At 44.4% G+C, this 204,247-nt stretch overlaps 1 protein-coding gene, 2 long non-coding RNA genes and 1 pseudogene across 5 annotated transcripts; 3 read left to right on the top strand and 1 right to left on the bottom strand.

Annotated features, from left to right (window-relative positions):
- Positions 1-5,606: 5,606 nt before the first annotated feature.
- LOC119620483 (uncharacterized) lies at positions 5,607-27,709 on the top strand. Its single transcript, XR_005236972.2, has 4 exons — positions 5,607-5,856; positions 6,215-6,326; positions 11,687-11,794; positions 27,622-27,709. It is a non-coding gene; the product is annotated as an uncharacterized lncRNA (long non-coding RNA).
- ALPK2 (alpha kinase 2) lies at positions 22,906-151,193 on the bottom strand. 3 transcript variants are annotated; one of them, XR_501480.3, is made up of 13 exons: positions 151,070-151,193; positions 146,743-146,860; positions 117,733-119,443; positions 73,883-77,270; positions 68,142-68,289; positions 62,906-63,033; positions 62,770-62,805; positions 56,661-56,935; positions 54,490-54,578; positions 45,658-45,875; positions 43,456-43,510; positions 40,029-40,077; positions 22,906-23,697 (listed from the first exon to the last, which is right to left on the bottom strand). XR_501480.3 is itself a non-coding variant. In XM_008013953.3 (12 exons), exons 1-12 carry the CDS (start codon positions 151,191-151,193, stop codon positions 23,481-23,483), a joined length of 6,501 nt encoding a protein of 2,166 aa, XP_008012144.3. In that variant the 3' UTR covers positions 22,906-23,480. The 3 variants fall into 3 exon arrangements, 2 of the variants coding, with proteins under 2 accessions (XP_008012144.3, XP_008012145.3); XM_008013953.3 differs by lacking the exon at positions 43,456-43,510; XM_008013954.3 differs by lacking the exons at positions 22,906-23,697; positions 40,029-40,077; positions 43,456-43,510 and having other exon boundaries at positions 45,797-51,554.
- LOC140708988 (uncharacterized) lies at positions 31,059-45,709 on the top strand. Its single transcript, XR_012089293.1, has 5 exons — positions 31,059-31,153; positions 31,777-31,907; positions 32,338-32,449; positions 39,273-39,387; positions 45,604-45,709. It is a non-coding gene; the product is annotated as an uncharacterized lncRNA (long non-coding RNA).
- Positions 151,194-170,125: 18,932 nt separating the features above from the next.
- Positions 170,126-171,027, top strand: LOC103244254 (large ribosomal subunit protein uL6 pseudogene; annotated as a pseudogene).
- The last annotated feature ends 33,220 nt before the right edge of the window (positions 171,028-204,247 follow it).

Genomic DNA, 204,247 nt, shown 5'->3' with positions numbered 1-204,247 from the left:
CACAAAAATGTAGATGGTGACTGAGGATCCTAAAGGGCCTGATCACAATTCCTCCCTTAATTTAGGAAGCCAAGTGCTTCCTAACGTGCTCTGGAAAAAAGATGTATGTGACACTAATGTGCACTTAGGATATCTAAACACTGTGCATAGGATGCAAAAATGAGTCAGATCCTGGCATTCACTCCTGCACACATTCATTCACTCAATCAACATTCAATTGTGCACTCCTACTGTGTGCCAGGCATCATGTTAGTCACTGAGAATTCACAGAGGTGATGCTCTCCCCAGAACCTAGTTGCTTCTGGCTCAGTGAAGATACACACAGTCAAATGAGTCATGGCTGGGTTGAGCTGCAGGTTCTTTGAAGTAGATATGGGGTGTACCATGGGACCCGAAGGAAGAAGACACCATCTATGATTTGTGAGAAAGGCATGAATATTACTAAGAGGTGAGCACTATGGCACTTGTGGTGACCCTGGCAGCCCTCCAATGAAGGAGAACTGTGTGACCTTGGCAAGCAAAGTTAAAAGTTTTCACCTTGACAGAGGTTGAGTTACATTCAAGTTTCCAAAGCGTTCCCCAGCAATTCCCTCCAGACAGCAACTGAGCTATGAATCTGGAATTTATTTGGTAGAGACTTTTCTCTCTCAAAAATGCAGCCAAACACCAAAGAAAAAGATCACCTTTTAAACAAAAGAAGCACATTGTACTATTTGGCAAGTGACTGGGGACAGGTGTGTGTGTCTGTGTGTTAACGCACATGCATGTGAAGAATTTTAATTTCTCCAAGGAGCCGGGTAAGATGCCTTTATTGTTTAATTCAGCTGGAACTGTCTCTTTTCTTTTTTTGAACCAGGGAAAAGCCAGTGCTGACCTGCACCTGGGACTGAAGCGAGCATTCTCCTATTTACCTTTGAGCCTGAGGCTATACTTTCCTTGGGAGACTGCCCTCTGTACTAGGCTAGGCCCCTGCACACCACCACATCAATGGTTCAAAAGGGTTTTAGGCTTGCTCCCCAAGTATTCCAAATGGATTGAATAAAGGGTTTCCCTGATAGCAAAAATCCAGCTTTAATTCTGATAAAGCGCCTTTTTTTTTTTTTTTTTTTTGTAAGACAGGGTTTTGCTCTGTCACCCAGGCTGGAGTGCAGTGGTACGATCTTGGCACACTGTGGCCTTGACCTAATTTGGGCTCAAGAGATCCTCTTACCTCAGCCTCCTGAGTTGCTGGGACTAGGGGCATGCACCACCCGTCTGACTAATTTTTAATTTTTTTGTAGGGACAGGGTCTCACCATGTTGTCGAGGCTTGTCTTGAACTCCTGGGTTTAAGTGATCCGCGCATTTCAGCCTCCCAAAGTGCTGAGATTACAGTTGTGAGTCACCACGCCTGGCCAAAGCACATTTTCAAAGGCTTGAGGTGAGAGGGAAAGGAGTGGAAGTGATTGTTCTGTTGAGTGTCTATTGACCCATTAAATACACCAGACAAGAACTAATCTTGTTCTACCCAAAGAACAAGTCTCTTCCTTTTCACTTTTTGGCACATTTAGCGCAGTCAAGAGCTAATTAAAGTCCTTTCTGTTTCTCAGGGTTGCCCGTCTTTCCTGTGGCACATCCTGTTCTGTTTTTCTTCCTGGCTTCCAATTGCAGCTGGATACAAAGAAGTCAGAGGTGATTTCCCAGCCGTTTGCATGTGCCAGCTACTGTATTTCTAAATTTCTAGTCCCCCCCACTGACAATCTGTGCCTGAGATTTTTCTGGTCTCTGCGTCAGTTCAGGATATCTCAGATGGGGCCTTTGCTCAGCAAATAGTGGATAATATTGCTGGGTTGGGTGAAACAAGGACACAGGAGCTCTACGTGTCCCCAAGGAAGTAGCTCCAAATAGCCACCCCAAAATGCAGATGGTATATTCGGAAATTTTGTTTGCAAAGACAATTTTTTTCTCGGATTGTCTCAACTAATTCATTCTCATGACAGTATTTCTTAAATACCTGCTATGTACAAGGCACTGAGCTGGGGTAAGCTTTTTAGAAGAGGCCACGTGGCAGGGGGAGAGAAATCACATGGAAACTCACAAATAGTCATAAGGCAGGACTTCGTGGAACATGCACAGGCAGTCAGTACTCAGGAGCATGTTAGAGATGGGGGCATCTGGTCACCCCAAGTCTGTGGCAATCAAGCTGGCCTCCACCATGATGGTGATTCATTTGCTCCATTTCTCTGTTCTTTCTGCTACCCTGGCTGCCTCCATCCTTGCCGACTATTTCTGCTCACTCTACTGCTGCCTACTCGTGTCCTCTGCTAATCCTGGGGTCCATGGCCCCTGCTGCCTCATGGCCTCTGCCTGCCTCCTTTTGGTGTCCTTTCAGTTTCTTCTTATGCTGCAAGTGCCTTCCTCCCTCCCTGCATCTCTATTTGGATTCCTGAGCCTGATCATTGATGGTCTCAGTTAAGCTCTGTGTTCCCAATGGGAAGAGCTTCCACTGCGGGCCACACGACACACACTGCTGCTCAACCTTTAGGGCAGGACAACACAAAGGGGTGATGTACAAGAGAGATACATGCAAGAAGTAATATGTCAACTTTACAGGGACCCCGAGCTATCCATTCTCCAGGTAAAAAGGTAGGAAAGAGGCCTGGCGCAGTGGTTCATGCCTGTCATCCTAACACTTTGGGAGGCCAAGGCAGGTAGATTGCCTGAGCTCTGGAGTTTCGAAACCATCCTGGGCAACATGATGCCACTTCCGAGTAGCTGGGAATACAGGCATGCACCACTGGGCCCAGCTACGTTTTTTGTATTTAGTAGAGACAAGGTTTTCCTACCCTAAAGATTGAGCTGCAGCATGTGTCGTGTGGCGGAGGCAGGAGAATCGCTTGAGCCCAGGTGGTGGAGGTTACAGTGAGCCAAGTTCGTGCCACTGCACTCCAGCTTGAGTGACAGAGTGAGACTCTGTCTCAAAAAAAAAAAAAAAAAAAGTAGGGAAAAATTCTCAGGCAAAGGAAATGCATGTATGAAGTTTCCCAGTGGGAAGTTACCAACTGTCCTTCTTTGCCCGAACTATCCCAGCTGAGCCCTGGAAGTCTTAGGTCCTGGAAAACCTTAGTTCCAGGCAAACTGGGATGCTGATCACCTGGAACTCAGCAGTGCTTGTTCACTTGCTTGTCATCCATGGCTGCTTGCACGCTCCAATGCAGAGTTGAGCAGTTATGCCAGAGACCATGTAGTCCCCACAGCCTAAAATTTACTCTCTGTCTCTTTAAAAAAACGTTTGCTGAACACTGAGCAGGACCAAGGAAGAGTAGATAAGTTATCTGTTAAGGCGAGGGGGTATAACTAGTTATAATGGTCACAAGAGTGTTGACTATGACTTTGTCCATTTATTTTCCCATTGGAAGTGATTTTTTTTAGACAAGGTCTTGCTCTGTTGCCCAGGCTGGAGTGCAGTGGGACAATCTTGGCTCAGTGTAGCCTCGACCTCCTGGGCTCAAGCAATCCTCCTGCCTCAGCCTCCCAAGTAGCTAGGATTATAGGCGCAACACCATGCCTGGTCAGTGTTTTTATTTTTTGTATAGATGAGATCTCACTATGTTGCCCAGGCTGGTCTTGAACTCCTGGCCTCAAGCAATCCTCCTGCCTCAGCCTTCCAAAGCCCTGGGATTACAGGCATGAGCCACTGGGACCCATTTTTAAAACCTAAATTAGATTATGTCACTCTCCTGCTCAAAATCTTTTAATGGTTTCCAGCTTACTGGGAATAAAATTCAAGGATCCCCTTTATCCTCTGAGACAGACCTCGCCTCCTCCTGTTCCTCTTGCTCACTTCACGCCACCCTCATCCCCGTTGTTCCTCAAACATGCAGAGCGCATTCCTATCTCAGGACCTTTGTGCTTGTTGTTCCCTTTATCTGGACCGTTTCCCCAGATATACGCATGCCACTTCATTCACGTTTCTATTCAAAGTTTTCCTTTCAGAGAAGCCTTCCCCATCATTGCAGCACTTTTTGCCTCCTGACATCACTTATTTGTCGATTTTCTGTGTCTACACTAGTAGGTCAGACACAAGAGGACAAGGATGTTGCTGTATCCCCAGCTCACAGAACAGTGCCAATCATAATATTGGTTGGATAAATGAATGGTTGGAAACGGCAGGAATTTTTTGCATGTCTCCAGGCTGTGTCCCCACTCATTGGACCATATTATTGTTAATCAATATTTCATTTTAGCCAATATCCATCCTGTTACAATTACGTGACTGTCTGTCTCTGTCACCAGCTGGCCTTGTTTCCTGCCAAACACCTTGTCCTTAATTGTCTCAACAGCTGCCCTGTGCATTTCTCATGCCAGATGCCAGCCTGAAATGCTGCCACTTCTCTGCCTGAAAAATCCTCAGGATGATTCTTCAAACCCCTGAAATGGACAATGACATTTCATGCATAGATGCACTTTTCTAGGGGGAGGGTCCAGAGCCATCACCCAATTTGCAAGAGGGTCCTCCACCCTCCAAAGGCCAAGGTGCTCTGATTTTAAGCAACAGCAGTCCATTTGCCTAAACCATGTTAATCTTTCTATCTGTGTGGCAGGCCCTCCTGGGGTGCCTTCCACTGGCTGATACCTTGTGATTTCTTCTGTTCTTCATACCTGAGCTGGTTTCACCAGGATGCTCTCTGTGCACCTCTGGAAGGTTCCTCTCTTCTGCCACATTCTGAAATCTTAGGCTAAATACCACACTCCCCTACAGCGAGCAGGGTCCCTAGTGGTTGCCCCCACATGGCTGTTTTATTCCAGGCAGTGAAATGGGCTGGGTTGAACTCCTGCAACTGAAGCAGCATCGTTTGTCTGCGGTAATACCAGAAGTTCCTTGTCTCACGCAAGGAAATTGAAGATGCGGACACACAAAGAGTGACTTTAAGAGCAGAGTGTTTAACGGTCAAAAGAGAAAAGCTCCCCCATGCAGAGGGAGGGGTTTTCTGAATGGGTCTCCTGGGTTTGGGGCAAGATGTGGTTGGTTTCATAAATGAGCTTGAAGAGGCAGTGTCTGATTTACATAGGGTGTAGTGGATTGGTTGGACCAGGTGTGCCATTTACACAGGGCACCAAGAGGCTGGCCATCCCACCCTAATCTTTTATTATGTAAATGAGGTCTTTACCTGGCCAGCACTGTATTGACTGCACACATGGTGACAAAGGAAAGGGAAGAGGAAACCTCTGTGTTGAATATGCCTGGCTTCCAGGTATCCCTTTTCTATTGGCATAGCTGCTGGCATCACCTGTGCAAGCTTCCAGCTTGCTTATCTAGGCTTGCAGCTTGATTTTTCAGGCTGCTTTTCATGAAAAGGATACCCTTACCAAGGATTTCCTTACCCCTCATTAACTCCTAAATAATTTCTTTTTCGCTCCTGTATCACAGAGACACTTTTTTGGCTCCTGTATCGCAGAGACGCTTTTCTGGGAAGAGCTGCCTGCCAGCCCCCGACAGAATGGCGTCAATTGCGTCATTCTTAATGAACCCAAGGCCTGGTTTACTGTTCGGTGACGTGTCTGTGCTGCGAGATTCATTTCCTGCCAAGGTCCTCTGCTCATTTCTCAAAGCCATTCAGGCGAGGCTGCCCAACTGGGGAGACTCAGAGTTCTCCTTTTACTCTGAGGAAATGTCAGAAGTCTGTCCTTTCTAAAAGTCACTGGCAGGGAGGAAACTTGCACAGTGCCATTGCCTCAGCTGTGAGAGGATTTTCCTTTCCAGGAGGAGAATTATTCCAAGAAGCTCACCTGCAAACGCAGCTGCTGGCCTTCTTCAAGTGATGTGTGGGTTAGGAATAGAGAGGCCAGGGCAGAGCTGGGGTTCCAGCTGGGAAATGTAAGGATATAACTAAGCTTCTGGTAGGAGGGGTCAGCTGTGGGCTGTATTCAGGTTCCAAGGGACCTAGCCAGGAAGGGGTGCCCCTGGGCCTCTTTGGCTAGACCATCCCAGCTCATCCTCCCCTACAGCAGAGGCCCAACCTGCCCAAAGCCACCCTCTTTCTTTTCTTTTTTTTTGAGATGGAGTTTTGCTCGTGTTGCCTAGGCTGGAGTGCAATGGTGTGATCTCAGCTCACCGTAACCTCCACCTCCCAGGTTCAAGCGAATCTCCTGCCTCAGCCTCCCTAGTAGCTGGGATTACAGACATGTGCCACCACGCCCGGCTAATTTTGTATTTTTACAAATACAAAATTTAGAGACAGAGTTTCTCCATGTTGGTCAGCCTGGTCTCGAACTCCCAACCTCAGGTGATCCACCCGCTTCGGACTTCCAAAGTGCTGGGATTACAGGCGTGAGCCACCATGCCCGGTAAGCCACCCTCTTTCTTTCATGCAGGAGAATTCTTACTGCATACGCACTGTGTGCAGGGTCCTGGGCCTACGGAGATAAAATGTGTTCCTGTCTTTAGGAGACTAGAGATTCAACTAGGTAATTACACCCAAATGTGAGGAGATGGAAGTGCCAGGGGCCCTGAGGGCAGAGGCTTGGGGGCCCAAAGGAAGACTTCCTGGAGGAGGTGACATCCAAGTGGAGACTTGGAAGACAAGTGGCAATTCTTATATTCAGACCTAAAGGAGGGAAGAGTCCTGGCTTAGTTTCTCAAGTGCCACTGCCTAAAATTCTTTTAAAAGGGAACAAGTTTTTTGCTGTTTTTAATAGCAAGTAAACAGTAAAGCAAAGCAAACAGCCCTTGAGACCTAGAGGAGGGTGGGAGAGCGGGACGAGAACACAGAAGGAAGATGTGAGAGGCAAAAAAGAAAAAAAAAAACCCACAACCCCAGGAAAGTGACCAGCAGCACCAGCAGCACCTGGTCGGGGGCGGGGCGGGGAACGGCTGTGAAAAATGCAGATTACCTGGGCCACCCCAGACCCATTAAATCAGAAGCTGTGGAGATAGGGCCTGCAATCTGTGTGTTAACAAATCCTCCAGGTGATTCTGATGCCTGCTCAAGTTTAGAGCCACTGGGCTGTAAGCCTGGGACACAGCAGTTCTCATTAGTGTTTAATGAGAGTGATGAGGGAATCAATTAGCCAATTACTCTACCTTGGAAAAGAGAGGAGCAGTATGTTCTCAGCCTTGGCTGCACATTAGAAGCACCCTGAGAGCTTTTAAAAATCCCAAGGCCTGGGCCATGCCCCAGACCAATTACATAAGAATCTGTAAAGGGGACCCAGTCACTGACATTTTTAAAGCACATTAGGTGATTCTAATGTGCAGCCAACACCGAGCACCACTGCAGTAAAAGAAGACTTTGGGTTGGACATAGTGGCTCACACCTGTAATCCCAGCACTTTGGGAGGTCGAGGCAGGCAGATCACTTGAGGTTAGAAGTTCAAGACCAGCCTGGCCAACATGGTGAAACCCCATCTCTACTAAAAATACAAAAATTAGCCAGACATGGTGTATCCCTGTAATCCCAGCTACTCGGGAGACTGAGGCAGGAGAATTGCTTGAACTCAGGAGGGGGAGGTTGCAGTGAGCTGAGATTGCGCCATTGCACTCCAGCCTGGGCAACAGAGCAAGACTCTGTCTCAATAAACAAAGAATTAGCATGGTGTGGTGGCTACTATGCACTTGTAGTCCCAGCTACTTGAGAGGCTGAGATGGGAAGATTGCTTGAGCACAGGGAGGTTGAGGCTGCAGCCATGATCGCACTACTGCACTCTAATCTGGGCGACAGAGGAGATCTTGTCTCAGAAAAAGAAAAAAAAAAAAAAAAAAAAAAAGCATCAGCAATACACTCTGTTTTGAATGGCTTAGATAACTTTATTTTATTTTTTAAAATATATGTATTTCAGTAGCTTTTGGGGTACAATTGGTTTTTGGTTATATGAATGAATTGTACAGTGGTGAAGTCTGAGACTTTAGCACAACCATCACCTGAGTAATGTACAGTGTACCCAATATGGAGTTTTTTCTCCCTCACCCTCCCACCCTCCTTCTGAGTCTCCAAAGTCCATTATATCACTCTGTGTGCCTTTGCTTACCCATAGCTTAGCTCCCACTTATTAGTGAGAACATGTGGTATTTGATTTTCCACTCCTGACTTACTTCACTTAGAATAATGGCCTCCAGCTCCATCCAGTTGCTGCAAAAGTCATTATATTTCATTCTTTCTTATGGCTGAGTAGTATTCGTTGGTGTATATATACCATATTTTCTTTATCTTTGGTCGATGGGCACTTAGGTTCGTTCCATGTCTTTGCAATTGTGAATTGTACAGCAATCAACATATGTGTGCAGGTGTCTTTTTGATATAGTGACTTATTTTTCTTTGGGTAGATACCCAGTAGTGGGATTGCTGGATCGAATGGTAGATCTACTTTTAGAGAACTTTATTTTAAACAGGAATGGCATACATAGATGTGCATATCAAGTAACAAGTGATTTAGAGAAAATAGAGCTGCTTTTTAAAATATATATATCCTATAATAAAAAATCTGAAAGCTGAGAGCCTAGAACTGGAACAGCAGCCTCACAATGTCTTCAGCAATCTGGGCTCCTTCTAGATGACCACTCTAGAAGGGTGGCCCTCAGAGCCACAATGTAACTACTAGAGCTCTCCCACTCATGTCCCAGGAAGGAAAAACTTAAAGAATGAGGGACAAAAAAGAGTAGCTGCTCTCTTGTTTAATCTTCTCTAAGGAATGCTCCTGGAAGCCCCAACCAGAGACTTACGCTGAGAGCTCATTGGTCAGGACTGTGACACATGACTACCCTCAACTGCAAGGGAGTCTGGGAAATGCAATATTGTAACTGAGCACCTTGCCATTGAGAGCAATATTGGGTTCTGTTATTAAGGAAGAAGTGGGAAATGGATATTAGATAGAGAGAATGAAGATTGGGTAAGTAGCCACCAGTCCATTTCTGTATTAGAGTTCTCCAGAGAAACAGAACCAATAAGATATTTCTATAAACAGATGTATTGTAAGGCATTGCTTACATGATGATGGAGGCTGAGAAGTCCCACAATCTTCTGTCTGCAAGCTGGAGACCCAGGAAAGCAGGTTTCATAGTTGGAAGGCCTGAGAGGTGAAGAGACAATGGGATCAAATCTAATCTGATCTGAAGACCTCAGAATCAGGGGTTCTGAAGCTTGATGTCCCAGCTCACTCAGTCAGACAGAAAGGGAATCTAACCTTCCACCGTTTTGTTCTATTCAGGTCCTCAATGGATTGGACAAGGCCCACCCACACTGGGGAGGGTCAGCTGCTTTTCTCAGTTCACTGACTCAAATGCTAATATCTTCCATGAACAGCTTCACAGACATACCAGAAATAATGTTAAGCAGATACATGGGCATCTTGTGGCCCCGTCAAGTTGACATATAAAATCAACCATCACAGTGTCCCAAAAATCTTCCTTGGATGTTCATGGATGAATGATTTAGGGGGGTTTGTGCTACAGAACCATATTAGACTCAAAACTAGGAGAGAACTTTCCCAGAAAGCTGTAAGGCATTTAATTAATAAAAACTGCTGTGTCTACACTTTCCTTCTTTGACTAGGTAGTGGTGGTGGTAGGCAGGGTGGTCAAGATGAGTAGGGGTGACAGAGAGACAGAAAGAGACTAATCAGAGAAGTCACCAGGATTCTGGGGAGCGATTTGAGGTTATAAAGAGGTGGGCACTGTTTTCAAGGTTTCACAGTGAATCAGTGAACTAGGGGGCAGAACCTGGAGAGAACAGAGACCTGCTGTGACAAGGTGGAATTTTGTTTCTGCAAAGAGTGAGTGGAGGGTTAATCTGGACTCTGAGTCATGAGGAATAGAAACCCAGCTTCAAGTATATTTAGCAAAAAAGGAATTTATTGTCTAACCTAATTGAATAGTATGAGGAGTATGTAGAATTCAGGCATGGCTCGATCTAGGTGAAAGAACCTCCAAGCTATGGCTTCAGTTATCACCTTTCAGGGGATCCTTGGTTCAGAAGAGCCCTTAGGTAATCTGCTGTGTTCCCTGTTTGTGCTTTTGTGGCCTGTCATGGTGAGCGAGTCCGCTGGAATTCTCAGGTAACAGGGAATAGAGAGACACATAACATCCACGTTTTCATGCAAGCATAATGCCCTTATTTAAGGGAAGCAGTAGTGAGGGGTGTTCATTTCCTACATATGAGGCAAGTCCAGCTGGATTCTTATGGTGCAGGGCTATTGGCCCTTCCCTGACACTCTGTGGTCTCTTCTCTGAACCAGCTAATGGGATTTGTTAGCTGTTATTGATTGTTTGTGGTTTTTTTTTTTTTTTTTTTTTTTGAGTCGAAGTCTCGCTCTGTCACCCAGGCTGGAGTGCAGTGGTGCCATCTCGGCTCACTGTAACCTCTGCCTCCTGGGTTCAAGTGATTCTCCTGCCTCAACCTCCTGAGAAGCTGGGATTACAGGCGCACGCCACCACGCCTGGCTAATTTTTTTTTTTTTTAATATTTTTAGTAGAGATGGGGTTTCACCACATTGGCCAGGCTGGTCTTGAACTCCTGACCTCAAGTGATCCACCTACCTCAGCCTCCCAAAGTGCTGGAATTACAGGCATGAGTCACCGTGCCTGGCCTGTTGTTGATTTTTATACATTAAAAAAAAAAATAGAATTAAATGTTTTCAGCCATGAAACATCAGTCCACTGATGGGATACCCAGACGTGGAGAAACTCTAAAGACAGGCTTCTAGAGAGAGGAAAACAGTGCATCATCTAGCAGGCTTTCTGCACATCTCTCGTTCTGGCTAATGGTTCCAGGCAGCTATTTTTGTATTGTTTGCTTGTCCTGTCTTTGTTCTTTTCATCTTATAGGTACCCACAGCATATCAGGGCCTCAATGGGGCAACAGAAATGCACATATGAATAAACAAGCAATAATCCTGGCCCTGAAAGGCAGCTCATAATATGCTTGCTCGTATCTGCGTGGGCCTTCCGCCTGCAGAGCCGAGGCAGCCTGACTGCCCCACCAGGACTGGCATCTCTTTGCCTGTTGCTTGCATTGGCTTCCAGAAGCCTCTCTGCCTACGCACAGGGGGCAAAAGTGCCAGATGCTCCTCCAGTGATGGAGGGGAGTCAGTGCATAGAGCCTCACTCCCGGGGAGAAACCGTGAGATGCATGCTCTTCACTGGCATGCACGGGTCCCAGGGGCCCGCCGTGGTGACAGCCCCGCTAGAGGCTGCTGTCCTCCTCCTCTATCTCTCTTCCCCACCGACTGTGCTTCCTAGGATTACCTCCCAAATAAATAGCTGGCATGCAAACCCTTGTCAGCGGCTCTGCTCTGCGTCTGAGGGAACCCAACCCAGGACAACCCCCGATGTCTTCTGGAGACCCCGTGAACAGCATGGAGGCACCATATCAAAGCACGCCCAGGGCACGGGCAGGGGAGCACAGAGAAGGTGACCCGAGAAGGGGGCTGGAGAAAGTGAGAGATGTGACCTGGGGCAAAGCGAAGGCAGGGCATTCCTGGCAGATGCAATTGCAAGAGCAGGGCTGTGAAGGGCTGAAATGGCGCTTGAGGCAAGATGATGGCCTGGAATTGTGTTATTTGTGATTTTCTTTTTTCCCCTCTTCCTCATATGAACTGCTCTGGGACTCGGGAGCAGAGATGTGATATAGCCTTGAGGAGCAATGGATAGTAGGAGGGGAAAAGACAGCACAAAACAAAGTACAGAAGGTTTTAAATCATTTTTCCCAAAACAGGCTTCTTGGAATCAAGGATGAAGCAGAGCACAGAAGCTTCTCTTCCCGCCCAGGGAGGAGACACAGGAGGGTCACAGGGCCAGGCGCAGCACAGAGCACGGGGAAAAGGTAGGACGTTAGAACCTTTGGCGTGGGGATGCTGGCACACCCTGGAGGCCTGGGTGGTTGCTGTGGAGCATTTGTTAGAATTTTATTGTAATTACGACTCTTGCAATGAAAAGTAATGGCAAAAACCGCAACTACTTTTGCACCAACCTAAGGGACGCTACATTCACTATTTACCTGGGCACTGTGGGGTGATAATTCCGTGGCAGCTTGACTGCTCAGGCCCATGGAGTGTCTAGGAGAGGATGTCCAGACGCCCCACCCCCAGGCTGAGACTGGGCCCCTTCCAGTGCCACATGGCCAAGGCGATAACCCTCTTCCTCAGAGCTGCATCAGGGTATGAGAGGCCCTCGACGGTGGTGGAAACCCACCCACACCCAGACCCCACACAGGCTAAATCTGAAGAGTGCTGGTAAGGTTTGGTGTGTCCCCACCCAAATCTCATCTTGAATTGTAGCTCCCACAGTTGCCACATGTTGTGGGTGGGACCCAGTGGGAGATAATTGAATCATTGGCGTGGTTTCTCCTATACTGTTCTCATGGTAGTGAATAAGTCTCATGCGATCTGATGGTTTTATAAGGGGAAACCCCTTTCACTTGGTTTTTCACTCTCTCTTTGCCAGCCACCATGTAAGATGTGTCTTTGTTCTTCCCTCACCTTCCGCCATGAGTGTGAGGCCTCCCCAGCCACATGGAACTGTGAATCTATTAAACCTCATTTTCTTTATAACTCACCCAGTCTCTGGTATGCCTTTACCAGTAGCATGAAAACAGACTAAGACAAGTGCCAACCTGTCTGGGCAAGATGCCAGCTCTGTACAAGGTGAAGGAAATGACAACTCACAACATGGGGAGAAAATAACAACCTTTGAATCACCCCCTCATGCTGTGCACAAAGGCCTGCTCATTGTATGTGAATCTACAGATGATATAAATACATGTATATATGTTATATAAAAGCTCTGAGATTCACTTTTTAGTTGTCTGAGCATGAATGTGACAATTCAATTGAGCTGCTCTGCAATAAGGATGAAAGGATAAAATTAGAACCAATTAAAGTTACTTGATGAAACATCTCATAAGCACCACAGAAAATCCAATGTTAAGTAATGGGGTGACCTGACATGTGAAGTCTCGCTGTCTCATCCCCAGTGCAGAGAGAATAAATGGGCTGGAGCTCTGAGGCCTGAGAGGCCGGTGGCCAGCTTGAGGGTAGTGACAGTAGGACCCTAGGAGAAAGGAGAGGTCAGCTAAGATAGATGGGGGAGTCTCTTTTGGGTATCCCCTCCTGTGCTTTGATATTTTTCCCAGAGGTTGCTGGGGCTTATCTTTGGAGTGCATCACCAAAAATATCCTTTCTAGAAGATGGAGTGAGGGATAAGATACCCAACAGTCAGAAGATGTGACTTCAGATGTTGGCTTGCCACTGAGTCATGAACAACTCCTGGTAAACTCACTGAACAGCTCTATGTGGAGTTCCCTCGTTTGGAAAAGTGGGATTAAGATGCCTGAATTACTCTCCTGAATTATTGTCAAGTTTTAACTGCTTAATCCACTCCTTTTTTTTTTTTTTTTTTTTTTTTTTTTTGACAGAGTCTTGCTCTTTTGCCCAGGCTGGCATGATGTTGGGTCACTGCAACCTCCGCCTCCTGGGTTTAAGTGATTCTCATTCCTCAGCCTCTGGAGTAGCTGGGATTACAGGCACATGCCACCACACCTGGCTATTTTTGTATTTTTAGGAGAGACTGGCTTTCACCATTTTAGCCAGGCTGGTCTCAAATTTCTGACCTCAGGTGATCTGCCCGCCTCAGCCTCCCAAAGTTCTGGGATTACAGGCGTGAGCCACCTCACCCGGCCTTAATCCACATTTGGAAGGATTAACAGCTCCTTACAAATAGAGGAGGCCATTGTTAGGTTATCAGCATCAACATCACCAGCCGCCACCACTCTTAGGGCCATGCTGTCTGGTAATCTATGGGAAGAGATGCAGGAGTGATCCTCCCAGGCAAGTCTGCATCGCAAGAGTCATTTCCTGAGATACAACATTTCCACCCAGAAATTTGACTTTCTGGGTTTTGTGATCAAAGGATAAAGAGAGCATTTTGTGACAGGGGAGCATTTTGGTGCCCTGACCTCAAATCACATAGGCAACAGTTTATTGTACCCATGAGCAGGCCTGGATCTTCAAGGACAGTACTTCCTCACATTTAAAACGTGATGTTCTTTGTATCACTTGCATTTTGGCAGAACTGGACATTGCAGGAAAATAAGCTTGAATGTAGGCTTCTTCCTGGAATGTTTTGCATCTAAATAACCGTTTTAGGCCAGGCGCGGTGGTTCATGCCTGTAATCCCAGCACTTTGGAAGGCCGAGGCCCGGGTGGATCACCTGAGGACAGGAGTTTGAGACCAGCTTGGTCAACCTGAGGAAACCCTGTCTCTATTAGAAATACAAAAATTTTCCAGGTGTGGTGGTGTGTGCCTGTAATCCCAGCTACTCAGGAGGATGAGGCACAAGAATCGCTTGAACCCGAGAGGTAGAGGTTGCAGTGAGCCAAAATCGTGCCACTGCACTCCAGCCTGGACAACAGAGATACTCTGTCTCAAAAAAACAAAAATAAAAAATAAAAAGCTAAATAACTGCTTTAGTTATTCCTTTTCCAGAATTCTGGGCCTAGAGTTCTTCCTTGGTGACTTGGTCAAGGATAAGCACTTAAACGGAGGTATCCTTGTGTGTGTTGTACTGGTCACTTATGTCACCAAATCTCAGGGAACGATTGGTGAAGATGGAGATAATACTTCTGTAAGCTTTGGCCATAGCTACATGCAACTTGAATATAAGCAAGGGGTCCACATGGGCCAGTTCCCTGTATAAAGTTGCACCAAATCCCAGCACCCAATGTAATTAAAAATCAGTTCAAAATCTCTATGTCCAGGTTACATCCCAGACCGATTCAACCAGAAGCTCTGGGGTGGGGCCTAGCGTCATTCTTTTCTTTTCTGTTTTTGTTTAGTTTTTGAGACAGGGTCTCGCTCTGTCACCCAGACTGGAGTGCATAGCTCACTGAAGCCTCGAACTCCTGTGCTCAAGTGATTGTCCTGCCTCAGCTTCCTGAGTAACTGGGACTACAGGCACACACCACCATGCCTGGCTAATGTTTTGATGTTTTGTAGAGATGGAGTCTTGCTATGTTGCCCAGGCTACTCTCAAAGTCCTGGCCTCAAGTGATCTGCCTTCCTCAGCCTCCCAAAATGCTAGCCACCATGCCTGACCCTGGCATCATTATTTTCTGACACTCCCTGATAGTCCAATGCCCAGCTAAGATTTAGAAAGACTGATGTAGTGGGTTGAGGGGGCAAGGACTGTTTGAGAAAGTGACATTTAAATGAAGATATAAAAAATAAGGAGAGATCCAAGAAAAAAGTTTCGGAAAAGTGCCCAATAAAAGGTAAAAACTGAGACGCTTATTCCAGTAATTCAATGAAAAATGCCATATTTGCCTTTTACAATTACTTTTTTTTTTTTTTTTTTGACTGGGTCTTGCTCTGTTGCCCAGGCTGGAGCACAGTGGTGTGATCTCAGCTCACTGTAGCTTTGACCTCCCGAGCTCAAGCCATCCTCCCACCTCAGCGTCCTGAGTAACTGGGACTACAAGCACATGCCACTATGCCTGGCTATTTTTTTATGTTTTCTAGAAACAGGGTCTTATCATGTTGCCCAGGCTGATCCTGACTCCAGGGCTCAAGAGATCCTCCTGCCTTGGCCTCCCAAAGCGCTGGGATTACAGGTGTGAGCCACCATGTCTGGCCTAAAACTTCTTATTCTTTAGAAAATACTGGTGTAAGGACCAAGATAACGCCCAGTATCCCTAGACGTGATGGCTAGCCTAACCTCATGATTCAAACTGACCAGAAGGATCTTTCTGAGGAGGAGCCTCCTCTTCCTCCAAGATATTTAAAATAGGGCTTGATGGAAGAGAATTTTGCTTGATTGGGGTTTTCAGGATGCCACCTGTTACATAAAATGAATATACAGGGCACTGGAGCTCTAGGAGGTGGAATTGCTAGGGCGGAGAAAAAGGTAGGGGCAAGTAGATTCATCTCATTAAGTCCTGTGCGAGGCGGTTTTTCTTCCTTGTCTCAAGCCCACCACCGGGACGGAGAGAGGAGGAAGCTAATTCATGGACACAGAACCACACCTAATTTAAACTCTTGGTCTGCTGTGGCAAGGGATTTGTTTGATTTATTGATTTCCTGTAACACAGACTTAGAAACAATAGTAAATACTGCATTGATCTTCAAGAGCATATCATAAGGCACTATTAGCAAGATGTGCAAACACAGACATAAGTGATAACAAGCCAAACTCTCTCCTGGGAAGCCATAACGGTGCCAAGGGAACCAACTTTTTAAAGTGAACATTTCTTTTGGTTGTTAGAAATGTCTGAGGCTACCTGGAAACAGTGGCTCCCGCAGCTGAAACGCATCTGCCTGACAGAGATGCCTGGATTTTCCTAGCACCAGCTGCTCTCTGCCGTCCCCCTTTAGCCGGCTGCTACCCCGCAGACCCCTGAGGAGGCTGTGTCAAGAAGGAAGTTTCCAGATGCTGGAATGGATCAGTCTAGTTTGGTTTCTGCTTTGTCCTTTCTCCCTTCTGTCTCTGGGTATCTCAGTCTGTTTGGGCCGCTATAACAAAATACCATAGACTGGGTAATTTAAATTACCCAGAAGTTTGTTTCTTGCCATTCTGGAGGCTGAGAAGCCCAAGATCAAGGTACTCTGACAGATTTGGTGTCTGGATAGGGCTGGCTTCCTAGACCATAGATGGTGTCTTCTCAATGTTCTCTCATATAGTGGGAGAGATGAGGGGTTTCTCTGGGGCCTCTTTTAGAAGGGCACTAATCCCATTCATGAATGCTCCACTCTCCTGACCTGATCACCTCCCAGAGGCCCCGTCTCCTAATACCATCACATTGGGGGTGAGGATTTCAACATATGCACTTTATGGGGGACATAGACATTTAGTCCATTGCACTGGGTCATTCACGCCTTTCCAGGATTTGCTCCTGAGCCCCTCTAGACCTGTGCCTTGCTGGTGTCCCAGTGCCCTCTCCTGCTTGTTGCTCCGGAGATGCCTCTTGTGGTCAGGAACCCTGCTCTCCGCTCCTCCATCCTGCCTCCTGTCTGGGCAAGCACTATGCTCTCCAGCTTCCAGATGTTCAGCCCATGCCTGTGGCTGAACCCCAGTGCCCTGTGAAGCCCACAGAAATAAGCCTGGACCCCTGACCAATCAGAAAAGCCCCTGCCTTAAGTATGCCCCCAGCCTGCTCCTCCTTCTTCATGGCTCGATGTAATATCTCCCCTGTTTGAGGCCTGAAACATCTTCTTAGCCTTGCTTCTGAACAATGGTTCTTGAGAGTCTCCCCATAGCGGCTACCTTCCTTTCTTCTCTTTGCTGATCTTTTACCTTCCATTATTCCCTGCTCAAAATTCTCCTTTTTCTGAAAGATGGAAGAGCAGCAGGAAGCTGGAAGAGCTATTGATGAAAGCTGCATTTACCTAAAAACAGCATGGGGATGAAGCAGAGAGATTCAGTCATTCTCCAAACACACGTAGCTGGTAAGCGTCAGAATCAAGACTGGAGTCCAGCAGTTTTATTCAGAGACTAGGTACCTTAGTCTCACGATGCTGCCTTCCCGCTTTAGAAGGCTCTTCAAGTCTATTATCTCATGCTAAGGATCTAAAGAAGCCAGAGATTTTAACCAAATCAAATTGCCATAAGCAAGAACCTCTACCTCTCCACCAGAGAACACCAGCATGAATGGGTCAGAGGTATTCATCCAGTGAACAGATGTTCATTAGAGAGTGCAATGTGCCAAGCATCTCTAGGTATTGGGATGCAGCAGTAAATAAACCAGAAAAATACCATATCCTGCCCACAGAAAACTTACATTCTGGTGTGGGGAAGATGGACAATTAAAAAAAGAATAAAATGTATATGATGTCACATGATAAAGGCTAAAGAAATAAAGGTGGGGCCGGGCACAGTGGCTCACGCTTGTAATCCCGGTACTTTGGGAGGCCGAGTGGGTGGATCACGAGGTCAAGAGATCGAAACCATCCTGGCCAACATGGGGAAACCCTATCTCTACGAAAAATACAAAAATTAGCTGAGTGTGGTGGCGCATGAAAGAGGAAAGGCCAGGGCAAAACGGGCAGTGGAGGTGAGGTGTCTCAGTAGAATGATCTCTGAGGCTTCTGGGCCCTGCAATGGGAGCTGATAGATTGACTTTTCTTGATTGTATGTAATCAAAACCACGTGACTTTTGAAAAAGTCTCTGAGATGATTTCTATCTGGGACTGTGTGGGCCTCATGGAAAATAGAATTTTAAAAATGATTGCTGTATTGGCACAATTAGTGCTTGTAAATATTTGTTCATCACATCGTGAAATTGAAGGCTGTGCCCAGTGATCTCACAGATGAAACTGGCTCCATCTTGCCTCGCAGCTTTTACAAAATAGCAATAGCAGGCTCTCAGAGGGTTTCAGATCTGCCACAGCAAAGAGTTGGAAGATACATCCTATGCTGGGAGGCATGAGAGGTTTTTGTGTCTCTTAGCTTTTTTTTTTTTTAAGTAGTTAAGCTCAAGCACATCTGCAGATCTAAATGGGGGAGAAATGCCGTCCTGTTCACTTTGGCATCTGTGGTCAAAAGGAGCAGAACATCCACCAGGAAAACAAGCCAAGACTGGGTTGTTGGCAGGCCCCTCCCAGCTGCATCCAGTTGAGCACATGCCTGATACACGCACAAAACCGTATGTCTATTTATAATAGAAGAGAGAGCACTTTATAATTAGAAAATAATTGTTGCTTCTTTGGGCATTCTCTATCATAAAACTCTATTGAAGCTCCCTGCTATTATGAAGCTTGTCAGAGGCATGGCTGAGAGGCTTTGGTACAAGAAAAGAACATGAGATATGAATACCAGCTAGCCAGCCACGCAGCCAAACCCAGGACGTTCCAGACAGGATGCCCACTGGCAAGAAGTCATCATTTCCCTGCCATTCTCATTTGCAAGAAACGTGCTGTTGAAAACACAGGCCCGTTGTAGTGAAGCTTTAATTTGTCTTTCTGATCCGCCCATCAGGGAGCTCCATGGTTGAGCCCTGCTGGAGACTAAGTCATATATGTAAATGACCACCCTGCAGGCACCAGGAAGGGACACAATCCCCAGCTGGATCCACAGGGCCTCCTGGCCCAGTCCCTGGGTTGCGCATTCATTGTATTTGGTCTTCCTAACACAGCACATTTATGAAGACAAATGGGAAAATCAAGAGAACTGGATGTGTTCCAGACTGAACCAAAACAACGTCAAGAAGCATGGGCATTTCTGAGCCTCTAGGACATCACTGCTGGTGTAAGAGAACCCACTCCATGCTCACCCTGTTACTTGTCTGGGCAAGGAAAACAGCACTTTATCTCAGAACAGGTAGAGATGGACGGCTGGACAGATGGCCGTGACCATACACAAGGCCATCCCTACGCTCCCTGGCTGGGACAGATCCAACTGTGAGAGCTCCTTCTGTCCCTGTCCTCCAAACGTGTGGGGAATCTGTTTGTTTGTTTGTTTGTTTGTGTTTGTTTTTGTTTCTGAGACAGAGTTTTGTTCCGTTGCCCAGGCTGGATTGCAGTTGTGCAATCTTGGCTTAGTGCAACTTCCACCTCCCACATTCAAGCAATTTTCCTGCCTCAGCCTCCCAAGCAGCTGGGCTTATAGGCACCTGCCACCATGCCTGGCTAATTTTTGTTTTTTTAGTAGAGACAGAGTTTCACCAAGTTAGCCAGGCTGGTCTTGAACTCCTGACCTCAGGTGATTCGCCCGCCTTGCCCTCCCAAAGTGCTGGAATTACAGGAGTGAGCCCCTGTGCCCGGCCCAAATGTTTTTAAACAGATGAAATCATGTTACAATAAACAATGAAGGGACTTCTAAAACGTCTAAGCATCTGTGAAAGGAGACTGGGATGGCTCCATCTAAGAGAGGCACCCCCTGGGCTGACCGCAAAACACGGAATCTGGGAGTAGGAAATCCTTTTCCTCCACTGTCTCCAAATGAAGATTCAAGGCCAGCTGGAGGGGAAGTGGGGTGGCTTTTTCACCCTTTTCACAGGATGGCTTTGACTTTTCGTTTCATACCTTTCTGTAATTTGTTTTTAATTTTTCAGACTTGTGTTGACATTATTTTGATAATTACAAATCATTACCCAGGAAAGTACCCTAGTCTGTCAAGAAGGTCTTGGTCGCACCCACACTGATATATAGCTAGATGATTAGACACACAGATAATGATTCCCATCAAATGTGCCCTGCACCTTTTGCTATTTTGGAACTTTCTAGAACTTCAGTACTAAACACATCTGTAAGATCTCTGTGGGCAAAGCAGGCTATAGGCTGCCTTGTAGAAAAATGAGCATTTTATAATCTGTTAGCCATGGGAACCACTTCAGCAGAAAGCCTAGAAAGGGCAGATTTTCTGAAAAAGATGACACGTGACTAAATGAAGTATTTTCTCCTTCAAATCCCTTTACGAAAGAAAAATCCCAATTGTGGTTCCTTTCTTACCAAAATCTGGTGCCTGAGAGTAGTATATAGTGTGTATAGTACATAGCGTATAGTATAGTGTGTATAGTTTGTATAGTAGTATGTTCTGTGTGTGTGTGTATATATATACCTACCATTGTGTATATATATATACACTGTATAAGTATGTATACTATATAAGTATATATAGTATATATACTATTGTATATATATGATAGTATATATATACTATATATGCTATATATACTTATATATACATATACACCATATATACATAATATATATATAGTGTATATATACTATATACTATTCTCAGGCACCAGATTTTGATAAGAAAGGAAACACAAGTGGAATTTTTCATATATACACACACACACTATTCTCTAAGCATAAAAATACAAAAAAGTACAAATATATATATATATATATATATATATATATATTTTTTTTTTCTTTTTTGAGACTGGGTCTCACTCCTTTGCCCAGGCTGTAGTGCAATGGTGAGATCTCAGCTCACTGCAACCTCTGCCTCCTGGGTTCAAGTGATTCTCCTGCCTCAGCCTCAGTAGCCATGATTATGGGAGCCCCCAAGACACCCAGCTAATTTTTGTATTTTTAGTAGAGACAGGGTTTCACCATGTTGACCAGGCTGGTCTCGATCCCCTGACCTCAAGTGATCCACCCGCCTCAGCCTCCCAGAGTGCAGGGATTACAGACATGAGCCACTGCGGCTGGCTAAGAATAGTATATTTTAAAGTAGAAGAAACCAGGAGTCTTCTACTGAGAGTCAACCACCCCTCCGTGAAGATTTCTGCACACAGAAATCTCTGTGTTGGCAGCATTGCTTGTGGTGGGCGCCTCACATGGCACCTCCGTCCTGCTGTCAAGCTGCTGCCTCACATGTCAGAACCCAGAAGTAGCCGGGCCTTCCCATGGCCAGACTATCTGAACTCCAGGAGCCGAGGTACTCCTCTCAGCATTTCGGGGCCCTCCGGCCCATAGTCTAGACTGCCTCTTTGAGTGTGGTCCTGGGCAGCCACAGGAGATCCCCAGAAAGTTTCACAGAAACACAGAATTCAGGCCCCACCACACACCTACCCAATCAGAACCTGCATATTCCCAAGATCCAGGGATTCCCGTGCCCATTCAGGTTTGCGAAGCATCCGTCCTCCTGCTCAGAGGTGGCCCTACAATCCTCCCAGCTGTTAGCCAGCAGATGAAATCTGTCTTAAGAAACAGCAAACTATGGAAAAGGCCACATATTTATGATTCCAGCTATATGACATTCAGGAAAAAGCTAAACTATGAAGATAATGAAAAGATCAGTGACTGCCAGGGGTTGGGGGTTGGGGAAGGGAGGGATGAATCGGTGAAGCACTGGGGAATTTTAGAGCAGTGAAGTTATTCTGTATGTTGCTATAATGGTAGATGCCTGCCATGATACATTTGCCCAAACCCACAGCATGTACAATACCAGGAGTGAGCCCTAATGTAAACTATAAACTTTAATTAATAACAACATATCGCGGTTGCTCATGTCTGTAATCCTAGGACTTTGGGAGGCCGAGGCAGGTGGATCACCTGAGGTCAGGAGATCGAGACTATCCTGGCTAACATGGTGAAACCCCGTCTCTACTAAAAGTACAAAAATTAGCCAGGTGTGGTGGCATGTGCCTGTAGTCCCAGTTACTCGGGAGGCTGAGGCAGGAGAATGGCTTGAACCCGGGAGGCAGAGGTTGCAGTGAGCCGAGATCGCCCCACTGCACTCCAGCCTGGGCGACAGAGCGAGACTCCATCTCAAAAAAAAAAAAAAAAAGTATCAATATTATCTCATCAACTGTAACAAACATACCACACTAATGCAAGATGTTTGCAACAGGGGAAGATCATAGAGTGAGGTGAGGAGACACAACGGAAATCTCCACACTTTCTGCTCATTTTTTTTTGTAAATTTAAAGCCATTCTGAGAAAGTCTATTAATGAAGCAACATTACCATTAACATTCCCATTAATGAAACAACAATATTTTTGTTACAAATGGTTGGGGTAGCAGATATTCTTAAGCACTTTGGGGTACATAAAGCGATCCCTGAGTTGCTATTGTATGGTTTGCTCTTGCCCAATTTCACATTTCACTGATGCAACCATCCTGCTTTATGGCTGGGCATGATCCAAACTGGTAGAGAAGGAGGCTCCGAGCGTCAGGAGACTCAAGTGGAATGAGGGCTGGGAGTGGTTAGAGATGCCAGGATCCCTGTGAAGTGGTGCACCCCCGCCAGGATTAGTGTGCACCTTCTGGCGCGATCCACCATGGGTCAGCCCTGGGTTTAGGCAGCTCGAGTTTAAGGAAAAAGTAGACAGCGATGGAACCTAAGTTGTAAGAATGAGGGAAAAACACAGATGCAAATATTTTGTGCTCTAGGAAACCTATTAGGAAATTACTAAATCCTGGAACAATGTAAAATATGGCACACATTCTGAAGAGCAAGTGTCTATAATGATACATACATCGTACACTTTTTGTTTAAATATGAATTTAATTAAACAGAAAATTGTAAGTGGCTGTGTGAATGATAGGAAAAGGCTTCACGTTACAGAACTCACCTCCAGCAACAATAGCATATTAGACACCAGTGGAACAACTTGACCCAGTGAGCGAATTCGTGATTTCTGTTTACATCACAGCAGGATGTGTCTAGAAATCCCAGGTTAGGAATGGGGGTGGGAATAATTTTGGCTGTGAACTGACTCTTCTCAGCACCAAGTCCTTGACAACACAACCACGTGCAAATACACAGATAGACACATGACTTGAGGTTGGTAAAAACGCTAAACGTGTATACAAAGAATGGACTGTCTTTGAGACCGATCGTCGATTCAATCTCCCCATAAACCTGGTCACAAATCCTGTTCTGAAATAATTTGAGTGAAGACAGCAGGTGACGGGTTTAGAGGCATTTGGCGCACAGTCAGCTGGGAATAAGGATTGCCACACACTCTCTGCAGGCTGTGTATTCTCTGCTGTGTGGCCTCAGATTTTCCCTGGCAAGACTGCGTGCTGCTAGCCAGTGGCCATTAGTTTACCGGGGATGTTAGGTTTTCTTTTCGCCTGGGGTCTCAGGCCCTGTCTTCTTCACTGTCATAGAGTTTGCTTGAACTTTGCTTTTCCCAGTGCTTGGCTTCTTCTGTTTCTGGCTGTTGTTTTGAAGGGATTTCAGTCCCAGCATTTTGCAATACTTGTTACACTGGTGTAGTGCTTTAAACTGATCAATGAAGGTCATGGAACAGTTGCCTTTAAATCCTTTGTACCTGTGAGTTTGGGTGGAAGGAAACAGCTTTTAAAAACAGGACACTTTCATCAGTTTAAAAAGAAAAACTTGAAAGGGGAAACTAATGGTGCATGGAATGTATATGAATTTCAGTTTTAGGTAAGAATGGCCACAGAGTCGGGCGCGGTGGCTCACGCCTGTAATCCCAGCACTTTGGGAGGCCGAGGCAGGTGGATCACGAGGTCAGTAGATCAAGACTATCCTGGCTAACATGGTAAAACCCCGTCTCTACTAAAAAATCAAACAAAAAAATCAGCCGGGTGTGGTGGCATGCGCCTGTAGTCCCAGCTACTCGGGAGGGCGAGTCAGGAGAATCGTTTGAACCCCGGAGGCGGAGGTTGCAGTGAGCTGAGATCGTGCCACTGCACTCCAGCTTGGGTGACAGAGCGGTCTCAAAAAAAAAAAAAAAAAAAAAAAATGGCCACAGGATAGACACAACTATTAGTGAGGGTAAAAAACAAAGACTGTGGAATTAAGTAAGGGCAAAGATCCGCTGGCATGTACAGTGAAGATCAAAGGCCTTAGAGTATTCAAGGGTCCCAGTTGCTCACCGTTGGAATGTGCCAGCATTTTATTGCCCTGCTCCTCATAGCCACAATGACCAGTGCTGGGCTATTTGGATAGAACATAGATCTCTTAGTGATTGAAAGCCACCCCATCCCACCTAGAATTTCTAAACAAAGAATTTCAGAACTTTGGAACTAAAAGAAATTATTTTGCTTAGACCCTTCAATTTACAGTTGAAGAAATTCAGGTTAAGAGGTCATGAGACTACCCCAAGAAAACAAAGCAAGTTGATGTAAGAGACAAGATTAGAGTGAAGCCCTCGGAGTCTTTCTCCTACAGCAGAGCTCACTCCCCTGGCAGCCCACTTTATCCCCAGGAGAAGAAGAATTTTTGTCTCTGGCAGAGCCTTTGTCTCCAGTAGGCTCTAGAAGGGTCCATGCTGACCCCTTGGCCAGGAGTAGTTTCAGGGGTTGTTCCTCTTGGTTGGGACATTTAAATACTTAAATTATAAACGGCCATGTTTTCATGTCCCAATTGTGGTAGGTTAGTGTGCTCCTTGAATGGACAGTTGCCCAGCCCCTGCGTCTCCCCAGCTATCTGCAAATGAACAAGAGATCCATCAAAAAACTGGTTGAAGGTGCCCTGGGTTCTGGGCAGAATGTCAAAGCGTAGTAGGCTATTGCAGCTTGTTTAGTGGCTAGAACGGTGACTCTGCAGGTCTTCCTGCCAGTCACCAGAAAATCCCCAAATCCCATGCACACACTCAGTCCAGTCACAGCTCCTCATAGAGTGCGGAGGAGGCCAGGTGAACATAGTGCCAGCCACACACCCTCCCCAATAAGTGGCATCTCCTTGAGATGTCCAAGGGCCCTCCTTGTCACCGCAGATGAGCTTTGTCAAAGGAATTTTCCTTCAACATAAATCCCATGGGGATAAACACTTTGAAGCAGCACATATATAAATCTATAAGGTCCACGTTGGATCCACTCAGCCCCTCCCCATCAATGCATTCTCCACACTGCCACCAGAGTAACCTCTACAAAACATAAGTCATGTCATCTCCTGCTTACAATCCCATTGCTGTTAAAAAGAAGACAAAATTCCTGAACCTGCCTGTGATCCTGCACTGTCTGGCTGCATCTCCCAACCCACTGACCTCTTCAGCCATTAGAAGTGTCCAAGCTCCCTCCTCCCAAAAGTTTCTGCTTGCACTATTCCCCCTGCATGGGATGTTCCTTCCTCTTTTTTCTAGATAAGTCTTGCTCACTTTATTTACTTATTTTATTTATTTATTGAGACAGAGTCTCAATCTTGTTGCCCAGGATGGAGTGCAATGGCGCAATCTCAGCTCATTGCAACCTCTGCTTCCCGGGTTCAAGTGATTCTCCTGCCTCAGCCTCCCGAGTAGGTGGGATTACAGGCACCCACCACCACAACTGGCTAATTTTTTTTTTTTATAGTAAAGTTGGGGTTTCACCATGTTGGCCAGGCTGGTCTTGAACTCCTCACCTCAGGTGATCCGCCCACCTCGGCCTCCCAAAGTCCTGGGATTACAAGCATGAACCACCACGCCCAGCCCTTGCTCACTTTAAATTCTCAGCTCATTTGACCTTTCCAACCAAGTCACATCCCCCTGTCATAGACTCTCCTGGACTGTGCACCTCTTCTTTGTGGCACGGTCACACACATAGTCTGACATCTGTGAGTGGATGAGATGGTTAATTTCTGTCTCTCCACTCACTGTAAATTCCGTGATGACAGAGGTCAGCACTCTTTGCTCACCACTGTACCCCAACACCTAGTCCAGTGCTTAGGAAATGGCAGAAACCCAACAAATAGAGGATGATTGAAAAGAAGAGTGGGGTGCTTTTATTTTAGTGGTTGTTCAGAATGCATTTTCATTTGTCTATTCTTGTGTTGACCTGTATCAGTGCTGTGTGCTTTAAAAATAAAGTCACATGGGAGGAAGGGACAGCAACTTTCCTCCCTCCCTTCTCTAGAGCACACCTAGCCAAGCACTGTGCTTGAGGCTATGGATTCAACAGAGAACACGGAAGACATTGACCCATGTTGTCCAGTGAAGAAGACAGATATTGAAGCATTACAATGAAATACGATGAATACGATGCAGGGGAAACATTGCCGGCTGGTGAGCCTGGACAATAATTGGTGGGCTTAGTTTCTGTCAGTTTCCTGATGTCCAAAGTGTGAATAATAATAATGCCCACTGAGGCGGGTGGATCACAGGGTCAAGAAATCACAACCATCCTGGCCAATATGGTGAAACTCCAACCCTACTAAAAATACAAAAATTAGCTGGGTGCGGTGGCAGGCACCTGTAGTCCCAGCTACTCAGGAGGCTGAGGCAGGAGAATCATCTGAACCCAGGAGGCAGAGATTGCAGTGAGACCAGATGGCGCCACTGCACTCCAGCCTGGCGACAGAGTGAGACTTTGACTCAAAATAAATAAATAAATAAATAAGTAAAATAATAACAACAATGCCCATAGGGTTGTTGAGGGGATGAAATGAGAAAATCCATAGAAACCACGTAGCTCAGAGCATAACACAGTAAAGAGTCAAATGATGTTGATCATGTCGTCGTTACAATTATCAACATTACAACTCATGCAACTGATGCGGGTTTCCTGTGGAAGAGACTTTGAAGCTGAGAGTCAAAGCTGAGGGATTTTCCAGGTAAAGGATGGGGCAGAGGGTGCCTGGCATTCAGGGCCAGTGACATGTAGGCCCCAGTACTAAACGAAAACAGGGGCTCCTTGTTCAAAAAGTATTAAGAATTTCAAGACAACAAGCACAGAGCATTAAACCAAACACAGGGCCCTTCTGAGTGTGAGGTCCTGTGCACAAATTGCACATGCACGAAACTAGCCCTGCCGGGTGGGAGAGAGTTCTGGCCATGGTTGCTTAATAGGGCCAAAGGCAAACTGGCAAAAAGAAGTCTGTAATGCTGGCCGGATGCGGATTCTGTGGCTGACATGATTCAGGAAATCAGGCCTCCTTCACTGGCTGGTAGAAACTATAAAGGTCAACACACCTGGACTGAATGGGGAGAGTTTTTCCCCTATGCAATCCAAGCAGGGTTTTAAGCTCTTAAGGGCGTGAAAGGTTTCCTTCCTCTGTGAAGCTAAAGCAGCAGCCTGCAGCTCCACCCTGCCGTGTGTGTTACAAATCCAGCTGCCCCTCCTCCTCCTGGCAGGGGACCCGCTCTGCCCATGGGAGCCCACGGTCCATGGCCTTGTGAAAAATGACTTGGTTTCTAAAAGCCAAGCTTTCTCATTGAGGAAAAGGTCAACCAAAGAAAGGAGTTGAGTCTGGCAGAGTGGGAAATCTTCTACTGCTACTGGTATCATTTTTACATCTCTGTCTTCCTCTGCAGGAGCTCCCGAAAGGCTGAAATGTCAGCCTGTCAACGTTTCCTGTGTGCCTGAGCCCTCTCTCCTTGGTGGGACGCAGGGCCAGCGCGGCCTGCTCCGTCAGACAGGATGGATGGCTTAATCCCACCCGCCGCTGGGGGCACCCGGGTCGCTTCACACCAACTTCTGAGCTCCTCAAACTGGGAATGTCACGCGTGGGCAGGGGCAGCTTCCCTCTCTGAGCACATTGGAAACAAGTTCTGGTCATTTGCATATTTGCATCAGGACTGCCTCGAGGCTTTTCAAATTCAGACAACATCTGGTCTCTACAGAGAAAAATAACTAATTCACACTGTGACCTCCCAGAAAGATCACCGCTTCGTCCTGAAGCACGCCCTTGCCAGCAGGTGTTAATGCCAGGTAAAAAGAGAGCCTCCTGTCTAATGGTCCCCACCTCTGGAATGGAAAAATCTGAGCTGGGTCAAAGGAGCCTGACTTCCGGGCAGCCCCGGGTACACTTCTTTCAGGAATCGGCCTCCTTCTCCACCTCCACTTAACCTCTTTCTTTAGACCCTCGCAGAAAAGCTGGAGTCAGGCAGCAGAGGCTCAGATGGCTGTTCCTGGGCAGGGTGAGGCCAGAGAGCCAAGGCAGCCCTGCACCGTCTTGGAGACGCTTTCTCAGCCCTTAGCTACCTTCAAGTTCCAGCTGCAGTGGGCTCTCTCCACACCAAGAGAAGACATCTCTCCAACCTCCTCCCTACATCTTCTTGAGAACCAGACACCTCTCTCAGAGTTAGGGGTGCGTGTGCCCATCTTCTCTCCACAGATTATGATCTCTCTCAGGACACTGCCTTATGCCCGGAACTCCTGTCCAGGGGAGGTTTTTCAATAAATGTTGAGGGAACAAATAAATGGGGACCAGCCCCATCCTCAGCACTACCTAGTCCTGGTCCTACTCTTGTCTCCACATCACATTTCTGAACATCTCTTTCTCTAATTTTCGACCCTCACCTTGGCCTGTCAGACAATGTTGAACTTCCCTTTCCCTAGCTTTCTCAGGTGCAGATTTTTTTTTGCTACCTAGCATTTACAGAAATTACAAATCTTCCTCCTTTCTCAATTTGGTCTCTGTCTCAGCCAGGATGTTGGGCTGCTGCTTTGACCCATTGTTCTCACAAACTGACAGCCATCACCAAGGCCATTGCCCTTGCCCAAGAAGAAAAATAGGGCAACACCCTTTGTGTTCTTAGACTGATTATTCCAGATTCATTCAAAGGACATGAATTCAATGACGTTAAGCTCTCCTCTACCCAAGCAATGGGAAATGGAGGTTTCCCTGCTTGTGACCCACCTTGCATGTGACATGTGCCACCCGCTCCCTCGAGGATTGAATCTGGAGCTGCAGGACATCTCTCCAACAGGATCGTCATTGCAGAAACTCACTATCCTTTTCATGTTGGATAGATGTAGGGGGTTGAGTAGCATCCTTGCCCACCCCATCCCCAAAGTCATGTCCTTCCCAGAACCTCAGAATGTGACCTTATTTGGAAATCACGTCATTACAGATGGAATTTCTTAAATGAGGTCACACTGGAGCAGGGGAGGCCCTCAATCCACTGTTACTGGTATCTCATAAGAAGATGACAAAAGACAGAGACACACAGGGGGAATACCATGTGATGTTGGAGACAGAGGTTAGAGAGATGCGTCTATCAGCCAAGGAACTCCAAGGATTGCCAGCAAACCCGGAAGCCAGGGGAGAGGCATGGAACAGACCCTCCCTCAGATCCTGCAGAAGGAGCCAACCCTGCCAGCAACTTGATTTCAGTCTTCCAGCCCCCCGAACTGTGAGACAATCCATTTCTGTCATCGGAAGCTCTTGGTTCATGGTCATTTGTTATGGCAGCCCTAGGAATCTAACACAATGGAATAAAGAATCTTTATTTGAGATCTTTTTCAAATATTTTCATTTTTAAAAATCTTAACTTTATTGAATTTTACTAAATGGGTCTTTTTATCCTTAACCTCTAATTAGTATAATTTTTTCACCTGTCACTTGGATGTGAATCTATCCATCGGATGTGAATCTATCCATCCTCTCTCACAATCTCCAGAATTGGAACACTAAATTTATTCCACTCAACAGCATTGTAATCCCAGCACTTTGGGAGGCTGAAACAGGAGGATCGCTGGAGCCCAGGAGTGCAAGACCAGCCTGGGCAACATAGTGAGACCCTATCTCTACAAAACAAAAACCAAATATGAACAGCATTCAGTATAGTCTTTTCTCAACTATATTCCCCCCTGGATGAGAGTGGTCCCTACGAATGACCTCGAGACCCTGTTAAAATGCTGATTTGGATTCAGTAGGTCTAGAGTGGGGTGGAAGGTTCTGGCATTTCTACCAGGCTCTGGGGGGTATTGATGTCACTGGTCCAGGGACCCCCTCTCCTTTGAGCAACAAGGAGATAAACTACTCAAAGTGTTCAGTGATCTACACTCATCCCTATTTGACTTTGGAAATGTCTTTAAACTGGAACACAAGTATATCTTATGTTTATGAAGTTAGTGTCAAACAACCTGACAAAGTCACACTGAAACATCCCACCTGGGGAGGAGCTATGGAGGCTGTTTCTACAGTCCTGCCTTCACTCAACAAAGATTTATTCAAGATTTGCTATGTGTTAGAAACTGTGCCAGGCTGATGTCTTGCTTGAAAACAATTTCTCTCTCCTCTCATCCTAATAATGAATGGTATAGCCTTTCAGACTCACACAGAAATCACCAACTGATAGCAGCAGGGTGACTGCTCTCTCTCTGGGATCTGCTCACAACCCTGCTGGACAATGTATTGGCTCCAAAAACACCTGGAGAGCAGGGGTGGAAGAAAGTCACAGAAACTTCCAGCCCTGGCTGAGTTGGAGAAACCAAAGTTCTTGGCTGGCTTAATAAAGGAAATGAAGACAGGCAAGGCAAACCTACTGAGAAGTTTTCCTGCACTTTGGTAACCCATTAGATGCCAACCAGAAGCTGCGTTGAACACCTTGAGTTTGAGATCTTTTCTGAAGAAAATTTTCATGCAGAGGGAATGGCTACGAGGACAAGGAATTCGAGGTCAGGATGGGGGTGAAGAATTGAAACAAGTCTGACGTGTGATGTGTGTAAAATAAAGCCAGGCTGGACTTAGCCTCTGCTAGAACAGACTGTCACCTGTGCGGAAAGGGAGTGACACTGGGGAGCTGTTTCCACCTGGAAACAGCAAGAGATTCCTGAAGTGCCACTCATACCCCTCATTTTTCATGTGTACTCATTGATTTCTTCATTGATCAGTCAGCAGCTGTGTGCCAAACACCGTAGGGGAACTAAAAGGGATTAATTAATAAGCAGCGTGGCACTTTCCCAAAAGCGGCCATCTTGGAGCAAGCTGTCACATCTCAGCGGGAGGAAGTTCTGTGGAAACCCGGAGGGTGCCATTTTCACACTCCTGAGCAGATTCCTACAAGATTTCCTAGATCAAAGACAGCTTGGGGTTCATCTGGCAGAGGGAACAGCATGGTAAGGTTCAGAGGCACGTTCTGAGCAAGAGCAGGCATTCTGAGGGGAGATGCTGTCAGAGGGTATGTGAAAAGGTTTCAAAGCCATGCTGTGCCATTTCTCCTGTGACATACTGGTTTCCAAAATACGTTCTCATGAGCAACAGTCCCACAGGAGTCTTTGAAATTCTGTGGTGTAAATGCTGTGAGAAACGCTATATGATATCTCTCCTAGGTTTGGTATGGGAGGTAGCTCACGCCTGTCATCCCAGCACTTTGAGAGGCCAAGGAGAGAGGACTGCTTAAACTCAGCATTTCGAGACTAGCCTGGGCAACATAGTGAGACCCCACTCCTACAAAAAAAAAAATTTTTAATAGCTGGGTGTGGTGGGTGTGTTTAATAGCTGGGTGTGTTTTTTTTAACACCTGGCCCTACATGAATTAAACTCTTTCTGTGTTGCAATTCCCATCTTAAGTAGCTGCAGTTCCAGCTACTTGGGAGGATGAGGCAGGAGGATCACATGAGCCCAGGAGTTCCAGGCAGCAGTGAGCCGTGATCAGGACTCTACACTCCAGCGTGGACAACAGAGAAAGACCCTGTCTCAAAATAATCGTAATAATAATAATATCTTTCCTTGTCCCTAGGACATTCAAAATACACATCAGCTCTTTAAAGACTCTATGAAGTCTCACACTAAAGAAGCCTCCTGGCCGGGCGTGATGGCTCATGTCTGTAATCCCAGCACTTTGGGAGGTCGAGGCTGGTGGATCATGAGGTCAGGATATTGAGACCATCCTGGCCCCATCTCTACTAAAAATACAAAACTTAGCTGGGCGTGGTGCCGTGTGCCTGTAGTCTTAGCTACTCAGGAGGCTGAGGCAGGAGAATGGCTTGAACTCGGGAGGCAGAGGTTGCAGTGAGCCAAGATCGTGCCATTGCACTCCAGCCTGAGTGACAGAATGAGACTCCGTCTCAAAAAAAAAAAGAAAAGAAAAAGAAAAAAAGGAAACCCCTAAACTTATTCAACCCAGGGTTTCCCAAAGTTGCTTGACAACAGAAATCTTGTTTCACATAATTACTTTGAAAAGCACTTTAAAAATTCATGGAGTTTTTGAGGGTGGGGATGTGGTAGCATAACCAGATCTGTGTTTTCTAGAGAAGTTGTCCCCTGAGGATATCTACAAGGTGACCTTCTCTTGGGGCAGGTGACCTTCAGCAACTGATCTCAACAAAATGCCATCTCAGCCACCACTGCCCCTCCCTGGGCCAGTCAGAGGAGCCTCCAGGCAATTCTCCCCTGCTTTCCACCTTGTCCAGGTGAGTGCAGGTCAGATCATGTCATGGTGAAGCAACTGCTTGGATGACCCCATCTCCCTCTGAACAAAGTCTAGCCCCTCCCCTTGTTTCCCGGCACTCTCTGCCCTTCTTGCCCAGGGCTATGGCTGCTCCCTCAGTCCTCAGTTGAAGCCACAGTCCCAGCTACCCCAACAGAAACCAAGTCCTGGCCCTATCTTCCCTCATAGCCTCCCTGGCTGGAAAAAAATAAAAAGCAGAATACAAAAATTCCCTCCTTCTGCAGAAAAATGACAGGGAGAGGAGGACAGAAGTGCCCCACCTTCAATGAGTCTGATCTCTGTGTCAGATGGCAACCTATTCTAGAATCCCTGTACATTTGCATTTCGCTTTTGATGGCACCCTCAACCAGGAGGTTCTGTGAGACAGGAGTCCCGAAGAAGAGAGCTCAGAGAGGAGCCCAGGGGAGGGGTAGAAGCACTCATCTACTATGCGTCCGTTTTTGAGGTCACGTGAGTCCCATCTCCATGAATATGCAGGAGGCACACAGTCTATTCCTTAGTATGTGAAATGCAAACTGGAGTTGAAGACAAAGAACCCAGGAGGGATCGTTGTACATAGCCATTCACCAAATAAGCAACCTGAGATTCACCCACTGTCCTAAGCCCCAGAGCTCTAATTCCCAAAGGACTGTGCTGGTTTTTATCTGCAAATGGGAGTGAAACCACCTTTGCAGAAATTATAACTCAGAAAATTGGGACAGTGAAAGAGACCTGACCTAACCAACTCCTTCTTGCTTCTAACCTCCAAGCTGTCCTTGTTCTTTCCTGGGCAGAGGCCAAACTAACTTTGGGAGGAACTTAGTTCATAGTTTAACTTTGAAACAAAGACCGTAACAGCCCTTTCCCAAAACAAATCCCCTTCTTGCTTGGGAACTAGACTACCTTTGCAGGACTAACGAATTAGCCACAAGATTAGAAATTACGGTTTAAGAGTCATGCAGCTGGAGGCTACAAGGTTCTAAACCTCCCCAGTTGCTCCTAAGGATGACATCACCATTGTAAAATCTAAGCTTGGAGCTTGAGATGTTTTTCAGACCCTGCCCTTGATGCATCAACTGGCGCCTCCCAGATCAATAAACTGGCTCATGTAGTCATGTGGCCCCCACCTGGGAACTGACTCAGCGCAAGACGACAGCTTTGACTCCCTACGATTTCATCTCCGACCTGACCAATCAGCACTACCCCTACTTCCCGACCGCCAACCCCCAAATTTTCAGGGAGACTGATTTGAGTAATATTAAAACTCCAGTCTCCCATACACCTGGCTCTACATGAATTAAACTCTTTCTGTGTTGCAATTCCTATCTTGATAAATCGGCCATGTCCTGTCTAGGCATACAGGCAAGGAGAACCTGGAGGGCGGTTACAGGAGCCTCTGCAGGGCCACAGGGCAGGCGTTGAGATGAGGGAGAAGTGTGCCAGCATTCCCACTAGGTACAGGCTGTTCGAGAATTCACCATTCGGAGGAGCAGCTGGGCTGACGCCCTGGTGGAGGTGAGGGTGGGTAGAGGCAAAGCCACATTTCCAGCGTGCTCCAAGTTGCACAGTGAGGGCTGCAGCGTCTTCCATATTGACAAGCTCTGAATCCTCACGAGGGATGCCCACTACTCTGGAACATCACTCCGCAGTTCGTTCCTCACTCTTTTCCCACAGGCTCCTTTCCCTCTGCCTTCAATCAGGCAGGGTCTCTTTAGACACACACACACACACACACACACACACACACACACAGAGGCAGATACACAAAGACACACACAGACACATATACACAGAGACACACGTACACACTCACACACACAAAGGCAGACACACAAAGACACGCACACAGACACATATACGCACACACACACATTCCCCACACCTCCTTTTCTAGCTACCTTCTAGACTTTTCCTTGTCTTTTGTGGACAAACTTGTTTAGTTGCTGGCATCTTAGCAGCACTTTTCCTCTCTGATCTATCACCGGGCTCCCACCTGGTGACACCGCATTGGCTTAGACATTCCTGAAGGCAGTGATAACTTTTTTCTTGTCTATTCTGGTCTTCACCCTGTCCTGTCTGCTCAGGCTCTGTCACCCCTGACCTTCTCGGCCATCCCTGCACCTGCCTCGTGCCTCTGTCTCCCTCCTACTGGCCACCAGTCTGTCTTGCAGGGGTGATCTCGAATCTACCAGGATTCTCTAGACGTTCTCTCTGTTCAGACTCATCTCTGAAGCTGGATGACAAGCAATGCAGCATCTGTCCCTGAGTCCTCAGATCCTGGGAATGGACTGGGCAGGGGGACAACTAGGGAATAGGGTCAGGAGTGGGAGGAACCCGTGGCTCCCAATTCCAGACACTTCAACAGAACTGTCCTTTGTAAGACTTCTGGGCAGAGGCCAGGAGACTGCTGTGCTAGTCCCTCCATGGAGGGGGCGTGTCCTGGCTGGCTCTGTTGGGCCTGAGAGACTCCCCTACACACTGAGAGCACTGCTTATAGTAGGATCTGCCTTGCCAACAACTGCAAAAATCACCACTGTTCCCTTCAGACTTCCCTTCAGCCTCCAGACTTCCTTAATGGCAAAGACTGGCCACAAAAATCAGCCAGCAGGCCAGTCGGTCCCACTACAGAATAGCCTGACCCGATGAAGATGGGATGCAGGCGACCTTCTAGGACAGGTGACCATGGGGCAGGCGGGGAGAGGAGCTATCTGGGGCATAAAATTGCCTTTCTCAAGCCGACAGGCCTGTGAGACTGGTCTGCTGATGCCTGGCATTGGGGACTTGGCTGAAATGTTTGGTGTTCTACAGTGACAAGGCCCTGCTATGACATACTTAAAAGGCATCAGGAATTCTGTTCCAATGTCCCTTTGTTTCTTCTCCTGGCAGACTCATGCATTGCTTTAAATACTCTGCCTAGAGTCACCACTCATGCACATAAGCCTATTCTTGGGGCGTGTTTCTTTGGATTAGATTGTTTCTTCCCACCTCCAGGTTTGTTTTGGCTCTTCCTCTCCAGGTATGGTGATGTCTCAGCCTTGTGACTGGGCAAAGCATCCCAGGTGGCTGCCGTCCCCTCCACCTGCTTGTGGGCATTGAGGGCAGAGCCTTTCTTTTGGAACTCAGCTTGACCGAGTGTGGGAGTCTATTTTGATCTTTTCTCCTTTTCATGGCCAGGATCAGAGCTAGGCACACAGACGCCAGTGGAGCCTGCTTTCTCAAGGCAGCTCTCCTCCTGCTACGTGAATGAATCATCCAGGCTTCTGTTCAGGGTCTCGGGAATTTGGCTTCCATGTCAGGGACGCCTGACACATGACACTCATCCTTAAGTCTCATCGTTCCTTCTTCCAAGGGTGGAAAGATGCAAGGCTGGCTGGCAGCTGCTCTGAGGGGTGCCCTTTATGGCTGTCCATATTAATCTTATTTTGGTCCAATGCTTACTGCCAGGGAAGAAATCTGCTAATGGTACTTTGTTTTATTTCAATCTGGCAACCGGAAACTGGCTTTTTAGGGGAGACTACAAAGGGCAAAGTATTGGTTCTGGTGCCCTCTGGTGGTTGAACTGCAATCTCGTCGCCTGCCCCAGGAACTCCCCCACTGGCTGGAGAGAAGCATGAGTTTGCAGGTCGGCTCCTCTGCCTGGGTGGCTTTAGATCGGTCTGGAGTTGGTTAGGTTACGCTTCCACATCTCCAGTTATAAAATTAGGCATTTTTTCCTTGTGTAATTTCCAATCAGAAATTTGTTCAATGGTCCAGTTAGTATCTTGGTCTGTCTAGAAAATGGATTACTGGATGTCAAGACAGTCTTACTTGCCATACTTTGTAACCTGAAATTTTTGTACCCAACATTTGCCAAAAGATTGAGGTGGCTGAGGTACAGGGGATGTGCTTCCAGACATATTTATATCTCTGGCTCCCAAGAGAAATATGACATACTCCTGTTGTAAGGAACATACAACGAAGTAAAGTTGAATTAAAATGATTAAGTCATGACAATTCTCTATTTTATTTGACGAGATTAAGACTAATTACTCCTGAAATAGGACCATGCATGACTGGGGTGTCAGCAGCCAAATATGTGGTCCTGATTGAGACATATGGGAATATTTTTTTTAATGACACACAGAGCACTGCTTCTTATGATGGTGCTATTCCCCCAGCTGAGCCCTGCCAGGTACTAGCTCCGCCATAGAACTTGCGACTGCCCCTTTGCATCATGAATGAACTAAGCTCACGCACAGTTGCTTGCTAAGAATCGAGAGAACTTGCCCAATCAACCCTTATTCTTCCATCTTCTCTCTTGCTCTCTGCAGTCTGTGATGCTCGCCTTCCTTTCTTCCCCTGGCTCATTTGCCTCCCACCTGGACTTTCCTGTCTGCAAAGTGCCATTGAACTTGAGCCCTTTCCAAGTCTGTTCTCACGATCTAGCTCCCTTTTGCAACTTTGACATTCACTGGAGAACTTTTTCAATTGTGCCTCGGCCTCCCAGCATTGAGGATCTGCCCTTCACTTTGGGGTGCTAACTTCAAGCAGGAAAGATTTATTGACTCCTGCCTGTAAGCAGGCTGCCCCATACCCCATGCCTCCTCACCTGTGAAGTGAGGAGGTCGGACTTGATCACTGGTTTCCACTCCAGAGGGGTTCCCAGGAGGTCTCTCAACCACCCCTTATGCTCTGTTTGGAGAAGTTTTCCCTTTTCATCCGTTTTTCAAACTGTGATTCTAAGATATATTTCTTTTGGGAGGGAAAAAAAACTGTGGCTTAAAAGGTAAAGCTTAAAGAAAAGTTTTTAAAAAACAAAGGAAAAGAAGATCTAATATCCTTGCCAAAGCTCTCAAACACTTCAGAATCTCCTCCTCTCCCAGCTCCTGCTCCCTGGCCTCTCCTTGGGTGGGAAGGCAATAAGTAAGTAATACTTTATAGACAGCATTCTGCACTGGGCTCCAGCCATCAGCGCTTCTAATGGGTCTTGGGCAGCTGTCCCAGGCCAGATAAGTCATATTAAAGCTGAGAACAAAACCAAAGGATTGGATTTCTTTTTCAATCAGGAGAAAAAATATATATACCATTTGAAGCTCCCAGTTGGTCTGGGTTCCTGGAAGCTGTTGACTTGCTTTTAAAAGATGTCTTGAATAATCACGACCATCTTCATTTTTGAAACTTCTTGGGCAGGTTTCTTTGTTTTGGTAGAGAGCTGTTCTAAATAACAGCATGAAATTTGCCTACTCTAGTGTCAGGCTAAGACATGAGGAGGGAAGGGAAACTAGTATTTATCTAGCTCACTTCCAGTTTCAGGGGCTAGGTGTAGATTAACTGGTGGAATACTCAGGGCAAGCTGGAGTGTCCCGATGCTGTACATCACTGCCTTTAAGAACTTAGTCACATGCCCACAGTCACACAGCTGGTATGACGAGAAGCCAGGATTCAAACTAGGGCTGACTGATGCTTGCATCTGTAAGGTTCTGCAGAGCACATGGAGCCTGGAAAGGAAGTCTCCATTTGGAAAATCCTTCTGGGGTCCAGAAGCCTCCATAAATAGGGCACCATATAATTTATCTTCTAAATGGGTACACTTGTTCAGGATAAATGCTAAAGTGTATGGGATGTGAGGACCTCAGGCATAAAATGGTACCATCATGGGAAAACTGGGATAGACGTTCATCCCCCTCATCAGGTAGGCTAGGCACATTCCTACGATGCCGAGAAGCAAGGCTACTTACTATCAGGAGAAACAGAAGCAGCAGCATCACAGTATGAACTGGGTCTCGCTCTAAATACCTCGTTCCTTCCTCCCCACTTCATCATAACCCCTCCTAACATGCTCTCTTCACAAGCCCAAGGACACGCCCAATTCCCTGAAGTGTATGCCAGCCAGGTCTCCGGTGAGCATGGGGGAGAAGCCTGGAGACAATTCCAACATAAAACTTCATCATCACTGAGCCACCGCAGGGAAAAGGTCCAAACCGCATCCTGGTTCTAAAACCCAACTGGAAGCTTTGCGCAATCAGCAAGAACTTCATGAATCAGACTGACTGACCTGGAGGTTAAAAGAAAGAGCGATTCCTTTCCTACTTTTTCAGATCCCTCTACTTCTCTCTGTCCTTTAATGAAGCTGAAAGTTAGCATATTTGTTGGATTGTGGCTGACACTGATGGTCTGAAGTGACCAGAAAGCTCCCATGGATAAGTTGTTCTCAGCCTTGGGAAAGTAAGCTGGATTCATCCCACCACTTTATTTTCTGTGTTTCTGATGCTTTGACATCTTGGGCCTTACTGGCCCTGGAGAGACTCTACTCCTCTCAGGGCTGCATATTCCTAGAGATAGTAAATGATCACCTTCCAGAGAGCCTTTCATATATATGCAAACCAACCAATCCAGAGCCACACCCCTAATACCTCCTCTGTGGACTCTCATACTGGGGCCACTATCCACCTGCCCTAATCACCCCAGTGCGGGTACCAGACACTAGGGCCAGCCCTGTGTCCCAGAGACTGCTGGAAAATGTCAAATTAGCCAATCCCAGACCTGTTTATCCTCCCTCACCTATTCCTTCCTGAATAAACCATAATATTTTTGCCTGTGTTTTCCCCTCACTTCCTCTACCCCCCTACTGGCCCTGGTGCTTCCCAGCGTGGCCCCTGGTGGTGTGGTGCCCCCTCTTGGGAGCTGTGAGTAACAAACTAGCTTTTCAATGGCAACTGTCTCCTGATCTGTTGACCTTACCGTACCTCATACTAATAAAACCTACATTTTGAAATGGAAGCCATCCCTTCCAAAAGTCATGAGCACTCTTTTCCTCCCCCTTACAGACGGTCTCAGTACACAGGAAGAGCAGGAGCGGGCAAAGGCAACGGCGGTTCCAACACGGAATTGCATCTTCACCAAGAACCACAAATGACTGGCTTTCTCCTCAGTGGCAGTCAGGTAAAGAAGTGGGAAGGGGCAGCTTGTTAAAAAGACACCCCAGTAAAATGTGATCATAGCATCATCTTCTGTGTGTGCCTCACACTAAGCAAAGCACCACTTTATATTAGAAAAATAAAGCCATCATCAAAAACAGGTAACTAATCACAGCTCTGCCAGAGACGTTGCCTCCTATGATTATCATCATGGGGGTCTGTGAGCTGCCTAAAGTCCTTTTAGGGGAAAAATTAATTTGAAATATACAAATTGAATTCACTGCATTCAATTGCAAAAACATATTTTTCAAAGAAGCTTTTAATAGTGAAGATATTAAATGTAAAAGAATGGAATATTCCAGTTAAAAAGCATCCAAATAATGCCAGCATTTTCTCCCCATGGTACTCCTATTGGTTATTAATCTTGAAATGTGTCCGCAAGAGTTCTCATTTGTTTCAAAGTTAAGAAACAAACGTGCTCCCCTGTGACAACAAAGTCCATAAATATTTTATGTAAGTGAGAGAAATGAATTCATCCCAAGAACATTTGTCATCTGCAGTTAGGTCAAGAAATTCACTTCGCCCACCTCAGCCTGACAGTGTCTGCCTGGAAGGTGTCCGTAAGCCCAGTGTTAAATGATGCACACTCTATTTTTTCCTACTCACCCTTTAGCCAGCGTTGCTATGCCAACGTCAGTTAGCTTCATTCCTACACCTACAGGAAGAGAAAACAAAGATGGGAGTTTATGTTACTCAGGGTCCCTCAGAAAGATGGGTCTCTAGCCCAGGGAAGGGGTAATGATAGCTCCTCCTCCTTCCCCTTCCTGCACAAACACCTGAGGCCTCTTTCAAATACGCATCCAGCTTTAGGCAGGGACCATGGGGAAGGCAGCAGTTAGGGGGACTCGAGTCTCATGTGAGCAGACAGCCCAAGCCACCTCAGCTCCAGAAATGAAGTCCTCTGCCTGCCTGGCCCACCCACCCCATGACAAGGAGGGAGCTGGCCACTCTGAAAAAATCTGAGGCCTAATGCTTGCCCCGTAAGCTCTCTCCCCAGAAATACTCTGACTTCGGCTTAGGTCTGGCTCCCCATTCTTCAATGAAAGTAGAAACCCTTACATGGTGGAAAGAAGAGTAGGCATGGCCCGGGATGGTCAATGCCAATAGCAAGAGGGTTTGACATGGTTTGGCCATGTCCCCACCCAAATCTCATCTTGAATATAGCTCCCACAATTCCCAAGTGTGGTGAGAGGGACCCGGTGGGAGATAAATGGGTCATGGGGCGGTTTCCCCCATACTGTTCTCATGGTAGTGAATACGTCTCAGGAGATCTGATGATTTCATAAGGGGCTTCCCCTTTTCCCTTGGCTCTCATTGTGTCTCTGGCCTGCCGCAGTGTAAGACGTGCTTTCCGCCTTCCACCATGATCGTGAGGCCTCCCCAGCCACGTGGAACTATCAGTCCATTAACCTCTTTTTCTTTATAAATTACCCAGTCTTGGGTATGTCTTTATCAGCAGTGTGAAAATGAACTAACACAGGGCTCAAGGGGCACGTGTTTGGTTGAAAGTCAAACTTCAGATGTGTGATTTCTCATTTCCATAAAGATCGTTTTTCAATCCAGGACTGAAGGTTTTCTGGGTGGTCAGTGTTAGGCCCCAGGAAATATTCTTGAATTCTATGTAGACGCTGAACCAATGGCCTGGGGAAGCAGACATTTGGAACATGTGGTCCTTGGGCTCATCCTAAATGCTACCCGCTAAACCATGGTGGGGGTAGGTGGGGGATACCAAAACCAAAACAATAGAACAGCTACCTGAGCTTCCCACTCTGGTTCAGCAAAGAGCAACAGGCACCCATCGCAAGCATATGGAAGCCTTTTCTCATCTGCCTTTCCAGCAGGAGGGGTAGGGAGGGTAGCTCGGCAGCCAGGGAGGCAAAGGGAATAGACCATCCCACTGTTTTCCACCGTAAGGAACGACAAGAGCTGCCATCCCCTTCTGTAGTGGAGAGCACCACCCTCGCTCACTCTACCCGCAGTCTCAGCCTGCATCCTGAACCTCTCCCAGGTCTAGTGGAAAGTAAAGCACTTCCCTGATGCCCAGAGTGTGGATTCCCTCTTGGCCTTTCCAGAATCTCCACGCCCTGACCATGTACCAATTCCACTCCTGTCTCCCTAGAGTGAGGCTATGGGCACTTGCTCCAATGCAGTGGACCTCTGCCAGGACCTTACCCATGCAATCTAGTGATGACATTTTATCCCAGGGCCCATAGTGCCACCCCACCAGTGCATCTGCACCTGCTAGATACCTGGGTCCTGCCTCCCGTGCTCTTGTCCCTGTGTCTTGGGCCCCATGGGCCAGGCTGTGAGCACTGGCATTCCCCACCTCCAGCAAGTGACTTGCCCATGGAGGGCCCTGGCAGCCTAGAAACCAGTTTGGGCTGTGGAAAGGAAAGAAACTCAGCATCCCGCTAAAGCCAACCATGAGGATCAGATCTGCTGGCCACCTACTCCATGGTTCTGCACCCATGTGGAGTACTGCTTCTGAGGCCCAGGAAAAGACAGCTAAAGAGTTAATGCTCTGATTCAGCGGTATCCGCTGGGAGCATGGCAAAAACACAGGACACGTTGGGATTCAGGCTGGTTAGTCAGACAGAGTGCACCTTTGAGCTACATTAGACACGGCACTTTGGGAGAACCAGTGACCATTTTAAAAGTCTCTTTTGCAGTTGGTCACTAATTCATCTCATTCTTTCAAAGCTGCTAATAACTCAAACATATGTAGAAATGGTTCACATAGCTTCTATTACAGGGACTATGCTTTGAAAAAAAAACCCACCAAATTGCAAAAGCTCTCACTGGACATCTTATTTCATGGAAAATTGTATTTTAAAATTACAGTTGTAAGCCACATGGAAATCCAATTTGAAAAAGTCATTTGGCAAAAGGTCTTTGAACTTGGAGAATTGCTTTCCCTTGTTTCCCACAATTACCAGCTGTCACTTACAGTTTAGAAAGACAGAATATAATTTTTAAAAGAAAACTTCCCTCTCTCAGTTTAATAATTTGCCTGCAATTCTGTCAAGGTTATTAAGAACCTCTAGAGGCTAAAGTTAAATCCTAGTGTGCAGCTATCAAGCTGAGTTGGAGATAACAGTCATCTACAGGTTGTTTCTAATAGAAGATAGGAAATGAACAGCATTAGAAGTTCATTCTCCAGAATGCGAGGTCTTGAGTGTTTTGGGTGACAGCTTGTTAGAAAACCTGGTAGTCTCACCAGTATGCAGGTCTCAGGTCCAAATCACAGGCTCATCTTTTACCCCGCAAACCTGGCACAATCTTCTAAACAAGCAAATGCAGCCAGGAAGAGTTAACTTTTAAAAGTCCAAACAGGTGGTGATAGAATTTGAGTTTAATTCTAATTCCAGTGTCTCTGTAAAATTATAAAAAGTGGAGTTGCCTTAGAGAATAGATGTGCTGTCTCATGCCACAATGACAATGACAGTAAAAATATTTTTTGTCCGTCAATAGAGAGTAAATAAACACCATTACTTAACACCACACCACCATGTTAAACCACGCACATCATTTACAGAGAGATGTGATATTCCATTACTGTTGTTTACCAGTACCTGGAAGTGAAACTAACTGTGCACGAAGCCCTGGGTGCTGCTTTTCAACGGAAGAGCTATATTTAATACAAAATTAATTCCCAAGGAGAAAAGATGGGGGACAGCAGCAATTGCACAGCCAGAGTCTAAATAGAACAAACAGCTGTCTGTTAAGAACATATATTTTGTGTGTGTGTGTGTGTGTGGCAGCAGTCTCTTCAAAGAGCAAAGTCTGACTTAAATTTGCAGATTGGCTTCATCTGCAAGGCAGTAATATTGCATTTCCCAGCTGGCCTGCAAGGAGTCCTTCCAAGGGCTTAGGAGGAAGAACAGTACACATACCAGAGCCTTCTTACATCAGGAGAGACTTGGAAAGGTCTGGAAGTAAATATCTTGTAAATTTGCTAACTTGTTATTTGTGGAAAGAGCTTGGAATTCAGAGTCAGAAAATGCGGGTTGGAGTCTTGGACCCCTCTACTTACTAGCTGAGTGACAGCAGACAATTAAATCACGGTCTCCAGGCCTCAGTTTTCTCATCTGTAAAATGGGGATCATAATATTTTCTCTGCAGGGTTATTATGAAGATTAAGTAAAAATAGTAGAAAAAAATGAATGGATACAAAAACTGATGAAATCCAAGTAAAGTTTTTAGTGTAGTTGATTATATTCTGCCAGTGTCCATCTCTTGGTTTGATAATATACTATACTTATGTGAGATGTCACCATTAGGTGAAGCTGGGTGAAGCGTACATGTGAACCACTCCATATATTTTTGCAAATTCTTGCTAGTCTATAATTATTTCAAACTAAAGGCTGGGGCACAGTGGCTCATACCTGTAATCCTAGCACTTTGGGAGGCTGAGGCAGGAAGATCAACTGAGTCCAGGAGTTCAAGACCAGCCTGAGCAACAAAGTGAAACCCCATCTCCACACACACACACACACACACGCGTGAAAGAATTAGCCAGGTGTGATGGCACACTCCTGTGGTCCCAGCTACATGGCAGGATGAGGCAGGAGGATCACTTGAGTCCAGGAGATTGAGGCTGCAGTGAGCTGTGTTTGCACCACTGCACTCCAGCCTGGGTGACAGAGTGACACCCTGTCTCAAACAAATTTTAAAAAAATGAGTTAAAAAAATAGGAACCATTTATTATGTGGCAATGCTGCAATTAGTGGTTTACTATCTCATTTAATTCTCAAAACAACCCTGTGTGGAGGTTACTGAAGCAGGGAGAAAGGTAATTTGCTCACAGGCTACCAGGTTGGAAGTGGCAGTGCAGGGAACAGAACCCCAAGGTGGTCTTGCTCTTCAACACCATGTAATAGCTAGAGCTTGAGATCCTCATCTGGGACAATGTCTGACATTTGGTAGATAGACAATAATACAGTTCAGATTTTCTTAATAGCAAACGGAAATAGGGAAACTCTTGCGGCAGAAGCTGCTGGTGCCTTACCTATTGCCCTCACCCTAACCACTTCTGTGCACCTGGCTCCACTTCTCAGTGCCACACCAGCATTTCTCTGCCTAAGAACTTTCTCTGATCATGTTTTTTATCCAGCTTAGCTTGCCCGTGTAGGCAGGTGACAGGTGCAGGGGAAGTAATGCCCCCACCCGGAGCAGCCGCCAGCTGGTGATCCTGGTAGCTGGTGCATACACACCCCGGCTCCCTCACTGAGAAGTGTGCTCTGCAGGGCTCCCCGCAGATGTCAGCTCCAGCACCCATGGCAGTCACTGGCTAATAATAACATACTCCACCAGCCTCCTTTCCTTCCCCAGTTGCACTTCCCTACTCCTCTATTGGTGTTTCCTGGGATCCCCTCTCAAATAAGCCATTTGCACATGAGTACCTGTCTCAGGTCTGTCTTAGGGGAAGCCTAATGATGACATCTCCATTCCACAGAAGAAATGGTATTCCTAAACAGTTGTGTATATATTGAAAACATGCTATACATTCAGCAGAGGAGCTTAAAATCTAAAGCATTCTAAAGACTCTTTTGTCTATTGAGAATGGAATACTACATTTTAATTTATCTTATGGTAGATCTGGATTTGGGTATATATTGCTGAGTCTAGGCCTATTGAGGATATAACAGTAAAGCCACTCTCTGGTTACCTGTTGTAATGGGAAGGCATTATTGGCATGAATTATTAAAATGAAATGAACTCTAGGCACAGTGGCTCATGCCTGTAATCCCAACACTTTTGGAGGCCAGTGTGGGAGGATCACTAGAGCCCAGTAGTTTGAGACCAGCTGGGAAACTGTCCAGGACCCTGTCTCTGCAAAAAAAATTGTTTTAATTAGCCAAGTGTGGTGGAATGCATGTGCAGTCTCAGCTACTCTAGAGGCTGAGGCGGGAAGAATACTTGAGCCCAGGAGTTCAAAGCTGCAGTAAGCTATGATCGTGCCACTGTACTCTAGCCTCGGTGACAGAGTGAGACCCTGTCCCCCGCCCCAAATTTTTTTAAATAGAAATAAAATGAAATGGCCATCTGGCTGGTCATTTCAGGCTCTGTTATCGAATCTCATTTCTGATGAGGCATCAGTAACACCTTCTGCAGGCAAAGGTGTTTAGAGGTACTCAGCAGGCCTATCCTTCCTCTCCTTCCCCTCCCTCTCCACCCACAGGAACGTCTCTGGCCCACAGCATCCCTGGAGCCCAGGCTAAGCTGCTCTCCTCACCCTGCATGTCCGTCACCAGGAGGCAGCCACTTGTTTTCTGGTACACCCAGTGCTGGAAGGTGCAACACTTCTGACCAGCTTCTGATTCTCTTCTCAAGAAGTTTATTTCTTTCCCGTCCCTGATGGAATACTTCACAAATTCTCCAATCAGCTCCTCCTCCACTGTAGCATACGGGATATTGTTCTCAGGCCGATGGATAAGAAAAATAGGAATGATCCTGGCAGGGAAGAGAACACAGGTGCACATCGAGGTCTCCACTGGGAAGAGAGGCTCCTGCGGCATTCTTCCTTCGCCTGGAGCAGCAGGGAGTGTAGAATTTGTCCCCAACTCTGCTAGGTTTAGACTACAAATCCATCCAATGACTTTTTAATGGGTAAGATATGTTTCTGTGTTTTATTTGTTGTTATAAATTCCTCCTTGGGAGGGGGGTTAATTGCTCATGTAGAAATGAATGTCTTCATTGTAGTCATATCTTAATGACCCATCAATCAATGACTGTAATCTATCTATCGATTCATCCATTCATCTACTCATGCGCCCATCCATTTGTCCATCCATTCATCCTTCATTCTACTCACCCTCCTCTTCCCCTCCCTCCATCCGTTCCTTCATTCCATCTATCCTTCCTTCCTTTCATCCATGCAATCCATCCATCCATCCATCCATCCATCCATCCATCCACCCACCCACCCACCCACCCATTGATCCTTCTTTCCTCTCATTCAGTCAACCAATATTTGTTCAGTGGCCTGTATGTGTCAGATGCTCTTCCAGATGCTATTCCTCAAAACAGCAGTAAAGAAAACAGAGGCTGTGTTCTCAGGGCTCTCACCTTTAAATGAAGGAGACTGACAATAATCAAGTAAATGCATGGTGCTAAGTGCTAAGTGGGAAAACCCAGCAGTGAAGAGAAGACAGGGGCATGCAGTGGAGTGGGGCAGCTGTCTTATGTAGGGATGTCAGAGCAGCCCTTGTTCATGGATAAAGAACAGTTGAGCAGAGGCCTATAGGAAGTGAGGGGAGCCATGAGGACATCGACGGTAGAACATTCCAGGTCGAAGGCACCCCGAGGAGAAATGCTCAGGGCAGGAGCACTCTTGGTGTGCGGCAGGAGTGCAGGCAGCCAGGGAGATTGGCAGAAGTCGGGGGAGGCAGAGGGGACAGGAAATCAGGCCTTGGGGGACCTCGGAGGCCATTTGGAAAACTTTTCCCTTTGTACTGAGTTGGATGAGAAGCCACTGGAGGATTTGGGGCAAGGGAGGGACACGACAAGATTTCTGCATGACAAAGATCACTGCTTCTCTGTGGAGAATAGGCCAGGGGTGGGGCAGGGAGACTGGGGCCAGGTAATGATGTCCAGGGAGCTGGAGAGGTGATCAGATATGGGATGGAGTTTCCAGCATTATCCGTTTGCTGTCACATCATCCTACATGATGATTTCCTACCTGTCCCTCTCTCTTAAAAGCACCTACACCTCCTCCCCCAACCGCACTCTCATCTTCCTGTTTTAGTGTGAAAACTGAAGGTTTGGGAGAACCTCTAAGTGTTGCCATGAGCACATCCATATTCTCACCTCCCGGTCTGTGCCCACGCACTGCGCCCTCTTCCTACACGATGCGCCATCCCTGCTCCATCCTGAACCATCTCCTCTACAGGTGCCCTGGTCCCCACCCCTCTCAAATCCTCCAGGTATTGCTCCAGCAGTTTTCCCTCTTTCTCATCCATCAATAGTCCCTCTACAAAATCATTTCCAAAAGCCTAGCAGCACTCTGTGATAACTACACAGCATGGTGACCCCACAGCCCACCCCAACTACTGACTCACATTTGACATCGAAACTCACATCCGCTGTAGACTCGCTGTCTCCAGTCCCTACCCTCCCATTCTCTCTTGAACATCTGAAAGAGGCTTTCCCTCAAAAGAAGCCTGACCATCATGCTACTAAGTCCAGTGCTCTCTTCTCGACACCTACCCCTTTTGCTCTCAGCAGCTCTGGGCACAGTGGATCTCTCGCTTCTTTCTGATACGCCTTTCCCTGACTTCCTCATGGCTTTTCTCTGCTTCACTGGCTACCTCTTCTCTGTCTCCTTTGCGAGTTCCTCATCCTCTCGTCAATCTTTAGACTCTGGAAGGCCCTGGAACAACTCTTTTCTCACAATCCCTAGTGACTTCCTTGCTTTAAATACCATTCAGATGCCGATGATTTCCACATTTATGTCCCCAGTCCAGCCCTGTCCCTGAGTTCCCTGCCCACCATCTCCACGTGATGTCTCATGGGCATCTCAAATTTAACATGGCATTGGGCACACGTGGCCATAAAGATGGCAACAATAGACACCGGGGATTCCAAAAAAGGGGAGGGAGGGTGGAGGGTAAAGTTGAAAAACTACCTATTGGGTGCCATGTTCACTATTTGGGTGATGGGTTTAGTTAAAGCCCAAACCTCAGCATCACACAATACAGCCACGTTAACATAGACCCCATGAATCTAAAAAAAAAAAAAAAAAAAAAAAAAAGGAAAAATAAAGAAAAATAAAAGGCACTCACAATAAAAACATTTAAATGATATTTTAAAAATTACCATGGCAGACACTGAAGAGCTCATTTGCCCACACTCCCAACATCTGCCTCTTCTCAGTGACTGGCAGCTTGTGAAAACGGAAACAATCAATTCGTTCAATAAACATCTACTGAATAGCTGTGTCAGAATCCCAAAGACTCACCAGGAGGGCAGAGGTGACTAAGACACAGTCCCTACCTTCCAGGGGCAACCGTAGGGGAAGGTGCATGGAGAAGCAAAGCCCAGCACATAGTAAATGTTCCTGGTTCAAAATAAGTGTTTGGCAAAATATGAATGAATGAATGAATGAATGCTTATATATGTATGTATAACATTTCTATATGTTTCTCAATTTCAGCACTATTGACATCTGGGCAGATAGTTCTCCGTGGGGGTGGCAGGGGGCCGTCCTGTGCGAGTAGCCTGTTTAGCAGCTTCCCTGGCTTCTACTTGCCAGATGCCAGTAGTCCTTCCCGGATCCTGACCATCAAAAGTGTCTCCACAACCACCACTGTCTCCTGGGGGTTATGAACCACTGACAGAGAATCTGATCTTACAAATTTGTAAGTAGCCAAAGAAGCGATCGCCTAGTTTAACGTTGATAACGTAGATACCACTTTCAAGGGCCTAAAATAGAAACACTGATGGCAGGCCATAGAGGCAAGAGGAAAACGTGAGATGCTGACTTTTGATGCTCATTAATTTTTTTTTAAGTACAAAATGTTTGTCAAATGAGTAAATGAACAAATATACCGTGTCTAATGTAGGCCCCTAACTATATGTTCAACAAATCAGAAAATCAACTTTTGGGAGGGACCAAGTGACCAGAGAGAAATGGCGACGGGACAGCTATAACAGAGACCTATGCATGCAAAGATGTGACCAGTTGCCCTGGTTGGGGATGGAGCAAAACCCCACAAAGAGCCCTTAAATGAAAATGCCTCAAAAATGGCATGGGCTTTGAATCAGGATCTTTAAACGTAATCGTGTAGAATAATCCCATCTAACATAGTGACCACACACAACGTCAGGAAAAGTTGTGGGGGCAGCAGAGATGGGTGAGCTCCTCTGCTGCCCATGTGGTTCCTTTCTCCCTTGAACGGCGCTAGTGAAGACCTGGTCACTTCTCTCTCAGAGGGAACGTGGGCCTCTAGACCCCGTCTCCCAGTGGAATGAACATGTAAGGCTTGCCCCTCACAATAGGAAGGAAAGCTCGAGCTGGGACCTCCGGTTCTGTGATTGCCACTCAGGAAACCACCTTTGCAAAGACTATAACCATGAGAAAATTATGACAGTGAAAATGATCTAACTGATTCCATTTTCCCTTTAATCTTCAAGCTGCCCTTGTTCATTCCTGGGCAGAGGCCAAAGTAACTTTGGGAGGAATTTAGTTTATAGTTTAGCAAACAAAGATGGTAACAGCCCCTCTCCAAAACAAACCGCCTCCTTGCTTGGGGACCAGACCACCTTTGTAAAACCAACAACTTAGCCACAAGATTAGAAATTATGGCTCAGGTGTCATGCAGCCAGAGGCCACAATATTCCTAACCTCCCCAGTTGCTCCCATAAATAACACTACTAGTGTAAATCCTAAGACTGGTGTTTGAGGTATTTTTTAGACCCTGTATTCTGGTGGATCAGCTGGCACCACCCAGACTGGTCAACTGGCTCATCTGGTCTTGTGGCCTTCACCCAGGAATGGACTCAATGCAAGAGGACAACTTAGTATCCCTGATTCCATCCCTGACCCAACTCCAATCCCTATTTCCTAGCCCCCGGAATTCCAAACTCTCAAAAAAACAAACAAACCAACCCTAGCCTCCAAATTTCCAGGGAGTTTGATTTGAGTAATAATAAAACTCCAGTCTCCCATTTAGCCAGTTCTGTCAGAGGCATGTGAACCAGACCAATTCCATCTTGAATAGGGACTGGGTAAAATAAGGCTGAAACCTACTGGGCTGCATTCCCAGATAGTTAAGGCATTCTAAGTCACAGGATGAGATAGAAGATTGGCACAGGATACAGGTCATAAAGACCTTGCTGATAAAACAAGCTGCAGTAAAGAAGCCGGCTAAATCTCACCCAAACCAAGATGGATATGAGAATGACTTCTGGCCTTCCTCACTGCCACACTCCCACCAGCGCCATGACAGTTTACAAACGCCATGGCAATGCCAGGAAGTTGCCCTATATGGTCTAAAAAGGGGAGGCATGAATAATCCACCCCTTGTTTAGCATATCATCAAGAAATAACCATAAAAATGGGCAACCAGCAGCCCTTGGGGCTACTCTGTCTATGGAGTAGCCATTCTTTTATTCTTCTACTTTCTTAATGAACAGGCTTTCAATATACTCTGTGGACTTGCCATGTATTATTTCTTGCATGAGATCCAAGAATCCTCTCTTGGGGTCTGGATTGGGACCCCTTTCCGGTAACAGTTCTATGTATAATAAACTCTTTTTTGCGATTTCCCCGTCTTGATAAGTCAGCTCTGTCTGGGCAGTGGGCAAGGTGAACCCATCCAGCGGTTAAATGCATACACCAGCTGGGGCACAGGTCCCGCCCTGCCCACTTGCTCTTGCCTCCGTGCGAGCTGGGAGTGTTCTCCCAGAGCAATGCCCTGCGCTTCTCCACCCAGGCTGGGCCTTCTCCCAGGAAGTAAGCTGAAGGCTCTACGTGGTTATTAACGTGAGCCAAAGGTGGTTGAAAAACATTATTTTTTATTAAAACAAATATAGTCATAGAGGAAGGAGGACACCACACTCAATAGAATTTAAAAGCTATAAAATATTACATTTCAAAGAAATTACACCTGCGGGCCAGCTGCTTGGACGAAGCCTCCAGACCCTTTGACAGGCACACAGGTATCCTCCTCTGCCATTTAGGAGCATTTCCTGGAAACTGAGACTCCCCCTCACTTCACGAAGAGGACACAGAGGCTTGCTCACCAGCAGAATCTGAGCCAGAACCGTGTCCTTCTGGAACCCCAGGCCTGGACACAAGGCAGTAAGCCCCTCTAATAGCAGCGTACCCTGACTACTGTCGTGCCAGAGTCATTTGAGGCATTCTTTCTAATTTTAAGATAGAACCTCTTTGTGTCTTGTTAAAGAAATTTCCAATTTCAGCCAGATGGGAGTGGGCACATTAGGGCAGTGGACCTTCCCCACAGCCCTGAAATCAGTGCAGCTGCCAAGCCAGCCTCTGTCGTGCTTTGTCACTTCTGCAAGATCCAGGGCACCCTGGTTCCCTCCTGAGGACCGACCCCCTGTGGCTACTGACCTTTCTGCCAACAGAAGGGTTCATGGTTTGCTTGGGCTCTTATTAATTCTGCATCCCTGGTGGGGGAAAAAAAAAAAAAAAACCAGAAACAAGGGCTGGGCATTATTCAGGGTCTTAATTAGGCCTGGCCTCTGCCCAGCAGGATTCCATTTGCATAGACAATGTGACTCCATTGATATTCATGAATTCAAAAACAGAAGCTGCCCAAATGAGGAGTGTTTTCTCTCCAAGATCTCACATGCTCCATTAAAATAGGCTTCTCCAGGCCCGCTTCATTGCCTGGAAATAAACATGGGGGTGGCCCCCGGGGGGGTCGGTCTAGGGGGCTGTGGTAATGGGGGCGGGGGACGGGACTCCTGGCCCTCTCTCTAGATGTGCAGGCTTTCAGAGAAGGCTGGTAATACACAGGGTCAGCTCTGTGTGCGTGTGTTGTGTGTATGTGTTGTGCGTGTGGTTTGTGGTTGTGTGTGTGTGTGATATATGTATGTATGTGTGGTATGTGTGTGCTGTGTGTATGTGTGTGTGGTATGTGTGTGGTATGTTTGTGTGGTGTGTGTGTGTATTGTATGTGTGTGAGGTGTGTGTGTTATGTGGTGTGTGTGGTGTGTGTTGTGTGTATGTGTGTTGTGTGTGTGTGTATGTGTGTGGTGTGGTGAGTGGGGGTGTGTGTGGTGTGGTGTGTGTATGGGGTGTGTGTATGTGTGTATGTATGTGCATATGTGGTGTGCGTGTGAGTATGGTATGTTGTATGTGTGGTGTGGGGGGGGTGTGTAATACATATGTGTGTGTTGTATGTGTGCTGTGTGTGTGGTGTGTGTTTTGTATGTGTGGTGTGTGTGTGTTGTATGTGTGGTCTGTTTGTATGTGGTGTGTGTTGTGTTTAGGTGGGGGGTGTGTGTGGTGTGTTTGTGCGTATGGTGAGTGTTGTGTGTTTGTGTGTGGTGTGTGTGTTGTATGTGTGGTGTGTGTGTGTTGTATGTGTCGTCTGTTTGTATGTGGTGTGTGTTGTGTTTGTGTGGGGGGTGTGTGTGGTGTGTGGTTTGTGTGTGGTGTGTTTGTGCGTATGGTGAGTGTTGTGTGTTTGTGTGTGGTGTGTGTGGTATGTGTGTTGTATGTGTGGTGTGTGTGTATGTAATGTGTGTGGTGTGTATGTGTGGTGTGGGGGGTGTGGCGTGTGTGGGGGGTGTGTTTGCAGTGTGTTTGTGTTGTGGTGGGTGTGTTTGTGTATATGGTGAGTGTTGTTTGTGTGGTGTGTGTGTGTTTGTGTGTATGGTGTTGTTTGTGTGTGTGTGTGTGGGTGTGTTTTCTGGCTGTAGAGTCCTCTGATTTAGGTTCCATAAACCTGGAGTCTGGCCCAGAGGCCCTTCTGAGGCCCCTTACTCCTCCCGTGTACCATCAGCATTCATGTGGTCACAAACTCTCCCCTTGTAAGGAATGGAAAAATGGTTTAGATAGAAAAATGTCCTAACGTATCTTTAAGGCAGTGGCCTATTTACCATGATGCTAATGCAGCAAATGAATCAGCCTCCTGATCCTTCACTTGCATGAGCCCTTTCCCAGTCCCTAGATCAATCTTGATATTTATAATTTTGTGTTCTTTTCTTTAAAAAGGGCCCACATTGGTGGCTCATGCCTATAACACCAGCACTCTGGGAGGCCGAGGCAGGAAGATCACTTGAGGCCAGGAGTTGTAGGTGGCCAGCCTGGGCAATATACAGAGACCCTGTTTCTACAAGAAAAATGCTTTTAATTAGCCAGGTGTGGTGGTGGGCACCTGTAGTCCCAGCTACTTGGGAGGCTGAATCGCTTGAGCCCGGGAGGTCAAGGCTGCAGTGAGCTGTGATTGCACCACTGCCCTCCAGCCTGGACAACAGAGGGAGACCTTGTCTCTTACAAAAAATAAAACAGAAAGAAAGGAAAGAAAGAAGCCCAAATTGCATAAGAGTCAAGCCACACAAAACTTGGGTCTGTCCCTGTTGGAGGGCACTGTGGTTCTGTGTGTGGTACGGTTGACTTGTGGGTTAAATCTTTTCTTTTTTGAAGAAAACTTAAGAGGACGGAGACTGGGAAAAGCGGGGCTTGGGGGAAAAAGGAGCCAGTTTCCATATTGTGAAAGCTGAACTCAGTCCAGATGGCTGTCTGCGTAATTAACAGAAAAGCAATTGTAAGTGTGTACTGAAGTGTGTTAAGCATTTCTTAAGAGCAGAAAGTGTTATGCTTTACACATGGTCTTCCAAATGTACCACCTAAGGGAAACGATTTTTCCCATTTTGTGAGTTAACAGGCGCAATGCAGACAAGAATTTCTTCCTTCTTCCTTCTCCCAGTTTTTACTGATAGGTAAAAAGTTCCAACATGCACTAGCTAAGCCCTTTTTCTGTCCATTTAAGCGTGCAGATACGATCTCAGCCAGACAAACAGTGCCGCAAACGCAAGCTCCAGGCTCCCCAAAATTTGCTTGGGCCAGTAAATATTTAGGCAAAGAGTAGATAAAAGTGGGTGTGATTTGTCTCTGGAGGATTCCAGGAAGTGGGTACTATGTTACTATGTTTCAGATCACCCAATCCACTCTTCCGTAATACATTGCCTTATTTTATCTTCATCATGGGACTAATTGCCTTGTGATATCTCTTGTTCTCTTGTATTTGTTTACTGTTTAGACAATGTAATAGCTATAAGAGTAGATATCCTTTCTTTTCTATTTAACATGGTAGATTCATGTATTGGATGGATTAATCCATACACCCATCCATCCATTCATTTATTTAAAGAATATTTATCTTCTTAAATATTAAATATAATATTATTATATTATATAATATTAAATATCCTACCCAGCAAGGGGTAGGATAGCAGCCATGTGAGCCCTCATGGAGCTTACAGACTGAGAGACCAGCTGAAACACTTGCCCTACTGTTTCTTCTCACTCTCTCATCCCTCCCAGTCCCCAGTGAGTCAGGAGTGTGACACAAGGCAGGGTAAATACACTTACTCAGGCACTTCTCCAAAGCCTTCCAGAGGCTGTGCTTCAGCAGCGTAGATCTTGGCATAATACCTGGCAGTATTTTGAACATAGCATTCCTATATCACCAAAATACAGAGAGAGCCCCAGTGACTACAGGAAATTCAGACAGCATCGCCCAGTAAGACTATTCAGGAGATTTCCCAGTAAGGTAAAGCCAATGAATTGACTAGCCCATCCCCTGGTTGGGGTCGCAGAGGCAACAATTATTAGAACCTAGAGTTGGCCACCTACAGAGGAGCTTTGAGACAGAAAGAAACTATCCCGGTGGAGGTCAAGTGGTCTCCGGGACCAGGTGTCCCTGAACTATAAAATTTCTCGAGTCAGCATGGCTGAAATTCACCCCAGAACTAAGGGGACTGGCCCCTCATCACGTCATCGGGTGGCAGCTGGGGCACTACTGGGTTGTAGTCAATAATGAACAGCACAAGATTTCTGCCTTAGGAAAAGCTAAGTGGATTCTGCTTCCTACTCTGTGGGGCTTTTCTGAGCGAGAATCCAGATGCTGGGAGATTTTCCAAGACTGTGTCATATTTGAGATAGAGGGAATACTCAGAGAGAAAAGAAAAAAGCGGGGTGGATTGGGAGGAGAAAGGAATACAATGGACAGAATCCTGTATTCAGAGAGCAGTGCTGCCTTCAGAAGCACGGAGTCCCACGTGACGTTGCTGTAGGATCATGATGCTTAGTGCTTGGCTGTACCTGAGAGATTCATCTGAGTTTAACCTATGGATTTTAATATTTTAAATGGTTTTAATTTTTTTTTTTTTTTTTTTTTTTTGAGACGGAGTCTTGCTCTGTCGCCCAGGCTGGAGTGCAGTGGCCGGATCTCGGCTCACTGCAAGCTCTGCCTCCTGGGTTCATGCCATTCTCCTGCCTCAGCCTCCTGAGTAGCTGGGACTACAGGCGCCTGCCACCTTGCCCGGCTACTTTTTTGTATTTTTTAGTAGAGACGGGGTTTCACTGTGTTAGCCAGGATGGTCTCGATCTCCTAACCTTGTGATCCGCCAGTCTCGGCCTCCCAAAGTGCTGGGATTACAGGTTTGAGCCACCGCGCCCAGCCTAAATGGTTTTAGTTGTTTAAAATGTTTATGGTAAACATTTTAAAGGGGCACATAGCTTGTGAAAGACCCAACTTTCACAATTTCACAGTGAAATGTGTGGACCAGGTGCGGTGGGGGCTCATGCCTGTAACCCCAGCACTTCAGGAGGCAGAGGCAGGAGGGTCACCTGGAACCCTCCAGGAGGTCAAGACCAGCCTGGGCAACCTAGGGAGACCCTGCGTCTGAAAAAAATAAATAAATAAAAATTAGCTGGGCGTGATGGCATGTGCCCGTAGTCCTAGCTACTTAGGAGGCTGAGGCAGGAGGGTTGCTTAAGGCCAGGAGGTCAAGGCTGCTGTGGAGCCATGATCATGCCACTGCACTCCAGCCTGGGGGACAGAGTGAGACCCCGTCTCAAAAAGCAAAAAACAAAGAGGGAGTGAAATATATGGACCAAATATGTGGAAAGGAGGAGGAAGGATGGAGAGAAGCTAAGGCTCTCCTGCCCTCTCCTCTGGCCTCGAGTTCTATGATTCGATAACACAGAGAAATGAGAACTCAGCTAGGGCCTTGTGTCTGTCTCTCTTCCTGTTTTATACGCTAACATTAAACCAAACTCAGGAAGGCAGAAAACAAGACCAATGCTGACTCTCCTGGATATACCCCACCCCTCTCCCTCTCCACAAACAAACCCAAACAAAACACTCCAGCAACTAGTGCTGATGTTATCTGTTCCCGGGGACTCAGGCATCTAGTGTAGCTTAGAACCCCCACTTTCCATATCATCCTAGGTCCAAGTAGATTCAACCCCCCAGGGATCTCATAGGGCTTCTTAGAAACAAAATCAGTTACATCTCAGGTTAGAACTGGTGAGGTGTCTCTAGGCATTGGCTGAGTCCCCAGTAGCTGGCATAAGGCCAAGAAATTACTCCTGAGAACTGAGAAGTGATCTCCAGCACTTAGATTGAATTGAAACCCCCAAAGAGGAAAAACACCCTTTTGAAGACACTCCCATCAATCCTGAGTCTGATTTTCATCTCGTCTTATCACGGGTGGCTATCACACCAGAAGCGACAGCCTTTGGGCAGATGGACCCACCTGGGCAGCGAGCTTGTAGTTCCTTTGGATGAGCTCATCATTATTTCTGGTCCCATAGGCAACAGCATTGTGCACCTTAAGCACACAGGCATGGCCAGGTTTGAAGACGGGCGTGAGGCCGTGCATCACTGTGCTGCGGAAGGCTTTGCGGTGAACCCCTTCTCCGAAGTGCAGCTCCTCCGTGGCGATCTGACCACGCAGGCGGCCCCCAAAGTAGCTGTCATGGAGGAAGTCTTCTTTGAAGATGAGTTGGCTGAATTCAATCTCTTCGCATCCTGAAACACAGCACAGCTTTGGGTGGAAAGAATACCTCCCAGTCCTGCTCCTTAGCTAATTCCACATGGGGAGGGTCCCCACACAAGGACAATGACAAGGCTGACCTGCAGAACCAAGAGGGGGCAGCCACACTTACCCTTCAAAAGAGGCATAGCTAAAAGAAGAGATGAGTGGGTTGGTGAGGAGGAGACAGGTCACTGAATGAGAATGTGGGAACATCAGTGAGAGATGGGTTGGAGCAAAACTGGAAAGATCAGGAAAAGAATTCTAGACAGACCTGGAAAATATAAGTGGAACCAAGCAAAGTAACAAAAGGCAAGTTGAAAAGATGGGTAAAGTGTAGAGGAGGGAAGAAAGACCAATGATAAGATCTGATAGTATCGGATCCACCTTTTTTTCATTATTGCCCCCCCAACCCCGGAATCTTTGCTGGAATTTGTTTTAATTGCCTGCCATGAAAGCTTAATACCACAAATATGCTATCTGTTTATGTACCATGTGTATATCTGTGCTTTATACAGAAAAAGAGTGACTTTTCTTTGCCTGCCAAGAACCAGCGTTGGTCCTCTTGGGAGCAATACTGCCTCCATTGAGAAAGCATGCGATAAGTATAAGAAACAGGTAGCAATAACCAAAACAAAACAAATAGTAAGAAGAATGGCCTTTGAAGAGAAATTGAAAAAAATGTAGAATCATTTTGGATTTATTTGTAAAAAGAAAAGTAGAATTATTTTGAGTTTTCTAGCAGCTGTTTTCTTTTCAGAGTGGATTCTACATGTGTTTGAGATGACAGTGAATTTAATCAGGAAGGTCCATTTTAAACTAGAGATGACCCAATCAGACTTCTTATTCACTGAGAGAAGAAAATTACGTGGCTTTCAATGAAATAAGATTGTTTGGATTTTTAAAATGCTTTCCACTCCTCAAAACTGATGAAAACTGACATCTTTCTGAATGTTTACAAGAAGAAAGAAATCATGGGTTGTGTGAAGAATCTTACTTCATGTTTCTATATACAATGCTTAAGGAAATATTTTTCTTCTCCTCTCAAAATATTTCAAATCATATGATTTGAGATTGATGGTAGCTATTAAAACTATAAGGAGACTGAAACTATTCTGATAGGGTATATTGATTAAGGTCAGGGCCTAGTTACTGCCAGAAAGAAAGAAAGGGAGTGGGGTTCGGTGGATTTTCAAACAGAAAAACTAGGTAAAGAGCTAGAAGTTTCTGGAAGAAAGAGGATATTCCTAAAGGTGCTCCTAGCATTTTCACAAAGGCCAGCAGAAGACTATGGGGCATCTGAATATGTCGCCCTCAAATCTGCCTCTTTGGTAAAAGGATTGTTGAGCTGAAGGCAATTAAGAAGCAGCAGAGGCAAGAAAGCTCTCTGCCTTCCCTCTATTTGCCTAAAATCAGGACATAAATTTATAAACACAGAAAAAATTCTACTCCCCCTTCTACCAGGAAGAACAAAAGTTAATGACTGAAGACAACTTTAGATCCTGATGAGCCTGGAGATGAGCAGCAGACATGAACAAGCATTAATGAGAATCCAGATGCTGGGAGATTTTCCAGGGCTGTGGAAATGCCTTTCCACAAGCTACTGCCCTTACCTACCCAAAGTCCTTCCCTCTGCCCTGTCACTTCTCTAAAAATGCACCATTCTTTGTTTAGATGCTGTATAAGCTGGAATTCAAATCCCTTCTTAAATGAGCACTTTTTGAGTGTCTCCCATGTATATATGAATTATACATGCTCATCAACCTGTTTGTTTTCCTCTCACTAATCTTCTTTTGTTACAGGGATCTGTTCCAACTAAGAACTTATGAAGACTGAAGAATAAATTGTTTTTCTTCCCCTGTAACTCCTACTGAGTAACTTGCCCTGGGTTTCTGGAGAGAACTGGGTTGGAGCTGCAGGGAAACAGGCAAATGGGACATTTTCTCAGATAAAGCTTTAGGCAATACCTGGATCACAGATTTTACTCTAAGTCACAGAACCAAGGAAAAAAAAATAATCTATGGAGAAAAGCACAGTTTTATTTTAACAGTTAAATTTAAAAATTAGGTGAGAAAATAGAGAGAGAATGCTTTTCTGTATCCCACACCTTCTCAGTTCCATTCCAGTTATATGATTAATGTTAACAATTTGGCCTCTAATACCACTTACAGAGTATAGGAAATGTTATATGTACATACCTTAGAGCCCAATGAACATGAGTTATCTCTGTCACATCCTGTCTTCCTTCAAAACCCTCATATTTCTAAAATTTAATTATTAAAAGTAAAATGTTTGTGCACCTTATGCTTTAAAATTCAGCAAATCTAATTAACTGAAGATAAAAGTTGGCCCAGGCCATATGCTTAGAAAGTAGGAAGGAAAATTTGTTTGCATATTACTACATGTGGTAAAATTAATAACCCTGTCTATGATTTCCAACAGAAATGCTTATTTGACAAAGATAAAGCCATGAAAGAGAAAAAGAAATCTTAGACCTATTCTTTGTCTCTTGAAAATCCTGCAGGGCAAGAGCTGGAGTTCTAGGTGGAACTTTCCAAGCTGAAACTCATCTACTGGGCCTTCCTTTACAGAAGCAGAAGGTAGAGACTCTGCAGCTCTGCAGAAATCTGAAAGGACAGCCTGTCCAAAAATGTCGTCCGCAGTGATGGCTGAAATGAGCGCGTCCGCTTGGTTAGAGTTTGCACCTCTTTTAAAGTGAGAGATGGAGGTGAGAATTTTTCCTTTGGAACAATTTCTTCCCTGGTAAGAGTAATGAAGGTAACCAGAGAACTGAGCACCTGAGGGGAGGCTCAGGAAAAGCAGGCATGTAGCAGTGCAAGTCTCGGGTTGTGGAGAAGGTGCAACTTTCTTTGCAGCTTTGCAGAGCCATCTGTTGCCAGGACTCACACTCCACGCTGCCTAAAATCCCTGAGAGGGGGCAGTGCCATGAGAAAGAATCAGGAGAGACTGGGTGTGGTGGTTCACACCTGTAATCCTGGAACTTTGGGAGGCCAAGTCAGGTGAATCACCTGAGGTCAGGAGTTCGAGACCAGCCTGGCCAACATGATGAAACCCCCATCTCTACTAAAAATACTAAAAATTAGCTGGGTGTGGTGGCAGGTGTCTGTAATCCAACTACTCAGGAGACTGAGGCAGGAGAATTGCTTGAACTCGGGAGGTGGAGGTTGCAGTGAGCCGAGATCTTGCCATTGCACTTCAGCCTGGGTGACAAAGCAAGACTCCGTCTCAAAAAAAAAAAAAAAAGAATCAGGAGAGACTCATTGGAATCCACCAGACAGACTCGCCAGATGAGTGCTGGGAGATCCCAATGCCCCCCTGAGGTTCCTTGCTACACCCATACATTGTGAAATCCAAATCAACTCAGAGAAACCATGAGGATACCTGCAGCCACTGGTTACGAAGACTGCTCCGAGGTGCAAAAAAGCAATCCACAAATATATTCATAAAACATAATAACATCATTAAATTGGGCTTCATTTTGTCCATGATTCATTTCCAACTTTCTCATAAGCTTAGCTTTATTAGTGTTTAAATTAGAGACCATCTTGTAAAAGATTATTTATTCCTCCTATAGAGAATTAAATTAATAAACTGTTTAGTGAGAGAGTCCTCTAAATTAAAAAAAAAAAAGTGATTAAAAGTAATTTTCCAAATCAGCCGGGTGCAGTGGTGAGCACCTGTAGTCCAGGCTCCTCAGGAGGCTGAGGTAGGAGGATCATTAGAGTCCAGGAGGCCAAGGCTGCAGCGAGCTATAATTGTGCCACTGCACTCCAGCCTGGATGAAAGAGTGAGACCCTGTCTCAAAGAAATAACATAAAAGTAATTTTCGGCTTCTTTATCTGAAGGTACAAGGATAGGGAGGTGCCAAGAATTACTTCCCCAGCCGGGTGAGTCAGTGAAACTGACACCCCCAGTTACAATGGGGCCAGAAACCGGGAGAAGGTGATGTCATCAGGGTTCAGACCCAAGCTCTGTGGCTGGAATCACTGGGCTACAGCGGTGGTACCATTTCCACCAAATGGCCAGTAGCTCATCCCCACTGGGGTCTCTCAAGTAATCCTTGAGAAATGAGCTTATGCAAACCTAAACCAATAAAACCATAGCAAGTGTCTGAGATGTGAATGCCAATCAATGCTAAGAAGCTGATGAAACAGAGACTCCCTTCTGAGAGTCTTCTTATTTTCTAAAGCATCAGGAGGAAGGGGATTCTTTTGCATATTTTGCCTTCCGGGGAGATAAGAGCAGAAATGGAGGAAGGATTTTAAATTATAACACACGTATGCTACACACTAAAGATGGGTATTTAGCATCTGAGTGGGTTTGTGAAGAGCTTGTATTTAAGTTTACTATTTTGGATTAATATCACAATATTTGCTAGGCCATTTCTTTTTCCTTTTTTTTTTTTTTTTTTTTTTTTTTGCGATGGAATCTTGCTCTGTTGTCAGGCTGGAGGGCAGTGGTGTGATCTCGGCTCCCTGCAACCTCTGCTTTCCGGTTCAAGCCATACTCTTGCCTCAGCCTCTTAAGTAGCTGGGATTACAGGCATGCGCCACTACGCCAGACTAATTTTGTATTTTTAGTAGAGATGGGGTTTCACCATGTTGGCCAGGATAGTCTTGATCTCTTGACCTCATGATCCCACCTGCCTCGGCCTCCCAAAGTGCTGGGATTACAGGCGTAAGCCACTGCGCCTGGCCTATTGCTAGACCATTTCTAAGTTGAGATCTCAGTTTCTTGCTTTTGATACACTGGATGTGACTGCATTTTGATTACTTTTATTACTTGTTTCTGCAGAGATTTCAGGCGTTCTGTTTGTTTTAAAAATCAGTACATGCAATAAATCTTTAAGATGCTAGTTCAATGAACTGTCAGAATTTATCCATATTTCTCCTAAAACTGACAGTGGATCCTCCCCTGTGCTGAAAGTCATGGTCACATGGGGTGAGGTTGGACCACCGTGGTGTGTGGAACTGGCCTCCTGCAGCTCCTGAGAGCTGATGACGGGCAGCTCTCTTCCCAGTTCCATGATGTGTGATGTCACACTGGTGGTTTAAAAGTGGCCACACTGAATTTACATCATGGAAATTGTAGGACTCAGAACTTCCCCAACCCTTGGCATGTTGTTAAATATTTACCCCAGCACACCACCAGGCAAGGGTGGGCATGAGTGGGCGTAGGTGGGCGAGTAATTCTCCTTAAGAGGGAAGACATGGCAAACACAGATTCCACCAAACTGTGGAAAATTCACTGGGTGGCCCAGGGACAGCACGAGCATTCATGAACAGCAGTGTTAGGCTGTGGCTAACACCAGGTGCCAAAAGAAAGCAGAGAAACACATCTTTTCTTTTCATTAAGACACAAATGAATGGAATGATTCTCCAGACACCTGGCTGTCTTTGGGAATCTGCTCAGCTAGTCAAACTGAAAAGAAAATTGAAGAAACAAAACAAGCTGTATAAGTCCCAGCAGCTGAAAACTCCCATGCAGAAGGGCTGAATGTAAGACCGATGTTTAAAGGGAAAAGTCAAATCCAAACTCCCCCTCTACGTGTTCCCCAAAAACTCCCCTGCTATAGTGTACCATCCAATTCTGGATATCTATAGTCTAATGAACTTACAATAGGAAGTATGGCCCTACATTCACATTGAATTGGCTCATGAATTGTCATTCTTTTCTCAAGTCACGCCATAGCTCTCCTTCTCAGTTGGAAGAGCCCATAGGATTACTGCTTCTACCCTTTACTCCGGGAGCTATTTTATGCTTTATGGCAAGCCCATTTCCTCTGGCAGGCCAACCCCAACTGACTTACCTTTAGTATCCTGGCGACTTGACAGTTGTTTGAGAACTAGAAGAAGACAAAGCAGAGAATGGCTTCAGTACAAATGTCCACTGTGAACGGGCCCGGGCTAGTGGTTTTCACTGAAAACTGAAAAGCTGTGGTCTACCTTCAGCTGTGAGGTTAAATTCAGCAGTCACTTTTCCATAGCTGTTCTTGATGCAGCAGTAATAGAGGCCCTGGTCCTTCAGACTGGCTTGAACGATGGCAAAGGAAACAGTGGAGTTGTCCCCTGCACTACAATGAGGAATATTCACATTGACACACTTCATCATTCTACGGTTGCATTTTTTTTTTCTAATATATTTAAGAAGAAAGAAGCGAAGGCTTCCCTGCTCACATGTTTTCAGCCAATGAGCTGCCCAAGGGGCAAAATCACGATCCACTGTTTAAATAATTGATGTCTCCACAGAGGAGAGTCATTACATTTTGGCTAACACGCTCACTCCAATAAGCGGTATGAACACAAAGAAACGTTCAGTAGGTTTAACTGCCATGAGTAGAGCCAAGAATTGAAATTGTGAATTCTGGGAGCTGTTGTTAACATTTCTGCTCAGAATTCAGCTCAATTATGTGACTAATCCGGGCGTCCTGTGCTTGACGGAAAGTCTGATAACTCCAAACCCAAACTTACACAATAAGGAACAAGAGAAAAGGGCTTTATGCTACCTAAGAGAAAAGGGCTTAGCTTTATGCTACCTAAGGATTCATGACTGAGGACCCCTTTATAATAGTGTCCTGTACTCCCCTAGTGAGGTACCAACCGTGCAACTAGTCACCCACCCAATGTTATTGAGTTCCAGTCACTGTGCTATGAAAACTAAAACTGGCGGTGGTGGTCGTGTTGGTGGTGATGATGACAGTGATGATGATGCTGAGAGCCAATGTGCACCGAGCATTTGGTATGTACCAGGCATTGTGCCAAATCACATAAAGATCAATTTCATGATGTCCTCAGAACAACCTAATGAGAGAACTACGTTTACTATTCTCAGTTTGCAGATGAGGAAACTGAGACGTAGAAAAATGTAAGCAAATGATTTTGACCTCATTAAGCTGCCTCCCCAAGTAAATTATGGTTCCTGCCCTCAAGTCTGGGATAATCTGAAATACAGGTAGAGCCACATATTTATTCCAAAGTCTCAAACAAAAAACTTACTTTACAGAAAAAAAAAAAAAAGAGGATATTCAAATGTTGTTCTGGTTTGTTCTTTAAAATGAACTTTGTTTAAACATTCACCAAGATTCTGTATGTTTATGTGTATACATGTGTGTGGTGTACATTTTAGCTTGGGTTTGTTTCATCGTTTAACAACAAAAATTCACCGAGCTTGAGTTTGTCTCAGTTGCATGTTCAAAAAAAGTGTTCATTATTGGTTGTTTTTTCAATAGACTTTAAGCCTCCAGTATATACATTCCTTCCCTGGAATATACCAGTGGCTTAAAACGAAGTTCATGAAATCATTCAACTTCCTTCATTCCTGGGGGCTCTGAACGTCTCCCATTGTATGGTTAAAACTGGATGTGAACAAGTCCAGTTATAAGGGGGAGATTTCCGGAGAGGGCAGTAAAACACTGAGCGGGCCACAGAGGCGGCTTGTGGAAAGTCCTTCTCCAAAGCTCTAGGATCGGCACAGCCTTTCTGTTATTGAAAGGGGCAGGCAAGTGCTACCTGAAGGGCTGGGGGCTGAACTAGAACTGTCCCATGAACATCTTCCTTCCAGCCTAGAAATTCTCCGATACTTGGCCCAGAACCATGAAGACCATTTTTCCTGGCTTGACCCATGGTCCCCACCCAAGGCTTTCTTCTAGAAGGAATACATATAGGAGTCAGAAAGGTCTGGATCCCAACCCTGAGGCTGACCTCAGGTGTATTATGTAGCCTCTCACCCTCAGTTTCCTCCTCTGTGAAAGCAGAACGAGCAAGATCACAGCTCAGATGTGTCATAAGGAGTAAGTGACACCAGCGTGTGAAGCTTTGGCAAAAAGCCCAGTCCTGAGAGGGTCACGAGTCATTACTTCATGGTGAGCAGTAGTATTAGTGGGGAACAGTAGTATTAGTGTGCTTTCTCCATGAAACAAAACTACCTCGGAAGTCCCAAAGAGTTCTATCCAGCATTTGTGGAGTATCTGCTCTGAGCTTAGTACCGGGGGATTTGATGATGAAAAAAAAAAAAAAAAAAAAGGCATCGTCCTTGCCCTTGAGGGTCTTCTAATCTGGGAGGAAATGGACAAACAGAAAATACCAATACAGCTATAGAAAGCAAAAACAAGTGACCTTGTGCCTTTTTTTTTACCAAGAGGGTAAGCTCAGTTTCATATCCTCTCACCCTGTAAGGGACAAATCTTTTTACCTTAGGAAATGGCCGCAGACAGCAGAACATCAGTGGTGATTAGCTGTACAGACAAATGCAAAAGAAGCCCATGCCCAGAGTGTGATCAGAGGAACACAAAGAATGAAATTGGCTGCAGGGAGAGGGTAGTTAGCGTGGGGACTTCTCTGAGAGACCCCATCATCCATCACCAGCCCTAAGGAGCCAGGGCTTGGCAGCACTCACACCCGCCACTCAGTCTGGGCTGAGAAGCCCTCGGGTTGTTTCTCTCAGGGCCATCCAAGGAGATCCTGCCATCCCAGCAGCCAGCTCCTCATTCACTGGTTCCCAGCAGGAACAACATGACCTGTGCTCCATGACCTTGCTCAGCTACCAGCAGAGCCACTCCAAATGGACAGCTGCACTTTCAAAAGCCCAGGGAACTCAGAAGGACCTCTCTCCCCAGAGTGGAGAATGGGTTCCTGGTTACCAAGAAGGAACCCATTGATGGCCAAATAGCACCGGAGGGTGCCACCTTGAGGTCTCCATGGAGCCAAGACATGCCACTGCTACACAGAGACTCAAACCAAGCTACCACTTTCTTCTTATTGGTTTCTTTGAAGTATATTAGTCTTGCCCTAACCACAAGAATGTCTTCTGACACCTAATTTCCACACTTTAGCCTGTTAAGGAAAGTACCCAAAAGTTGCGGACAAAGACAGGAGGAGGATCACAGTCATTGTTCAACAGGATCACTTGAGGATGATCTACTGAAAGGAGAATGCTTTGCTATTTCCCATTTACACAGAACCCACTCATAGAACCATTTACATAGAACCTGTAACCTAAAAGTTACAGGTTAACTTTTAGGTTTCTGTGCAGTAGAAAAGATAACTCTCAAAGTTTATTACCTGTCAAACATTAACCAGTGTTATATCTATTTCAAAATGTATTTCCGCATTCCTTTACCTGATTGACTATCTAAATCTTCATTCCTTAAATGCTCCTTTGAACAATCTTGCCATTGTACAGGTTCCCTCATGATTTAGTAAGTTCAAGAAGACCTTTGCTCCAGGTTGATATTATATGTGAGAGATTTCAACTCTTTGAAAATGATACAAGGACAGTGACACATTGCATGGAGGCACAAGTGAAGGGAAACGCTGGCCTGGAAGTAGGCATGAGAGAAATTAGCAAACATTTGAAAACCCACTTGAAATAATGTAAATGATCTCTCAATAAACAAATGAGTTACGACTCCTAAATATTCTCAAGTGTTCGCATGGAGAAAGCAGATGGGTTCAACAAAGCCAGACACTGTCACCAAGGAGAAATGAAGCAAACATCACTAGGAATCAAAGGCCTTAGCCACGCGTCATCAGTAAGTAGAATGCTTGCTAATGACATATGCTCCCCCAGGGGAAAGTCAGATTTATGGTAAATATATATCAAATGGAAAAGGGATATGCAAATATTCAAGTGGTAATTCTGAGCTCAGAGCAAGGCTGATGAATGGAAAAACAGTGAAAATGCTGCTTAATTGTTCTTGGCTGACAGCTTCAGAAAATAATTTAAAATGAATAATTAGCATTAGTACCTTTTCAAGTGAAGCTCTAGGGAACCTCCTTGACTTAAAAAGCAAACCATTTCTTTTCCATTATAATAATTCTTAAGCCATACCGAAGACGGGCAGGGTAATGGTGACATTTTCGGCAAAGTGGTTATTCTATCAATCACAATCCAGTTAAATGCTCTGGAGTGATGTTAGTAGAAATGAAATCATAGCTCAAGTATCCCATCACTACATTTGAGAAATAGTTTCCAGACATACGTTCCAAGCAGACATATATGGTTTAATTAAACAGAAAACTCAGATTTTCTCACTTTTTCAGTCTACTGATGACAAAAATAAGGGGATTAGAACCCTTCCCATATCTTAGGGAGCTAAACTGGGAACCCCTTTGGCAGAGGGTTGACTTTCGAACCAGGTGATTTGTTTCTAGATTGTGTCAGATGAAGCTTGAATTCATCAGTTCACTTGAACAAGCATTTATTGCCAAGAAAAGCTGCTTAAGGAAGCCACTGATCTGGTTCATTCCACAGGGGATATTCTTGGCAATGATTCTCACTCTCATCTCTCTCCTCCTCATTTTTCTCTCCTTTATTATCTTAAGGACATGGCTAGACGCGGTGGCTCACTCCTGTAATCCCAGCACTTTGGGAGGCGGAAATAGGTGGATCACTAGAGGCCAGGAGTTTGAGACCAGCCTGGGCAACATGGCAAAACCCTGTCTCTACTAAAAATACAAAAGAAAATTAGCCAAGCATGGTGATGTGCTCCAGCAATCCTAGCTACTCCAGCAATCCCAGCACTTTGGGAAGCTGAGGTGGGAGGATCACCTGAGCCCAGGAGGTGGAGCTTGCAGTGAGCCATGACTGTACCACTATACTCCAGCCTGGGAGATGGGAGTAGGACCTTGTCTCAAAAATAAAAATAAAAATCACAGAGACCCAGAAATAAACAGGTGTTCCCATATTAATGATGGCTGCTGGTCACCCTCAATAGCTGTTACTTTTCTGTAACCTCATAGATTGCTGCTGCTGTTGTTTTTATTCATCTTCTAAGCTTTGTTTGACCTTTATCAGATTACTGGGAATTTATGAAACAGAAAACACACCCAGGTTAAATTCACAGACATAGAGACGAGAGCTCTTTAATCTTAGGACCACAGAACCTCAGCCTAGAATATCATTTGACATGTTCCTTTCTCTGATTTAAAAAATGTAGTGAAAGGTTGTGTGACTTCCCAAAACCCCAGAACTCAATGGTGGCAAAATCCAGGCAAGAATCCTCCATCATTTCCCCATACAGACACTTGTCTTCCAATATTTAATCTTTTTAAATATTGCGGGTGTGGAATCTCTGCTTCAATTTTCCTTTTCACGTCCTACAATTTATTCTTTTCTTTTACAACCATGTTGTGAAATAAACAAGCAGCAACTGTGAAAAGGAACCAGGGAAAAATATCGCACCTTCTCTGCACTTGGGCTATGGACTTTGAATCTTTTGTCCAGCAGATAGTAGAATCTTCATGAATTTCTGCAAATTGGCAGCTTAATTTTACATTTCCAGAGTGTTCAGGGAACATCTCAGCTTGGATCTTTTTCAGTAATACCGGAGCTAGAAACAAAAGATTTGAAGGTCAGTGTAGCAAAAGACTTTCCCATTTCATATCGTTTAATTCTCATAACAATCCTGAGAGACAGGAATACTAATTATTATCCCCAATTATGGAAGTGAGAATTGAGTTTCTGAGGGGAGAGGTAGCTTGCCTAAATAGTCGGAAAATTAACAAATCAATCTAATAGAAAATGCTCGCTTCCATTACTTAAAATTCAGCCTGTAATGCTGAAAGTGAAATAGAACTTGAGAGATTTTTTCTAAAGGGGATGAGAGGTGGGAGGATTGTAGAAATCTATTCTATAGGATGTCAGCCAAATAAAGATGTTTTTAAATGATTACCAGATCATCCAGTCAAAATCAGAGCTAGAGATTAGGGAGTAGAATAAAATCTGGATTATCCAAAAAACTATGGCTAAGCCCCCAAAATGTCACCTCAACAATAGGTTATTGGCTGAATAATATTCATCCATCTTTTCCCCTTTATCACACTTGTCTTTGCTGAAGATAACCCAGTAGATTGCAGTGATGTTTGATATCAACCTCATTAGCAAAAGGTAATAGAAGCAACAAGGAAGCAATTCCCACCGGTTGGGCTGAGACCTTTGAATATCACCTCAGTATCAATGATGAACAATTAGCATGCTAATATGTAATTAGCCAGGGCAGCCACTGGGCGGCAGCCTAGACATTAAAACAAGACAAGGATGAGGCCCCTGTCCCAAGCGGTCATAACAATTGGGTAGGAAGTGAGAGTACTGCAGATGTGGTGTGAGCCTATCACAAATTAAATAGCATAACTCCACCGCGCTGGTCACACAAAAGAGTACATCATTACAAAACATATGTAATCCGTAGCCAAACCAAGATCACCAATACTGAGACTTTGTTTGCTCCACTGCCTCAAATTATACTACGGTGAAAACATCCATGAATTCAAGGGACTTCTCATCTCTCCTTGACGCCAGCAGATGCTTTGATGACAGAATGCATATTTAAAAGCTAATTCTCTACCCAGGAAGTGATGATGGGCCCACTGGGTAGCAAATCTTTCAACCAGCGAGTAATCAAGACTACTAACAGTATCCTGGGACCCAAGTGGATAACTGAGAGAGAGAAAATGTAGCAAGTATGTATTGACGGCAAACCCGCATCAGTGCATTTGGGCCTGCTGGCTCCTGCCCAAGCTGAGACCGTGTTCAGGTTCACAGTCTGAAACTCTTGGTCCGGGTCTCGACCAAGCCCACCTCCTCATCTGGGCCATTTCCTAGAGGGTCCTTCCAACACCATGCAGTGGCCGGCTTCATGGGTGATTTGGGGACATCTAAATATTCCTAAGCCTGCCGGAACCTGTTGTACTGAACACAAAGAAAATTGGGGGATGGTGGGAAGGGCATGAAATGGGCAGCAGAACTGAATGATGGATGGTCTGTGGGAGATTTGAAGCTTGTTTAGCCAAGGGGTTTGGGCTTTGGATAGAACCCATGTCTATGTGAGACAGAGGTGGAAAATGCAGCCGAACGAGCTCAGAGGAGACCTGGAGTGCAGCTAGGTTTGTCTTCCGTGTGCGGGTGGGCCTAGTGTTGAGGGAAAATGGTAGTAAAGTCCCTGGTGAATATAGTTTCTGTACTAAGCTTTGGACATCAAAAATGATTACTCAGGCCTGGCATGGTGGTTCACACCTGTAATCTCAGCAGTTTTGGAGGCTGAGGCAGGAGGGTCACTTGAGGCCAGGAGTTGGAGACCAGCCTGGGCAACATAGCAAGACCCCATCTCTAGAAAAAAAAAAAAATAGCCAGGTGTGGTGTGCATGCCTGTGGACCTAGCTACTTAGGAGGCTGAGGTGGGAGGATCAGTTGAGCACAGGAGTTCAAGGCTGCAGTGAGCCATGATGTTGCCACTGCAATCCAGCCTAAGTGACAGAGGGAGACCCTGTCTCTAAAGTAATAATAATAGTTTTTTAAAAAAGATTAGGGTTTATTTCTTTTATAATGATCCAAGTCACTGCTTCCCTCATCCTAACTCCTGCCCCACCAGTTAACTGGTGGGAAGGCATTAAATCTGTGCTGCTTTGGGGATAGCAGGGTGGGTACCAGACTGCTAGGTAGGGCACAGTCAAGGTGTCAGCCAAGGGGTCTGAAGTGTACCAGCTGGAAAACACTGATGAGGACTCAGGGTCTTACAAAAGCCATCACCACAAGAAGGAAGGAGAACTTCCTAATCTAGTGTCTTCCTGGTGGCAACTTTTGTTATTTTTAAACAATGATATTGCTGTGGCTTACACTGAGAAAACAAAATAAAAAACCTTTGAGTGCTTAATGGTGGAGTAGATGGTTAAAGGAATTGGTCCACAGCTAGAAACCCGTAACGAACAACTAGAAGGTGATTAAGTTAAAAAAAAAAAAAAAAAAAAAAAAGGACCTGGCTCATTTTGGGAGGCCGAGGCGGGCGGATCACAAGGTCAAGAGATCTAGACCATCCTGGCCAACATGGTGAAACCCCATCTCTACTAAATATACAAAAATTAACTGGGCATGGTGGTGCATGCCTATAGTCCCAGCTACTTGGGAGGCTGAGGCAGGAGAATCGCTTGAACAGGGAGGCGGAGGTTGCAGTGAGCCAAGATCACGCCACTGCGCTCCAGCCTGGCAACAGAGCAAGGCCCCGTTTCAAAAAAAATAACAACAACAACGGGAAAAAAGCAGGGTGTTGTCAAGGGCTGGCCCTCTGAAAGCTGCCATTCCAAAAGGTAAATGCTGGAAGAGAATCATTTTTCCCGTCTCTTATCATCATCTGTGTTGATTTATATGGATTAGTGCCCATGGTGGATTCATATTAGATACATATTCAGAGCATTCATTATCAGAGTCACCATGGAAAATAACAAGGTCCTTAATAAACGGATGAATATGTTGGTCAAGCATTTATTTCCCGTCGGGCGACGGCCCTTGCAATGCAATAACCTAGTACTGGTTTGTAGTTAGGACGGGGAGCTGTGACCTTTAAAAAAAGGGGGGTGCCAGTGTTCCAGAAACCTGTTCTTCTAACTTTCTCTGCAAAGAAAATCCCCGCACAAGAAGGGAGAGGATGGCCGCCAGTGGCAACTCCTCCGAAGCTGGGAAAGGACTGCGGGATCAGAACCTACCCCAGCGTGGGCAAAACCTGCCTGGGACTCCCATTTAGCTGCTGACTCAAGGGTAGCTCTGATGAACCTCCCCTGCCTGCTCCATCACCAGATGACTCCTACCTTCTTGCGGAGGCCCTGAGTTCTTCAGAGAGGAGGGGCTATGGACACCAGCACCACTCTTTCTCCTAATACTAGGTTGGTATCAACTCAGACACAATGCTGTTTTGTCTGAACTAAGTTCTTTATTTATTTCATGAGCATACTGGGCATAAGCATTGCCTCATTTTTTATTTAAAAACACTAATTAAAAAAACAGTAACTAACAACCATGAGAGCTGTGTTAGGCCACAGGCCATTCAAATTGTTTTGCATTTTTATACCAGAGAGGAGTCTTATTAGCACCCCCATTTTACAGATGGGGAAAGTGAGGCACCCGGAGGCTAAGGTATTTGTCCAGGGCTACCCAGGTACCGCCAGAGGCCAGACTTGAACCCAAGCAATATCACTCCTAATCTACACCCTAAACCACCAATATACAACTTGCCCCAGCTGGGCCCAAACACCGCCTAGTATCTCTAACTCTGAATCTTTGCCTCTTAATGGCCTCTGTGTTGTGGGTGGCATGAGTAACAATCCTTCAGTGGCCTGGCCTGGAAAAGTCTTTGGTTGTCTCTACCCCGTGGTCTCCGGCAGGGCCCTCTCAGGACAAGGCTGGCTGCTCTCGCATCTACCTGCTTTGCTCAGGCCAGTGCCTCCCAGAAGGCTACATGCTCGGTCTTTGCAGCCTTTGGTGCCATGGCGAGGTTGTGCCACAGCTGAAATCAAAGTCTTTGACAGCGATTGATTTCAACACTGGCTATCTGGACGGTCCTCTTACCCATGGGTAACTCGAATAGTCACGGGCAAGAATTCCAAAAAGGTTGTTTTGCTTGTCTATCTTTACCTGCAAAGGAACCCCCATCCCCAAACACGGGGGTTGAGGCTGGTCCCCAGAGGCAATCTATTCAGCCTCTGGGCTGAAACCACTTTTGAGAGCTTTTAAAACATTGCCTCATTCTCTCTATTTAATTTTATTTATTTATTTATTTTCTGAGACAGGGTCTTGTTCTGTCGCCCAGGCTGGAGTGCAGCTGGAGTGTGGTGGGGTGATCACAGCTCACTGTAGCCTCGACTTTCTGGGGTCAGGTGATTCTCCCTCCTCAGCCCCAGAGTAGTTGGGACTACAGACCTGCGCCACCATACCCATCTACTTTTTGTACTTTTTGGTAGAAATGGGGTTTCGCCATGTTGCTCAGGCTGGTCTCAAACTCCTGGGCTTAAGCAATCCTCCTGCCTCGGCCTCCCAAATTGCTGGGATTACAGGTGTGAGCCACCATGCCCAGACATTCTCTTTAAGTATGTTTTAAAATAGAGATACTAATAACCTGATTGGATACTTTCAAACTCTTCAGAAGGCAGTTTTGTCTTTAAACCTTTCTGCAACAGGGGTGAGGACCCATTTGATGGGATGGGAATAACAAACACCAGCCTCAAAGTCTAAGGACTCGGGATAAGAAAGGAGAAAATTCTTCCCTTCTGATCAAACAGAGCCATCCATAGCTTTTTGCTCCAGAGCACACAGGCCACTGTAGCTTGCTGCAACATTTTCTCTTGACTTCTACCAGGGTGTGTGCAGAGGGAAAGAAGAGCTCTGAAATAAAACAGGCTAAAATTTGGTCCATAAATGGAATTTGGGACTGAAATGATTCCTTAGACAAAGTAGAATTAACTGCAATTTCAGGACTTTTTTTTTTTTTTTTTTTTTAACAGCATCATAGGTAGAGATTGATCAAGGACTTTTGAGGCTCAGGTGATCTGAAACCTTGAACACAGACCTCAGAGGACTTTAGATTTAGATAAATGGGAAGGGTGAGTTGAAAAGAAATGTTATACTCAAATTTGGAAGAAAAACCAAGGTTCAAGGAAGCTATTTTTAATGAAAAATCAGTGATTAAAGAGGAGAATCTCAATTTGTACCAAAATATTCATTTCCATGGTCTTTGTGCATGGTCTATTTGATTACACTAATTAGCTACACTGATTAATGCTTCTGTTTATATTTTTAACTAGATTTTGTAAAAGAGGATAATTAAATGGAAAAGCACCTTCATCATATTCCCCTCCAGCAGACATGCCTACAGGCAGCCTTTATCAGTGGTTCTCACTTGTGGTTCTCCCAATAGATCACCCGGGAACTTGTTAGGAGTGCAAATTTCACACGCTGGGGGAGGGGAGCAATCTGGGTTTTAACAAGCCCTCCAGGTGATTCTGATGCCACATGCTGAAGCCACTTGGCCACAATCATAGCATCAGTGCCCACCTCGGGGACACTGGCCTTAATTGCAAAGGACCCTAGAGGACACAGGAACTAGATACCTCGTCTACAAGCCCAAACTTTAACAATGATGGACAGAAACAGAGCCTCACCTCTTCCTTCTCCTTTGCAAGATGGCTTTTTTGGGTCTTGTTTCTCTTCTGTGCGTGATAACGATGTTTCAAGTTTGGGCATCTTTTTGAGAAAGGCTGAGTTCTTTCTGGCATTTTCCTTTTCTTCCAGTTTCAGCCTCAGGGCTGCCACTTTGGACAAAATTTTCTTCTTTACTCCCTCAGCTAAATGTCCACTGCCTGGGGCTTCTGGCTTCCTTTTGACCTCCTCTGACCCCGTCACTGCTGTGAGGGCCCCTGGCGATTTGCCAGCTTGGGCTTCCAGTGACTTCTCCCTCTCCCTGGACTTTTTCACACAGCGTAGGGTGCCCTTTGGATGTGGATCCTGCAGTAACTTAGGGGCTTTCTCTAACTCATCTTCTCCTGAAATGAATGCCAAGGTCTTTGCTGAGGAGCTAGATGAGCTTGGGGGTTTGGTTTCCCCAGTTTGAAGCACCTCTATTTTAGGTTCCTCCATTTTGTGGCTTATCAAAAAGTTTGTGACATTTCCTTCAGGAGATGAAGTACAAGGCAACCTGGTAAGATGAGGAGAAGAGGGCAAAGGTTTCCCACGCTCATTCTCAATAGTTCCCCTTTTCTGTGAAACAGGAAACACATACTGACGGTTTCTGGGCTCAACTAAGTCATTTTCAGGGACGTCATGAATTTGGCCTGTGGAGTCGTGAGCATCAACCCCAAGAGAAGCATGAGTCATTATTGGAAGACAGCTAGAAAGAGGTGAAGTGGGGGAAATCAATTCTGCTTTGTCCTTTTTACTTTGCTCAGTCTCCCCTAAGCTCCCATCACTGCTTTCTTGTATTTGGCCTATGCTACATCCATTTGGAATTCTTTCACCCCCTTCACAGGGTTGCAGGACTTGCCAAATGGTAGTTTTTGCCTCATCAGGTTGACTTTGTTCAGCCTCCCGTTTCATACTGCCTTCTTGGCTTCTGCTGATTCTATTTTCAGTCAGAATGGTTCCCTGGAGACATGGAACTTGCAAAATGGCAGGCTGGATTTTCGCTCCGTGGCCCACATTTCTGTCATTTGATTGACTCCCTTCTCTGGCGCCCTCTGGTGTGGATTCAGAGGGCTCTGGTTTTCCAGCCCTGGTGTACTCTATCACACTTGTCTCATCAATGGGATCTACAGAGGACTCTAGGATTTTAGAGCAGGTCAGAAACTTTTTAAAGAAGGCAGTGTGATCCATCTTGAGTTGCTTTTCCTCCTGGTCTTGACTCACATTGTTAACATTTTCCTTCCCTCCAGTTTCAGAAGCCACTGACAGTGAATCTGTGACACATAACTCCTTTCCATCTACAGGGTCCACGGATGACTCCAGGAGTCTGGGTTGGCTGAAACCCCAGGAAGAAAGACTTCTCCAGTGTGCACTGATGGCAGGCTTTTCGCCTTTATGGCCTTCTCTGCTATCAGCAAGGGCTGAGTCAGCATCCTCTGGACTGTGAGCCAATGCTGCTATTTCAGAGGGGGCCAATTCAGGCACAACAGTATCTGCCTTTAGACTATCAGGTACAGCCCAGACCTTGTCAGGAATTACGGGACCACCATCTGATGCCTTGCTCTCAGAATTTGTCCGTTGTCTTGGTGGCCGGATTTCAGAAGCGGAAGCCTCTAGAGTTATAATCTTCAGCTTGTTGCCTGCCTCCCAATTTCCAGGTCTATATTCTTTAGACTCTTCCAAAATGGTATCAGAGAGAGACGGAACGTTGCTCAGAGCCTGACTATCTTCTTCCCCAGCAGTTTCAGCCACCATGGAGACCCTCATCCCCCAAACTGAGCGCTGCCCTGCTCCTTCCCTAGAGCTTGCTGGTGAGTGGGCCGAGGGCACCAAGTTTATTTCCTCTTGTGCAGCAGATGTCGTAGGCAAACTTTCTTGGAAATCAGGTGCAGAAAGAGAACCCTGGTGGGACAGACTCTGCTGCTGGAGCCCCTGCTTCGTTTCACTTCCTCTTTCTTGGAAATTCTCTTCATGGCTCCTAAAGTCTGCTCTTTCCACAGTCTGGCTCTTATCTCCAGACAGGTTATCAACCTGAAGAGGGGAATTACTGAAGAAATCCTCTCCCTCCGGAAGCTGCAGGACATGGTGTGGGACTCCTGGCACACTGGGTGCTGTGCAGAGTAGCTCTTTTGTAGACTTGGTGGTAGCACCACTTAAAATATGACCCAACTGCACTTGGGAAGGAAATTGGGAAACCTTTTCATGGGATGCACGCGGGAACCTCTCCTCAGTGCCACCTGCATGCTTGTCCTCAGGAATTGACACAGCAAGGTACTTGGCTGAGTGGATTTTCGTGGCAGTGGTAACAGTCGATGTGTCCTCAGTCTCCCTAGTCACTTGAAACCCATTATTAGCAGTTAATGTTGATGTCTTCTCCCAAGGAAAACTCACGACTGAACTATAATGGGCTAGGGTGTCTGTGGTGTCTGCAGCACTAGGACTGGGGCTCTTGTCACCTCCTTCTTCAAATTGCACTAAAGGATTGTTCTCAGAAGAAAGGAGCTGTGTTTCCTCAAGCCTTCCTGAGTTGTTGGGGCTTGACCGCTCCTGGCCAACATGTACTGTGGAGGCCAGTGGGCAGGTGGAATTCTCTACCTTGGCTAGATTTTCTTCTGTGGCACCTTCACTAGCTGTGTGTGAAATGTTCAAGGTGAAAGTACTGATAAAAAGAGGGGACATGACTGAGTCGCCGTCCTTGCTGCTTTTGTACGTAGACACTGAAGTCTCAGACACTTGTGTCTGAAAAAGGACTTCTAGTGTCTTGCCATTAGGAGAACATAAATCAGATACTTTTCTTTGACCTTCTGCCAGTTCCAAGTCTACAGAGCAAATTTCTTGAGGCAAATATTTATCAGCTGGCACCCCAACAAGAGAATCTATGGTATCAAAACATGTTCCTTGGTCACCAGCCTCAAAACACTCCACTGCACACACTGCTTCTCTGTCCCTTGGCCCATCACACACATTTTCCAGGGTGAGGACAGTATCTGTGGTTTCAGGGGAAGCAACAGAGACAGCCACAGGCTCCCTGAAGTCAGCACGGGCATCCTTGGGGAGATGCCTTGAGAACACACCTGGGAACGTATTCTCATCATTGGCTTCTGAGGTGCTCAGTTCATGTTTTAGGTCTTCCCTGAAATTGTCAGGTGTGTTGCCATCTCTGTCTTGTTTTTCTTCCTGCTGTGGGTCACAGGTACAGGGTTTGACCTCCAAGTGTTGAGCTAATGATGCATTTTCCTTGTGGACCCCTCCTAAGTTTGAGAAGGAAATTGTTGTGGTCCCAGTGAATGGGGGCTCCTCCCCAGCAGGCTCTGAGAAAGCTGGCATCTGGCTGCAAGAGATTCTCTCTCTGACTGTTTCCTGAATTTGTACCTAGGAAGATGAAAAGTGGTGTTAATAGCATTGTTCATGGGAGAGCCCACAATAGGGCATAACTGCAATCCCAAGAGTGTTAATCCTCAATGACTGTAATAATGGACAAGAATGATTGAAATCTAAACATTAATCCCCCAACTCCCCCTAGCTATTAGAGATATCCTAGAAAACTGCAAATTTAACAACTCTATGTTCCAGGGGGCCCTTTGTCAAATTCATCATTATAAGCAAAAAGCCTCCTGACAACCGTCATTTATTTAATGATTTTTTTTCTCTCTTAGGAAAGAGATGGAAATAAATTGAATGTTAACTGTTTTGATCAAGTAAGTCACAACAAGAGCTGTGTGCATCTTTCCAGAAAGATGAATCTCACATGATCATAATAAATGAAATAAACAGTACTTACAAAACAGCAATAAGCAATCTTTGTCCCCAAAATATGACAGCTTGCTGGTTAATAATTGCTATGGTTTGGATATTTGCCCCCTCCAAACCTCCTGTTGAAATTTGATCCTTAGGGTTGAAGGTGGGGCCTAATGAGAGGTATTTGGGTTATGGGGGTGGATCTCTCATGAATAGATTTATGCCATCCCTCAGGGGTGCGGGAGGATGAGCGAGTTCTCAGTCTATTGCTTCATGGTTGTTAAAAAGAGTCTGGCACCATCCCCACCCCCACCCTGTTTCCTGTCTGTCCATGCAATCTCTGAAAATGCCAGCTCCCCTCTGCCTCCTTTCGTGAGTTGGAAGCAGACTGAGGCCCTCACCAGATGCAGATGCCTAATGTTGAACTTTCCAGCCACCAGAATCATGAGCCAAATAGGCCTCATTTCTTGATAAACTACCCAATCTCAAGAATTCTGTTATAGCAACACGAAATGCACTAAGATAATAAGGTTACTAAAAAACAGAAAGAAGGCTGCCTTTGAACCCACCTCTAATGAATAAATGGACTTATGATTGGCCACCAGCACTGCCAATCATTTCTTTCCTAGAGTTGCTTATAAACATCCCAGAATGTATCCCAGACTTTAAAATAGATGCCCAATGGCAGACAGACCACCTCTATAAGAAAAAGAAGATTCAGGACTGCTTAGGTTTTTGAAAAAAGGGGAGAGGGGGAGGGAGGGAGGAAGAGAGGAAGGCAGAGAAAAAGAAACCTCTCACATTCTGAGGATTGAGCTTTTCATGGTACTATATGAATGTTCTATGATATTGGATATTGTTCAAGGAAGCAGGGAATCTTTTAACTCATTGATTATTTCAAAACAAAGAAAACTTATGTCCAGCCAAGGAGAAGAAAATTGCTTCTAATTTCTGAAGCAACTCAGTCTTTGCTCCCAGGACTCCTGCCTTGGACAGCCCCATTCAGATGTGCAGGGAACAGATGACTGGCCTTGGCGGGATGGGGTTCAAGGGTGGGGATGAAGTCTGTCTCCCAGGGTATGACAAAACAGAGCTGAAATGTCCATGTGCATTTCATAGCTCCAATGTCATGCGACTGATTCTCACAAATCATACGTGAGAATCAGTCTTACTACCTTGTGGTCAATCCCTGTAGTACTGCCCGTGGGAAAGAGGACAACAGTATAACCACGCCTCTTTCCACACTCCCCCCAGGCTGCTTACAGCCTGTCAGTCATTCATCTCTCATTTTCTCTTTTAAAGCTACTCTGAGGTTTAAAAGAGAAAATTTAACTCATATTTGATGGGCATAAAAATGCTAACTAAAAAAGAAAGAAATTCAGTATAAACTCCACGAGTGCTAGGACTACTTAACCTTTCAACAAATATTTGGTGAATGCCTCCAGGGTACTAGGGAGTGTTTTAGATAATGGGGATACAAGACAGGCAAATGCTCCTCTACAGGAAGCTCCCATTCTATGTTCTAGTGAAGGCCTGTTATAGCGATTAGCGTGCAGTAGGTGCTTACAAAGTGTTTGTTGAGAGAACGAATAAATGAATGAACCATGTACCAGTTGAGACAGCTGTAGCCAACTTCACCCATTAAAGCCCTACACTTGAAAGGGTTTGAACATTCATCTGCTCCTGACTTTGCAACAACCCTGTTTTAAAGGAGACTTTGAACCATAAGCACTACTGGTTCTCCTGGTGTTCCTGGAAAGAAAAATATATTTACTCCCTTTCTATATCCCTTTTTCTTCTTTATTAAAAAGAAGAAATATAGTTTCTGGGAAATAAGGGACAAAATTTTTTTTTAAAAAAGAATTTGATGTGCATATGGTTTCCTCTCTATACCTCAATATCTACAACACATGTATAGAGTACTTTTCTCATTTGGTATTTTGGTTCAACCTTTTAAGAATATGCTATAGCACAAATAGACTCAGTCATTAAGCACAGAAAACATAGGGAACGTTCTGGTCATTATGTGAAATGTGTAGAGAGACCGCCCAATCAAAAACACCACCACCCCTCTGTCCGGCCTTTCTGTCCTGCCTGAATTTCTACTACCTATGTCAGTCCCTTATTTTAAGGTCCTGGTATTTTCACAGTATTATCAGTGTCAACAGACATTTACGGAGTAGCTGTCATGTACAGAATTCTCTGTCAGGCACTGGGCAATTTTTAACTAAGGGCTTCAGTTAAAAAGTTACTATGACATTTACTGGAATGGTACCTTTATTCTTCCATGATTGATTACTATTACATCAGCAAAGTAATAAGCGAGTACCTAGAAGAGATTGACATCTGAAGAGAATTAAACACAGGACAAGTAAGTTTTGATTAGGATGAGTTTGGTCACTGGAATAGATCATTATAGTATCATGCCTTGATTTACAAAATAATCATATTCCATTAAGATTTATTTCCACCTTTCCTCTTGTATTACTCAGTTCTTGCACTGCTATAAATACCTGAGACTGGGTAATTTATAAAGAAAAGAGGTTTATTTGGCTCCCAGTTTCACAGGCTGTACAGGAAGCATGGTGGCAACTGCTTCTGGAGAAGCCTCAGGGAACTTTTACTCATGGCAGACAGTAGAGCCAGAAGAGGCATCTTACCCTACAGAAGCAGGACCAAGGGAGAGCAAGTGGGGTTGGGAGGAGGGGGTGCTGCACACTTTAAACAACCAGACCAAGAACTCACTCATTGTCACAAGAACAGTATCAGGAGATGGTGCTAAACCATTCATGAGGAACCACCCGCATCATCCAATCACCTCCCACCAGGCCCCACCTCCAACATTGGGGATTACATCTCAGTGTGAGATTTGGTGGAGACACAGATCCAAACCGTATCTCCCCTCTTGCTTTTAAATTAAAATTTTACTTCAAAATACCCTAGTGAAGCTCCACATGTAAAAAAATTGATTGAATCCTTGACCATGTAAATTCATACATTTGATACACATTTAGTGACCATCTACTTTATACCAGGCACTGTTCTAGGCAGCTGGGAAACATCAATGAACATAATAAAGATTGCTGGCCTATGGAAGTTATGTTGAAGCAATGAACTGTACAACTGGCCCGCTGCTGATGTGCAATTCCATACATTTGATTTTAACCAATGGGTTTTTTTTTTTTTTTTTTTATGTGAAGCCTTTAACAGCCCAGTCCATATTTGTACTTGCTTACGGCATCGGTTTCAAGAGCAGGCTCCTCAGTTCTCATCCTGAGGCCAGCTCACAGAGAAAGGGAAACCACAGACTCACACCTTCCCAGTGAGTCAGATCTTTCTTTTAGGAGGAGATTTCTTAGTTAAGTCATTACAAAAGAACTCTAGCAAATGATTCTCCTGCTGTGCACCTACTCTCAGCATAGAGTGAGTGCTGAAACTTAGAGTGAGTGCTGAAACAATTTCCTTATGTAGGGAAATTGTACTCATTCAAGTGAAAAAAGGAGTGTTTGGGGCTCTAGGAGCAAGCCCACCGTTGTGTGTGGTGCGTGGACTTGGAGGACTAGCAACCAGGGGTTCTAGCCCAGCTTAATTGGATATACCATGCATGACCACAGGTAACCTCTTTAGCTTCTCTGACCCTCTGTTTCCTCCTCTAAGACTAACCACATGCATGTCAGCACCATCTTGTCAAGTGCCTGGCATATTGCCTGGTGCCCAGAAGGCACTCACTCACTGATATTAATTTTCCTTCTTCTCTATGAAAAAACAGCAGTAGCTCAGGAAAAGAGGAAGTTGGGGAGCTCTGACAGGCAGAGCCTTGAGCTATGAGCTTTATGAGGGTTTTCTCATCTGATCCGTAAAATAAATCTGAGAAAAAGATGTTATCATCTCTTCTTTACTGATGGGATGAATAGCCTGGGTCCAATCATAGAAACCACACAGAAGGTTATATAAGAGAAGTTCAATATAAAGAATTGTTGACTGTGATAGGAGAGTGCTATAAGGTATAAGGAAACTGTCTATAGTACTCTAGGCAAGGGAAAGTACCAAGGAAGAACAAAGTTGGAAGGGGTTTAGACCGACTTGGAGAAGGTGTGGTTAGGCCACCAGATAGCATAGAAGTTCACTGGTGCATCCAGACCAGAGCTGGCCCGGAATTGCTGGGAAAAGCAATAGACCTCCCTTCCAAGTGCAGGCAGGGCGTAGGTGGTCAGCATGCAGTGGCGTGGGTGAGGAGGGGAGTCTGGGCATGGGTGATCACAGGGGCTGAGGCCTTCGAGCTTGTGGGCTACATGTGGTGTGGGTCAGGGCTTTGCAGAGTGCTAGTTTGAATGTCCACTCAGAGCTCCTATTGAAACTTAATCCCCAATGTGGCAACACTGATAGATGGGGCCTTTAAGAGGCGATTGAATCATGGGAGCTCTGCCCTCATGGAGGGATTAATCCATTCATGAATTAATGAATGAATGGGCTAAAGGATTAATACATTATCAAGGGAGGGGACCTGGTGACTTCATAAGAAGAGGAAGAGAGGCCTGAGGTGGCATAGAGCATGCTTAGCCCCCTTGCCATGTGATGCCCTGCTCTGCCTTGGGACTCTGCAGAGAGTCCCCAACAGCAAGAAGGTCCCCACAAGATGCAGGCCCTCTACCTAGGACTTCTCAGCCTCCAGAACTGTAAGAAATATGTTCCTTTTCTTTATACGTTTCTCAGTTTCAGGTATTTTGTTACAAGCAAAGAAAATGGACTAAGACACAGAGGGAATAAGTGCTCTGTGCACCAGGCCTCGGGCGGCTGTGTGTAGGCCATACAGGAGATTGGTGGAGGCAATCTGTGTGTTGATACAGGCAGGAGGCTTTAAGAGCTGGGGGCCATGTGGGGCTCTGGTTTCCAAAGACAGAGGGCAGCAGAAAAGGTATCACTACGCTAAGGCTACAAGGTTGCAGATGACCACGTTCTGGGCCCCATGGCTGGGGCAGGGTAACCACAGGCTCTCCAACTCCACCAATGCTGAAGTGACAGGAATTCTGTTCCTCCTGCAGTGTCCTTCCAGTGCCTTCTGCTGAGAAAGTGTAACACTGTGCTTACTTTAAAGAAGAATAATGGAATTTCGTTAGTACAGGGCACATATTGAAGGGTGAATTCAGAGCTGAGAGGCATGAATTAAAAACCGACACATGAGATCAATGATGTTTGGCGATAAGAAGTCTCCCCAGGGTCTCACAGTCAAAGGCAGAGCCAGGATTTAAAGCCAAGTCTCTGAGGCTACAGAGCCCTTTCGAACCCAGCATTTCCAATCGGATAAGTTGGAACAAATCCCACCTCACCAAGGGCTGGGAACTCCCCCTAATTTAAATCCAGAACTTCTGAGTTCCCGAAACATTTTGGATATGAGACTGCAAACATCCTTCTTAGGTGCAACATGGCGGTCTGTCAATTTCTCTGCTTCCCTACAAGGTCTAAGGGCAGGAACAGGAACTCTGTTATTCATTTCTGAGTCTCCAGAACCTAGCACATAGGGACTCAGATAATTTTGCTGAATGAATAAGCAGATGAATGAATACAGGAGGGGAAAGGGTAAACCAAATTTAGTAATGTTTCCAAGCCTCTTTTTGAAAGCAGCATTAAGCTTGGAAACTTAATGCTTGAATAGCATTTTTCAATTGAAATCCCATTCAGCATGCCTCTGATCCCACAAACACGTTATTTTCATTTATTGGCCTTTCCAAAAGTTCTGCCTCCTAGGAATGTCTGCCATGGATTTAATGGAAAGGTGTGTTTCCTCTTTGTGCACCCCAGGATGTTCAAGGTTATGCTTTTTATCGTTAATGAGTGTCTTTCATGCCAGCCAAGTGCATGACACTAATTTGAGTCACTAACAATAGAAGTTTGTATGAGATAAGATCCCTCTCCTCGAATAGCTTATAATCCAGTTGAAGAGACAAGATGTACATGGAAAAGATAGATAACAATTCTTGACAAGTTGTGCTAATAGTCAAGTGGATGAAACTTAACTAACAGCACTGCTCCAGGACAGAGTGTGGAAGGTCATCACTGTATCATCCTCTTCTATTTCAATGATAAAATTCCTGCAGTGCAAAAATCAGAGGTTGTACTCTTATGTGATATGTATCAATTCTGAGATTCTTGAACATTTTCATGCAGTCTAAGGGACTTCTCTACTGATTGGACTGGGCAGATACGGTAGACACTGTTGGCTGACTAACTCAACAGTATCCCCAAGCCCCTTGTCTCTTGCTACATCCAACTAAGAATGCTGGAAAACTACACACTCTCCCAGCCTCTTACATAGCTAGATGGGGCAAAGGGGTCAGTCTGCCTAATGAGATGTTCAAGGAATCCCACCAAGGGACTTCTGGGGAAGCTTTGCTTTCCTTGTGTAAGGTATAGACATGGTGGTTACCTTGCCTATCCCCTCCTTCTTCCTTCAATCAGGATGTAATGTCTGGTGCTGCAGCTCTCATCTTTCAGTCCTGGGGCATGAAAATGAAAAGCCAGCACACTATGACTGGTGCAGCAGAAAGAGAGAAGGAAGTCGGAGATTTGCAGTCATCATCGAGCTACTGGAATGACACAGAGACTTTCACTAGCCCCGGACTTCTTGTGAACAACAACAAAGAGCCTTATGTTTTAAGCCACTATTAGCTAGCTAAATATTCTGTTAACTGCAGCTTCTCAGCAGCCTAATGGAGAGGAGAGAAAAATACATGGCTGAGGGAAGAAGGGAAAACCAGGTGAGGGCCACCCTGGAGCCCTCTGGAGGCTCTGGGCAGCTCCTGGTAGGGATTAGCTGGAAGAACAGTGTCCCGTAGAGCAAGGGGTGTGGTCCCTGGAAGGGAGCTCAAGGTGCTGGTCAGAATGCCAAGGGATCAAAGGGCCTGAGGCAAGGTGAACTTGAAGTAGAGTCGGGGAGGGAGAATGGGAAATACGAGAAGATTGATTGTCAAAGGAGAGCCGCCACAGTTCTAAAGCCAACCAGAAGCCCCCGGGGCCAGGAGGGCCAAGCCACTCGGTCCCTAGCTTCAGCTGGTCAGTCTTCCATGTGCCAACATGCCCTACCATGCATAATTTTCATTCTCCAGTTTCTTTTTCTTTTTTTTTTTTTTTTTAGTGTCCTTTTAATGTTCTTTCAATGTTCTTTCCTTTTATCTGGATGAGGTAGGTAGAAATAGCACTGTGTCCTTCACCAGTTGTCTACACATCATCAATTTTCCCCTGAGGTTCCAGGAAACTTTAAATGAGACCTTCCCCTCTCTCCGGCCATTCTGGGCTGCTGTAGCCTCCCCCACGGATAACCTTTCCTAAATATCTGCTGAGCTGTCACAACAGGCAGAGCGTCATTCGGCCGTTTGTCATTCGATAGATCAAATCCATACCACCTGGGGCTGCAAAACTGAAAATAGATAGCCCGGTCCCCAGCCAAAGAAAGCTTAAAGGCAAGCTAGAATATTTCAGGAACTTGAGTTTATTTTTAGGAGTTGCCTGATTGCCCAGAAAGAAGCTTCTCTTAAAGGCTTTGAATGTTAGAATAACACATAATAGATTGGAGGACTGTACCTTCCTTGATATTCATCTAAAACCTCCAGTCCTGAAATAGATGCTAAACACCCCTGTATCTGACCAGCTCTTCTTCATTCCATTCCCTCCTAAGGGACAAGAAATTCTCAACCAACTGGTATTACAATTCTGTCTTCATTTCTTGGGAGTCATAGAGTTTGTAAAATACTGATTTGATCTTCTGCTGGGAGAGGCCTGGATTTCCATGGCTCACACCCTTCCTAGGAGCTCTGTGCATTCAGTGGCAGTCTTTGCCTGGTGATATGGTACGAGTAGAAGGGCACTAGAGCATGAGCCATGAGCGTATGAATTTGTTGTATATCTCAGGTGATGTGAGCTAAGTAGTAACGCTACTATTAATAGTAATAATTGCTAAGCCCTACAGCCTTTTTAACACATAGCAGTTACTGTTCTAACTGCTTTACTTACATTAATGCAGTTAATGTTGGTAAAATGGCATAGAAATTTATGACTTGAGGATTTTGGGTTGTACATTGCAAAGGATGGGATATGCCAACTATTCCAACACAGGAGAGGACCATGTAATGGCAAACTCATGTGAAATGGGGCACAAAAACAGCTGTCTTCTTTTCTTGCATGCATCTGTGTTTTCCTGCATAGATGGTGGGAGATTTCTGGGAGATGAGAGAGAGAGAGAGTGAGCCATAATTTCCATAAAGTGCAACTATATGCAAACATAAGAAAAGATGGCACTATGAAGGCCCATGATTTCTTTTGAATTCCACTAGGCATTTCTGAATAGTCTCTGGGGGGTTTTTTGGGTTTGTTTTGTCTTTTTGTTTTTTTGTTTGCTGTGTCTTAAAAAGACCAGGACTTGGATGAGGAGGTGAGAGGAAAATGGAGTAGGGTGATGGAAAGATGATTGAGTCTCAGAAAACTGGGGTTTGGTCCCGTGTCTGCTGCTGTACAGGAAGTGGCTTTAGAGAAGTCACCAAGTCTCTTGGAGTCTTTCTTCCACAGTAAAGTAAGAGTTAGATAACACCTCTTGTTTCCCAAAAGCTTTGGTGTTCTGTGACCTGCTGCCAAGTAAATGGGGCTTAAGCTTCACCCCTCACTTGCAATCAGATTTTCCTTGGACTTCTAACGCTTCTAGATCTAATCTTCTCTATTAACCGGGAGAGTTGTTAGGGAAAAGGATAAAGCATGTCACCATGTCACCATAGGTAGACCGACTCAAGAATGAGCCAGTGGGGCCCCAGAGAGGGGCCCGGAAGAGACAGTGGGCTGGAGAACGGCTCACCATGAACATGCACTCTCTGGATTCCAAGTTCCTCTGCCTCCGTGGTCTCTTTGCTTCTCCCTCGTCTAGGCATTAAGTGCCTTGTGTCTTTGGTAGACTGCACTGTGTTGGCATATAGACCCTGTGGTTGATCCTGCAGAGTCCTAGAGGCTCACAGACCTAGTCCAAGCCAATGAAAATCATCACAGCCACAGAATGCAACACCAGTGGCCTAAGCTTCCAATCTTGTTAGCCCTTTGTAAGATACAGGCTGCTTTGAAGAGCCAAGAAAACTTATGGCGTCTTCCCAGAAAGTCTTGTTTTACCCACACAGTGTTGAACATAATTTCAGGGGAGTTTCTGACCCCCTTGGGCCTATGGATCTCCTGTTAAGGGCTCATTGAGCCTCAGAATGAATCTCTGCTGTAGACCATGAGCCTGGGGTGAGTGGGATGGTATTGTTTACGTCCCACAGCCTGAAACTTTCCTGCAGACTAAATGATAAGGGGAAAAAATTAATTCTTAGTCAGGTTCTAGGAGAATATTTTCAAATCTATATCTCTTTATAGTTTTTAGAATTTGTGAGTAAAAGCAAAACCAAGGTAGTAGCAATTACCACACTGCAATGACAATAATACATTATATAAAGCAAGTTCTTGTAAACTTTAGAAGCAGGAAATACTTGTCACGATTACTACACTAGTACTTTGCCTATTCAGCGTGGGCTTCAAAGTGTACAGCGGTGATGGTATTCGCTATTGGAAAATCTGAATATAAACATAAATATTAAGCCAGTCACCTGCCTCAGATGCTCATTACCAAAAAATGACAAGAAAGTGCAGGTTTGGGGCTTGACAATTCCTTATATCCTATATCTCTTCTCTAGTAAGTCAGCAGGATAGTGATAGGACCTCAGGTTTTGTTTCTTGTTTTGTTTTGTTTTGTTTTTTTTCTCTGTGTGTGTGTGTGTGTGTTTTTTTTTTTTTTTTTTTTTTTTTGAGATGGAGTCTCACTATGTTGCCCAGGTTGGAGTACAGTGGTGCAATCTCGGCTTACAGCAACATCTGCCACCCAGGTTCAAGTGATTCTCCTGCCTCAGCCTCCCAAGTAGCTGGGATTATAGGCGAGCGCCACCATGGCCGGCTAATTTTTGTATTTTTAGTAGAGATGGGGTTTTGCCTTGTTGGCCAGGCTGGTCTCAAACTCCTGACCTCAAGTGATCCACCCACCTCGGCCTCCCAAAGTGCTGGGATTGCAGGCATGAGCCACCACGCCCAGCCAGGGTTCGTTGCTTGATTGGCAGAAAATAACCCCTCTGGCAGTACAATCCCAGGTGATGCAGCAGGCAATAACATTTCCTGCTAAGATGGAGAGACAGCTTCGTTCCAAAAAAGAAACAAAATTTCCTGGGATATTGAGGTCACGGAGAGGGACAACAGCATTAGTGTTGTTCAACCTGGTGCAATGAGCATGGTAAATGCTCAGAAATTATGTCAAATGAGTGAACATCTATCCAATCTGATCTTCATCCAACATCCCTTTGCCAACATATGTAGGAAGGTTTTGCGTCTTCAGCCTGGTTCTCTTCTCTGTGTCAAAACTCACCATCTCTCTGTTGAGACATTGATCTCCTACCTGAAAATTGCCCCAGGCTCCTGTATTTTGGTCAATATGTAGCTTCTACTAAACTAAATCTCTTATTCATCACTAATAGTTTGTTGTCTGGTTTGCCGGGGTCTTTTTGAGATCTAAACAGAAGCTTTATGTTCTCTTTTGAGTAGAGAGAGAGAAGCATCTTTTGTTTTAACCACAAATAATTGAGGTTTCAAGTATGTACTACCTAGAAGACATCAGCATAACTGTACCGACTATAGCCAGGCACCACGCATGGAAAGTGGAGATGTCCAGTTTACCTTGGGCACAGAGCTATAAAGTTGCAATGTACAACAGCAGGGTTGCTTTTAAAGATGAGGGAAATCAAAGGTAGGATGTGAACTGAGAAGGACTCTGGTGCAGATTACACCAGAAATTCAGGGGCCCCTTTGGATGGATCCATCGAAACAAACTTTCCCCTTGTAGATGGAAGGAAAAATAATGATTCACAAAAAAAGTTCCTGGGAAGCTGAAGTTGGTGGGGAAATGCTTGGAGAACCAAGGAGAAAGAAAACATCTGGAATTCAATGTTGTGATTTGAGCTAGGAAGGCAAAATATGCACTGAGCTGATATTTGTGCATATGGTGGCTTGAAAATTGACACACCTTACTTCTCAGGTGCCTGAGTACATGCAGTCCCTTTATTTTGTCTCTGGAACTTATCCTGTCTTCCTCATGGGCCCCCATTCAGGGATGTGGAAGATGAGTGGAAAATAACAAAATTTTCTTTCTGATTAAGCCTGCTCTGGTCCAATCCCTTGGGCAGTCCTGTAGGGAATGCTCACCTTCTAGTCCTGCTGACCCCACCCTCTGGAAGACGGTGTCTGAGCTGCCCCACATGGGTAGGTGGGAGGGTGGCTAGTTCCTGTGTCCAGAAAGGGAAGCAGGCAAAGCTCTCCTGTCCTCTCAGTTTCCCTTAGCTTGCTCCACCACAATCCCGGCATCGCAAAACATGAAGTCAGGACCTACGTGCCCCTCTCGCCCTGACTCTGTCTCTGTCACCTCCCAGTAGCTCTGAGCAGGGAAAGCTGTGTCCACTTGTCCACACCCTCACACCTGTTTGCTTTCAGATTGTGCAAAGATAAGATTCTCTGATCTAAGAAGAAAGGAACATGGAAAACTCTCAACAAAGCCAGACTGTAAGGTTATTGTCCTGCTTAAACAAATACAAAACCTATTTATTTTCATCTGTTTGCTTTCCACAGCACAACCCTTATCTATGCCTCTCTCACAGGACAACCCACATTCTGGTCTCTATGATGTACAACCCCCATCCCCATCTCCATCACATATAACCCCATTCCCCATCCCCATCTCCATCACATACAACCCCATCCCTGCCTTCATCATGAACAACCCCATCCCTGTCTCTATCACATACAACTCCATCCCCATCTCCATCATATATGACTCTACCCCCATATATATCATATACAACCCCATCCCCATCTCCATCACATACCACCCCATCCCTGTCTCTATCATGTACAGCCCCATCTCCATCATGTACAGCCCCATCCCCATCTCTATCATATACAACGCCATCCCCACCTCCATCATGTACAACCCCATCCCCACTTCCATCGCATATAACCCCATCCCTATCTCTATCATGTACAACCCCATCCCCATCTCCATCACATACAACCTCATTCCTATCTCCATCACATACAACTCCATCCTCATCTCCAAAACATACAACCCCATCCCCACCTCCATCACATACAATCCCATCCCTTCTCCATCACCTACAACCCCATCCCTGCCTCTATCATGTACAACCCCTTCCCCATCTCTGTTGTGTATAATCCTCTTCACCTCATCACCATCTCACCCCCGAGACGGAGGTAACCCTAGTTTCCTTGGCTTCTTTAGAAGGTACTGGAAACAAAAATGGAAAAAAAAAACACATTTTTTTCTTAATAATTCACTGTATTTATGCTATTGGCAACTGTACATGTTTCCTAGGGCTGCAAATGACCACAAACTGGGCAGCTTAAAACATTACACCTTTACTCCCTCAGTTCTGGAGGTCAGAAGTGTGCATTCAAGGTATCGCCAGGGCTGCACTCCTCTGGAGGCACAAAAGGAGAGTCCTCCCTTGCCTCTTCCAGCTTCTGGTGGCTCCTGGCCATCCTCGCCATTCCTTGACCTGTAGATGCATCCCTCCAATCTCTCCCTCCATCTTCATGTGGCCATCTTCCCTCTATGTCTTTTCGTGTGTCCTCTCCTCTTCTTATAAGGACACCAGTCACTGGATTTAGGGCCCACTCTAGTCCAGTATGACCTTATCTTAGCTAATTATATCTGCAAAGACCTTATTACTAAATAAGGCCAAATATTGAGGTTCCAGGTGTACAAAATTGCAAGGAACACGATTCAACCCACTAAAGCAATCCATTCTTTTCCCAGGCTGTCCTTCTGGCCCCCCACTCCATGGTCTCCGGTTTGCTCTCCACAATCAGCAGTGAAGCATAGTCACTTGACTGGGTGGTACAGACTTGAGAAGAGAAAGGTTTCAAATGAAGTTTTAGTGTCGGGGCAATGATAGGAAGATTGTCCCTCTCCTGGAAGTTATGCCTACTTCTGTGCTAAGCAAAGTCTATCCAGAGAGTGGAATTCAGTGCAGCCAAGTCTATTTCTTGTCACTATCATTGTCACCAGCCCAGCCTTCCAGACCCTGCAGTCAGCACCAGCCACTTCAGAATGTTCTGATGAAGACCAACCCATGCCTGAGTGGAATGTTCTGCTGTCTCCTTATGGAGAGGCAGGGACTGAAGAGTTCCTCAAGTTTATGGTCAGATTTAGACCCTGAACTAGAAATTTAAAAGAGGAAGGAGTAAATGGTTCTCATGATGGTTATTTTCCCACCCAACCCCATCAGTTTGATGGTAAATGTGAAAGCACTTGTTTTTAAATCATCACTTAAAAAAAAAAAAAATGCCCCAAATCGCAAGGCAGTATCAAAATACCTGTGCTGACTCAGAAAGATAATTTTTCAAGCATCAGCAGAAAGGGGAACTTACAGAATTTGCAATTTTACCTCCTGCCCTGCCTCCCGCCCCCACCCCAGTTCTGCAAATGTGGTAGAGGCAGTCAATTGGAGGGGGCGGGGGAATATAATTTTTCATGTTTCTGTCTTGCCTCATTTACTAATCTAATTCCTTTCAACAAATATTGACAGACACTGTGATTCTTCTGCGCATTCCAAGATGAATCAGACCTAGTGCCTGTCCCCACCCAGCTCACAGAATAACACCCCAGCTGGGTAAACAAATGACTATAGGTAAAGGCTAGCACAGAGACAGAAATAACTTGCTACAGTAGAAATTAATCTACTTTGGGGAGAAGAGAAGGGACGAGTGTATCAAGGAAAGATGCAGAATCAATATATTTGCTGCTGATGCATGTACATTCATTAATTCCTTTATTCAACAAATACTTGTTGAAAGCCGTCAATGTTCCTGGCCTTGTCTGAGCTTCTAATGAAAACATCACCAGCCAAAGTCTCTGTCTTCTTGAAACTTACGTTCTGTGTAGGGAGGTGATCAAGATTTAGGGTAGGCAGGTGTTCTATAAGGAAAGAAGGTTGTTAATGATCTAGAAAGAAAGCGATGGCAGTGGCCCAGATGAAATTAGAAAGCCTGGGCTACCGTGGTGGCTGGGAGAATGGAGAGTGGGTTGATTGTGTCCCCCAAAAATAAGTTCAAGTTCTAACCCTTTGTACCTGAGAATGTGACCTTACTTGGGAATAGGTTTTCATAAATGTAATCACATTAAAATGAGGTCATACTGGATTACAGTGGGCCCTAATCCAGTGACTGTTGTCTTTATAGTTAGAGAAAAGTTTGAACACAGAGACACACAGGGAAGAAGGCCGTGTGATGATGGAGGCAGACATTGGATTAATGTTGGCTCCAAGCCAAGGAACCCCAAGGGCTGCTGGTCACCACCGAAGATAGGAGGGAAGCGTGGGATGGCTTCTCTCTCAGACCTCCAGGGAAAACCAATGTCACCAACTATCTGCTGATTTCAGACTGTGCTCCCCAAATTGTGAGAAAATAAAGGTCTGATGTTTGAAGGCACCCCAGTTTTGGGTGCTTTGTTATGGCAGACCTTGGAATCTAATACAGAGTGGAAGATTCCAATGCAGGAGACACTGTGGAATTAGAACAGACAGGATTTGGGAATGGGTTAGACATAGGGCCTGAAGGCTAAGAACGCATCAGTAACCACCGTCAGGACTCCAGCTCAGGGAGTTTCACTACAAGTAGGCTCAGTGAGGGATGGAGACTGCTTGCTCCAGTACTTGATACACCAAGTAAGTGCTTTATATGGTTAGGCTTTGTGTCCCCACCCAAATCTCATCTTGAATTGTAATCCCCAGAATCCCCACGTGTCAAGGGAGAGACCAGGTGGAGGTAGTTGAACAATGGGGGTGGTTTCTCCCATGCTGTTCTCGTGATAGTGAGTTCTCACGAGATCTGATGGTTTTCTAACGGCCTGTTCCCTGCTTCACTCGGCATTTCTCCTTCCTGCTGCCTTGTGAAAAAGGTGCTTGCTTATTCTTCGCCTTCTGCCGTGATTGTAAACTTCCTGAGACTTCCCCAGCCATGCTGAACTGTAAGTCATATTAAATCCCTTTCCTTTATAAATTACCCAGTCTCGGGCAGTTGGTTTTTTTGTTTTTTATTTTTTGAGACAGAGTCTCTGTCACCCAGGCTGGAGAGGGCAGTGGCATGATTTTGGCTTACTGCAACCTCTGCCTCCCAGGTTCAAGCGATTATCCGGCCTCAGCCTCCTGAGTAGCTGGGAATACAGGTGTGCGCCACAAAGTCCCGCTAATTTTGTATTTTCAGTAAAGGCAGGATTTCGCCATGTTGGCCAGGCTGGTCTCAAACTCCTGACCTCAAGTGATCCACCTACCTCAGCCTCCCAAAGTGCTGGGATTACAGGCGTGAGCCTCTGTGTCCACCCTCGGGCAGTTCTTTATGGCAGTATGAAAACGGACTAATACAAATGTGTTAGCTCAGCTATCATCTTTGGGGCTGGAATGATGGACATTCATGTGGATGCTCCTCAGGGTAGGTCTATGTGGAACACAAAGGCAGTCTGCCCAGCACAGAGTTGGTTCAAAATGGTAACAGTAGGAAATCTGCCGCTCCTGTGTCTGACTGCGGGGGTTTGGAGAAGAAAACTAGGCACCACGGATGATGTTAGTGTGATGGGCTTCAGAGTTCATTTCTCCCTGTCACTAAAGGCCACATCCTGATCCTCCAGCCCTGATCATAAGACAGACTGTAGCATCGCGGAATGGGCACTGACCTGCAGGTGCTCCTCCTTCCACCCCATGGGGGATGCCCCCTCCCCAGCAGCCTGCCAAGTGTCCCCAGCCTCTAATTCTCTTGAGGATCTTGCCTAGGGCCCCCAAGATCAGTGTGTCTTGTGCTTCAGTTGGTCCTTTAGACCAGCCACGAAGTAACAGGCTTCTCTGCCCTCCCTTTTCTCAGGTCTGGAGACTCAAAGGATCTGGCCTGGGGGTTAACAAGCCTATTTATGCCCATCACTGGAACCGGCTTGATATGGTTTGGTTGTGTCCCCACCCAAATCTCATCTTGAATGGTAGCTCCCATAATCCCCGCGTATTGTGGGAGGGACCCCACAGAAGGTAGTTGAATCATGGGGGTGGTTTTTCCCGTGCTGTTCTCATGATAATGAATACGTCTCCCAAGATCTGATGATTTTATAAAGGGGAGTTCCTTGCGCACCCTCTCTTACCTGCCGCCATGTAATATATGTCTTTGCTCCTCCTTCGCCTTCTGCCGTAATTGTGAGGCCTTCTCAGCCGTGTGTAACTGTGAGTCCATTAAACCCAGTCTCGGGTATTTCTTCATAGCAGTATGAAAATGGACTACTACACAGCTCAACAGGCACATGGCAGGGTCTGCTTGGTATAATCTTAACACACAACACTTCAAGAGGGAGGGAACACAGAAAACTGCAAGTTCGTGTTATTCGAGTAACAACTGGTTTGGCCAGAGCCTCTTCTTGTAAACCCTTCTTAACAATTAGATTCACTCCATATATGGATTTGGAAGTAATTAACCTGCACTTCTTTAAAATATGTTAAAATTCACATTTTCAGGAGTACAGTAACTAGCTTAGGTTAGTGAGATAACACTGAGATTCGAATCATGTCTAGGTACCCACAATGGCTAAGTCTAATCATTTCTTGGTTATTATCCTGATTTTCTCTTCTTTGTCAATGTATAATATCACAAAAGAGCAAAGGTCAGCACTGAGCAATTCAGACTTGTGCCAAGCTGTCTGAAGGGAAAGAATTCTCGTGTCTGACTTTGAATAGCACCATTATTAACCAATATTACTATTTATTGAATTGTTATTATAGAGTCTACCTACTCTGGAAATGTCCTTGCCAATCAGGTGCTAAGTGTAGCCTTTATCATCTGGTGGGAAGTTGCAGGCCAGCTTTGTCTTACACACTCCCGGAGAATGGGAGGGGCATGGATGAGGCCCAAAGAACCCCAACCATTTCAGTGGAGATGCTGGTGGCCTAACGTGGTGAACATCCCCCTGCCCTGGGAACAGGCTCTACTACTTGTACGTGGTTCTAACTGTGAAGGCCCTGGGCTTTTTAAAAACTTTTGTTTTTCAGACAGAGTCTCGCTCTGTCACCCAGGCTGGAGTACAGTAGCACAGTCTCCTCTTACAGCAGCTTCTGCCTCCCAGGTTCAAGGAATTCTCCTGCCTCAGCCTCCCAAACAGCTGGGATTACAGGCACCCACCATCACACCCAGCTAATTTTTGTATTTTTAGTAGAGATGGGGTTTCACCATGTTAGCCAGGCTGGTCTCAAACTCCTGACCTCAAGTGATCCACCCACCTCAGCCTTCCAAAGGGCTGGGATTACAGGCTTGAGCCACCACGCCCAGCCTTAAAAATTAATTTTTAAAGCTATTCATTTATTTATTGGACTAGATCTCACACACACACACACACACACACACACACACACACAATTCATAAGGTATGCAGTGAATGGGTATATAGTAAAAATCGTGTCCCTCCCACCCAGTTACTCAGTCACCTTCACCAGAGGCCACCACTGTTATCGACAGTTATTTTAGTTTTGAAGAGAGCTAAGGAACTCAGACCTAAAATGGAATTAGGGAAGCTATTTAACCTCATCTACAGAGACAGAGCCTGGAGTCAGGCAGACTGCACTCAAAACAAGGCTTTGCCGCTTCCTGATGTAGAGCCTGGCTGACAGGCTTTATCTCACAGGGCTGTTGAGATAATGAAATGAGCCAACCCCTGCAAAGTGCTTAGCCCAGGCCCCGCACATTTCTACCTTCAATACATGTCAGCTGTTATTAGCTACTGGGTAGTGGAGCTGGTGGAGGAAGGGTGGGGCATATTTAATCCTTTCTGTGGAAAGCCCTAAGCCCTCATTATCCCAAGGGTAGAAATCCCTACGAGTCTGTTAGAAATGCATGGTCTCAGGCCCCTCCCCAGACTCACTGAATCTTGTAAAGCTCCCCAGAAGAGAAGCACTGTCCTGTATGAACCTGGAGTCCCTGACGGCCAGGCTGTGGCAACCCTGCCCCAGGGGAGATGGTGCTGCTGTCTCTTCATTGCAGACATGAGCCCTTAGACTTTGCATGATGAAAGCTCACGACAAATGCTACCTACCCCCGACCCCCCAGCTTCCTATTCCACATAAGATCGCCTAAGCCCAATAACCTGTGACCTCACAGATGAATGGAATGTGTCCTCTTTCGTCCTGTATCTCCGCGGTAACCTGAGAGATGGCCTGGAGGCAGGGTGGCATGTTGTTTTTAAAGTGATACAAGAGACACAGTGGAGACTGTCCAATGAGTGGCATGGCTGCCAGGATGCCAACTGGGACACTAAAGCCCTGGCAGTGGAGGCTGCCCAGCAGGGCTGGCCACTGGAAATAAGGTCTGCAAGGGTTGAGGGCTGAGAGGCTGGAGGGGCTCGTGGGTGACCAGTGCTGCTGTTTGCCACTTGTTCTAAACCAGCAGACCATGGCTAAGAACACTGCCATACAGGAAGCAGCCCTTTCTCTAGGACAGGATCACACGTGGCGGTGGGGAAGGCATGTCATTAGACATCGTCCAAACCCACAGAATGGGCGCCACCGAGAGGGAACCCTCATGTCAATCATGGACTTTGGGTGATGGTGATGTGTCAATGTAGGTTTACCGACTGTAACAGATGCAGTCTCTGAGGCGGTGTAGATAGTGGGGGAGGCTGTGCATTTGTGGGGGCAGGATATATATGGGAAATCTCTGTGCTTCCTGCTCAATGTCTCTGTGAACCTAGAAGTGCTCTAAAAAATAGTCTATTAAAGAGAAAAAGATTTATATATAATATATGAATTACATATAAACTATATGTAGTGTGTATATATACATATAAACTATTATAAAATTATAAATTACATATAAACTATACGTGTGTGTGTGTGTGTGTGTATAATTTGTCATTGGATCAACTGTAAAACAGGAAAGAAAACCAACATTGAGGCCCAGGGCAATCGTTTTTTTAAAAATTACAATAGAGCTGGGTGCATGCGGTTCCTGCTACAGGGGAGGCTGAGGTGGGAGGATTCCTTGAGCTCAGGAGCTTCCAGGCTGCAGTGAGCTATGATCACACCACTGCACTGCAGCCTGGGTGACAAAACGAGATCCCATCTCTAAAATATATAAAAATCACAATGACAACAGAAATCACTTAGAGCTGGACTATCTAACCTGGGAACCTTGAGCCACATGTGGTTAGTGAAGCTTGAAATATGCCTAGTTTGAAGGAGGAACTGAATTTTTAATTTAATGTGCATTTAAATTTAAAAGCTGGTATATATGATATTGTTAGGAAAAAATTGTAATAGGTTTGGAACAATTTGGATATGTGAGTCTACCCTTCCAACTTAATTTCATGAACCCTAAATACAGATTAAGTATCTCCAAAGAATAATTAGCATCCAAATTGAGATATGCTATGAGTGGAAAATATACACCAGAGTTTGAAGACTTAATACAAAAAAAGTAAAATGTCTCATTAATTTTTACATTGTTTACATATTGAAATATTTGGTTACACTGAGTTAGCAAAATATTAAAGTTCACTTCACCTGTATCTTTGAAGTTTTAAAAAATCTGGCTTCCCAAAAAGTAAAAGACATGAGTATATTACCATCATACACTGCTGGTAGGAATGTAAAATGGCATAGCTGCTTTGAAAACCAGTATGATGATTCCCCAAAAGGTTACACATAGAGTTACCCAGCAATTCCACTCTTAGGTATTTACCCAAGATAATTGAAAACATATGCCCACAAAAAGATCTCATACATAAATATTCATAGCAGCATTATTCGTAATGGCCACACAGTGGAAACCACCCAAATGTCCATTAACTGATACATGACTAAAACCAAACCTGGTATACCCATACAATGGAATGTTACTCGGCCATAAAAAGGAGTGAAGTATTGATAGACGCTCCCATATGGGTGACCCTTGGAAACATTACACTAAGTGAAAGAAGCCAGACACACAAAAGCCACCTACGGTATGATTACATTTATACAAAATATCCAGAATGGGCAAATCTATTCAAGACAGAAAGTATATTAGGATTTTGCCAGGGGCTAGGGGAAGAGGGGGAGAGGAAGTGACTGTTAATAGGTATGGGTTTCTTTCAGGTATAATGAAAGTGTTCTGAAATGAAATAGTGGTAATGGTTGTACAATTTGTGATTGTACTTACAAAAAATTACATATTTGGCTTGCATTAAATTTCTATTGGACAGCACTAATTTTAATGAGATAACTATTTTCTTTCCCAACTGTCATTAGTGATGGTATAGAATCTAGCCAAAGCTAATCAACGTGGGGTGATTTTAGCCCCATCCCCACCCCATGGGACATGTGGCAGTGTCTGGAGATATCTTTGATAGCCACAACTGGGGTGGGAGTGAGGGGAAGAGATGGCTACTGGCCAGGGATGCTGCTAAACATCCTACAACCCGCAGGCAGCTGTCCAGAACAAAGAATTATCTGGCCCACAATATCAGTAGTGCAGAGATTGAGAAACCCTGCCCTAAAGGCTGCTCAGAGGATCCCTGCCCCAGCTACAACCTCCTTTGCTCCATCTCTGCTGCTTTGACTTTCCAGGGGTCTAATTCAGGGTGTGGCCTTCTCAGAAGACTTTCTCCTGGAGTCCACCCCATCACAGTCCTCAGGCCAGGAGCTCCTAGTGATTCTGTAGACTTGGAAACTTCCTGAGCAGAATCCTGAAAGGGCCTAGGGATTCTACAGTTGATTGGCTGTGGAGTCTCTGATTCAGGCCTTACCCTCCAAGACTTCCTGAGTCCCCAGGTGTGATGCTTACACTCAGTGAAGCTAGCTTCATGCCAGATAGATTGCCATTTTTCTTGTTTTCTCTTGCACATCAGATTTTCTCAGCCAAAGACAACTGAAATTTGCAAAGTCTGTGTGAGGAATGGGCTGCTTCTCCGACACCTGAAGTAAAAACCCAACCAAGGATATCCAGACTTGCCTTCAAGCATGTTATTTTCAAATTACCTACTCTGTCTGTTTCTGATGGCTGCTGTAACAAATTACCACAAATTTAGTGGCTCAGAACAACATAGATTTATTACTTTGCAGTTTGGGAGGTCAGAAGTCCAGCATGAATCTCACTGGGCTACAATTAAGGTGTCAGCAGAGCCATGTCCTTCTGGGGGCTCCAGGGGAGTGATATGGTTTGGCTGTGTCCCCACCCAAATATCATCTTGAATTGTAACTCCCACAATTCCCACATGCCATGGGAGGGACCCAGTGGGAGGTGACTGAATTATGAAGGCAGTTCTTTCCTGCACCGTTCTCATGATAGTGAATGAGTCTCACAAGATCTAATGGTTTTAAAAACAGCGGTTACCCTGCAGAAGCGCTCTCTTTGCCTGCCGCCATCCATGTAAGACACGACTTGCTCCTCCTTGCCTTCCGCCATGATGGTGAGGCCTGCTCAGCCATGTGGAACTATATGTCCATTAAACCTCTTTTCTTCCCAGTCTTGGGTATGTCTTTATCAGTGCATGAAAACTAACACAGGGAACGAATCCCCTCTGTCCAGCTTCTGGAGATGGCCTGCATCTCTTGGTACATGGTCCTTTCTTGACCTTCAAAGCCAGCACAGTAGCATCTTCAAATCCTTCTCTGACTGATGCTCCTGTCTCCCTCTTCCACTTATAAGGACCCTTGGGACCAAGTGGGACCACCTGGGTCAAAGCTAATCTCCCCATGTCAGTGCTGATAACCTTAATCACATCTGCAATGTCCCTTTTGCCATATTCACTTTGGTAACATATTCACAGGTTTGGAGAACAGGATGTGGATGTATTTGGAGGGGATTATTCTGCATACCATACTGTTACATGGGCATGGACAGTCTCCTGCAGGGGGCAGGGTCCCTTAGGCACATTCTGCCGCCTTCATTCCATAGGGAAAAGACATAGGGTATTTTTGTTTTTCCAGAGTTGGAGAATTTGCCCAATCTGAGTTCTCAGGTAGTTAGATGCTGACTTTCCAGATCCTAATTCTCAGCAGTCCTATGCCCCATAAGGGCCAGTGAGAGATTTACTTTTCCACTTTTATATCTTTGAATAGCTTCAAATGAATTACTGTGATTCAGATTTTTTTTACGATTTGGGATTACAATGCTTCTGAAGTTGTCACACTCGCTGAGTTTAAATCTCCTGTAACAGGTAAACCTATCAGATCACATGACAATGTTTAACTTAACATGTATTGAGATCTATCAGATACTGTGTGTGCCCAAGAAAGCTCAGCACTGACCCACAAGGAATATGAAATCTAGCAGGGGAGACAAATAAGGATACTGCCAATCTAACCCCAGTGTGGTGTGCAGCAAAGGCTCTAAAGTCAGTAAAATAAAGAGCTATAGAACTACTGGGGAAGGCGTGAGGCAGGACTGGATGGTTATGCGAGGATGCTGAAATATTGAAAGGGTGATGAAATAAGCTGCATTGGAACACTGGGTCTTCAGGAATGGGCCAGAATCCTTTAAGGTTAAACCTAAAAAGGGGATGTCCTCAGTGTTCTGGAGGACAGGAAGTTCAACCTTAATGGTCAGCGTTAGGAAATTGTCTTAAAGATCCCCCCCAGAAAGCAGACCCTGAGACAAGAATGCGGATGCAGTTAGTTTATTCAGGAGATGATCCCAGAAAACATGGGGAGAAAAGGGGAATATAAGATGGAGCAAAAACCACCAGGAAATGGGACATGAATGAACAATTGTGGGCTGCTATGGACAACAGGGGCCTGACAACATGGGGATCCTCTAAGGAATCGCGTGATGAATGCCTTAGACTAACTCCACAGGAAGCTATGGAGTCTACCAACTCCCACCCCCACTGGTGAAGGACTTTCCTGACTTCTAGATCCACTTTCTGGTGTGGCCAACCAACCTCCCAGCTCATGAAGTTCTCAGGCTGTGGGAGCTGTCAGGTGGTGGAAACTGCCTTCACCTACAGCTGCGGGGAACCTAGGTGGACTGAGTAGCTATAGGGCCAGGCGTTATCAGCACCTGCCTTAGAAGCAATTGAGTACTTTCAACAATCTGGATGTTGGGGCCAATCCATGGGGTTCTTTCACCTGAGTTATTCTGACTACACTCAGTCAGCATTCAGTCATCATCCTCACCTTCACCCGCTTCAATTTGTGTTGTGTTGATCTGATTTTCTTATGGAACTGGAGTTCCAGTTTTGTCACTTACAGATAGAAGTGGCCTGGGCATGTTAATTAACCTCTTTGAGCCTTGTGGGCCAGCTCACAGTTTTGTTACATGGACTACCAGAAATGCCAAATGTTGAGCATTAATACAGTTCTTGGAACACACAAATATTCAATGAACAGTTATGAATTTGTAGATGATGACAACACTTCTGTTTCTCCCTACCATCAGTGCAGACTTGTGACCTGATATAGAAGTTAAGGTGATCTCAAAATGTACCTCCAAGATGGTTTCATTTTCAGTCTTTTTAACTACAGAACTGACTGATGTGATTTGTGGCTTACTGCTTACTTTGGGTAAATAACAATTCCATTTCAGAAAAATGCCTTACTAAAGTGTCAGTTGGTGTCATACCATAAGCACAATATCAGCATCATCATTTGTAAGAACCTAGAGCCTCCCAGTGAACAGGCTAACCTCTGGCGTAGTATCATCATTCATAAGAACCTAGAGCCTCCCAGTGAACAGGCTAACCTCTGGCGTAGTATCATCATTCATAAGAACCTAGAGCCTCCCAGTGAACAGGCTAACCTCTGGCGTAGTACCATCATTCTTAAGAACCTAGAGCCTCCCAGTGAACAGGCTAACCTCTGGCGTAGCATCATCATTCATAAGAACCTGGAGCCTCCCAGTGAACAGGCTAACCTCTGGCGTAGTATCATCATTCATAAGAACCTGGAGCCTCCCAGTGAACAGGCTAACCTCTGGCGTAAATTAGGTACACATGGAAGCTATTTTAGACTACAGGGATGCCCTTTAGTAGTTCACTATATTTGTGTACCAAATGGCTCCCAAATTACCTGGAGCTATGGATGTAATTTCTGAGGGTGAATTTACATCTTAGCTCAGGCTGCTATCACAAAGGCCATATACTGAGTGGTTTAAATAAGAGACATCTCTTTCTTCTAGTTTTGGAAGTTGGGAAGTCCAAGATCTAGTTATGGAAGCTGGGAAGTCCAAGGTGTTGCTGATTGAGTTCTTGGTGAGGGCTCTCTTCCTGACTTGCAGGTGGCTGCCTTCTCATTGTGTCCTCAGATGGCAGAAAGAAGAGAGGAAGCAAGCTCTCTGGTGTCTCTCCTTACAAGGGTTCTAATCCTATCATGGGGCCTCAGCCTTATGACCTCATCTAAACCTGATTACTTCCCACAGACTCCACCTGTTAATAGTATCACATTGGAGGTTAGGACTTCGACATGAAAATGTTTAGGGGTTACAAACATTAGTCCATAGCACCTTAGGAATCCAGAGTGATGCTCCCCCTGGGGGAATTTGGCAGCTCGTATAATACAGTCTTACCATATATGGTTCTAGAAATATAAGAAAGGAAATTTTATCCATATCTATTGGCTCAATTTTTTTTACACCACTCATTTTTAGAGTCCTTGGACTCTTGAGGGGCTCCTATCCAGCATCTAACTTTCAATATCTGTTCATAATCACACTATTCCCTCAGTGATCAAAGAAAAACATGCTCTTGCTGGCTTTTGGTCTCTTAAGGGATTTTTTAAAGCTGTAGTATTGTAATACACATACTATTTTTCCAGTAAAACAGAGTGGAGCTTATGTTGTGAAACATCTAGAAAGGGGGAACAGAGACATTGTTTTTAACACCATTAAATGTATTGTCAGTTACCTTAGGTAAGAGTGAAAGAAGTGACTTTGAGACTGACTCATTTAGGCTAGAATTGGCGTGAGGTATAAGGGCATTAAACTGAGGGAAAATGACCAGGGCTGTAGCTTTGGTTCTGCCAATAAACAAATGGTGTGACCACAGGCAAAGAGATTAATCCTTCTCTCATGAACCTGTAAGTTTCTCAAGGGAAGAAACAACATATATATTGTTTTGTAAATTGTTTCCAAGCATTTAAAAAATATCCTTAAGTATTTTCAAAGCATGATTTTTAATGCCTGCATAGTCCAAAGAATATTGTACCATAATATATTTTACCATTCCTCCACTGTTAGATTGTTTCAGTGTTCATTATTGTGAACCATGCTACAATGACAAGACTCTTGTCCCGATGGCTCTATTTATACTTCTGATAATTTTATTAGGCTAATTACAGGGCCAAAATTTACATGTTAAAGGATTAGTAAATATCACCAATTTGACATCCGGAAGGGTTGTACTAATTTGCACTCTTGCCAGCAGTGTAAGAGAAAAGTCTGTTTCCACACAGTCTTATTAGCATGAAGTATTATCACTTTAAGAACAATCTTTGAAAATTGAGAAAGGAAGGAAAGGAGAAAGGGAGAAAGGAATGGAGTTGATAAGTTTATGATGAATTTCATGAATTGCATATTTGATGTCTTTGTTCTTTTTTTTTTTTTTTTTTTTTTTTTGAGACAGAGTTTCACTCCTGTCACCCAGGCTGGAGTATAATGGTGCGATCTCAGCTCACTGCAACCTCTGCCTCCCTGGTTCAACCGATTCTCCTGCCTCAGCCTCCCACATAGCTGGGATTACAGACATGCACCACCACACCCAGCTAATTTTGTATTTTTAGTAGAGACAGAGTTTCTCCATGTTGGTCAGGTTGGTCTCGAACTCCCCACCTCAGGTGATTCGCTCACCTTGGCCTCTCAAAGTGCTGGGATTACAGGCATGACCCACCACGCCCGGCCCTGTTCATTTTTTATTGAGCTATTCATCTTATATCACTTTCTTTGTACATCACAAGTGCTTTTCTAAGTTTTTATTTGTTTTTAATATCAGTTTATGGTGGGGGTTTTTGTGCAAAATTCTTACATCATCAGATTTCTTTCTTTTTTTCCTTTGATGCTTAGAAAGACATTCCTCACCTTGAAAGCCACAGTGTCTTCCACTTTTTTTGATATTTATTTTGGCAGCTGATGTAAAATTAGGGATTCACAGGACCTCAGGGCCTTGGAAATTTACAGATCTCCATGTTTGACCCCTTCAGTTTACACTGAGCAAAGAGGCCCAAAGAGAGGAAAGGAAATTACCCAAGGATCTACAGTTGGTTAATGGCAGAACTAGAACTAAAATCAAAGATTTCTAGCTCCTGGTTTATGTCTTCCTTTAAAAAAAAAAAAATTAAAAAATAGTTTTCAATAATATCAGTAAACATAATTTCCTTAAACATTTAAAAACATCATTAACCACCTCTCCAAATGTCAGGTTCCTTGCTTCCCTCTCCAGAGTCAATCCTATCATTTGAATGTGTTCTTCCAGCCCTAAAAAATAATTTTATGTGTTTATGTATGTACAAGCCACATATACTACCATGGAATGGTTGGACAGCATAAATTGTATCATTATCGTATGTATTATTCTTCAATGTACCTTTCTAATTCTATGTTGTTTTGAAGCGTCCATCATTTGAGCAGGCCACATTTTATTTAGCCAGTTACCCATGAACACTTCCTTAGAAACGTTTCCTTAGAAACAATTCTACAACACACACGTCACATGCTTCCTTGGGTCTTCATGCAAGCTTCTCTCAGTCGATATTGAGAAGTGAAACTGCTGCATCATGGCTAATGTCCTTTTCGGTTTTAAGAGATTTTAAGAGATGTTTTACGAGATTTTGCCAAATTACTCTTACTGGCAATGTAACCATTTCCTCGTAATATCAGTTTGATATTGTACTTTTAATTTTTTTATCTCATGAAAGATGTTATAGCTTTAAAATTTGTATTTTCCTAATTACTCATAAGGTTGAGCATCTTCTTGCATATTTGTTGACCATTTATCTCTTCCATAAACTTTGTATATATTTACCTTTTAAAAATAATTGTTACGGGTGTTTTATGTATTTGATTTTTATATACCCTGGAAATTAATCTTTGTCTATTACAATGTCCTATATACAAAGTGTATCACTTTAATTTTCTTTGTGGTATTTTTGTTCTATGGAAAAATTTTAATTTGATGTAATCAGAATTATTGATATTTCTCTTTTTTTCTGTTCTTTTTTTTCTTTCTTTCTTTTTTGAGATGGAGTCTCGCTCTGTCACCCAGGCTGGAATGCAGTGATGCAACCTCTGCCTCACGGATTCAAGCAATTCTTCTGCCTCAGCCTCCTGATTAGCTGGGACTACAGGCGTGCACCACCACGCCCAGCTAATTTTTGTATTTTTAGTAGAGATGGGGTTTCACCATATTGGCCAGGCTGGTCTCAAACTCCTGACCTCATGACCCACCCGCCTCGGCCTCCCAAAGTGCTGGGATACAGGCGTGAACCACTGTACCAGGCCTGTTCTTCTTGTCCCAAGAAGATCTTATATCTCTCAAGATCAAGAAAATCATTTTGAACATTTTTATCAGTACTTCATAGTTTTTGTAAATTTTAACTCGGAGATCAAATAACCTCAGAGTTTATTTGGGATCCATCGTAAGGTAGTGGCATCTTTTCCATATGGTGGCTAATTGTGTCAGCATTGAGGCACTTGTCTCTTCCCTACAAGTTGAAAGACTATTTCTATCCATAAACCAAATTCCAGTATTGGATTCTGTACTGTTTCCTCAATTTGATTTGTCTACTTATTTACGGCCACTCCCACACTATCTTATGACCACTGTCTTGATATATGATTGGTTAGTTCAATGCTTTTTCCATCTCCTTTCAGAGATGCAAGTTCATCTTCTATCATAGCCAAAGAAGACCAACAAAGACCAACAGAGGCCATGTGTCTGGTATTCAGCTCCAACAGCAGGCAGTAGATTTGTTACAGAGACTAAAACTTACCACCTTATTGCCAAGTGACCCTCCTCTCACCAGCCTCCCCTGTTGCCACCCAAATTCCTGCCACTGAACTACTCCTCAAAATAAAACACAGCTGTAAAATGCACACCTGTTTTGGATTAGTTACAATAAATCAGGATCTGTATTTATTTCAGTTCCCCAGACAGGTGAAGAACAAACTGCATTTATAGCAAGCCAACTAGAAAGCAGAAGAAAATTCCAATCATGAGTTTTTGTTTTTCCTCTTAGGGCAAAGGAGGTTACACTTCAGGAGTCTAAACTTGTTATTTCCAAACTCCTGTGAGTCTTTACAGAAATGCTTCTAAAAGTTGTAGCATTCACTCTAGATCCATCTGAGCCCATGGTTTTCAAACTAATGCCCAAGAGAATCCTCAGACAGCATATTAAAAATGCAGGTTCAGGCCAGCCACGGTGGCTCATACCTATAATCCCAGCACTTTGGGAGGCCGAAGCAGGCAGATCACCTGAGGTCAAGAGTTCGAGACCAGCCTGACCAACATGACGAAACCCTGTCTCTACTACAAAAAAAAAAAAAAAAAAATAGCTGGGTGTGGTGGCGGGCCCCTGCAGTCCCAGCTGCTTGGAAGGCTAAGGCAAGAGAATCACTTGAACCTGGGAGTGGAGGTTGCAGTGAGCCGAGATTGTGCTACTGCACTCCAGCCTGGGTGACAGGGCAAGACTCTGCCTCAACATTAATAAAAATGCAGGTTCAGCAAGTCTGGGGTAAAATTTAGGGACCTGTGTTGTTCTTTTTAAAAGACCCACCTCATCAGGTGATTCCAATGCGAATCATCTAGGCCCTCGCTTTAAGACACTGCCCTGGGGACTCCAGGCAGAGCAGAACCCCCTGAACACGAGGCATCCAAATCCTTAGTGCAGGCTGTTTGCCGTGACATGTTTCTGTAATGAGTTAGCTCTGTGAGATCAGTCTACAGGGGAATGATGTCAGTATAACCAACATGCTGCATTGGTTCATATGCAGTTTTTCTTTGGCAAAGGGAACCAGAATAGCTGGAATAAATTACAGAAAATTGAGCAGGAAAACAAGCCTTTAACTCAGCTTTTGCATTGGCAGCAGGGGCCCTATTGTATTTTAACAGACTTCAAATGCAGCCTGCCCTCAGCGGTCCTCTCTCCTGAGAAGCACACTCCAGGCCTGTGTGTCTAAGGTCAGATTGAGCGGCACCCCCAGGCCCACCTTAACAGCATCTTTGCTGTCTCAGAGATCCACTTCTGTCTTTGAGGTCTCAGAACCCTCAAGCTGGCTCCATCTGAAAGACCTCCAGCATCTCCGCTCTATTGTGTGTTTTTAATATCTGCCATGGTGGCCTCCAGCCAGCCTGGGCCACCTCCCTGGGTAGTCCAAGTAAGCTTCCGGGCACATTTTTAATTTTGTTAGTCTCTGGTTTCAAAATGATCTGTTTCCTAAGTGACCTCTTGGGGATGCTAATTTTCCCCAAAGCCCTTATACTTTAAGCATGTGATTTTTCAGAATGCGAGGTGTTTCTGGGATGCATATATGGCACTAGGGCAGGAACGCCTTATGTGAAGACTATCCATTGCCTCTGTTTGAAAAGCGATATTGGCCGGGCGCGGTGGCTCAAGCCTGTAATCCCAGCACTTTGGGAGGCCGAGACGGGCGGATCACGAGGTCAGGAGATCGAGACCATCCTGGCTAACACGGTGAAACCCCGTCTCTACTAAAAAATACAAAAAACTAGCCGGGCGTGGTGGCGGCGCCTGTAGTCCCAGCTACTCGGGAGGCTGAGGTAGGAGAATGGCGTAAACCCGGGAGGCGGAGCTTGCAGTGAGCTGAGATCCGGCCACTGCACTCCAGCCTGGGCGACAGAGCCAGACTCCGTCTCAAAAAAAAAAAAAAAAAAAAAAGAAAAGCGATATTGAATAACCTGATGCTGTGTTCCTTGGCTAAGATTGTGGGAAACCAGGGGCAAGGACTCCAGAATCCCCAGGAAAGTACATCACAAGCTGTGTAGCCTTTAGCTCTCTGCAGCCCTACTCTGTGGAGGCGGAACTTGGAACCCCCAGGAATTAGCTCCGTGTGGGCTCCAGGACTCTCAACCATGGCTGTGCCTCGGTCGCCCAGGGTCAGCTGGAGCTTCCATATAAGAGCACACGCACCTGAGCTCTAACCTAGATCTATTGAAATAAGGACCTCCGGGATGGGGCTTGCACATCTGTATACAGTCAGCCCTCTGTATCCGTGGGTTTTACATTTGTGGATTCAACCAATCATGGACCCAAGAGATTTGGGGAAAAATTGCATCTTTACTGAACATGTACGGACTTTTAAAATTGTTATTCTCAATGATAGAGTGTAACAACTACTCATGTAGCATTTACATTGTATTAGGTGTTATAAGTAATTAGAGATGATTTGAAGTGAACGGGAGGATGTAAGTTATTTGCAAATACTATGCCATTTTACATCAGGGACTTGAGCATCCTCAGATTTTGCTATCTGAGGGGGATCCTGGAACCAATCCCCCACAGATACCAAGGGACAACTCTATTTTGCAGTTACAGGCCAGGCACAGTGGCTCCCACCTGTAATCCCAGCACTTTGGTAGGCGAAGGCAAGAGAATCACTTGGGCCCAGGAGTTCGAGACCATCCTGGGCAACATGGCAAAACCCCATCTTTACTAAAAATAGAAAAATTAGCCAGGTGTAGTGGCACGTGCCTGTAGTCTCAGCTACTCGTGAACCTGAGGTGGGAGAATCACCTGAGGTCCAGGCTGTAGTAAGCAGTACGCGGGCCACTGCACTTCAACCTGGGTGACAGAGGCCCTGTCTCGGGGAAAAAAAACAGTTTCCATATGATTGGGTAGCTCAGCTAAGGCTCTCAACCTTGGAAGTATAGAGAATAACCTGGGAGCTTTTAGAGCTTCCAAGGCCCACACTGCAGACCAAATCGCGCCAGAATGTCTGAGAGAGGGCCAGACCCAGGCAGCTGATGTTCTAAAGCTCCCAGGTGATTCCACACATAGCTAGGGTTGAGGGCTCAGCTTTGGGGCCTTTTCTCAGTGAGAAGGATCCTATGCTCTGTAGACTGTGGCCACTGGAACTTCAGTGTGTGTATGAATCTCCTAGGAGTCTGGTTGAGAATGCAGACGGACTGGAACAGGGCTTCCAAGCCTGCATTTCTAACCAGCTGGTCCGTGGACCACACCAAGAGTCACAAAACTGCAGGTACTAATGACTCTTCATTTATTATTTAGCCCTGACAGAGGATAATAACTGTAGTGAGCCAGGACATTAAACGGCAGGTCCAGGACAGTTAATGGTATTTGGCAGAAGTGGCACAGCAGGCTTTGTGATTAAAAAGAAAACAGATGTTTGTTTTCCTCCCTGGGTCAGCTAAGGAATGGTACTGACAAGAGGTGTGCTGGCCACACTCTGAGATGAGTGATTAGAAACCGCCGCCCTTCCAGCTGGGTGCAGTGGCTCACACCTGTGATCCCAGCACTTTGGGAGGCCGAGGTGGGCAGATCACAAAGTCAGGAGATGAGATCAAGACCATCTTGGCTAATGTGGTGAAACCCTGTCTCTACTAAAATTACCAAAAATTAGCTGGGTGTGGTGGCGGGTGCCTGTAATCCCAGCTACTCGGGAGGCTGAGGGAGAAGAATCGATTGAACCTAGGGGGCGGAGGTTGCAGTGAGCCGAGATCGCGCCATTGCACTCCAGCCTGGGTGACAGAGCAACACTCCATCTGGGAAACAAAACAAAACAAAACAAAACAAAAAAACCTCTGCCCTTCCCATCATCAGGTGAGATCTGGAGTCATTGTTTTAATAGTTGTTATTTTAGGAGAACACAATTGAGTATGCAAATGAACTCAAGATCTCAGGTTGTTTGTAGAATGGAGCACTGTATTACAAGATGGTTTAGATCAGCTGCTTGTATTTTTCTATACCCTAAAAACATTTACTAGAGCCCTGCGATGTACCCTGCCTGTTACTGGATGGCCGTGCAGATTTTCAGGCTGCTGCTTACTCTGTACCGCCTGCCTAGCAACTAGCCTGAACTTAGATTAACATGAAGTTTCATACCAAATCAGCTCAAATCTGCTTAGCATAGAAGTACATTTTCTCCTGTTACTTAAAACACAACTGGGAATTAGTGAGCTATGGTGGCAGTTTGCCACCTTTGAAGGCATGAACTTTCAAGGTGTGAATACAAACATCATTTAGTAGGAACTACTGGACTTGCACATCAAGGCCTCTGTCTCTAGGTCTCTCTCTCACCCCCAGCTTTCTGTTTAAATCAATCCTCTTATTGTGAGCAAATCCAGGAAAGACGGCACATCTAGACTTGCTCATTCTTTCCAAATGGCACATAATAGTCCTATTGATTAACTAAATGCCTCTTAGAAACCAAAACACCCTTGGTTTCTTCAACCTTTAGTTCAGCTGGCTTTGATCATCTGTTCAGTCCCACAGGCTCATAGGGGCACCTCTTTCCTGGCTATACTCCCAGCTCTTGACTGTGAGGCTGATGTCGTCCTGGCCACTGGTAAAATCCCTGGCAAGAAAGTGACCAGAAGCTTTCCTCTGACCTCAAAGAGGAGATGAGACCCTGACATTTTTCTTTGTTTGAGACAGAGTCTTGCTCTGTGGCCTAAGCTGAAGTGCAGTGGTGCGATATCAGCTCACTGCAACCTCTACCTCCCAGGTTCAAGCAATTCTCCTGCCTCAGCCTCCCGAGTAGCTGGGATTACAGGCAAGTGCCAACATGCCCGGCTAATTTTTGTATTTTTAGTAGACATGGGGTTTCACCATGTTGGCCAGGCTGGTCTTGAACTCCTGGCTCAAGTGATTCACCCACCTCAGCCTCCCAAAATGCTGGGACTATAGGCATGAGCCACCGCACGTGGCCAACCTTGAGAACTTACTGGGTGCCTGGCACTATGCTAAGTTCTCTTTTTGAACATAGGTACAAAGTCTTATCAATAAATGGTGCTAGAAAAATGGAACATCCACAGGAAAAAAAAGAAAAAAGAAAAAACCTTAACCTAAACCTCATGCTTTCTACAAAAATCAACTCAAAATGGATGATTGGCTTCAAATCTAAAACATAAAGCGATAGAACCTAGAGAAAGACTGTGGCAGAAAGAACATCTTCAGGATCTAGGGAAAGGCACAGAGTTTTAGACTTGACACCAAAAGCAAAATCCATAAAAGGAAAAATTGACCATTAGACCTCATCAACATGAAAAGCTTTTGCTTTGTGACAGCCCGTGTAAAGAAGATAAAAAGACAAACTACAGACTAGGAGAAAATATTTGGAAATTTTTGGGAGGCCAAGGTGGGCAGATCACAAGGTCAGGAGTTTGAGACCAGCCTGGCCAACACAGTGAAACCCCATCTCTACTGAAAATACAAAAATTAGCCAGGCGTGGTGGCAGGCGTCTGTAATCCCAGTTACTCCAGAGGCTGAGGCAGGAGAATCGCTTGAACCCGGGAGGCGTAGGTTGCAATGAGCCAAGATCATGCCACTGCACTCCAGTCTGGGTGACAGAGGTAGACTCCATCTCAAAAAAAAAAAAAAAAAAAAAAGTGTGTAAACCAACGAAGGACTATTCTCTAGAATGCATAGAGAAGTCTCAAAATTCAACCATAAAATAACAATCCAGTTAGGAAATGGATTTAACAGACATTTCACCAAAGAAAATATACATTTTAAATAAATACATTTTAAAATGTTCAAAATTGTTAACCATTAGGGAAATGCAAATTAAAAGCAACAATGAGATATCACCACACACACATCAGAAAGTCCAGAATAAAAAATAATGACAACACCAAATGCTGGTGAGGATGTGGAGAAACTGGGCCCTCATACATTGCTGATGGGAATGTAAAAAAGGTACGGCATCTCTGGAAAACAGTTAGACAGTTTCATTACAAACTAAATATGCAAGCCTCATATGACCAAGCAATGACCGTCCTGGACATTGGTCCCATAGAAATGAAGACTTATGTTCACACAAAAGTCTGTACATAAATGTTTTAGCCATAAGAGCAAAAAACTGGAATCAACCCAAATGTTCTTCAACCGGTCAAAGACTAAGCGAACTGCACGGAATACTATTCAGCAATAAGAAGGAATGAACTTTTGATACACACAAGTTGAATGAATCTCAGGGAATTCTGCTGAATAAAAAAAAATCTCAAAAACTTATATACTGTATGATTCCATTTATGTAACAAGTTTGAAATGGCAAAATTTTAGAATTGGAGGGCAAAGTAGCGGTTGCCAGGGGCTACCGAACGGGGAGGGCAGGAAGCAGGTGTGTACGGTTATTAAGGGTAACACAAGGGATCTTTGTGGTAATGGAATTGTTCCATATGTCGACTCTGGTAGTGGATGCAGGAACCTACGTAAGTGATAAATGTCTGTAGATCTTAATACACACATACAAGTACAACTGGGGAACTCCAAATTACATCAGTAGATTGTATCAATGTCAATATCCTGGTTATGACATTATACCATTGTTTTGTAAAATGTCACCTTTGAGGGAACCTGGGCAAAGTGTACTGCCATCTCTCTGTATTATTTCTTACAACTGCATGTGAATGTACAATTATCTCAGTAAACATTTCAATTAAAAAACATGTAATAAAACCATTCATAAATAGTATAGATCTGCTAATGAATTCTTAGAAATACTTAGTGTATTCTGTTGCTTTATGTTTAATTTTAAATTGAGCATTAGGGGAAATGCAGTATATATATATATATCAGATTTTTTTTTCAGAGACAGGGTCTTGCTATGTTGCCCCAGCTGGTCTTGAACTCCTGGGCTCAAGCAGTCCGATTGCCTTGGCCTCCCAAAGTTCTGGGATTACAGGCATGAGCCCCTACACCTAGCCAGGAATGCAGTATTTTAATTGGAACTCTGCCAACACTTTTATCTAGAGGTGTGTTGCCATTTTTGTCTTCCATAAAACTTTTGTCCCAAGAAAGTCAGGATTACAAAGAATGAGGATGAGAATGTCATGGGTTGCTCTGAAAGGAGAAATTGTAGTTAGGGATGAGAAAAGCAACTCGAAGCACCTTACAGGATCTCAGTCTTGAAGCAGCAGGTAGGCTGAGCTTGAAACAAGGTGGGCAAAGGAATTCCAGACAGAAAGATGGACCATCCACTGCTGTTTTCCAGGTGAGGAAACCAGCTTATAGTCCTGCTTTGCCTTTCAGAGATAGAGGCAAAAGGCAGAAAGTCCTGAGTGCTAGGTGAATATGGTAAGATCTTCCTGGATCTAATTAGCAATTTTTCAGAGATAATGAAGCACTAATAAAGCAAAGTTGTAAATCACCAGCATTCACAAGAGAACCCAAGTGCAAGATTTGGATGGTGCTGGGCACAGCAGCTCACGCTTATAATCCCAGCACTTTCGGAGGCTGAGGCGGGCAGATCACAAGGTCAGGAGTTTGAGACCAGCCTGACCAACATGGTGAAACCTTGTCCCTACTAAAAAAAGATACAAAAATCAGCCAGGCATGGTGGCGCGCACCTGTAATCCCAGCTACTCAGGAGGCTGAGGCAGAAGAAACGCTTGAATCTGGGAGGTGGAGCTTGCAGTGAGCCGAGATCGTGCCACTGTACTCCAGGCTGGGCAACAGAGTAAGACTCCATCTCAAAACAAAGAAAAAGATTTGGATGGTTTAGAACGGGGGGTCCCCAAACCCCGGGCCATGGACCAGTACTGCTCTGGGGCCTGTTAGTATCTGGGCCACACAGCAGGAGGTAAGCGGCAGAGCATGAACCCTATTGTGAATGGTGCATACAAGGGATCTAGGCTGTGCGTTCCTTATGAGAATCTAATGCCTGATGATCTGAGGTGGAACAGATCCTGATGATCTGAGGTGGAAGAGTTTCATCCTGAAACCATCCCCGCCGCGTTCTGGCTGTGGAAAAATTGTCTTCCACAAAACCAGTCCCTGATGCCAAAATATTTGGGGACTGCTGGTTTGAAACAGCCCATTCCCAGGCCAAAAGAGTAACTAATAGGAAGCACATCCTATTAGCAGAGAGTTGGCCTCAGCATCTTTTATATGAAGCCAACCAAAGAATGTGCTCAGGAAAATAAAGGCCATAAAGTGGTGGAGATGAGTGATCATTAGAATCACACCTAACTGGCTGGATGTGGTGGCTCACGCCTGTAATCCCAGCACTTTGGGAGGCCCAGGCGGGTGGATCACCTGAGGTCAGGAGTTCGAGACAAGCCTGAGCAACATGGAGAAACCCCATGTCCAGTAAGAATACAAAATTAGCCAGTCATGGTGGCCCATGTCTGTAATCCCAGCTAATCAGGAGGCTGAGGCAAGAGAATCACTTGAATCCAGGAGGCAGAGGTAGTGGTGGGCTGAGATCGCCCTATTGCACTCCAGCCTGGGCGACAAGAGTGAAAGACCATCTCAAAAAAAAAAAAAGAAAAATCACACCTAACTATACTTGGCATTTACTCTAATATTCTATGACTACTTATCCAGTCAATGATTTATTGCCTATTACATGGCAGGCATTACTCTAGGGACTTGGGTTATATCAGCGAACAGAATACACTGAACAAATTACCTTCCATCATAGAGCTCAATTCTGTGCTTAGTGCTGATTCCTGATCAGGAAGATTCTTCATTACCAGAGCCCAAGAACACATTTCCTTACTGTACGCTTGTGATCCCATGACCCCAAACAGAAATGCAGCTCCCTCTGGGGTGAAGCTGGGCAACTGTGCAGGAGCACAGACACAGCACTTCTGACTTAAGAGGGAGGATGATCTTACCCCAGTGTGGCTGCCGAGAAACTTAAGATGGGCAGACTGTCAGGCCTTTGCCTCTGACTTGGACGAGGAAAGTGAGCTCAAAACCAAGGTGAAGAGTTGGCAGTATGACCCTTGAAGATGATTCAAGTTAGCCTGGGGTACCCTCTCTGTTTTCCACTCCCAAACTGGGATTAACTTTATAATCCTCCATAAATATAGAGACACTGGGGGCTTTCCAATATTAGCCTGGCTAGGTACTATTTCAAGACAAATAACAGCAAGATGGCCTTGCATTCTAAAAGAGAGAAAGGGAGACAGGAAGTGAATACACCTGGAGATGCATGTTTAGGCAGGAGATAGTCTACAATATGGCCTGTTCTTAGAACATTAGAGAGATGGAGTTTTTCTCAGCATGCTAAAAACAGTACGCAGATGAAAAGAAAATACTAGGAGGTAAACTGCTGGTCACTGTTTCTGCAAAAAGGCACCTAAAGGTAAGTGAATCAGGCAAGACTCAAGATTGGGCAAATTTGGCCAAGCGTGGTGGATCACGCCTATAATTCCAACACTTTGGGAGGCCGAGGTGGGTGGATCACCTGAGGTCAGGAGTTTGAGACCAGCCTGGCCAACATGGTGAAACCCTGTCTCTACTAAAAATATGAAAATTAGCCAGGCGTGGTGGTGGGTGCCTGTTATCTCAGCTACTCAGGATGCTGAGGCAGGAGAATCACTTGAACCCGAGAGGCGGAGGTTGCAGTGAGCTGAGGTCGTGCTATTGCACTCCAGTCCAGGCAACAACAGCAAGACTCCGTCTCAAGAAAGATGAAACAGAGCGGGCAAATTTATTAGTATGGCTCCCATCGCAGCATTTTTAACCATTTCAAATTTTGAGGTCCCCACAAACCTCAAATATCTGAGAATAAATATGTAGAATGTCTTTTGAATTTGTTATAGAGAGATTCACCTATCTTTTTGTGAACAGTATTATTTTAAAAAGTTGAATTTAGTTCCCAATGACCCCCAGTGCTTCTGTGTCACATCTGCGATGATAGTTAGCCACTTGCTGTAAATTTGGCTACACTGGATACGTGTGTAGAAAATACAGGTACCTCCTAAAACTAAATAGAAAGTTTTTGCATAGGTAAAAGAATCTCAAATATGCCAGTCCCTGTGGCAAAATTTTCCTGCTTTAGTCAAAGGAAAACAAACACCACAGATATAAAGATCCTTTTTCTAACTCCAGGCTCCGCAGAACTGCTCTTAAATATACAGCTTCCATTCACATTTCTGGTTGTCCCTTGAGTGAGAGGTCAGCTCTGCTACTGACCACTGCAAAGTGAGAAATGGTCTCACCGCTTGCAGAACATGCAAGCCCTCCAGTTTGCTTTCTGAACAACAGTGTTCATGGTTCTGAGATAATTGCCTTAGTCACACCACAGAGCACCGGTTGGACCTTCAGCTGATACCTGGTAGAGTGGGTGTGTAGTGATGAATATATGTGTGAGTGTGTAAGCCAAAGAGTTCCATAAGACCTTCCATAGGGTGCATAAGATAGATGACCTGGCTCCCCAGAAATGGCCCATTTTACTTGACTGTCTTGCTAGTAAACAAGTGAGCCAGGGCTCTCGATCTCAGAATTCTGTTTAGATCACAAGCTGAGGATGACAAAGGGGGCTCCTCTCTCCAGCTCTTTGAAATTTGGGGCAGATGGAAGAGACAGAAATTGCCTTCCACAATGGTGGGTCTAAAACCAATATCGTCAATCAATAGCCCCCTTCCCTTCTGCTTCCTCCTTTTGAGTTACTTTATCACCTTCCCCCACCTTTAGTAATAATTTGTCCAAGGAAACACTTTGAGTGGATAAATGACTGTAAAAAAAGCACTTAGCTGAGCAAGGAAGAGCATTTTATAATTAGAAAAGGAAATGCCACATTTTTCAACATGAAAAAATTAACATTGTCACTTTATTTTGTATTAAAATATGGTCAAAGCACTTCCTTAAGCTTATCTTGGGCATGAAACTGTGGTCATTGGTGTGTGTGTGAGCTGCTAAGAGATGTGTGTTAAGTAACTGGATAGGAGAATCTGGTTCTCCTGTGAAAGGTAAAATATAAATGTGGCTTTTACTTGGCTAGTTTGGCTAGCAGAACAGAACAATTTGCTCAGTCAACAGTTACCTAAAATCTGGAGATTTTTAGATTGGCTTTTTTATGACTGGGTCTTTAGAAATTCATATGTCAATTTTTAATATTTTCACAGAGTTAAGTCACTTTGCATTGGGAATATTTTACCTTTGGAGTGTATCTAGTCTTCTATAAAAATAATACTAGTTTTCAAGTACAAAATTGGGAGAAAGGGGAATACAGAGTATAGTAAAAAAAATAGACAAATCACTTTTCTTAGGTATTTATTTACAAAACTCCAATCTTGCCCATACTACAGCATAAGTCCAAAGCTCACTGGGGACCCTTTAAAATGGAAAATATCAATAAAAACATAAGTTATGTATCAAGCACAACATCTTTTGTGCATTGACTATTCCCATAAATTTAATTCCATCTCTTTACACTCCCAAATCGGTAATGAAGGAAAACACATTTATTTCTTGGCCGTTTTTTTTCTCTTAACCTCGTTTATACTCTGTTTTAAAATAAGACAAACATCCACTCAAAAACATCCCACCAGTGTGGCAAAAGTTACTCTGCCTGCTTTCCCTAGCGTCACAAAAACAGTGAATTCTACAAGTCTTTCAGACACACTGACGTCTTTCATTCATACCACAAATTCTGATTAAAGCCAAAACCTATCATTTTCAAAGCACTCCCTTGCAAATGACTAAAAGCAATGTTTTTTCCCCCTTCTTCCTTTAAAGGCTACACTCAAAACATTCGCTTGAGAAACTTTCTGAATAGTGGTATTGCCTGGTAAAACACATGCAGCAGACAAAATATCAGATTTCTTTTTCCAGCTGTCCAGAATCCCATTAGTGCCTCTTAACTTCTATCAGTCTTTTGCTATAATTAGGATGGCTTAGGGTTTATCTGGGCCTTTTTTCAAAACCAGATTTCCTTCCGAGCAGCAGCAGCTGTCATGCACAAGTACCCTGATGGTGTTGGGAAACTTATTTTGATTTACATTATGGTATAGCAATTGTGAATGTGAAGTAAAGGAAAAGACACACACACGCACGCACACACACATGTTCTTTTCATCTCATAATTTATTCAAAAGAAAAGTCTTACCTGAGGATGATCACTCCAGTCTGGAACCTGGCTTGTTTCAAATAGAGAATTAACTTGCATGCCTTCTCCCTTGCAGTTGGTGTTACCTTCTTTGGAGAGTGAGTCTGTTGAAGTTTGAAGGGTTTTTGCTTCTTGCTCTGCCTGGGTTGAAATAGCACATTCTCCTGCATCAGCATGGGAATTCCGACCAGTCACTGCTGCTGTGCTGTGAGAAGTCTCTCTTTTATCACTCTGGGTTAGTGGGTGCTTAGCAGATTCTTTGGCATAGCAGAGATGAAGGGTACCTTCTGTTGTATTTTCTCTCAGGTTGGCATTCGGCTTCTTGGGATTTCCCTTCATTCCCAGCTGCCTCACCCTGGCAGGTTTCTGTGAACCCCTCTCGCTCCATAAGTCCTTTCCCCCAACTCTCTTCTCAGCGGCCATCTCCAAACACTGGCTCATCCCTGAGTTTTCCGACTCACCAGACAAGGGCTTCATCTCTGTCTCTTTTACTGATTCATCCATGTTGAGCAGATTGTCACTGGCAAATTCCTCTCTTGCTTGGTGGCTGTCTCTGGTTTCTCCTTGAATTCCTGGATAATCATTTTCAGCAGCCTCAGGAGCAGTGGGGAGTTTATATCTCCCCTGTTCTGTCACTGAAGACATCCCATCCTGGTGAGGTCCCAAAGTGAGAGTCATCCCTGTTTGTGGGGATGAGGGACCATGCTTGCAGGCTCTGCCACTCCTCACCCCAACTTCTTGGGGTTGTGAGTGATGACCACAGAAGCCAGCAGTGGCAACCATAGGCCCAGCGTCACCTGACACCTGAGGTCCACAACCCATTCCACTGAGGAAATGCTCACACCCACCCAGGCAATGCTCACCAAATTCCATCTCTTCGTCATCGCTTTCTAATAAAAAAACATGCTCAGTCCCCAGCAGGTTCCTTTGCCAAACTGCATTAGAGTAATCCGTCATAACATCGGAACATTCCAGATACTCCAGGTCATCATCTGAAAACTCCTCGGTGTAGGTTAGGGTTATCTCTGGGCAAAGTTCATAGTCACTGTCAGAGTCTTCACTGGAAACCTGTGGGCTGGGTTGTTTCTTGGCCACGGCATTGTCACCTGGGTAAATGTGTGCAGTTGCCTCAGACAGCGGGAGACTGAGGCTAATGTATTTCTGTACTTTGGGATTTTGCTGACTGGAGTGTAAGCCTTCATCATGAGGGCCATCATTGTTCAGGCCACCACCCGTGAACTTGGATGCTGTGGAATGCACTGTCTTGTGGCAAAGTTCATCTTGTTTTTCGTAAACATGACTTGAATTAAGAAAAAGCAACGAATCTGCAATTTCTTCTGTGTTACTTGGATCATAAGCCTCTCCAGGGTGCCTTGTTCCTTTAACACCCAAGGGATTTTCAGAACTGGACACACTAATGTCAAGATTGCCCAGTGACTGGAGGGAGAGTGAATGGTTGGACCTGGGAGTGCCTGGGGAGATGCTTTCTTCTTCCTTATAAAGATGTTCCTTCTCATCAATCTGATTTGCACTTTCTTCTTCACACGTCCCTGTTTCATGTTTCCAACCTGTGTCCCTGTCATCTTCCAGGTTAGGAGACAGTTGTGGGTTCTCTGATGAGCACTCAACCTCAACGGAAGCAGAACAACAGATGATTCCAAAAGAGTTTTTAGCTGAGATTTGATAGACAGCAGCATCATTTTTGGTACAGCTAGGATGAAGAGAATATACAGATAAGTTTGCTACATTTGGACATGCATGTCAACATTTTCAAACCACGGCACACAGAGAAAATGACCATAGTTTTAGTGCATGTTCAAGAAGATCTGTGATCTCCCTGGAAAAGGGTTTGTGGCCAAAGGCAACTGACCTCTGGGCTCCAGTGCCCCTAGTGCTGAGAATCCTAGGCACTCAGCATCCTCCCTTGAAACTTTCCTCAAAACTGCCTCAAATGGAAAATGCTGAGGATTGCGCCATGACAGTTTACAAATGCCATGGCAATGTCAGGAAATTACCTTATATGGTCTAAGAGGGGGAGAAACCCTCAGTTCCAAGAATTGTCCACCCCTTTCTTGGAAAACTTGTGAATAATCCACCCCTTATTTAGGATATCATCAAGAAATAACCATAAAAATGAGCAACCAGCAGCCCTCAGGGCTGCTCTGCCTATGGAGCAGTCATTCTTTTATTCCTTTATTTAAAAAAAAAAAGAAAATGCTGAGAATTACTTAGATGAATGGGGAAAATATTTATATTCTAATTTCTTCTTCTTGCCTTTTACATCATTTTTATGTTATGGAAATTTGATAAAGAATTATTTTTCTAGAGTGAGACATTGTACATGAATAAGTAAATTATCAGTTCTTCATGTGGTGGAACAGCACAGAGAACCCTCAAATCTTTGGAAGACCCTGCTAAGAGGGTGTCATTTTTGCCAGAGACCGTAAAGATGATACCATGATAGGACTATGTATGTGAAGGGCAGTGCTGTTTCCTTTTTAATTTAATGTGATTAAAAGTCTAAACCACAGCCTGTGAGCTCCACTGGCTGGAAACCCATGTCCACATGCCATTCTGACCTACATAGATCAAGCCAGATTTCAGCTTTGGCCCAGCAGGGAGGAATAGAAGCCTGGATCGGACTGCTTTCTCAGTTCAGGATGGATGGTACTCCTGTGGCTCCTCCCATTGTGGATCAGAGCCGCAAGGAGCCTGTAGCCTGACATGCTTTACTGGGTCCTTTCCCACTGGAACCCTTCCCCAGACGCTGCAATCCCAATAAAAACTTGTTACCTGTGTTTTGTATGTTTCACCCTTATTAATCTCATTTGACCTCATTGTAATTGTAATATTGCTGACCTCATTGTATGCATCAGCCAACCCAGAAGTCAACAATCATTTTTAGAAGGCAGGGGCTGTGGGTCTGGCTTGGTCTGAGAGGTAATGCTTAGATCTCTATTGACTGTTCTTTGTGTGAAATACACACAAATATCTAACCTAGGAAGGGTCAGTGTAAGATACAGACAGATATAACATGATCCTCTTTTCTCTTCCCCACTGAAGGGACCCTTACCTCTACAATCCTATACATCCTCATAAACCCTCAAGTGGTAGTCCCAGCTCACATATGTCTCATTTTCAGAAGTGAAAGACATCTAATCCCAATTTCAATAATGTCTTGTTGAGTTGGCAACCTGGCTCCTGGGTAGAAGCCATTCAGGAGTGGCTGAAATTGGCCAAGCTTGACCCATGGCTGATATTGGGCTTTGCCTTGGCCAACAGCACACGTAGAATAAAATTTAAGGCAACTTTCTGGAGAAAACAATACCTGCGCTCCTGTGTATTTCACTAAGTTAATCTGAGGTTTAAATGAGAAGATCAACGTTATGGGACTTTGCAAAGAAGAAATGTTACGCCAGACAAATTCTCCAAGAAGGTGGCAGTGCCAAGACCAAGTTACCTCTGATGCTCAAGAATCATTTAGAAGAATCATCAAAGAACTCTGTTTAAAATTCTTGAATCAGAATCACTAGGTCAAGGGCTTGCGAATCTGCTTTTAAAGATTTCAAAGCCATTCTGATGCAAATTGTCCTTGGCCTACCCTTGGAGACATCCTCATCCTCATCACTGTCAATTAGGCTTAGGGCTCCGCAGTTCAAGCAGACTCTTCTCAGATGAAGAAAAATGCCTATTGCTGCAGTTTCACATCATCCACATTGTTGGCAAAAAAAAAAAAAAAACAAACAAACTGTGAAATATTTAAAGAGGTTTATTTTGAGCCAAACATGAGTGACCATGACTGGGGCACATCCTTAAGGGGTCCTGAGAATAAATGCCCGAGGTAGTCAGCTTTTACAGTTTGGTTTTATACATTTTAGGGAGACAGAAGTTACAGGCAATGACACAAATCAATACATGTAAGGTGCACGTTGATTCAGCCCAGAAAGGTGGGACATTTTGAAGTGGTGAGGGCAAGATTACAGGTCATAGGTGGGTTCCAAGATTTTCTGATTGGCAATTGGTCAGAAGAGTTAAGCTTTGCCTAAAGAGTTGAAGCCAGCAGAAAGAAATTGTTAAGATAAGTGAGTTGTGGAAGCCAAGGTTCTTGTGTGTAGAGGCAGCCCCTAAGTAGCAGGTTTCAGAGAGAATAAATGGTAAATGCCCTCTCTGGACCTTAGAAGGTGTCAGATTCTCTCTTGAATCAGGAAAAGACCTGGAAAGGGAAGGAGATTCACTACAGAATGCAGATTTCCTCCCACCAGAGTATGGCTTTGCAGGGCCGTTTAAAAATATGTCAAATAAATATATTTTTAGAGTCAAATACTTTGATTTTCTTTAGGACCTGCTCTTTGTTATGGGACGCTATACCAGAATCAGGTTGGAGTTGGGTATCTTCCTGCTACCAAGTCTGCTGTGAGTCTTATGATCTCTACGTTAATGTCAGTGGTGGTCAGTTGTGCCTAAACTCCAAAGAGAGGAGGGTATAATGAGGCCCGTCCAACACCCTTCCTGTCATGGCCTGAACTAGATTTTTAGGTTTCTTAGGGATCCCCTTGGCCAAGGGGTGTGAGGGGGGTGCGGCTTAGAATTTAATTTTTGATTTTTTATAACACTGTCTTCTTCATGAACCTTTTCAATTAATTCTTGGATATCTGGCCTCTGTTAAGAGCTGACAGAGAGCATAAAAAAGCACTATGAGCTGAGTACCGTGGCTCACACCTGTAATCCCAGCAATTCAGGAGGCTGAGGTGGGAGGATCAGTTGAACCCATGAGTTCAAGACCCACCTGGGCAACATGGCAAGACTCCATCTCTACAAAAAATTTAAAAATTAGCCAGGCATGGTGAAACACACCAGTAGTCCCAGCTACTCCAGCCTGGGTGACACAGCAAGACTTTGTCTCGGAAAAAAAAAAAAAAAAAGGCAGAGGGGCTGTGGCAGGGTAGGCAGTATTACTGGGAAATTACTGGTAAATCCCAAGTAATTTTGATATCCTGACCTATCCAGTCCACGAGTCCTCTGCAGAAAAACTGCCTCCCCTGAAGGTACCATGATTTGTGTAGAAGAGAGAGAAAGGAAGAAAAGAAGGCTGAGAGGCACAAGGGGCAGTAAAGCAGTAAGAAATCAGGAGAGGTGGGAAGCAGAGATGATTCTCAAGAATCAAGGAGAGAAAACAAAAAGAATTTTAGAAAAACGTAGAGAAAATCATTGGGTTAAATATACTCTATTTAAATTCTTAACGACTAAATAAACAGATGGGAGATCGTCATAATTTTGTGATACATAATTTTATGAAACATGTGTTTTAGTTGATAAGAGATTTATAATCCATCCTAAGTACAGTAAATAAAGAGAAAAGGGAACTGGATTAAGTGTAATTAACTTCTCACTGGCTAATGAATGCCTTTGAAAGAGTTATGATTTGTGGCTGACACGTCCTTGCTAATTATCTCGAAGCATCCTAAAGAAGAGGGGAAGAAAATCGGGCAAGGAAGCCAGCATCTGCTGGGTGCCTCCTACATTAAACAATGTCTTCCTCCTCCCTGTGTGCAAAACTGAGGCTTAAAGGAGTTGTTTCCCCAAAGTGACAAAGTCGGAAAGCCATAGAGCCGAGATGAGAAAGAGCTTTCCGCCCTGGCTGTCTGGTTCTGTGGATGCTGTTAGAAAACTAACATTACCAGAAAGGAAATGACACAGTGTAGAGAGATCATTCTGCAAATAAAGTGTTTCTGTCCTAAGTCTTCATCTTGATCAGCCAAATGGCAGACTCGCATAGAGTGATGGGCACCGTGGTGCCCAGCATTATGTAACGAGCTGCAGTGGAGTGAAGGAGATGCCTGAACATCATGTCCAGCTTCCAAATGGCTAAAAACTGACTGAAGGAAATAGTATTAATTTTCCAGAGAACCTTGTAGATGAGGTCTGTGCTAAGGTGCACAGAACAGACTGGATGGGAAAAAGGAAGTCAGAGAAGGGACTCCAGTGGTAGCAGTTAAAATGGTGTTAGCAGGGTCGGGGTGTAGAATCTCTGCGGGAGGCTGGCAGAGAGAGCTGTGTGCCCCACCGTGATTTGACTGGAATGCAAAACCATCCAGGAAGAAATTCCCTGAACAATTAATTGAATTCCCTCCTTGCATATCTTTTCTTTTGGCGGAGGGAAGCAGTAACATTCCTCTCCCCTGCTGTGAAAGTCTTGCTTGAATTCTCTGGGTTCTTTCTAAATTAATCATTTCCTTATTAAAGAAAAAGAAGTCCATGTTACCTTAAATGAAGGAAGTTTCTTCTGAGTTTGAACCCCCAGAAATGGTCTAAACCAGAAAGTCTGAAAACATTTTGGTATCAAGACTCTTTAATACTCTTAAAAATAATTGAGGACTTCAAAGAACTTTCATTTATATGGGTTATATCTCTCAATAGTTACCACATTACAGTTAAAACAAAAATTTTTAACAGTTAATTTTAAAATAACAAGAATAAATTCATTGCATATTAGCATAAATCATGTTTTTATAGAAAACATATTTTTCCAAGACAAAGCAACATTTCATGAGAGTAGTTTTATTTTAAGTGTTTTCATATACCTTTAATATCAAGCTTAACAGAAGATGGTTGGATTTTTGTATCTGTGCATTCAGTGTGATACAATACATGGTTTTGATTAATATATGTAGAAAAGTTGGCCTGACACATAAATGTGTTGGGAAAAGAAGGAATATTTTAATAACCTTTTCATCTGATTGAAGATATTCTGATTTGATATATATGAAGATTAGTTACAATGTGGAATCTGAAACCACATCAGTGAACTTTCCATATTCGTTACATAAAATCCATCATTCTATGTTGCTTTTTTTTTTTTTTGAGACAGTCTTGCCCTGTCTCCCAGGCTGGAGTGCAGTGGCCCAATCTTGGCTCACTGCAACCTCCACCTCCAGGGTTCAAGTGATTCTCCTGCCTCAGCCTCCCAAGTAGCTGGGACTACAGGCATGTGCCACCATGCCTGGCTTATTTTTGTATTTTTAGTAGAGACGGGATTTCATTATGTTGGCCAGGCTGGCCTCAAACTCCTGACCTCAGGTGATCCACCTGCTTTGGCCTCCCAAAGTGCTGGGATTACAGGCATGAGCCACCATGCCCAGCCCTATATTGAATTTTAAATGCATCTTTTACCCATGCAAGATTTTGTAACATCATACATTGGTCATTTGGAAAAACTTGGCTCATGAGATCTTCCAAATATTAATACATTTTATTAAATAATACTTTTTAAAACCACGTTTATTAATATTACCACTGATCTTATCAGAATAACTTTAAAGTATTAGAAACTGTTAGGCTTTTGATGAAGGGCACAAGTTTTCCAAAATTCTACTTAGGGAAATAGTATGAATGTTAATTTATCAGAGAACAGTGTAAATCAAGTCTGTGCTAAGTTGTATGGCAGAAAGTACAAGCATGGAGGATATGAGCAAGAAGGTCAGAGGAAGTATCCCTGAAAATTCTCACTGCTGTAAACGCAACAAGAACACTGGCAAAACTTGTCTGAATCAACCTTTTCAGGGCTCTGAAAATTAAAGGCAATCTGGGGAGCCTTTATTCAAGAAAAATGGCTGAATCTCAGAACAGTTTTCTGGTGCTTTAACCTGCCCTAATTCTATTCCCCCATAACCAGCTCCACAGTAGTCTTGAAAACCAAGACTCCACAATCACAGTGAAAACAACCTGGCAGCAGCTTGAGGGGGCAGGACACAGTTGGGGCTCCTTCAAAGCTCCATACCCAGAGTTGTCATTATTTGACCTGTCTAGTAATTCCCTGGAAGACCCCACTCACAAGACCGTTTTTGTGTGATCTGACTTAGAGTTCACTCAGCAAAAATAACTTTTTCCCTAGGGGCATTTGTATTAATTAAAAAAAAAAAAAAGGCAATTGTTTAACACCATGGCTGCTTGAGGCAGTAGATAATAACTGGGTTAAACAATAGGGGAACCAAAAAAGTTAAAAGGGAAAGCTGGGAATGAGATGCCCATAGGCGTCATTGAAAAGCTGAGACATTTTCCTGGAGATCTAGGAGGCCATGCACATGCATAAGGCTGTGAGCAGCCGTCCTAGGCATGTCCAGTGCACATGCTTAGGAAAGACCTGAGAAAATTCTGAGCTCTCACCTCTAACTGACCTTAAGGCTTTCTACTAGCAGGAAGTGAAGGCTAAGGCAGAGTTGTCATTTGCCTGGCTGAGTGTGAAAGCATGCTTCATACCCCAACATGCACACACAGCCCCTTAATAAACTGGGAGACCTATTGGTTCAGGCACCTAAGGAAACCTCTGTCCATTCATTAGCTGACTACTAAGCGAACTCCGTGGAAACTTCAGGGACCACAGACAACAAAGAATGAGTTCAGAAAAGTCACTAAGCAAGCAAACAATAAGCCCTGGGAAGGTGGGAGAATCTCATTTCCAGAGTTGCCACATTACATTATTTAAAATGTCCAGTTTTCAATAAAAATTATGTGACATGCAAAGAAACAAAGTATGGCCCGTACACAGAAGAAAAAGCAATCGATAGAAACTGTTCCTAGACTTGCTGGACCAAACTTTAAATTATCTATTTTAAATATGTTCAAAGAAATAAAACCATGTCTAAAGAGCTGAAAAAAAGTGTGAGCATGGTGTTTCAATAAAGACATATAAATTATACATACAAACCAAATAGAAATTTAGAGATTTAAAATTACAGTAACTGAAATAAAAAATTCACAAAAGGACTCTACAGCAGATTTGGGCAGATGGAATAAGAATCAACAAACTTGAAGAGGTCAGTTGACATTATCCAATTTTAGTAACACAAAGAGAAAAGAATATAGAAAAATAAAGAGTTCTAGAGCCCGATGGTATACCAGCTTACAACATATACATAATGAGAGTCCCCGTAGGAGAAAAGATAGAGGAAAAAACAGAAGGAATATTGGAAAAAACTGGAAGTCCCTAGTTCAGAGAAGGGACTGCAATGATAGCTTACAAGTTTGGATTTTATCACTGGCAACACATACTTTTAGTTTTCCTTGAAGTGGCAGGCTTGTTTTGTTCATTTTTCAGAAAATGTCTGCCAAATACCCAAGGCTGAATAACCATCATTTGTCCATTATTCTTTTGAGTAAAAATTATAATCCGTGAAAGAAGTGGCTAGTTCAGCTTGCGACTTAAGCAGTCATGCAGAAGCTTGTCCTCAAGATGTTCATCAACTAAGAAAATCCAGCAGAGGTGCTCTGTATATATTTCCCATTTTATTACATGGAGTATTAAAAGGGCTACTGAGTTATCAAGATTTAATAAAATTACCCCATTTTTACTGATGCATAAAGGACATTAAGTAAAACTTTTTGTTTGTTGTTTTTAACTGTGGCTGTATGGAAATGCAGAATTCTATGGCAACTAATATGGTTCGGGACCACTGCCATGATTCATGCTAAGCCACCAACAGACTTACCCTTCATTGCTTTTTACCATTAGTGTACATTTCAACACAGTGAAAAGGGCAAATAATGTTTGAATTTTTTTTTAATTTTTAAGTTCTGGGGTACATGGGCAGGATGTGCAGGTTTGTTACATAGGTAACGTGTGCCGTGGTGGTTTTCTGCACCATCAACCCATCACTTAGATATTTAGTCCAGCATGCATTAGCTACTTTTCCTAATGCTCCACCCCTTACACCGCTCCCCCCAAACTCCCATCCACCGACAGGCCCCAGCATGTGTTGTTCCCCTCCCTGTGTCCGTGTGTTCCCATTTTTCAGCTCCCACTTATAAGTAAGAACATGTGGTTTTTGGTTTTCTGTTCCTGCATTAGTTTGCTGAGGAAAATGACTTCCAGCTCCATCCGTGTCCCTGCAAAGGACCTGATCTTGTTCCTTTTTATGGCTGCGTAGTATTCCATGGTGTATATGTACCACATTTACTTTATCCAGTCTATCATTGATGGGCATTTGGTTTGATTCTATGTCTTTGCTATTGTGAATGGTGTGACAATGAATATACGCATGCATATATCTTTATAATAGAATAATTTATAGTGTTTTGGGTTTATATCTAGTAATGGAATTGCTGGATATGTTTGAGTATTTTTAGGATAACATTTGTGACCCTGAGGATCCCTAAAAGGGTGTTAGGGACTTCCAGAAGTCCAAGGAACACACTTTGAGAATCATCGATTTAAGCTATTCACCAAGAGAAGCCTGGATACACTGTCACAGCAGAACAGCTAGCTTTTGCACCCCGGAAGATGGGCATTAGCATGGAGGGGTCACTGCTTTGCTTGGTTTGTTCATTTGTGTATCTTCTTAGGCTGATGACATAACCTCTGTGGTTTTTATTTGTTGCAAATAAAGAAAGAAGGGGAAAGAAGACCTATGTCTGGACTCCACTTCCAGAGACTTCTGATGCAATGCTTAATACATGGGCCTATCTAATTTAATTTTGGGCAGGAGGAGGCTGCTTCCATCAATTCTGGAAGACCTAATCCTAAAAGTTCTTCAGAATTCAGCCAACTTAGCATGATTTTGTGCTTTGAGAACAAGGATTAGAAATATGAGTAAGAACTAAGCAGGACAAGAATCCACAGGACTAGTAACCCTATCAAAGAGGAATATGAAGACAAGAGGGTGGGGAACAGAATGAAACAAGTAGAAAAGGAAGACATAAGCAAACAATTTTTTTCTAGCTACCAGCACAACATAGCCATCAAAATGATATACTTTTTAGTCTCTACATTTCAATCATCATCATCTTCTTCATCCTCATTCTCATCCTCATCCTACCCTAAGGGTCATGTGCATTATTTCATACATCTACCTATTGACCATTAAGGTGGGTGATTCCACCAGCAAAAATAAAAATAAAATCAGTAATCTCATGTGGCCTGAAAAGTGGATAATCCTTTATTGCCTGCCCTGAGGTCATTTCCCTGCTCCCAACAATATTAAAATTGCTGAAACTCAAACTACTTGACCAGGTGCCCTGATGACAGGGTTCATAGAAGAAGCAGCTAAAGTATTGGCTAGAGGTAAGATTTGGAATTCTCAGCCAGGTGCGTTGGCTCATGCCTGTAATCCCAGCACTTTGGGAGGCTGAGGCAGGTGGATCACTTGAGGTCAGGAGTTTGAGACCAGCCTAGGCAACATGGTGAAACCCCGTCTTTACTAAAAAATACAAAAATTAGCCAGGTGTGGTGGCACATGCCTGTAATCCCAGCTACTTGGGAGGCTGAGGCAGGAGAGTCACTTGAACCTGGCGGGGGTGGAGGTTGCAGTGAGCTGAAATGGCACCACTGCACTCCAACCTGGGCGACAGAGCGAGGCTCCATCTAAAACAATAAAAAAAAAAAGATTTGGAATTATCTCTGGAATTTAGATGCTATTCAACCACCACTCTGTACCACAGACATTCCATTTTATTATGCATTCCACTTTCCAGTGAAAGAAAACAAGATCAGGAAACACGAGGTCTGCAGTGTCTCCACCCTTTCAGCCAGGAATGCGGGGTGGGGGGGAAGGAGGTCTCTGTAGCTCCCCCTCCTGTGGCTGTGAATGTTTTGAGCCTTCCCTCCCATTGCAGCAGGGAGGGGGAAGAGGGCTCCACTCAATAAATAATCACACGATGACATCCGTGTCCTTTCCTTGGCCACAGCACCAGGTGAAGGTCATCATATTTTCTTAAGCCAAGTGTCTGTATTTTATTACCTGACAACTGCTATCAATAATCATATGAATAACTGAAGGAATAGGAAAGACTTTGGTCTTTCCCAAGCTCCAAAGTTATGTTTGTCCTGGAGATGGAAGAATTCTCTGAATTTCTTGATCATATTTTCTACAAGTAACTTGTAGACCTTGTAGACCTTCTACAAGTAACCTTGCAAAACAATGAGGAGATTCCTCACACATTTACCAATTTATTCAGTTATTTATTCAACAGATTGGTTGAACCACACACCTAAAGGGCCGAAAGGGACTTCAGAGCTGTGTCTCTCCCAGGCCGGTTCTCACCCACCTGCCTTCTTCCCGGGTTCTGCTCTCTATCACCAGGGCTGACCCCCGAGGCTGCAACACCCCAGCTCCCATGACTGCTGGCTTCTTGCTGTGTTTGACCAAAGAAAGACAGTACATCAGGGGATGGGAAGGGAAGAAGGAAGAAATCATCTCTTCCGTAGTTCCAGGTCCCATGGGACAGCCTACCAGAGGTCCAGTTTCTGCCCTGTGGCCTGTGACCTGGAACTGGGAGTCTTGCCTCCTCCCTTTGTCTCTGCTGCCCAGGAGATAGTGGCTCTGGGTGACCTCACTGTTCCCTGTTGGCTGTCATCTGTGCAACCCTGCACTAAATGCTTCAAAATGGTTTTTGTCTTCCTGATTAGACCCTAACAGATACAGGAATTGGAACCATGTTACAGATATTGGAACTGAGGCCCAGAGAAGATGTGACATGTCTTAAGTTATATGGCCAAAAAAATGATAGGAAATGTCCACCATGTCTACCACGTGTAAAGCATTGTGTTAGCCACTATGTGGATGATAAAGAGGTGAAGTTCCTAGGCTCTTTTCTCGGGAGCCTCCCATCCAGTAAGGTAAATGACCTGTCTATATAAACATTTATAATACAGGACAGTGTGTGCCAGGCACCATTAGCAAGCATGCCAGTTATAAGGATTCAGGTGTTGGGGGCGTGCAAGATAAAGAAGGGAGGCTTCGGCTGGGCGCCGGTGGCTCACGCCTGTAATCCCAGCACTTTGGGAGGCCGAGGCAGGCGGATCACGAGGTCAGGAGATCGAGACCATCCTGGCTAACACGGTGAAACCCCATCTCTACTAAAAATACAAAAAATAAGCCGGGCGAGGTGGCGGGCGCCTGTAGTCCCAGCTACTCAGGAGGCTGAGGCAGGAGAATGGTGTGAACCCAGGAGGCGGAGCTTGCAGTGAGCCGAGATCGCGCCACTGCACTCCAGCCTGGGCGACAGAGCGAGACTCCGTCTCAAAAAAAAAAAAAAAAGAAGGGAGGCTTCCTGGGTAGCTCAGCAGCTGAAGCAGACCAGGAAACACAGGGCGGGATTTTGGCAGGAAAGATGATGCGTGTCTGTGGTTGGTGGATGGGTGATCATTCCAGGCAGAAGGAATAGCCTAAATGTGGAAGAAGGTAGGAAAGAGAGCTTCAGGCCCTCCCAGGAAACAATAAACCATTTTTAATTTGGAACTTGGGGGAGTGGTAGGCGGGAGAGTAGGGTAACTGCATTGTTCGCTGTTTAAACAGGACACTTCAGAGAGTGAAAAGGGGTTTTTGGGTTTTTTTTTGAGACGGAGTCTGGCTCTGTCGCCCAGGCTGGAGTGCGGTGGCGCATTCTCGGCTCACTGCAAGCCCCGCCTCCCGGGTTCACACCATTCTCCTGCCTCAGCTTCCCAAGTAGCTGGGACTACAGGTGTGCACCACCATGCCCGGCTAATTTTTTTGTAATTTTAGTAGAGACGGGGTTTCACTGTGTTAGCCAGGGTGGTCTCGATCTCCTGACCTTGTGATCCACACGCCTCAGCCTCCCAAAGTGCTGGGATTACAGACATGAGTCACCGTGCCCGGCCTGAAAAGGACCCTTAATAGATCAAAGCAACAGGCAGAGACTGGGGCCATGCTGGAGAAACTGAGGCTGGCCCAGGTGAATCAAGAGATAGGGTCACCTGCCAGGAGGTGGCTCAGCCCAGACCATGGAAGGTTTTCCATCCCATACTAAGGGGTTTAGACCTCAGGTTCCAGTTCACTGGGAAGCAAATAAAATAGTCATGTAGAAAGGGATGGAAAATAATTCTGTAAGATCCTAACTGCGTTTTATACCACAGACCGGGGATGAGGAGCAAACGCTCTTGCTCTCTATATCTGATGTGACCTGTGGCCCCCAAATGAGCAGGAACACCCTCTTCCCCCATGTGTCCTGCTGGACCTACAACTATACATGCTTAGCACACTGCATGGGACTTGAGATGGGAAACAAGAAATTAGTAGAAGACTTGCTTCCTTCCCCAGAGATGAGATTTTTGGGTATTAAACGGAGCAGTACGCGATTTGCAAACTCCAGTGTCATTGAATTCCAAAAGGCACAGCTGAGGCAGCCAGTGCTTCTGGTGGTTAGGAGGGGAGAGGTCACGGTGGCCTGGGCCTTAGGAAATGAAGCCAGGAGCACAGAACTTGAGCCTGGCAGGGAAGAATTACATTTTGGCTGGGTGGGAAGAGGGGAGGGCATTCCTGGCAGATGCACCAGAGCTGGAATGATCAGGTCATGTGTAGGGGACAATAAAGCAATGAGCTGAGGTGAGATTCGCAGGAGGTAGGGCTGGGGGAGAGGGCCATAAAGAACAGGGGCAGTGGGTAGGAAGGAGCCCCCGTGTGGAGGGTGCAGAATTCTATCCAGGAGCACTGTGAGTGTGTGAACTACAGGGGAAAGTTTACTGTTCTTCTTCACCCAAGAGCAATTCGGAGCAGATTGCAGAGGCAGTTGGCAAAGTCAGTAAGTACTGCGTAGTGGTTAAGGGACAGACTTAGCAGCGAGTGTGCCTGGGTTCACAGGCCGGCCCATCTGCTGGGCAGCGTTGAATAAGCCACTTGACAGCTCTGGACAATGGCTGAACCGACATCAACCTGGTGACATGAGGATTAAGGGAGTTAACTCCTATAAAGTGCTGAAAGCAAAGCCTGGCACACAGTGAGACTAAAGCAGCAGTTCTCAGCCCTGGCTGAATGTGCAAATGACTTGGAGCGCTTTGTAAAAATATCAGTGCCAGAGGATTTTTAGGGCAGGGAGATAACTGTTGATTCCACAAAGGTAGATACATGTCATGACACCTTTGTCCAAACCTGTGGAACGGACACCAAGAGTGAAAACCCTCACGTAAACTATGGACTTGGGGTGATGATGTGTCAGTGTGGGTTCATGGATGGTAACAAATATACTATGCTGGACAGAAGGTGTGTGGGAATTCTCTGTGCCTTGTGCCCAATTTTGCTGTGACCCCAAAACTACTCTAAAAAATAAAGTCTCACGCCTGTAGTCCCAGCATTTTGGGAGGCCAAGGCAGGCGGATCATGAGGTCAGGAGTTCAAGACCAGTATGGCCAACACGGTGAAACCCCGTCTCTACTAAAAATATAAAAATTACCTGGGTGTCGTGGCATGCGCCTGCAATCCCAGCTACTTGGGTGGCTGAGGTAGGAGACTTGCTTGAACCTGGGAGGCGGAGGTTGCAGTGAGCTGAGATTGCTCCATTGTACTCCAGCCTGGGCGATAGGGAGAGACTCCATCTCAAAAATAAATAAATAAATAAAAAGGCAAAAAAGGCCGGGTGCGGTGGCTCACACCTGTAATCCTAGCACTTTGGGAGGCCAAGGCGGGTGGATCACCTGAGGTCAAGAGTTTGAGGCCAGCCTGGCCAACATGGTGAAATCCCATCTCTACTAAAAATACAAAAATTAGCCGGGTGTGGTGGTGCACGCCTGTAATCCCAGCTACTTGGGAGACTGAGGCATGAGAATCGCTTGGACCTGGGAGGCAGAGGTTGCAGTGAGCCGAGATCATACCATTGTACTTCAGCCTGGGCGACAGAGCAAAAACTCCATCTCAAAAATAAAAATAATTTGAAAAAAATACCAGTGCCAGGACCCCACCTCTTCCCCACACCAAAAAAAAAAAAAAAAAAAAAAAGGCACAATTAAGCAGCATAATGGGGTGAAACCTTCACCATCAGGTTTTTTTTTTTAAAGGCTTCTAGGTTATTCCTTTGGGCAGCCAGTGCTCAGAAGCACTGAACTAAATAAATGGACATGGATTATTGTACAATAGCGAACACGTCAGGGAACAGGCACATTTGTGGTAGAACCAGGATCTTTTCCTGGGGATGCGTGGGGAGCGGTTTCCTGGCTGCCACTTGGTGCAGAAGCTCTACACTTTCAACAGCTTTCTGAGCCTCTTGGAGCAATGCAGACCCACCAGAGATTCTTTGAACAAGAAATGGGCAAACTGACTTCAGAAAGGAAAAAAATCCTGTGGCATTACTACCACCACGCTTAGTTAATAGACGACTGACCCTCCTTATCAAAAGAAAACTGCAAGTTATCCGGAAACAATTACCACCCAAAGCACCTAACAGGCCACCAAGTGAGCATAATGTCCCAGAAATCTTAAGGAGCATTGTGACAATATACCAAAACAATTGTAAGTTTGAACTGTAAATCTATTCTCTAAATCTATAAGGCCCGTCATCTTCGAGCAGGACTAAGATGAATGCTCCATTAGACAAGCCATGGTGGGTAGCCCCAGCTCTCAGCAGCACCAATGTCCCTGGCCACAGGGTCCCAGAGCTCTGCTAATTCATCAAACACCCAGCACGCCCCAAGCCAAACTGTGGGTGTCCCTATCCAAATCCGCTTCTTGTCTCCACAAAACTGCAACTCCATTCTACCAGTTGCTCAGGTCAAAAATCCTGGAGTCCATCTTTCACTCCCCTTTCACATCCAGCATCCAGTTCAACAGCAGCTCCCGTCAGACACACTCAGAACCTGGCCACTTGCTCCCACCTTCTGCAGGACCATCCTGGGTGGAGGCACCACTGTCTCATCTGAATTACCGCGATGCTTGCTTGCAGGTGCCCATCTGTGCCCTGAGTCTTCTCCAGAGGATACATTCACAGCACTGAGACGAGAGTCATCCTTTTGCACTAAGCCAGAAAATGTCATCACATCTCTGTTCAGAAACCTTCTTGTGTGTCTCCATCTCACTCCAAATCACATCCAAAGTCGTGACCATGTGCCATGGCCTACAAGCAATGAGCTGACGTGAGAGTCACAGAAGGTGAAGAGAACCTGCCTTCCCCGGGTAACAGCCACATCACCTCCTGCTCTGCCCTTTCACCTCTGCGCTCAGAGCCCCTCACCAGAGAGATCTTCCCTCCCTCGTGCTGCTTTATACTTTTTCACCTGACCCATGACATAGTTCCTGGTGTGTTAAACGTCTGGTTCCTCTTGCTATCCCTTTCCCATGAGATCAGGGCGTCCGGTATTCACTGCTGTATCCTCAGGGTGAGAACGATCCCTGGCATATAGTAGGCCCTCCATGAATCCTTATTTTTGAATGAAGTCCTTATGATCACTCCTTTTTGAATTATATTCCAGGATGCATCTTAATAGGTTTTGTTCGGGAGGATGGCACTGGTAGGATGAGATGCAGTGATTAACGTAATGGACTCGGGGGCCCTGGGAAACAGAATTTGGGGGTTCTAACCCTAGCTTTAATTCCTAACCTGTTGTGTTACTTTGGATGGGTCCTGTGATCTCTCTGGGCCTTGGGTGACCTATAGGGTGTAAGCAGTGGACTAGACCAGTTGGATTTGACCAATTAAAACAATTTTTTAGGGGTGGAATATAAGCATAAAGAATTTTTTAAAGTTCCCCAGAGGTAATGTATAGCCAGGAGTGGGCTAAGCCTGAGCCTTACAGCGGGGTTTCTCTTGCGTTTAAAATGCACATGAATCATTAAAATGCAGGCTCTGATTGGCTGGGTCTGGAGAGGGAGCTGGGATTTTGCCATTCGAACAAGCTCCCAGGGGATGCTGACGCTGGTGGTCCGAGACCAGGCTCTGAGTGGCAACATCTTGAAGTCGCTTCCAGCTTGGTGACTCCAACGTTTCCATCAAGGATAAAGGTCCCTTTATTCTCAGGAAAACATCAGCTGTCACTCCATTAGCTGCTCAATTTGAGCTGAGTTTCCTAGTCAATGACTGGCAAGCTGCCCCCTCATGCACTCTGTGGATGTTAAGAGTTGGTTTTCCTTCTTAAAAAACAAACGGCTGGACCCAGAAAGGTGGAATGAGCAAAACCAGGTCCGAGAATTTCTCTCCCAAAAGCAGGCTCAGAGACCTGTGGTCAGGGAAGAAACCCATCACAAGTCAATGGTTTCCCTTCGTCTGCCGTTCTGTTGTCAGGGCCTCAGTGCTGGCTGTGTCCTGTGTCCCTCTCTGTCTACTTGATCTGACCACCTCAGGACGCCTCTGCCTGGCTGCCACCTCCTGATGTCCACTGGTGAGCAGCGGCAGCCATTGGCAGGCAGATGGGCAAGCAGAGCACCCTGCCCCGGGCGGAGGGAGCAGCCTCATTAGGGCTGTCAAGGAGCAGCTCCAACAGGAGAAGAATCTCCATCCGGCTGCCGCAGCCGCCGCCGCAGGGAATGGAAAGTGACAAGGACAGAAAGGGAGCAGTCACTGTCTGACACCCTGCAGTTCAAATGGTGACCAGAGCTGCTGACAACGGGGCCTTCTCCTACAGCAACTGCAGGAGGCCTGTTAGATTATTCTGCTCACCTTGTCCCCTAAGGCAGCAGAGCCTCTGACCACCAAGAAGCCACAATTCATTCAAATCACTTCCTCCAGTTCAATGCTATACATGGAATGGCTCTTCTGCCTGCTTCCCTTAAGGCAAGACTCAGTGAAGAACAGAACCCCTGGATGCCTTGTGTTAATTCCTCCCACAAATCTTTTGTTTGTTTGTTTGTTTTTGAGACAGGGTCTCATTTTGTCACCCAGACTGGAGTGCAGTGGTGTGATCATGGCTCACTGCAGCCTCAACCCCCCAGGCCCAACCAGTTCTCCCAGCTCAGCCTCCCAAGAAACTGGGACCTCAGGTACGTGCCACCACCCCAAGCTAATTAAAAAAAAAAAAAAAATTGGCTGGGTGCAGTGGCTCATGCCTGTAATTCCAGCACTTTGAGAGGCTAAGGTGAGTGGATCACTTGAGGTTAGGAGTTTGAGACCAGCCTGGGCAACATGGTGAAACCCCATCTCTACTAAAATACAAAAAAAATTAGCCAGGTGTGGTGGTGGGCACCTGTAAACCCAACTACTCAGGAGGCTGAGGCAAGAGAATTGCTTGAACCTGGGAGGCAGAGGTTGCAGTGAGCTGAGATTGTGCCACTGCACTCCAGCCTGAGCGACAGAGTGAGACTCTGACTCAAAACCAAAAGAATCGCTGTGTCTTACAATACACAGGAGATCTCAGGGCAGAAAGAATGAACATTTACTTAGCATTTGTTAAGTACCAGCACTGTTCAAAAAGTTTCCTTATATGTATTATCTCATTTAATCTTCCCCCAACCCTGCAAGGTAGATACTGTAATCATTCCCACTTTACAGAAACGGAAATGGGGGCAGATGGAGGTTAAGCAACCTGCCCAAGTAAGAGGTGAGGCCAAGAATTGGACCTGGGTAGTCTGGCTTGAGAACTAAGTATCCACTTATGATACTTAGAATGTCTACTTATGCTCTCACATAGTGCTGCAAATCTCTGATTCTGAACCAGTGGGTCCCTGTCCACCCCCATTGGCCTTGTCTTAGTCTGGCCCTGCATATAGCCAGAGCCCTTCCATATTTGGAGCTGTGCTAGCTACTGAATTATGTCCCCTACCACCACCAATTCACATGTTGAAGCCCTAACCCCTAATGTGATGGTATTTGGAGACAGGGCCTTTGGGAGGTGATATGCTTTAGATGAGGTCACAAGGGTGGGGCCCTCATGACAGGATTAGTGCCCTTAGAAGAAGAGACACCAGAGAGCTTGCACTCTCTTTCTCTTTCTCCCACGTGATAACATAGTGAGAAGGCAGATTCTGCAAACCAGGAAGAGGGCCCTTACCAGAACCTAACCATGCTGGCACCTCGATCTTGGACTTCCAGCCTCCAGGACGGTGAGAAAGAAAATTTCTGTTGTTTAGACCACCCACACTATGGTATTTTGGTAGGGTAGCTCAAGCTGACTATGACAGGCAGGGTCTGAGGGACCATCCCGGGGCTTAACCCCTCTCACGGGCCATGCCCATTCTCACCCATTCTCAGGTTCACCTGGGGCCTAGGTGTGGGGCGTGGCCTGAAGGGAATCCTGGAGGATCCAGAGTGGCAGCTCCCCTCCCATGTGAGGGGGACTCTGCTGAGGTGTAGCCTGGTGTCTCCTGGAATGTACTGAGACTGGCCCAGCATTGAGGGATTCAGAAAAAAATGAATGGGAGCATGTGCTTGGGAGAAGACAAAGCAGGAATTCCAGGTGATGGAGCCTGGAGGCAGACAGGGAGGGGCGTGAGGTCCAAGTCAAACAATGGTTCATGGAGAACTTAGGAGGCAGGGGCAGGAGAGGCTCCCAGGCAGGACCTGGCAGAGGCAGGGAGACCTTGGGTCTATCATGAGAGGCCCTCAGCTGAGTGCATGAGGAGGAGAAATAGGCTGGGCTGAGATTTACGCTGCCAAACTGAACCCCTTTCTCAGTCCTGCCCTCTCCCTACAGAGTGGGGGCAAAGCCCTTCCCAGGACTCACAGGGCCTGATTAATTTCAGCTTTGCCCATAACTAGCCATCTCCCCTTGTCAGGTAATTTCTTTATGAGCATTACCTTGGAGTTGGTCAGCTGTTCCCCAGCACTAACACATCATGATTTCTACATGAGTGAGGCACCCCATCTTTTCACTCTTTCCAGACGTGTCTGCCTCTAATTCTGTGATTACAAGGTAGGGCTGACTCCAAGAACTTCCCTAACCCGCCTGGCCTGCTCAGTTCTCAGAAGGTGTCAATGGAGTGACAGTTTCACAGACTTTCAGAACGTGTCCAACTTCTAGTGATTGGTGCACCTTTCCCTGACTGTCCCAAAGTCTTGGGAGGGGCTCTTGGATCAACCTATCACCTGCCACCTTAGTCATGATTTGCCCTGAGGAGTCCGCCCCATGGTGGGAGCAGCCACCCTGGTCCCATCCCCAGGAAAAGGTGAGTGAGTGTCCCAGAAGACGGCCTCTAACCATTCACTCTTCTGAGACACTTACCTCCTAAAGTCACCACCAGAATGGGATGACAAGCAGTGGATTCTCAGAAGGGACCTGTCACCCGGGGACTAACTGGGAGTTCCTCATCAGACCCTCGGAACTCATTCAAGCAGGGCCCCAGGCGTGGTCTGAGCCATGGCCCTGATGCGTGCCTACTGAATTCATTCAGGGAGAACGCCACGGGAAGCCGCCTCAGCCCGGTGTCAGGAACACAGATGCCTTCCAGGTGTCGGAAAGTTCTACCAGTCATCCTTAAGACTTGTTAGACCTACTTAAGCTCACAGGAACATGAAGTTCACAAAACACTTTCCAACCTTGGATGAAAGGCATTTTCCATCTTAGCCAAGACATAGCAAGATTCAGTCATCTTTATTTCTACCTGATGATTCCTTGAACGATCACATTAACTACTTTTTTTTTTTACCCTCCAAAAGAGAAATAGCTGCTTTTCTTACCTCCAAACTCTCCTATTTTAATCAGTTCCAAAATTATAGTTTGGGGTGGGGAACATGTTTAAAGCACCTGAAATAGCTATTATTTATTAAGTATTTGAAATTCCTTGCATGTGTTGGTTTAATCCCCCACAACAATCCTATTAGGCAGGTGTTATTATTATCCCCATTTTACAGATGAGAAAACTGAGACATAGAAAAGTTAAATAATTTGCCCAGGATGATACAGCTTACAGATCTGGGATTTAAACCCAGCTCTTTGAACCCTGGCTGTCAATAGTGGAAAGAATTGTCTGTTCTTTGTAAGTGAAGTTGATGGTGATAATTCTATCAGCAGGTTGTGTGTTCTGAGGTGTTTCTGAGGTGTTTTTTCCAGCAATAGGGATATCTTTTTTTTTTTTTTTTTTTTTTTTTTTTTGAGATGGAGTCTCACTGTTGCCCAGGCTGGAGTGCAGTGGCATGATCTCTGCTTACTGCAAGCTCCGCCTCCTGGGTTCAAGTGATTCTGATTCTCATGCCTCAGCCTCCCAAGTAGCTGTGATTACAGTCTCACGCCACCATGCTCAGCTAATTTTTGTATTTTTAGTAGAGACAGGGTTTCACCATGTTGCCCAGGCTGGTCTTCAACTCCTGACCTCAAGATATCTGCCCGTCTCAACCTCTCAAAGTGCTGGGATTACAGGCATGAGTCACCGTGTCTGGCCCCAGAGCGGGTATCTTTAAGTGATTCACCTATACTCACTTGCCTAGTCTCATTCATGAACAATAACTCATGTTTTTCAGATGTCTGGCAAATGGTTTAGGTTTCCTTGGGTGATCATGTATAGAAAGAGACTGATGGCCCTCCCCAGGGCAGAGATGATAAGCACTTACAAAGAGCTCTCAAAGCAGAGTATCCTGAGGAAGGTAACACCGTACCCCATGGCTCCTGGGGTCTGAAATAAATGAGAATGCTGACACATGACAGAAGTCACAGAGTCCGCCTTCTAAAATCATTCTACTCTGTGAGGTGCAGCAAGTTAATAGCATGTTAGAGTTCTAGTGGAAAAGAAAATGAAAAACCATCCAAGCGGGGCTGCAAGTATGAAACATGTGTAACAAAAGCAGCTTAAAACCTTGTGTCTGGGTGACCACTCTCTGGTTCAATATCCATTTCTGAAATTTCAGTGTCTGTTTCCTCCACTGGACTGTGAGTGAGATCATAGAGAACTTTGCTTCCTCTTACTTGGCACTGAATTCTAGAGCATTTTAAGTGCCCTTAATATTTGTTGGATAAATGAATGGTTAAGAATACGCCAAGCATGGTGGCTCATGCCTGTAATCCCAGCACTTTGGGAGGCTGAGGTGGGCAGATCACCTGAGGTCAGGAGTTCAAGACCAGCCTGGCCAACATGGTGAAACCTCATCTCTACTAAAAATACAAAAATTAGCCGGGCGTGGTGGCATGTGCCTGTAATCCCAGCTACTTGGATGGCTGAGGCAGGAAAATTGCTTGAACCTGGGAGGCGGGGGTTGCAGTGAACCCAGATCTTGCCACTGCACTCCAGCCTAGGCAACAGTGCGAGACTCCATCTCAAGAAAAAAAGGATAAAAAAAATTATAGGCAAAGGGCAGTCAGAGCTGGTTTTTTTGAGAAGGATAAAGATACATGCAAATAGACGATTTAAAAAATCAATTAAATGTTCCACAGATAGAAGATGCAGATTACAAAATCTGGCTACTAATTCCACTCATGTGAGTATGCACACCTTGTTGCAATGTGACTTTGCTACTGTACTCTTCAAAAGTAGAGTCTATTTTTCTTCCTGTTAAATGTGGGTTGGCCTGTCACTTGCTTTGGCCAAGAGAATGTGAGAGAAATGATGTTGGGTGGAATTCATTTCTGCAGGAGGCCCTGTAGCTCCATGACCTTGGAATGCTGCCCTGAGACTGTCCTGTAAGGAAACCAGTGCCGGCCTCCTGGGGGATGAGAGCCCATGTGGAGGAGAGCAAGGTGGCCCAGCCAATAGCAGTATCCACTGCCAGTCCTGTCAGGAAACCACACTGGACCTTCCAGCCCAAGCAATCCTTAAATGGACTTGAGTGGCATGAACGAGCATGAGAAAGCCAGGGAAAACCAGCAGAGAGCCAGCCCCCAGCCCACAGACCCATGAGAACCAAGAAACGGCTGCTCTTCAAGAGCCCACCAGTTTTGTGGTAGTTTGCTAAAGTTGCTCAGCCTTGGTGCTCCAGACACCTTAGATTGGAGAGTTCTGACTGTGGGGGCTGCCCTGCTTACTGTCCAATGTTCAGCAGCAGCTTTGGCCTCCTCCTGCCAGATACAGTAGCACCCCACCCCCTCCTGTCAAGATAATCCAAATGTTTCCAGACATTAGCAAATGTCCCCTGGGGGAAAACCACAAGTGACCCAAACCTTATTGATGTCCCCTTCAAATCCTTGAATAATCAATTGTGAATTTGGGGCAGAGTTGAAAAAAATGTTTTTGCCCTTTGGTCCCTAGACATCTCCCACTGGGTGGTCTGGATGAACTCAGCTGGTGTGTCTGGAACCAACACTGCATTCTCAGATGAATCTGGCCAGTGCTTATGTCCAGGTAGGCAAAAAGCCCTGCCTCCTTTTACAGGACTGCTCGGTAAACCCAGGTTTTAGCTTCCTAGGGGTGTATAACTACCTACCACAAACTGGGTGGCAAAAAGCAACAGAAATTTATTCTTTCACAGTTCTCGTGTCCAAAAAGTCTAAAATCAAGTTGTCATCAAGCCATGGTCCCTTGAAGGTTCCAGGGAAGACTCTTCTCTTGCCCCTTCCTAGTTTTTGGTGGCTGCTGGCAATTTTTGGCATGTCTCTGCTTGCCATTGCATCCCCCGATCTCTGTCTCTGTCTTCCCACCGCCATTGTTTCTCTGTGTGTCTCTGTGGCTCTGTTTTCCCTTTTTAAAAGGATACCAGTCATTGAATTAGGACCCACCCTGTCAGAGGTGTTTGAACCAAAGTGACTCCAGCTTGAATAGGGGCTGGGTAAACTAAGGCTGAGACCTACTGGACTGCATTCCCAGAAGGTTAGGCATTCTTAGTCACAGGATGAGACAGGAGGCACAAAATACAGGTCACAAAGACCCTGCTGATAAAACAGGATGCAGTGAAGAAGTAGCCAAAGCCCACGAAAACCAAGATGGCAATGAAAGTGACCTCTGGTTGTCCTCATGGCTCATATGCTAATTATAATGTGTTAGGTGCCAAAAGACACTCTCACCAGCACCATGACAGTTTACCCATGCCATGGCAACATTTGGAAGTTACCCTATATAATCTAAAAATAGGAGAGACCAGGAAATCTGCCCTTTTCCAGAAAACTCATAAATTTTCCATTCTTTGTGTAGCATATAATCAATAATAAGTATACTCAGGCGAGTAGGCCACACCGCTGCTCTGCCATTCTTTTACTTTCTTGATAAACTTGCTCTCACTTACTCTATGAACTTGCCCCAAATTCTTTCCTGTGTGAGATTCAAGAACCCTCTCTTGGGGTCTGGACTGGAACCCCTTTTCCGTAACAATCCAACAACCTAATCCAATACGAACTCCTTCACTAATTATACCTGCAGAAATCCTGTTTCTAAATAAGGTCGCATTCTGAGGCTCCAGGCAGACATGGATTTGGGGGACACTATTCAACCGTGTGTACACTCCATGAGCTGATTGGCTTGTGGTGACTGTGCCATTCTCCTGGTCATTGTCCCTGCCCAGTGCTCTACAGACCTGTCCCCAGCCCAGCCGATGCTAGGGCAGAGTTGATGACAGAGCAGAGGGGCCGCTTTGTCCCCCTTTCACCCAGGCAGGGGCGGAGCTTTGCTGCTCCCGGGTGTCCTCCGCCCCCTTCCCCTTCCTTCCACCTCCCTCCTGCTGGCTCTCAGCACAGCCGTGTGATTGCAACCATCAAAGGAGGCCTCCCTGCTGAGGAGAGGGTATATCTAAGTGCGGGTTCCTGGACAGATTTTTATCTGTTGCTTTGCTGCCTTTCTTTACATTGTGTTCATAAGAGACCACAATTCCCCCATTTATATACACATCGTTGCAATTTGCTTTCATTATGAGGTAGAAAACATCTATTTGTATTTTCCTCCCCACCCCTCAACTCCTACATCTTTTAGGAAAAAAACAAACAAACAAACTCTATTTCAAGCTACAGTGCATACCATAATGTGATTATTGATGTTTCTCTTCCTGGAAATGCCTTCTTGGCTTTCCATTTCTCTTCCCTGCCAAGCACACTTGACCCGTGGTAATGTAAAGGTTACAACAGCAATGATAAATCTCTTCCCCGCCGTCTCACTCGCCTGAAGTGCCCAGGTTCATGAGATGAGGACGGCATGAGGAGGAGAACGCAGGGAAGATAGAGGAAAGAGAGAAAATCAAAAGGTTCATAAATACAACTGCAGGGCTCTTAGCCTCCAAGCAGAACTGCAGATTAGATGTGTTAAACCAAAAAAAAGCCCTTGGGAAACACAGAAACAGGAGCTTTCAAATATCTAAAAGCTCGGATTTAATGACCCAAAGACCAAATGTAGGTGAAGAAAAGTACTTTTCTTTGGGCTATGAGCTAATCCAGTGGTTGATGGCGTATACCAGGAAATTTTGAGACTAATATTATAACTAACAACTAACTTTTAATCTTTGAAAGACATTTGCACAAAATACCATTCATTTTCCTCACCAGCATTTAACATACTGGTATAAGTCAAATTACTTTGCAGATGAATGTTTAGGACATACAGCGTGTCTCATTTTTGGCAAAACACTGGAATCACCTGGGATTCTGATTTAATTGGTCAAGAGCGAAGCCCAAGCATCAGTGGATTTTAAAGGCTCCCCAGGTGATACTAATGGGCAGCTAGAATTCAGAACTACTGGTATAAAAAGTCAGAACTTTCCATGATCATTAGTGCCCAGAATACTTACTAATAAGCAGCAAAACGTGACCACATCTACTATAGGGCTCTACCAACATTTCTTGCATTACGACTGAATGCTTTTCCGAGTAGATGGGTTATTTTTCAAAATGGCAGCCCAGGAGCTTGGAAAGAGTGGATTCTGTTGTGTCAAATCCTCAATTTTTATGGTGCCGGATCTCAGAGCAGGGAATGGTGACTGCCTGAACCTTCCACAGGGCAAGTTCCCTTCCCAAGTTTCTCCTGCTTTGTATACCTCCTGCTTTGACTTGCCCACCTGCCTCTGGGGCTTCCTCATGGGCTTCTTATTCCTCCATCCCTTTATACCCTCATCCTGTATATGGAACATAAAACAGTCATAGCAAATCTCAGTTCTTAAAAGAACACATGTCAAGCTTCTCTTCTGGCTAAAATGTGGGTATAATATTTTGGTTTACTGTGAGAGTAAAATTAGGAAATATGCGTTGAATGCTCAGAGGCAAATAAGCAAGGGTGGGAAACATACAAAGAGGTTCAGCGTGTAGATCCTCAAGGATATTACCAGGGTAGGAAAACTATAGCCCACAGGCCAAATCTGTTCCCTCACCTGTTTTTATAAATAAAGTTTTATTGGTACACAACTATGCTCTTTTTTTAAAAAAAAAAGCATATTATCTATGACAGACGTAAATAGTTGTGGCCTATTTTTGCATCTGGCCTGCAAAGGCTGCCCCTTTTAGAAAAATGTTTGCTAATATTGATCTAGATAAACCAACCACAAAAACAATAGATAGAAAAAGGGAGCTAGATAGATAGATAGATAGATAGATAGATAGATAAATAGATGGATGTCTCCATCAATCTTTCAACAAATATTTACGTTGCAGGCACTGGGCCAGGTTCTAGGGGATGTTTGTGTGAGTCAGAGAGGGCTCCTGCGCCCTGTGAGGCCCACAGTCTACTGAACTTGTCATCAATCCTGAGCAATGAATAACCACCAAAAGAGAGGCCTGTTCATCAAGATCAAAGGAGATGAGAATGTTTGAGGCTGGACAGACCCATGGGTAACTGGAATCTCACCTGTGAACCTCATGGGTGGTTTCTAAGCTGAATGGGATAAAGATGAGGAAGGGGAGACTTTGATAAGGTTGGAATGAAGAAGTAGGAAAGTCCAGGCCATGGTCAAGGGCCAGCAAACGCCAGTCTGGCTGCCTCCCAGGTACACTGGAGTGGTAAGGGGAAGAATGGCTTTCTTTGTTCACCACTGAACGTCCATACCAGAGTTGATGTTTTGTAAGGGTGTGGACGATGCTTGTGTTATTTATTTACTTCCATCTCTAGCATTAAGCAAAATGCCTGGCATATGTAGGTGCCTGAAGAATATTATCTAAAGAATTAAAGAATAGATGAGTAATGGGTATCTTAAATGTTAGGCTAGATATGCTGTAAGTCAGGTAAGCATTTCAACCATGGTAAAATAATGTCTGATGTTTATTGTTTATTTACATATTTACTTATTTTTGTGACAGGATTTCACTCTGTCACCCAAGCTGGAGTGCAGTGGTGCAATCATAGCTGACTGCAGCCACAAACTCCTGGGCTCCAGCAGTTCCTCCACCCTAGCCTCTCGAGTAACTGGGACTACAGGCATAAGCCACCATGCCCAGCCAACTTTTCCATTTTTTTTTTTTTTTTGTAGAGATGAAGTCTCACTCTGTTGCTTAGGCTTATCTCAAACTCCTGGCCTCAAGCAATCCTCCTGCCTCACCCTCCCAACGTGCTGAGATTGCAGGCGTGAGCCACCACCACGCTCAGCCTGTTACTTTAAACAAAGTAATAGATGGGAGATAAGAAGGCCTTCATGCTTATGATCAACTCCTCTATAATGAAACTTCTACAAGCATTACATTCTTTAACTCTCTCTGTCATCCTTTTGCTTTACAGTTGATGAAATTGAGTTTCAGAGAGGTTAAGCAACTGGCCAAGGTTATACAGCAAGAAAATGGCAGAGCTGGAACTCAACAAGTCTTTTTTTAAATCTCAGACTCAAGGCTATCAGCACACTTCCACGCCTACCACTCATTTTCATACCATGCTTTCAAGAACTCTCAGGCTCCTCACAGCCCCCATAAGGGCACTGTGACCAATTTAGTAGCATTGAGGATCAAAAGCACAGACTCCCTACCTAGCCTCACCCTGAGCAGCTCTCATTTTCTCTCCCTTACCTATTGAGTTTCCTGGTTTTATCCAAACAAGAGCTCTTGGAAGAACAAAAAAGAATTTGAAATCACTGTACTGGACCATACTACCTCCTAAAACAAAGCCAGGGGGTATGGCTTCCAGCCTGAACTCCACCACCAAGGTGCTGTGGGATCACTGTCAGCCACTTCTCCTTCCTTCCTACCCATGGAAGGTTGGACAACAATACTGAGATCCTATCACACTTTCTTTACTTTCCAGAGAGATCAAGATGAAATGAAAAACTTATTTAATGGATGGCAGTGGCTGGATCACCTTGAATAAAATTCTAGATAAAGCTTAACTCCATTGACAGCAGCAAATTAGGGGAGTATAATTAGTTACTGAACAGAGTTCAGGAAATCGTCATTGCTGGGTGCTTTGGCTGATGCCTGCTAATAGCATCTAAAATTAGGACTCTAGAAGCAAATATGAGCCATCTTTTGGCCTTACCTCATAGTAACCAGCACATGACAGAATATAGGGATATTAATAAACAGTCCACAGGGGTATAGCCACTTACCAAGAGAGATGTAACACATGAATATACTGATTCTTAAAGAATTCATAGCTGGAAACAATGCCACTCTCATCCATGGCTTGACCATTCTTATACCAAGTTACCTCTGGCTTGGGCTGACCTGACGATAAAGAAAGAAAAATATCCTTATTAGTTTAGGTATTTTTAGGGGAAAAAAACCCATAAAGCTATGAACAAGGATGGACAGTAAGCAACAGGGAGGAGGATGATGGATTATGTTAGGTGAGGAATTGAAAAGGCTTCTTCTTGCTGATACAAATAAACACATTATTCAGTAGACACAATTGAGCATGTTATGTACCTAAGATGGTGCTGTGCTGATGGGTGGGATACAAAATGAAAAATGCTACCCCTAATCTCAACGTGCTATTAGGAAAAATTGTCCAATACTTGGAAATAAGGCAAAGATATGAATAGTATCTTTTTTCAATGTCATATGAAGGCAAAGGCCCATCCAAGCGTGGTCTTCGGTCATATACTTTGTTTCACTCAGTGATAACTACTGATTTAAAGTGAAGTTATATGTTAATTTGTAGGTTTTTATCCAATAGAAATGCAAATAATTTCCATCTAGGAGAAAACATAACCCTGTAAGTTAGCGTTTATTGCTGTGTAGGACATTAACCAATGCTACACCTAACCTAGCAGTTTCACCCCAACATTCCTTTATTAAATTACCTATACATACCTAGCTCCTCAGACCTTAATAGTTTCCGGTTTCTTTTCTAATTAATGAGTTGAATAAAGTCTTTAAAATGTGTATTTCTTATCTGCATGGGAATCACTTTACCTTTTTGAAAATTATACTTTAATAGTGCTGAAAGTTAGTGTGTTAGTTATGGTACAAAAGAGAGGAGAACAAAGTAGATTTGCAATTACCGCTTTCTTCCTGAGGATGAAGAGTTTGGAATGTAGGCTTCCCAGACTGATGCTATGCATATGTTACTGATATCGTCAAAGAAATTGACCTACACTTTCTCCCTTAGAAGAGATTCATCTTTTCCTGGTGTTCAGTAATGGGACATGATGTTAATGGGCTAATCCGGTAAAACCTCCAGGAATTTCATCCACCCCTTAGGATTTTTCCCTCGTGTTATAGAGCAGGAAGGTTTCCATTGTGTTCCAAAGAGCTTTCTCATTAGCCTTCATGTCACTGAAAATATGTGGAAATGTGCTATATATGCAGGAAGGAAAGCCTGGTATTTGGAAACAATATACCATTCTTAATCTGTCTTAGGAACATTCTTGTATTTTTGTCTTATTTATTGCATGATTTTTGGCAAGCAACTGCAGAGACCACTAAGATGAGGACCCCATGTTCTGGCCAGGCACGGTGGCTCATGCCTATAATCCCAGCACTTTGGGAGGCTGAGGCAGAGGGTGGATCACTCGAGTCTAGGTGTTTAAGACCAGTCTGGGCAACATGGCAAAACCTCATCTCTACAAAAAATACAAAAGTTATTTGGGTGTGATGGTGTGCACCTGTAGTCTCAGCTACCCAGGAGGCTAAGACAGGAGGATGACCTGAGCCTGTGTGGTCGAGGCTGAAGGGAGCTGTAATCATGATTGTGCCACTGCACTCCAGCCTGGGAGACAGAGTGAGACACTGTCTCAAAAAAAAAAAAAAGAAAGAAAGAAAAGGGAACTCCATAGAAAGAGGAAAGATAAAAGAAGTACAGAGGGAAGAAAAAGTCCATTAGAACTGCACCTGCACCGTGAGCAGGACCTGAAAATGCTGAGTCCTCCTCCCTCCCTCCCTCTCTGTGTCTCCCAGCTAGGCTGCCGCTGTGCTCATGCCATGAATGTGCTTTTTTTTTTGGCAACTGTGGATTTTTCCTCCTTGCCTTCTCCTTCAGGTAAATGCCTGAGTAGTGACCCTGGGGCTTGGAACAGATAGACCTGCATGCAAGGATAGGTCCTCCAGCAGCTGCGTGGCTGAGCCTCTTACGGGCATTTGCCTATAAAAAGACACCAAAAAATGGGCTTCCCTGAAAAACCATCAAGGTGTTTCTGATCATAATTCATTTCTGCCTGTTCTTATCCATCCTGTGTCCCCCTTTAACACTGTTTCATCACACTCCTTTATAGGAAGCAGTCAATTCCTCCTTTTCGTGGGTATGTGGCTGTTTTGAAGAAAATACATAAAATATTCATGAGGTGGGCCTGGGAACTCATTCTGATCTCTTGGATTCCAGTTTTTCATTCAGGCTGATGAGGGCTGATTGATTTCCCCCAGTTTCCTAATGGCTGACTGTTTTTTTCCCCTGTGCAGTATAGATCTGAACAATCAGCCAGAAATGAGACTTGCACAGGGAAGTGGTATCTGGTATCTTGTGGGTGGTTCTCTTTTCTCCTGCCACTTGCTGGAAATCTTACCTGAAAGTCCTCCCCTTGTTTTTGGAACCTACTGTGGGTCACATATTGAGAGCCACCTCCTAAACATTTCAGAAGTATCTGGGCGAGGGGACCACAGCCAAGTTCAGGGCATGTCCAAACACACAAAGGCTCTGCTCTGAAGACTCAAGGTCAGCTTGCACCATTCTGTCTGTCTGAATGACGATGGACCATCACAGAGACAGAAGCCTGGGCTTGGAGAGGCCAAGCGCAGTTCTACACTGCAGTTCCAGGCTGAAATCGAGGTTTTATGACGACTTCTGCTAGCGAAAGACAGCCGTTGCTGAGGCTCACCCCTCTCCTATCTGGACTTAGAAAAATAGGATAAGAGACCAACCTGGCAAGCATAGCGAAACCCCATCTCTACTAAAAATACAAAAATGAACTGGGCATGGTGGTATGCATCTGGAATCCCAGCCACTCAGGAGGCTGAGGCGCGAGAATCACCTGAACCTGGAAGGCGGAGGTTGTGGTCAGCTGAGATTGTGCCACTGCGCTCCAGCCTGGGCAACAGAGCAAGAGAGACCCTGTCTCAAAAAAAAAAAAAAAAAAAACGGGTAGAAGAGTTTTCTGTCTGCCCTCAAGAAACACCATTGGAACCTTCATGTTTTCAAGGGTAGAGACATAATCCAAAAAAGGAAAGAGAACCACCCATGAGGTACAAGATACCACTTTCCTACCCAATTGTTTTATGTTATGTTCTTTTAATGATAAATCCTTTGACCACTGGGAGTACCCATACTTGATCAATTCTGAGTTCTTTATTCTCCAATTCAGGGGAAATCTCAGTTCTCTGCTTTTTCTCCACTGGTCACCCATTGCCTCCGTTTTAAGATTTTCACTTCTTAGCATCCCTGAAGAAGGTGTGCAGAGGAGAGACTAATTTAACCAGTTTTAAGATATCAATTAGGGCCAGGCACAGTGGCTCACACCTGTAATTCCAGCACTTTGGGAGGCCAAGGCAGACAGATCATGAGGTCAAGAGATCGAGACCATCCTGGCCAACATGGTGAAACCCCATCTCTATTAAAAATATAAAAATTAGCCAGGCGAGCCAGGCGCAGTGGCTCACATCTGTAATCCCAGCACTTTGGGAGGCCGAGGTGGGCAGATCACCTGAGGTCAGGAGTTCGAGACCAGCCTGACCAACATGGTGAAACCCCATCTCTACTAAAATACAAAAATTAGCCGGGTGTAGTGGCGGGCACCTGTAATCTCAGCTCCTTGGGAAACTGAGGTGGGAGAATCACTTGAAACCAGGAGGCAGAGGTTGCAGTGAGCCGAGATCATGTCATCACACTCCAGCCTGGCAACAGAGCGAGACTCTGTCTCAAAAAAAAACAAAAAAAAAAATTAGCCAGGTGCGGTGGCGGGTGCCTGTAGTCCCAGCTACTCAGGACACTGAGGCGGGAGAATTGCTTGAACCCAGGAGACGGGGGTGGCAGTGAGCGAAGATCATGCCACTGCACTCCAGCCTGGGTGACAGAGACTCCATCTCCAAAAAAAAAAAAAAATTAAAGAATAACAGAAGAGTTCCATCAATTTACTGAAAAGAAGTTATTCATGTCATTCCTCTGTGCCCCATGAATTTAAGCTATGGTTAAGGACACCCAAGAAAGAAAGAAAATTAAGAGTGGATTATCTGAAAAAAAAATAACCAGTGTGAGAGCTGCCTAACTCAGAACCACAAGGTGAAGTGAAGATCACTGAATTGTGTCCAGGAAGTCACTCAAAGAAATCTTTTAGAAACAAATCATAGAGGATGGAGTTGCTTCATTGATTACACAGAAAAAAAAAGAAAAAACATTTCCAAGGTAATTTTCCCAAATGATGTTTTAGTAATGCCTTTGTGAGCCAAGAAACCTGGTATGCAGGGAGATTTTAGAGGATGATTAGCTAGTCTAGTGATGGTTACCAGATATTATGCAGCGAAGCACAGCGTCTGACTTCTCAGGAACCTTCTGGGAAAGCAATGTAGACAAAAAACACAGCGGGGGCCTCTGGGGCGCTTCGGAGTCTGTCATCCTTTCATGCCACATGAATCTGAAAAAAAAAATCCCCGACATCACCATTTGTTCTGGGATTTCTCGGGCCTTCTTAGGAATTCCAGAAACCACAGGGTGCCGTCCCGGCAGCTCATTGTGTGCTGGCTGGTGGACAGACTGAAGGTCTGGGCAGCCTTTCCAGGCCGTGGTGCTGCTGGTAGGTGGGCTGGATCCTTCTGTGTTTTGGGGATGCCCTGTGCATTGCAGGACATTTAGTTGCATCCCTGGCCTCTACCCACCAGATGACAATAGCACCCCCGCCCCTCCATGCGTGACAATCAGAAAGTCTGCAGACACTGCAGGGGGGTGGGGGGTGCCCTGATTCAGAACCATGAATCCTATTGTCCTAGGCAGATCCCAGGGCAGCCAGAGCTCCAACAGAGAGGGAAGCATCCCATGAGCCTATGGTTAGTGCCACCTCCTCTCATTCTCCTTCCTTTCTCTTCTTAAAGTCTTTTCATACTGTGCTCCAAAAAGCGTGTACATCTCTTTGCCTCCAAAAAACAGGTTGGTTCTGTTGAAATGATGTCCAGGTAGGAGATATTTTGAAATCAGGATGTGACTGCTCCTTCTGAGCAGCAGGTGGGTGCCCCAGGGGAAGGCAGGCACTAAACACTTGCTTAGTCACCAGATATATTATTTCACTTAATCTCTTTGAAGCTACTTAAAGGATAGTTACTAATGTCTCCTACATTTTACAGATGCAGAACCTGAGACTCAGAGAGGTTCAACAACTTGCTCAAGATCACACAGCTCAAGTGGCAGCCGCCTTGTGGCTGTCCTTCAGGGCTGTGCAGGTTGGCAGCCTGACAGTGTAAGACACCACTGGAGCTTTGCAGGGCACAGCTTGCACAGATATGAGCCACCCCTGAGGGCGCAGGTTGGTCTGAATCCAGAGAGCGCTTTCCTTTCCACACTACCGGCAGATACAAGCTGGCTCCACTTGACCAGACCTCTCCTTTGTGGAGCCCCAAGCTTCGAAAGGGCATTTAGCTCTGTCTACACAGTAGCGTCCACTTCACAATGGCGGCTGTTCTCCCACACCACAGAGCTCAGAGAAAGAAAAGAACCACACTGCAATGTGGTTAGCCTGAACAGGGAAGGGGCGGCTAGGGACTGCAAATGCTGAATCCAGGGATGCTGAGTGCCCCAAAACAGACGCCTGAGCTAAGCTCTGGGTAGGAGAGGCCAAATTAAAGCAACCATAGCTGTATTGCCAAAGGGGACACCCCTTTCCATATGAGTGTCGGTAGCAGCTTCTTACCCATTTAGAAATAGTTCCTCCCTATTTCTTCCCACTTTTTCAGATTGTCTCAGATACCCTGAGAGGCGAGTTGTCAGAGACAAGTTCCCCGAGGACAGTTCAAGGTCTCACCAACACCTAAAACCTCCTGATGAGCAGAAGTGAGTAGAGGGAGAAGGAGGGAGTGCAGGGCCAGTGATGTTTGAGGACCCTTGCCACAGTAGCAGGATGGGCAACCGAATTTGCAGGGCCCAGCTCAAGATGAAACCGAGAGATTCTTTGTGCAAATAGGATTAAGGATTTTAAGATGGTGACATCAGAGCATTAAACCAAAGACGGCACCCGGCCCGGCGTAGTGGCTCACGCCTGTAATCCCAGCACTTTGGGAGGCTGAGGCGGGTGGATCACAAGGTCAGGAGTTCAAGACCATCCTGGCCAACATGGTGAAACCCTGTCTCTACTAAAAATACAAAAATTAGCTAGGCATGGTGGCTCATTCCTGTAATCCCAGCAACTCCACAGGCTGAGGCAGGAGAATTGCTTGAACCGGGACCTGGGAGGCGGAGGTTGCAGTGAGCCAAGATGGCGCCACTGAACTCCAGCCTGGGCGACAGAGCGAGACTCCACCTCAAAAGAAATAATAAAAAGACAGCACCCTTCTGGGATCAGGGCCTTGTGTGAAGAACAGATCTTGGCCCATGAGGCCCCCCTTGCTTGGTGGATGCTGCCCTTGGAGCATTCTGCTCACAAATGCCTCTAGTGCTTTCTTTTGAGATCGCTCCTGCTGCTTTAGAAGTTCCCACAGTATTTCCTTAATCTCAAGATGTTCTGTTTAGAAATATGGTGGGAACTGTATTTCCCAAAAAGTGTTCCCAAACTGGCCCTTCATAAAGCACCTACACTCTATAAATATCAGCGTTAAGTAAGTTAATGTAGGGGAATACACTGCCTTCCCTTCCTCAGGGAGAGTGTGTGCAGGAAGCAACCTCGTGCTTAAACCTGAAGTTCAATTAATTCACGTGATGGGTAGAAAAAGCCGTAAAGTTGAAGAAGTGATATGGTAGCATCAAAAAGAGAGAAAACTGCTTGGGTGTGGGACAGAACACATGAGATGGGAGACAGGTTTGTGAGACATACCCGCTGGGACAGGTATGGAAGACTCAGCAAGAGAGGCCAAACTGAAGATTTTTCAGAAACTATGCATTATGGTTGTGAATTGGGTCCTTTTGACATTATTTAACAAATGACTTACATTTCCAGTTATTTTTGGTTGTAGAATTTCTTAAACTTAGCTGTGCAGAGGCTGGATGACATGGGGCTCCAGTTAATAAGTGTGGTATTTCAGAGCATAGTAAACCCCTCTCAGCATAGCTGGCAAATTAGTTGCACAGCACAGGAAGAAAATTCATCTGCTAGATAGCACAGAGATACCTCCATTCCAGATTAGGTTACAAGTACATTTGGTGATTGAGGAATTGATATCAACTGGTATTTTTTAAAACTCAGATTTAACACCAGCCCAAGGCTGGTCTTGAACTCCTGGGCTCAAGCCATCCCCCCACCTCAGCCTCCTGAGTAGCTGGGACTAGAGGCTTGAGCCTCCATGCCCAGCTCTTTTACAGCTTTAATGAGATATAATTACCACACCATACACAATTTACTCATTTAAGGTATACAATTCAATTGCTTTCACTATATTTAGAATTGTGCAGCCATCACCACAATCCATTTTAGAACATTCTCATTACCCTAGAAAGAATTCCTATACCCCTTTTACCTCCTCATCTCCCCATTTCCACCCCCACCCCCACGACACGTACAGTCAGAGGCAATCACTAATCTATTTTCTGTCTCTATGTATTTGTCTGTTAAGGATTTTTTTTTTTTAGAGACAGGGTCTCACTACATTGCCCAGGCTAGTCTTGAATGCCTGGGCTCAAGCAATCCTCTCACTTGGCTTCCCAAAATGCTGGGATTATAGGCAGAAGACACAGAGCCCAGCCTATTCTGGATATTTTATATAAATAGAAGCTTTCACTTAACACAATGTTTTTGAGGTTTGACTATGTTGTCGCCTGTACTTCATTCCTTTTTGTGGCAAATCAGCAATGCTTTTTAGAAGCAACTGTAGAGACAGAGGGATGACTACCCCACTCTTCACATTCCTAGGGAAGTTACTCAAACGGAGGGGGACAGTGGGGGACAGGGCAGCTCTCATAGCAAGAAAACACCCTCCTGAGCAGAAGGCCCCATAGAACTGTGAACACAATGCAGGCTTTGCCACCCGCCAGAAACAAATCTACATCCAGCTCTGCCAATTATAAGGCAAGGCATTGAGCCTACCTTCTCATCTGTAAAAGGAGGGAATGAAAATAGGCTGAGGATACGTATGTCAATTGCCTTGTGAAAATCTGTTACATAATTAGTTTTCATAATGGTAATCAGTGTAGTATAAGGAAAGAGTTCACTTGTTTCATCAGTTTCCTTTTCTGCTGTGGGTTACCACAGTAATTCTTTTTTAAAGTGGTACACCAACTAATATGTAAAAATGTCTCTGGGTGTAATTCTCACCTGTAATAGTAATTTACAGGACAAGACCTTCCGTTCTCATTCCTGGAGATCACTGCTATGGATGGAGAAGGAGGAAAGGATAAATCCAGCTGTCAAGAGCTGGGCTGACGTTGAGGAGCTTCTGTGTCATCCGTGACTCCTCCCCAGGTGACGACTTCCTGACAGTGTTGTCCCACATGTGAAAATACTGACAAACACACACTATTTGACTCACACAGTCAGTTTAGTGACCACATATCTCAGCCACAGAGCACTGACTGTACTCTGGAGAGGAAAAGGACAGTTAAGTCAGGCTGTGGCTCGTGTTTCGTGGCTTCTCTGAAGGTGAGAACCCTTGATGACAGATGTATCATTCTCTGCTAGAGATGAACAATCAATATTGAATTATTGGGATTAGTGGAGGAGTTTGTGGTAGGCTTCACAGATGACCTTGGAAAAACAGTGTGTTCATTGGAAAGAATGCTGCATTTGCCTCTTTTTTTGCTGTGTGGTTAAGGTGTTAGGATATATCTGTATATTTATTGGTTTCCATCCACAATTCCTGGCTCCTAACTCCCATAGTCCTTGTTATAATGTTGGGGCACTTCTGGCCTCGGGAAACAGAATCAATCTCTCTCTTTCTGACCTTCTATCCTCCTTTTACCTGTCCAAGGCAGGACTCTGATTGTGGTCAAAAGCCCTCATTCCAAAAGACCCTCATTCCTGCCCCGTACCCTAGGGGAAAGAAAGCCACACAGAGAAAAGAATGCCAAGAAAATCTGAACAGACAGGCTTGCTGAGTTCAGATCAGGTGCTTTTTGTCCAGTCACATTTCTACATGGTTCTCAATCATGCCTATGTAGCGAAGCCTCCATAAAAGCCCAAAAGGACAGGGTTTGGGGAGCTTCCAGAGAGCTGAGCACGTGGGGGCTGACAGGAAGTGAAGAACTCATCCACACGCTGGGAGGATGGCGCAGCCCAACTCCATGGGGACCGAAGCTCCTGCAAATCGCCCTATGGACCTCTGCATCTGGCTGTTTACTTATATCCTTAAAATAGCCTTTGTGATAAACCAGTAAATGTAAGTGTTTCCCTGAGTTCTGTGAGCTACTCTAGCAAATTAACCCCAAGAGGTGCTCATGGGAACCCCAACTTGGAGCCAGTCAGTCAGAAGTTCCGGAAGCCTTGACTCGCAGCTGGTTGTCCGGGGGTTCGGGGGGTGGGTGAGGAGTAGCCTTGGGGACTGGGCCCACAACCTGTGGGATCTGACACTATCTTCGGGTAGACAGTGTCGGAACTGAATCCAAGAACACACCACCGGTGTCTGCAGCTTGGCGTATGGGGCAAATCCACCACGACTTTGGTCACAGAAGTCTTCCTCTTCCTCTGGGTTGATGATTGTCATTGTGGTGGTGGGAGAGCAGAGAAAAAAAGGTTTGAGAGAGATTTTCCCTAAACAGTGGATCGTGGCAAGTTTCTTTCTTTTTATTTGTTTATTTATTGAATTTATTTATTTATTTATTGAGAGAGAGTCTCACTATGTCACCCAGGCTAGAAAGCAATGGCACAATCTCAGCTCACTGCATCCTCCGCCTCCCGGGTTCAAGCGATTCCTCCCTCAGCCTCCTGAGCAACTGGGATTACAGGCATGAGCCACCACACCTGGCTCACATATCACATTTTAATAGCTACTCTAAAACGGGCAGGACCCTTGACAGGTAGCAGAGTAATGTCATAATGAGGGATGTGGACTCCTGCACCTGCTCCCTAGGCTCAAACCTCCACTCTGCCACTCACTAACTGATCGTCAGTCTGCCTCAGTCACTTCTTCTATAAAACTAACGTAATAGCAGCATCTATTCATTTGACCATTATGGAATTTGAGTCAGTCTATGCAATGCTGTTCTGGATAGTATATAAAGTAAGCACTGTGTATGTGAGTGTTAGCTACTGCCAGTGGCTTTGGGTTTAACATTGGCAAGATTATAAAAATAATGTATTTATCTCAAATTGGTGGAGAACAAAGGCTATAGGAGCGTTATTCAAACATTTAAAACACTCAAGTGACGTCAAGTTTTATTTTGACTAATCTGCAACTCCCTTCCCCCCACCAGTCTGCATCTTTCTTCCCCCACTCTCAATAGCCAGCAAGTCGCATGGCTGCTGTCACCAGAAAGCCTGCTGTCAGCAGAAAGGATCAGGGAAGAGGTCATAGCTCACAAGCAGACCACAGGTAACCAGCTCTTGTGGAGCTGGCAGGAAGGCCAGCAGTTAGGGCGCCTACTCAGTAGGGACAGGAGGGATTAGTTCTGATTACCCAGTCTAATCCAATGGCAATTGTCTTCCTGAATTTGCCATCTCACAAATTAGGTGATTGCCATCACCTAATACCCAGAGCCGTGTTAGTTAGGGAAGCTTATTCAAAGATGATTTCTGTAAATTGCGTGAGGAGGACGGCAGACCATGTGGGGAGAGACACTTAACACATTTCGGGTGCCTACTGTGTGTCAGCCCCAAGGCTGGGCACTTCACAGACACAATCGTATTTCATCTTCACAGTGAACCTGTCTGGTGGGTGTTCTTTGCTATTTCCCAGCTAATGACTCGGAAGCTTCAGTCACTTCTAAAGGTTGGTGTAAGAAGCATAACTTCTCACAGCCTGCAAGTGGCAGAGCTGAAACGTGAGTCCAGATTTGCTGGAGTGGAATATCGGTGAGGATGTGGAAAAGAACAAGAACGCTCATTCACTGCCGGTGGGAATGGAAAAGTGGTACAGACATTTTGGAAAACACTTTGGCAGTTTCTTAACCCATTTCCCATTTGCCCCAAGAATACTGCTGTCTCTAATCCTGATGTAACATCATATACATTTCTGTTACATTAGAATTAGAGATAAATTCTGTTTAGAAATAACTCCAAAAACAGTTTTTGTATTTTATTTTCACATTGAAAATCAGCCAAATTTGTTTCAGCCTCAAAGAGCCTGTTTATGTAAAATTGAGTGCTGGCAACAAGCTGCCCTTTTTTTTTTTTCCTAAATGGGAAATGGGTTTCAAAGTTAAACATAAATTTACCAAATGACCCAGCAATTCCACTCTGAGTTATCTTCCCAAGAGAAATGAAAATGCATATTCACACAAAGACTCGCACACAAATGTTCTTAGCAAGGTTATTCATAATAGCCAAAAATCGGAAACAACCTAAGTATCTATTGGAAATAACCTAACGCTCCAACTAGTGAATGGGTAGACAAAATGTGGCGTAGCCATATAATGGAATACCACTGAGCAATAACAAAGAACAAACTATGGATACGGCGGGCTGTGGCTCACACCTGTTATCCCAGCACTTTGGGAGGCTGAGGCAGGCAGATCACCTGAGGTCAGGAGTTGGAGACCAGCCTGGCCAACATGGTGAAATCTGTCTCTACTAAAAAACACAAAAATTAGCTGGGCATGGTGTCAGGTGCATATAATCTCAGCTACTTGGGAGGCCAAGGCAAGATAATTTCTTGAACCCAGGAGGTGGAGGTTGCAGAGAGCCGAGATCGCACCATTGCATTCCAGCTTGGGTGACAGAGCGAAGCTCCTTCTCAAAACAAAAAAACAAAAAACACAAAATTATGAATACATGGTATGACATAGATGAACCTCAAAAACATTCTCAGTATGCTTAGTGAAAGAAGCCATACACAAGAGACCATACAATAAATGGAATTAAGTGTCCAGTAGAAACTATAAAGACAGAAAGTAGATCAGTGGTGGCTGGAGGTGAGGGCAGTAGGGAGAATGCTAATAATAAATGTGCCTGAAGGATCTTTTGGGGGTGATGACAATGTTCTAAAACCAATCTATGGTGATGATTGCCCAACCTAGTAGATTTGCTTTTAAAAACAAATCATTGCATTTAACAATTAGAAATGGTGAATTATATATGATATACAAAATACGCCTTGTTAAAGTTAATTTGAAAAATAGAAGCAAGGAGACAAACATTTAATGAGCCCCTACTAAATTCACTGCGGCGTTACCTGTGACAGCAAAAGCTAAATGTCCATCAATAGGAATGTGGTTATTGTATACCTAAAGAATGGAATCTTTTTTTCTTGTTAACAACAATGTACATTTAAAAGAATGAGACAGGCCAGGCATGGTGGCTCCTGTGTGTAATCCCAGCACTTTGGGAGGCCAAGGTGGGTGGATCGCTTGAGCCCAGGAGTTTAAGATCCATCTGGGCAACATGGTGAAACCCCATCTCTACAAAAAGTACAAAAATTAGCTGGTGTGGTGCATGTCTGTAGTCCCAGTTACTCAGGAGGCTGAGGCAGGAGAATGGCTTGAGCCTGGGAGGTTGAAGCTGTAATGAGCCGTGATTGCACCACTGCACTCCAGTATGGGCAACAGAGCAAGACCCTGTCTCAAAACAAACAAACCAAAAAGAGACACTGATAATGGAATAAAAAAATGCACTGATATGGAATAATCTCCAGGATACATTAAATGAAATAAACAATGTATAAGAGTGCAGGGAATGTGATCACTTTTTTTTTTTTTTTTGAGATGGAGTCTCGCTCTGTTGCCCAGGCTGGAGTGCAGTAGCATGATCTTGGGTCACTGCAAGCTTCGCCTCCCAGGTTCACCCCATTCTCCTGCCTCAGCCCCCCGAGCAGCTGGGACTACAGGTGTCCGCCACAATGCCCGTCTTATTTTTTGTATTTTTAGTAGAGACAGGGCTTCCATGTTAGCCAGGATGGTCTCAATCTCCTGACCTCATGATCCACCCGCCTCGGCTTCCCAAAGTGCTGGGATTACAGGCATGAGCCAACTGTCCCTGGCCAATGTGTTCACTTTTTTTTTTTTTTTTAAAAAAAGAGGGAGTCTCGCTCTGTCACCCAGGCTAGAGTGCAGCGGCATAATCTTGGCTCACTGCAAGCTCTGCCTCCCAGGTTCACACCATTCTTCTGCCTCAGCCTCCTGAGTAGCTGGGACTACAGGTGCCCGCCACTTCACCCGGCTAATTTTTTGTATATTTAGTAGATTTGGGGTTTCACTGTGTTAACCAGGATGGTCTTGATCTCCTGACCTCGTGATCCGCCTGCCCCGGCCTCCCAAAGTGCTGGGATTACAGGCATAAGCCACCACGCCCAGTCCATGTGATGACTTTTAAAGGCAAAGAAGAAGGAGGAGGAGGAGGAGAAAATAATCTAATATGCTTGTTTATACATATATTGACTAGAAATACACAAGAAAGCAGTAGCTTGGTTGCTCCTGGGAGGGGGCCTAAGTGTCGGGGGGAAAAGAAGGCATGCCATTTGGAGGCAGTGATAGTCTTTGTATATCTTTCTGGATACCTAGACTTGATGTATCTTACCTAATAAACAAGTAAAAGCTAACTTTTCAATATTAATAGTGAGCACCTCCATGTGCCCAGCAGTGTGTTGGGTGCACAATTCATCACACAGACGTGGTGAATACTGAGCTGGCAGAACCTCCCTCTGGATTTATTTTGAATATATTTTAGGTGGATGAGTCTTTCCACTGAGTCTCCTCTCCCCTGCTGCTTAAAATGTGTGGCGGTTTCCAATCTTTATGAGAGGGCAAAAAAAAAGGTTAAATAAAACCTGTGCGAGGCCGGGCATAGTGTCTGACTCCTGTAATCCCAGCATTTTGGGAAGCAGAGGCAGGCAGATTACCTGAGGTCAGGAGTTCGAGACCAGCCTGGCCAACATGGTGAAATCCCATCTCTACTAAAAATATAAAAATTAGCCGGGTGTAGTGGCGCACACCTGTAATCCCAGCCACTAGGGAGGCTGAGGCAGGAGAATTACTTGAGCCCGGGAGATGGAGCTTGCAGTGAACTGAGACGGCGCCATTGTACTCCAGCTTGACCGACAGAGTGAGACTCTGTCTCAAAAAAATAAATAAATAAATACAAAAATAAATAAAACCTGTGTGACAGTTTAGTACCTCCCCTGAATTTACAACTGAAAAACGCACCTGAAACACAGGTTAGGTGACATTTTCAAGGTCACACAGCTTGTTAGTGACAGAGTCCAGGTTTCCTGATTCTGATTTTCCATGTACTGCATTGAAAGGATACATTCTCTTGCCTATCTTGGGGTAAAGACAGGGAAGAGAGGAGATCTTATGGTGTTATAAACATACAAAGTGTGACAGTGCTGTAATCGGACCCACTTCCATGAGTTAACTGATTAAAATCACTTTGGCTTGAAGTTGAATGTCATGGGCCGACTGCTGTGTCCAGTCTAGGAATGTGTCATCAGTGTCAGCACAAACACTTCATAGTAAAGAAAGCCCCTCTCTGGCTCATTTTCCTCTTATCCTCCGCATTTGCCCAGGCTCCTTATGTTCCTACCCTCACTCCCCTGTAACTCCTGAAAACTCCAAAGCCACTCCAACTAATCCCTCTTGGGAGAATGTTTACTTTTCAATGTGGCCAAGAGGTGAAACGCTGTGGAATTTCTGGCATCAGACAATACAGGGAAGAACCTGGAAAACCTTAGGCTCTCTTCTGTCTCACTCCTCGCCCCCCGACAAAAATAGGACCAACCCTGAGTGTAGTTAACTGAGCCTGAGTGTAGTTAACTGAGCCAGAATTCATTATGCTGAACTAACCACCTGTCAGCAAGACCATTCAGAAAAAATCAGTGGTGTGAGGACAGGGAAGAGATTCTCAGGAGAGTGGCAGTCTGATCTCTGCCACCTTCTACCCTCATCCTTCAACCCAGCCAGTCAGAGTGTCTTAGGGGAACACTTTTCATATAATGCCTCCACTGGCCTTATTTCCAGAAGATTTTTTTTAAAAATAGAGATGGGGTCCCACTACGTTGCCCAGGCTGTTCTCAAAATCCTGGGCTCAAGCGATCCCCCACCCACCTCAGACTCCCAATACAGAAGATTTTTAATGGTTCTTTATCTAATCTTGTTGTAGTAAATAAAGTGTGCCTTAGAGATAAGGAACATCACATCCAATGAAAAGGGCCGTAAGGTGTAATACTGTAGCCAATGGTTCATTCCATTTCTTTTTATTTCTTTTGAGATAGGGTCTCACTCTTTCTCCCGGCTGGAGTGCAGTAGTACAATCTCGGCTCACTGCAACCCCTGCCTCCTGGGTTCAAGCAATCCTCCCACCTCAGCCTCCTGAGTAGCTGGGATTACAGGCATGCACCACCATGCCTGGCTAATTTTTGTATTTTTAGTAGAGACAGGGTTTTGCCATGTTAGCCAGGCTGGGCTCAAACTCCTGACCTCCAGTGATCCTCCTGTCTCGGTCTCCCAAAATTCTGGGATTACAGGTGGCTTGCGCCACCATGCCTGGCTGGTCCCTTCCATTGCTGAGGCAGGACTGTTCTGTGGAAGAACATTTTGACTTGTCTGGGCTGAACTTTAAAGCACGCCCATCCTAATTTTTTGGTTTAATTTTTCCTGGCTTACCTTTAGCAGTAATATCCTTATTCTTTAAAGTATAAATGCTCCCCATGGCTATCTTTACGACTAAGGGAACAGGTGGTATGATTTTAGAGGCCTTTCTCCAAAATATCTAAAATCTCCTAAAGTGGCCATTCGCTTGTCCTCCTAACCAAGCCTCTCCCGTCACTCAGCAGCCTGGGGACTTGGTTGGCGAGACCTCAGCCTTCCTGCTTTGTTGGCTCTGATTGGTCTAAACTGTGGTGCACTTGCTCACTGACCTAGTCATTAACCAAAGTCAATCGCATGTGGCACTCTCCAAAAAGTAGTTCAGGGGAGACCCAGTCAGTGCAAAGCTTAGGTTGTTCACCCTGTCATCCACAGGAAAAGGAAAGCATGTGAACCTCAGCGGAGGCCAATAGCTATCTTGAGACTGTGCTAAAGCTGATAAAACCAAAACAGAGATGAGCAGAGCTTTCAGAAATGCAGAGAAACAGCGGGGTCCTGACCAAACTCCTGGGCTTTCCCATGGTGTGAGCAATAAATTCCTGTTACTGATTAAGGTAGTTTGAGTTGATTTCTTTTTTTTTTTTTATTTGAGAGGGAGTCTCGCTCTGTCACCCAGGCTGGAGTGCAGTGGCCGGATCTCAGCTCACTGCAAGCTCCGCCCCCCGGGTTCCCGCCATTCTCCTGCCTCAGCCTCCCGAGTAGCTGGGACTACAGGCGCCCGCCACCTCGCCCGGCTAGTTTTTTGTATTTTTTAGTAGAGACGGGATTTCACCATGTTAGCCAGGATGGTCTCGATCTCCTGACCTCGTGATCCGCCCGTCTCGGCCTCCCAAAGTGCTGGGATTACAGGCTTGAGCCACCGCGCCCGGCCAAGTTGATTTCTTTCTTTCTTTCTTTCTTTCTATTTTTCTTTTTCTTTTCTTTCTTTCTTCTTCTTTTTTTTTTTTTTTTTGAGACAGAGTTTCACTCTTGTTGCCCAGGCTGGAGTGCAATGGCACGATTTTGGGTCACTGCAACCTCTGCCTCCTGGGTTCAAGCGATTCTCCTGCCTCAGCCTCTCAAGTAGCTAAGATTACAGGCCTGTACCAGCATGCCTAGCTAATTTTGTATTTTCAGTGGAGACAGGGGTTCACCATGTTTCACCAAGCTGGTCTCGAACTCCCGACCTGAAGTGATCCACCCACCTTGGCCTCCCAAAATGCTGGGATTACAGGCATGAGCCACCATGCCCGGCCAAGTTGATTTCTTTGTTGCTTCAAGAAGGCATGCCCTCTCCTCCTTGGCCCGCACTGCCTGAGATTCCTACCATTTGGCTCTCCATTCCAGATCTCTTTGTTGGACACCAAGTTACAACTAAGTTACCAACAGAAGGAATGGACTGAAGATTAAATGGCTTGATCAAAACCATCCAACTCTTGACAATTCTTTCATCATCAAGAAGGCAAGGGAGAAATGTGAAAAGCGTAGCCTAACCACACTAATTTCTGATTTTCATATTCATCCTTTCTCTTTCTGCCCTCCATGTTTTTATTTTGCTTTTCTGGATTTCCTTTACATGGAAGGACCACTAGCCTGTTCAAACACCCCGCCAGGTTTTCAAACCCCTAGCTCAAATGCTGGTTTCTCTTTGAAGGCTTCCCTGATATCCTCAGCTGGAAAAAAAGAAAAAGCCCCTAAAAACTAGAGACCATTAGCCTCAGGGTATTGTCCCTCACTCAGTGTCACCCCCAGCAGCTAGACTGTAAACTGCTTGCCTGCAGGGCACCTGATGGGTTCACCTTTTATGTTTGCAACACTAGTACATTGTATCTGTGTCTCTGGCATCCCCTGAGAAGTAAGGAAAGTTTGGTGGTTGAAAAGAATAAACACAAACAGGTTTTCTTCAGGAACTGCAGGCCGAAGAAATGGCTATAGCAGTGGTTCTCAGAGTGGCCCCTGGGCCACGCCATCAGCATTACCTGGGAACAAGGAAGAAATGCAAATTCTTGGAAACTTCAGAATCAGAAGCTCTGGGGGTGGAGCCCAGCAACCTTTATTTTAACAAGCTCTTTAGATTCTGTTGCACTTGGAAGTTTAAGAACCACTGGGCTCAGAGGAAGGTCTTAAACTCGGGGTTGAGGAGCAAATGAGCCTGTTTGTCTAAGAGCAGGGGCCTGGTTGTCTAAGAGCAGGGTTGAAGATCAAGTGAAAACCCAGGTGAGTTGTGCAGCCCAGACATAAGGATAGCAGTTCTATCCTAACACAGATCAAACACAGATAGCAGTTCTCCAGGCTGGCCCTCCAGAGGGAGGGTGCAGTGTATCCAGACCTGAACTCTCGGAACTGAGCTTCTCTTCAACTTGCTCCCTGTCTCTTTGAGCTGATGTCTGAAGTCTCCTGATCAGTTTTGTCTGTTTGGGCCATGCCAAGTTGGTATGCATAGGCGGAGATCTCAATAAGGGCTTGAAACATGTTTAAATGTTTTATTTAATGTAGGTCAAATGTTTATTCTTTCGTTTTCGCCAACCCCAAGATGACGTGATTACATTCTCCCAAGTTGCTTTGCATGTTTGCATTTTCAGTTTTTCTTTTTGGCGGCATCCAACCCAGAGTAACATATCCTGGGTTCCTTGTGAACCTGTCTGTAACCGAAGCGAAGAATGTATCAAGGTACTGCGATGTGCCCGGGGAAAAGCTGTGGGGTATCTCAGTGAAAACAAGGGGCAATGAGAAAGATGTCTGAAAAAGTTCTCGGGAGCCAGCCCACAAGCCCGGCTTGTGAATCTCATCTGCTCCCTCCCATCCCTGACTGGCCTTTCTCCCTATTCATTGTGTACTTTTATCACTGACCCCTCCCAATTCTAGCCCACAGTGCGATCCCTACCCTGGAAACTACACTTCTTCTGAGCTGGCTCAGAGCTACTGCCCCTGCTCAGCTCCGCCAATGGCTGGCCCAGTTCAGAGACATTTCACCTCCACTCCCGCCCCCACCTCTCTCAATGCAAGACTCGACTATAATCTTTGAGGAAAGGCTGGGAGTCTACCTTCATTTTCATAGTTTTCATCATGATCACAGGCCTTTCATTACTATGGATTCCCAAACGCTCATATTGAAATAGGGTACTGGTGTGTATTAAAAAGCATTCCCACAGGATGTTGACAAATCTCTACTTCTGCTTTTAGATAATAAGCATCAATTATCCATCAACTATTTTCAGTAAAAAAATCTTTTTCTTATTTATCATAGATACATTCTAAAATATAATCTTTTTTTCTTATCTTGTTTTCAAAGACGTTGTTTCCAAGTATAGAATTTTTCTCAAGGAATCTAATGGTTATGTTTATTTAATTATTGCAGTGATGCTTATATTGTACAGTTTCCATTACTTTATATAGTTTATTTTATGGTAGTATTCTAAAGTTTCAGCAAAAAAAAGAGAAGCTTTTAATTAAGGTGAAAAACAAACTTTTGTTGAGAAACTATGATTCGACAGATACTTTAGGTATATTTATTCATCTAATCCCCCATCAATTCTGTTAAAGTTATGATTTTACAGATGAGTAAACTGGGGTTCAAACAGGTTGAAAAGTTATGCTAAAGTTGGGAGTCAATTCCAAATCTGACTCCAAAACCTTTCTTAGGACCTCCCCTGCTTCTCCCACCTCCATCCAGAGTAAGACACTAACTCAACTGCATCCCCATCACAGGGGCTGATACCTACATGCGAGTGTTCAGGAGGCTGTTAAAAACTCACGAAATTGGAGGAGAAAAAAACTTTGCAGGTAATGACAACAGGAACTCTGCCCTACCTAAAAACTTCCCCAAATTGTGATTAAATGTTTGGTAAAAACATCAAAAAGACAATGTAGGCTGGGTGTGGTGGCTCACGCTTGTAATCCCAACACTTTGGGAGGCCAAGGCGGGTGGATCACCTGAGGTCAGGGGTTCAAGACCAGCCTGGCCAACATGGTGAAACCCCGTCTCAACCAAAAATACAAAAAAATTAGCTGGGCGTGGTGGTGGGTACCTGTAATCCCACCTACTTTGGGAGGCTGAGGCAGGAGAATCACTTGAACTCAGGAGGCGGAGGTTGCAGTGAGCCAACACCGAGCCATTGCACTCCAGCCTGCGCAACAAGAGCAAAACTCTGTCTAAAAACACAAAACAAGCAAAAAAATAAAAACAACAACAACAAAGGACAATGTAATTCAGGAGCGAAAGTATATTTAGTTTGTTTTAAGTCCGATTTCCAAGATCTGAACGTGGTTCTTGGCCATCCATGCTTTCTAATACAGGATTTGTGAAGTTGTTGATTCGGAAGGTAACCCACAACATCCTTGGTTTCAGTATAGAAGCCACACAGCAAAAACTCCTTCAATTTGTCCTTAGTTGATATAGAGTTATAAAACATATCACATATCTCTGGAATTACCATTCCTGGTTAATTAATCTTTAGAAATAAAGGCTACCTTTACATAAGGAAAAGGTTGTGGAAAGAAAATAATTAGAGCAGAAGCAGCTCTAAATGCTGTTCTTGCTTTTATCTATTTTTAAATGATTGCCAAATGTCTGTAACTGACACCCTTAATCAGGGCTTTTAAGGTTTAGATGTGTTCATTAAACTGTAATGTGACAGTGGTGGCATTTAATTGATGGATTTTTTTTGGCTGACTTTTTGCCTTAAATTTTTTTAAAAATCTATTTTTTTTACAATAAATGCTTACATCAGCCATTTTGAAATGCCTGATAGCTTTTCAGCATATTGCATTACCTGTTGTCAGACAATATACTTCTGTGTCTACTCAGATAGGAGAGATTTTCAATCATTCAGTAATTCACAGTAAATGGAATAACTCTTAACTAAAATACTCAAATATTTCAGACAAAAGTCTCCGGGGCCTGAGTTACCTGGATAATTAACTTAACTTTTTATGTTACTTTGCAAAGCTTTACATCTCACTGCTTCGAGTCATCCTGTATATTTTTTCTAACTGCTAAGATAGACATGATGTGAAAGAAACTATTTTCATTCATTATTGTCAAGCCAAAATAAACACACGTTTAAAAATAGCAATAATTTTCAAAAAGTGCCAAAATGGACTTAAATTACAAGACCATGAGAATTTGCCCACTTTAAAACCTTATATACCCAAATATCCCATATAGCCCCTATTTGTTTCATCCCATTCTATTTCATAAGGAAACAATCTGCTTCATTCTTTGTTGCAGAAAATGTTAACAACTATATATTGAAAGTACAGCCATTCCTTATGTAAAAACCAAAGTCTACATACTTACTTTTCAATACTCTTTGTCCAAGAAATGTTATAGGAGGGCTGGCTCGGCTGTGGCTTCCCCAGGCTGTGTGTGAGGCATTGACTGGGTGTCCCTGTTCCTGGGACAGGGATTCGAAGGAGTTTACAGGGTTCAGGGTCTTTTCCACGATCAGGTCAAAGCACAGATGGGTCTGCTTCCAGAAAGTTCATATCTTCCTAAGAGGGGAAATTCCATGCCCAGGGAAGTTCTGGAAGAAGAGCATTTTTCCCCGCCCTTCAATGAACTAGGTCATAGCTGAAGCTGGAGAATATATTTTAGCATCCCTGTGATGAAACTTGAGGGCTGTTTCTGCAGTAGGTGCAACACTTGTTGACACGCCGGGGAGGCCCTGGCAAGGGGGCCTGGTGAAATGCAGCCCCAGGGAGCTGATGAAACCCAGATGAGCTGTCACTGGCTGCTGCTCAGGAGACCGAGCAGCTCTCTACAAAGCCCATGCTGGACCCTGGGCTTAGTTGCCCACCCCTTAGGAAAGGAAAAACTTGCTGCCTGATAAAGGGATTAAGGCTGGAGTAACACAACCAGTTCTCGTACCAAGGTTATCAGGCATTTGAAGTACACATAGGAAACCCATGGAGGGGGTGGCGGAGAGGTAAAAATACAAGTTATATGTTGTTCATTTAGAACAGGTATCATAGCTGTCCTCTGAAGTTCTCTGAGAAAGGCAGAAGCCACAGAAGGAAGGCGGGATCCACCCTCCTCACCCTCCTTACCCCCTTTGTCTATCTGTCTGTCTCTCTCTCACACACACACATACACACACACCTTCCTATTTTGACTATAACAGAAAGAAAAGAATGGACAAAGATCAGAAGAAATTCACAGAAGAAATACCACAGGTTCTATTCCTTCAGATTGCCTGGAATGGTTCTTATTGGGAAAGTAGATTTTGTAATATGGGCATTTCTTTTACTGAATTTTATCCAAGTCTAAAAACATAGAGAATCCTTTAGCATCATTCTGTAACTACTTAGCCTCTCCCCAAAAATATTTTAATGTATGACACCTGGAAATTGACAGCTGAGACAGAAATCTCTTTCGAGACTCACGGAGACGGCTCAAATTAGCAGCTCCAGGGGTGACTTTGAAAGGGACATAGCTGTAAATACTCACTCTGTGTTGAGCACTGCAATCCTCAAAAGCAAATTGTTTTACACAGCACAGCATGTACATCACTACCCCTTGATGGAATGCAACTTTTCACAAGATGAAAAATCATCTAAAATGATGAAATATTAAGAAGCGTAGGGGTGATGTGTTCTGTTTTTCAGTTTTATCTTCATATGAGAAAAAAAATATTAAAGCTGAGACACTGTAAAATGATAACTATCTCCTGGGGAACACACCGATGAAATGCCACAGAACACAGAAATGACCAACTCTTTGCAAATGGTTGGCTTTGTGGAAAGCTGAGGTCTTTACAATGTAAGGTCTGTTCCAGATAAGAAAAAGGAGATAACTTCAGGTTGGGAATGAAGAGAGGAGGAAGGTGTGAAGATAAAGAATAAACAAATGCTATGGCATGCCACAGAGAGGATAAAGTCAAAAGTGAAGGAATGTCCCAAAGCAATAGATAAACGTGATATGGTTGTGAAAGAAGTGTTGCCTGGGAGTTCTTAAATGGACAAGTTAAAATTCACTATGAAACTTAATTTTGTTTCTCTGAAATAACTTGAAAAACCAATTCCCTCAACTCCTAGCATTCATCTCCTAGCAAAATAAATGTAAAGAGCAGAAGGTTTATATATGTGTATATATAGATACACACACACACACACATATGCATGAATACACACATACATGCATATATATACACACGTACATACATACATATAGTGGATTTAACTGTATTTGTTTTATTCATCTCATGAATTTGCAGCCACAGAATGTATGTTTTAATCTTAGGTTTGGGGGAGGAGGCATGAAAGAAAATCAGAAACAGAAATCTTGGAATTAAACTCAAAGTAGGCCTGTAATCCCTGCACTTTGGGAGGCTGAGGGAGGTGGATCACTTGAGGTCAGGAGTTCAAGATCAGCCTGGCCAACATGGTGAAACCCCGTCTCTACTAAAAATATAAAAATTAACTGGGTGTCGTGGCTCCCGCCTGTAATCCCACCTACTCAGGAGGCTGAGGCAGGAGAATTACGTGAACCCAAGAGGTGGAGATTGCAGTGAGCCAATATTGTGCCACTGTACTCCAGCCTGAGGGACAGAGCAAGACTCCGTCTTAAAAAAAAAAAAAAAAAAAAAAAGAAAACAAACCTCAAATTAGTCCAGGACATTAGTTCTGAATTTTCTGCGAATATCGAAGGAAGGATGGAAGAAGTAAGACATTGAAGAGAAAAAGAAAGGCATATATCCGCTAATAGCATCAAAAAATACATGACTCTCTTTGTCACATCTACTGTGAGACTGAAGACCATTCTTAGCAATCAGACTGTTGACATTCCCGAAGATGTCAACATCACTCTGAAGGGACATAGTTATTGTGAAGGGCCCCAGGGGATCCCTGTGGAGGGACTTCAGTTACATCAGTGAAGAACTCAGTCTCCTTAGAAAGGAAAAGAAGAGGCTCCAGGTGGACAAAGTGTGGGGAAATAGAAAGGACCTGGCTACTGTTGGCACTATTTGTAGTCATAAACAGAACACGATCCAGGGTGCTGCACAGGGCTTCTGTAGTAAGATGAGGGCTGTGCATGCTCACTTCCCCATCAACATTGTTAGCCAGGAGTCTTTTGTTGAAATCTGAAATTTCTTGGGTGGAAAATAAATCTGCAGGGTCTGGATGAGGCCAGGTGTTGCTCATTCAGTATCTCAAGCCCAGAAAGATGAGTTAGTTCTTGAAGGAAATGATAGTGAACTTGTTTCAAATTCAGTTGCTTTGATTCAGCAAGCCACAACAGTTAAAAACGAGGATATTGGCAAAGAGCAGGGGCTCACGCCTGTAATTCCAGCACTTTGGGAGGCTGAGGAGGGTGGATCCTTTGAGCACAAGAGTTTGAGACCAGCCTAGGCAACATGGTTGAAACCCTGTCTACAAAAAAACACACAAAAATTAGCCAGGTGTGGTGGCGTGTGCCTGTAGCCCCAGCTACTTGAGAGGCTGAGGTGGAAGGATGGCTTGAACCCAGGAGGTTGAGGCTGCAGTTAGCCATGGTCATGCTACTGCACTCCAGCCTGGGTGAAAGAGTGAGATCTTACCTCAAAAAAAAAAAAAAATCAGAAAATGTTTGGATGGTATCTATATCTCCGAACAAGGAACAGTTCAGCAGCCTGGTAAATAAGATCTAAGAGCTGTCTAACTGCACAAACAAGATACCAGATGATTCCCCAGAACTATGTGTGATGTTTAACAATTCAATAAAATACCTCAATTGAAAAAAAAATGTAAGTTTGAGATTAAAAGTAAAGACATAAAAATGTTTAGCATTATTCCAAGTAAAGTAGTGTAGAGTATAAGAAATTATGTTCAATCTCTATTTTTCTGAAACTATAGGGAGAATTTTCTTAAAACTTAATTTTCGGGAAGATTTTTACTTCTAAGGAATGGAGTTGGAAATGTATTTTTGTATCAGATGTTTATTTATTCTCTCTCTCTGAAAGGCCTTTTCAGCTTTCCCAAGTTCCAACTGTTATTTTCTTGGTTTCTTGAATGAATGAGCGCCACTTGGTTCGCTGACCACCCTAGGTTCACTGACCACCCTAGGTCTGCTGGAGACTGGGATTGAATCAGTTCCCAACTAATCTGAACAATTAAAGCAAATTCATTAGGCTCTTATGCTGCTTTGTGCTCCTATAACGTGGACTGTGATTGGTACGTGAGAGATTTATCTGCTCATTTTATTCTTCCTGGCACGGAAGGCCCTTGAACACTAGTGGCAAGGTTGATGGCACGGTCTTTCCCAGCAAAGCACATTCTTGGCGGAGGCTTAGTACCAATCACGTGGCAGATCAGGGACTCTGCCAGGGTCCTCGGGCCAGGCTGGAACTGAGCAGGTCACTCCTGCTGCAAAGAGAACTGTCAGTGTTTGGGGAGCTTCTCTGGAGCACCGAGAGCCTCCCTCCCCGACAATTCATCCCTATCCAGGGTCCAGGGATTCCTGTTAGCAGATGTGACCTGAATCATGCATTTGCAACCTTCATTCAGTTCATTTGTGTATTTATTTATTTTATTTTATTTTATTTTTTAGACTGAGTTTTCACTCTCGTTGCCCAGGCTGGAGTGCAATGGTGCAATCTCAGCTCATTGCAGCCTCTGCCTCCTGGGTTCAAGCATTCTCCTGCCTTAGCCTCCCAAGTAGCTGAGATGACAGGCATGCACCACCACGTCCAGCTAATTCTGTGTATTTAGTAGAGACAGGGTTCCACCATGTTGGTCAGGCTGGTCTCAAACTCCTGACCTCAGGTGATCCACCTGCCTCGGCCTCCCAAAGTGCTGGGATCACACATGTGAGCCACTGTGCCCGGCCCAGTTCATCTATTTAAAATAGCTGCCAGTCACTTGGGTAGGTGAACTAAATAGGCATTATCCCCGCTCAAGTGCAGTGGCAAAAGAAATATTAATGTAAATAAAACTCTGTTCTCTCATGATGTTTTTCATCCCAGGTAACATCTTTCTATAATATTCTTAATGAGAAGATGGAATTTTAAAATGTTTGCAAAACAAGCCAGGCATGGTGGCTCACGCCTGCAATCCCAACAGTTTGGGAGGCTGAGGCAGGAGGATCACTTGGGTTCAGGACTTTGAGACCAGCCTGGGTAACATAGTGAGACCTTGTCTCTACAAAACATCATAAAATTAGCCGGGTGTGGTAGTGTACGCCTGTGGTCCTCCTCCCCATTCGGCAGGAGGCCGAAGTGGGAGGACTTTTGGGCCTAGAAATTCGAAGCTACAGTGTGCCATGATTGTGCCATTGCACTCCAACCTGGACAACAGAGTGAGACCCTGTCTCAAAAAAAAAAAAAAATTGCAAAACAACAGTAAAAATGCAATTTTATCAGAATTGATATATCTGAGAGGGACTCTTTCAAGCATTTGAGCGTTGTTTGGAACCTGGAATTCATTTTCCCCCAGAGTAGCAAGTTTACAAACGGCAGTTATGTTCACAGACACAGAAGTATTTTATCCATCATGTTCCTGAAGGACTGTATTTGAGCTACTTAAAACCAAAATAGCAAAACCAGCTCAAAATTCAATGTCACAAAATATGACAATCTAAGTACCTGAACAAAAAGTACCCAAGTTTCCAAGATAAAAGTTTGTCATGGTTCATTCTAGTGCTTCAGTTTCAGTTTTAGAACAGTCACAAAAATCATTGCAACTCTCAGAACAGGAGCAAAATTCCAATTTTGTAAATGTGAGGCCCTGTTTCACAAATGCTAAGTAAAAGTCATTAGTTAGTGTGAAAACTTAAAATTTTAAAAATATTTGCGTGTGTTATATGTACTGCTTTGGAACAGTTTACTTTGTTTGGTCTTTTTTCTGATTATGGGGCAACACATACTCATTACTAAAACTGCTGGATATTTTCACCAACCAAAGGCGTATAACAATTTGAAAAGCATTTATGGTGGAAAACTTCTAAACTAAACTAAAACTACTAACAGTGAGTCTCTGCAGTGCTTTTGCCTGGAGCTACTCCCATTCCCCTACCCTGTTCTGCTGTCAAAGGGGCTCTACCAGGGCCAGCTGTGAGCACTGGCATTTTCACTCCCATGGTCAAGAGGTTCACTGGATTTGAAGCAGTGGACAAGGTCTATGCACAGCCGTGTTGTTGATGGACATGATCCTGGCAGCAGGCGAGTGGAGCGGGATTGGGGCAAGCATCTGGCTGATGCGGGCTGCATGTGTGTGCAGGGCAGATCAAGGGGAACCTGGCTATCCACACATTCCCAGCATGCTCAAAGGAGACGTGAAAGGGCCCAACAAAAAGTGACTATCAGGCAGACTTGAAAACGGAAGAAACTTAAATGCCACTTTTGTGCTTCAAAAGCCATCCTTACCTGCCACACACTGGGAGAAAATATTTGCAAATCATATACATCACAAAGGATGTACAGTCAGAATATATATTTTATTTATTTTATTTTATTTTTCAACAACTTTTCAGTTCCAGGGTACATGTGCAGGATGTACAGGTTTGTTACATAGGCAAAAGTGCACCATGATTATTGGCTGTACAGATCAACCTATCACCTAGTTATTAAGCCTAGCATCTATTAGTTGTTCTTTCTGATGCTCACCCTCCCCGCCAGCCCTCAACAGGCCCTAGTATGTGTTGTTCCCCGCCACGTGTCCATGTGTTCTCATCATTCAGCTCCCCTTGTAAGTGAGAACATGTGGTATTTGGTTTTCTGTTCCCGCATTGGTTTGCTGAGGGGGGGAGAGCAGAATATATATTTTAAAAACCCATGAAACTCAACAATAAAAATATTAAAAACCCATAGACAGGGATGGTGGCATGTGCCTATGCTCCCAACTACTGGGGAAGCTGAAGTAAGAAGATTGCTTGAGCCCAGGAGTTTGAGACTGCAGTGAGCTACGATTACGCCACTGTACTCCAGCCTGGGCAACAGAGTGAGACCCCATCTTTTGACAGATAAATAACAAAAACCCAATTTAAAACATGGGCGAAAGATTTGAATATACATTTCACCAAAGAAAATCTATAGATGGCTAATAAGCACATGAAAGGATGCTCAACACGTTAGGCCAGCCACACTGGCTCACACCTATAATCCCAGCACTTTGAGCGGCCAACGTGTGAGGATTGCTTTAGTCCAGGAGTTCTAGGTCAGCCCTTGCAACATAGCAATACCCCATCTCTACCAAAAAACACAAAAACAAAACATTAGCTGGGCGTGGTGGTGTGCACCTGCAGACCCAGCCACTCAGAAAGCTGAAGTGGGAGGATCACTTGAACCTGGAAGGTCAAGGCTGCAGTCAGCCATGGGTGTGCCACTGCACTCCAGCCTGGGTGACAAAGCAAGACTTTGTCTAGAAAGAAAAAAAAGATACTCAACACATTTAATCAATAAAGAAATACAAATTAAAATGGAAACACAATGAATAAAATAAAGAAATAGAAAAAAATATTGAAAAAAACCCACAATGCCCACAAGGATGGCTATAATAATAATAATAAAAAAGACGAACAATACCAAGTATAATGAGGATGTGAAGAAGAAACTGGAACCCTAATACACTGCGGGTGGGAGTGTAAAGTAGGACAGCCACTTTGGAAAATAATTGGTCATTTCTTAAAACATTAAACACAAGCTTGCCATATGACTCAGCAATTCCACTTCTAGAACCTTCCCTATGAGAAATAACAACACAAGTTCAAATAACAACCTGTATGCCAAAAACTGAAAACAATCCAAATGTCTGTCAACCAATGAATGGATAAGGCAAGTACTATTCAAGAACAAAAAGCAAAGGACAATTGATTCATGTTACAACTTGGATAAACCTCAAAAACACTGTGCTAACTAAAAAAGGCCAGACACAACAGACTACTTATTGAAATATTCCAATGTTATGAAAGTCAAAAGAGACAAAGTTATAGAGATAAAACATCAGTGGTTTCCTAAAGCTGGGGGAAGCAGGGTTAGCTGCAAATAGACATGAAAGAATATTTTGGGACAATGAGACTATTCTCAAAATGAAGTATGATAGCAGTTGCACAAACCCATAAATATAGTAGAAATTGTTATACTGTACACTAACAATGATAAAATTTTATGTAAATTATCCCTCAATAAAACTTTTTATGGATGAGTGTAGTGACCTGAGCCTGCAATCCCAGCACTCTGGGAGGCCAAGGCAGGAGGACCACTTGAGGCCAGGAGTTTGAGACCAGCCCAGGCAACATAGCAAAATCCTGTCTCTACCAAAGAAATTAGCCAGGCATAGTGGCTTGCATCTGTAGTCCCAGCTACTCAGGAGACTGAAGGAAAAGGATCACTCAAACCAAAGAGGTTAAGGCTGCAGTGAGCCATGATTGTGCCACATTGCACTCCAGCCTGGGAAACAGAGTGAGGGCCTGTCTCAAATTTTTTTTTTTTTTTTTTTTTTTTTTTTTTTTTTGTGACGGAGTCTCGCTCTGTCGCCCAGGCTGGAGTGCAGTGGTATGATCTCAGCTCACTGCAATCTCCACCCGCAGTGTTCAAGCAATTCTCCTGCCTCAGCTTCCCCAACAGCTGGAACTACAGGCACGCACAACCACCCCTAGCTAATTTTTTTTGTATTTTTAGTAGAGACGGGGTTTCACCATCTTGGCCAGGCTGGTCAAACTCCTGGCCTCAAGTGATCCACGCGCCTCGGCCTCCAAAAATGCTGGGTCAATTGTTTCTTTAAAAAGTAGAACAATACAATAAAACAGTTAGTGGATCCCTTGCTTATCTTGCCCTACAATAGAGTATTTTCTGACTTTTATTCTTACGTCATGTTCAAAGCATCAGACCTACTTGGTAAAACTGTGACTTGAACGACTACTTCAGATTTTCATCCCCATGAGTCTGAGAAGCAGATACCTAGTGAGTAAATCCTCCTGAACATGATATTCCTCGTGACAGATACCCAGAGAGCCAAAAGTCTAAGGCAAGAATTATCACCAGCTGCCTCGTGTCCCATTGCTCATTTGACAGTGTTACTATGCTGTTCCCTTACGTATGAAGACAGTGTGGAGCCTGTCCTCCGACAAATGGAAAGGCAGCAGGGAGAACAGGGTGCTCTAGAAGCTCTGCAAAGGTCAGGAGATGGGGCTCCTGGACTCTGTCACCACCTGCTACTGGCTGGTCAGGGAGCCTTGAAGAATGCAGTGTCCAAGATCTGTATTAATGACATTCTTTTTATATAAAAGGCATAATGAAGCTTACATGGTCTTAAATCAGAGTTTTTGGCAAAATATTGTGTTTCCTGTCCCTACCATTTACTTTTATGGTTACATGGCCAACTAAGAGTTCGATCAATTCTAACTGATTGATAACTCAGGAAGAAAACTTAAGTTTCTTGCCTGTAGCAAAATTTCACAAAGGAAGTTCACTCCAAGCCACAGCTTTCTGAAGTACAGTCTCCCCCAGTTGCCCTCTTTCCCTTTCTTGAGCTGCTAGGTCTCATCCAAGCCTCATGCAACTAGTCCTTTTCTTGGTGTAAAAGATCCACAAGGCTAAGTTCTGGGCTCAGTTGTGCTAGCCTCGCAAACTCCCATCTTTGTTGCCCCCGGGAGAGGCCACGACTACACCCTTGAGAACTTGGCCCTTTCTGCTCTCTGTGTTCTACAGCCCCCTTTCTTGTAAGCTGTCCAAACTTGTCTTCCTAAGGACAGAAAGAACTTCACTACAGAGTGAAAAACTTCCCAATCTGCAAATGTGGCTGCACATGACAGGACTAATTTAACTACCAATTAAAGTGTGTGTGCTACACAAGCACTTCTCATCCTCATTTGCTTTATCAGTGTTCATTTATGAGTCCATTTTTTTCTGTCTGTTACCCTGTACCCATCGGTAATGAGACCTCAGCAATAGCCTTCCAGTCTCCTCTTTCCAAATCTACCATCACCATCCCTTCCCAGCACCACAGCCACTATCTTGGGGGCTACTCAGACAGCCATCAGGCCAATCTTCTTAGACATTTGTTTTTCCTTTTTTTTTTTTTTTTTTTTTTTGAGACCAAGTTTCGCTCTGTCACCCAGGCTAGAGTGCAGTGGTGTGATCTCTGCTTATTGCAACCTCTGCCTCCCGGGTTCAAGTGATTCTCCTGCCTCAGCCTCCCAAGTAGCTGGGAGTACAGGCACCTGCCCCACGCCTGGCTGATTTTTGTAGTTTTAGTAGAGATGAGGTTTCACCATATCGGCCAGGTTGGTCTCGAACTCCTGACCTTGTGATCCACCCGCCTCAGCCTCCCAAAGTGCTGGGATTACAGGCATGACCCACTGTGCCTGGCCAGACACTTGTTTTTCATCTCTCTCTCTCTTGCTTATAAATCTTCCATAGAATAAAGCTAAAACATCTCCACTTGACATTCCTGAGTTTAGCTGGCTCTATGTGTATAAAACTCTTTCTCCATTGCAATTCTCTTGTCTTAATAAATCGGTTCTATCTGGGCACCAGCCAAGAATAATCCACTGGGCGGTTACAGAAGAACAAGAATAACTTCAAAAGCACTTTGCAACTACCCCATCCAACTTCCTCATTTTACTCACTTCACAGGTTCAGACAAAGATCCAGACACACTCAAAGACATGGTAGGGTAGGAAGTGGAGATAATTCTGCTGCATTCTGAAAAACCGCACCATTAAAACAGATCAATTCCTGGTGTTCAGGGAACCATTTACATTGCTGATGAATTCATTACTTGTGCCACAATGCTTCCTTACCCATTGCTTGGCTGAAAAGAAAAACAGTCTCAAACCCCGTAAGTCCCCATTTTAACTTTTCCCCATATAGTAAAGCTGAAATGCAATACCAAACTCGCTTTCTGTTTTTGTCATTAACGTAGCAATTTATTCCATTACTCCGAAACTAAAGTTTTGAAAACAAATATCAATATCAATATCTAATTTTGTTGCCTCTCTCTCTAACCAGTCCATAAGCCTTACGAGATGTTTGCTCACCCTTCTATCTCCAGCAGTTCGTGCAGTGTTTGGCTTGCACTGGTTCAAATGACAGTCCTTGAGTGAATGGATGGATGGCTTTTAGATACATGGTCTTCTCACTGCAGTATATGCTCCTTCACTCTCAAAAGACTAACTTAGCAAATGGCACTGATTAAGGTGGAATGTAAAATCGATCCTAGTTATCCTGTAAGCTTTAACAGGTACAGTACCAGCCCAAGGAAAAACTAAAAAAAAAAAAATTTTTTTTTCTTTTTTGAGGCTGAGTCTGGCTTTGTTGCCCAGGCTGGAGTGCAGTGGCATGGTCTTTGCTCACTGCAGCCTCCAATTCCTGGGGTCAAGCCATCCTCCCACCTCAGCCTTCCTAGTAGCTGGGACTACAGGTGCACACCACCACACTGAGCTAATTTTTGTATTTTTTGTAGAGATGGGGTTTCAGCATGTTGCCTAGGCTGGTCTTAAACTCCTGAGCTCAAGTGATCCTCCTGCCTCAGCCTCCCAAAGTGCTGGGATTATAGGCATGAGTCACTGCACCCGGCCAAAAACTGAATTTTTGAAGTGTCATTTTCTAGGCCTTTTCTTTCAATCCCATTTTCTCCCCATTTTCAAATTTCCTCTGCCCTGACCACGTAATATTGTGGGACTATTTTCCCCTATAATTTTCATATCAGTATAAAAGTAGTGAGAATAACAAAACATAGACTGCAGGATATTTTCATCTCATTTTATTGTAAGCTTAATAGACCTTAAAGCAGTTAGTTTTGAACTTTACTATGCATCAGAATCACCCAAGGCTCTCATTCAGATGCAGATTTTAGGGGCCCAGAGACTCTCATTCAGTGGATCTGCATACAGGGCCACAAATCAACAGTTTAAGCTCCCAGTGAACAGCACACCATGAATCACTACTTTAAGACATTTATAGACAATCAACCACATTTCGCCAGATTGTGTAATCATTTTCTGCCCAGTATTTTTCCAGTCTGCTTGAGGCTAGAGTAAAAGTCTGTGAAAAATTCATACTCATTATACTGTTAGTAATTTAATGCTTTAACATTGGAGAACATTTGCATTTTAAAGAGAATGCCCAAAGAGAGCACACATTTACCTCAAAGCAATGAAACTTGAAGGTTGATTCTGAGTTTCAACTATCATCATTAAAAATTTGGGCAATGGGTTGAGGTGTGGGGCAGTAAAAAGACACCCTCTTTAATATGCAAATGTACTCTTGTACTATTTAAATAAAAGAGACAGTCTGATCAGAGGCGTTACCTGTTTTCTTAGGTTTGTTTACACCGTGCAGTTTCAAATGTAGGCTTACTAATCTATCATGGTTTAGGCTACTGGTGAGAATAAATAATATGATTAACTTCAGTTCACTCTTATTAGCACCTCTGCCCCAAGATGTGTGAACCTGGACGTGTTTTATCTCCCAGAGTCTCCTTTGTTAAAGGAGAATGATACAGCTCCTTCCTTGGGTTGATGTGAGGATTAAGTGAGTTACTTATGCACTATTCCTAACACCTTACTTCCTATGTGGGAAGTACCCACTAATTGTCAGTAATCAGCACTATGATAGGGGCTGGGCACCGAGATTTGCAGAGACAAAATTCCTGCCCTTAGGGAGGTATGCACAGGTAGCCAAGAGAGCTAGAGGAGGAACACTTACCAGGATTAGAACAAAGAATGCCTCATGGAAATGACATCTGAGGGATTGTGATGGATGGGTAGAAGTTTCAGGGAGGAGGATGCAGGGTCTATGGAAGAATATTTGGATAAAAACAACAGCTTGTGCAAAGTGATGAGTAAAAGCTTGGCTTGTTTAAGAGAACTGCAAAAGTAGTTTAGTATGGATGAAATATAATTAATGGAAAGCAGGCAGGGATGGCCTCGTGAGCCTATGACCTGTACAGACACACAGGGCCCCTTGTTTACAAAGACCCTGTGCTTTTTAAATGTTCTGTTGTTACCATCTTGAAGTTACTCATTTTTGAACAACAGGCCTTGCATTTTCACTGTGCCATGGGCCCTGCCAATTATGGAACTGGGCCCGAGGGCAGATGTGATAGTACGCTTCATCAGAAAATGTGTAAGTGTAGGATTACTGGCAAGTTACTCACAGACAGGGAAATATGGGTATTTATAGGAGAGGAATTCATGTAAAAATTAATGTCAGTCCCAGAAAAATCTTGAGTGTCACGCATGTCCGTGTGAAGAGACCACCAAACAGGCTTTGTGTGAGCAACAAAGCTGTTTATTTTGGGTGCAGGCGGGCAGAGTCCAAAAAAGGAGTCAGTGAAGGGAGATAGGGGTGGGGCAGTTTTATAGGATTTGGGTGGGTAGTGGAAAATTACAGTCAGAGGGGTTGTTCTCTGGCAGGCAGGGACGGGGGTCACAAGGTGGTTAGTGGGGGAGCTTCTGAGCCAGGAGAAGGAATTTCATGAGGTAATGTCATCCATTAAGGTAGGAACCAGCCATTTTCACTTCTTTTGTGATTCTTCAGCTGCTTCGGGCCATCTGGATGTATATGTGCAGGCTTGGGCTCAGAGGCCTGACGTGCCAGTCTTCTTATATTAATTAGAAAAATAAAACAAAATAGTGTTGAAGTGTCGGGGCAGTTAAATGTTGGGGGTGGTATGGAGAGATAATGGGCGATGTTTCTCAGAGCTGCTTCGGGCGGGATTAGGGGCAGCGTGGGAACTTAAAGTGGGAGAGATTAAGCTGAAGGAAGATTTTGTGGTAAGGGGCGATGATATTCTGGGGTTGTTACAAGGAGCATCTGTCGTATAGAATGATTGGTGATGGCCTGGATGTGGTTTTCTATGAATTGAGAAACTAAACAGAAGACAGAAGGTCCGAATAAGAGAAGGAGAAAAACAGGTATTAAAGGACTAAGAGTTGGGAGGACCCAGGACATCTAATTAGAGAGTGCCCAAAGCGGTTCAGCATGATTATTTGCTTGGTTGGTGAGTTTTTTGGGCTCTATCCCTGAGTTTTTTATGTTGTCATATACCAGGCCAGATGGATTTAGGTAAAAACAACACTCTTCATTTAAAAGTATACAGAATCCTCTTTTTTTAGCAGTGAGCAAGTCGAGGCCTCGGCGATTTTGGAGGAAAGAGAAATGCAAAGCCAGCAATTGTTTGTTAAAGAAGAATTAGAAACAGCTAGGAGACACTGAATGAGATTGATAGTGTGGTGGAGATAGCTGAGCAGACGTAGAGGGTAGCATAAGAATGGATCGAGAATGAGAATGAGTATAGGCTATGCGCAGTGGCTCACGCCTGTGATCCCAGCACTTTGGGAGGCTGAGGCGGGTGGATCACAAGGTCAGGAGATGGAGACCATCCTGGCTAACATAGTGAAACCCCGTCTCTACTAAAAATACAAAAAAATTAGCCAGGCGTGGTGGTGGGCGCCTGTAATCCCAGCTACTCAGGAGGCTGAAGCAGGAGAATGGCATGAACCCGGGAGGCGGAGCTTGCAGTGAGCCGAGATTGCGCCACTGCACTCCAGCCTGGGCGACAGAGCGAGACTCCGTCTCAAAAAAATAAAAAAATTTTAAAAAGAGTATAAAAGTAAGGAATAGGATTTCATCGGGGTGAAAGTATTGGAGTGTACCTTGCCACTGAAGATCTTCTATCCACTTCAAGAGAGACTTAAGGGTAACAGTTTGAGGTAAAACCAGGAGCCACTGAATACCAAGAGCCTGAGAAACTGTTTGGGTGATTTGACTAATAAAGGTGGGTCCATTATCAGACTACTTAGAGGTGGGAAGGCCATCCGAGAAATTATGTCTGACAGAAGGGAAGAAATGACTGTGGTGGCTTTCTCAGACCCTGTGGGAAAGGCCTCTACCTATCCAGTGAAAGTGTCTACACAGACCAACAGGTATTTTAGTTTCCTGACTCTGGGCATAAGAGTAAAGTCAATTTGCCGGTCCTGGGCAAGGGCAAATCCCCAAGCCTGATGTGTAGGGAAGGGAGGGGGACTGAGAAATCCCTGAGGAGTAGTAGAATAGCAGATAGAACACTGAGAAGTGATTTCCTTGAGGATAGATTTCTACGATGGAAAGGAAATGAGAAGTTCTAAGAGGCGGGCTAGCAGCTTGTAACCGACATGAAAGAGGTTATGAAATGGGCCTGTGAGGCTGGAAGGAGATATTTTTTGGTCTAAGAACCATCTGCCTTGAGTGGGGAGGTATTGATAGGCGGAAACTTCAGTGGGAGAGTAAATAGGAGTGACCGATGAGAAGGAAAAAAACTGGCCATGAGGGACAGAAGTAGGAATACTGGCTGCTTTTTTAGCTGTCTTATCAGCATAATTGTTGCCTTGAGCAATGGGGTCTGAGGCCCTTTGATGGCCTTTGCAGTGAATGACTCCAGCTTCCTTTGGAAGTAAAGCAACCTTGAGAAGAGTTTTTATTAAAGAGGCATTAATGATAGAGGACCCTTGCATAGTGAGGAAACCTCTTTTAGCCTATATAACAGCTTGGTGGTGCAGGATATGGAAGGCATATTTAAAGTCAGTATAAATATTGACATGTGGTCCCTTTGTAAGAGTGAGGGCCAAGTTAAGGCAAAGAGTTCAGCTTGCTAAGAGACAGTGGAGTAGGGCAGAGCAGTAGCCTCAATGATAGATGTGGAAGATACTATAGCATAGCCTGCCTTTGCTGGTGAGTGGCGATTAGGCCTCATGGAACTGCTATCAGTAAACTAAGCGTGATCAGGGTGAGGAACAGGAAAGAAGGAAATAAGGGGGAATGGAGTGAATGCCAAGTGGATCAGAGAGATACAGTCACGGGGGTCAGGTGTGGTATCCGGAATAACGTGGGAGGCTGGATTGAAGTCCGGGTCAGGAACAATGGTAATTGTGGGAGACTGAACAAAGAGTGAGTATAGCTGAAGAAGCCAGGGAGCAGAAAGTATATGCGTCAGGTGGGAGGAAGAAAATAGATTTTGGAAGTTAAGAGAACTGTAGAGAGTGAGTTGAGCATAGTTTGTGATTTTTAGGGCCTGTAAAAGTATTAGGGTGGTGGCAGCCGCTGCACAGAGGCATGATGGCCAGCCTAAAACAGTAAGGTCAAGTTGTTTGGACAAAAAGGCTGCAGGGCGCAGTCCCAGCTCTTGTGTAAGAATCCTAACCACACAGCCCTGCACTTTGGCTGTGTGCAATGAAAAATATTGGGATGAGTTAGGGAGAGCTAACTAGTGTGGGAGCAGCTTTTAGGGCTGTTTTTAAGGAATGGAAAGAGGAGTGGGGAGAGGATTTAGGATCTATGGGGTCAGTTAGGTTTATCTAGAATAGAATAATGGGTTGTGGAGGGAGGTATTGAGGATAGGAGAGTATATATGGCTTTGGCACCATGGGGTGGACAGGCAAGATAATTAGGTTGATAAGGTGCAGATCCTGACCTAACCTGTAAGGCTTGTCTGGTTTTTGGACAGGTAAAATGGGGGAATTGTAAGGAGAGTTGATAGGCTTTAAAAGGCCATGCTGTAACAGGCGAGTGATAACAAGCTTTAATCCTTTAAAGTGTGCTATGGAATGGGATATTGGCATTGAGCAGGGTAAGGGTGATTAGGTTTTAATGGGATGGTGAGTGGTGCATCATCCATTGCCAAGGAGGGAGTAAAGGTGTCCTATACTTGTGGATTAAGGTGGGGAGATACAAGGAGAGGATGTGAAGGAGGCTTTGAACTGGGAGAAAAGGTAGCAATGAGGTGTGGCTGTAGCCCAGGAATAGTCAGGGAAGCAGATAATTTAGTTAAAATGCTAGTAATAAGGGAACTGGGCAGGTGGGATAACTAAAAAGGAGTGCATAAAAGAATATTGTCTAAGTTGGCACCAGAATTGGGGAGTTTTAAGAGGTTTAGAAGCCTGGCCGTCAATACCCACAACAGTTATAGGGGCAAGGGAAGCAGGCCCTTGAAAAGAAGGTAATGTGGAGTGGGTAGCCTCCATATTGATTAAGAAGGGGACGGACTTACCCTCCAATGTGAGAGTTACCCGAAGCTTGGCATCCATGATGGTCCAGGGGCTTCTGAGGCAATCAGGCAGCGTCAGTCTTCAGCCGCTAAGCCAAGAAGATCTGGGAAGGAGTCAGTCAGAGAACCTTGGGCCAGAGTTCCACTCTGGGAGTGGCTGTCAGGTGAGTTGGACAGTCTGATTTCCAGTGTGGTCCCGCACAGATGGGACATGGCTTAGGAGGAATCCCGGGCTGCGGGCATTCCTTGGCCCAGTGGCCAGATTTCCAGCACTTGAAGCAAGCTCCTGGAGGAGTAGGTCATCGAGGAACCCCTGGCAGCTGCAGATCAGGTGTTTGGAGTTCTTGTGTGCTGGAGATGTGGCTGGGGTTTCTCCCAGCCACATCTCCAGGGGTTACAAGGAACTGCAACTCAGAAATATGGTGCTACTTGGCTGCCTCTTCTCTATTATTGTACACCTTGAAGGTGGGGTTAATTAAGTCCTATTGTGGGGTTTGAGGGCCAGAATCTAATTTTTGGAGCTTTTTTTTAACGTCAGTAGTGGGTTGGGTAATAAAATGCATATTGAGAATAAGATGGCCTTCTGGTCCTTCTGAATCTAGGGCAGTAAAGCGTCTAAAAGTTGTCAAATGGGTCATGAACTGGGTTGAGTTTTTATATTTGATGAAAAAGAGCCTAAACGCTAACTGATTTGGTAGAGGTTGGATAAAGAAAAAGGAGCATTAACCTTGACTATGCCTTTAGCTCCAGTCACCTCTTTAAGCCAGACCTGGTGTGAGGAGGGGAGGTGATAGAAGGATTATAGGGTGGGGGAGCAGAGGCTGAGGAAGAATTGGGACCAGGCTCTGCCTGGCAGGGAGCAGCCTGGGGAGGACGGGAGAGGTCAGATGGGTCTGTAGAAAAGGAGGATTCAAAGGACTCAGAGCTTGGGGTAGAGACTGAAGGAACAGACAGGAGAGAAAAAAGAAAGATTTGGGATGAGTTGCATTGGGAGCAGAGACCAGGGAGGGACCAATGTGTAAAAGAATGCCTGGACGTCAGACATCTCAGACCATTTGCCCATTTTACAACAAGAATTATCTAGATCTTGTAAGATGGAGAAATCAAAAGTGCCATTTTCTGGCTATTTGGAACCATGGTCGAGTTTGTATTGGGGTTAAGTGGCATTGCAGAAAATAAGGCATTTAGGTTTTAGGTCAGATGTGAGTTGAAGAGGTTTTAAGTTCTTGAGAACACAGACTAAGGGAGAAGGAGGAATGGAGGGTGGAAGGTTATCTATAGTGAAGGAGGCAAGTCTAGAGAGAAGATAGGGTAGAGACACGGAGGAGGGGGGTGGTGAGCAGCCCTGGCATGCAATGTGGGTGAGCAGCCAAAGCAGGCATCCCCGCAATTGACTTGCCACCAAGGGAATGTGGGTAAATGACCAAGGCAGGCATCCTTGCAGTGATCAGACACCAATGGAGTGTGGGTGAATAATCAGGCAGGTGTCCCCACAGTGATTAAACACCAAGGGAAGACTGTCTTCCTGAGTCCGTGACCTGCACCGGAGTTTTGGGTCCACAGATAAAATGTGTCTTTTTTGTCTCTACCAGAAAGGAAAAAGAACTGGAATGGGAAGGACAGGGAGATTGAAGGGTAGCAAGAAAGGCTGGAGAAGAGACTGAAAAGACCACTTACCCAATTTGAAATTGGTGAGCTGTTCCTTGGGCTGGTTGGTCTGAGGACCTGAGGTCATAGGTGTATCTCCTCAAAGAGTGAGGGTAAGGACAGGGGACCGGTCTCCCAAAGGCGTCCTCTTGTCCTGGGTTTCGGCACCCAATGTCACACATGTCCATGTGAAGAGACCACCAAACAGGGTTTGTTTGAGCAATGAAGCTGTTTATTTTACCTGGGTGCAGGCGGGCAGAGTTTGAAAAAGGAGTCAGCGAAGGCAGATAGGGGTGGGGCAGTTTTATAGGATTTGGGCGAGTAGCGGAAAATTACAGTCAAAGGAGTTGTTCTCCGGCAGGCAGGGACGGGGGTCACCAGGTGCTCAGTGGAGGAGCTTCTGAGCCAGGAGAAGGAATTTCATGAGGTAATGTCATCAGTTAAGGCAGGAACCAGCCATTTTCACTTCTTTTGTGATTCTTCAGTTGCTTCAGGCCATCTGGATGTATACGTGCAGGCTTGGGCTCAGAGGCCTGACAAAGAGCTCCTTCTCTAACCTTTAGAACTCAGCAAGCAATAGTTTTTGCTTCACTTAGATTTTTTAAGTCATCCAGATGAACATACATGAACCGTATCACACACTGGCTGTCAGTGAGGAATTTATCTTATTGTAGCTAAGAAAGTGTGTGATGTTTTATTCTTCTGGTGATGATTCTCCTCTGGAAGTCTCTTGTGTACCCTCCTCCACCAGAATTAATCATTGCTTCTACAATGTTCTTAGAGTATCTTTGTATAGGAGTCTTTCAAAATTTTCAGAAAAATTCCTAGAAATGAAATTGCTAGGTCAAACAGGAAATAAGTTTTTCATTTTGATAGATATTTTTAAATTGTCCTTTGAAAAAATACTTTTGCCAACACGATGTAATACCAGAGATTTTTATTTTGTAACTTGATAAATAGAATTAGTATTATTGCATTATTTAATTGCATTTCTGTTATTTAAAAAGAGGTGAAGTATCTTTTCATATACATATTTAAAAGCCGTCTGAATTATTATTCTATTTTTTAAGACAGAGTCAGTCTCCCTCTGTTGCCCAGGCTGGAGTACAGTTGCCCAATCTTGGCTCACTGCAACCTTCACTTCACTGGCTCAAGTGATCCTCCTGGCCTCAGCCTCCCAAAGAGCTGGAACTACAGGTGCATGCCACCATACCCAGCTAATTTTTGTGTTTTTTGTGCAAGAGATGGGGTCTTGCTATGTTGCCCACACTGGCCTTGAACTCCTGAGCTCAAGTGATCCACCCACCTCGGCCTCCCAAAGTGCTAGCATTGCAGACATGAACCACGGCACTCAGATGATTTGAATTATTTCTGTGAACTGCCTGTCCATGTTCTTTGTCTGCTTTCCTGTTTATAATTGGTCTTTGTAATTGATTTGTAAGAATACTTTATATATATTAAAGATAGTACACCTTGTCCCTCATATATTTACCAGCTTGTCATTTCCATTTTTCCAGGAAGAAAATCTTAATCTGTATGTAGACAAATTTACCAATCATTTCTTTGAAAGATTCTGAGCTATTTCATTTTTAGAAAACCCTTTGTACTCTGAACATAGACATTCTCCTGAATTTTCTTTTTGAATTTTTATGGTTTCACTTTAAAATACATTTTTAACATCTTCAAACACTTGGAACTTGCTTTGGTGTGATGTGTGAGTTAAGGAAACAAATTTTTTCCCAATTGTCTCAACACCCAATTATTCAAAAACAAATTTTCCCTACTGATTCAAATTGCCACCTTCATTATAATTTAAATTCTCATCTATTTTGTGTCTCATTTATAGTTCTCCATTTTGTTCCATTGATTTGCCTATCCATGTGCTGATGTGAAACCGGTTCAGTACTTATGGCTTTTATAATGTATTTGTGATCCTCTCACCTCAGCCTCCATAGTAGCTGGGACTACAGGAGCATGCCACCACACCCAGCTAATATTTTATTTTTAGTAGAGATGGGGTCTCACTATGTTACCCAGGCTGGTCTCAAAGTCCCAGACCCAAGCAATCCTCCTGCCTCAGCCTCCCAAAGTGCTGGGATTACAGGCATGAGCCTCTGTATATGGCCCGTAATCTACTTTGCTATTTGATGGGGCTGACCCCTTCTCCTTACTCTTGTTTTTCAAAAACTTCCTGAGTGTTACCTGTTTACTTTTCCATATGAACTTTATAATCATCTTATTAGGTTCCTCCCAAAATCCTGTTGGTGACATGATCAGATCGGAATTTCAAAAAGATCATTCTGGCTACAGTGTGAAGAAAAGAGTATATGTAGGAAGACCAGCAAGATATGCAGAGGTTCACCAGAGATGAGGGGACCTTGGACAAGGATCATGGCAGTAGAGATGGAAAGAAAACAGGATCAAGTGATATGGAGGAATAAGAATTGGCAGGACTTGGTGATGAATGTGATTTAGCAGCTTAGGAAAATGTATTTTTCTAGTCTTGCTTAGAGCAGTCCCAGACTTTAGTCGAATTCCAGAAAAGCCCCAGCCTGCACCAATCCAAAAATACAGAATTAGTTTTATAGTTGCCCTAAAAATAAGGGTCCTCTTGGAGAAGGACCTGGAGCTCTTCTGTAGAGAGATGTCACAGGTTCAGACAGGATACCCCTAACTGAATTGCCCTTTATGAGAGATACCAAACCAGCTCTAGAGCATTTGATAGGCTGAAGAGATGTCCCCATGACCCCAAGCCTCATTCTAAATAGCAATGGTGTATTCTGAGACATTCTGTCACATCACATTTGGGGCCTGGAGATACAACTTGTGGTTGGTGAAGAAAAAAGTACAATACCACAACAGTTTTCCTTTCTTCAGTTCCTCAAAAAGTTAAGCAGAATTACCATACCATCCAACAATTCCACTGCTAGGTATATATCCTAAAGAACTGAAAGCTGGGACTCAAACAGACCCTTGCATACTAATGTTCATGGCAGCATTATTCACAATAACCAAAAGGTGAAAACAACCCAAGTGGCCCTCAACAGATGACAGATAAACAAGATGTGATATATACATACAATGGATTATTCAGTCTTAAAGCTGAATGACACTCTGATCCAGGCTACAACATAAATGATCATAGAAAACATTATGCTAAGAGAAACAATCCAGACAAAAAAAGGACAAATATTATTTGTCTTCACTTCTATGAGCACCTAGAGTAGTCAAATTTATAGAGACAGAAAGTAGAATGGTGGCTACCAGGGACTAGATAGAGGGGGAAGAAGGAGTTATTGTTTAATGGGAATGGATAGCAGTGATGGTTGCACAACCTTGTGAACTTAATGCCATTGAATTATACACTTGAAAAATTGTTAAAACGGGCTGGGCACAATGGCTTACACTTGTAATCTCAGCACTTTGGGAGGCTAAAGAGAGTGGATCACTTGAGGTCACAGACCAGCCTGGCCAACATGGTGAAACCTCATCTCTACTAAAAATGCAAAAATTAGCCAGGCATGGTGGCGGATGCCTGTAATCCCAGCTACTTGGGAGACTGAGGCAGGAGAATCGCTTGAACCTGGGAGTCGGAGGTTGTAGTGAGCCAAGATTGTGCCACAGCACTCCAGCCTAGGCAACAGAGCGAGACTCCATCTCAGAAAGAAAGAAAGAAAGAAAGAAAGAGAGAGAGAGAGAGAGAGAGAGAAAGAAAGAAAGAAAGAAAGAAAGAAAGAAAGAAAGAAAGAAAGAAAGAAAGAAAGAAAGAAAGAAGAAAAGAAAATGGTTAAAATCGTAAATTTTATTTTATTTATATTTTACTATAATTAAAAAAAATTAAGTTTTTTCTTTCCTAGGAAAGAACTGGTCTTGGGAGAAGCACCTCCTCTCATCACTGGGACAAATTATGATCATGTGACCATGTTTATAAATCATATCTCTGCAGCCTAGGTATCACAGAGTAGGCAATGCACTCTCTCACACAAAATCATACAAAATATTTTGGGAAACAAACTGTAAAGCCTGCATCTCCGGAAATCCCCTCCCAAAGTGGCTAACCACAAAGGGAGGAAACATAACAGGGTGAAACCAAAAGTTTACAGTCAAAACTTAGAGTCCATGTTACTTCATTCTGTACTAGATAGATGTAGTGCAAATGTGCATTCGGGAATGATGGGATTGGAACATTTAAGCTCTCTTTGCTTTAGTCTTTGCTCCACATTCTAGAGATAGTCTTATCCCCAAATGTCTTTTGAAGCAAATAAGTTTGAAGCATTTGGCTAAACAAAAGCTGTTTAACTCAATTTTCAAACCACCTAAATATGAAGTTACCAGAATTAGTATCCATCGAAAATGTCAGAAGACAGCTAGGGACAAAACTGAGTTACTATCAGTCAATGTGGTATTACAAATGAACACTGAGCTAGGAGGCTGTCAAGCTGCCCATACTACTTCCATGACCCCCCCCAAAAAATATTCCAGAGGACAGTCTTAGTGATCTGTCATAAAATATGGGAACATATACATGCATACATGCATGAACAATCTATAGAATGAATACTAACATGGTATCCAAAAAAAGGAAAGCATAATTGATTAATACCATGCTCATTGGTGGCTATCAATTGCTTATAGTGATGAATTTCTTTGGCCAAGTTCCACACAAAAAACAAATTTTTCTGAACACATAGTCGACATAGGTTTAAAAAGTGTGCATCCGCTCAGCTGTTGGCTTTACGATAGGACATGAAGGGTAGGAATAAAGGCAAATGCGTCTCAAGGGAGGAAGGCAACAGTCCTTTCAAGAGTCACTGTTGGCCAGGCGCAGTGGCTCATACCTGGTATCCCAGCACTTTGGGAGGCTGAGATGGGCAGATCACCTGAGGTCAGGAGTTTGAGACCAACCTAGTCAACATGACGAAACCATGTCTCTACAAAAATACAAAAATTAGCCAGGTGTGGTGGCACATGCCTGTAATCCCAGCTATGTAGAAGGCTGAGGCAGGAGAATCAAGCCTCTCAGGAAGCTTGAACCCGGGAGGGAGAGGTTGCAGTGAGCGGAGATCGTGCCACTGCACTCCAGTTTCCAAATTTCTAAGGATTATTTTGTCTAATTCAGTGAAAAATGGCATTGGTAATTTAATAGGGATTATGTTGAATCTATAAATTTCCCTGGAAAGTATGGTCATTTTAACAATATTGATCCTTCAATTCATGAGCATGAGATGTTGTTCCATTTGTTTGTGTCATCTATGATTTCTTTCATCAATGTTTTGTAGTTCTCCTTATAGAGATCTTTCACCTTCCCAGTTAAATATACTTCCAGGTAGCTGAGATCACGCCACTGCACTCCTGCCTGGGTGACAGAGCAAGACTCCATCTCAAAAAAAAAAAAAAAAATTGTAGCTATTGTAAATGGGATTGCCTTCTTGATTTGGTCCTCAGCTAGATCATTATTGATGTATACAAATGCTACCAATTTCTGTACATTAATTTTGTATCCTGAAACTTTCCTGAATTCATTTATCAAATCTAATAGTTTTTTGGTGGAATCTTTGGGGTTTTCTAGATATAAGATCATATCATAGCAAGTAGTCTAATTTGACTTCTGTTCCAATTTTGATGCGTTTCATTTTTTTTCTCTTGCCTGATTGCTCTGGTGAAAACTTTCAGTACCATGTTGAATAAGAGTGGTAAAAGTTTTCTTGTTCTAGTTCTTAGAGGGGATGCTTTTAACTTTTCCCCATGAAGTATAGTGTTGGCTGTGGGTTTGTTGTATATGGCCTTTATTCTGTTGAGGCACTTTCCTTCTATGCCTAGTTTGTTGAAGATTTTTACCATGCTTGAAGGATGTCAAATGTTACTAAGCATTTTTTCTGTGTCTATTGAGATGATCTGTTTTTGTTCTTAATTCTGTTTATGTGATGTATCATGTTTATTGATTTGCATATGTTGAACATTCCTTGCATCCCTGGGATAAATCCCATCTGATTACATGTATTATGTTTTTGGTTTTTTTTTTTTGAGATGGAGGCTCACCCTGTCACCTGGACTGGAGTACAGTGGCATGATCTCGGCTCACTGTAACCTCCGCCTCCCGGGTTCAAGCAATTCTCCTGCCTCAGCCTCCTAAGTATCTGGGAGTACAGGCGTGCACCACCATGCCCGGCAAATTTTTTTTTTTTTTTTTTGTACTTTTAGTAGCGATGGGGTTTCACCATGTTGGTCAGGCTGGTCTGGAACTCCTGACATCGTTCACCATGTTGGTCAGGCTGGTCTCAAACTCCTGACCTCATGATCCGCCTGCCTCGGCCTCCCAAGGTGCTGGGATTACAGGCGTGAGCCACTGCGCCCGGCCATGTATTATGTTTTTGATGTGCTACTGGATTCAATTTGCTCATATTTTGTTGAGGATTTTTGTGTCTATGTTCATCAGAGATACTGGTTTGTGGTTTTGTTGTTGTTGTGTCCTTGTCTGGTTTGGGTATCAGGGTGATACACTGCCTTGATTTTTCAGAATAGTTTCCAGAGAATCAGTATTAGCTCTTCTTTGTATATTTTTTTTGGCCGTGAATCTGTCTGGTCCTAGGCTTTTTTTTTTCCCTTGGGGGATGTTTTTTATGACGAATTCAATTTTGCTGCCCATTATTGGTTCATCCATGTATTAGTCCATTTTCACGCTGCTGATAAAGACATACCTGATACTAGGCAATTTACAAAAGAAAGAGATGTAACGAAGTCACAGTTCCACGTGGCTGGGAAGGCCTCACAATTATGGTGGAAGGTGAAAGGCACGTCTCACATGCCAGCAGACAAGAGAAGAGAACTTGTGCAGGGAAACTCCCCTTTATAAAACCATCAGATCTCGTGAGACTTATTCAATATCATGAGAACAGCATGGGAAAGGCCTGCCCCCGTGATTCAATTATCTCCCACTGGGTCCTTCCCACAACACATGGGAACTGTGGAAGCTACAGTTCAAGATGAGTTTTGGGTGAGGACACTGCCAAACTGTATCAATCCAGGTGTTCTATTTCTTCCTGGTTCAATCTTGGCATGTTATGTGTTTCCAGGAATCTATCCATTTCCTCTAGATTTTCTAGCTGGTGAGTGTACAGCTACCCATAATAGTCTCTAATGATATTTTGTATTTCTGTGGTTTCAGTTGTAATGTCTCCTTTTTCATTTCTGATTGTATTTGGATCTTCTCTTTTCTTTGTTAGTCTACCTAGTGGTTTATCATTTTTGTTTATCTTTTCAAAGAACCACTTTTCATTTCAACAATCCTTTGTATTTTTAAATCTCTATTTCATTTAGTTCTGCTCTAATCTTTGCTATTTCTTTTCAACTGCTAACTTTGGGGTTTGGTTTGTTCTGGTTTTTCTAGCTCCTTGAGGTGTAACATTAGATTGTTAATTTGTGATCTTTCTACTTTTTTGATGTAACTTCTCACCTAGCGCTGCTTTTGCTGTATCTCACGTGTTTTGTTATGATGTGTTTTCATTTTCATTCTTTTCAAAGAAAAATTTTAACTTCTGTCTTCATTTATTCATTGACCCAGCGATTGTTCAGGATCATGTTGTTTAATTTGTATAGATTCCAAAGTTCCTCTTGATATTGATTTCTAGCTTTATTCCATTGTGGTCTGAGAAAATACTTGATATAATTTTGATTTTTTAAAATGTGTTAAGACTTGTTTTGTGGTCTAACATGTGGTTTATCTTGGAGAACATCCCATGCATTGATGAAAAGAATGTACATTGTAGTTGTTTGTGGTTTTGGGGCAGAATGTTCTGTAAATGTCTGTTAAGTCTATTTGGTCTAAAGTCCAATTTAATTCCAATGTTTCTTTGTTAATGTTCTGTCTCTATGATTTCTCTAGTGCTGTGAGTGGGGTATTAAAGCCCCCTGCTATTATTGTATTGCTGTCTATCTTTCTTTAGGTCAAGTAATATTTGTTTTGTGAATTTGGGCGCTCTGATGTTGGGTGCATATATGTTTAGAATTGTTATATCCTCTTGCTGAATTGATCCCTTGATTATTATATAATGGCCTTCATTTTTTAAATTATATTACTGTTTTTGGTTTAAAGTCTGTGTTATCTTATATAAGCATAGCTATTCCTGCTCACTTTTGATTTCCATTTACTTGAAATCTCATTTTCCACCTCTTTACTTTTAGTCTATGTGTTTTTATGGGTAAGGTGAGCTTCTTTTAGGCAACATATAGTTGGATCATGTTTTTTAAATCCTTTTTGCCAAACTCTACCTTTTAAGTGGCACATTTAATCCATTTATATTAAAGGTTAATATCAACACAGGAGGTTTTGTTCCTATCATATTGCTGATTGTTTTCAAGTTGTTTTTATAAAATCTTTGTTTCTTTTTTTTCCCTTGTCTGTCTTTGTGGTTCAATGAAATTCTGTTATGTTGCCATTTGATTCTTTTCTTTTCCTCCTTTGTGTGGCTGTTTTATATGAACTGTGAATTTTCTAGATTTTCTAGTTGGTGAGTGTACAGCTACTCATAATAGTCTCTAATGATCTTTTGTATTTCTGTGGTTTCAGTTGTAATGCCTCCTTTTTCATTTCTGATTGTGTTTATTTGGATCTTCTCTGCTCTTTGTTAGTCTAGCTAGTGGTTTATCATTTTTATTTACCTTTTCAAAGAACTACTTTTCATTTCAACAATCCTTTGTATTTTTAAATCTCTATTTCATTTAGTTCTGTGTGTCTTTTATATTTCTGTGTGTTTTCATAATGGTGAAAATTCACATTTCATTTCCATGTTTAAGACCCCTTTGAGCATTTCCTGTTCAGCTGATCTAGTGGTGACAAATTTCCTCAGTGTTTGCTTGTCTGGGAAGGAGTTTATTTCTCCTTGATTTATGAAGTAAGCTTCTGGCAGGACACAAAACTCTTGGCTGACAGGTTCTGCTTAAGTTTAAAGTTTTTCTGTGGCTGTTAATTGTTCAGATGTTTTCATTACAGAGTAATTTTAATGCCACTTTGGTGGGCTGTTAATCCCTTTGGGGGCCTCATACAAGCGACAGCCAGCACAAAGGATCAATTTAGGTCTTGTCCTGGGGGTTACCTAGAGGGGCAGTAAAACCTCAGTAGAGTAAGCCATAAATAATCCAAAGTTTCTAAGGGCTGAAGAAGAAGGAAATGGCCATCCAAAATAGAGCTGTACTTGCCCCAGCTAGGGAAATTAGTAATGAGAGATACCCAGTCATGAGGGTTGGGTCTTTGAAGAACAGTCTATTAACATGGCCACCAGAGAGCTCTAAACATCTGCCAAGTTTCTAGAGCCCCCTGTTAGCTCAACATAACAGTACCAGCCAAGTAAGCATTCCTTGTACCCCATACCTCTTCTCCCTTCCTCAGTTTATGCTTGCAGGGTCAGAAAACACACTTGACAAACTGCAGAAGAAAAGGTAAAAGCTGTTCGTGCATGGTGGCTCATGCCTGTGATCCCAGTACTTTGGGAGGCCAAGGTGGGCGGATCACAAGGTCAAGAGATCGAGACCATCCTGGCCAACATGGTGAAACCCTGTCTCCACTAAAAATACAAAATATTAGCTGGGCATAGTGGCAGGCGCCTGTAATCCCAGCTACTTGGGAGGCTAAGGCAGGAGAATCACTTGAACCTGGGAGGTGGGGGTTGCAGTGAGCTGAGATTGTGCCATTGCACTCCAGCCTGGGCAAAAAAAGTGAAACTCCATCTCAAAAAGGAAAAAGAAAAAAAAAAAAAAAAAAGTAAAAGCATTAGATGGAATCATATGGAAACAGCTTACCTCATTCCTTCCTCACTACAGGCTTCTCATCTGAGCTTGGGAGAGGAGGAGCCTCCTGGATTTGATTGTGTTATGATTACCCAAGATTGGACATTTTAATTACTAATTGCAAGACTTTTTTATTACACATGAATAAATGGCATAGACATATTGCTCTAAATTTAATCGAGGGTGGGACAAAGACTAATTCCACAGACTACATTTAAAGCAGTAGTGGGAGTTAAAAGTAAAATTGTATTATAATTAGACCCTCCAAGTCCTGCCCGTTCAACTTAAGGTTACTCACACTACTGAGGTGAGATAGAAAAGTAGTTGGTGAATTTCAATTGGAAAAGTGTAGCCATGTGAAGGAACCTAGGAGTCTCATCTCTGTCCTGAAGTTAACCTGCCCAACGTCTCAAAGGCCTCAAGAATTGTTCTCAGGGAAGTATTAGAATGCAAAGAAAACCACCATTCTACTTTTAACTAGAAATCCTCTGGTGGTTGCCTGAGATGGGGAGGTATTATTTAATGGGTATAAGAGTTTCAGTTGGGGAAGATGAAAAAGTTCTGGAGATGAATGGTGATGTCACAACAACGTGAATGTTCTTAATGCCACTAAATTGCACACTAAAAAATGTTAAAATGGCAAATCTTATGTATTGTATATTTCACCACAATAAAAAAAAATAGCATAAGGATGATTTTTTATCCACTGGGAAAATAAAATAAAATAATCATTATTACTTCTAAAACCAAAATAAAACCCTGATGGATGCTTTGCCAGTTAAAGCATCTTCAGAAAGATAACAAGAAGTTAGACACCATATCCAGAGGAACAATTTGGCTTAGGCAGAAAAGGGAGATTTGTAGGCTCACCCAACTGAACTGCAGGAAGGGTGGGTATGAGCTGGACCTCAGGAATGACCACAACTGGGACTGGAACACCTCCCACCCTTTCTCTGTCTCTTGTTTCTACTTCTCTCAGTGTACCAGCCACTTTCTCCCACCACAGACTGGCTTCTTTTGCACAGCCTGTGGGACATGGCCACCAAACAGCTCAGACTCATACCTCACAGTTTTGCCACCTGAGCAAACCCAAGATCTTCCATCTGGTTGAAGGTCAGAAGTATCAGGACTGAACTTGGGGAACATGCCTACCTATAGCCAATCACTGAGTTAGGGAATCAGATCAGTCAGAAACTGAGAGATCCCATTAAATCACACTGTGGAAAGCAATATTTCTGAGAACAGAGTGCTACCCTACTCTAGGCAGACAAAACAGTAGCCACCATCCATCTGCACAGTCCTTCCCTCCTCTGGAACAGATCCCAAACAGCGCTGGGAAGACCTCAGCAGCACAGCTGGACCACGTATGTGCTCCTTCCACCCTCATTACTTGGGCATCCTGGATCACTGGATTTCTCAGCTAATGCTGGGTTGGCAGAAATGATGGGGAGGGGAGCAGTAGAATCCTGCCCTAAGTTGCAGCCAGTCACCTGAGGCTATTTTTTCCTTGTCAGTGCTATATCCCCAGAGGGTTGGACTTTTCTCTATTCTGTCATACTTTATTCAGACAATTTCTAGAACAATGTTGGCCAGTAGAGATGATTCCCATCATCTTATCTCTATATCTAGCTCCAAAGATTCCCCGCCCCCAACCTTGTGAATCTCTGACTCAGTGTTATTAGTCTTAAAAACCCAGGTCCTGAACCAGACTATGCTGTGCTCCTCTTTGGAGCGAATCTTGGATTATCAAATAATCAAATAATGGCTAAAATCAGCCCTTGTTTCCCCATGTCCCTGCTAAGCGTCAGCTCTGTCTTCATCCCCTCCCAGGCTTGGCCCACCTTCTGCTGAGATGCACCCTAGCCTGTTGCCCATAAAGGAATGTGAGAAAAGTATCTACACTTCTGAAGATAGTGTGCTCCACCCTTCAAAGCTTTAGGAAGATAAATTTAGACATAAAACCGGAAGTATTTCTCTGTGTGACTGACAGTGATCTAAGAGAAGTTATTGCCTCAAGATATTTTGAAGCTGTAGTGTGGGGAAGCAGTTCTCAAAGCCCAGGATGGATCAGGATCACCTGGAGGGCTTATTAAGCTACATATTGTTGGGTCCACCCCAGAGTTTCGATTCAGTCGATCAGAGGTGGGGCCTAAGAATTTGCATTTTTTTAACTCTTTTTTTTTTTTTTTTTTTTTGAGATGAAGTCTCGCTCTGTCGCCCAGGCCAGAGTGCCGTGGCAAGATCTCGGCTCACTGCAACCTCTGCCTCCCGGGTTCAAGCAATTCTCCTGGCTCAGCCTCCCGAGTAGCTGGGATTACAGGTGCGTGCCGCCATATCTGGCTAATTTTTATATTTTTGGTAGAGACGGGGTTTTGTCATGTTGGCCAGGCTGGTCTCAAACTCCTGACCTCAAGTGATCGCCCGCCTCGGCCTCCCAAAGTGCTGGGATTACAGTTGTGAGCCACCACGCCCAGCCAGAATTTGCATTTTTAAAAAGGTCCCTGATGATGCTGATGCAGGACCACACTTTGAGAACCACTATGGTAGAGGTTTAGGAAGAGACAGAGAAAAATCTCTCTAGGCTACAAGACTGTCTAATGCCGAAGGTCTTGGCCTAGGTCAGCTAAGGTGCTCTTTAGGGCTGACATTCTGTGATTGTTAAACAGGTGACTAAATATGTATCTGTGTCAAGCTACTCTTATTATCATTAAACAATTCTTGACTGCTTACTTTATTAAAATATAAGAATTCCCAGCAGCTTCGGACCTCTGATCTATATATAACAGAACTTCATTCAATATCACTCACTAAGTAACTCAGTGAAAAGCTTGAACTATAGAATAGTCTAACTAATTGCCCTTTCAAATAGGCATTTAACAATAATTTCAACTAGCCTCCTACAAAAATGCTTCACAGCAAAGCTTTCACTGATGTTTTTGCAAAATGAATTTAATTACTAATTGTAAGGATTAGCATATAGCTGATATGTAAATGTCTTAGATATGATTTAAACTGTTGAGTCAACTGAACATGTACCTTCCTCTCCCACTTCCTCCAACAAATAAATCTTACTTGTATTTTAATTTAATACTGTGTCCATTCTCTGAAATAGCTGTTTATTCTCAACATCTAATTTTAGACATATAACTAATATGTTACAATTTTCAACTGCCAGTTATTTAAATGCCGCCCCCTCCCTGACACAAATAAATCTTATTTACATATTATTTGCGTCATAAGTATTCCACCATCCTGCAGTCACTGTGTTCATTGTCCCCAGCTAGTCTTTGATCTGTGATAATTGTCCACAGTTAGTCTTTGATCATATGTTCTCCCGTCTGGAGGAACTAATGTCCTTCCAACTCCGCCCAGCCTTCAGGGTACAATTTCGGTCCCTACTTTTCTCTTAGGCTTTCTTCAGCCACTGTAACTTTTTTAAGTTTCTCCCTTATCCAAAATCCCTTGCCACTTAGAACCTCAGGAGTAAAGGAACCTCAGAGAACATGTAGGCCGCACTGCCCTCTGATTAAATGTGTCTACAGTGTACCACACCCAGGAACTCCCACACTCCGAATGAACAGCCTAGTGATCAGGAGCTTTCAAGCAATTCTTGGCACCTAACACTTTGTGAAGAGTCTGCTAAACTCCCTCTATCACAAATCCCAGAAGACTGAGAACAGGTTATCCTTGGAGGCATGTAATACAGTATTTAACCACCTTTCTACCGGAGTGTGCATACCTGCAAAGGGTAATGTCGATATTAACCAGGAATGATCATGGCTGTCACATTTAAGCTAATAATAATAAAGTACACAATTTATTATGTAGAAAGAATCATGCCTTCATAATCAGTCTTCACAAAGATTCCTTTAACTCTCTGTTATTCCTAATCCTAGAAAATTATTTCTCTTTGCTTTTTGCTCATCCATAGGTCCTTTGACAAACGTCTCTGGAAAACTACTGAACTACATACATCAACAATACAGAAGTCCTAATGTCCAAAACCTTGCTTGTCACTTTTTTGTGTGTATAATTTATCTCCTCAACTAGATCATATTAGGCTTCTAGAAAACATGAGTTCTGTTTACATTTTGTGCCCCTTGACAGCTGTATCTGAATGGAGTTAGGATCTGGAAGCCCAAGTGTCCTTGTCAATGTCCGCTTGGTTCCCAAGGACATATGCAAATGAAAGAGGGGCATGGTACACAGAAGACATTGCTGGAAAGTGTGCTCTTTTTACTATTGGATGAGTCATCCGCTGAAATCTTTATAATAGACTTCTACCTTGATGGAATGGGTTGGACTAACGAGGAACCACCGTTACTCCAAGGCCCAGAGCAGAGCTGGCTTCATCAACTGTCTCCACACTTCCTGTCTTCTAGGTGCCACCCTGATCCCTCATTGCCTTTCAGCTGCATGTCTAAATCCCCACCCCACCCCTCATCTAGTTGGCTTTGATTCCAAGGACCTAGGGCTGGAGTAGGACTTTCACAAATAAGACGGCAGGAATGTAATGCAACCTAATAAGCAGACTAAGAAAGCATCTATACAGAAGAACAGACATACAAATACCAAGGCAGATAAGAGTGACAAAAGACCAAAAAAAAAAAAAAGAGAGAGAGAGAGAGAGAGAGAAAGCTGAAGCCGGTCAGAATTCATCAGGGGATGGTGTATGTCTACCACCTCAGTGGTCCTTTAAAGGTAAACGGGCTTATTTTTCATGCACCAGCCTATGGTCCCTTCACTGGGACACTCTCAACAGCCCCGGCTTTTTATAACTCTGGCTGGAAAGGTCAGCTCTGAACTGTTTCTGGGCAGGGAGAGGGGTTCAAATGGGGTTTGGGGATGGAGTAGGGGAGCAGGGGAGCAGTGCTTATGTTAGAAATCGGTAGGAAGGCCAGGTGCAGTGGCTCGCGCCTGTAATCCCAGCACTTTGAGAGGCTGAGGTGGCTGGATCAACTGAGGTCAGGAGTTTGAGACCAGCCTGACCAATATAGTGAAACCCCATCTCTACTAAAAATACAAAAATTAGCTGGGCGTGGTGGCATGTGCCTATAGTCCCAGCAGCTGGGCAGGAGAATTGCTTGAACCCAGGAGGTGGAGGTTGTTGTGAGGCAAGATCGTGCCTCTGCACTCCAGCCTGGGTGACAGAGGAAAACTCCAGTTTCAGAAAAAAAAAAAAAAAAAAAAAAAAAAAGCAGCAGCAGCTGGTAGGAGCTGGAGGCCTGGAAGAATAAAGAGCCTTTCTCCCTTAGGAGTGAGCCTAATAGATGGATCTTTACTCCCTTTCTCCTGGGCCCTCTACTGGTCTTTGCTTCTCCCATTTTTCACATTCTGACTGTATATACATACATGGCAATATATAGAAAATTTGGCCCCTTGACTGTCACCGGCAGCACCCTCCAGCCCCATGACTCTGATTTCTTCAATGACATATGTTAAGTACTTTCTCTCCAAAGGTGAAATGATCCTGGGCTTTCTCAAGAGCAATGATTCTGAGCCTTACCCACATTTTAGAATCAGCTGAGGAATCACAAAGAATCTCAATGACCAGGCAGCACCCCCAAGCCAATTAAGTAAGAATCTTGGGCATAAGACCCAGACATGAGTGTATTTTTTTAATTGTTTATTTTTATGGGTACCTAGTAGGTATCTATACTTATGGGACACAGGAGCTATTTGGATACAGGCAGACAATATATAATAATCACATCGGGGGAAATGGGGTGTCCATCACCTCATGCATTTCTCATGTCTTTGTATTACAAACATTCCAATTATGCTTTTAGTTATTTTTAAGTGTACAATGAATTATTTTTTTACTTTAGCCACAGATCTCGGTACCTTTTTAAACTCCCCAAATGATTCTAATATGCAGTCAAGGCTGAGCCAGCTGCCCTGGAGATTGTCCATCCCTTTTCAGGCCTGGCTGCACGTCAGACTCATCTCAGGAACTTTTAAAACCACTGTTGCCTGTGCCCCACCCAGACTAATTAAAATCACTGTCTCTGGGGGCTGCAGCCAAGATATCAGTATGATTCTTTTTGTGTGTGTGGTAAACTATACATAACACAAAATTTACCTTTGAACTATTTTTGAGTGTGCAAATCAGTGGCCTTAAGTCCGTTCACAGTGTGCACAGCCATTCCCAGAACTACTTCATCGTCTCAAACAGAAACTCTGTACACATTAAACAATACCTCCTCATTCCCTTCTCCCGCTAGCCCCTGGCAATCACTTTTCTACTTCCTGTCTCTATGAATTTGACCATGCGAAGTATCTCCTATAAGCAAAGTTGTACAATATTTGTCCTTTTGTGTCTTATTTCACTTAGCACAATACTTTCTAGGTTTATCCATGCTGAGCATGTGTCAGAATATCATTCCTTTTTTATGGGCCAGACATAGTGGCTCATGCCTGTCATCCCAGGTGTGGGAGGGATCATACACCATTGGGAGACTGACGTGGGAGGATGGTTTGGGCACAGGAGGGGTTCAAGACTAGCCTGGACAACAAAGGGAGACCCTCTCTCCAAAAATAAAAAAGAGGCTGGGTGCAGTGGTTCACGCCTATAATCCCAGTACTTTGGAAGGCAGAGGTGAGCTGATCACTTGAGGCCACGAGTTTGAGACCAGCCTGGCCAACATGGCGAAACCCCATCTCTACTAAAATGTACAAAAATCACCTGGGTGTGGCGGTGCACGTCTGTAATTCCAGCTACTCCAGAGGCTGAGGCACGAGAATTGCTTGAACCCGGGAGGCAGAGGGTGCAGTCAGTCGAGGTGGCGCCACTGCACTCCAGCCTGGGAGACAGAATGAGACCCTGTCTCAAAACAAAAACAAAACAAAAAATAAAAACAACAAACAAACAGACACTTATTTTTAAAAAAAGAAAAAAGAATGTCATTTTTTACGGCTGAATATCATTCCATTGTATGGATATACTATAATTTTTAAAAGAATTTTCAATTCTTTGGGGTACGTACCTAGCAGTGGCATTGTTGGATCAAATAGTAATTCTATGTTTAGCTTTTTGAGGAATTCTTTTTCCCTCATGTAACTCTTAGGTGCAGCCAAGGGAGAGGAAGGAGCACTAATATGGCCAGCATTCCTCTTAAAACCTAAGAGTGGCCAGATGTGGTGGCTCATGCCTGTAATCCCAGCACTTCAGGAGGCCAAGGCGGGGAATCATGAGGTCAAGGAACTGAGACCATCCTGGTCAACCTACATGGTGAAACCCCGTCTCTACTAAAAATTAGCTGGGCGTAGTGGCGCATGCCTGTAGTCCCAGCTACTCTCAGGAGGCTGAGGCAGGAGAATTGCTTGAACCCGGGAGGCGGAGGTTGCAGTGCATCGAGATTACGCCACTGCACTCCAGCCCAGGCAACAGAGCAAGACTCCGTCTCAAAAAAAAAAACAAAAAACCTAGGAGTAGACTGATTGGTAGTTGGTAAATATTATTGAATGAATTTCTTCATAAATTATACGATAGTCCAATGCATTTGTTATCATCCCACATTCAAAAAACTATTCCGTGGATTAATGTAGTTATTAACCTGTTGAAAATCCCATTTTCCATTTGAAATAAAATCCCAATTGAAGTTTCCACCCATAGTTGAAATGTGTCCCCTGTGATAATTTAAGTATCAGAGTTTCTTAATGATTTGCTTTGTAGATAATAAATTAGGCCTGATTCAACACTTTTCCTATCACAATGCCATTTTTGTAATAATGCCTGGTGTTATTCCTGTTGTAATACTAATGCTCAGATAGCTTCTCTTGAAAAGAAAGGAGAAGTTGTCTATATCCATAGGAACAATCACATATAAATGTCTTCCATCTCATAAAGCATTGCCAAACTATCCTTTTTTATCAGGCCCCAACATTTCTACCTGAAAATTAACTGCAAGGATGCTTTCCTACATGATAAGATGCCCTTCCTACCCAAGCGGTGTCTTTTCTAAGATGTCAACCACCTTTTGCAATGCACGATTGCCCTTTCTGCAAATTGGACAGTTTCTTCAGAATCTACAACTTCTGTTTCAATGTAGGAGTCAGGTGGGATACCCTATGCAGAGACAGGGATGGGTACAGAGAGAGAGAAATACATGCAGTCTCCCTGTAAAGGTTCTTCAATCCCACACCTCAGTGTATACAAATCTGTAAAAACGTATACATGGATAAACATGTATCAAATACAGAAATCCCAAAGTGAACTTTGGGAGAAAAAAAAAAAGAAAAAGTTGCCAACCAGTCTGAGCAATAGTGAAAACTGCTGTTGTCTCAAATAATTGATCAACCTCTTACCTTTTTGTTGTTGCTTTACCATTTTTAAAAAATGTGTCTGAAGTTCTACAACCATTCCTGGATGTAAAGGAACGATAGTGGTTTGGGGCATCAGCTGGGGTAGGTCAGGGGGACAGGAAGAGCAGAGGGGAGTCAGTGCCGCCTGGAGAGTTGATTGAGCTGAG

Source organism: Chlorocebus sabaeus, chromosome 18 (assembly GCF_047675955.1).
Source record: "Chlorocebus sabaeus isolate Y175 chromosome 18, mChlSab1.0.hap1, whole genome shotgun sequence".
NCBI lineage: Eukaryota > Metazoa > Chordata > Mammalia > Primates > Cercopithecidae > Chlorocebus > Chlorocebus sabaeus.
The sequence above is the reverse complement of the archived record's forward strand: the minus strand, read 5'-3'. Positions and strand labels throughout refer to the sequence as shown.

Bases quoted from the DNA above. Each gene is read 5' to 3' on its own strand.
- ALPK2 (XM_008013953.3), bottom strand. From the start codon at position 151,193: ATGTGGCATGAAAGGATGACAGACTCCGAAGCGCCCCAGAGGCCCCCG. The intron at 40,078-45,657 runs GTGAGGAGAGCA...CTCTTCCTGTAG, and splicing joins CCTGGTGACGGACATGCAGG to GTGTAGGAATGAAGCTAACT. The intron at 23,698-40,028 runs GTGAGTAGGAAA...CCAAACTCACAG, and splicing joins ATAGCAACGCTGGCTAAAGG to GTACAAAGGATTTAAAGGCA.